Below are 288358 nucleotides of genomic sequence, written 5' to 3'. Positions count from 1 at the left end.
AACCGCCTGTCCTGTATGTAGGGACAGGTAGAAGTGATGTAACTCCCCCGGCGTTGGGCGTTAAGGTGGAAGGCGGTCTTGCACCGCCATGCTATTCCTCATTGGCTTACATGGAGTACAGTGTACACCGCTGCCGATGTGACTGCCATTTTCTGTCTATGACATCACTTGATTCCTGACTTTCCACAGGATAACACATCCACTGCATGACCTGAGTCTGGAACCTGTCATGGCCCATGTGACAGGGGAAAGGGCCCATGCCTTCACTTCAGAGGAGGTGGAGAACCCAGTGGATGGGGTCCCACCCCTGTATGGACAGCTGTGTGGGCCTCCAGACCAACAGGTGAGTACACCATGGGGATGATGCATGCAACAAGGTTGCATAGAGATGTGTGTGTGTGCTGGCAGTATGTCATTTGGGTGGGGGGTATGGCTAGTGGTAGGGTACATGCAGGGCTCCGGGTGATATGTGTGTCATTTGAGGGGAAATTGTATTTGTGGGCCGTATGTGTGACAGACTGGATTCTATGGTTAATGGTGTCCTCCTGTCTGTATTTCCCCTCCAGGTCAGGGCCCATCAGAAGAAGAGAAGCACGTGGGGACCCTGGGGGTCTATAGCAGGTGGAGCACCCACTGCAGGAAACAGTGGGAGGACCTGAATGCTGGACCCGGAAGACAGCGGAGGCCCAGCTGGGATGGCCTTCCTATGAGGGAGGGCTGCCCATTGAACCTGACCCCTCTGATGGCAGGCATACTTGCGGTGGCCTACCCCGAGCAGGATGGGCACTTGAGGGCAGCACAGCAGCCACAAGGGGGTGAGTACAGTGTGTGTAACAACCATCTTTGTTGCCTGGCATGAGATCCTGGTGGTGGGTTTCAGTTAGTGGGTTCCCCTTAATGCCAGCTCAGACATTGCTGCATGGTCCAGCTCAGGGTAAATGGCTGAATGGCAAAATCATGTTAACTAGCTAGGTAGCATTCTATGTCAGACAGGACTTAGTAGGTCCCAGGAGGGGTGCAGATGGTGGTGGTTGGCTCTCATCTTGCTGTGGTACCTAGCCAATGGAATGCTAGTGTGGTGCATAGTGCTCAATCTTGATCCCTGTGTGTGATGGTACTGTGTATGCCATCTGTGGTGTTGGTGCTGTAATTGACCCAGTGCTCCCTTTCTCTCTCCCCTCCATTTTCTTCTGTCATCCTGTCCATGTGTGCATTAGCATCATCTGGCGGAGGAGCAGGGGCACCGGCTACTGAGGGGACCAGAGGGACGGAGGGTGAGGGAAGCACAATGGGGGGACAGGAGGTGACAACACTGACCCTGATTCCTCCACAGATGGAAGTTCCCTGGTGGTGGCAGACACCTCTGTAACGACCCCAGCTACAGGTACAGCTGCCATCCCCCATTCCAGCACCACCCTCCCAGTAGCCTCCCACCAAGTTGCCCATGCCCACTCACCCAGGAGGATAGGCATCTCCTTCATCCCAGGCACCTCAGGCCCTGCCCCAGTGAGCCCTGCTGCCCTCAGTGAGGGGGCTATTGACTTCCTGAGATCCATCTCTATAGGGCAGTCAATCATAGTGAATGCCATCCAGGGGATGGAATCCCAGATGTAGCAATGCACTGTCTACCTGGAGGGCATCCACAGTGGGTTGGCAGCCCTACAGAGACTGTTTCAGGCTCTGGCCTCCTCTCTGATGGCAGCCAGTGTCCCTGGTCCTACTGTCCCCCCTCCAACTACCACTTCCCAGTCTCCTCAGCCCCAGTCCATCCCATGCACACATACAGACATGCATGTACACAAAACATCACACAAGAGTGGCACAGACAAACACAGGCAGCACACTTCAAACCACAATCACTCACACAAACAACAGACAGTTTCACACACAACAACATCCACTGCCTCCACTGTCTCCCCCTCCTCCTCCTCCTCCTCCCTTACAGTCACATCTGCACTCACACCTGCATGCACTGCATCAGCAGCCACCACCATCACCACATCATGCAGCACACACACCTCACTTGCAGACACCTCCACAACATCCTTCCACACGTCCTGTTTTTCCTCTCCCACCCCGTCTGCCCTCCTCCTAAGAGACACAAACGCTCCCACTCAGACACCCAACAACCATACACCTCATACACGCACACTGTCCATGCACCTGTACCCAAGTCCAGCAAATGTATACCTCCTACAGCCACTCCCTCTACCTCCGCTCCCATCCTTCCTCCCACATCCCACCTCAATGTCCCTAAGAAGCTTTTCTTTGTCCAACTTGACCTCTTCCCTCCCCTCCACCCCCTCCCCCTGTCCTGCCCATAAAAGCAGGGTCCCAATGACCCAGCCCACCACCTCAGTCTGCCACTACTCCCACCAAAAAATCATCTGCTGGCACAAAGGGGCCCCTCAGTGTGACGGCAGCCACTCCTAGTAAGTGCACACCTCCGCCTCAGAAAGGGAGGACTAGGGTAGCAAAGCCCAAGGGACAGAGGACAGGGTCAGTGGAGGCACCTCCTAGACCTGGAGGCAAGGACACCAGTCACATGTCAAAGGCCATTGGGGGCCGTCACAAGAGGGAACACATGGATCCCCTCCACCACCAAAGAAAGCCAAGGTTCCCCCTCCACCACCAATGAAAGCCAAAGAGCTCCCTCCACCACCAAAGAAAGACAAGGAGCCCCCTCCATCAGCAGAGGGCAAGGAGCCCCCTCCACCAGGAAAGGCACCCTAGGAGCCCTCTCCACCAGCAGAGGCACCCAAGGAGCCCCCTCCACCAGCACAGGGCAAGTGTTCCTCGCTACCAGCAGAGGGCAAGGAGCCATCTCGACCAACAGAGGCACCAAAGGAGCCCTCTCCACCAGCAGAGGCACCCAAGGAAGCCACCTTTACCAGCAGAGGGCAAGTAGCCCTCTCCACCGGCAGAGGCACCCAAGGAGCCCCCTCTACCAGCAGAGGGCAAGGAGCCCTCTCCACCAGCAGAGGCACCCAAGGAGCCCCCTCCACCTGCTGAGGGCATGTAGCCCACCCTCCAGAGGCTGTTGGGCAAGAAGCCCCCTCAAGAACCAGTGGGAATGTTACCCACTCCAGAGACTGTGGCCTTTCACAATCCCTCCAGTGATAATTGGGCAAGGAGCCTCCTCCAGAACCAGTGGGCATATTACCCACTCCAGAGACTGGTCTTTCACTCCCCTCCAGTGACAATTGGGCAAGAAGCCCCCTCCAGAACCAGTGGGTATTTTACCTACTTCAGCTGAGATGTCCCCCACCGCCTTTTCCACTGAAGTGCCTGCCCATTTACAACATGATGCCCCTAAACAGTGGAGTTCGGATTATGTCAGGAGTCAAGTTGGGCATTGAACCCGTGCCCTGTGGCCATGTGGGCCTTTGGTACTTTGGACTGGCCATTGGCCCAACCAGGACATTGAAGCCTGCATTTACATTTCAAGTTTCAGTATGGTGGCTGTTGGCAGCAAATTACAGTGTTCAGACATCAGTATTGTTGTCCTTGCATTATTTTCACATGAGTCCTGTGACATTTGTTTTACTCTGCAGCTAGTTCTGTGTATGGTGTGTGTATGAATGGTGTGTGTTGTGTGTGTGTGTGTCACTCTCCTTTTCCTCCCTCCCTCCCTTGTGTGATAGGCAGCTCTATTCACTGTCGACGTCTTCATCGGCATTGGTGTTCCAGGATGGCCACGGCGTGGTAGAGCATTGGGAAGACTTGGAGTTCTGGTTCCATGGCGGCGGCGGAGTCCTCTGTGTCCCTGATGGTGAGTCTTTTGTTTTTTTTTAAGTGTTTCCGCCAGGCTTTTGATGGCGTTATACTGCCCTGGAAATCCTTGCGATTTGCTATGTCATAATGTGGAGGGTGGTACCTTGACTTCTGGCTGGCTGTTGATGACTACCGCTGTGGTGTTAATGCCCTGGTGATTGGTGTGGTACATTGGCTGTCTATGGGAGGTATCACCGCCATGGTCATAATATGGCGGTAATTACCACCAGGCTGTTGGCGGTATTACCGGCACTTTATTTTAATAGTCACTGCCAATGTCATAATGAGGGCCATAATAGCTATATTGGACAGTCAAGGTAAGCATGGTTCATAAGGAGCCAAATGAAAGAGCATATGCTGGCACAAGGGTGTACCATTAACTAAAAACTAATCTCATACCTATTTTGACAATTACCTGCATGTACCTAGTTGATCACTGAGAGAATAACATTTTGCTGTGTCTATCAAATTTACACCAGACCACAAACATTTAATAAGAGTTTGCCACTTTAGCTATGAGTCAGCATTTTCCTCATTAACACACCTCTCTCCATTCCAGGCGGGTAGGCCTCTTTAGGTCCAGGTGTATCTAATGGGAGTGAATTGGCATTGGTCTTTGTTCTGGTTGTTGTCAAAGGTACTTTAACATTTCATTGAAATAGAGATTGCCTTGCAGTGTTGAACAAAAAAATTAAAAGGCTTTGAGGATCAGTTTAGTCTAAGTAAACTGACTGGTTATAGAAGAACTTGGGAAAATGAACTTAAGATAACAAAAGGATATGCAAGTAAAATATCTGTGCCAGTGATACAAGGAAAGCAAGCATTGAATACGAATGATCCCCCATACATTTCATATCAAGTCTGTTTACTAGACCCTCCCAGTCATCACATGAATCTTCATCATTTGGTATTATCCATTGGTACAAGTTACTTGTGCCAAGTGTGATGTGCTTTTATCTATGTGCCTTTCTTTCCATTGGAAGTGGTACACAAAATAGGGCAGTCTTTTAGATGTTTGCTGGCACTCCAGTAAGTAAATAAAACAAAGGGCAGAAATGGGATTCATCTTCTTACTGTAAATAGAGACTTTCACTGCAGACTCTTAACATTTCCTCATGATCATGTTTAAGGTTAAACTGAAGCTTCAATTAAGTCTTTCTCACCTAAAACCATTTTTAAAGCAGTCATATGTTCTTTTGTTGTGTTATGGTGGGTTAGTCAGGAAAATAGAGTTTGTCTTTAAACTCAGAAGAGTCGTCTGGAGGATGATCACTTGCAATGCATGTGATGTCAGACCAATTGCTGTCCTCATCCACACATGTGTCGTGAGGAGCACTATAACTTTTTGACATGAATTGTTTGTAGATTTTAATTACTGTCAATCTCTCTACATTTTAAGGAGATTGATTGGTCCTTCTGACTGTGAAAACTCCACCAGCTGCACTGATCAGATGCTTTGAAGACACACTGGCTACTGGGCATGATAGATACTTTATTGCAAGCTTGCTGAGTTCCAGTTTCCCATGCTAATAGGTCAATGGGTATTGACCCAAGTATACCTCTGTTGTGTCATCCAGATAGTCTTGGACCAGCTTCTGAATTTTTATTGGTGCTGCCACTTAATGTGGCTGCGTTGCCCATGTCTGCCACATGAAACCAACCCACTGCACAGGTTAAAGTGAAGAAATATGTAGGTCTTCTAATAATGAAAAAGCTAATTTTTAAAACAAAAATATTAAATTCACCATGTACATGTAACATACCAAATTATGGCCCTCATTACAACCCTGGCGGACGGTGTTAAATCGGCGGTAAGACCGCCAACAGGCCGGCGGTAAAAAATTTGGAATTACGTCCGTGGCGGAAACCGCCAACAAAGACAGCCACTTTAACACTCCGACCGCCACAGCGGTACAAACAAACAGCGCGGCGGTCACCGCCAACAGACAGGCGGAGGACAATGTACCGCCCACACTATTATGACAGCCCAATCCGCCACCTTTTCCGGGGCGGATTCACCGCGGATAAAAACACAGCAGAAACAGGAATTTCGAAGGGAAAACGCTCACCTCTACACACTCCACGAGCAAGGAGGACACCATGGACCCGGAACTCCAAATCCTACCTGCGATAGTCTTCCTGCTCCTGTACCAGGAGCACGAACGCCGGCGGTGAAGACCACGGTGAGTACTGCACCTACGACACAGGGGAGGCAAAAACAGGGACACACACACGCAACACCCCCACCCCCACCCTCACCCACTACAACACACACACTAATACATATCTATACATTATAGTTACACCCCCCAACCCCCTCTCCCCGGAAGAATGCAAAGACAAAAGGAAATGAGTGTAACCATTGTAATCTATTAAAATGCAGTACTCAAAAATATACATATATACATTATTAACAAAATATACACCAAGAATAGTAGTCCAGTTATTGCACCATTCATAGTCCGTGGACCACTGGGCCCAAAATGCATGGGCGAGGCCCACACTCGATACCAGATCAAAACAGAGAGAACACTGCAAGGGCATCAGATAGAAATACAACAGGCACCTCAGGGGGAAGGGAAGGGGGGGCACCTCAGCCGGATGAGTGCACGACGCCAAATCCTCGAGGGGGCTCCATGCCCATTGATGTATCCTGGGGAGTGCAAAGTCACAGTCTCACAAGTCTCTCCAGTGGGTGGTTTGCCCACTGCATTATCCTGGGGAGTGCAAAGCTACGGTCTCACAAGTCTCTCCAGTGGGTGGTTTGCCCACTGCATTATCCTGGGGAGTACAAAGCCACGGTCTCACAAGTCTCTCCAGTGGGTGGTTTGCCCACTGCATTATCCTGGGGAGTGCAAAGCCACAGTCTCTCAAGTCCCTCCAGTGGGTGGTTTACCCAATGCATTATCCTGGGGAGTGCAAAGCCACAGTCTCTCAAGTCCCTCCAGTGGGTGGTTTGCCCACTGCATTATCCTGGGGAGTGCAAAGCCACAGTCTCTCAAGTCTATACAGTGGGTGGCTTGCCCACTGCATTATCCTGGGGAGTGCAAAGTCACAGTCTCTCAAGTGTCTCCAGTGGGTGGTTTGCCCACTGCATTATCCTGGGGAGTGCAAAGCCACAGTCTCTCAAGTCTCTACAGTGGGTGGTTTGCCCACTGCTGCATCCTGGGGAGTGCAAAGCCACAGTCTCTCAAGTGGATAACAGTCTCCACTGGTTCTGGAGGGGGACTGGTGCCCAGAGTGCTTTATCCTGTGAAGGACATAGGTAGTGGATGCATGTATCCACTGGTTCTGGAGGGAGACTGGTGCCCACAGTGCTTCATCCTGTGAAGGACAGAGGTAGTGGATGCATGTCTCCACTGGTTCTGGAGGGGGACTGGTGCCCAGAGTGCTTCATCCTGTGAAGGACAGAGGTAGTGGATGCATGTCTCCACTGGTTCTGGATGGGGACTGGTGCCCAGAGTGCTTCATCCTGTGAAGGACAGAGGTAGTGGATGGATCTCTCCACTGGTTCTGGAGGGGGACTGGTGCCCAGAGTGCATCACTCTCCCGTGACGGTCCCAGTTGCGTCAGTGCCCCTGCCGCTCATGGGCTAGCGGTGCTTGTGCTGGCGGTGTCCTGTTCAGCGGTGCTTGATCTGGCGGTGCCCTGTTCAGTGGTGCTTGAGTTGGCGGTCCTTCATGGCCCAGCGTTGCTTGAGTTGGCGGTCCTTCATGGCCCAGCGGGTCTTGTGCTGGCGGTCCTTCATGGCCAACCGGGTCTTGTGCTGGCGGTCCTTCATGGCCCAGCAGGTCTTGTCCTGTCGCAGATCAGGTATCGAGTGATTAAACATATAGAAAATGGCGGTCATGTCCGCGGCGGTCACGTCCACGGTGGTGCATACCATCACTGCCGGCGTACATCGTCATTGGCTCCTGGGAACCATAGGGTCCAATGTTAACCAATGCAGCATTGCGCCGCGGTCTCCGACCGCCTACCGCGATGGTGTACAACGCCAGCGCAGTTACCTCACATCCCATTGTCCCACTTTAGAGGTCAGGCAGCTGCCATTTCAGGGGCCCACATGGCCTAATTTCCAACTGCGTCACACATACCTAGGCCTAGTCTCAACACACATACAGGCCACATTTTGTGTATGATGGGTGTTCTGTGTAAACTGTGGGTACGTACCTCTGAGTTGTTTGACTCTGTGCTCGCTGTTGTCCTTCATAGGCACCGTCTGCTGGGACATGTGAGGAGATGGCGCAATCCTCCGGTGTACCGACCGCTGGTGGACCTGTCAACAATGGAGGAAAGACATTTGATAATCACCTACAGGTTTGACCGTGCCACAATCCAGGAACTGTGTACCCAGTTGGAGCCAGACCTGATGTCAGCAATCCGCCATCCCACAGGAATCCCCCCTCAAGTGCAGGTGCTATCAGTGCTCCATTTCCTTGCAAGTGGGTCTTTTCAAACAACTGTGGCCATGGCATCAGGGATGTCCCAGCCTATGTTTTCAGACGTATTGTCCAGAGTGTTGTCTGCCCTGCTGAAACACATGCGGAGCTACATCGTTTTCCCTCAGGTGGAGGATTTGCCTACAGTGAATGGTGACTTCTATGCCCTTGGACATATCCCCAACATCATAGGTGCCATTGATGGGACCCATGTGGCTTTGGTCCCCCCCCACAGGAGTGAACAGGTGTACAGAAACCGGAAGAGTTATCATTCCATGAATGTACAGATGGTATGTTTGGCAGACCAGTACATCTCCCATGTGAATGGCATGTTCCCTGGCTCAGTGCATGACGCCTACATCCTGCGGAATAGCAGCATCCCTTATGTGATGGGTCAACTCCAGAGGCACCGTGTGTGGCTATTAGGTGAGCCCCTGGAAGCAAGACAGTGGGAATGGTTGTCTGGGGTTATCCCTACAGGTTAGTGTGTGTCTAACAGTTGTCCCTCACCATTTGCAGGTGACTCTGGTTACCCAACCTGTCATGGCTACTGACACCAGTGAGGAATCCCAGGACCAGGGCAGAGGAACGCTACAATGAGGCCCATGGGCGGACTAGGAGGGTGATCGAGCGGACCTTCGGCCTCCTGAAGGCCAGGTTCAGGTGCCTGCATATGACAGGTGGATCCCTATTCTACTCACCAAAGAAGGTGTGCCAGATCATAGTGGCCTGCTGTATGCTGCACAACTTGGCTTTGCTACGACAAGTGCCTTTTCTGCAGGAGGATGGTCCAGAAGGCGGTGTTGTGGCAGCTGTGGAGCCTGTGGACAGTGATGAGTATGAAGCAGAGGAAGAAGACATGCAGAACAGGGACTCAGTGATTCAGCAATATTTCCAGTGAAACACAGGTGAGAATACATTCCTGCCTACTACATGTACTTTTACACTACTACCTCTATTCTGTCTGTCGTTTTCACCCAGTTTATGGTCACTGAGTTGTCACTTTCCCTTACGGTTTCACAGATGTGGGTCCCAACGTGTGTCATCTGCTTTGATTCCTCATGGACTAGAGCTGTGTGACATAGGTATGTTGACATTACTATTTCAAGAACATTTTGTCACTGTAATTGCAAATGCACTATGTCGAAATCACAGACAGATTCCAGATCTTTTTGTGCTTTAGCTGTGTTTATTTAAATGCAAAATATTGAATGGGGAAGTTAAATGGTGAGGGGTGATGGTGGAGGAGTGTCCATGGCAGAGTCCAGTCTATTAGTCTTGCAGGTGCATTGCCCGTATGGGCATCGGAAGTGGAGCTGGGCAGTTTAATTATGGACAGGGTGACAAAGTGGGATGACAATCTGGGTGGTCTCATTTCTTGGTGGGGGTCTTGGCATCGTGCTCTGTCTTGTTCCTGGATCTCAGGGACCGTTTGCGGGGTGGTTCTCCGTCTGCAGGGGGTGGGATGCTGGTGTGGTGGTCCTGTGGCGGTGCCTCCTGTCCACTAGCGCCGGCGGAGGTGGTGGGCAGTTCATCATCCATGCTAGTGTCAGGGGCCCCTTGTAGTGCCACAGTGTCCCTCCTGGTGTTGAGTACTTCCTTCAGCACCCCTACGATGGTGCCCAGGGTGGAGCTGATGGTTCTGAGTTCCTCCCTGAAGCCCATATACTGTTCCTCCTGCATGCGCTGGGTCTCCTGAAACTTGGCCAGTACCGTTGCCATCGTCTCCTGGGAGTGGTGGTATGCTCCCATGATGGAGGAGAGGGCCTCGTGGAGAGTGGGTTCCCTTGGCCTGTCCGCCCCCTGTTGCACGGCAGCCCTCCCAGTTCCCCTGTGTTCCTGGGCCTCTGTCCCCTGGACAGTGTGCCCACTGCCACTGCCCCCAGGTCCCTGTTGTTGTTGGGGTGGTGGGTTATCCTGGGTTCCCTGTAGTGGTGGACACACAGCTGATTGACGTGTCCTGGGGATGGAGGAATGGGCCCGCTGGGTGGGTGCTGTGCTGGTGTTTCCAGAGGGGGGAAGGTCTGTGGTGGCCTGTGCCTGTGTGAGGGGAACCGACTGTCCTGAGGCCCACGATGGTCCAGGCTGGTCATCTAGATCCAGTTGGACAGAGGTGCTTTCATCACTGTGGGCCTCTTCTGTGGGTGGAGTGGACATGTCTGGACCCTCCTGTCTGGTGACGTTGGGTAGTGGTCCTGCAGGGGTGGAAAGGCATGATTATTGCATCTGTGTGTGTCATGGTGTGCAATGGGTGGGTGACCGTGTACCCCAGTGCTGGCATTCCTGTGTGTGAGCTTGTGTGATGATGGTTTAGGGGGTTGTATGGGTATGTGCAGTGGGCATGCTTTAGTGATGGGTGTCCATGCTTTGTTGTTGCATGCAGGGCTTGGTGTTGGGATGTGTGGTTTGTGATATTGGTACATTTGTGAGGAGTTGGAGTGATAGGGGCGAGGGCGAGGGTGGGGGTATGTGATAGCATGCAGGTAGGGTGGGGGATGTAATAGTTAAGATTTGACTTACCAGAGTCCATTCCTCCACCAACTCCTGCGAGGCCCTCAGGATGCAGAATCGCCAAGACCTGCTCCTCCAATGTTGTTAGTTGTGGGTGAGGAGGTGGGGGTCCGCCGCTGAACCGCCTGGTGGTGTCTTGAGACCACGGAACGCACCTTCCCCCGTAGGTTGTTCCACCTTTTCCTGATGTCCTCCCGATTTCTTGGGTGTTGTCCCACTGCGTTGACCCTGTTGACTATTCTTCGCCATAGCTCCATCTTCCTTGCAATTGAGGTGTGCTGCACCTGTGATCCAAATAGCTGTGGCTCTACCCGGACGATTTCCTCCACCATGACCATGAGCTCCTCCTCCGAGAACCTGGGCTGTCTTTGCCGTGCAATGGGGTGGTGTAGGTGATGTGTGGGGTGGTGTGTGTGGTGATAAGTGTGGTGATATGTAGTGCTGTGTTGTGTGAGGTGCGTGTGAAGTTGTGTGGGTGATGGTGTTGTGTGCCTGTGGATGCTAGTATTGTTGATGGTGGTGTCTCTCTCTGGCCTTCGTTCATGATTTTTTGTCGTAGGGGTTTGTGGGTGATGTGGGTGTGTGTTTTATATTGTTTTGGGTGTGTGGGAGTGGTGTGTGTATGTGTATCAGGTGTGTGTATTTCAAATTGTCCAATGTGGCTGTGTTTTGTAAGAGTGTGTGTATTTTGAGCGCGGCGGTGTGTACCGCCAATGGAATACCGCGGTTGAAAGACCGCCGCATGGATTCGTGTGTCGTGATAGTGTGGGCGTATTTCTGTTGGCGTGACGGTGGAGGTTTTGTTTTCGCCAGTTTATCACTGACCTTTGGTGTGGCGGACTTGTGTGGGTGTCTGAATTTTGGCGGATTCCGCGCAGTGGGTCATAATGACCGTGGCGGAATTCCGCGGCGATATGTTGGCGGTTTTCTGCACGGCGGTAAGCGGCTTTTACCGCCAATGTTGTAATGACCCCCTATATCTTGCACTGTCATTTACTTCAGATGTCATCAGTAATGTAATAAGTGCAGTCATAAGCAGGGTTCCATAAAGATGTAAGTTATGTCAGTTATGGATAACTGGTGATGTTTAGTGTCTTTTTGGTTTTTAAATGTTGTTTCTTTATTAGCAGAAGTCCTATGTATAACTCCTCTGTGGTACATGCATCTTCCTACTGTACACTTTCAAAAGGCATGGTCAATAAGCGAGTTGGGTAATATATTAAAAAAGCCAGAAAATCATTGAAAAGGTTAAGGTCACATTACAGTTAGGTAAGGCAATGGAATTTAACTTTATGTTAAATAAAACACAACAATTCCCTGGAAAAAAGTGTTATAGTTAGGCCTGGTAATAATATCTTATGTTACAATAAAAAAACCTCAGGAATTCACTGAAAAAAAACAAATTCAACTGATACATTTACTTTCATCCACTGTTTTCCATCTACACATTCAATTTTGTGATTTTAGTTTAATAGCAAATGTGTCTAGTTATGTCTTATTCTTAAAACATGACACTACCACCATCCATTCAGGTTAATGACATTTACTTTAGGGACCAGGACAGGACAGCTTCACTTTCATAATCAAATATTCTTCATCAAAATCTTAGAATGGTGTCTTGGACAAATTTATAGGGTTATATTAGTAGTTTACAACCCTCTTCAGCATATGGATAGACAGTTCCAATCACTTATGTTTACAAACTAATATTGACTCTTTTGAATTTGCAAGGCAGCCTGTAACTGCAGAGAACTAAACTGTTATTTCTTTCTCATTGCTTTCTCTTGTGGTTTTTCATGTGTAGTACAGCCACAAGTGCATGGAAATTAGGTTTTGTGAGAAAGGGAAACAACCAAGAGCCAGGCATAGCTGGAGGCATTGTGAGTCCTGTTGAAGATGCGGGCAGAGCGGAAGGTAATGAGAGAAATGTCAAGGAGGGAGAGGCAACTACAGACAGAGCAAGTGGCAGAGTGAGTGCTACTAAGTAGGCAATCACAGAGGAATAAAGGGTATACCATGCATTCCCATTAAGGGATGGCTGGATGTCAAAATCTATAGAAACATAAAAAAGAAAATCAGGTCCCTGTCATCAGTGGGGGAAGATACACTGATCCAGTTAGAAAACACAATGGAACTACAATACTCCAAGCGTGGGAGACAAAAGTAAGGCTAAGGAAGACAGCCATTGATCGGGCCAGAAAACTGAAAAGTCCAGAAAAGCAGCCAATCCTGTGGAAAGTGAAGAAGCAAATTCCACTTTGGGTGCCAGATTTATTAATACTTAGCACAATGCAGCAAGACAACTTGTGCACTATGTGAAATGGAGAAGGTAGGAATGTGTCATAATTACTAATGTATGGCACATTCCTACTCTCTCTATGGTGCACTTGTGGCAAGCCCCAGTGGTGCACCCTTGGGCCATGGTGCAAGGGTGCCTGTGTTACAGGATTGTTTTTATGCCTGAAGAGACACCTTCTGGGAGAGAAATGAGCAGCAGCCTTAAGGTCTCCAAGTCCCAGGACTCATTGTACTGGCAGGAGTCCTGTGTAATTCCCAGCTGTTCCCCAATAATGCCATTAAGTGCCCCAAGCAGTCCTGCTGCACAGGGAGAGAAAGTAGGGGAAACTGCATCCTTAAGGGACTCAAAGTCTAAAGACTCATCGGGGTTGGGCAGAGGACCCCGTATAATGCCCAGCTGTGCCCCTTTAGTGCTATAAAGTACCTTCAGCAGTCCTGCCATGTGGGAAAAGAAAGGGGTGGCAGCCTTAAGGGCCTTGAAGCCCCAGGACTCATCGGGTCAGGCAGAGGAGGCCTGCATAATGTCCAGATGTCCCTCTTTAGTGCTTTAAAGTATCACCAGCAGTCCTGCCATGCTGGGGGAGAAAGAAGCAGCAGCCTTAAGGGACTCATCATGCCAGGACTTATTGTGCCAGGTAGCGGGGTCCTGCACAGTGACCAGCTGTGCCCCATTAGTGCTGCAAAGTGCCTTCAGCAGTCCTGCCGCACAGGACACATACGGATGGCACCCAGGCAAAAGGGGGGCCCTTCCTGTACTCCTCATTACGAGGAAGAGGCAGGGTAGCCACCCCCAGACTTTATGTCTTTTGCTGGGATTTTTTTATGTGATTATTATTTGGACACTGCTTGCCTATTGCTTGTTACAACAAGAGAAGACTGCTTTGCACCTTTATTTCTCCACAACCTTAGGGACTGTGGTAGTTCATTTTCAAGACCACTGTGTTATCTTCTTTGAAGTTTGCACTGTGTATTTGCATTTTTTTATGGGAATCTGATCATTGATTTTTAGGCAGCATGCTTGGTTTACTTTTCAACGAGGCTGACCAGTCATAGAAACAGTTGCGGGGTGGGAAGTCTCTGTAAATGTTTTAGTCATTGGCGTACTGAGCTTCCTCTAACTGAGCACCCAAATACCAGTTGAAATGAGGAAATTTAAAATATATATTCCAAATAATCCCAGCTACTCATCTTCATCCCTAGATGGATTTATTAAGTGCACTATGAGGGCTTTAAATAAAGAAATTGAGCACGTGGAACATCACATCTTTGGCTTATAGATGGCAAGTGTGGGGGCCAGTCCTGTGCCTCCCACGGACCCATGATATGAGGCTTTGCCCAACTTGGCATAGGTTCAAGTTCGTAAGTCAACACCAGCCTAATCTCCTCTATTGATAACCCTCCTGTTGAGCTTAGATTAATTCCAAACCTGGACACTACTGCTCCTAGTAATAATAGCACCCCTGTGAAACAGAATAGCACCTCTGCAAAGTAGAAAAGGCACCAGGTGCCCTGAAAGCTAGTTTCATTGGTTACTGATCAATCCAATCATGCAACAAACTTTACTTTTAACTCAGAAACAGTTTCTCTGTTTCATAGATCCTTAATGGTTTGCGTTTGTTATGTGATATGTAATCTGCATGTACCTCTACAGTCTAGACTGATGTCAATTTAAGAACTTTTAAAGGATCTTAAAATAAAAGGTGTCATCATTTCTACCACATTGTCCATAAGGGGTGAATGGGATACAAACACACTCTTTATCATCACTCCCTGATTCTGGCCTAAGGGCCTCGGGTCTTATAACTTATACTCCCAGAATAATAAACAGATTGCTTCTCCACCTGTTCAGTAACACATCCAACCCAAACCACGTTCACATGATGGGGCATCTGAGACAAGGAGAGAGGGGGGTCTGATCATCCTTGGGTGCCGCACTGCATGTGTAGATCCTCCAATCATATGCAGGCCATGCAAAGCAACCTCCCAGCAGGGGCTACTAGTACAGTTGACCCTTCAGACAGGCCTCTGAATGAAGCTAAATCTGCAGAGAACCCATTATCGGCTGTGGGGTATAATGGGTTGTATAATGGAGACTGGTTGGTGTTCCAACTGGGATGTAATTAACTTATACCCCGCTTAATGCTCCTATGTAGTAATTAAGGCAAAGTTCCACCTTTATCTGAGGGCTCAGTTGAGTCATCCATTCAATTAAGGAGCAAAGTTCTGCACTGGCTATAGTCCAAGTCAATATTTTCAATTTCAGGAGCAGATCAAATCCTTCTAGCACAGATGGTGGGCTAGATTGGACCATTCAAAAATTATTTGCTGAGGACTGTGTTATCAGAAATTTTAGGCATGGCATCCTAGGTTTTCTGGGAAGATTCAACATGACACCTTCCTTTCTCCTTCTATGGAGGGCTATGTGTCTCCTTACCCTAGGTTTCTTTTACAAGCACTTATCCCAAGCCCTGTGGCCTGTTTTCTGCCCTTTTGCCCCTCCTTCAACGGTATCAAATATATATGAACCCCTGATTGATTTGCAGAATGTAGACTGATGACTGCCCGTTCAGGCTAACTCTGATCTGGGCACTCCAGCTAACCTTTTGAATTTTACCAACTGTCCTCAGCATCATTTTGTCAAATCGCCAGCTACTCCAGTGGCCCAAGCCTTACCCATTCATTTCCCATCCAGTAATAGGCTCCCAGTTAGGTGCCCTAGTCAGGCTGGTTCAACCACTTCAATGCTCCAGCAAGTTTATAACATGGTATGTGATATTGTCACATGGAGCATTTCTAGGCTCAAGAACAAACTAACAGCTCATGAGTGGCTTAATATCACTCCATCACACATATAAACTGCATCCAGGAAACATGACAGGTGACTACCTTGCATACTGAGGGCTTTTTCTCTTTGTTCACTCCAGCTATCCCATCCCTTGTTGGCCATGCAAAGGTAATTGTGAGTTCCTCTCTCCCATCCTGCATGATGCCGATCTCCAGTTTACTACCTGCCATAACTAGATCTGTCCCGTTCTCCCCCTATTATTAAATAATGCAGTTGGATTTTAAGAGGGGATCTGATGAGATTATTATTAATTATTATACCAATGTATTTGACTTTACATAGTGTGAGGTTGTTAGAGCTCTAGAAGCTGATTTTGATGTATTCCTTTTGCAATGTAAGCTTATTTGTCCAACTGTATAGGCGGGGGATTTTAACATTCAAAGATGTTACCATTCGGCAAGGCGGGAGTATGGTTTCACTAACTGGGCTGGAGAGGGTTCATTACATTTTCAAAGTAGTGATTATGGGAAATGTCTGAATAACTTGCTCCGTAAGTATGATCTACTATTTCTGGAACAAATTAATAGTCCAGGAAATCTTTAGACACAAACATTTGTGGGAGGAGATAACCACACCATGATCCATCATATTCTGATTAGTTCAACCCTTGATCAGCTGGACTCAAGTATTAGAATTAAATAAACAACAGTTAGCGATCATAGCCCTTTAGGTTTCCCTCTGTTTTTACAAGCCAACTGCTCTGTAGCCCAGCCAAGACTTCACAGATCACTCCCAATAGGCCAAATGCAATACACATTAAATGGTCAGGGATTGATTCAACATGTACAAGGCAAGGGCTTCTATCCCAAGTGCCAAATGAGTTTGACATATGTTAACTGCCTACTGTGGATATTGACACCATGGTCTCAGCTTTTGAGATGATCATCACAGCCCTTAATTCCCTTTTGGTGTGTCCAGTAAAAACAGGACTGTCTGCTAGACAGGGATGGTTCCATCATGCATGTACTCAGGCTTTAAAACAATTGAAGGCTGCTCTATATCATGTCCAAAGGAAGCAGCACAATGAGGACCTAGAAGCCACGAAAGTCTAGCTGAGGAAAAAGGCATGGCTAATTCTATTACAGGCAATTGAAACTAATGACATACCCTTATTCTGAAACACTGTAACCACCTGTTTCTTGAAGAATGACAGTGGTCCTACTTTAATATCATTTGCCTCCTCACAGGCGTGGGTTGACTATTTTGAAATGATTTTTGACCCAGCATCCACCAATGAGTCAAAGCCCCATCATTGGTTTTAGTCTGATCAGGCGCTCCATTTTTCAAGCTCCTTGCCCTTGTTATTTACGTTAGATGAAATCTTTAACAAAGTGCATAACTGTGCCAAAGTAAAAGCCGCCCAGACACAATGGAGTTTCAGTTGATAGCTTAATAGGCATGGGCCAGCTGTGGGCCCCAGTACTTACTCATGTCTTTAACACGGGGGCAAGGGAGTTTATTCCTTCTTGGTGGGCTAAGTCTTTTATTGTGCCTACATACAACAAAGGTAATAAAGCCGACCTGAAGAGCTACCGTCCCATCTCCCTCCTGGATTCATCTTTAGAGCTCTTGGGCAGGGTTTTGTTAAGGAGACTGCAGGATTGGGCAACCAACAAATCCATTATGTCAGATGCCCAGTATGGATTTTGGAAGGGACTTGTGATGGAGGAGCCTAAATCTTGAACTCCTGAGTGTGAAATATACAAAAGTTAAGCCAGGTTCACTCTGTATGTGCTTTGCAGATCTCATAGTGCATTTGATTTAGTGGATCATTCTATACCGTGGCATACCCTGCTTTCTTACGGGGCCCCCACGGATATTGTCTGCCTCCTTGCACAGCTTTAGAGGAACCTTCAATTTGGACCCAATGGTCGATGGTACTTTACAGTCTCTGCAAGCTGACACGCCAATTGCTGCTCGTTGCTTTGTACCCGTGCTCCTCTACGCTGACAATGTGGCCCTTCTGTTAAGGACTGCAGTTGGGTTGCATTGATTAATGGATTCCTTTGCAGACTTTATGAACACCAGATTAATACGACCAAGACATTTATAATGACCTGTGGGAAAACCCTTAAGAATGCAACATCGTTCTATCTTGAGGGCTTTCAGATAGCTAAGGTTAAATCCTTTTGCTACCTGGGACTTTTCCTCTCCAGGAAGGGCTCTTAGGCTGTCCATATCCAGAATACCTGGCTTAAAATGGATGTTTGGATTTTTCAGTATTCTCTGCAGTCAACCCACCAAGGAAAGGCTTGCCATTTACAAAGCAAAAGCATTACCTGTTTCAACCTTTGACGGGGTTGTGTGGGGCCACATGCCCAGTAAATCTTTAGAGGTTAAGGAAAACTCCTTTTTGAGGTGCTTTTTATGTAACACCCATTTCGGCACAATCTCCCATCCTGTATTGGGAAGTACTGTTGAACCACATGGAGAACATTTTGTCATATTGTCACACTAACCCATTTCCTTGTGGCGCTCTATAGGTGCCAAACCTGAGACCATACTCACAAAGGCAATTAGACACACACTCTTCATATCCTGTGGCTGTCTTCTGTCAATAGTACTCTTAGGATGGTGTTTGTCTTGCACAGTTTTTGAGACCCAGATAAGATCTTAATGCTAGAAAAACTGGCAATGAAGGCTGCCTCACTTGATGCGAGAGCAAAGAAGAGTACCTCCATTGAGAAGACCAAACAAATGGTGGGTGACATATATTTCCTAGACTTTAGATGTGGGCTTTCAATCCTACATAGCCTGGGTGACAAAGGTTTTGCCCTCACCAGGTTACAGTTCGGCACTGCATGCCACTTTGTCTCTTTCCCTAATATCAATCATCAGGATGCAATGACATTTCCATGCCTGTGTGGCACTATTTCCAAACAGGGTACTCTGCATTTTATGCTCTTCAGTCAGTTTTATTTAAACTTAAAAAAAACACTTTTTAAAACCTATTTTCATTGCACTTAACATCAGGGACCACAAAGCTGCTATCCACTTTTGAACACCATGGAGTCTCCAGCTAGTTTTTTTAATACTGCATCCTTCATTTGTAAAGCAATTTGTATCTGGAAAAGAAAGGCCTAATGTTAGACTTGTCATCCTTGGTGTAGTCTCCCCTGTCTTGTTTGCCTCCGCTTCCCATGTTTTGACTGTGGGCTGGACACTGTTTTTGCTGTTTTTGTTACAATGGGCACTTTTCCACTGCTGACCAATGCAGAACTGCAAGTGTTCCTGTGTAAATTGTAATTGTAATTGGCTTATACATGATTGGCATATTTGATTTATTAGTAAGTCCCTAGTAAAGTGCACTAGAGGTGCCATGGGCCTGTAAATCAAATGCTACTAGTGGGCCTGCAGCACTGGTTGTGCCACCCACATTAGTAGCCCTGTAAACATGGCTCAGACCTGCCAATGCAGTGTCTGTGTGTGCAGTTGAAAACTGTTGATTCGACTTGACAAGTGTACCCACTTGCCAGGCACAAACCTTCCCTTTTTATACATGAAACACACCCCCAAGGTCGGCCATAGGTAGCCCCATGGGCATGGCGCAGTGTTTGTTAAAGGTGGGACATGTACTGATGTGTTTTATAAGTCCTAACGGTGAAATACTGCCAAGTTCGGTGTTCACTGTTGCAAGGCCTTAATCTCTCATAGGTTAACATGGGGGCTGCATTTAAATATCTTTTAGGTGCAGTTTCCCTTTGAGAGCAGATAGAAATGTGGGGTTTGGGGTCCCTGGGCTCACAATTTAAAAATACACCTTTTGGTGAAGTTGTTTTTTAAATTGTCTATTTGAAAATGCCACTTTTAGAAACTGGGCATTTTCTTGCTCAAACCATTCTGTGACTCTGCTTGCTTGTGTATTCCCTGTCTGGGTTAGACTGACAATTGGGCTGTTTGTGAATCCTCTCTAGAAAGTGACACAAAGGGAGCTGGGGTGTAGCCTGCATATCCTGATGAGCCATCTGGTCTAGAGTGGAGGGAGGAGTGATCACTTACACCTGAATGGGCTGTGCCTGCCCTTACCCAATGCAGTCTCCAACTCCCTAGAGTGTGTTTGTGGCCAGTGCTGGGCAAGGCAGGATCATGTGAACAACAGAGACCTTCCTTTGAAGTTTGCCTACTTTAAAGGCACAAAGGGGTATAAGTAGTGGACCCAAAATCGCAGACTTTCCAGATTTGCTTCTGGATCCAAGAGGAACCGCTGACAATGAGAAGAGCTGAGGAGAAGTGCTGGCCCTGCCTGTGACTGTGCCTTGTTGGGCTATTCTGCAGTTGCTGCTTCTGCCTGAGGAAGAGGACAAAGACTGGTCTTTGTGACATATTCCTGCTTCTGAAGAATCTCTAAGGGCTTGGACTGAGCTTGCCTCCTGTTTTGAAGTTTCCGGGCCATCAAAGACTTACTCTGCCAGCACTTCGACTCTCTGCTGAGACTCCTACCCTGCCAAGTGGTGCCCTATCCATTCTCTGGGCCCTTGAAAGGTGAAACTGGTAGAACAAGGACCGAAATCCATGCACACTTTTGACAACCTACCTGCAAAGCGGCTGTAAAAATGACACGCAACCTGCCTCACGGCTGATTTCAATGTATCACCTGCATTGGGGATGGACAAACTATGCAACACCTGCTTGCGGCTGTTGAAAACGATGCAAACCCCATGTAGTGTGATTTTCCATCACCGTGCGGCCAGATTTCTCATGTGTCGTCGCTGGTCGTGAAAGTCAGTGTGAACCTGTACGGATCTGCTGTCTGGAATTTGACGCATAGCTCTCTTGCGGGGAAGAAAAATGATACAGCACCTACCCAACCGGAGAAGAAATGATGCACGGCCTCACTTGCAAGTAAGGAATCAACGCATCGCTGACTTTTCGGATACTCGCTCACCTGTGCGGCTCTATTTTTGACGCAAACCAGGTACTTTGTGTAAAAATAAAGTTTCCATTGTTTTCTTTGGAGTAAGACTCTTTTTACTTTGAAAATTCATAATCTGACTTGTGCATGTTTGATTTTTGTTGTTTGATTTAGATAAATATTGCCTATTTTTCTAACCTGGTGTGGTGTCCATTTTGTAGTGTTCTAACTGTACAACTGTGTGTGTTGGTTCAAATGCATTATACATTGTCTTTGAGATAAACCTGACTGCTTGTGGTAAGCTACCAAGGGGGTGAGCAGGGGTTATATAAGTGTGTATCTCGTTTGTCTTGACTAGAGTGAGGGTCCCTTCTTGGACGGAGTTCCAACTGACTGCCAACCAGAGACCCCATTTCTAACACCATTAATCCTGGTTTTTGTATTGTTCATTTTTAATTGTGCCTGGGGTGCTCATTTTAATTTTTCAATTCATTTTATGATGTATTGTATTTTACTGTTTAAAGTGTGCTTCTATGGCCTATGCTGCTGAAATAAAGATCTTTTGTCATGACTTCATACCTCCCTGCAGAAAAACAATCCCTTGAGCCATTTTCCTCTTTCTCTGTGTGCTGCAGCATTGTAGAAAGTAGAAAGAGGAAATGAGGAGAAATAAGGATATTTCTCCTTGTTATGTCTCACATGGGAAGGTGTAGCATTTTGATGCATTGCCAGGTTTACTAGTCTTAGTAAATCTCAGAAAGCACCAAAAACCACGGGGGATGCATGAAAACACCCATGTTCCACCTATTGAAGCCTTTCCCACGTAGAGTAATGCAAGGCAGCAAAGTGTGATGCCTTGAGTTACTGAAGATTTACTATACCATGCGGAGCCACACAAGGTGACTCTCCATGTCATAGTAAATCTAACTTAAGGACTTGCCTTGCCTTGTTTGATGCAAGGGCAATGAAAGCCCTTGAGCAGTCTGGCCCTAAGTATATTTTAAAGTATTGGTGTTAGACCTGACAGCCTTAGGGTGGTCTTCCTCCAAACATTTTGGATGTTTGCCTCCTCGCTGTTTTGCTGATTTCTTTTTGTTGGCCTTAGGACTCTGAGCACCTTTCCACTGCTGACTAGTGCTAAAGAGCAGGTGCTCTCTCCACTAAACATGGATTGATTGGTACAATCACAATTGGCATATTTAATCTACTTACAAGTCCCTAGTAAAGAGCACTATATGTGCCAAAGGCCTGTAAATTAATTGCTCCTAGTGGGACTGAAGCATTGCTTGTGCCACCCACTCAAGTAGTCCTTGAACATGTCTAAGCCCTGCCATTGCAAAGCCTGTACTTGGAGTTACACTGCCGTGTCGACATCACATTCAACACCTCTTGCCAAGACTTAAATTCCCCTTTTATTACATATGTCACACCTAGCGTATGCCCTGGGAAGCCAATAGAGAAGGGTGCTATGTAATTAAAAGGCTTGACATATATGTTTAAGTTTTGTATGTCCTGATAGTAAAAAAACTCCCATATTTGTTTTTCACTACTGTGAGGCCTACACCTTCCATAGGTTAACACTGGAGATTCCTTATTACATTTAATAAGCTGTAATTCCTAATCGAGAAGAAGTAGATATGTCAATTATAGTACTTATGACATTGTAATAATAAAGCTTCTTTAATGGTAAAGTAGGATTTATTGTTACAATTTTGAAAATGCCACTTCTAGAAAGTTGCCATTTTCCTGTTCTTAGCCCTGTGTGCCTGCAGCCTGTCTCCAATACACATCTGAGCTGAGTGACAGTTGAACTTTGTGCATTCCCTCTAGACAGCCACACACAAAGGGAGCTTAAGTGTGAGTGATGGGCCATCAATATTCTGATGGACCATCCTGTGCAGGATGGGAGTGAGGAGCTGACACTTACACCTGAATAGGCAGTGTCCTGCTTCAACACAAAGTCCTGCATTACCTCCTGTAGTGAGTCTGAATTCAGGGCAGGAACAAAGGACAAAGGGCCAGATGTAGGAAGCATTTTGCATGGTGCAAACTTCGAAAATCGCAGTTTGACCCATGCAAAATGCTCATCGCGATGCTCATTCACAATTTGCGAGTCGGTACCGACTCGCAAATTGTGAATGCGACTCGCACATAGGAAGGGGTGTCACCTTCCTATTTGCGACTCGCATCGCGATGCTAAATTGCTTTGTGAACGCGAATGCCGTCACAAAGCAATTTGTAGTTACCACCAGTGTCACACTGGTGGTAACCCATTCGCAAAAACTTCCCCTTTGTGAATGTTGCCCAAAATGTTTTTTCAGAGCAGGCAGTGGTCCAATGGACCACTGCCTACTCTGAAAAAATGTAACCAAATGGTTTCGTTATTTTTTTTATTTTGCAACTCGTTTTCCTTTAAGGAAAACGGGCTGCAAATTTTTTTAAAACTGCTTTATTTAAAAAGCAGTCACAGACATGGAGGTCTGCTGTCTTCAGCAGGCCACCATCCCTGTGAGTGCAGGGACTCGCTATAGGGTCGCAAAATGCGACCCACCTCATTAATATTAATGAGGTGGGTCTTTGCGACCCCATAGCGAATCGCAGACGGTGTCTGAGACACCGTTCTGCATCCGATTTTGCGAATCGGAAATTGCGAGTCGCACCGACTCGCAATTTCCGATTCGCAAAATCGGAACTTCCTACATCTGGCCCCATATGTGCACTTTACCGACCTTTTTTTTAAGTCACCCCCACGTCAGAGGCACCACTGGGTATAAGTACTGGACCTCTGTCTCTACCAAATAAGGGCACTACTGGACCTGTGAAGAACTCTGCCAGGGAGAAGGAATGCAGTACTGGTACAAGGACTGCCACTCTGGACTGCTGCTCTGGAAGAATTGTTTTTCTGATGTGCTGCCCTGCTGCCTACTGCCCTCTGCCCTGCTGAGGATGGACAAACCCATCTCAATTGAACACAGAATGGCTTGCTGTCTTAACTTCTGTTCTTCTGAAGTCTCAGAGACACAAAAGACTTACAAATCATCATAAACAGCACCTGAACTTTGCTTGCTGCAAGTCTTGCCCTGCCAAGTAGTACCAATCCAGATCTGGGGCCTTGGAAGTAGGTCATAAGTGCTGCAACTGCTAGGACCTGTGCATGGATGCTGTTGCACAGATCGGAACTGTTGCATCTCCATCAACGCCTACGCATGGCTTAAGCATAGCCGCTGTTGCAGGGATCTAAGACACTGCATCATCATTGATGCTGGCACATTGCCTTTGTTGTGAGGATAGTGACCACTGCATTGTGGATTACGTGATGGATTGTCTCCATTCCCAATGTATCTCCAACTTTGCATGGCTCTGGGTTGACGCATCGCCTACATTTTTGGGACCAATTTCAAAGCATGACCTCCCTTGCTCCTACATCATGTTCTCAGTATTAATACATCTCCAAACCAAGGTACTGTTTCAGCGGACCAAGGCTGGTCCCTGTATCTGACCCACGCTTCATCCTGGTCGGCTTTACTCTTCAGATTTGACCCAGCCTAGCATGACCAGGTAGCCCTGTTTGGCCCTTTATGCTTTTAAGCACTACAACTAAGTTTATTCTTTAAAAGTTCATAATTCAATTTCTACTTATTGGATTTGTGTAGTTTTAGTCTTATGTTGTCAATAGAAATATAGCCTGTTCGTCTAATGTCATGGGGTCTTTTTATGGTGTTTTCATTGTGTTATTGCTTCAACTGTTGCAAAAATACTTTACACATTGCCACTTAAGCTAAGTCTGCTTGCTCTGTGTGAAGCTACAAGAGGGTGAGCACAGGTTAGTTTAGTGTGTTTATCTGACCAACCCTGACTAGGATTGTTGTTAGTGCTTGGAAAGGGTGCATACCTCTGCCAACCAGAAACCCAATTTCTAACAATTGGTTACGCTGCACTTGCAACAAGCAGCTCTGTGGCGAGGCCACAGATGGGTAACAAAACTAGAGGATCAGCAGGCCTTGAGTACAGCATAAATCTTTCTAAGGGACTGCTAGGCATCCAAAATCATGCTGTCATACATTGGTCCATGGTCATAACCAATAAGGGTAACATAACTAGATACAGAGCAATTTAGTTTCTGGTAGACTGAATGGGTCATGAGAACCGGACTAATAACATGTTCGGGTGTGAAATGATGGACGGTTGTGCTTGGAGGAAGGTCGGATATTAAAGCGTTGTCATTCAAAGAAGATGCCTGTTTCCAGACAGGACACTCTCATGTGGTAAATTAAGTGATGAATAGGAGGGAGACAGTGATAATCCTTAGCCAAGAGCTTTGTATATTTTCTGATCTTCGATGACAACGGCTCATGTTTATTATGCTTTGGTATTTAGTGAAAGCACTATGAGAGTTTGTTTGAAATGTCTCGCTATCGACATTTTGATGTATTTCAGCTGCAAAGAAAAATACTGCATCAGTATGAGACTGCTCACTTTCTGTGGTGGAGTGAACATTGTAGCTAAGATTTTCTTTGACATATTTCCGATGAATTATGAATCATAAAATCCTCTCCCTACATCACAGGCTTATTATACGAGAGTAACCCAGAAAACCATCAGTCCATTTAGCCTGCAGTTACTTCTTGAGGGAAAACATACTTTTCTTTCTGAAACCCAACCAGTTCTTCAAAAACCCAAGATCTTATTCTTAGTAGGGGTGGCTAGTAAATACATTTTGATTCATTTTGCGGGAATAACCTTGAATTAATTGAATTGAATCTTTAAAGAGACATAGATATTGTAATATGAGAGCGTTCCTGGTAGTTTGACGGAATGGTGTGATCCTTCAGCCAACACTGCTACAGTTTGTGACCTGGCCAAGGTGAGGGAAGCCTGAAGATTCCATGGCTAAAGTCTGATTTGAAACAGGTGCTTATGTGAGACACACATCAGCTCGTTTTAGATAAAGCTTTCACTTACAGTTTTTATGACACCAGGGATTTCTATTATGTCCTATTTCAAGGCAATTTATATCATACCAAATCCAACTCTCTTCCCCTCCATTAGAGGATGCTATGGATCTCCAGCGTGAGTTTAGATAACTTTCCTTTTACAAACGTAATACGAGCCCAAGGTACGTTCAGCATTTGTAACTGTACAGTATTTGTATGCATATTTATACCGTAGCTGAACTAAAATAAACTCCTTCACATCACAGAGTTCTTCCTTCCAAACATCCTCATAAACTTCTCGTAAGGTACTCATTCACTGCAGTACTTAGAACTATCAGTGAAAAGCTAAGTCAGTGAATCACATGTCTTTAAATAGTGCAACATTTGAGGTGTTTAGTGACTTAGGGCCTGATTTAGATCTTAGTGGTGGTACAGCCAAACCGCTGCGGCGGTGAACCTGAGAAGACTGTCAAGACAAAGGTGTTCTACCTGGCGTATTTAGATGTTACAGTCCTGCAGGCAGTGCACTGGTGGCGGTTTGCTGACAGAGGGAGGAAATAGCGGGACCGCAGACAAAGGCAGTGGCTATAGAATGGAATTAAGTCACACATCCACACTGTACCTTTGCCATATGTATCCTCCTGCATCACAAATGACACAACACACCACATACACACCATGGTGTAAAAGCACATTGCCATACATCTGTACCGTAACATACTCACACTACTGATACTGCACACACAAACGACACAACCACAACAACCTACACAGCTACACACTCATCTACACAAACACACTCACACATCACAACTACACACATCACGACAGCGATCGCCTCACAACAACACTCACTTGTATGTTGCATACAGCAACACAACACACTACACAACATACACAACATCAATGCCATATGAAAGTAGCACACATTCTGACACAACCATACCACCTACGACACCTCCCACCACCTCAAAAAGCCAATCACATCGCACTCATGTGCACACATGGACATGTCAACAAATGCGAATGTACCATCATTGTGGTGCCAGCATTCAATTGCCAAGAATACTGATACCATAATGACGGTTGTGTATGTATGTGATATGTACTAGTGTGACCCCACACCTGTCTGACCCACTCATGTTTCTGACATTCATGTCACAGTAATCTCAAAAAATTACTGGAACATACATATGTCTGCAGTGGTCCGAGCTCATGTGCGATGACCCCCACAATGTTCCTAGCCAATGCAGGATCCCTACCTTCTTGTCCAGTGATGGGGGGGTTCTTGTTTTCACTGTAGTCCAGTGGCAGCAGCAACGGATGGTGTTGTTTAGTCGTCTCCAGTCAGAGAAGGAAGTGAAATCAGAATAAAGGTGAGTTTTCACCACTTTGCGCCCCGCCCCCATCCACCAAGTCAGATTTGAAAATAGGACTGCCACTTTTTGCTTGGCAGTGAGGCACATCGTAATCTGAACAGCTTTAAGTGTGACTGGAGTACTGCTACAAGCCACCATTTCTTCTGGCGCCGTGGTGGCAGATTGGAGTTTTTGGCAGAGTCTGCGAGACCCAGGCAGGCTTTCACCTACGGAACCATCAACATCTAAATGTAGCAGGTGGACTGTCAATGTGGAGGATGAGTGTTCGGTCAGAAAACCAACGGCAGCTTTTACCGCCAACATTTAAATCAGGCTCCTAGTTACATGGGGGATTCATGCAGAAGCCTAAGAATAGCAGTGTTTAAACTTTCTCATCCAACATGTATTCAATCCAGCAATATAAGAGGAGTAGGGAAGTAATCTAGTGCGGAATAACATAAAAAAGCCTTCTGCTGAAAAAAACCTTCTGCTGAACGTAAGATATACTACTTGCGGGCCAGCAGTGGAAAAAATATTCAGAAGTGATAACAGTGCCGATCTTATAATTGTTACAAAGCTGAGTTAATGTGTTAACATAGTTTGTCCCAACAATATATCATAGAATTCCAATTTTTCAGAAGTCCATACACTCTTAAGTCAGGTTTGAGTCTAATGAAGAGATGGCCCTTCACAATCACAGAGGACTCACAGCAAAGCACAGAGACATCACTTTGTGAAAATTGACATCAGAAATGACGTAAAGACATGGCTGAAACTCAATGATTGGTTTAAAAAATGTAGTAAATATAAGGCGTGTGAACAAAGGAGAAATGACACTCCAGTAATCACACCAACTACTTATTAACATCAAAGGAAATATGGCTAGTAGGAGTGAAAATGCTGTTTATATCCTGAGTTCAAAGACATATGTGGGAAGTATTATTCTACAAGAACATAAGAAGGTATTGCAGCACTTAAGGGCTATTAAGAATAGCGATGACGTAGCCGGTGGTGAGGCACTTTTGGAGAGAGCATAAATGATATGCTAGTTTGTTAAGATGTTTGGTGACTTACAATGTTCCCAAGAGAATGAGATGGGGAGACAGAAATAAGGAATTGCGCAGACTGAAAGTTAGATATATCCTCAGATTAGATTTTTTTAAACCTGGAGGTCTGAAAGTGGATTAGGAGATGCAATTACATATATGAAATATAGCAGCAAGGGTTCTTGGTAAGGAAAAGGGGGATAATATAAGAACGGTACAACTTTCTAACGTAATGGGTATTGGGAGTTTTAAATATAGGAATTTTCTTTGTAATTGCAGGTACATCGCAGGGTGGACCGATTGTGAAACGGAAGGAGGAAGCGGTAGTCGTTTTCATTCAGATTTAAACCCTAAGGAGGCGGCTCACTGGGGCTGGATGTTTTTGATATGTATATGATGAGAAATAGAGGTTCGTAGAGATGTGTTATAGTCAGGAATAGTCATATGTAATTATTTAAACAGGAACATTTCACACGTGGATGAGAAGACGTCATGTTTTATTTTCATTTTCGTTCCGCATTAGTAATTTGATTTTGATGAGTAACGTGTCAGGCGACAGGAGACTGGTGCATTATATAGTGTATGGCGGGGGATGTTCATTTTTTCCAAAATGCCTGGGGTTTTATTTTTCTCTCCTAGATGTCTGACGCAAGACCAAAAAACCATAGCAAACACAGTGTGAACTTGGAAAGGATTTCAGCAGATGCTCTAGGTGATGCTGAACTATCATTATCTCATGTAATAAAAAAAAAAAAAGAAATCGCTGGTAATATGAGAGTTTGTGGATTCGGAAAACGAATGTCACCAGTCATGGGACCAACATAACAAACATATACAAACCCACCTTCATTCAAGGGCCCATCCCATTCATCCACTGGCAGGAGTTGGACAGCAATCATACCACCTCCCATCTAATCATCAGCCTATTTATAAACACACACATTCAGAAAAGCAGTACACATTACACACATATTGCTAACCAACACCGCTAGTCAATAGTCTCACATACTGCCAGGTAACAGCCACACTTACTTTCACCAAACAGCCACACACACTGATAACACACACATGCAAGATGCACAAACACACACACACACACAATTACAGCATTGCTTGATGCTGTTATCTTTGTCACTCCTACCTGACCATCTGTCTTCTATCTACAAGAGATCCCTAGGATAACAAGCTTAGGATAAGCTTTGAATATCTTTAAACGTCTCTATCTTAGCTGGACACCTGACTAATAGTGAGTGGGTGCTCGGTAAACCTTTGCTGATACCTCCCTGTGGCAGCTTGCTTAGGCTTAGGAAGATGGGCCTTTCATGCGCCTTAAGCACACTCACTGTGCTGAATGTAACACATGCCAGTGTGTGGAAGCAATTTGGGGGTGTCTGAGCATGCATCTGTCCCAATTCTCGGACTGTGTGAGTATATTTAAATTTGAATACTGGGTAAATTTGCTGGGACACTTCCAGAAAGACTAAGGGCTTGTTTAGAGTTGGGTAGATGAGATACTCCATCACAAATGTAAGGGATAGCCTTTGTGCTATGCTACAAGTGCTTTATCTCATGTGAATATGGTGCTGCTGTGACCTGACTACTGAGTAATTTGTACTTGATCTGTTTATTAATTGCACTTGTACCTTGTACTGCATACCAAGGCTTGAACCTAGTCCCCTAGCTAATAACCCAGTTTGACTGCCATCTCTGGAGAGTTGTGTTTAGCAGTATGCGTGTCTAGTAATGTGCTGCTTAGCCTAATTGAAAATGTCCGCTAACAGGGTACACCTCTAAATAACTTGTACTACTTATCTATGTAGCTATTTTATTATTGCCATTTTGATATCTTTATTAATTGTACTTGCACCTTATCCTGAGTTATTTCACTGCTAGTGTTTGAAGGTCCATTTCACTCCTTTGCTACATTACATTTACAATTTAGTTTACTCTGCATTGTCAATCTAGGCTCCCGTATTCTACTGAGAGATGGGTTTGACACAGAAACTGTTTGAATGTATTTTGTTTTTAAGTTTTAAGAGTTTAATGCCCATATTTATACTTTTTTAGGGCCGTAAAAGAGGCACAAATTTTCAAAATCCAATTGTATCTTGTAAGTTTACGCCGCTTTTGCGTCAAAAAGCAGCACAAATGCGGCACTAAAAAAGTATAAATATGGGCCTAAATATCAAGCCTTTTCCGAGAGGACCCTAGGTTTCTAATATGGTCTCTCAGGCTCCTAATTCATTCCAACACCATTTTGGTTGTATTTGCACTTAGCATTCTAGTTGTACTGGGTTGTGCCACCTGGCCTATTTTTAAACAAGACTGGAGTACAGACATGCTCAGCAAATGAGACTAGAGTTCCTAAGGCATGCCCAAGGCAAGCCCATCTTCACCTGTTCATACTTTTAGGCAGCCAGTGCCCACCCATGCTACCTCGCTGATTTCCGATGAGTCTCACTTTACTTCCCAAATCAAGTGTTTGAACTTATAAAGCACCATATTCCCCTATATATCAATACCTTCAATTTATTCAAAGACGTAAACGTGTTTGTATCACCTTCGCTCATCCACAATCAGTCTGATTTCAAATTCTGAAAACACAACTACAATAAACGTCTTTTTATGCAACCAGCGATATGCAAGCACTGACAGACATAATAATAACATTTTTATCACAGAACACAAACCAAACCTTTTTTCTAACTGAAACGTTGTACCCTGCTTCTACTGAGTCCTTCATTGCTTAATTAGTATGAATAATTAAAAAAATGTATGTAAAGATCGCATGGCCAAGAAGGGCAGAGATGTGGTAGTCATCTATGGTGCCACTCTCAATTTAAAATAAATGATGACATTGATCCCAGTACTCCTGAGGACAATCACACAGTTGACTGTAAAACTCCTAATGTCATCTGTTATTTTCTTTTATTTTACAATCCTACAACACCTATAGCTCCCATGTTTCCATCCTAGCAGAAGCAGTTGGTTATTATTGCCTTAATAGAAGCAATGTAACATTGCTTGGTGAACTTAATATATGGTTGGCCGATCCACTAGACCCCACGCTATCATTTAAGAACACACTAGGATCTTTTCGGTTACAGCATTACCAACTAAACCAGTCATATAAAGAATCGTCATTAAAACAAATTGGAATTAGGGAGGCCTTCAAGTAATGCATTTGAACCTATTCATTCTCTCAAACAATGCCTCGTGATCGAGGAGAACTTGAATTTGATTAAGGCTCTAACTTCCTTTCCCAGATTATGCAAAATTGCCAGGATTCTATTTCTCCCATACAGTCAAAAGAAATTCCTTCATCCAAAAGAAGAAGCAACAGTTCCTTCATGAATTATACAAACTAAGGCCCTCTTCACAACCCTGGCAGTCGGTGATAAAGTTGGCTGGCGGTACGTACTGCCAAATTATGACCATGGCGCTGAGAACTCAGATAGATAGCCACTTTACCACACCGACCGCCAGGGCTGAAACAACAGGCACCACGGCGGTAGCCGCCTACAGCCAGGTGGAAGCCAATGTTCCGCCCACCATATTACACATGAATCCACCACCTTTTCCGGGGCGGTACCAACTACATCGAAAGCCTGGCGGAAACCGAGCACAAGAGTTAAACGACTCACCATTGGAGACATAGGGAACAACCACGCCGCCATGGAGCCTGAACTTCAGATATTTCCTATGATATTCTAGGTCCTGCTCCACCACAGACACCAAATGACAGCGAAGACGACCACGGTGAGTACAGCTGCCTAGCAAACAGGGGATGGAGGGAGAAAAAAGAGAATGACTCACACGCAACACCCCCACCCCAACACCATACACACAATCAGATGCAGTAATAAAACATATTTACCCCAGAATAATGCAAGGACTTCAGGAATGTGATAAAGTGAGTGTAATAATATAAATATGGTAGAAATACAAAAATTCAATCTAATGGTATATACATATGTACAGTTCAAGGGCCACCGCCCAGTCCTCATTGTGCATGGGCTACAGGGCCACAGACAAAGTCCAAGGCCCCACTTGTCACCTGCAGCAACACAGAGAGAACACTGCAGGGGCATCAGTTGGAAAATAGGCAGGCACCTCAGGGGGGACGGGGAACGGGGGAGCACCTCAGCCAGCAGATGGAACAACACCACTAGTCCTGGAGGGGGCAACATGCCCTGTGCTTGGTCCTGGGGAGTGCAAGGCTACAGTCTCTCAAGTGGGTGATTTGCCCACTGGTTCTGGAGGGGAAATCATGCCCTGTGCTCTTGATCCTGGGAGGCTGAGCTTGGTGGGTGTCTTACCTACTGGTTCTGGAGTGGGCATCGTGCCCTGTACTTCTGTTCCTGGGGAGTGCAAGGTCACAGTCTCTCAGCTGGGTGTCATACCCATAGGATTTGCAGGGGGCAGGGCGCACAGCAGCCTATGGAGGCAGGACTACATACCAGTGACAGCTGCTCAGTGGTGGTGGTGCTGCTGCTGGTGGTGGTGGGGGAAGGCTCTAGCCCATCCCCTGCAGCCTTGAACGGCTGCCCACTGCTGGTGGTGGTGCTACTGCTGCTGGTGGTGGGGGGAGGCTCCAGCCCATCCCCTAAAGCCTCAGATGGCTGTCCACTGCTGATGGTGGTGGTGCTGCTGCTGCTGCTGGTGGTGGTGGTGCTGCTGGTGGTGGTTGTGCTGCTGCTGCTGGTGGTGGTGGGAGGAGGCTTCAGCCCATCCCCTGCAGCCTTGGACGGCTGCACAACCATGGTTGGTGGTGGAGGCTCAGTCTAAGTGCCTGCATGAGGCCCCTTGTCTTTTCTGCCTGCTGGTGCAGACCCCTTGCCCTTCCTGGCAGCAACTGGGGCAGGCTCCTTCCCCTTCCTGGCAGCACTTGGGCAAAGCTCCTTGCCCCTCCTGGTAGCACTAGGGGCAGGCACCCTTTCTTGAGGCTACCTGGTACCCTAGATCCTTTCCCACCACGAGTGGGTGTGGAGACTACTGGTCCCATGGACTGGGTGGCTGAGGTGCTTGCCTGGGTTTTTGCCACCCAGTCCAGATGTGAAGGACGGGGTGGGGGTAGAGAAGAGGTCAATGGTGGAGAGGAAAAACTTGGGGACTTGGGGACTTTGGGGCGGGAAGAAGGAGAAGGTTTGGTAGTGGAGGAAGAGGTAGTGGTTGTAGGAGGTGTCTGTCTGCTGTGTTTGGGTGCAGGTGCATGGGCTAGATGCTGTTGTGAGGTGGGTGCCTGTTGGGTGTCTGAGTGTTTGCGTTTGTGTACCTTGGGGGGGGTGGACAGACACAGTGGGAGAGGACACAGGGGACGTGTGCATGGCTGTTGTGGAGGTGTCTGCCAGCGAGGTGTGTGTTCTGCTAGGTGTGGTGGTGATACCGGTAGTGGATGAGGATGTAGTGCATGCAGGTGTGAGTGTAGATGCAACTGGGAGGGAGGTGGAGGAGGAGGAGGAGGGGGACACAGTGGAGGCAGTGGATGTTGGTATGTCTGCATCTGTATGGTGTTTGTGTGAGTGCCTGTGGGATGATGTGTGGTGCTTGTGTTTGCCTGTGCTACTCTTGTGTGTTGTCCTGTGTGCATGCTCGTCTACCTGTGTGCTTGAAATAGGTTGGGGTTGAGGGTAATGGGATTGGGAAGAGGAAGTTAGAGGGGGGAGGGTGGAAACTGGGACAATGGCTGCCATCAGAGAGGAGGCCAGAGTCTAGATTGATCTCTGTTGGGCCACCAAACCAGTCTGAATGCCCTCCAGGAATATATTTTTCTGTTGCATTTGGGCTGCCAGCCCCTGGATGACATTCACAATAGTTGACTGCCCTACAGTGATGATCTCAGGAGGTCAATAGCCTCCTCACTCAGGGCAGCAGGGCTCACTGGGGCAAGGCCTGAGGTGCCTTGGGTGTTGGAGATGCCCACCCTCCTGGGTGAGCGGGCACCGGCAACTCAATGAGGGGCTGTTGGGAGGGTGGTGCTGGTACAGGGGTGGTGGCTGTACCTGTTTCTGGGTGGTCACAGAAGTGACCACCACCACCAGGGAGCTTCTATTGGAGGAGGTATCTGTGTCCGAACTGTCCCCTCCAGTCTCCGCCGTGGTGCTCCCCTCGCCCTCTGTCCCAGTGGTGCCCTCACTGTCAGTGGAGTCTGCCTCCTGGGTCCTGTGGGATGCAGCTCCCTCTGTCGCTGGTGCCTCTGCTTCTCTGCCAGATGATGCTTATGCACATAAGGACAGAGTGACAAAACAAAAAGGGGGGAAGAGACAAAGGATACACTTGGTCAATGGCTGCACCAACACCACCGTTGGCATATACACCACCGTCACACACAGGGAACAGTCCTACGCACTATGCAATGCACTACCAGTCATAATGCTAGCCACCTGGGCATGGGGAGGGGCACATACCGCCAACCGCAGCACACCTGGGACCCACACAGCCCAGACCAGTTGTGGATGCCTACCAGATAGGTAGCAGGATTATCACTTTAGAACCCTGTCCAACATGGGACCTACTCTACAAAGTCAGGCCTGGTCTAGGGGCACCCACTGACACACATCCCCCACACGGGTATCCTCCTACCATGTGTAAGTTGTAATGATGGGTACTGTACTCACCCCGTGTGGCTGCTGTGGTGCCCTCAAGCGCCCATCCAGCTTCGGATAGGCCACCGCCAGTGTATGTGCCATCAGGCGGGTCAGGGTTCAACTGGCACCCCTTCCTCGTTGGGAGGCCATCCCCAGCTTGAACTCCACCATCTTCCACGGCCAGCATCTCAGATCCTCCCACTGTTTCCGACAGTGAGTGCTCCACCTGCTGTAGACCCCCAGGGTCCGCACGTCCTTGGCAACGGCACGCCATATACCCTTCTTTTGATGGGCGCTGACCTGCAGAGAAATACACACAGGAAATGGTATCAGTCAGACCGTCCTGCCTGTTACACTTATGGCCCACCATACCCTTTCACATCGCCATTTACACACACAGGGACCAGGACACAAGCTGCATGCCACCCAGGGCACCATCCACCAATCCCCCTACACAAGGCTTTCACACACACCACTACATGCATTCATGCCCCATGCATTGTGCTCACAGTGTATTCACCTGTTGGTCTGGAGGCTCATACAGCAGTCTGTATGCGGGTAGGACCAAATCCAACAGTCACTCCAACTCCACCGAGGTGAAGGCAGGGGCCCGTTCCCCAGTCACACGAGCCATGGTAGGTTCCAGACACAGGTCATGGAAGTGCATGCAGTGTAGGTCCTCTCCTGTTGAAGGTCAGGTAACAAGTGAGTGATCAGATAGAAAATGGCAGTCACGTCCACGGCGGTGCATACTGTCACCGCCGGTGTACATCACCGTTGGCCACTGTACCCCATAGGTCCCAATAATAACCAATGAGGAGTTGCACGGCGGTTCACAACCGCCTCCAGCAACGGCGCACAACGTCAGTGGAATTACCTCACTTCCACCTGTCCCTCCAGACAGGACAGGCGGAAGTCATTTCAGGGGTGCGGGAGAAGGCCCTGGATAATAACTGCGTCACATTTCAAAATTAGACATACAGGATAGATACCACTTATACATTAAAAATTAACATCATGCATTGTACTACGATGTTCAGTTTGTGACCGGGTCCTCACTCTTTTGTCTCTTAGACTGCAACCGCTGTGGATGAATAGAAGATGGAGACATACTCCCGTGTACAGACCCCTGGTGGACTTGGCACAATGGAGGACAGGCACATTATCCTCACCTATAGACTTGACAGGGCCACAATCACGGAGATGTGAGTCCAATTGGAGCCTGACCTGATGTCTGTTATCCGTCACCCCACTGGGATCCCACCTCTTGTGCAAGTCTTATCTGTGCTCCATTTCTTGGCAACTGGTTCTTTCCAAGTGACATTGGGCTTGGCAGCAGGAATGTCACAGCCAATGTTCTCAATAGTGCTGACAAGAGTGTTGTCTGCCCTGATTAAACACATGTGCAGCTACATTGTTTTCCCCCAGGTGGAGGATTTGGCCACAGTGAAAACTGAATTCTATGCAATGGGACATATCCCCAACATCATTGGGGCAATTGATGGAACATATATAGTATTTGTACCCCCCCTGGCAAACGAACAGGTGTTCAGAAATCGAAAGAGTTTCCACTCCATGAATGGCCAGATGGTGTGCTTGGCGGACCAGTACATATCCCATGTCAACGCAAAGTATCCTGGGTCGGTGCATGATGCTTTTATCCTGAGGAATAGCAGCATCCCAAATGTAATGGGCCAACTACAGAGGCACAGGGTGTGGCTTACAGGTGAGCCCCGGTACCCACCCTGTAGATGTTGGTGTACGTGTATGGTGTGGGCCATATAGGATAGTGTGTGCCTAAATGTTGTCCATCGATATTTGCAGGTGACTCTGGTTACCCAAACCTATCATGGCTACTGACCCCTGTGAGGAATCCTAGGACAAGGTCAGAAGAACGTAAAAATGAGGCACATGGGTGAACAAGAAGGATTATCGAACGTACCTTTGGCCTCCTGAAGGCCAGGTTCTGGTGCCTCCATCTAACTAGGGATCCCTGTGCTACTCACCCATGAAGGTCTGCCAGATTATCATGGCATGCTGCATGTTGCACAACTTTGCCTTGAGACACTCCATGTGCCTTTTCTGCAGGAGGAGGAGCCTGGAGATGACCGTGTGGCAGCAGTGGACCCTGTGGACAGTGAGGATGAGGAGGCAGAGGATGAGGATTTGGACAACATAACTGCAGTGATTCGACAATACTTCTAATGACACACAGGTAAAACAGTGGTACTTCACATTTCATTGTAATTTTTGGGATTATCTTTGTCACTAGCATACTGTTATTTCCCACTTCTATGCCCACTCACTCTACCCTTTGACAACTCATTTTGCAGATGTTGGTGCCCCACTATCGCTCCTGGTGTGATCACTGTAGCCAACTACAGGTCTTTCCTATGTGAACATTACTGTACAGTTGGATTGCAATGTTTGAACATTGTTAAACGAATTCATACTTAAAACATTTGACATGTATTTATTGAAAGGGTGTTTATTGAAGTGCTAAGAAGGAGTGCATTGGGATGGGGTGATTATGGAGAAAAGCCTAGGGTATTGTTCCAGCCTATTTGTGGCACAGGTGCATTGTCCAAGGGGACATAGGAAGGGGAGCAATGGCAGTTTAAGGTGGACAGGGTGACTGAGTGGGACACAAGGGTGACAATCATGAGAGTCTCATTTCCTGGCGGGGTCTTAGCAATAATCTCTGGCTTCTGCCTGGATTGCAGGGAATGTTTGTGGGGTGGTTCACCTTCTGCAGGGGGAGGGGTGCTGGTGGCCTGTTGCTCCTGTGGCGGGGCCTCTTGTCTACTAGCGGCAGCAGAGGTTATAAGAAACGGGGTCTCTAGTTGGCAGAGGTATACACTCTTGTCCAAGTAGGGACCACAATCATTTCAGTTTACATATATATATGTATCATTCTATATAGATAGATAGATAGATAGATAGATAGATAGATAGATAGATAGATAGATAGATAGATAGATAGATGTATCCTAGCAACAGGATGCTGCTATTGCTGGTCTCTACAGTTGGAGTGCAGCAGTCAGTAAGCAAACAGTTGCTCTGGAGGCTGGACATGAGATGAGGTTGTTCCAGGCAACTTAAATAAATTTACATACCTTCCAATAATGACTCTTTTCTTACGATTGGCAATGAGGATAGGATTAACTAACAAGGTGGTTACTAGGTGAGACCAAGGAAGAGAAGAAAATATTTCCTCCTGGCTCCTGTGTATGGATTGGAGAATATTCCATGAAGGAAATGCTGTCTGTCTCAAAATCAGAGGACTATGGGTGAGGGAATCATCATCCTGGGACTTGCACTGTAAAGGTGAAGAAGCTCATAAATTTGGGTGAGTGCAAGCGCTTACACAAGCGTAATTTGAAGTATCTTGAACATGCACCTAACAGCCAGTATTTGAGATGGTGCGCATATCATGCTTTGTTATAGAGTGCGTGTGGAACAAGCACACTACACTTACCTTGGTTGGTGTTAGGTGAATTGCTTTTTAATAAGTAAGGAGTCCATATGAAGTACAGTGCCAGCGAAGGAAGAAACGGTGTCTGTGAAGGAGCCTGAGCCATACTGTCATTCGGAGAGCATGCAAGGGAAGTCGAGAGTCGTGGGGAAGTAGGTGGTTATGTATGTTCCTTTATACGGAGAGCGTCATTAAGCAGTGTTTGTTTCCTGAGCAACGACATCAGCATGACATTGTTGTGTGATGTTTCGCTTTGCAGCAGACTTTGGTCAACGTCTTCGGTTTTTAGGAAGTGCACAATGACGGCGATGTTGAATTAAGAGACGTGAGGTACTGTGAAGCATGACACGGTGTTGTTGTTAAAACAATACTGATTAATATTTTGGCTGACAAGTAGTACTTGCAAGAGAACTTTATTTGAGAGCAGACAACGGTGACTACTTCTTTTATTTTAGTTTGTTATGTATATACAGGTTATTTATTCTGTAATATTACGTATTTTAAGTATACAATGTAAAATAGGTGTTGTGAATCAACGAGTGACAGGGGGCAGGTTTGTGTTATCAGATACAAGCTATTTAGTAACAAAACATTTTTTTTCTTTTCAGCAAAACACAACTTATTTTAAACTAGTAGGTGTATTTAACAAAACAAAAAAAGAAAAGAACATAACGTGGTAATGTAAAATATATGTATTTATTAGAAAATGGATAGCTCATTGATAATGGCACCCCCAACGTTTTTACAAAACCTAGGTTTGCTAGTCATGATATGGGAGTATTGGAAGGAATCCTTTGAGACCCATTTAGAGGCTATAGTAGGAGAAACTTTTCCATCTGCAAGGAAGTTAGCGTTATTAAAGCACAATTTAGGTGTGGAGGGAAGAGAGGTCTTAAAAAGTTTACCTAGACCATCTCATATTGTAAGGACAAATCATGAGGGAAATGGGGAAGATATTTCAGATGCAGAAGAAAACAATGAATATTCACATGCTATGAAAGCCTTAGGGCAGAACTATGGGAAGAAGTTAAATGTGGTTGTAGAACGGCACAATTTTTTCTCAAGGCCACAGCACCAAGGAGAGAATGTTGAACTATATATCTCAGTATTAAGAACATTAGCAGCAACTTGCAAGTTCAAGGATTTGCATGAAGAGTTAATAAGAGATCCGTTTATAAATAGAACTAACAATGTGAACACACAGGAAAAATTATAGGAATTAAAAGATCCTTCATTACAGAAAGTGAAAAACATAGCGAGGCGCATAGAAAATACGTCAAGATATGTAAAGGAACTTAACAGTGAGGTGGACCATGTTCAAGAAACTAAAATAAATGTAATACAAAAGTAAAAAATGTTTTAGGTGTAAGAAGGTTGGTCATTTTTCACAAGTGTGTAGGTCAAATAGACAGGGGAAGAGTGCAATAAATGTAGTCTACGATGGCCAAGAAGAGTACACGGATAATGAAGTAGATGAGGATACAGTTGAGGTATAGTAGTACAACAAGATGTGGTAAGAGAAATACAGGAAGCGTATCATCCACATAAGTGCGTTTTAAATGAAAATCATCAGAGTATAGTGGTGTGGGTGGATTTGTGCTAGATGATATGGCGTGGCTGAAGTTAGGTGGGTGTAATCTAGACTGACATACAGCCAGAAGGACATTGTAGGGTGAAGTTACTATTATTGTGTTATTTCAGAGGCACAATTGAATATAGGTACAGGACTACAAAGGGCAAGATCTATGTGGTGGAAACTGGAAAAGGACGTTTAGGGTGGAAAGACCAGAAAGAGTTAAACATAATTTTTTATTCTAATCATCCTGATCAAGTTTTAGTCACAAGAGAAGCCTGTAAGAGTCAGTGGCACATGAAATTCCCCAAATTACTTAGTGGGAAGTTAGGATGCTTGGAGGATGTTAAACACCAGATTGTGCTTAAGGCTGACTGTATTCCCAAAGTTCACAAGTTGAGAAATGTTCCTCTTGCTTTAAGGGGTCCTCTTAAGGAACAATTAAACAGGGTATCTGAAGCAGGAGTGATAGAACCAATTGAATCATTAGAATTTTTAAGTCTAATACTTCTAGCGCAAAAGGCCAATGGCAAAATACACATGTGTGTGGATATAAGAGACCTCAACTAACAAATTTGGGTGGATCGTCACCCTTTGCCACACATTAAAGAAATGCTATCTATAGTTAGAGGTGCAAAGTATTTTTCATCAACAGATTCATCAAGTGCTTATCATCAGGTATGACTGCATCAGGAATCAAGGCACTTAGGGGGTCATTCCGACTCCCGCCGGCGGCGGTAACCGTACGCCCGGCGGGAGCCTCCGAATGACCGCGGCGGCCATTCTGGCTTTCCCGCTGGGCCGGCGGGCGACCGCCAGAAGGCCGCCCGCCGGCCCAGCTGGAAAGCGCCTTCAACGAGGAAGCCGGCTCCGAATGGAGCCGGCGGAGTTGAAGGCGTGCGACGGGTGCAGTGGCACCCGTCGCGATTTTCAGTGTCTGCTTGGCAGACACTGAAAATCTCAATGGGGCCCTGTTAGGGGGCCCCTGCAGTGCCCATGCCAGTGGCATGGGCACTGCAGGGGCCCCACGACACCCGTTCCCGCCAGCCTGGTTCTGGCGGTGAAAATGCACCGCCAGTGGCATGGGCACTGCAGGGGCCCCCAGGGGCCCCACGACACCCGTTCCCGCCAGCCTGGTTCTGGCGGTGAAAACCGCCAGAAACAGGCTGGCGGGAAGGGGGTCGGAATCCCCATGGTGGCGCTGCTTGCAGCGCCGCCATGGAGGATTCATTTGGCCAGGGGAAAACCGGCGGGAAACCGCTGGTTTCCCTTTTCTGACCGCGGCTTTACCGCCGCGGTCAGAATTGGCCTGGAAGCACTGCCAGCCTGTTGGCGGTGCTTCCGTGGTCGTCAGAATGACCCCCTTAATGTCATTCATAACACCTGAAGGTGCATTTTCCTTCATGCGTATGCCATTTGGATTAGCGTCAGCAGCTGTTGTTTTCCAAAGACTTATGGGCAAACTATTGAAGGATATTATGAATGTTTTGGTTTTCCAGGATGACATCTTCATGTGGGTTGCCAACAGAGAAGAGAATGATGTATTACTGAATGTGGTGTTAGAAAGGTTACAAAATGCTGGATTAACAGTAGGCATAGAAAAATCTAAATTTTGCAAGACACAAGTAGAATATCATGGACATACATTATCTGGGGAAGGCATGAAACCTAAAGTAAAGTTATTGGAAGATAATCAAGAATGTACCTGCTCCAGTGAACAAAGATCAACATTCCTCCTTCCTCGGGTTAGCTGAAAATTATTCTAAATTTGTGAGGAATTTTGCAGAATTATTTGAGTGGAATGAAGAATGCCAAAATGCGTTTGTGAACATAAAAAATGAAATAGTGGCAGCAGAAATTTTAAGACCATTTGATCCACAAGATAAAACGACTGTAATGGTTGATGCTAGCACTGGGTTAGGAGCTGTGTTGATGCAAAGGAAGGAAAATCACTAGAGAATTGTGGCATTTGCATCACACACATGAAAAGAGCAGAAAATATATATTCTGCTATAGAAGCACTGGTATACTGGTGGGGAGTGGCTCATTTCTCAACGTATTTATGGGGAACTACTTTTGAGGTAAGAAATTATCATTAACCATTAGTAGATTTGTTTTCAACAAGGGGTACAGGAAAGGCAACACCAAGGATTGTTAAATGGTTATACAGTTTACAAGAATATAATTTTGAATTGAGGTATGTCCCAGGTATAAAAAACGTAAATGCAGATTGTTTATCACAATTACCTTTACATGATGACAAAGAAAATGAGGTAAATGGCAATGGAGTGGAAAATAGCCACTGATGAGGATGGAGTGTTGAAACTAATAAAGCGATATTTTACAGATAACAAAAGTCAAGACCGGGTAGTTAAGGAAAGCTTAAGTGAATATAGAATGGTGTGGGAAGAGTTGTCATGGGTTGAAAGTGTATTAAGGAGAAATGATAGCTTGGTTGGTCTGTCACTTTGAGGAAAAGACTAATGGAATTACTACATGAAGGTCATGGAGAGATGACAAGAATCAAAAGGAGTGCTCGGACGGATTTTTGGTGGCCTGGTATGGATAAAGATATAGATAGATTCATATGACATTGTGTGGCATGTGTGTGCAGTGATAAGACTCATAAAATGGAAGAATCTCACATGATAAATACTAAATTACCAGAGAAACCATGTCAAAGGTTAGCTATGGATTTGTGTGGTCCTTTCTGTTACAGAGGAATAGAATAATTATATGCTGTGGTGTTAGCAGATTATTATTCTAAATGGCCAGAAGTGGAGTTTATGAGAGAAACAAAAGCTCCACATCATAGTTTTTTGTGAAGACATTTTTAGAAGGGAATGATATCCCAAAAGTATTGTTACTGACAATGGACCACAATTTGTAGGGTTAGAATTTCAGGAATTTGCAAGGGAAAATGGAACAAAACACTACAAGACAGTGGATCATAATCCCAGGAAGAATGATCTGGTAGAAAGATTTAATAGAGTGTTAAAGGAATATGTGCAACTAGCTTGTGAGGCTGGATTAGATTGTAAGAAATCTGTCAGGGAAATGTTGTGGCGCTATCGAAACACACCTCATTTAGCTACAGGAGAAACACCATTTGCTTTACTTAAAGGAAGACATGCTTGCTCAAAGGTTGCTCCTGCGTGGATAAGAAGGAGAGAAAGAAAAGTAATGGATGAGAGTAAAGTAGAGCAGAAAGTTGTAAAATATCAGGATAAGTATGCAAGAAGGCATAACATCCAGAAAATTAGATGTCAAGTTAAAGAAGGTGATTGGGTGAGAGTGTCTCAAATGGGACAGCAAAGGTCTAGACTGTCTAGGTGGTCAGAACCCAACATGATAAAAAGGGTACAAGGAAATTGTGTGTGGGTAGATGAAGGAATAAAATGGAACATCAGAAAGGTGACAATATGCAATGAGTTGGGAGTCAGAAAGTGGCTGGGAAAGAAAGGAGGTGATAGATTATTTCCAGAAGATCAGAGAATAGAAAGAATAAAAAGCATAGAAGAACAATCTTATACCATGAAACAAATGAGGAGAAAGCCAAGACGGTTGGATGAATATATATGTAGTTGATTAATTTATTGGGATTGTGTACAGGATTAATGTTTGATGTATGTACAAATTTGCAAGTTTTCTTTGTTGTTGTGGAAAGGGGATATATTTTGTATCCTAGCAACAACAACAGGCTGCTACTACTGCTGGATTCTAGAGCTGGAGTGCAGCAGTCAGTAAGCAGACAGTTGCTCTGCAGGCTGGACATGAGATGGGGTTGTTCCAGACATCTAAAATGACATACCTTCTACTGCTGCCTCTTTTATATATTCCGCAGCTTCTCTTTGAACAATCAGGGAAGTGCTGGGATCAGGCAAAGAATACTTCAAAGTCATTAGAGGCTGTTCAACTGGTTATTGTGCCACCGAAAACATCCAACACATTTTGGCTGTACCATAGCCTTGCTCACAGATGTTGAGGCACCATTTTCGCATAGCATTTACACCCCCCCTTGGTGACATCATCATAAAAAATGAAGAAAGACTAACACATCCACATTTATCAAAATACATCGCACGTTTCATTTTACCAATTGATTTCATAACTCTCTCATTTAATGCACACCAACAGACAGTTGATGTCTAAAATGAAAATGAAAATACAAATAATAAATAAAAACACTGAGCATTCTGTCTATTACTCATTCATCATGTGTAGCAAATTGCCTTACACCCTTATGTAATTAACTGTTGTGACATTGTCCTTTATCACATGGGGCCAACTTTATAAGTAAGGGAATGTCCAGGTGGGATAAGTAGGTAATGCTTGCACAGAGTTCCACTTGCACATTACCAAAACACTTTTTAAAATAAAATCTAAATTTTTGTGACAATATAGTAGTTTGTGGTGCTGTTGGTCACTGTGATGATGTCAGGTATTGCGTTATGTAGTTTTTGGTGAGGCGGTCAATCGCCGCTATAAAATGTTTTTTAAAAGTGTGATACACATAAATAAACATACTTTAACTACCAGTTCACATCGGTAGTTTATTAATATTATCTGGAAACGTATATTTCTGTAACTTATGTTATTATAAAACTCTTTTAAAGTATATTTCCATTTTCTCAACAAAATCGGCATTCATAATGACCTTGGTATTCATGACAATCATGTTACCTGGAAAAAAAGAGATGCGATTGGATGAGACACTTTTCATTAACCTTCAAAGGAAGTTCCCATGTGATTCCACTTGCTGTTGGGATCATTCCAGGAGGTATCCTGTACTTCGAAGTGCAGAACTGTGTTGCTTTCTTTTTTAGTCATTTTTTATAAAATAAATCAGTGAGAAGTGAAGCAGAGGAGGAAAACCATCATGAGGCTGAGGAGTAAGCAGCTGGAGCAGATGACACTCCTAGTGAGGAACCACCGGCTAAAATATAAAGCATAGCATTGACTTTTTTCATCATGGTATCAGGTGAATTGAAAATAGTGGCACAATTTGTGAAGTGCACATTCTGCAATAAAACTCTATTGAGGGGCAGTGCCAAAAAATATTCATGTGACACAACTTTTATGCTCTACCTCTTGACAACGTATCATAAAAATCATATTAGAATGAAACAGAAAGAGAGAAAGATGGAGAGCAACCATCCACCTCCAGTGCTGCACCACATCATGTGCCAGTGCAAGTGGAGAAAAAGAGGCCAGTAAGGTCACCAGAGTTAAGGCTTATTGCCTTGACTGTAACACCACCCTCACAGCTGGTGAGCAGTGTGTAGATGTTATTTTGGATGCATCAAGGGTACATACCTGTTAATTGTTGTTAAAAAGATCCAGTTTCCTCTCCATTTTTGTTCACAGCATTAGAATGTTTATTACCCTTGTTGCCATTTTATTTCACCAAAAAATAAAATTAAAAATAAATAAATAAAATACAGTCCTAGGAAGAAAGAGTTCTTCTCAGAACCACCTTTCATGGTTAAAAAAAGATAAGCTGTATGTTTGTGCATAGGTAAGAAAGACTGCGTATATGGGTTACTAAATATGTGCATGCCTGTGTACAAGTGAGTGACTCAGTGATGTATGGGTGAGTGAGTAACTACATGAGTGTTGTATGGGTGACTCAGTGAGTGAGTATGTCTACAGATGAGTAAATAAGTGCATGTGTGCTGTATGGGTTAGTGAGTGTGAAGTGAATCCTATCTTGTTTTAATGGGGAGCAGGAGTTAGCTTAGCCTTCTGGCTTGCAGGCCTGTGCCCCGGTCACCCAGTGACTTTTACGTTACTTAGCTTGCTCTGGTTTAGTTCAATTGCTTTATCATATCTTTCAAAGATGGCTGCATTGTTTTTAGTCAGGAGAATGTTTCAATTTCCCGGTATCAGTGCTATTCTGCTAAGGCGTCACTATTAGCGCCAGGAGATAGATAAGGTGTAGGTATTCACATTAGGTACTTTCCCACTTTTGCTTTCGAGGAATTGTTTATGTAATTGCCACCCCAAGCATGTCTTGTTATCTATTGTTTGCGAACAGACCTACGTCAATGGTCCGAGCAGATCTTTATGAATGCACATTACATAGACAGATAGTCAGAGGGATTACGACCGGATGGCATAACTGCTATTGACGCTGCACGTCGCCTTGATGTTGACCTAGTCTTCGTGTGCCTACAGAGTCTGAGCTAGAAATCTCATTCGAAGGTAACAAGGGTGGGGGGGCTCTTCTCATGGACATGGCATTGGCAGATTAGGTTTAACACACCTAGCTCTCTTTTAGGTTAGGGGTTAGGTTCATCATGTTACGGTATTAGGACATATGTCATATCTCATGTCATTTTATGCTTTTGCAAGATGGTGGGGTCTTTGTACTAATGACTCTTGTGTTCACAATTCTGTGTCTTGCATTATTCATTATCCATATCATTGCAGCCCATCCAATTTCTCATGGATTGCAGTATTGTTAAAAAAAAACTATTAAGACTTTCACTGCCTGTGTTTGATTGAGACATGTTGTTCATGTGAGAAAGGGGTAATCTCCGTTTAACCACGACACTCCCTGAGATGTTGAACTCTTGAGTCCATGAGTAAAGGCTGCCAAAAATCACCTTTTACTGTTTGGGTTTTTGGTTCGGTGCTGCTTGAGAGCCGGGAGGGTTAGGATGATAGTTGCGATTTGTTGTAGGACTGGCATAGTCACCTACAAAGATCAGTACTGTCATCCTTAAACCAGCGTTCTAGCTAGAGCAAGAGTCAAACTACCACATGGTGTCACCAACGATGGTGTTTAGGCACTAATTTATGGATACCACCCTGACTATCACTGTCTCACACACAACAGGTACCCTAAGTACCATTATACGGAGACGTCTGTGGTCTTGGGGAAGATCTACCTCAGCTGCACAGGGAGCATCTAATTAGGCTGTAGTTTGTTCGAGCTCGAACCATTAAAAGGACTTTTTCTCCCCACTTGGTGTCCCATCTCTTTTCCCATTGGACAATATGGCTAACGCCATAGACATTTCTGAGAATGCTAGACAAGCATTAACATTACACCTAGTATTGCATGCCTTAACAGACAAGGGTGGGGATGTTACATTCATAGTTGAAGCTAGTAAAGCTTACCAAACAGAAACATTCTACTCTTTGGTCACCTTTCCTAAGAATTGCAAACATATTCAACAGTACCAAGCATACCAGTATCTTGAAATCCCAATTACTTATCAAGAACATCAGAACTGCTTAATGTCACCCTACCACATATAATACAATGTGAGATTAGGTTCCTTAGGTAATGAAGGACCAAAGTGGCCTATGTTTGCCACATATACACCTCACCCAGGTATGCAAAATATGCAGGCAGCCGATCTACGCAATTTATACATTGAGATAGTAACACTATATAGGTGACTTGTTCAGTTTGTAATGTGAACTCTGAGCACTACACCAGCACGGCCAGCACCACCAGCACCTGCCGGTTACCAATTGGATGCTACTGGGATAAATCCACAAACAGTACATTCTATCATGGGTGAAGTGCCCCAGAACGAGAAACAATCCCATTGTGGATAGCCCAGAAAACAAATCAGCTGGAAGCTGTGTTTCCCCATACAGGACCACAGGCGAAACATAGAATTCTCACAATGTGCTTGCCTTTCGGGATGGTTCCCTCGGTGGATGACTGCGCCACATGGGGTACAGTATTCATTGCAATTTATAATACCACACAAATGATACCCCAACACTTGCCAATTTCCCTGAAGTGTTAAAACAAATTCAGAATGAGCATGGGGCTGCTCCAACCATAGGTTTGGGGATTAAATTAATGTGTAACTTTGACGCAGTCTCCTCAATTAAATTCAGTAACATTAAAGGGGACGTGGTAGCACTGGCTATACGCCAGCGCCTCCCAGAGGTTCTACATTTGGAACAGGAGAAACAGCTACCAAAAATAATTTTCAATGCCTATATCAGTATCTGACAGGTTAGTTGACCCAAGGGTAGGTCGCTTCCCCTGCCGCTGCAGCTCCTCCAGCTCCTCCAGGTTCCTGAGACCCACCTCACAGTAAGTACCCTCCACCTCCCAGCCCCTCTCCCTGCCCCGCGCTACTCACCCTCTCTCCTGCTCCAGCTCCTGCTTCTTTTCCTCCTCTCTGTCTCTTCCTCCTCGCTCCTCCTCTGCAATCTTCTTCTGCACTCTTCTTCTCCCCGTCTTCTCTCTTCTTCTGTGTGCTCCTCAGCCTCTCCTGTCGCCTCTCTTCTTCCTCATCTTGCTCTGTGGTCTTCCGCCTCCTGCTCTTCGTCTTCTGTATCTTCTCTGTTGATCTTCTGTTCGTCTGCTCTTCTGCTTCTTTGTCCCCTGCATCTTCCTCTGTGTTCTTCTGTTCTTCTGTGTTCTTCTGTTCTTCTGTGTTCTTCTCTTCTGTTCTTCTGTGTTCTTCGGTTCTTCTGTGTTCTTCCGGTCCTCTGTGTTCTTCTCTTCTGTTCTTCTGTGTTCTTCCGGTCTTCTGTGTCCTTCTCTTCTGTTCTTCTGTGTTCTTCTGTTCTTCTGTGTTCTTCTCTTCTGTTCTTCTGTGTTCTTCGGTTCTTCTGTGTTCTTCCGGTCCTCTGTGTTCTTCTCTTCTGTTCTTCTGTGTTCTTCCGGTCTTCTGTGTCCTTCTCTTCTGTTCTTCTGTGTTCTTCTGTTCTTCTGCGTTCTTCGGTTCTTCTGTGTTCTTCCGGTCTTCTATGTCCTTCTCTTCTGTTCTTCTGTGTTCTTCGCTTCTTCTGTTCTTCGGTCCTCTCCGACTCCTGTCTCTTCCCGCCCCTGTCTCGGCCCTCCTGCTCCTGCCTCACCCCCCTCTATCTCTCCACCTATCTCTCACTATCACCCACATCTACCCTTTCGCTACCTGCCTCCCTCACTCCTCTACCTATCTCTCCACCTAACTCCCTCACTCATCCCCTCCTCCTATCTACCTATTTTTCTATCTCTCCACCTATCTCTCCATCTATCTATTTCCCTATCTCTCCCCCCGTCCCGACACCCCCTCTGTTACCTATCTCCCTATCCTCTCACTCTACCTCTCACCCTCACCCACCTCTACCACCCCCCTCCCCTATCTTTTCAACCCTACTCCTATCTATCTCCCTATTCTCCTAAAACTCTAACACTCACACCCCTCCACCCTTAAGCCCCCTTCCCCCAGCTCTTCTCACTCTACCTGTCCCCCCTCCCTCGCGCTTTCCCGCCGCGACCTCCTGCACGCCCCGCCCCCCAGCTCCCATTCGCCCCCAGCTGACCCCTCCCCCCCCTCCTCCTTCTTATGGCGGCCGCTGCGCGACAGTGGTAGCGACCCTTGACCCAAGGGTAGGTCGCTCCCCCTGCCGCTGCAGCTCCTCCAGCTCCTCCAGGTTCCTGAGTTCCTGAGACCCACCTCACAGTAAGTACCCCCCACCTCCCAGCCCCTCGCCCTGCCCCGTGCTACTCACCCTCTCTCCTGCTTCTTTTCCTCCTCTCTGTCTCTTCCTCCTCGCTCCTCCTCTGCAATCTTCTGCACTCTTCTTCTCCCCGTCTTCTCTCTTCTTCTGTGTGCTCCTCAGCCTCTCCTGTCGCCTCTCTTCTTCCTCATCTTGCTCTGTGGTCTTCCGCCTCCTGCTCTTCGTCTTCTGTATCTTCTCTGTTGATCTTCTGTTCGTCTGCTCTTTTGCTTCTTCGTCCCCTGCATCTTCCTCTGTGTTCTTCTGTTCTTCTGTGTTCTTCTGTTCTTCTGTGTTCTTCTCTTCAGTTCTTCTGTATTCTTCGGTTCTTCTGTGTTCTTCCGGTCCTCTGTGTTCTTCTCTTCTGTTCTTCTGTGTTCTTCCGGTCTTCTGTGTCCTTCTCTTCTGTTCTTCTGTGTTTTTCCGGTCTTCTGTGTTCTTCGCTTCTGTTCTTCTGTTCTTCTGTGTTCTTCTGTTCTTCTGTGTTCTTCTCTTCTGTTCTTCTGTGTTCTTCGGTTCTTCTGTGTTCTTCCGGTCTTCTGTGTCCTTCTCTTCTGTTCTTCTGTGTTCTTCGCTTCTTCTGTTCTTCGGTCCTCTCCGACTCCTGTCTCTTCCCGCCCCTGTCTCTGCCCTCCTGCTCCTGCCTCACCCCCCTCTATCTCTCGACCTATCTCTCACTATCACCCACATCTACCCTTTCGCTACCTGCCTCCCTCACTCCTCTACCTATCTCTCCACTTAACTCCCTCACTCACCCCCTCCTCCTATCTACCTATTTTTCTATCTCTCCACCTATCTCTCCATCTATCTATTTCCCTATCTCTCCCCTCGTCCCAACACCCCCTCTGTTACCTATCTCCCTATCCTCTCACTCTACCTCTCACCCTCATCCACCTCTACCACCCCCCCTATCTTTTCAACCCTACTCCTATCTATCTCCCTATTCTCCTAAAACTCTAACACTCACCCCCCTCCACCCTTAAACCCTCCTCCCCCAGCTCTTCTCACTCTACCTGTCCCCCCTCCCTCGCGCTTTCCCGCCGCGACCTCCTGCACGCCCCCACCCCCCAGCTCCCATTCGCCCCCAGCTGACCACTCCCCCCCTCCTCCCTCTTATGGCGGCTGCTGCGCGACTGCGCCGCTGGCGCGCCGGAGGCGCGCCAGAGGCAAACCCGTCTGCGCCAGTCCGCGCCTGGCCCGCGCCCAGCGCCACGACCCCTGGTCCCCAGCCCTCCCCTACCCCGCTGACCCGCTACGACCCCACCACCCTCCACGCCCTCAACCCCGGGCACTCCAACACCTGCTTCCAAGCCCACCCCAAGCGCACCCATGGACCCTTCGCCTGTAACTCCTGCAAACGCATCTTCCACCACGCAACTACCACGACCACCAGCCCACACGCCATCAACCACCTCAAGTGCATCCTGGTCAACGCTCGCTCTGTCCACAAGCACGCCGTTGAACTCTGGGACCTCCTGGACTCCACAGCTCCAGACGTCGCCTTCATCACGGAAACCTGGATGAACGCCTCATCAGCTCCAGACATCGCCACTGCCATCCCCGAAGGCTACAAGATCTCCAGAAAAGACCGCACCAACCAAGTAGGAGGAGGCATCGCCATCGTCTTCAAAGACTCCATCAGCGTCACCACCTCCACCGAAGACACCCCTCTCGCCGCTGATCATCTGCATTTTCAAATTCGCACCGACCCCAGGACCACCCTCAGAGGATCCCTCGTCTACCGTCCCCCGGACCACGCGCCCCTTTCAGTGACCCCATCGCCGACTTCATCTCCCCGCACGCCCTCGCCTCGCCGGACTACATCCTCCTAGGCGACCTCAACTTCCATCTGGAACAGAACAACGACCCCAACACCACCGCCCTGCTCGACAACCTCGGCCTCAAGCAACTGGTGAACACCGCCACCCACATCGCCGGACACACGCTCGACCCTATCTTCTCCGCCAGCAAACACATCTTCTTCAGCCACACCTCCGCTCTACACTGGACCGACCACAGCTGTGTCCACTTCACATTCCGACACGAGACCTGCCACCTCCGCACTCGCCGAACAAGATCCCCGAAGAGCAACTCCTCTCCGCACTCGCCGCCAACCAACCCACCCTCACCACCGACCCCAACGACGCAGCCCTCAGCCTCACAAACTGGATCTCCAACTGCGCAGACAACCTTGCTCCCCTCAAACGCACGCATCGACAGACCAACACCAAAAAACCTCTCTGGTTCTCTGACACCCTCAAAGAATCAAAGAAAACTTGTCGCACCCTTGAGAAGGCCTGGCGCAAGAACCACACCACTGACAACATGACCGCCCTCAAGAACGATACCCGCGAACACCACCACCTGATCCGCGCTGCCAAAAGGAACTTTTTCACCGACAGACTGGACAAAAACAGCCACAACAGCAGAGAACTTTTCAGCATCATCAAGGAGTTCTCCAACCCCAACGCAAACGCCGTCACGCCCTCACAGGATTTGTGCGAATCCCTCGCCACCTTCTTCCACCGCAAGATCAGCGACCTCCACGACAGCTTCGGACACCAGACCCAACCTAACATCACCGAACCCGCACCCCCGGCCTTCACCCTCAATAACTGGACCCACATCAACACTGAAGAAACCAAATCCATCATGAACTCTATCCACTCCAGCGCCCCTTTGGACCCCTGCCCTCACTTCATCTTTAATAAAGCCGACAACATCATCGCCCCACACCTCCAGGCCGTCATCAACTCTTCTTTTTCTTCTGCTACCTTCCCCGAATGCTGGAAACACGCCGAAGTCAACGCCCTCCTAAAGAAACCTACGGCTGACCCGAGCGACCTGAAAAACTTCCGCCCCATCTCTCTCCTGCCTTTCCCAGCCAAGGTAATAGAGAAGACCGTCAACAAACAGCTGACCACCTTCCTGGAAAACAACAACCTGCTCGACCCTTCACAAACCGGATTCCGAACCAACCACAGTACGGAAACCGCTCTCATCTCAGTCACAGATGACATCAGAACCCTGATGGAAAACCGTGAAACAGTCACCCTCAAGTTGGGGATCTGGTTCATGAGGAGATCGCTGTGAATAAGGAAGTCGGTCCATCCTACAGAGCCCCAGTCCCAGTTCTGGGAATGAAAGGTACCAGAACTGTCATCTTACCACCGCTGCAAGGTTCCAAAGCTAACAGATTCATTTTGATTGACGACGTCAAACTACACCATGTGGCCGATCCTGCACAGTAGACCCAGAGGTCCTTTGGGTAGTTCCCAGTCCCCTCTCACTACCCAATAGGACATACCTCTTCAAAGAAGAAACAACACTATTTCTGACTACACAAGCATGTCCAACAATGCTATAAATACCTCCTTGACCTTTCAAAATTGATATGACTGATGTAATTACACCTGGTGTTGTATCTGATGATTGGGATGTCCAGACAGTTGATTTAATGTTAATTGAAATGAAGGACTATTAGTATTTGAAAGTGATGATGTATACACCAATACAAAGATTTATGGGGACATTTTCTGCTGTAACAACTGGGGACATTACGACCTGCAACGTGCAATTAGACATAGATTGGTATTTAACTATACACAGTGGGAACACTGTTCAACACAACCCAAGAGGGGGCCCAAAACATTTTTCAGATAAATGTACTTGTTTTTCTGGGCATGTTGCAAGAATTCCAGAGTCATATTATTTCAAATGACCTCCTTCCAAAATTAGGAAACTTTTGCTAACTAATACAAAGCTGATTTATTCAGATTTCTTTGTTTCCCGTCTTACCCTTGAAGGTTACGAATACTGGAAGAACACTATTGACGTCCAGAGTATATGGGGAACACAAGATTGGCAAATATAGAGTAGGGAAGCTTTATTTAGACCATGCCTTATTCCTGTGCAAATGATCTTTTAAAATTACACTATTCAGCAAACATCCTAAATGGGGTTAGCGAAAATGAAAGAAATTAATATGACGAGTATCCCGACACCGGCAATGTTTAATAATTGGCATTCCTTCCTGAATGTCACCAAGGAAGAACTAGATGAAAAATTTTAGGCTGGTACCTATAACTCTTCACTTTCCAGTCCTGGCAGGTGGTTACTGTGGCCAATGGACACAAATGGGTATTAGGCACATTTTGTGGATTCCTTAGGGGTTTTTAAAGTCAGCCGTCCAGACCCTGGCTTTGTCTCGTGCCAACACATGGGTATAGTTACAGCATATAGTGTAAGTAAACTGTGCCAACAGTGGGTACAGACTAATACATTACCTGCAGTTAAGGAATGTCTTAACACTCTGGGGGTGATTCTAACCCTGGCGGTCGGTGTTAAAGCGGCGGCCAACCCGCCAACAGGCTGGCAGTAAAAAATATGGGATTCTGACCCTGGCGGGAACCGCCAACACAGACAGCCACCTTAACACTCCGACCGCCACGGCGGTACAAACTAACAGCGCGGCGGTCACCGCCAACAGACAGGCGGCAGACAATGTACCGCCCACACTATTCCAACTCACCAATCCGCCACCTTTTCCGGGGCGGGAGCACCGCCGATAAAAACACGGCGGAAACAGACTACGGACGGGAAAACGCTCACCACTACGCACTCCAGGAGGAAGGAGGACAGCATGGAACCCGAATTAAACATCCTACCTGCTCTCGTCTACCTTCTCATCTACCACGAGTACGAAGTCCGGCGCAGACGACAACGGTGAGTACTGCACCTACGACACACGGGAGGGGGAGGACGAAAGGTTACGGGCACACACATATGCGACCCCCCCCCCAACTATGTACTCACCAATGCAGCGCACCAAGTCACAGTGACACCACCCAAACACCCCTGAAAAATGCTAGGACATAATCATATTTTGAATAAATATTTATGTACCAAAAAGCTCCAGAAAATTAGCGTACAACCATGAAAGATATCCACAACAAAACTAATGACACACACATCAGTGTATAACTGAAGTACCAAGTCCTGCACAACCTACGATTTTAGCATGTCCGTGGGCCAAAGTCTTGAGAAACAAGGGCAAAGCCCACACAGGAGACCTGAGTCCTTTGGAGAGAACACTGCAGGGGCATCAGATGTAAAAACTACAGGCACCTCAGGGGGAAGGGAAGGGGGGGGCACCACAGCCACATGAGTCCACGACGCCAGATCCACGAGGAGCCACCATGCCCACTGGACCATCCTGGGGAGTGCAAAGCCACAGTCTCTCAATGTCTCTACAGTGGGTGGCCTGCCCACTGGGCCATCCTGGGGAGTGCAAAGCCACAGTCTCTCAAGTCTCTGCAGTGGGTGGATTGCCCACTGGACCATCCTGGGGAGTGCAAAGCCACAGTCTCTCAATGTCTCTACAGTGGGTGGGCTGCCCACTGGGCCATCCTGGGGAGTGCAAAGCCACAGTCTCTCAATGTCTCTACAGTGGGTGGGCTGCCCACTGGGCCATCCTGGGGAGTGCAAAGCCACAGTCTCTCAAGTCTCTGCAGTGGGTGGATTGCCCACTGGGCCATCCTGGTGAGTGCAAAGCCACAGTCTCTCAATGTCTCTACAGTGGGTGGGCTGCCCACTGGACCATCCTGGGGAGTGCAAAGCCACAGTCTCTCAATGTCTCTACAGTGGGTGGGCTGCCCACTGGACCATCCTGGGGAGTGCAAAGCCACAGTCCATCAGGTGGATGACAGTCTCCACTGGTCAAGGAGGAGGCATGGTGGGCACAGTGAACCATAAACGGTGCTTGCGACGGCGGTGCCCAGCGGAGCGGTGCTTGAGAGGAAGGGCCCAGCGGAGCGGTGCTTGAGAAGAAGGGCCCAGCGGAGCGGTGCTTGAGAAGAAGGGCCCAGCGGAGCGGTGCTTGAGAAGAAGGGCCCAGCGGAGCGGTGCTTGAGACGGCGGGGCCCAGCGGAGCGGTGCTTGAGAGGAAGGGCCCAGCGGAGCGGTGCTTGAGAAGAAGGGCCCAGCGGAGCGGTGCTTGAGAAGAAGGGCCCAGCAGAGCGGTGCATGAGAAGAAGGGCCCAGCGGAGCGGTGCTTGAGAAGAAGGGCCCAGCGGAGCGGTGCTTGAGACGGCGGGGCCCAGCGGAGCGGTGCTTGAGAGGAAGGGCCCAGCGGAGCGGTGCTTAAGAAGAAGGGCCCAGCGGAGCAGTGCTTGAGACGGCGGGGCCCAGCGGAGCGGTGCTTGAGAGGAAGGGCCCAGCGGAGCGGTGCTTGAGAAGAAGGGCCCAGCGGAGCGGTGCTTGAGACGGCGGGGCCCAGCGGAGCGGTGCTTGAGAAGAAGGGCCCAGCGGAGCGGTGCTTGAGACGGCGGGGCCCAGCGGAGCGGTGCTTGAGAGGAAGGGCCCAGCGGAGCGGTGCTTGAGAAGAAGGGCCCAGCGGAGCGGTGCTTGAGACGGCGGGGCCCAGCGGAGCGGTGCTTGAGAGGAAGGGCCCAGCGGAGCGGTGCTTGAGAGGAAGGGCCCAGCGGAGCGGTGCTTGAGAAGAAGGGCCCAGCGGAGCGGTGCTTGAGAAGAAGGGCCCAGCGGAGCGGTGCTTGAGAAGAAGGGCCCAGCGGAGCGGTGCTTGAGAAGAAGGGCCCAGCGGAGCGGTGCTTGAGAAGAAGGGCCCAGCGGAGCGGTGCCCAGCGGAGCGGTGCTTGAGACGGCGGGGCCCAGCGGAGCGGTGCTTGAGAGGAAGGGCCCAGCGGAGCGGTGCTTGAGAAGAAGGGCCCAGCGGAGCGGTGCTTGAGAAGAAGGGCCCAGCGGAGCGGTGCTTGAGTTGAAGGGCCCAGCGGAGCGGTGCTTGAGAAGAAGGGCCCAGCGGAGCGGTGCTTGAGAAGAAGGGCCCAGCGGAGCGGTGCTTGAGACGGCGGGGCCCAGCGGAGCGGTGCTTGAGAGGAAGGGCCCAGCGGAGCGGTGCTTGAGAAGAAGGGCCCAGCGGAGCGGTGCTTGAGACGGCGGGGCCCAGCGGAGCGGTGCTTGAGAGGAAGGGCCCAGCGGAGCGGTGCTTGAGAAGAAGGGCCCAGCGGAGCAGTGCTTGAGAAGAAGGGCCCAGCGGAGCGGTGCTTGAGACGGCAGTGCCCAGCGGAGCGGTGCTTGAGACGGCGGGGCCCTGTTCAGCGGTGCTCTTCTCCACGGCGGGCCCTGTTCAGCGGTGCTCTTCTCCACGGCGGGGCCCTGTTCAGCGGTGCCTATCTCCACGGCGGGGCCCTGTTCAGCGGTGCTCTTCTGCACCGCGGGCCCTGTTCAGCGGTGCTCTTCTCCACCGCGGGCCCTGTTCAGCGGTGCTCTTCTCCACGGCGGGGCCCTGTTCAGCGGTGCCTATCTCCACGGCGGGGCCCTGTTCAGCGGTGCTCTTCTGCACCGCGGGCCCTGTTCAGCGGTGCTCTTCTCCACCGCGGGCCCTGTTCAGCGGTGGTTTTCTCCACGGCGGGGCCCTGTTCAGCGGTGCCTATCTCCATGGCGGGGCCCTGTTCAGCGGTGCTCTTCTGCACCGCGGGCCCTGTTCAGCGGTGCTCTTCTTCACGACGGGGCCCTGTTCAGCGGTGCCTATCTCCACGGCGGGGCCCTGTTCAGCGGTGCTCTTCTGCACCGCGGGCCCTGTTCAGCGGTGCTCTTCTCCACCGCGGGCCCTGTTCAGCGGTGCTCTTCTCCACGGCGGGGCCCTGTTCAGCGGTGCCTATCTCCACAGCGGGGCCCTGTTCAGCGGTGCTCTTCTGCACCGCGGGCCCTGTTCAGCGGTGCTCTTCTCCACCGCGGGCCCTGTTCAGCGGTGCTCTTCTCCACGGCGGGGCCCTGTTCAGCGGTGCCTATCTCCACGGCGGGGCCCTGTTCAGCGGTGCTCTTCTGCACCGCGGGCCCTGTTCAGCGGTGCCTATCTCCACGGCGGGGCCCTGTTCAGCGGTGCTCTTCTGCACCGCGGGCCCTGTTCAGCGGTGCTCTTCTCCACCGCAGGCCCTGTTCAGCGGTGCTCTTTTCCACGGCGGGGCCCTGTTCAGCGGTGCCTATCTCCACGGCGGGGCCCTGTTCAGCGGTGCTCTTCTGCACCGCGGGCCCTGTTCAGCGGTGCCTATCTCCACGGCGGGGCCCTGTTCAGCAGTGCTCTTCTGCACCGCGGGCCCTGTTCAGCGGTGCTCTTCTCCACCGCGGGCCCTGTTCAGCGGTGCTCTTCTCCACGGCGGGGCCCTGTTCAGCGGTGCTCTTCTGCACCGCGGGCCCTGTTCAGCGGTGCTCTTCTCCACGGCGGGGCCCTGTTCAGCGATGCCTATCTCCACGGCGGGGCCCTGTTCAGCGGTGCTCTTCTCCACGGCGGGGCCCTGTTCAGCGGTGCTCTTCTGCACCGCGGGCCCTGTTCAGCGGTGCTCATCCAGCAGGTCAAGGGAGCCAGACCTGGCCTCGACTCCCTGCTCAGTCGCCCTCGGACCGTGACGTTTCTGGACCCTTCGGGGACGGACTCCTGGCCTCCTTAGTGTCCTCCTTCCCAGCTGGGATGTGGCATGTGGGGTCCACCTTCTCCGCGGTCCTGCTGCCCTTCCGCTCCTTTGATGGGGCTCTCAGGCCCTTGCCTCCCCCAGATGGTGTGGGTGGTGAAGTGGCCGCACATTGCTCCTTGGGGGCAGCCCTGTCGGTCCTCGCACGGCGGTCCTTGGTTTTGCGGGTCCTCTTGCCGGGGGGGGGCTGGACTTGTCCTTGCTGCTGATCGATGTGTCACTGCTGGCAAAGGGTGGGCTCCAGAACCCAGGCACAACAGTGACACCCGAAGCTGGGCTGGTGGTGGCTGCGGTGCTCTTGGGACTCTTTGAAGATGGATGGGGGAGGTCATCGGGGGGAAAGAGGTTAAGGTTAGCCAGGAAAAGTTTTTTAGGGCCAAGGTAAAGGGTAGGAGAAGTGGAGATGGAAGTGGAGGTAGAGGAGGTGGTTGTAGGAGAGTCAGGTGTGCTGTCATTGGGTGAAGGTGCTGGTGCTGTAGGCTGTCGTGAGGTGGATGGCTGTTGGGTGGGTGGCTGCCTGCGTTTGTGTGTCTTGGAAGAGGGGGTGACAGACACAGTGGGAGAGGACACAGGGGACGTGTACATGGCAGTGGGGGTGGTGACTGCACGAGTGTGGACTGTACTGGAGGGTGAGGTGGTGATGGAAGCACTGGCTGATGTTGGGGTGCATGCAGGTGTGAGTGTAGACGTCACAGGGAGGGAGGAGGGAGACGAGGAGGAGGGGGACACAGGGGTGGCAGTGGCTGTTGGCATGTCTGCATCTGGGTGTTGCTCGGGTGAGTGTTTGCGGGATCTGTGGTGCTTGTGTTTGGATGAGCTGCTCTTGGGTGTTGAGGTGTGTGCAGGCTGGTCTGATGGTGTGGATGGGATAGGCTGAGGAACAGGAGACAGAGACAGGCTGGAGGCAGTCAGAAGAGGGAGGCTGGAAACAGGGACAATGGCTGCCGTCAGTGCTGAGGCCAGAGCAGTGAACGCTCGTTGATGGGCAGCCTGACCCGAATGAATGCCCTCCAGGTACGCATTGCTCTGTTGCACCTCCCTTTGCACACCCTTGATGGCATTCAAAAGGGTCGTCTGCCCAACAATGAGCGTCCTTACCAGGTCAATGAGCTCCGCACTGAGGGCAGCAGGGGCAACAGGGGCAGGGGCTGAGGTGCCTGGGGCGAAGGAGAAGCGCGCCTTCCTGGGCGAACCGGCACGGAGCGAAGACTGAGGGGCTGCTGGGAGGGCGGGGCTGGTGCGCTGGGTGGCGGCTGTACCTGTAGAGGCGGGGGGCACGGATGTTGCCGCCACCCCTAGGGAGCTCCCATCCGAGGACGTGTCGCTTTCGCTGCTCTCACCAGCGGTCCCCGTCGTGGTGCTCCCCTCGCCCTCCGGATCACTGGTGCCCTCGGTGTCTGTTTCTGGGCCCACCGGGGCCTTGTGTCCTGCAGCTCCCTCGTGCTCCGATGCCATATCTCCTCCGCCTGATGATGCTAATGCACACATGCACAAGAAGATGAAGAGAAAGGGTGGGGGGAGAAAAAAGAAGACCAGGTTGAGTGCATGCAATGTCAACACCGTTGGCGGAGAGGACAGACACAGGTGCCTAATGCACTAAGCCGCGCATTCGTGGTACACTACTCAGTACTACTGACTAAGACAACAGGCCAAGAGACGTCAAACGCGCACATGGGAGATGCTGGACCTTCAATGGCTGTACTTGTCACCCTACCGAGGTGGGGGCCGGGGGCACAGGGCCATGCCTAAGGGAGAGGACTACACTACAGAAAGCGCCCTGGCCTAATGTCACCCACAGCCCTCCTCCCCCACCCAGACGCCTCCACTGCGCAGAAAGATAGGAGAATGTGCTGATACTCACCCCCTTGTGTCTGCTGTGATGTCTTAAAGCGCCCATCCAATTCAGGGTAGGCTACCGCCAGGATCCGGGACATCAGGGGGGTCATGGTGCGACTGGCACCCCTCCTAGGTTGGGAGGCCATCCCCAGCAGTGTTTCTGCGGTCTTCCTTGTTCCGCGGCGGATGTCCTCCCACCTCTTGCGGCAGTGGGTGCCCCGTCTGTTGTGGACCCCCAAGGTCCGGACTTCCTTGGCGATGGCACGCCAAATGTCGATCTTCTGATGGGCGCTGACCTATTAGACATGTACAGGGTGGAAAGGAGGAACTCATCAATGACCTGCATGTTAGATGTAATTGCCCCCCCCCCACCCACTTTGCCATATGGCACATGCTCTCATCTGTCGGGCGTTGCACTCCTCATTCGCCCCCCACCCCACCAACTTACATCCACCCCAATCCACACAGGCATAGCCCATTCTATTAGCACCCGGTGTACTCACTTGTTGGTCTGGAGGACCGTAGAGTAGCGCATACTGGGGGAGGACCCCATCCACGAGCTTCTCCAACTCTTCAGACGTGAAGGCAGGGGCCCTTTCCCCAGTCGCAGCAGCCATTGTATCTTCCAGACCGAGGTCACAGCAGCACTTGCAGTATAGGTCCTCTCCTGTGGATGATCAGGTCTCGAGTGATTAAGCAGATAGAAAATGGCGGTCACGTCCGCGGCGGTGCGTACCGCGGCGGTGCGTACCGCGGCGGTGCGTACCGCGACCGCCGGCGCACTTCGTTGTTGGCTCCTGAACCCATAGGCTTCAATGTTAACCAATGCGGCTTTGCGCCGCGGTCTGCGACCGCCTACCGCCACGGTGTGCCCCGCCAGCGCATTGACCTCACATCCCATTGTCCCACTTCACAGGTCAGGCAGCCGCCATTTCAAGGGCCCACATGGCTTAATTTTGACTGCGACACACAGGCCTAGGCCTTGCATTGCCACACATACACGCCTTTCAACCCATTGCCATTCTTTAACTGTGCAAGCTGTCTGTACGTACCTGTGGTTTGGCTGACTCTGTGCTCCATGTTGTCCTTCCTAGGCACCGTCCGCTGGGACTTGCGATGAGAAGGAGGAATCCTCGCGTGTACCGACCGCTGGTGGACCTGTCGACAATGGAAGAACGCCATATAATACTTCGATACAGACTTGACCGTGCCACTATCCATGAACTGTGTGCCCAGCTGGAGCCAGCCCTGATGTCCCCCATCCGCCAACCCACAGGGATTCCCCCTCTGGTGCAGGTTTTGTCAGTCCTCCATTTTTTGGCCAGTGGGTCATTCCAGACCACAGTGGCCATGTCATCTGGAATGTCTCAGCCTATGTTTTCTAAGATTTTGAGCAAAGTGTTGTCTGCCCTGATGAAACTCATGCGGAGCTACATCATTTTCCCCGAGGAGGGTGACTTGCCTACAGTGAAGGGTGATTTCTATGCCCTTGGACATATCCCCAACATCATTGGTGCCATTGATGGGACCCATGTGGCTTTGGTACCCCCAAAAGACGATGAGCAGGTGTACCGAAACAGAAAAAATTATCATTCGATGAATGTCCAGGTGGTCTGTTTGGCTGACCAGTACATCTCCCATGTAAATGCCAAGTTCCCAGGGTCAGTGCATGACGCGTATGTGATGCGAAATAGCAGCATCCCCTATGTGATGGAGAAGCTACAGAGACAACGTGTGTGGCTAATAGGTGACTCTGGTTACCCCAACCTGCCGTGGCTACTGACCCCAGTAAGGAATCCCCGGACAAGGGCAGAGGAACGCTACAATGAGGCCCATGGGCGTACTAGGAGGGTGATTGAGCGAACCTTTGGACTCCTGAAGGCCAGGTTTAGGTGCCTGCATATGACTGGTGGATCCCTAATGTACTCACCAAAGAAGGTGTGCCATATCATCGTGGCCTGCTGTATGCTTCACAACCTGGCTTTGCGACGCCAGGTGCCTTTCCTGCAGGAGGATGGTCCAGATGGTGGTGTTGTAGAAGCCGTGGAGCCTGTGGAGAGTGAAGAGGAGGAAGACTCAGAGGACGACACAGACAATAGGGATAGAGTGATACAACAGTATTTCCAGTGACACCCAGGTAAGAATCACCCACGCCATTTCCCAATTGCTTCTAGCCTCCTGCATCTGTACTTTCTGTAGTTCCCCACAGATGTTTTTCAGTAATTTTTTCCTTTCCCTTCCCTTCTCAGTGCTGTCTGACTCAGTACCTGACTTCTGCTTGGTTCGCCCATGAAATACAGCGTATTGACATTGGTATGTTGTCATGACTAATTGACAGAACAGAAATTGAACAGTAATATGTAATAAGACAGCATGACTCAAAACAGATTATTGTGCAAAATGTGATTTATTTACAGTGCTAGATATCGGTACATGTGATTCTAAGGGTGATGGGTGGGGGTGGAGGAATATCCATGGCAGAGTCCAGTTCTCAGTCTCACAGGTGCATTGTTCTTTTGCCTGTGGAAGGATGGAGCATAGGCAGTTCATGGTTGGACAGGGTGGCAAAGTGGGACAGTGGGAAGAGTTCAGGGGGTATGTCCTGCTGGCGGGGATCTTGACATCCTACTCTGTCTTTTTCTTTGGTCTCAGGCTCCTCTTACGGGGTGGTTGTTCTTCAGCAGGAGGTGGGGTTCTGGGGGGGCTGTCGAGGTGTTGGGACCTCCTGTCCACTAGCGCCGGCGGAGGTGGTAGGCTGTTCCTGGTCCGGCCTAGTGACAGGGGCCCTGTGTGGTGCACCATGGTCCCGCAACGCGTCCTCTATCCTGTGGAGGGCCAGGACGATGGTCCCCATTGCGGTCCTGATGATTCTCAGCTCCTCCCTGAACCCCATGTAGCGTTCTTCCTGCTGTGCCTGGATCTCAGTACCGTCGCCATCGTTTCTTGGGAGTGGTGGTAGGCTGCCATGATGGTGGTGAGGGCCTCTTGGAGAGTGGGTTCCCTGGGCCTCTCCTCCCCCCCCTGTCGCACAGCAGCCCTCCGAGCTGCCCGGTTTCCCCCGGCCTCTGTCCCCTGACCGGTGTGCCCGCTCCCACTGCCCCCAGGTCCCTGTTGTTGTTGGGGTGTTGGGTTAGCCTGGGTGCCCTGTAGTGGCGGACACACCGCTGATTGAGCTGTCCTAGAGACAGAGGCATGGGCCCGCTGGGTGGGAGCTGTGCTGGTGTCGGCAGAGGGGGTCGGGTCTGGTGTGGCCTGTGGCTGCCTGAGGGGAACCGACTGCCCAGAGGTCCCCGATGGTCCGGGCTGGTCATCAGGTTCACTGTCGACAGAGCTGCTATCCTCAGTGTGGACCTGTTCCGGTGGTGGGATGGACACTTCTGGACCCTCCTGGCTGGTGTGTTGTCGTTTGGGTCCTGCATGGGGTAAGAGAGTTTGGTTATTGTTTCTGTGTGTGCAATAGCGTGCGTGTTATGGGTGCCCTTGTTCCCCAGTGCAGGCATTCCCTTGAGGGAGGTGTTGTGAGGGTATTTAGTGGGGGGGAGGGGTTAGTGCAGTGGTCATGCATAGGTGATGGGTGCCCATGATTTGTGTTGGCATGCAGGAGTTGGTGTTGGGATGGGTGGGTTGTGCTGGTGAGACATTGTCAGGGAGGATATGTGCTGGGGGGTTGGGGGTGAGGGTGGGGGTGTGGGTTGGCATGCTGGTGGGGTGGGGGGGATAGAGTAGTTGAGATGGGACTTACCAGAGTCCATTCCTCCGGCTACTCCTGCGAGGCCCTGAGGATGCAGGATGGTCAAGACCTCTTGCTCCCACGATGTAAATTCGGGAGGGGTGGATGGGGGTCCGCCGCCAGTCTTCTGGACCGCGATGTTGTGCCTGGAGACCATCGATCGGACCTTCCCCCGTAGGTCGTTCCATCTTTTGCGGATGTCCTCCCTATTCCTGGGATGCTGTCCCACCGCGTTGACCCTGTCCACGATCCGCTGCCATAGCTCCGCCTTCCTGGCTATACTGGTGTGCTGCACCTGCGAGCCGAAGAGCTGGGGTTCCACTCTTAGGATTTCCTCCACCATGACCCGGAGTTCTTGGTCCGAAAAGCGTGGGTGCCTTTGGGGTGCCATGGGGTGGTGTGGGTGAGGTGTGGGGTGGTGTATGTGATGATGAGTATGTTGGTGTGTGGTCCTTTGTGCTACTAAGTGGTGTGTGTGATGGTGTAGTGTGCCTCAGTGTGTCTTGCTATGGATTGTCTGCGGTGTCTCTCTCTCCTTCTCTCAGTAATTATGGTCGCAGGGGTTTGTGGGTGATGCGGGTGTGTGTTTTATAGTTGGTTGATTGTGTGGGAGTGGAGTGTGTATGTGTATCAGGTGTGTGTATTTCAAATTGTCCAATGTGGCTGTGTTTTGGTGATGTGTGTGTATTCTGACCGCGGCGGTGTGTACCGCCAATGGAATACCGCGTTTGAATGACCGCCGTGTGGATTCGTGGGTCGTAATGGCATGGGCGTATTTCTGTTGGCGTGACGGTGGAGGTTTGGTCATCTCCAGTTTATCGCTGCCCGCCGATGTGGCGGGCTGCAGTGGAGGACGGATTTTTGGAGGTTTGGCCTTTGTGGGTCAGAATGACCGTGGCGGTTGACCGCGGCCGCGGCGGTGTTATGGCGGTCTTATGACCGGCGGTAAGGGCATTTTACCGCCGAGGTCAGAATCACCCCCCCTGTCTGAAGATGTAGACTTGCAGGATATCTTGTTAGGTCCTAGAAGACCACGCTCTAAAAGGTTAATCTATGCCATATATAATGAGATCTGGAAGCTTTCTCAGATAGAAGGTGCTGCACGTTTAAGGCAGATAGACAAGGAAAACTTAGAAAAGGCTTCAGTTGTTGTTTACAATAGGATTTATTCCCTGACAAACATAGTGTCGTCTGCGATAGATATCATTCAGACAGGCATGTCCCTTTTATATCATGGGCAAAGTCAGCTGTGTTCAGTCATGCAGTTAGGTTGGACATTACAAACTTTAAAAAACATCCTCATTCCATGGAAGTACATTAACGGTAGTGGCTTGTTTGCTGCTTTTAATTTATCCAAAGAACAACAGACTAAAAGAGAAGCCAGTTTCACCATGCATCACATAGAAGATTTAGAGAAGCTGCCTTTTACTGTTGCTGAAAGTCCATCAACAGTATGGATTTTACATGGCATTATTAACTTGCCCATTTCCACTATTTGTTTTTCGAAATGCCTGAAACATCTTGCAGTGGGCAGGTACGAGCAGCTAGGCGATAGACATACTAAAGAAGTGTGGGAGTTGCCCTGTGAATACAAGTGTTTGAACGGGAAGACAGAGATCTTCTCAACGGAAGCAAATGTGAGACTACTGTTAGTCATTCAATGATCTGCAAGAAGGTATCCCTTCATGGCCTGTGCAATGCTGGAGTTGCAAACTTTGTCTTTTTCCTGAAGGGTACTCCTGTCCCTTTGATTCAACCAGCATTTCATATACTTTCAAATGGAAGTTATGTGGTGCTGAGTGACCAAAGCTGTTGTGGTATGCAACCAGGAATTGCCTATGCAATTTCAGTCTCTAAGGTTGTTATGTGTTACAGAAATGTTTTATTTCCCCCCACAAGAGAGATAGGAGTATAAGAAATGTGGCCTTCCATTGATACTACTAATGTAAATTATGACAAGCAGAGCAGACTAAAGGCGCTACTGTTCCAAAAAAAGTTGCGTTGGCATCGGCCAGAGAGACATATGCTCTCCAGATAGCAAGATCATCAGCCGAGATACAATCCCCATTAATTATGAACTTCCCTAAGCACTTTGGAGAGCTGGTGTCCAAGTCAAGCAGTACGGGGATGGTCCATTTCTTTAAGGCTGTTGGGGATGGATACGTGTCCGTCTTCCAGACTGTCTTCGGCATCCTTCTTTCAGCAATCCATTCACTCTTCTCAAGTGTGTTTGGTGGCTTTCCAATCATTTTGGCATTAATAGGCAGAATGCTACTGCTGTTCATTCTGATTCTCTGTGGTTGTGCATTTCCAGCTAAGCAGAGTAATGGAGCCACTACTACCACCTCAACCATGCCGTGAGCGCATGGTTCAGTTCTTTAATGCTGCATTGCTGGAAGAGTTGGAGCGCAATTGGTCATTGTCATTCAGACCAGTCCTATGGTGCATCTTTCACTGCGTATGGTGTCTCTTTGAACATTTGCCTACAGTGTGCTTGCTGTTCCTCCAGTGCCTCATGTGGACCAAGAACTGCTGATGTCTTCGATGAGGGTTCATTCACAGTCGTGCCCCTTGAGACTAAGGTGGTCATTACAACCCTGGCGGACGGTGTTAAAGCGGCGGTAAGACCGCCAACAGGCCGGCGGAAAACAAATGGAATTACTACCGTGGCGGAAACCGCCAACAAAGACAGTCACTTTAACACTCCAACCGCCAAGGCGGTACAAACAAACAGCATGGGGGTCACTGCCAACAGACAGGCGGAGGACAATGTACCGCCCATAGTATCACAACCTACCAATCCGCCACCTTTTCCGGGGCGGATTCACCGTCAACAAAAACACGGAGGAAACAGGACTTCGAAGGGAAAACGCTCACCTCTACACACCCCACGAGGAACCAGGACGCCATGGAACCTGATCTTCACATTTTCCCTGCCCTTATCTTCTTGCCCCTCTACCAGGAGCACGAACGCTGGCGGCAAAGAACGCGGTGAGTACTGCACCTACGACACAGGGGAGGGGGGAGTGAAAAAACAGGGACACACACATGCAACACCCCCACCCCCACCCTCACCCACTACAACACACACACTAATACATGTTGATACATTACAGTTACACCCCCAAAACCCCCCAGGAGAATGCAAGGACAAGAGGAAATTAGTGTAACCATTGTAATATATTAAAATCCAGTACGCAAAAAAATATATATACACTATTAACAAATATATACACCAAGATTAGTAGTCCAGGTATTGCTCCATTGAAGTCCGTGGAACACTGGGCCCACACTGCATGGGCGAGGCCCACACTCAATACCCGAACATGATGGAGAGAAAACTGCAGGGGCATCAGATAGCAATACAACAGGCACCTCAGGGGGAAGGGAAAGGGGGGGCACCTTAGCCGGTTGAGTGCACAACGCCAAATCCACGAGGGGGCCCCATGCCCACTGTTCAATCCTGGGGAGTGCAAAGCCACAGTCTCACAAGTCTCCACAGTGGGTGGGTTGCCCACTGTTCATTCCTGGGGAGTGCAAAGCCACAGTCTCACAAGTCTCTACAGTGGGTGGTTTGCCCACTGTTCAATCCTGGGGAGTGCAAAGCCACAGTCTCTCAAGTCTCTACAGTGGGTGGGTTGCCCACTGTTCAATCCTGGGGAGTGCAAAGCCACAGTCTCTCAAGTCTCTGCAGTGGGTGGGTTGCCCACTGTTCAATCCTGGGGAGGGCAAAGCCACAGTTTTTCAAGTCTCTACAGTGGGTGGTTTGCCCACTGTTCAATCCTGGGGAGTGCAAAGCCACAGTCTCACGAGTGGATAACAGTCTCCACTGTTTCTGGAGGGGGCTTTGTGCCCAGAGTGCTTCACCCTGCCAAGGACTGTGTGAGTGAATGCCTTTCTCCACTGGTTCTGGAGGGGGCTTTTGCCAAGGACTGTGTGAGTAGATGCCTTTCTCCACTGGTTCTGGAGGTGGCTTTGTGCCCAGAGTGCTTCATCCTGCCAAGGTCAGAGGTAGTGGATGTACCTCTCCACTGGTTCTGGAGGGGGCTTTGTGCCCAGAGTGTTTCATCCTGCCAAGGACTGTGTGAGTGGATGCCTTTCTCCACTGGTTCTGGAGGGGGCTTTGTGCCCAGAATGCTTCATCCTGCCAAGGACAGAGGTAGTGGATGTATCTCTCAACTGGTTCTGGAGGGGGCTTTGTGCCCAGAGTGCTTCATCCTGCCAAAGACAGAGGTAGTGGATGTATCTCTCCACTGGTTCTGGAGGGGGCTTTGTGCCCAGAGTGCTTCATCCTGCTTGTGGCGGACTCAGTGGCATCAATGCACTTGGCGCTCATGGGCCAGCGGTGCTTGTGGTGGCGGTGTCCTGTTCAGCGGTGCTTGTGGCAGCGGTGTCCTGTTCAGCAGTGCTTGTGGTGGGGGTGTCCTTGGCAGCGGTGCTTGTGGCGCGGTGTCCTGCTCAGCTGTGCTTGTGGTGGGGGTGTCCTTGACAGCGGTGCTTGTGGCGGTGGTGTCCAGTTCAGTGGTGCTTGTGGTGTTGGTGTCCTGTTCAGCGGTGCTTGTGGCGGGGGTGTCCTTGGCAGCTGTGCTTGTGGCGGCGGTGTCCTGTTTAGTGGTGCTTGTTGCGGCGGGGTCCTTGGCAGTGACTCAGCTGCTGGCAGTGCTGTGTGGCCCAGCGGGGCTGGTGCTGGCGGTCCTGTCTGGCCCAGCGGGGCTGGTGCTGGTGGTCCTGTCTGGCCCAGTGGGGCTGGTGCTGGAGGTCCTGTCTGGCCCAGCGGGGCTGGTGCTGGTGGTGCTGTGTGGCCCAGCGGGGCTGGTGCTGGCGGTCCTGTCTGGCCCAGCGGGGCTGGCGGTGCTGTCTGGCTCAGCAGGGCTGGTGCTGGAGGTCCTGTCTGGCCCAGCAGGGCTGGTGATGGCGGTGCTGTGTGGCCCAGCGGGGTTGCTGCTGGCGGTGCTGTCCGGCCCAGCGGGGCTGGTGCTGGAGGTGCTGTGTGGCTCAGCGGGGCTGGCAGTCCTGTCTGACCCAGCGGGGCTGGTGCTGGCGGTCCTGTCTGGCCCAGTGGGGCTGGTGCTGGCGGTCCTGTCTGGCCCAGCGGGGCTGGTTCTGGCAGTACTGTGTGGCCCAGCGGGGCTGGTGCTGGCGGTGCTGTGTGGCCCAGTGGGTCTGGTGCTGGCGTTCCTGTCTGGTCCAGCAGGGCTGGTGCTGGCGGTGCTGTCTGGCCCAGCGGGGCTGATGCTGGCGATGCTGTGTGGCTCAGCGGGGCTGGTGCTGGCGTCCTGTCTGGCCCAGTGGGGCTGGTGCTGGCGGTCCTGTCTGGCCCAGCGGGGCTGGTGCTGGCGGTGCCTTGTGGCCCAGTGGGGCTGGTGCTGGCAGTGCTGTGTGGCCCAGCGGAGCCGGTGCTGGTAGTCCTGTCTGGTCCAGCGGGGCAGGTGCTGGTGGTGCTGTGTGGCCCAGTGGGGCTGGGGCGGGCAGTCCTGTCTGGCCCAGCGGGGCTGGTGGTGCTGTGTGGCCCAGCGGGGCTGGTGCTTACGGTCCTGTCTGGCCCAGCGGGGCTGGTGCTGGCGGTCCTGTCTGGCCCAGCGGGGCTGATGGCGGTGGCCTCCTGGGCAGCGGGGATGATGGTGGTCTTTTCCGTCGTGCTGCTCTTCCCAGACTTGCCGGGTTTCTTGTGCCCCTTCCCCACCTTGGAAGGTGTTGCAGCTGACTCCACACTCCCACCTGTACCCGTGGGAGCGGCTTTGGTGGCTGTAGACTTCCCCCTCTCCCGCTGGGCACTGGCCAACTTTTGATGCTTGACAGGTGAGGGACTGTCCGTGCTGTGGCTCCTTGCCACACTGGCTGCCATGCTGCCTGGTGCACTCCAGAATCCGGTGACTACTGGCACCACTGGTCCTGGAGATGTTGTGGTTGAGGTGCTAGGTTGGGACCTGGAGAGTCGGGCCCTAGGAGACTGACGTGGTGGGGGAGGTAAGAGAAAGAGGTCAAGGGTGGACAGGAAAAGTTTCTTGGGAACATTGTGACGGGTAGCTGGAGGGGGTTTGGGAGTGGAGGAAGAGGTTGTGGTTGTAGGAGGTGTACGTTTGGTGACTTTGGGTGAAGGTGCATGCGCTGGAGGCTGGCGTGAGGTGGATGGCTGTTGGGTGGGTGTGTGCCTGAGTTTGTGTATCTTGGGAGGTGGCGTCACAGACACACTGGGAGAGGACAAAGGGGACGTGTGAATGGTAGTGGGGGTGGTGACTGCACTTGAGCGGGGTGTGGTGGTGTGTGTGCTGGTGATGGAAGTAGTGGCTGTAGATGTAGCGCTTGCAGGTGTGAGTGGAGACGAGACTGGGAGGGAGGATGGAGATGAGGAGGAGGGGGACACAGTGGAGGCAGTGGATGTTGGTGTGTCTGCATGTGTGTGATGCTTGCGTGAGTGCCTGTGGGATGTGTGGTGCTTATGTTTGCCTGAGCTTCCCTTGTGTGTTGAGGTGTGTACATGTTGGTCTGATGGTGTGCTTGGGGTAGGCTGAGGTACAGGGGTGTGGGTCTGGGTGGAGGAAGTTGGAGGGGGGGGGCTAGAGACAGGGACAGTAGCTGCCATCAGTGCTGAGGCTAGAGTTTGAAAAGCACGCTGAAGGGCTGCCTGACCAGAATGAATGCCCTCCAGGAATGCATTTGTTTGTTGCAACTGCCTCTCTACACCCTGGATGGCATTCAAAATGGTAGACTGCCCAACAGTGAGGGACCTGAGGAGGTCAATGTCCTCCTCACTGAGGGCAGCAGGGGTGACTGGGGCAGGGGCTGAGGTGCCTGGGGCGAAGGTGATGCCCACCCTCCTGGGTGAGCGGGCACGGGGCAAAGGCTGGGGGGTTACTGGGAGGGCGGTGCTGGTAGGGGGGGGGGTGGCTATACCTGTAGATGCGGGGGCACAGATATGGCCACCACCGCAGGGGAGGTCCTATCAGAGAACGAGTCCGTATCACTGGTGTCAGCTCCTGTTCCCGCCGTTGTTGCTCTCCTCGCCCTCCGTCCCACTGGTGAATTCTGAGTCCGTAGTGTCGCCCTCCAGGGCCATGTGGGATGCAGCTCCCTCCTGCTCCGGTGCCACTGCTCCTCCGCCTGATGATGCTAATGCACACAAGAACAGGGAGACCACAAAACGGGGGAGGACACAGAAGCCCCCTGCACTACGCCATGCACTTGGGGTCCACTGTTCAATCCCTGGGATGTGGCCTACAAGGCTATGGCCGACATCTGCACATATGGATGTCACAGGAGCCTGACTAGGTGTAGTTGGCACTGTACACAGGTGGGGTGCCACAGGGTCTGCCAGAAGAAGGGGACCTAACTAGCACACTCGCCCTGGCCTAGGGTAACCCACAGCCCACCTCCCCCACCCAGACACCTCCACTGCACGCTGAATCAGCTGAATGAGAGTGTACTCACCCCCTTGTGGCTGCTGTGATGCCCTCAAGTGCCCATCCAACTCCTGGTACGCCACCGCCAGGATCCTGAACATCAGGGGGGTCATGGTACGACAGGCACCCCTCCCACGTTGGGAGGCCATCCCCAGCTGGGCCTCTGCCGTCTTCTTGCTCCAGCGGCGAATGTCCTCCCATCTCTTATGGCAGTGGGTGCTCCGTCTGTGATAGACCCCCAGGATCCGGAAGTCATTGGCGATGGCACGCCTGATGTCCTTCTTCTAGTGGGCGCTGACCTACATGAATTGAAGGAAAAAGAAAAGTTACTACCAACTGCACCGTCACAGTCATTGGCCCCCATCCCTAACCTTGCCATGTGGCACATGCACTCACAGTCGTTTCATGCATGCCTCAATCTCCCCCCACCATCTTTCATCCACCCCACTCCACACAGGCATAGCCCATACAGCATGCTCCCAGTGTACTTACATGTTTGTCTGGAGGACCGTAGAGTAGCGTGAACTGGGGGAGGACCCCCTCCACGAGTTTCTCCATCTCCTCCGATGTGAAGGCAGGGGCCCTTTCCCCAGACACACGAGCCATTGTCTCTTCCAGACTGAGGTCACAGCAGCACTTACAGTGTAGGTCCTCTACTGTCGAAAATCAGGTATCGAGTGATTGAACAGATAGAAAATGGCGGTCACGTCCACGGCGGTGCGTACCGTCACCGCCGGCGTACATCGTCATTGGCTCCTGGGACCCAAAGGGTCCAATGTTAACCAATGCAGAATTGCGCCGCGGTCTTCGACCGCCTACCGCAACGGTGTACAACGCCAGCGCAGTTACCTCACATCCCATTGTCCCACTTTACAGGTCAGGCAGCCGCCATTTCAGGGGCCCGTATGGCTTAACTTTTAACTGCGTCACACATAACTAGGCCTTGTCTCAACACTCATACATGCAAATTTCGGATTATGAATCGTGTTCTGTGTAAGCTGTGGGTACGTACCTCTGAGTTGGTTGACTCTGTGCTCGCTGTTGTCCTTCATAGGCACCGTCCGCTGGGACATGTGAGAAGATGGCAGCATCCTCCGGTGTACAGACCGCTGGTGAACCTGTTAACAATGGAGGAAAGACATGTGACCATCACCTACAGGCTTGATCGTGCCATAATCCTGGAACTGTGTGCCCAGTTGGAGCCAGACCTGATGTCAGCTATCCGCCATCCCACAGAAATCCCCCCTCTAGTGCAGGTGCTGTCAGTACTCCATTTCCTTGCAAGTGGGTCATTTCAAACAACAGTGGCCATAGCATCAGGGATGTCCCAGCCTATGTTTTCCAACATGTTGTCCAGAGTGTTGTCTGCCCTGCTGAAACACATGCAGAGCTACATTGTTTTCCCTCAGGAGGAGGATTTGCCTACAGTAAAAGGTGATTTCTATGCCCTGGGACATATCCCCAACATCATAGGTGCCATTGATGGGACACATGTGGCTTTGCCCCCCCCGCAGGAGTGAACAGGTGTACAGAAACCGGAAGAGTTATCATTCGATGAATGTGCAGATGGTGTGTTTGGCAGACCAGTACATCTCCCATGTCAATGCCAAATTTCCTGGCTCAGCGCATGATGCTTACATCCTGTGGAATAGCAGCATCCCTTATGTGACGGGTCAACTCCAGAGGCACCGTGTGTGGCTATTAGGTGAGCACCTGGAAGCAAGTCAGTGGGAATGGTTGTCTGGGTCTGGGGATATCCCTACAGGTTAGTGTGTGTCTAACAGTTGTCCCTCGCCATTTGCAGGTGACTCTGGTTACCCCAACCTGTCATGGCTACTGACCCCAGTGAGGAATCCCAGGACAAGGGCAGAGGAACGCTACAATGAGGCCCATGGGCAAACTCGAAGGATTATAGAGCGGACCTTCGGCCTCCTGAAGGCCAGGTTTAGGTGCCTCCATATGACAGGTGGATCCCTATTCTACTCACCAAAGAAGGTGTGCCAGATCATTGTGGCCTACTGTATGCTTCACAAATTAGCTTTGCGATGACAGGTGCCTTTTCTGCAGGCGGATGGTCCAGAAGGAGGTGTTTTGGCAGCTGTGGAGCCTGTGGACAGTGAAGACGAGGAAGCAGAAGAAGAGGCCATCGACAACAGGAACTCGGTGATCAGCAATACTTCCAGTGAGACACAGGTAAGAATACAAACCTGCCTACTACATGTACTTTAACACTACTACCTCTCTACTGTCTGTCGTTTTCACCCATTGTATGGTCACTGAGTTGTCACTTTCCCTTACGATTTCACAGATGTGGGTCCCACTGTGTGACATCTGCTTTGTTTCCTCATGGACTAGAGCTGTGTGACATGGGTATGTTGACATTACAATTGAAAGAGCATTTTGACACTGTAATGGCTAATACACTATTTCGAAATCACAGACAGACTCCAGATTGTTTTGTGCTTTAAGGGTGTTTATTTAATTGCTCAATATTGGAGGGTGCTGTAAAATGGTGAGGGGGTGATGGTGGGGGAATGTCCATGGAAGTGCCCAGTCTATTAGTCTCACAGGTGCATTGCCCAAATGGGCATAGGAAGTGGAACTGGGGCAGTTTGAAGATGGACAGAGTGACCAGGTGGGACAGAAGGATGACAATCAGGGTGGTCTCATTTCTTGGCGGGGGTCTTGGCATCGTTATCTGTCTTTGTCCTGGATCTCAGGGACCGTTTGTGGGGTGGTTCTCCCTCTGCAGGGGGTGGGGTGCTGGTGTGGTGGTCCTGTGGTGGTGCCTCCTGTCCACTGGCGCCGGCGGAGGTGGTGGGCAGTTCATCGTCCAGGCTAGTGTCAGGTGGCCCCTTGTTGTGCCACAGTGTCCCTCCTGGTGTTGAGGACTTCCTTCAGCACCCCTACGATGGTACCCAGGGTGGAATTGATGGATCTGAGTTCCTCCCTGAAGCCCAAATACTGTTCCTCCTGCAGCCGCTGGGTCTCCTGACACTTGGCCAGTACCGTTGCCATTGTCTCCTGGGAATGGTGGTAGGCTCCCATGATGTTGGAGAGGGCCTCGTAGGGAGTGGGTTCCCTGGGCCTGTCCTCCCCCTGTCGCACAGCAGCCCTCCCAGTTCCCCTGTGTACCTATGCCTCTGTCCCCTGGACCGTGTGCCCACTGCCACTGCCCCCAGGTCCCTGTTGTTGTTGGGGTGGTGGGTTAGCCTGGGTTCCCTGTAGTGGTGGACACACTGCTGATTGATGTGTCCTGGGGACAGAGGTATGGGCCCGCTGGGTGGGTGCTGTGCTGGTGTTTCCAGAGGGGGGAAGGTCTGTGGTGGCCTGTGACTGTGTCAGGGGAACCAACTGTCCCGAGGTCCCAGATGGGCCGGGCTGGTCATCTAGATCCAGTTGGACAGAGCTGCTGTCATCACTGTGGGCCTCTTCTGTTGGTAGTGTGGACATGTGTGGACCCTCCTGTCCGGTGACGTTGGGTAGGGGTCCTGCAGGGGTATAAAAGAATGTTTATTGCATCTGTGTGTGCCATGGTGTGCAATGGGTGGGTGACCGTGTACCCCAGTGCTTGCATTCCTGTGTGGGACCTTGTGTGATGGTGGTTTAGGGGGGTGTATGGATATGTGCAGTGGCCATGCTTTGGTGATGGGGGTCCATGCTTTGTTGTTGCATGCAGGGCTTGGTGTTGGGATGTGTGGTTTGTGATATTGGGACATTTGTGAGGAGTTGGAGTGATGGAGGTGAGGGCGAAGCTGGGAGTATGTGATGGCATGCAGGTAGGGTGGGGGATATCGTAGTTAAAGTTTTACTTACCAGAGTCCATTCTTCCATCTACTCCTGCAAGGCCCTCAGGATGCAGAATCGCCAAGACTTGCTCCTCCCATGTTGTTAGTTGTGGGGGAGAAGGTGGGGGTCCGCCACCAGTCCGCTGAACCGCAAGGTGGTGTCTTGAGACCACGGAACGCACCTTCCCCCGTAGGTCGTTCCACCTCTTCCTGGTGTCATCCCTATTTCTTGGGTGCTGTCCCACTGCATTGACCCTGTCCACTATTCTTCGCCATAGCTCCACCTTCCTAGCTATGGAGGTGTGCTGCACTTGTGATCCGAGTAGCTGTGGCTCTACCCGGATGATTTCCTCCACCATGACCCTGAGCTCCTCCTCAGAGAACCTGGGGTGTCTTTGCCATGCCATGGGGTGGTGTGGGTGATGTGTGGGGTGGTGTGTGTAGTGATAAGTGGGGTGATATTTAGTAGTGTGTTGTGTGAGGTCCGTGGAAGTTATGTGGGTGATGGTATTGTATGCCTGAGGATGCTTGGTAGTAATTTGTAGTGTCTCTCTCTGGCCTTCTTTCGGTATTTTGGTCGTAGAGGTTTGTGGGTGATGTGGATGTGTGTTTTATATTGTAATGGGTGTGTGGGAGTGGTGTGTGTATGTGTATCAGGTGTGTGTATTTGGAATTGTCCAGTGTGGTAGTGTTTTGTAAATGTGTGTCTATTTTGAGCGCGGTGGTGTGTACCGCCAATGGAGTACCGCGGTTGAAAGACCGCCGTGTGGATTCGTGGGTCGTCATACTGTGGGCGTATTTCTGTTGCCGTGACGGTGGAGGTTTTGTTTTTGGCAGTTTATCACTGACCTTTGGTGGGGCGGACTTGTGTGGGTGTCTCAATTTTGGCGGATTCCGAGCAGTGGGTCATAATGACCGTGGCGGAATTATGCTGCTGCGGCGGTGTGTTGTCGTCTTCTGCACGGCGGTAAGCGGCTTTTGCCGCCAATGTTGTAATGAGAGCCTAAGGTTGATTTGCGAGGCCACTTATGAGCCACCCTTGGTGAACGATCTGGCTCTCTTTGGCACTGCAGAGAGTGCTACTCCTGCAGGTGGCCCTGCACAAGAGACTGCCGTACTACTGCTCTGTGGTTCCATCTGCCTATCCTGTCATCAATCTCACATATGACGATGTAGCCTCTTTTCTGAGGTCCTTTCCATTCAATGGCTTCAAAGATGCTGTTCAAGAACATGACTACTTTTAAATGGATTTGATGATTGGCTTATCTTACCAAAATCAAAGTTTGCATTTATTGCCCTTACTTTGGCCTGCTGTGCTTGTCATGGTCAACATTATGGCCCTCATTATGACCCTGGTGGTAAGTGATAAAGTAGCAGTAAGACCACCAACAGGCTGGGGGTAATTATAGTCAAAATATGACCGTGGGGGATAAAACTCCCATACACAGCCAATGTACCACACCAACCACCAGGGTGTTAACAACACTGACCACAGAGGTAGCCAACAGCAGCCAGGCGGAAGACAAAGTACCGCCCACCATATTTTGACCCTGCATTCCGTCACAATTTCTGGGGCGGTACCAACACCATCAAAAGACTAGCAGAATCACATCACAGAAGAGCAAAGACTCACCATTGGAGACACAGGGAAGAACAAAGCCTCAATGGAACCAGAACTGCAAGTCTTACCAATGCTCATCTACGTCATAATCCACCTGGAACACCAACGCTGATGAAGACGCCGATGGTGAGTACAGCCGCCTAGCACACAAGGGAGCGAGGGAGGACAACGAGAGTGACAGACACACACACAAAACTCACAACACATACACACACACCATACACAGAACCAGCTGCAGAAGAAAAATGATGGCACACGATACACGGCACAATAATGCAAGGACAACAATAATGCAGTAATGAGAATGCATTGATACAAACAGCTACCAAATCAACCAATTGTATGAAAAACAGATATGTACAAATGTACACAAAGGGCCAATGCCCAGTCCAATGTACTAAGGGCCCACATGGTCACAGTTCAAGGCCCAACTCGAATCCTAACTTCATCCAGATAGAACGCTGAAGGGGAATCAGTTTGCAAGTGGGCAGGCACTTCAGGGGGTTGGGAGGTAAGGGGCACTTCAGCTGAATACGGGAACAAGCCCACTGGATCTGGAGGGGGCTCTATGCCCATTTCTCTGTCCTGGGGAGTGCAAGGCCACAGTCTCTCAGGTGGGTGACTTTCCCACTGGTTCTGGAGGGGGCTCCATGCCCATTTTGGTGTCCTGGGGAGTGCAAGGCCACAGTCTCTCAGGTGGGTGACTTTCCCACTGGTTCTTGAAGGGCCTCTATGCCCATTTCTCTGTCCTGGGGAGTGCAAGGCCACAGTCTCTGGAGTGGATGACTTTCCCACTGGTTCTGGAGAGGGCTCCATGCCCATTTCTCTGTCCTGGGGAGAGCAAGGTCACAATCTCTCAGTTGGGAAACATGCCCACTGCTCCTGGAGGGGGCCCCTTGTACAGCAGTCCCTGGAGGGTGGCCTAAATGGCTTTTGCTGGTGATGATGGCTGCACTGTGTCATCTGGAGGTGACAGCTGCACAGTGTCAGCAGGCGAAGGTGCCCCCTGGGCAGCCTCTGCTGGATGTGAGGGATGCATTTCCTCAGCTGGCTGTGAGAGCCCTGTGACCACTGGTGGTGGTGTCACCCTGACAGCCTCTGCTGGAGGTGTGGGCTGAACTGTGTTGGCAGGTGGAGGTGCCTCCTGGGAAGCCTCTTCTGGGGGTGAGGGATGCAGCATGTTGACAGGTGGAGGTGCCTCCTGGGCAGCCTCTGCTGGAGGTGAGGGATGCATTTCCTCAGCTGGCGGTGGGGGCCCCGTGACTAGTGATGGTGGTGTCACCCTGACAGCCTCCGCTAGAGTTGAGGGCTTCTTCCCCTTCATGGCAGGAGGCATTGGATCCTTACCCTTCTTGGCAGGGGTTGAGGGCTTCTTCCCCTTCATGGCAGGATATGCGGGCTCCTTAGCCTTCCTTAACTGACTTGCCACCACGACTAGGTGGTGCCACCACTGTCCGCGTGGACTGTTTGTCTGAGGTGTTGGGTTGGGTCATTGAGACCCTGCTCTTATAGCATGCTGCATGTTGCAAAACCTGGCCCTCAGACAGCATGTACCTTTTCTGCAGGAGGAGGAGACTGGAGATGCCCCTATGGCAGCAGTGGACCCTGAGGACAGTGAGGATGAGGAGGCAGAGGATGAGGATGAGGACAACAGAACTTCAGTTATACGTAAATTCTTCTAATGACACACACATGAGACAGTGCAACTGACCATTCCCATGACTATTGATGTTTTCTGTGTGGCTGTAGCATTATGGCATAAACTTCCATTGCATCTCAACTCATTGTCACCTATGGCTAGTCATTTTACAGATGTTGGTGAGATCACAACTCTGTACTGATATGATGAGTACAGACAGCTATAGGTCATTATTTCTAAGCTCTCACAGTGTTCAGATCGTTTGCACTAGATGTGACTGTTTCCATAAATGCACATTTTCAACACATAAAATACTAGTAGTCAAGTTGTGTTCAAGGGTGTTTATTGTAGTGCAATGACATTGAGGGAAAAGTGCAATGGAATGGGCTGATGATGGAGGAAAGTCCAGGGTATTGTTCCAGTCTGTTTGTAGCACAGGTCCAGTGTCCAAGGGGCCATAGGAAGGGGAGCAAAGACAGTTCAAAGTGGACAAGGTTACAGTGTGGGACAAAAGGGAGACAATCAGGAGAGTCTCATTTCCTGGCTGTGGTCTTGGCAAGTGTTGCTGGCTTCTGTCTGGGTTGCAGGGAACGTTTGGGGGTGGTTTACCTTCTGCAGGGTGAGGGGTGCTGGTGGCCTGTGCGTCCTGTGGTGGGGTCTCCTGCAGACTAGCTGCAGAGGAAGTGGAGGACTGGTCAATGGACTGTCTAGTGGTAGGGGCTCACTGCTGTGCTGTTGCTCCCCTCATGATGTTGGCCATGTTTGCCAGCACCCCTGCTATGGAGATCAAGGTATGTTGATGGCCTGCAAGTCCTCCCTGATCCCCTGATACTGTTCCTCCTGCAACCGCCTGTTCTCCTGCACTTTGTCAAGGATCTGGCCCATCGTGTCCTGGGAATGTTGGTAGGCTTGCAGGATCTCTGTAAGTGCCTCCTAGAGAGTCGGTTCCCTGGTCCTGTCCTCCCCCTGGAGCACAGCAGTCCTCCCAGAGTCTCTTATGGCCTGTGCCTCTGTCCCCTGAATGGTGTGCCCATTGCCACTGACCTCAGGTCCCTGCTTGTCTTGGGGCAAGGTGTGGCCTGGGGTCCCTCTACAGGTGGGCACACTGCTGATTGACGTGTCCTGGGGACAGAGGTGTGGGTATGCTGGGTGGGTGCAGTGGTATTGGATACTGACAAGGGAGGCTCTGTGGTGGACTGTGAGTGGGCTTGGGTGACCGACTGCCCAGTGGTCCCTGATGGGCCAGGTTGTTGGTACAGATCCTGAAGTCCAGTGTTCCTGTCATCACTGGGGGCATCTTCTGTTGGGGGACTGGATAGGCGTGGCACCCCCTCTCTACTGAAATTGGCTGGGGCACCTGTGGGGATATAAGTGATGTATTATGCTTCATGTGACATGTTGTACATCCCTGGCTTCCCCTCTATCATTGCTGTTGCACTGCCACCTTTGTTTGTGTATGGTGAGGCACTGTGTGATTGTTACTTTCCCTATGCTGTGCATGCTTTAGTGACTGGTGTCCATGCAGGGCTGGGAGGGCTGTCCATGCATTGGAATGGCATTCAGGGATAAGCATTGGGGTTAGTCAGATGTATAGGTGCAGTGTGTGGGATGGAGTGAAGTGATGGGAGTGAAGGTGAGGTGGTGCGAGGCCATGTAGGTATGGGGGTGATAAGTGGTAAATGTTGACTTACCAGTGTCCACCAGTGCTGGCTACTCCATCGAGTCCTTCAGGATGCAGTAGTGCCAAGACTTGCTCCTCCCATGCTGTGAGCTGTGAGGGAGGAGGTGGGGGTCCACTGCCAGTCCTTTGTATGGCAAGCTGGTGCCTTGCTGACACAGAACGTACCTTCCCCCGTAGGTCGTTCCATCTCATCCTGATGTTGTCCCTTGTTCTTGGATGCTGTCCCACGGCATTCACCCTGTCCTCGATTCTCTGCCATAGCTCCATCTTCCTTGCAATGGATATCTGCTGTAGCTGTGCTCTAAACAGCTATGGCTCTACCCTGACAATTTCCTCCACCATGATCCTCATCAGTGAAAGAGGGGTGCCTTTGTGGGGACATGAGTGTTGTGTAGTGTGTGTTGGTGAGAGTGTGTTCAGTACGGTGTGTGATGGGTGTGTGAGGGATGTATAGGTGTATGTGGTGTGTGTGTCTAGGTGCCTCTGTGCTGTTTGTGTCAATCTCCTGACAGTAATTGTTTTTTTGTAAAGGGTTGTGGGTAAAGTGGTTGTGTGTTTTATGGTGGTGTGGGTGTGGTGTGTGTATGAGTGTCAGGTGTGTGTTTTTAGTATTGGCCACTGTAGTGTTGTTTTGTATGTGGGTGTCCATTTTGAGTGGCAGTATGTACCGCCAATGGTTTTTCGCCATTGAATGTCCTCTGTGGCCATAATGTGATGGCCGTTGTTCTGTTGGCGTAACGCTATGGGTGTTGGGACCGCCACTTTATCACTGACCGTTGGGCTGGCGGATTTTTGTATGTGGCTGTATTCTGTTAGATTGGTGTGTGTGTGTTTCATAATATGGCGAACAGACATTCGCCACCGCGGCGGTATGTTGGCGGCCGTCACCGTGGAGGTAAGTGGGATCTACTGCCAATTTGATAATGAAGGCCTATATCGCTTTGTATGTTTTTAGATAGTTTTTAACATCTTTTTTTAACACGTTTTAGCTAGTATTTAATGATTTTAACATTTTTAGGTCAGAGCATTTTAGCTTGGATTAATTTGCCTTCAAAGGCGTCATCTAATGGTGTCATACTTGTTCCGGCAATGGGGAGGGGGCAGTGAATCCTATCTTGTTTTAATGAGAAGCAGGAGTTAGCTTAGCCTTCTGGCTTGAAGGCCTATGCCCCAGTCATCGAGTGACTTTTACCCTACTTACCTTTCTCTGTTTTAGCTCAATTATTTTTTTTATATCTTTCCAAGATGGCTGCATTGTTTTCAGTTAGGGCAATGTTGTTATTTACCGTTATTAGTGCCACTCTGCTAAGACGTCACTATCAGTGCCAGTAGATAGATAAGATGTAGGTATTCACATTAGGTACTTTCCCACTTTTGCTTTCAAGGAATTGTTTATGTAATTGCCGTCCTCAGCATGTCTTGTTATCTATTGTTTGGGAACAGATCTACTTCAAGGGTCTGAGCAGATCTGTATAAATGCACCTTACATAGACAGATAGTCAGAGGGATTCCGACGAGATGCCATGGCTGCAATCAATGCTGCACGTCGCCTTGACGCTGACCCCATCTTCATGTCCCTACGGAGTCTGAGCTAGAGACCTCATTCCAAGGTAACAAGGGTCTTCTCATGGACATGGCATTGGCAGATTAGATTTAACAAACCTAGCTCTCTTTTAGGTTAGGTTCATCATGTTAGGGTATTAGGGCATATTTCATATCTCATTTCATTTTATGTTATTGCAAGATGGTAGGGCTCTTTGTACTAATGACTCTCGTGTTTGCATTTCTGTTTCTTGCATTTGTCATTATCCATATTATTGCAGCCTATGCAATTTCTCGTACATTGCAGTATTGTTAATTAATAGAAACCTATGAAGACTTTCACTGCATCTCTTTTTGCCTGTGTTTGATTGAGACATGTTGTTCATGTGAGAAAGGGGTAGTCTCTGTTTAACCACAACACTCCCTGAGATATCACACTCTTGAGTCCATGCATCAAGGTTGCCACAAATCACCTTTTACTGTTTGGATTTTTGCTGAGGTGCTGCTTGAGAGCCGGGAGGGCTGGGACGAAAGTTGTGATTTGTTGTAGGCCTGGCATAGTCACCTACAAACATAAGTACTGTCATCCTTAAACCAGAAGTCTTGCCTAGAGCAAGACTCAAACTATGACAAGTGAGTGCATGACTAGTGTATGGATGAGAAAATGAGTGCATGACTGGTGTATGGGTGAGTGAATTAGTGCATAACTGGTGTATCGGTCAGTGAGTGGATCAGCGATCTATGAGTGACTAACTGTGTTTATGAGTGTGTCTGTAGCTAAGTGAATGGATGCATTAGTGGTGTATGAATGAGTGAGTGAATGCATGAATGGTGTTTGGGTGATTTACTGAGTGTGTGATTGGTGTATGAGTGCGTAACTAAGAGCATGGCTGATGTATGAGTGGCTCCCACACTTTTTATACTCTTTTTATATGCCTGGAACCCCTACCTTTATGCTTGTGAAAATGATGCCCCAAAAATAAGCGGGGTAAAGACCCCATGCCTATTGTTTGTGGATGATACTCTCCTGCTTTCGCAAACCTCCCTTGGGCTTGACAGACTCCTTGAGAAATGTTTGCTGTTTTGTAGGGAGTTTGGCATACAAATGAATGCCACTAAGACCAAATATATAGTGTTTGGTGATTCTAAACGTAGAGTGAAGAAAACGATTTCACAGGCTGGCAAAACTTTAGAAAGAGTTTCAGATTTTGATTATTTGGGAGTAAGGATGGAGGATTTGCATAAATGGGAAGCTCCATTGTTAAAATGTACTGTGTCCCTGAAACAAAAAGCCGGGGCATTTTGAGATTGCCTGTAGTTCTCCCGGTTTCTCTATTACACCAGCAATTGGGAATGTACAAAAGCCAAGCTAGAGGAGGAGCCCTCTGTGTCGCAGAGCTGTGGGGACATGGTAAACTACAAGATTTAGAGAGAGCAGAGAACTTTTTTCTTAAGGCCTTGTTAAAAATCTCTTTGAGTTGAGTACCCCCACACTCCCTATTCAAATGGATTTATACTTGATATAGCCGCCATGAGGCCACTGCAGCATTGGATCAGATTATGGTCTACAGATGCTTTAGACCTGCATAGAATATGGTTAAGAGCGGTGCTAGCTGCCCCGCAAAACGAAAACATTCCATGGTGCAGATACATGACAACAGCCTTTTTCATATTGGGCTAGGCCTGTTTTGGTTAGACCCTCTGCATATCCCAAAGAGTGCTACACAAACTTTGAAGGACGCACACTGGGTGAATTTGCTAGCTGCACAGTGAACATAAGTACCGCCAGCTAGTCTGACTGATAGTTTTTTTATTAGCTAAGTGTCACTACGAATTTGAGCCTTATCTATGATTTTAACACCTCAAGCATGTGCACTTTATATCAGATTTAGAATCAGATCCCCCGGTCTTTTACTTCTAGATGGAAGCAAACTGAAAGTCAAACAGATCTTTGTCCGTTGGGATGTATGACCAAAGACAGCATAGCCCACGTTTTATTCCACTGTCATACAATATGCAGAGGGCGCATTGGATTAGGCCACTCTGTGAGTCCTTGTGTATTAGAGATCGTTATTCGACCTTTAGGATTTGCAGAATGAACCCGCGCAGGACTGTGGTATGCATGTTGACAACGTTCTTAGAGGCGATATGGCATATTAGAACTTTGACTATTAACGTATAAATCTTACAAGTAGTTTATAATTGCACCCTTCTTGCCTTTTCAATTTATGCACATATCTATATATATATATATGTATATATATATATATATATATATATATATATATATATATATATACATATATATATTTTTTTTTAATGGGAGATTTTTAATGCCAGGGCATAATGCCATGTGATTTGAAATGAAATTATAGGTTGGGAATTTCCCCCATAGATTAACTCCTTCGCTGCCAGGCCTTTTCCCCCTTCTGTGCCAGGACTTTTTTTGCTCATTTGGAATAGTTCTCGCTTAGACCCTCGTAACTTTTTGTCCACATAAGCTACCCACGCCAAATGTGCGTCCTTTTTTTCCAACATCCTAGGAATTCTAGAGGTACCCAGACTATGTGGGTTCCCCTGAAGGAGACCAAGAAATTAGCCAAAATACAGTGAAAAGTTTGTTTTAAAAAAAAAAATGATGGGAAAAACGGGCTGCAGAAGAAGGCTTGTGGTTTTTCCCTGAAAATGGCATCAACAAAGGGTTTGTAGTGCTAAAATCACCAGCTTCCCAGCGTTCAGGAAAAGGCAGACTTGAATCAGAAAACCCAATTTTTCAACACTATTTTGGCATTTTACTGGGACATACCCCATTTTTATGATTTTTTGTGCTTTTCAGCCTCCTTCCAGTCAGTGACAGAAATGGGTGTGAAACCAATGCTGGATCCCAGAAACCTAAACATGTCTGAAACTTAGACAAAATTCTGAATTCAGCAATGGGTAATTTGTGTAGATCCTACAAGGGTTTCCTGCAGAAAATAACAACTGAAATAAAAAAATATTGACATTGAGGTGAAAAAAACTCTCTACGTTTTACTTTGTAACTTTATCCTGCAATGTCAGATTTTTCAAAGCAATATACTGTTACGTCCGCTGGACTCTTCTGGTTGCGGGGATATTTAAGGCTTGTAGGTTCATCAAGAACCCTAGGTACCCAGAGCCAATAAATGAGCTGCACCTTGCAGTGGGTTTTCATTCTACACTGGTATACAGCAATTCATTTGCTGAAATATAAAGAGTCAAAAATAGGTATCAAGAAAACCTTTGTATTTCCAAAATAGGTACAAGATAAGGTGTTGAGGATCAATGGTTATTTGCACATCTCTGAATTCTGGGGTGCCCATACTAGCATGTGAATTACAGGGCATTTCTAAAATAGACGTCATTTTTACACACTGTCTTACATTTGGAAGGAAAAAAGTAGAGAAAGACAAGGGGCAATAACACTTGTTTTGCTATTCTATGTTCCCCCAAGTCTCCAGATAAAAATTGTACCTCACTTGTGTGGATAGGCCTAGTGCCTACCTGTGGATTTTGGCCTCTAGCTCAGCCGGCACCTAGGGAAACCTACCAAACCTGTGCATTTTTGAAAACTAGAGACCTAGGGGATTCCAGGACAGGGTGACTTGTGGGGCTCTCACCAGGTTCTGATACCCAGAATCCTTTGCAAACCTCAAAATGTGGCTAAAAAAATTCCTTTTCCTCACATTTCAGTGACAGAGAGTTCTGGAATCTGAGAGGAGCCACAAATTTCCTTCCACGCAGTGTTCCCCTAGATCTCCCGATAAAAATGGTACCTCACTTGTGTGGGTAGGCATAGTGCCCACGACAGGAAATGCTCCAAAACACAACGTAGACATACCACAGTTTTCTACAGAAAACAGAGGGTTTTTTGCAAAGTGCCTACATGTGGATTTTGGGCTCTGGCTCAGCCGGCACCTAGGGAAACCTACCAAACCTGTGCATTTTTGAAAACTAGAGACCTAGGGGAACCCATGACGGGGTGACTTGTGGGGCTCTCACCAGGTTCTGTTACCCAGAATCCTTTGCAAATCTCAAAATGTGGGTAAAAAAACACATTTTCCTCACATTTCGGTGACAGAGAGTTCTGGAATCCGAGAGGAGCCATAAATTTCCTTCCACCCAGCGTTCCCCCAAGTCTCCCGATAAAAATGGTACCTCACTTGTATGGGTAGGCATAGTGCCCACAACAGAAAATGCTCCAATACACAACATGGACACATCACATTTTTCTACAGAAAACAGAGTTGTTTTTTGCAAAGTGCCTACCTGTGGATTTTGGCCTCTAGCTCAGCCAGCACCTAGGGAAACCTACCAAACATGTGCATTTTTGAAAACTAGAGACATAGGGGATTACAGGACGGGGTGACTTGTGGGGCTCTCACCAGGTTCTGTTACCCTGAATCCTTTGCAAACCTCAAAATGTGGCTAAAGAAATACCTTTTCCTCACATTTCGGTGACAGAGAGTTCTGGAATCTGAGAGGAGCCACAAATGTCCTTCCTCCCAGTGTTCCCCCAAGTCTCCCGATAAAAATGGTACCTCGCTTGTGTGGGTAGGCATAGTGCCCGCAACAGAAAATGCTCCAATACACAACGTGGACAGATCACATTTTTCTATAGAAAACAGAGGTGTTTTTTGCAAAGTGCCTACCTGTGGATTTTGGCCTCTAGCTCAGCCAGCACCTAGGGAAACCTACCAAACCTGTGCATTTTTTAAAACTAAAGACCTAGGGGAATCCAAGACGGGGTGTCATTTGGGGCTCTCTCCAGGTTCTGGTACCCAGAATCCTTTGCAAACCTCAGAATTTGGCTAAAAAAACACTTTTTCCTCACATTTCGGTGACAGAGAGTTCTGGAATCTGAGAGGAGCCACAAATTTCCTTCCACCCAGCGTTCCCCCAAGTCTCCAGATAAAAATGGTACCTCACTTGTGTGGATAGGGATAGTGCCCGCGACAGGAAATGCTCCAAAACACAACGTGGACACATTACATTTTTCTACAGAAAACAGAGGTGTTTTTTGCAAACTGCGTACCTGTTGATTTTGGCCTCTAGCTCAGCCGGCACCTAGGGAAACCTACCAAACCTGTGCATTTTTTAAAACTAGAGACCTAGGGAAATCCAAGATGGGGTGACTTGTGGGGCTCTCACCAGGTTCTGTTGCCGAGAATCCTTTGCAAACCTCAGAATTTGGCTAAAGGAACACTTTTTCCTCACATTTTGGTGACAGAGAGTTCTGGAATCTGAGAGGAGCCACAAATTTTTCTTCCACCCAGAGTTCCCCTGAGTCTCGTGATAAAAATGGTACCTCACTTGTGTGGGTAGGCATAGTGCCCGCGACAGGAAATGCTCCAAAACACAAAGTGGACACATCACATTTTTCTACAGAAAACAGGGGTGTTTTTTTAAAAGTGCCTACCTGTGGATTTTGGCCTATAGCTCAGCCGGCACCTAGGGAAACCTACCAAACCTGTGCATTTTTTAAAACTAGAGACCCTGGGGAATCAAAGACGGGGTGACTTGTGGGGCTCTCACCAGGTTCTGTTACCCAGAATCCTTTGCAAACCTCAAAATTTGGCTAAAAAAACATTTTTTCCTCACATTTCGGTGACAGAGAGTTCTGGAATCTGAGAGGAGCCACACATTTCCTTCCACCAGCATTCCCCCAAGTCTCCCGATAAAAATGGTACCTCACTTGTGTGGGTAGGCACAGTGCCCGTGACAGGAAATGCTCAAAAACACAACGTGGACACATAACATTTTTCTACATAAAACAGAGGTTTTTTTGCAAAGTGCCTACCTGTGGATTTTGGCCTCTAGCTCAGCCAGCAACTAGGGAAACATACCAAACTTGTGCATTTTTTAAAACTAGAGACCTAGGGGAATCCAAGACGGGCTGACTTGTTGGGCTCTCTCCAGGTTCTGTTACCCAGAATCCTTTGCAAACTTCACAATTTGGCTAAAAAAACACTTTTTCCTCACATTTCGGTGACAGAGAGTTCTGGAATCTGAGAGGAGCCACAAATTTCCTTCCACCCAGCATTCCCCTGAGTCTCGCGATAAAAATGGTACCTCACTTGTGAGGGTAGGCATAGTGCCCGCGACAGGAAATGCTCCGAAACACAACGTGGACACATCAATTTCTTCTACAGAAAACAGAGGTGTTTTTTGCAAAGTGCCCACCTGTTGATTTTGGCCTCTAGCTCAGCCGGCACCTAGGGAAACCTACCAAACCTGTGAATTGTTGAAAACTAGAGACCTAGTGGAATCCAAGACAGGGTGACTTGTGGGGCTCTCACCAGGTTCTGTTACCCAGAATCCTTTGCAAACCTCAAAATTAGGCTAAAATAACACTTTTTCCTCATTTCGGTGACAGAGAGTTCTGGAATCTGAGAGGAGTCACAAATTTCCTTCCACCCAGCATTCCCCCAAGTCTCCCGATAAAAATTATACCTCACTTGTGTGGGTGGGCCAGGTGCCTGCAACAGAATAAGGCCAAAAACTTGTAGAGATAGAGGGGACAGCACAGCAAGTTGATATGGACATATTCTTCTTTTATACATCTTTAGGCTGACTCTACTTTGGGGACCAACACAAGTGAGGTGTCATTTTACTTGGGAGACTGAGGGGAACGCTGGGGAGCAGGAATTTTGTGCTGGAGCGGTGATCCTACTAAAAAAAACTCAGGAAAATATGCTTTTTGGAGCAAATTTTGAGGTTTGCAGAGGAGTCTGGGTAAGAAAATGTTGGGGGATCCATGCAAGCCACACCCCTCTGGACTCCTTGGGGTGTCTAGTTTAAAAAAATGTCTGGGTTTGGTAGGTTTCCCTAGATGAAGGCCGCACCCATGACCAAAAACATAGGTGCCCTCCCCCCCAAACACAGGTAGTTATGCAATATATCATTTTGATGTGTCCACGTACATCCGTGATGTGCCAAACACTTAGGGGCATATTTATACTCCGTTTGCGCCGAAATTGCGTCGTTTTTTTTTACGCAATTTCGACGCAAAACTAACTCCATATTTATACTTTGGCGTTAGACGCGTCTAGCGCCAAAGTCCATGGAGTTAGCGTCATTTTTTAGCGTGGACACCTACTTTGCGTTAATTATATGCAAGGTAGGCGTTCCCGTCTAAAAAATCGACTCAGAGGCATGTGCGTGGGATTTATACTCCCGGACAAAAATCATGCCCGGGAGTGGGCGGGTCAAAAAAAATGACGTACGGCCGCTTTTGCGCCGTTTTTTAGCGCCTGCAAAAGGCAGGCGTTAAGGGACCTGTGGGCTCTGAAGGAGCCCAGAGGTGCCCCCCCATACCCCCAGGGACACCCCCTGTCACCCATGCCCACCCCAGGAGGACACCCAAGGCTGGAGGGACCCATCCCAGGGACATTAAGGTAAGTTCAGGTAAGTGTTTTTTTTTAAAAAAAATTGTGGCATAGGGGGGCCTGATTTGTGCCCCCCTACATGCCACCATGCCCAATGACCATGCCCAGGGGACATAAGTTGAGGCGCAAAAATTGCCTCAACCTGACTTGCCCAATTTCTTGACGCCCAAGCTCCATTTCCCCCTACGCCGGCGCTGCCTCGTGTACGTTGTTTTTTTTAACACACACCAGACGGCGCCGGCGGCTAACGCCGGCTAACGTAATTCAATAAATACGGCGCCCGCATGGCGCTTCAGAATGGCGTTAGCCGGCGCTAATTTTTTTTTTAACGCAAAACTGCGTTAGCGCAGTTTTGCGTCAAAAAGTATAAATATGGGCCTAAAATTGTGAAAAGAAATGCACTTAGGTTATGTGAAAAAGACCCCTCACCCACCAACTAAGTTGGTGGCATGCTTCATCATCGGGGTCCCACCGGAGACACCTAGCGTGTCACAAGTGTACTGCGACGCCTGATTACAGCGGAGCAGGTTTTGTCATTTGTACCACACATACTGGTTGGATTTGGCAAGAGGGTGAGTGATGGTTCAGTAGATCAAATTTTATTAGTAAGAGATTTCATAAAAGTGAAATGCACTGTTTATAACTGAAAGGCCCAAAACTGAACCAATGACTCACGGCTTGTGAGCTGTAAAGCCGCGTCAAGGCACCAACCGTTTTACAGTCCATTCACACTCCTTTCATACATGACATGCACAAGACTACTCACGCTGCCAGCCACGGTCCCAGCACATTACAACCCTCACATCGACAGACAGCGCCACTCAAGTGCCCATCACTTACATACGCCCACATATCTGAGACAGCAGTCACACTAGCTGATGGGCTTGTGTGGAATGACATTTAGGTTGGCACCACCAGACGAGCGCAACCCCACGCACACTGCCAGCCAAGCACCACCCCACACACACTGGCAGCCAAGCGCCACCCCAGGCACACTGCCAGCCATGCGCCACCCCAAGCACACTGCCAGCCAAGCGCCACCCCACACTCACTGCCAGCCAAGCACCACCCCAAGCACACCGCCAACCAAGCACCACCCCACGAACACTGCCAGCCAAGCGCCACCCCAAGCACACCGCGAGTCAAGTGCCACCCCACACACACCGCCAGCCAAGCGCCACCCCACGCACACCGCCATCACTTTTTTTCCGGATACCTCTTTGGGCACATACTCTACATTTCTTAGTGGGTAAGTCTTTCTTGGGAGTGGGAGGAATGTGATCTGGAAAGTGGCGATCTTTCAATCTAGCCACTTCCTCCACCACTGCTACTCTAGGAACTCTTGCCTGTTTCACCACAATAAGGCTCTCTATCACCAACTCCTGAAATTTAACAAATGTCATCCTTGATTCAGGTGAACAATCCTTGAACACAATAAAGGCATTAGAAGTTGCCAGATGAAATAAATGTAGGGCCAACTTTGTATACCACACGTCAGACTTACGCAGAGCAGTGTAAGGTTCCAACCTCTGCTCTACTCTATCAACACCATCCATGTGCCTATTGAAGTCCAAAATGCACGAAGGTTTGCGCGCTTCCGCAAACTGTCCCCAAACAGTCACAGGGAAGTACTCTCATCATGGATGGTAGATAGCATGCATACATCCCTCCTGTCTGAAAATTTCAGAGCTAGCAGCTCATTATTCCGCAAGGCACTGCACTGTCCCCTGTAAAGTTTTTTACAGACAAGCTCCCTTGGATAGCCTTTCCGGTTAGAACGGATTTGCCACAAGCAACAGTGTCCACTCCAAACAACTCCTTGAACAACTGCACTCCAGTGTAGAAATTATCTATGTACAAATGGTGACCTTTGTTAAACAGTCGTCTACCAAGTTCCCACACAATTTTTTCGCTCACTCCAAAAGAGAACGGACAACCAGGAGGGTCAATACTGGAATCCCTAGTAGTGTAGACCCGGAAATTATACACGTATCCTGTACTGCTTTCTGACAGCATATACAATTTAATCCCATACCGTGCCCTCTTACTAGGAATGTACTGCTTAAAAACTAAACGCCCCTTGAAAAGGACCAAAGACCCGTCCACACTTATCTCTTTGCCTGGAACATAGACCTCTGAAAACTGATCTACAAAATGATCAAAGACAGGCCGAATCTTAAAAAGACGGTCACTATCAGGGTGATCTCGTGGCAAGGCTAATGCATTGTCTACAAAATGCAGCATACGAAGAAGAAGCAAATAGCGATTATGAGTCATAGTTGCAGGAAATATAGCCTTTGCCATCAAGGGACTAGTAGACCAATAAGAAGCCAGTGACGGCTTCCTTATCAACTCCATCAAAAAAGTCAAACCTAAAAACTTTTTCATCTCTTCAAGATATGTGGGAACCCACTGAGTAGCTCTAGACTGAGGCCTAAGTCTGGCAGCGTTGTCCCTCAAATATTGCTCCGCATACACATTAGTCTACTCCACTATCTCTTCCAAAAATACATTGTTCATAAACAAGTGAAAGAAATTGACAGGCAAAAGGTTTTCCGTATTGACTCTACACCCTGGGAGACCAGTAAATGCAGGTAACTGTGGCTGCTCCATGTTTGGGGCAATCCAAGTGTGAGGTCTTCTAATGGAAAACCCTTCAGCCCCAGGCTGCTTCCTTCCTGGCACATCAATGTCCTCCTCTAAAACAGGCCCTTCATCTGCACTAAGAGTGGCTTCCTCATCAGAAGAATCCTCTCAGACAGAAAACTCACTGCCAGAATCTCTCACTTCCTCCTCTGCCTCAGATGCAGAGTCATTCTCGTAATCATGGTCTGAAGACGACTCAAAAAGCATGCCAACAACCTGCTGAGCGGTCACTCTGCGGTTAGCCATGATCCTCATTAACAACAAATGGATTGCCAACAACCACCGGCACTAAAATAAGTAATAAACAAAGTGTAGCTTTATCACAAAGAGTTATGTACTAAAAAACTATACCGCTCACTTGCCTGAAAGAGCTGCTCACCAGCAACTACTCTGCACAGACAGAGCAATCACCAATGATATCCCACTAAAAAGAAATAAGAAAAAAGCTAATTAGACATGTGACAACACAAATATCATTGTGCCCAAATCTAAGGACAATTTCACACACAATACTACATTTAGTACACCACCTACAAACATGTCATTCATGCATGTCAACAACACTCCTTTGGAGTAAATTGCTTTCACTTACCTAAAACATGAAACTATGCAAACTGCAGGACAACTACTGCCAAAACCGCAAGGATCCACAGCAAAGGAAGCAAAAGCTTTGAACTAGAACAAAAAGAAGAAATAAACTGTTATAATCACAAATACAAATACTTCGCCAGTTGACAAACACCCGCCACCAAGAACTTAGAAATTGTCCCTGGTTCCTAAGTGGCTTCTGCCCCCCTTGGGGGCAGAAGGGCCTAAAAAAAATAGGCTGATCTGCCCCCAGGGGGCAGAAATGGCCAACAGCTCTGTACCCTGTTTGGGGGGGGGCGACCCTTGCCAAAGGTGGCGAATGCGGGTGCCCCCAGCACAAAAAAAACTAAGGGGAGCAAAATAAATAAATAAATTGCCCTCATGTCTTGGTGGCCTCTGCCCTTTTGGGGGCATATAGGCGTAAAAAAATAGCCTGATCTGCCCCCAAGGGGAGCAGAAATGGTCATCAGTAATGTGCACCCCTTTGGGGAGCGACGCTTGCAAAAGGGGCTGCCCCACCTCCCACACAAAACATACACACACAAGATCCCTGGTGCCTAAGTGGATTCTGCCCCTCTTGGGGGCTGATGGGCCTAAAGAAATAGGAGAATCTGCCCCCAAGGGGGCAGAAATGGCCAACAGCTCTGTAACCCCTTTAGGGGGCGACCCTTGCCAAAGGGGGCACCCCAGTACAAAAAAAAAAAAGGGGAACAAAAAAAAAATCCCTGGTGTATTGGTGGTTTCTGCCCTCCTTGGGGGCAGATGGGCCTAAAAAAATAGATGCATCGGCCCCCAAGGGGGGCAGAAATGGCCAATACTAATTTTTCCCCCCTTTGGGGGGTGGCCTTTGCCCAAGGGGTGTCCCTAAACACACAAAACACACACCACACAATACCTGGCGCCTAGTGGGTTTCGACCCCCCGGGGGCGAGATCGGCCAAAAACATGGCCGATCTAGCCTCAGGGGGGCTGAAACTTTGAAAATATTATTGCCCCCGGGGCATCGACCCTTGCCTAAGGTGTCGCTGCCCAAAAACATAAGGTAAACATAATCCCTGGTGGTCTAGTGGTTTTCGACCACTCCTCCCCGGGGGCAGATCGGCCAAAAAAACGGCTGATCTGCCCCCAGGGGAAGCCGAAAAAGGATTATTTGTGCCCCCAAGGGGAGCAACCCTTGCCGAAGGGGTCGCTCCCCAAAAAATCCTAGTGAAAATAAAATCCCTGGTGTCTAGTGGCTTTCGTCCCCCCTGGGGGCAGATCGGCCGAAAAAACGGCCGATCTGCACCCGGGGGGGCCGAAAAAGGATTAGTTATGCCCCCAAGGGGAGCGACCCTTGCCTAAGGGGTGGCTCCCCAAAAAATCCAGGGAAAATAAAATTCCTGGTGTCTAGTGGTTTTCGACCCCCCCCTAGGGTCAGAGCGGCTAAAAAAACGGCCGATCTGCCCTTGGGGGGCCAAAAAAGGATTATTTATGCCCCCAAGGGTAGCGACCCTTGCCCAAGGGGTCGCTCCCCAAAAAATCCTAGTGAAAATAAAATCCCTGGTGTCTAGTGGCTTTCAAACTCCACCCCCTCCAGCCCCCGGGGGCAGATCCGCCGAAAAAAACGGGGGCAGAAATATGAAACAAAATAGCCCCCCATGGGAGCTACCCTTGCCCAAGGGGTCGCTCCCAAAAATAAATACCCCAAAAAATCCCTTTTGTCTAGTGGGGATTCTTGGTCCACGATCGGGGAAAACCCTTTCCTTTCCCTGTGTCTGTTTTCTCCCCAAAACCCTCAAAAAGGGAAGGACTCACCTGCTTGAGCTCCTTTTCCTCGACGCGCTGGAAGCAAATGGCTTCCAGCGCATCCTTGGCAACATTTGATGACGTCCGTGCGCTGTGAGCCCACTGAAGTCATCAGATTGCCGAAGGGGGGTCGGGGTGGAATGGGAAGGGATTCCCCCTCCATCCCCGACCCGGGGGTTTGGGTGGGGGGCCCACGGGGAGCACTAGTGCTCCCCGTGGGTAGGGTGAAGGACGAGGTGATCTCGTCCTAGGCACATGGGAACCGTGTGCTGAGACAAGATCACCTCGTCCAGGGCACCCAGGGGGTTAAATGAATACAATCTTGTATATAATAACCCTGATCATATGGGATACAGCGTGGTGGATAAGGCCCACGTTGCCCTTTCTATGAAGAAATGCATTTGTAATTATGTTTTAACCTGTTTCAGCGTGTTGTTTGATTATACTGTAATTCTTATTTATATTTTAAATTTTGTAAAATGTTTTTTATATGTTTTTGGATGAATTTCTTTTAAACTAGTCTTAATAATCTAATGGTTTCTATCCTTTTTATATTGTGTCTATATTGACGATCTTGTGATAACCTTGCTTTTAGGGCATTTTTTGCCGAAATAAAGCTGAAATTGGTTGATTGACTGATTGACTCAGCGAATGAGTGCATGAGTGGTGTATGGGTGAGTGACTGAGTTCATGAGTGATGTATGGGTGACTGAGTGAGTGAATGAGTGCATTTATAGGTGAGGGAATGAATGTATCAGCCATGTATGGATGAGTAACTGAAGGCATGAGTGCTATACGGGTGAGTTAGTACCTTTGTAAGGGGTTGCATGGTTGAGTGAGAGAGTGTGTGACAACTGTATGGGTGAGTGAGTGGGTATGTGATTGGCTGTATGAGTTAGTGAGTGACTGTGTGAGTGCTTGTATGAGTGAGTGAGAGGGTGTCTGAGTGATTCTATGGCAGAGTGACTCGTTGAATGAGTAGCTGCATGGGTCAATCAGTGGGTGTGTGAATGGTTGTATTAGTGAGTTAGTGCATATGTGAGTGCTTGGATGAGCGAGAGGCTGCATGAGGGCATTCCTGGGTAAGTTTGGTGCATGTGTGACTGGCTGATTGGGTAAGTGACAGGCTGTGTAAGTGTGCGTATTGAGAAGTGAGTGGTTGTGTGAGTAGCTCCATGGGTGAGTGAATGATTGTGTGAATGGTTTTATGAGTGAATGTTTGTGTGAGTTTCCATGTGGGAGAGTAAGTGGTTGTGTGTGTAGCTGTATGGCTCAGTGACTGGGTGTGTGAATGACTAGATAAGTGAGTGAGTGACTCTGTGTGTGTATGAATGAGTGAGAGGGTGAATGAGCAGCTGTATGGCTGAGTGACAAGTTGTATGAGTAGCTGTATGGGTAAGTGAATGGGTTTGTGAATGATTGTTGAACTGAGCAAATGTGTGTTTGAGTGCTTGTATGAATGATTTAGAGGTGAATAAGTGGCTGTATGGCTGAGTGACTGGTTTTGTGAGTAACTGTATGGGACCGTGAGCGGGTGTGTGAATGGTTGAATGAGTGAGTTAGTGTGTGTGTGAGTGCTTGTATGTATGAGCAAGAGGGTGGGTAAGTGGCTGCATAGGTAAGTGGCTGGTTGTATGACTAGCTGTATGGGTGAGTGAGTGGGTGTGTGAATGGCTGAACGAGTGAGTGACTGTGTGAGTGTGTGTATGAGTGAGTGAGAGGGTGGAGAGGTGGCTGTATGGGTAAATTACTGCTTGTATGGTTAGCTGAATGGGTGACTGAGTGGGTTTTTGAATGGCTGTATGAGTAAATGAGTGAACGTGTGAGAACTTGTATGGGCGCATTAGTGGGTATGTGAATAGCTGTTTGGTTGAGTGACTGGTTGTGTGAGTGACTGTGTGGGTGAGTAAATGGTTGTGTGAGTGCTTGTATGGGAGAGTGAGTGCCTGTGTTAATTGCTCTATTGGTGAATAGGTGCCTGTGTGAGTGGCTCAAGGAGTGAGTTGGTGGCTATGTGAGTGGCTGTTTGGTTGAGTGACTGGCTGTGTGAGTGGCTGGTGGTAGAGTGTGTGGTTGTGTGAGTGGCTGTATTTGTGACTGATTGGTTATGTAATTGCCTGGGTGGGAGAGTGAGTACCTATGTGACTGGTCTGTGGGTTAGGGAGTGCTAGTGTGAGGGGCTGTATGGTTGAGCTAGTGGCTGTGTAAGTAGCTCAATGGATGAGTCAGAGGGTGAGTAAGTAGCTATCGGTGAGTTATTGGGTGTGTGAATGGATGTATAAGTGAGAGGGTGCATGAGTAGCTGTTTCGGTGAGTGAGTGGCTGTATGGGTGAGTGTGCAGTCATATGAGTACCTGTATTGGTGAGTGGATGGTTGTGTGCATGGCTGTATAGGTGAGTGAATGGTTGTGTGAGAGCCTGAATGGAAGAGTGAGTACCTGGGTTACTGGCTCTACGGGGGAGTGAGTGCTAGTGTGAGTGGCTCAATGAGTGAGTTAGTGGCTGTGTGAGTGGCAGTTTGATTGAGGAACTGGCTGCAAGAGTGGCTGTATGGCAGAGTGAGTGGTTGTGTGAGTGCCTATATGGGAGAATGAGCATGTATATAACTGGTGCGTGGGTGAGGGAGTGCTAATGTGAGTGGCTGTATGGGTGAGTGAGTGCTAGTGTGAGGAGCTGTATGGTGAGTTAGAGGCCCTGTAAGTAGCTCTATGTGTGAGGTATTGGAGCACGTCCATCCAGTTTGAGACTTGATTGTGTTGTATTAAGTTGTTATATTTACTCCTTTCTGGAACATTAAAAAGACTTTTGATTTTTTAAGATGTTTTTAAACATTACCCCTGATAGGCAGAATAATGCTTAAAAAAAAAGAATAACCACATAGAGGAAACACGCTACTTTTTTAACCAGAATTCTTCCATAGAACTTTGGTTGGAGAAACAAAAGGTATGAGTTTGGTAGTTTGAATGGTAGTGTTAGTTTGTATTTTAGGTGGATGTAATTGCATCCTCTCATCCTGTCCATCTAGTTTCGCCCCTTAAATAGATAGTGTGGTGTCCAGAAGTTGTATAAACTCCTTTGTAAAAGATGATAGCCAAAGTAGTAACATTTCTTCTCAAAAGTGATATTTGTCCAGCTTTGAACTTTGTAATCTGAGTTTCTAATTTGGAACCATCTGCTCTGCATTGTTGTAATGTTACTATAAGGTATATTCCAGTACTTTGTAGAAACAATGTAGAGACTACGTCTGATCTGCAGTTTGAGCAGAAGGCCATGCACAGCTGTGGTTGGATTAACATATAGTAGTTAAAATTATGTTAAAAAACATATATTTTGGGTAACATTTTGGTGCAATGTGTCAAAAGGCACAGTTCTAGAATCTGGAAATGTTAAGTAGATAAATTGTTGAGAATTGATTACAGTGCTAGATGTTCAAAGAGCAATCTTCACAGTCATGAGTCCAAATGGCTCATTAATATATTTTTTCTTCTTCTTCTTCTAAGACTTCAAGGATGAACATAATTAGTTCTTGTGTGTCTTCTTGAGTGTTGAGTGTAAACATTCTTGATCCTCTATGTGTATCCAAATGATGTTGGATCCCTGAAGCAGAATGTATTACACTTCTGTCAGTCATTAAACGTTGCAGCACATTTTAAAGTGCAGAAGACATTCTCCTATCTGATTTTTGTTCAATTTGGACTTTGAGAACAACACTTGCATAGCAGTTGACACCTGAATTGTTTTCCAACTGGTAACCTACAATTTCTCCATCATTTCCCAGTTTTTTCTTCTTCTCTTGTTCTTCTGTCCTTTGTTTTATTGAGGGTATATAGACTGTTTTGTAAACTTCCACTTTGGACAGATTATTGGTTTCTCATAAACAGGGTACTGGCCCAAATGTGGAGCATATAGACTTCTTCACTGATTGTATTCTCTTACACAGCTTGCATCAGCACTAACACTCTTCTCATCAATGTCAATCAAAAACAAACCATACAATGTTCTAATCCACAACAATGCTACATATGACATTCCTTCTTTGAATACAGAACTTTCAACATTAACAAAAGCTGCATCTATACTTAAACCTTGGATTTTATGGATGGTTACAGACAGCATCTGCTAGAGATAGCAAGCAAAGCAAAAAACATACATCGACCAGTCTTCTCCAAATCATCAATCTGATCAAATTGTATAGGCAAATATTCTACCTCATCTCTATTTGGAAAATTAATGAAATCCATAACGTTACCCATTGTAACGCTTGTTAACATTTAAATTATTTTGCAAAATAACTCGATAATTTTTGCAGACATGGAAACACTTTTCTAATCCTGCTGTCTTGGATACAATTTTATCCAAAGAATCAAATTTTGCTTACCGTTTATCTAACGGTCAGTAGTTTTGTGACTCCCTGATTTTCCATTTTGTTAATAACTGTAATTTCCAAAATATCTTCTTTCTCCAGTTATAGGAAGTTTTAATTAAAGTTAGAGAACTCTTGAAGTGTTGGCATCAAAGTAACTATAGATTTCTCTTCTTAAATTAAATTGAACATTACTTCTGCTGCTGTAATATTAGATGGGAATAGACTCTTGATAAGGTGGCTTTCCAAAGTATGTCTCCCCCCTTTTGTGAGCACTCCCACTCTAATGTCCTTCAGTATATCTCCATATTCCACATCAGATGCTTGGCACATATTTTTCACTAATTTTTGTATTCAAAGTTTAACCAAGTATTTACATTGCCAATACTTTCCACAGAATTTCTTACATCATTATGCAAAAAGTGTTACAAAAATAGATTATCCTTTTACAGGGCTAAGTTGGAGCAGGTCACCAAACATAATTAAATATTTTCCTCCAAAGAGTGCATCATAGTTTGTTCTTAAAATCTTTTGCATCCTTAAGTGTATGAAGGCAAGCATTATGTCTGATACCATGCTGACTTCATCAATGATTAGAAGATTCAATTCTTTCAATATTCTTGATACCTGATGGCAAGCATCACCAGATAATTTCCAATATACCAGCTAATTGTGATGTTCAAGAGGTAGCATTAAGTCATTGTAGAGTAATTCATTTAATGTTATGTGCAGCTAATCCTGTTGGTGTTGTTACTACACATGACAAATTTAAATCTGTCACCTTCTGTAGATAAGCGGTGAGAACTTTAATTATTTTTTGTAAATCATTTCTATTGGGTATTTAAACATAAAGACATTCATTGCAACATCGACAGTCAAATTAAAATAAGCGGGATCAAGGTTTTATCCACAATCACTTACCTATAGCAATGAGAAAAAAAAACAATATAGGCATAAGGTGTGGCATGTGCAATTGAAGTGATGAGGACCAGATGGGGAGAAGGGAGGATTGGGTTATGTAATGTAGGATGGGACATAGGGGTCCTTGAGGCTTATTTTTTAATGGTATCCAGGTAAGAGTGTGTTGATGTTTGTGCAATCTACAAATCCGGACGTACTTGTTGAGATTGGGGTCGTATGATGGGACTTTGTGGTCTGGTCGGTCAGATTTATGTTTGTCGGGTGACCAGTTGTGATGGAAGCTTAAGTAATGTCATTATTAGTGTCCCCCCTGTCGAGTTGGGGTGTGTCGCGGAGGGAAAGGGAGAGTGGGGGGTTGTAAAGCATTAGGCTTGATACAGGGGTGAAGAAATGTAACTGGGGGCAGGGCACAAGCAAGGGATTAATGCATGATTTTTTATTGTAATGGTATGGTGTGAGTATAAGGATTAGTAAGTGGTGGGATGGTGTGATTTTACTGTTGGGGGATAGGGAAGCGGGGTGTGGTGGGAGGTATCTCCATAGCTAGTGCATGAAGTTGGAATAGCACGGTGTCCCAGGCATGAGCATTTGGGTGTTTGCAGTTCGACTTGCTTCCTCCCAATGCAAGGCAGTGCTTTCTGCAGTGCTACATCTAATGTGCATTGACTGTCATTGGGAGTGGGTGGAGAGTGAGGGGAGCACCAGTCCATGGTGAGAAGACACTTTGCTAGTAGCAGTGCAAGGTTAGTGAAAAGGGCACTGACCTTTTGGGATGTACATTGTGGATATTTGTGGAGGGTGGAGTATAAGTCTTGCCAGAAGGTGGTTATGGTTGGGCATGTCTATAGCATGTGTTGAAGGTCTGCTGAGGGAGATTGACACTGTGGGCAGGTCAGAAAGGCTGCAGGGAGCCCTGTGTGGGATAGAGTACTGTATATTTTTAAAAGAGGCATTCCTGGAAATCTTGTGTAGGGACCCTAGTGCTTTAAACCATTATGAGTCATGTAGAGACCAGCACTGGTCTTCTCATAACTAATGGAGGGATGATAAGGAGTATACTGTGTGTTCCATGATTGCTGTGTGTAACCACGTACTAAGGTGTCGCCCCTCCCCCATGTTATAAAGCGTGTGTATCACTTGGTGAGTTTGGGGTTCTCAAATGGCTATATCCCAGAGGGAGTGGAGGATCGCTAGTAGGTGCCTATAAGTTAAGCATTGGCCTGGTGGTATGGCATAATCTTGCTGGAGCCTGTCAAAGGGGAGGAGTTCCGAATTGAGGGAAAAGGTTTCCTACCGTAAATAGGGATCATGTGTGCCATTCCAGGAGTTGGGAAGCCGTGAAGCATCCTAGTGGCCCTGGTAGGTCCAAGAAGGGGGTGTTCGGTGAGTATGGGGTAGCCTGTCATGTTAACGGTAGTACTTTTGTGGAGAGACAATGATTATGAATGATGGATGGTAGGATGTAGGAATTGACACAGAACATGGAGGGGAGTAGTCCCTCACCTGTAATGTGTTTCTACCCATAAGCCAGTTGAAGTAGCATTGGAGCTGGGCTGCTAAATAGTTATTTTCAAATGAGGGAGCACCCAGTCCTTCCTGCCCTACTGGTAAATGGAGTAGCTGGAGTTTTCGCAGGGCCACCCTTCATCGCCGCCTGTCTGAAAAAGGTCTCCGAGTAACTTATCCAGTTCTCTGAAGAATCACTGGGTGGGGACTACTGATACGAAAGTAAAGTGGTAGAGGAGATGGGGTAAGATGATCATGTTAGGCACAGCAATTCTACCTGTAAGGGTAGCAGCAGTTTTTGCCGGAAGCCCATCTGTGCTTTAATCCCAGTGAGTGAGCGTCACAGGTTTCCCTCAAACAGCTCTTCCTGACTATTGTAGAGGTGGATTCCCGAGTATCGGACCACAGCTGTGGCCCAGGCCAGAGGGGTATATCTTATTTGTATGTTTTTAGTGGTCACATCACTAGGAAGTGAGAAAGCACATGATTTTTACCAATTGACAAGCAGCCCTGATGCGGAAGCGAATTCTTGGAAAGTCAATGTTATGGTAGAGAAGTTGAACAACACATCCTGGCCATATAAGAGAATGTCATCCGCATATAGTGACATGGCGTGGATGGTGCCGTTCAGACGGATTTCCCATTGATGGCATGTTTAAGATCTTGGCTTATGCCGATGATATAGCCATTACTACTCCTGATCCTGGGCTGGCTATCGAAGAAATAGAGAAGCTAACAGAGGAGTTTGGTCAGGTTTTGGGCTATTTATTAAATAAGGCACTTTGAGGGAACTTGATGACTGCCAACATCGGGCTGTGATGCCCGGTGACCCAAAATACAGGGGACCCGGTGGGCCCAGTTACAGGACTGCCCCTCGGGAGGAGCAAGGGTCCCATCCACACAAGAACTCAGACAAAGCCAGAGATCAGCCATAGAGGTGGCGTTTGCCCTGCACCAGTCTATCTCACCACTGCCTTCCAACACGAATGCCTCAGACAGCGAAGAAGTTGCAATTATTAGTGACCAAACAACGGAAGGCCTTCTCTCGGGCCCACAGGTTATACCACAGACAGCAGTAGATCTAATGTGAACTGAGCCGCCCCATGCCAGACTCATTATCTGAGATAACAAAGCGTGTGTAGGTTCTTAATCTCCTCATAAAAGGCAGATATCCCTGTGGCAACACATGTCCAATCAGCAGGCTTGTGGCCTCTGATCTACCACACACCCTAGGGCTCAAAGTTGAACTGTCCACCATCCCTGAGCTATATGTTGGCTCTTAATAGTTTGGGTGTGCACCTCAGTTCTGGTTACTTTGACGTTATTCCCCATTGTTCACTTCCCCTCAATAGCTCAAGTAAGACCTGCCCATCAGTATAGCAAGCACAATAGGGCACACAACCTATCCCCATGCCCAGGCCTGCCCAACCCCACTCGACCAGACTCCATGGTCACCAGTCACAAAATGTGTTTCCTTACACTAAACTTATGGGAAATGTATGTACCCAAATAGCGCTATGCTGTTTACTCCTACATTAAAAGACAGGGGGCCCAGATCAGCTTGCTTCAAGAAACACCTGTAACTATTAGTGAACTGCATTGTCTTTGTAGCTGCTGGAGAGGCATTGTGCGTGGCACAACCTACTCAGCCTATGCCAGTGGTGCAATGCTATGGATATGACAAGGTACCCTCTTCTACACCCTCAACACAGTAATAGATAAAGAAGGGCAATGTATCTTTGTGGAAGGGTGATTGGACAGATACTCTGTGCCATTGGGCTGCATTTATGCCCCAGCACCAATCAGCCACCCTTCTGGGTGACCCTCATGCAACTACTTGCTTGCTGGGCAAATATTTCCTGGCTCCTGAGAGAGGACTACAATGACGTCTTGGATACCCACCTGGACCGCTTTCATCCATCCCAACTGCATCACCCACTATGCTCACACCTACAGTACTTGGCCAAGTGGGCACAACATTGGACCCTATGGGATGTTTGGAAGACACGCAATGCCACTACCCACATATACTCCATTACTCCACTTACGCACAGCATATACATCCATCTGGATCATTTCCTGTATTTCCCAGCTTTATTATCACAGTGCACCCATTCAGACTATTTAGGTTCAGTACTCTCTGACCATGCTGTCCATGTAGCAGACTTTTCCTGTGGCACCCCTTGTCGTGAGTGACTCTCGCCCCTCAGCAAGACTACTGGATTAGGGGCAGCAGCCCTTTTGTTCATAGGTGAATGGATGACTCCTACGCCAGTCCGAAGCTGTCGGCCCAAACCTCCCGGTGCTCTAGCCATACCTCACGCAAACCCTAGGTAGTAAAGTTGATTTCTGGTAGCCTAGCGCATGTACCCTGGAGCACGCTCAGGTAAATAGTGGTGGCACACATCTTACCCCTCTTCTCTCATTAGAAATAAGTCTCTTAAACACACACACACAAGGCAATGAAGAAGATTCTGGGCAGTTCTCAATATATTTATTGAAAAGACTGCAGACTTCGAAAAAAATGCATGCGCTGCAATTATTATGACAATGAGAAATAACAGAAGCAGAATTGTGAGGATAAAAGTGGTAAATATTAAAAACCCCTACATATTAAAATAAACAAGAAGTATGCAATTGCTACTAATAATGTTTAAACCCTACCCTAAAGCGAGAGCTTGGCATGATAATCCTAATCTGCCAGTACAGTGAGATTGGCCCCTTAGTCTCCGGATCAGAAATCGTAGAGACAGAAGGCTGAGATTCACTGAAGTGTGTGTGGAGTCTCGCTGCTGTACCCTGGTAGAACCCTCTCTAATGACCTTGGTCTTATGAGGTGTTTTTTATGAGGCACATGTTATTGTTTGTACAGGAATCCTGATGCGAGTATGTACCTAAACATCAGACCGTGTATGGAAACTTGTGTCTGCAATTATATAACAAACACCTGACACGTTCACACTCTGTTCTTGTCAACATAAAACAAAGGAGCATGATGAAATTACCCACATACATTACTGATAATGACGGTTTCTCATAATAACACTCATCAGAATAAAAACATTTATCTAAAATGCATGCATCTGCAAGCAGTGCTAAAAGGAAATAAATAATTAAATAGAATAAAACAGAGCATGATAAATAGGTCAAAGGGGGCTAGGTAAAAAGGGCAACAGGCCTGCAAGCTAAAAGCTAAGCTATCTCATGTGCCCTGACAGGGATGAGGGACACCCTCATCCACCGGTCCCAACTTGGCGTCTGCCCAAAGATGCTCTACACGACCCAACTCTCTGCGACAGCCAGCTCACATACGTTTCCAATCATTTGAGTCAAACCACGAATCAGCTACCATGCAAGTCATTTAGTGGGACGCATTTAAAGTAGTCACCAGACGTCACTGCTTACAGAATATTGCAGAGTATGCAAAGAGATTTAACCGCAGCCCTCAAAACAGATGATGACTCAGTCACTTCACTAGACAACCAACCCCTCACTGATGATGCCCTCTAGCAGGCCCTCCTTGATGCCAAAAAATACCAAGCGTAGACAGTGGAGAGACTCCAGTGCTTTAACTTTGCCACCTACACTCCGGATACGGACCATCTCAGGCCAAATAGTACAGTCCCAGTCCACTATACTACACGCCTTCAGCTTCTTCTATACAAAAATATATAAAGCACCAACCACCTCCACCCTTCCAGAACCCCAGCGCTTCCTGCGTCCTTTACACATGCCCACCCTAAACGCACTAGAACAGGATGAGCTTGATGAACTAATTACTCCAGACAAAGTGAAGCAAGATATTCATGATCCAGCCTGCAACAAAACACCTGATCTCGATGGCATTCCAAGCGAATACTATGACCGATTTGTTACCTTCCTCATACTGCACCTAGTAGTGATGTTTAATAAGGCCGTCACAATTGGAACACTTCCACCTTCTCTTAGGGAATCAGTATTGGTCTCACTCTTCAAGGCACACTGTCACCCCATCCTACTGTCATCATACTGCCCTATAGCGGTCTTAGGAGCAGACTATAACATTTTAAGTAAAATTCAAGCTGACCGCTATATGCAAAACATACCAGCTCTGATCCATCCCGACCAGAATGTGTTCAACCCTGGGCAGAGCATCTCCAACAACATCAGAAGCCTTTTCCTCAACATGGATCAGGCCTCATTGTGATACCTTTGGGCACTTTCCTTAATATAAGACCTGATGAAGTCCTTTGATTCCCTGTCCTGGTATTACCTCTTCGAAGTCCTCAGGTCAATAGGCATAGGACCCAGTCTATTCACGTGCATTAGGTTGCTGTACACCAACCCTACTTCCAGAGCCCGCAGAGGCCACTTAGTTTCACCCACATTCCCGGTTGAGCGCGGAACTCGACAGGGTTGTCCACTCTCGCCCATTTTGTTCACCATAGCTATGGAGCCCCTAGCTCAACAACTCCACCATGAAGGACAAACATGTGAAATCCGTCTGAACGGCACCATCCACGCCATGTCACTATATGCGGATGACATTCTCTTATATGTCCAGGATGTGTTGTTCAACTTCTCTACCATAACATTGACTTTCCAAGAATTCGCTTCCGCATCAGGGCTGCATGTCAATTGGTAAAAATCATGTGCTTTCTCACTTCCTAGTGATGTGACCACTAAAAATATACAAATAAGATATACCCCTCTGGCCTGGGCCACAGCTGTGGTCCGATACTCGGGAATCCACCTCTACAATAGTCAGGAAGAGCTGTTTGAGGGAAACCTGTGACGCTCACTCACTGGGATTAAAGCACAGATGGGCTTCCGGCAAAAACTGCTGCTACCCTTACAGGTAGAATTGCTGTGCCTAACATGATCATCTTACCCCATCTCCTCTACCACTTTACTTTCGTATCAGTAGTTACCACAGGTGGGATCAAATTGCTTTGAAAAAGCATCCTAATTAATGGATCAATATAGAGTGCAAAAAGTAAAGGCGAGCAGGGACAGCCCTGTCTAGTACCCCTTGTGATAAAAATAGGGTGGGATGTTGCTAGGGCCTATTAAATACGCGCCGTGGGTTTCTGATATAAACACTGTATAGCCGTAGTAAAGCCAGGACCTATATTAGCTTTAAAAAGCACTGCCCAAAGATATTCCCAGCACACCCTATCGAAGGCTTCTTCAGCGTCTAACAAAATTATCGACATGGGGGCAGCCATGACCTGGGAAGCATCCAACATGGGAATAACCCGCCTCACATGATCAGCAGTTCCCCGCCCAGGGATAAACCTGTGATGCCATGGGGAGACAAGTCCGCTAATTACTCTACTCATTCTGGTCGCAAGAATTTTGGCATACAGCTTAGCAACTACATTTATTAATGAAATAGGGCGGGAGGAGCCTGGTAATAATGGGTCCTTCTCTTTCTTTAAAAATACAATAATGTTGGCATCCAGCCATGAGCCCGGAACCTGCACTCCATCCTGCACCGACAAAAACAGCGCCAGGATATCGTCTTTCAGTTCTTCAAAAAAAGTCTTAAAACATTCCATTGGGATCATGTCGGGCCCAGTAGCTTTCCCATTAGGCAGAGAAGCTAATGCTGCTGTGATCTCATGTGGCGATATAGGTGCAGCCAACTGGCGATTCTCGTCTTCAGACAAGCTAGGGCCTAGCATTTCATTCAAATACTGGCAAATGTTCCCTCCTAGATCACATAAGGGGTGGTTTTCGTATTGATACAACACAGAACTATAATCCTTAAAAACCTTCAATATCTCCAGATCCCCTCATACAATCTGCCCCTGGCTATCCTTGATAGTGATAATGGCGTCCCGGGTCACCTTCTGTGTAGTATTGTATGCAAGCAGCTTGCCCACCTTCTCGCTAAACTTGGTGCACTCCTGCCTGCGCAATATCTTGATCTAGATACATCTGGGTGATCCTGGCTTTCATTGTGGCGGTCCAATCTAAATTATCCTGTATAGGGAGATTATTCATTGTCAGCCCCACTATCTGTAGTTCCAAAGAGGCCAGATCCATCTGGGACGCCGAGATAGCTAAGGTGCGTTGTTTTTCATAATTTAAGGCATAGCTCAAAGTTTCCCCGCGAACAGCAGCTTTTAGGGCATCCCAAAGCATCCCATGAGGAGCCGTGCCCCTGTTAAAGCTCAAAAACTCTGGTATCCATTTTTTCCACTGTAACACATAAGCTGAATCTAACAAAAGCCCCCGATCAAAAGACCAGGGTTTGAGTCGTCGCTCTTTACGCAAGACAGAGAATTGTGCTACCAAAGGATTATGATCAGACAGGACCCTGGGACATTTTTCAACAGAAAGCCCTTCACACAGTATGGCTGAGAGACAAAAATAATCTAGCCGAACAGACTTCCTGTGTGGATAGGAAAAAAAAGGTATACCCAGGATCAGCAGGCATGCAATGTTGGCAAGCATCGACAAGACCATGGTTCTGCACAAAAATTTGTAGAGCTCGAAACACCCTCGATTTTCTTTCTAAATATGAATCCTGACTCTGCAAGGGGATACCAGTCCCAATATGAATATTCAAATCCCCACACACAATAAGTGGTAGAGGCAAGGCAGCAAGCTCCACATTCAGGTTATTAATACTATCCGGATCGTCAAACTTAGAGCCATAGATTGAGCACAGAGTAAAGTTGAATTGCCCCATTACACACTCAAATATAACCCAGCGGCTGAGATTGTCAACCCTTTTTTTAGCCACTGTAATGAGATCACGTTGTGCAAGTACTGCAACTCCTTTTGTTGTCGTTCCTTGAGTGGTATAGGCCAATAGTTGGAAACCCTCAAAGTCCAACAGATGTTTTTTTTTTGGGGTAACATGCATCTCCTGTAAGAAGATTATGGGGGTTAATCTAACTTTGGAGGAGTGTTAAGCCGTCCCAAAAGTGACGGTAAAGTGACGGATATACCACCAGCCGTATTACGAGTTCCATAGGATATAATGGACTCGTAATACGGCTGGTGGTAAATCCGTCACTTTTCCGGCACTTTTGAGACGGATTAACACCTCCTCCAAAGTTAGAATAACCCCCTATATCTGTTTTTAATGATTTTAGGCCATGAGTGACAAGGCACCTTTTTACCTGGTCATTTAACCGGCATATATTTACTGTGGCTATACAGAGAGTATTATTATGCCCCATTTAAGGTTCTAACAAATGTATCCTTATTTAAACAAACCTAATCATATATGCAGAAAAATCTTCAACACCTTCATATACGTTACTTTGTGCATCTTCATTACTTTAATATAACCCCAACCTACCCAGCCCCACCCACCGCCCACCTACCCTCCCAAACTGAAAAACACCTCACCCCCCCACCCCCACACTCTACCAAATGAGACAGCCAGACTAAAAGTCTGTAAGATGGACAAGGCGCCCTCTCCTCTGGGGCTCCAGCAACGGCACCTAGAAAAGAGAAAAATAATAAACAACCCCCCTAATAACCTAAAAAAACAAACCTCCTCCAAAAAAATAAAAAAACCTAGGAGGTAAATTCCAGCCACACCAGGAAACACCTGCTAAACCAACAGCATTTTTCTTTTATTTTCCCCCTCTTCTCAAGTCAAATACTAGGTAATGAATGGATTTCTATTGCTGATAACAGAAGGGTTGAACAAGTAACCTACTTAGGTGTTAGATTAACGAATAACCTGGAGCAGATAGTCGAAAGAAATTTTGCCCCTGTTTTAGCTAAAACCAGGAAAGAGCTGCATTGTATGAATAATCTACACCTAACGATTATTGGGTGTTGTAACCTTATTAAAATGCTTTTTTTACCTAGGGTCTTATACTTTTTTCGTACCATCCCATTGGAAATCAATAAGGATTGGTTTAAACATATTGAGAATTTAGCAAACAGCTTCATATGGTCTTTTGCCAAAACACGGCGGGCACATAAGTATCTAACGCTCCCAAGAAAGAAAGGGAGGTGGGCGGCCCCTAACTTTCTTTTTTATTATTGGGCAACCGCTTTGCAATATATTCAACTGTTAATCACTCCAGATCCAGAACAGAGGTGTTGGGAAAATTTGTCCTTCTATTTATAATATGATTTGGGGAAGCCATGCCAATGCAGCCTTTATGAGAATTGTTGAGCCTAGCTATTTAAAAAAAGTTAAGTTCAAGACCGTCCGGGCGGCATTTAATGTGTGGTCCAATATCAAAACTCGAATGGGAATAAAACGGATTAATTTTTATACCCCGATTTTGAACTTACCCATACTCCAGGACATCTTTAAGGATAAACGTTGTGCCAACTGGGCACAGCGGGGTGTTCGGCGTATTGGGGATTTTTATGCGGCTAGAGGAATTGACAAACTATTTCAAGCTTGACAGTAAAGATTTTTTCAAATTCCTACAAATTAGGGATTTTTTGTTGACAACCTCTACCTCCGTATATGGGTCTTTAGTGGACAGCATCCCTATCCTCGAGGTTTTACATAAGCCTACAAAATGGCAAGTTCAGTTGTTATATCCTCTTTTTTTGGATTTACTGCCAGATGATCGGGGTAACCACGTTGAGAGGTGGGCCCAGAGTACTGGGGCCTCTGAAGCCTTATTCCTGGCCTCTTTAGATACGGCTCAGCATTTGTTGCTTGCGGCTGGTCCCCAAGCACAACATTATAAAACAGTATTCTATTTATATTATACCCCTGCTAAGTTAGCTAAATGGAGCACCTCGAGGGGGTGGTATGCTCCCGCTGCAAGAGTTCAACGGCCGACTTAGTCCATATGTTTTTTAGCTGTTATAGATTACATGAATTTTTTGTCGATATGACTAAGTTTTTGTCCAGGATTATTCATCATGATGTTGTGATTACGCCTCAACTTGTACTGTTAGGAATCGATGGAGCTGTGTACCCGGATCAGCCACGGAGCGTTTTGTTCTTAGCTATGTCTGTGGCCCGCTGTTGTATTACATCTGATTGGCTGGAATCAATGCCACCAACTTTTAAGCATTGGTTGGCTCGGTTGTGCTCAATGTTTTATCTCGAGATGTTTTCCGATTCACTTAAGGGCCTGACTCGTAGACGGTTTGGTAACTCAGTCTGGGCCCCGCTTGCACAGTGGCTTGCTGATAACTGAGCACTGATTGAAGGGGATATGTACTAGGCTCAATTAACTCTGGTACTTTATCTGCACTTTATTCCCTTTTTTATCATTTTTTAAAAGATTGTTTTAACAAATCTAACTTATAAATGCTGTTTGTTATATATGGATGAGATAATGTGTATGTATTTATATATATTTATACGCCTTCTAACTGTATTTTTCTTTTTCTCTGCTGTGCATCTTCAATAAAAATAAATAAAAAAAGTTCCCTCAAAGTGGGTCTCCACCCATTCCCAGGCTGCTTCTGGTTCAGTGAAGAGGTGAGTTTGCTGATCATGCATGACTTTCGGTTTAGCCAGGAAGAGTAGAGAGTACTGTATGGTGAGCTCTCACAGACATCATTTTACTGACATGAACGAGGAGTGCTGTTGTTGTGTTTGCATGTTGAAGTCTGGGAATATTGAGACCCGGCCATTGCCATGCAGTTTTGAAACAATGAGATGCGGAGAGCCCCCAGGGGTGGTCTGCGGGTTGGGATGCAGTAGGCACGTTCCATAGTGAAGTGGGGGGATAGGGAGTGGGCCGGTGTTAAGGAGCGCTTCCATTACTCCAGGAATTCGATCATGGATCTGGTCCCTTCTGCTCCCTTGGGCAAGCCCAGCATGTGGATGTTGTTGCAGCGGGCTTGGCCCTCCGCATCTTCCACTTTGTGTTCTAGGTGTAACACTCTGTCTAGCAGGTGTTAAGTGGTTTGCTCCAGTGGTGCAGCTTGTGGTTGTAGTTCAGCAATTGTGTGTTCTGTTTCTGAGACCGTTGTAGCAAGTTGTTTGTGATTGTCTCAGAGGATTTCTGCAATGCGTGCAATTACTTGTAGGACAGCATCTAGTTTGGGAGTCGGGTTGGGAGGGATTTTGGTTGCAAGCCGTCAGTCTCCCACCCCAGGGGCGATGAGTGACTTGATGAAGGTTTGCATGAGGGGGTTTTTACAATCTTCAGCCGCCCCATTGCCATAGTGAGGAATCAATCCTGCGTACCACTTGGTCGCTGGTTAGGGTCACAGTAGCTGGGGATATCTGTAGATTGTAGGTAGGTGAAGTTACACCATTGTAATTAGTGTTGATCACCAAAGTTAGTCCCAAGGGGGAGTAGATTGAGGTGGAGGCTGGATCCTCAGTATACTTATGTCTTTGTGCTGGTTGGTTGGCTTGTGAGTGGCTTATCTCCCCAAAGAAGCAGGGAGCCCTTTGGTAGCAGGGTGGCCTTGTCATTTATCTGGTGAGGTCACACTAATCTGACAATAATGTGCTAGGCAGTGTCCTTTGGCAGTGTCAGCTTATTATGGCCAGGGGCGCTGTGCTGCTCTGTTCAGACCATGCAGACGGAGATGTTAGCGGTTGGGTCCCTCTGTATCTCAGTCTTATGAAGTGGATCAAAAGGTGCTGTAGAGGGAGCAGCCATGACTCTGTTGGTGGGGCTCCATAGTTTGCCCCCCTGGTGTATTACTGGTAAGGTCTGCGGGGTCAAGTCAGATCCACTGCTCACCGAGCGGCGGGGTGTGTGTCGGTCACATGCCAATCGAATGCCCCACGCAGCTCAGGGATGGTGGGACATGGGGCCAGATGGTGCTCACTGTTGACGTGGCCGTAAATGTTGCTGCTCTAGGGGGTGTTTCCCACTTCTTACGGTCCTAACCCTAGGGGATTACATGCCCTTAATACTCTGTTTTTGTTGCAGGCTGATGTTGAAAGATCTTGACTCCAATGGGTAATCTCAAGGGCTTTGCAGACAGTGATAAAGCCATCAGTGCTGTCCGCTGTAAAGCTGAGAGAAGCGGTCACCGTGACCTCTCTGGGCGCAAATGGTCAGCTTCGCCCCCTGTAGGTGGTGGCCTTCGAGCTGCTGGCAGAAACGGTCAGGTCTATATATATCAGGGGGGCCAGGCCAATGTCTCTGATGGAGGGGGCGGTCATTGCTGCTGACTGTGTAGGCTGTGGGCTGGAGGGTATCAATGTGGAGTTGGTGGGCTGCAGGGCCTGGTGAAGTACTCACAGTTAGTGTGGGCTTGAGTGACTTTGGGGGGTGTTTTCTACCCTCCCGCAGGTGTGGTCCCCAGGATTTATATGGTTTTGCTGCTTGATTTTCTATACAAGCAGGGGTTGGGTGAAGGGATCCTAGCTCCAATGAGCCACTGCGCCATGTCCACTGCTTATGCGAGGATGGCCAGGCTTGCAGGACTGCCTGCTGTGTCCTCCAGCTACGATGCATGGAGATGGTCACCGGGCCTCTTCTTGGGTGCAAACAGCTGATCCCAACCCCCACGGTTGGTGGCAAGCAGATTGCAGGCAAGGAGGAAAGCCCTGCCTACGCAGCCAGCAACTTCACGGGCAGATGTGGCCATCATTGTTGGCGGGGTGGCAGGGGCTGGAGGGTATTGATGTATCTTCTCCACTCTCCCTGTGAGTTACGATCCTTGCCTGAGGGGTTCCGAGGGCATATCCCTGCTGTTCAACAGGATAAAGGTGGGCTGCTAAGCTGACTGCATGGGAACTTGTCCAAAAGACGCCTACCATTGTTGGTGGCTTAGGCAGGTCACCGATGAGAACTTTCATAAAAAAGCTTTTCTCAGTGCTGGCTTGACCACTGATGTTTAGTAATATTAGTTTATAGGAAGAACATTCACATTGTTTTTTTGTCATGGAGAAATCCATGCTCTATTTAATCTTTAACTTCATTGTAAATTTCTCTCTTTTCATTGTTCAGTTGACCAACTAACTGTTCGAAAGCCACAGTTTCCCCTATTGCCTGTTGCATTGCTTTCTCCACCTCATTCATAGTTATAGCAGCTTCATTTTGAATTACTGGAATTACTGCTTCTGCAAGAGGATCTTGCCTTGATGGTGAAACACTTTGGCTGCTTTGCGAACTCTCCCTGGCTATTTCAGCTGCAATTGTTTCTTCCTGTTCAATCTCATCTTTCAACATTTGCAACTATGTTGGAAACACAAAACACTGAATACAGCGTTTTTACAGCGTTGAGTGTGTCTTCATAACAGTCAGTGTCCAAGTAAATCTGATTTGGTGCACCATGGTTTAAACAGTTGCAAACACACAATATCAAAAAGCTTTCTGGGGTTTGGCAGCTAAGCTTTCTGTGGTTAATTAGATTTCCTTTATTGTGTCGCACCAAACAACTGTCATGTCCAAGGACTGCAAATCTTTCTTCTTCTATGTTTTCAATTATACTACTTCTATATGTGTCATGCTAAAGTACTTCATACAGACCCATGCTTTGAAGATAGGGACTCCTTTTTGAGTAGTACGTATCTAGCATGTTAGTCTTTAGTATGTCTGTACTCTCTGGATCAAATTCTGCAAGATACTGTCTTTCTGGGAAATAATTTATTACAACTGCTTGCAAGGCCTAGACTTACCCACACAATTCCTCGAGGCTGGAAAGCAAACTTGCTGAGTTCAGCCTATCTGCGCATTCATAAGATCCAATTTCCTTATGGGAAAGCATTTTCAAGCTGAAACTGTATAATTTCTTGATAAGACTCTTTTCTGCAGAAATCTCCTCCCATATCTCTTTCGCTTCTGTTTTCTCTGCCTTTGTTATATAAGAAGCCACATAGCGAGCAACAACAGTGGAGTTATCTGCAACAAACTGTACATCAATATTTGCATTCCACATCTTCAGAATAAGAGTTGAGGTCATTTATATATTTCAAAGCCTCTGTTCTTCTGAGGCTGCACATATTTTTTAGTGATTTCCGTGATAGGGTATGTCTGACTGTAGACAAAAAGCTGTTCACTCTTCCTTCTGAGATCACAAGTCATGGTAATCCAAAATGACATAATGTGTCAAATGTAGCTTTTGATCTGTATTTTTTATAACAGTATCTACCACACCTATGATTTTGAAATTGCAGAACATGCTGTCTCAGTCCCTTGTCAGCAGTTTCCTTTGGGATGGCACATGATACATGCTATTCTATGAAAGATAATATAGACTCATTAGTGTCTGTTCCAAATTCAGGGCATCTTTTACCCATAACAGAATGTGAATATGTGGAGCACCTCTAGCTTGGTACTCTTTGCGCCAAAATAAATGTCACTTCACCAAGAGGAGGATTCGTTTTGTTGCAGATGAAAATATCTGCAAACGTTTGCAGGGTTCAATGAACAGAGTTCTCCTGGTGTCTTCAGATTGATGTATTTTATGTTTGAATTTGTTTCTTGTAAGAAATCTAAACAATTTTCCTTGCTGACAGATTCTGCATATTCACTCCTGTTTTAGTATGTGACTTACTGCATAAGATAAGCCAGACAACTCGCTCTCGAATGGTAGATAAAATATATAGGGAATACACTGGCGAAATCTAGGGTCCTCTGAGTAAAGCCTAGTAAATCTGTGCTCGGCTGCTGGCATTTGTACAGGCCAGTCATCATAACTACCACCTACAGTAGGAAACAGTTGTGGAAAACAGCAAGCTTCTAAGCTTTTCACCCACGCACATAATGGAGCTCCTTTCTCTTCTTTCATTTGAAAGAGATCAATAGCATCTCCAATAATCTTCTTGAAATTTAGAGGATGAATACTGTAGTGTTTGTAAATTTCTTCTTATCTGAGTCAATCTACTTTTTCAGTTTGATTTCTTGATGACAATGTGTCATCCCCCATATGTGTAATTTCTTGAAGAGCGTCTACATTATTATAGTAAATATTATTTTGTACCAGGCATAACATTGCTTTTTTACATTACTAACATCTACTAACTCTTGCCATTTATTTTTGTTCGTGGTAGGGACACTATTCACTAGGGTTACAAGTCCTTCTTCCAGAACTGTCTGCACCCATACAGTTTCAATATTGTGCCTAAAATGTAATGGAAAGTACACCACTCTACTTTTAAGACCTTTCTAGAGCTCAGTTGGAGGTAACTTTCTTGTCTTTGGCTCCATATGAACTATAGTTTGAAATGGATGTATGCTTTGTACAAGTAAAGAAGTCCTAAAGATTCAAATCTTGATGTGGAATTGAAATTAGCTCTAACTTGTTATGCACTGCCCTAGCTGGGATTGTATTGTCCTTTAACTTGTTATAACATTAATTACATATAATTTGATGTGTGAAACAATCAAAGCATTTCTATACTAGCAAATAAGCTGCAAACTCTTGAAACGTATCTCTCCTGTCTTCATTAGTTTTCGAAGACACAATAACATAACAAGTTTGACTTTTGTAGTGAGTGTGTTGACAACATATACAAAAACAGTCTGGTTTCTCTGAACAGATTGTTTTAAACTTTCTAATCTCTTTATGAAAGTTATCAATAGTAATCCCTGTCTCCTGTTCTGCTACACATGCAGATACCAGGTCTTAATTTTCCCTACTCTCCTCTTCAGGGCCAAAGGAACGAAACTGTACATCATCACAAACCTTTTCTAGCTCTGCCTCTGTACCATGCAAAATAGTTCTATTCATTTCTTCTAAACATAGTGCAGGAGTCTTCACATGGTAAAGCCTTCTAACTAAAGTTTACATTTGAGAGTGGTGTACTGCTAACATTCCAAGATGATAAAAGGTACTTTGGCAGTGGCCCCTGCAGATGTATATATTGCCTTACTTTGCATGGATCTATTCCTTGTACAATTTGCATTTTCTGTTTAAGAATTTTGCATGGAAAAATACATGTAACATTTCTCAAAATGTCTGTGAATCGCTGCCGAACACTACAAATATTGCTACCACTTATATATATGGGCTGTCTGCGTCTTAACTCTATCTCTTCAGCTATGACTACCTCTACATTTCTAGGTACCATTACCTCTTCTTTAGTAGGAAAACCATCTTTCAGTTCATAACATAGTCCAGATTCATCAACTGCATGCACTAATGTGTTCTCTTGAAAGTTGATCTCTTCATTAAAGAAAGGCTCAGTACTATACGTAGGTCTACATTCACCACGGAAAATGTTGCAAATGTTAGTTCTATTGCTTAGTCTTTTATTTTGACTTTGTCTCCTCATATGCAACAATATTTTGTCTAGTGTTTTCATTCTGAGAATCAAAATAAATAGCTTTCTTTACAGAGCAAAGGCCAAATTGACTACACCCTCAATACATGCCTTTTAAAATCTGGATTACTCTGCTATGGAATTTTCTAACTGTGATTTCCTCAAACTGTCACTACCTTCTTGTTAAACTCTGTGCTTCAATACAGGATCTTTTACTTGTCATATTACATACTTTTATTTATTCCTTAGTCGATCTCAAACTTTGTTTTTTATGTACTTCATGTTGCTGTCTTTCAAGTTGACCACATACTATATTAAGGAATGTCTTTGTTCTCTTACCAGCAGTTCTTTTCTCTTTCACTACTTTTTCCGCATTTTGCTCCTTTTTGCTTCTTAGTTGTGAAGAGATAATATTGTTGTCCCTGTTTCTTTCTTCTCTGACTTTTTGATGGCATTGTAAGGGATTGCCAACTTGAGTGTGCAGTGGGAGTGCACACACAGGTTCTGCATTAATAGGCCTTACCCATGATTAAAGCAGCATTTGTTTGCATATATCACAAGATTATGTCACAACTTGCCTATATTTCTCACTGATTGTAGGAGTCCACCTATAGAAGTGCCATGAGATGTTTCAGTAAATGTGGCAGTAGGTGACTCTCTGTTTAATACCTCAATGGCTTTCTAAATGGGGTTGTAAGTAGCTGAATGAATGCCTCACTGTCTGTGTCAGGGAAAACAGGGACATGTGGCCATGTCTGAAACTGCATTTGATATTACTGCAAGCAAAAGTACTTTCTCAGTATGTGAGTGAGTGTAGAAGTGTCTGTGTCTCTATCTGAATGGGTGAGACAAATGATCTAGGCTTCCGAAACACATATGTGTTATACTCTATGTAGGGCTTGGCTTATGGGTCTGCAAGTGTATTAATAAGTTATTCAACTAAAAAAGATATCTGTCATGTTTTAACCACAAAGCATTGTGCTTTATAGTATACGTACAGCATATTTCAGAGAGGAGTAATGTCTATTAAAATATGAGTCTGACACTTGACAAACAGCTTGCTCATGCCATGAAAAACTGGCAGTGTGAGTGCACAGACAGAGTCTGCACTAGTGGACCTGACCCATGTTTAAACACTGCAGGATTACTTAAGAAAACGTAACCCCCTAATGTCAACAGTTGTGCAGCGTACTTAAAATACAGCGCACCATGGCAGTAGTTTGGGGACTTGCAACAGAATTTTTTATGCTTGTCTGGTGCGTTGCAGGATTAGAGTAAAAAATGTTGATGCTAATCCTGCAAAGTACCCAGATGCCCATTGTAACCAATGGAAGCCTCCTTTTAACGCCTGCTCTGAGCAGACATTAAGGCCCTGATTTATACTTTTTGGTGCAAAACTGCACCAATGCAGTTTTGCCCCAAAATATCTAACACCGGCTTGCACCATTTCTGTGCACCATCCAGGCACCATATTTATGGAATGGTGCAAGCCGGTGCAAAGGGTGGGCTAGCATTAAAAAAAATGACATTAGTCAGGTGGGAATGGCGGTATGGTATGGAAGAAGGGGGTTTTACACCAAAAAATGACGTTAGTCAGGTTAGAGTAAAAGAAAATGACTATAATCTGCCTAGAGTCATTTTCTGACGCAAAACCATCCATATCACATGACTCCTGTCTTGGAAAAGACAGGAGTCATGCCCACCATCTCAATGGGCAGCACTGGGGACCAGGGTCCCCAGGGCATGGCCATTGCACCCAGTGCCATGTGGGGGGGCCCATTTCAGGGCCGTCAATGGTACTTTAAAAAAATGTTTTTTATACTTACCTGTACTTACCTATACTTACCTGAGATGGGGTCCCCCATCCTCCGCTGTCCCTCTGGTGTGGGTGGGGGTGTCCCTGGGGCCTGGTGAGGGCACCTGTGGACTTATTCCATGGTGTTCCACCATAGAAATATGCCCACAGGTCCCCTAACACCTGCCCTGACCCAGACGTAAAAAAATGAAGCAAAGCAAGCTTTGCAATATTTTTTGACCCCTCTTCCCTCCCGTGCACCATTTTTGCACAGGAGTCTAAATATGGCGTTAAGGCCATAGAGTCATTTTTTGCCTGGGAATGCCTACTTTGCATCTCATTAAGGCAAGGTAGGGTTCCACATCCAAAACAATGACTTTAACTCCATAAATTTGGTGCTAGGCAGATCTAGCGCCAAAGTATAAATATGGAGTTAGTTTTGCACTGAATTAGAGTTTTAAAAAAATGACGCTAATTCGGTGCAAACAGAGTATAAATATGCCCCTAAAAGTGCTGAAAAATACGATGCAAAGAAATCTCTAAAATCTCTTTGCATCATTTTCTTGCCCCCCCAACGGCGCAGGCAAAATGTAACGCAAGGGGTAACAAAGTAGTGTAATGCATGCGCTGCGTTTTTGGCTTTCTAATGCCACATTAGGGTAAAAAAAATAACACTAATGTGATATTAGAATGGCACTAGGTGCTCTTTAATGTACCCCCACATGTTTAACTATGCCTAGCTGTCTTGCTTACACATCTGGCTCACCACTACTTTAACCGGTTCTGTGCCGCAGACGTAATGGTTACGTCCCGCGGCACAGTGCTCATGTGCCAAGGACGTAACCATTACGTCCTCGGCAGTGAACTCAGAGGGAGCGCTAGCGCTCCCTCTGTGGGCTTCCCTCCCACCCCCCCAAGGCAGGGATGGAAGGGGCAAGGGTCGCTCCCCAGGGGGGCATCCAGGCGGCAGGGTTTTTTTTTTTTTTTTTTGAGGTGAGGAGCGACCCCTTAGGCAAATTATATTTAGCCCATTTCTGCTCCCCTTGGGGGCAGATTGGCCTATTTTTATGAGGCCAATCTGCCCTCAAGGGGGCAGAAACCACTAGACACCAGGGAGTTTTCTTTAACGCAAATTTCATGCAAGGGGAGCGACCCCTTAGGCAAGGGTCGCTCCCCTGGGGGGCAAATTTATTTTAGGCAATTTCTGCCCCCCTGGGGGGCAGATAAGCCTATTTTAATTAGGCCGATCTGCCTCCAAGAGGGGCAGAAACCACTAGGAACCAGGGATTTTCTTTTTGTTGTTTTACAGATGGGGAGCGACTCCTTAGGCAAGGGTCTCTCCCCTGGGGGAGGGGCAAATTGTATTTAGGCCATTTCCCCCACCTTTGGGGGCAGATCAGTCGATTTTTGCTACGCCAATCTGCCCTCAAGGGGGGCAGAAACCACTAGACACCAGGAATCTTTATTTTTTTGCATCAATTTCACACAAGGGGAGCGACCCCTTACGCAAGGGTCGTTCCCCTGGGGGGGCAAATTTATTTTAGGCCATTTCTGCCCCACTTGGGGGTAGATCAGCCTATTTTTTTTGGCCGATCTTCCCCAAGGGGGGCAGAAACCACTAGGCACCGGGGATTTTTTTTGGTGCCAATTTCATGCAAGGGGAGCTGCCTCTTAGGCAAGGGTTGCTCCCCTGGGGGGGCATTTATTTGAGGCCATTTCTCCTCCCCTTGGGGTCAGATCAGCCTATTTCTATTAGGCCGATCTGCCCCCGGGGGGGGCAGAGACAACTTAGGCACCAGGGATGGGTGCGTGTGTATGTGTGTGTTTTGTTTGGGGGGCAGCCCCTTGGGCAAGGGTCACTCCCCATGGGGGCACATTACTGTTGGCCATATCTGCCCCCCTTGGGGTCAGATTGACTTATTTTTGGAAGGTCCATCTGCCCCCAGAGAACAGGAAAGATTTTTTTTCAAAATAAAAGGGTGGGGGTATGGGCATACCCCCACCCCAAATAAATGGGGCCAAAGTTGTTCTGCCCACCAGTCGGCAGATGGGACAATTACTCCCAATCCAGACACTGGGGGGGGAAGAAAGCCTACTAAATGGCGGGGAATAAAAAAAAAAAAAGTGGGGTGGCAGCTACCAGCCAGTATAGGCCTGGTTATGCCCCCACCCTAACTGAAGGGGGTAACAGTCTTTCAGCTCTCCCCGGCACACTATAACATCTTATCCCACAGCAAGAAAGAGGACGTTTGATTATTTGGGGTTTTCGTTTTACACTTGGGCCATGAGAGCTTGGCTAACTCTCAAAATCGTCCCACTTGGAATGGTGAGGGCTGCATTTTATGGACTTTGTGACTCTGCCATGTCAAACAATCCACAAGACCTAGACACATCTGAAAACTAAACATCTGGGTGGTTCCAGGGTGGTGTGCTTCACAGGCACCCCACACCATTTTCTCAATCAAAATGCCCTGCAAACCTCCAACTTTACTGGAAATCACACATTTTTCCCACATTTTTGCGATGGAACATTCCGGAATCTGCAGGAATCCACAAAATTCCTACCACCCAGCATTGTCTCATCTATACTGGTAACAATTCTGCTGCATTTGTCAGCCTAATAATTTTTTTTTTTTTCAAACTGCCCTTTTGGACCCGCTTTGGTTCCCCCTCAATTTCAACAATTTTTGGCTCTTCCCTGCCACAAGCACTTGGCCCACCTACACAAGTGAGGTAACATTTTTATCGGGAGACTTGTGGGAACGCTGGGTGGAAGGAAATTTGTGGCTCATCTCAGATTCCAGAACTTTCTGTCGCCGAAATGTGAGGAAAGGGTGTTTTTTTGGCAAAATTTTGAGGTTTGCAAAGGATTCTGGGTAACAGAACCGGGGGAGATCCCCACAAGTCACCCCATCTCGGATTCTCCTAGATGTCTAGTTTTAAAAAATGCACAGGTTTCGTAGGTTTTTCTAGGTGCTGGCTGAGCTAGAGGCCAAAATCCACAGCTAGGCACTTTGCTAAAAACAGGTCTGTTTTCTTTGGGAAAATGTGATGTGTCCACGTTCTGTTTTGGGGCACATCCTGTCACGGGCGCTAGGCCTACCCACACGAATGAGGTACCATTTTTATCGCGAGACTTGGGGGAACGCTGGGTGGAAGGAAATTTGTGGCTCCTCTCATATTCCAGAACTTTTTGTCACCGAAATGAGAGGAAAAAGTATTTATTTAGCCAAATTATGAGGTTTTGCAAAGGATTCTGGGTAAGAAAACCTAGTGAGAGACTCACAAGTCACCCTATCTTGGATTCCCCTAGGTGTCTAGTTTTAAAAAATGCACAGGTTTCGTAGGTTTTCCTAGGTGCTGGCTGAGCTAGAGGCCAAAATCCACAGCTAGGCACTTTGCTAAAAACAGGTCTGTTTTCTTTGGGAAAATGTGATGTGTCCACGTTGTGTTTTGGTGCATATCCTGTCACTGGCACTAGGCCTACCCACACAAGTGAGGTACCATTTGTATCGGGAGACTTGGAGGAACGCTGGGTGGAAGGAAATTTGTGGCTCCTCTCAGATTCCAGAACATTTTGTCACCGAAATGTGAGGAAAATGTTTTTTTTTAGCCAAATTTTGAGGTTTGCAAAGGATTCTGGGTAACAGAACCTGGTGACAACCCCACAAGTCATCCCATCTTGGATTCCCCTAGGTGTCTAGTTTTAAAAAATGCTCAGGTTTGGTAGGTTTCCCTAGGTGCCGGCTGAGCTAGAGGCCAAAATCTACAGCTAGGCACTTTGTAAGAAACACATCAGATTTCTGTGTAAAAATGTGATCTATCCATGTTGCGTTTCCTGTCGCGAGCATTAGGCCTACCCACGTATGTGAGGTACCATTTTTATTGGGAGACTTGGGGGAACACAGAATAGCAAAACAAGTGTTATTGCCCCTTGTCTTTCTCTACATTTTTTCCTTCCAAATGTAAGACAGTGTGTAAAAAAGATGTCTATTTGAGAAATGCCCTGTAATTCACATGCTAGAATGGGCACCCCGGAATTCAGAGATGTGCAAATAACCACTGCTTCCCAACACCTTATCTTGTGCCCATTTTGGAAATAGAAAGGTTTTCTTGATACCTATTTCTCACTTTTTATATTTCACCAAATTAATTGCTGTGTGCCCGGTATACAATGAAAACCTGTTGCAAGGTGCAACTCCTTTATTGGCTCTGGGTGCCTAGAGTTCTTAATGAACCTACAAGACCTATATATTCCCACAACCAGAAGAGTCCAGCAGAAGTAATGGTATATTGCTTTTGAAAATCTGACATTGCAAGAAAAGGTTACAGAGTAAAATGTTTTTTTCACCTCAATTTCAATATATTTTTATTAGGCTGTTACTTTCTGTAGGAAAACCTAGAAGGATCTACACAAATGACCTCCTGCTGAATTCAGAATTGTGTCTACTTTTCAGAAATGTTTAGCTTTCTGGGATCCAGCATTGGTTTCACACCCATTTCTGTCACTAACTGTAAGGAGTCTGAAAGCACACAAAATAGTAAAAATGGGGTATGTCCAAGTAAAATGCCAAAATTGTGTTATAAAATGGGGTTTTGTGATTCAAGTCTGCCTGTTCCTGAAAGCTGGGAAGATGGTGATTTTAGCACCGCAAACCCTTTGTTGATGCCATTTTCAGGGAAAAAACCACAAGCCTTCTTCTGCAGCCCTTTTTCCCCATTTGTTTTTTAAAAAATGAAATGTTTGCTGTATTTTGGCTAATTTCTTGGTCTCCTTCTGTTACGACTTGGTCGTCCCATTTCCAGGGGGTGCTGTAAGGGGACTGTCAGAAGCCTGGGAATCACCTTGAACACCTATCTAGAGTCCCTTGCTGACTCCTGTTTGTTTCTCTTTTCTCCATGGTACACTTGTGTAGGACTACATTTGCTTCTTTGGACTGCAAATCCCATAATGCACAGCTTGGTAGTCAGGAAAACCCGGATTCTGTTTCCCATTGTTTTCAATGGGAGAAGTCCAGTTGCTCCTTTTCACTGGATCCTCTCCTCCAGGACTTGCAAGTGTCCGAAACCACACACACCTGAAACCCTTCCTGTGCAGCCCAGCTTGGAAGTGCTTATAAGCAGCCATTTCCTCAAGCTCCCCGTCGTGCATCGGACTTCAATTCCTTTGTGTTACAGACCCCTTGTCGGATGGTGTTCCAGTTTTGTTCCTGTTCTGTTCCAGCCTGATCCTGTTTCCTGTTTCTCTGCCCTGTTCCTGATTGTTCCAGCCAGAGTCTGCTCCCTACTTCTTAGCCTTGTACCTGTTTGTTTCTTCCAAAGCCTGCTCCCTGTTTCTCTGCCCTGCTCCTGCCTTGTTTCAGCCTGAACCTTCTCTCTGTTTCCCAGTCCTGTTTACTGCTCATTTCCTACTCCCTGTATTCCAGTCCTGTCCTTGCCTGTTCCAGCCAGAGCCTGTTCTCAGTTTCCCAGTCCTGTCTCTGTCTGTCCCAGCCAGAAGTTTGCGCCCTGTTTTCAAGTCCTAGACCCGCCTTTGCTTCAGCCTGAGCCTGTTCCTAGTTCTTGCCTCTGCCTCTTTGTTTGTTCCCTTCTGTTTCTGTTTCTTCTTGGTTCTTTGTGTCTGGTAAGTGTTCTATCAGTCTTCACAAGTGTATACGTGTCCTCCTGTGTACTGGGGTTGGCTCCTGGTTTCCAGGAGGCAATTCCAGCCCCCATCCTTGTCCAGCGTTATACGTTGTATATCGTGCCTAACAGTGACAGTGTGCTATTGCTGTTTTCTCAGGAATCGCCACTGTGTTTCCAGCTGGACCCACAAGAGCGTGTCCTGTGTATGTAAGTACTATCCTTGTTTGTGCTCTAGGGTCCAGAGACAGAATCACTTCTGCTGCCTCCATTCTATGGGGCTGGCAGGGTGACTATCTGTAAGAGCAAACTGCACAGAGGCATTGAGATTCCCTGTCACTGTGGGAGGTTCTGCGCCTTACTCTGTGTACAACCCCAGCGTGTTTGTCCACTGGAAATCTGTTTCCTGTTTGTTCACACAAGGGTTGCTCTGCTTTTACTTTCCTGTTTCCTGTACCTGACCATAGCTGTCCTTTCCGTGTATGCCTTTAGCTGCTCCTCTGTACTACCTCTTTAGGATATTCGGTGACCTCAAGGGGTGTCCCAACCAAAGTCCTGATCAGACCCGCCCGAAACCGTGACACCTTCAGGGGAACTCTCAAAGTCTGGGTACCTCTGGAATCCCTAGGATGTTGGAAAAAATTGATGCAAATTTGGCATGGGTAGCTTATGTGGAGAAAAAGTTATGAGGGCCTAAGCATGAACTACCCCAAAAAGCCAAAAAAAGGCTCGGCACAGGAGGGGAAAAGGCCTGGCAGCGAAGGAGTTAAAGAACATATCTTACCATCTAAGCACATAAAAACCTGCCCTATAATTTACCAACATCTATCCTAAATGGAACAAAATACATAACTGCAACCTATCTTCATATACACCAATAGTTCATGTTTTTCCCTTTGAATACCGAGTCTTGTAGTCTTCTTTTAAAATGTAATAGATAGTACTACAAGTCCCAGAATTCCAAGAAAAACATTATTTGTGAGCAGTACATCACGTATAGACATGTTAAACTTTTACATCTTCTAATACATTGTGAAGTTTAACTTTAACCCTTAGCGTACTTTTTTTGTCTACCAATTAGAGCATGCAGTAAAGCAACACATGTACAATATGCAATTCCAAAGCACAAGTTTGTGAATAAACTTCTCAAGCACCTAGTCTGCACCTCAAACAAACTGCATCTTAGTCGCCTATTAATAAATATATAAAATAACTTCACCACCACTCATAGATCATCCCGGGTACTTTCAATACTTTTCTATATATTTTATACTCTCTTTTAACAATGCCATATGGACATATACATTTTTAATCATTTTCTCTTAGAATTAAATACATTTCACATACCTGAAAATGTAGTTCATTGGTGCAATAGTTTTTTTGCTCTTTTGAAAACTAAGCATGAAAATGACGCACCACTCTCATGCACAGCAACCAAAAATGGCAACCTTTTCATCTTTGCACTGTCTGATACTGTGGAAGGCAGCAAATAAAAACATACCTTTCATATTATAGTTTTGTAAGTCCACTTCTAAATAGTTACTAGGTGTTAACTATTTCTTGCACTTTTATAAAGAAGCCCAGTATGGTGGACTTTTTTTCATAAATTGTGTCTTAATTGTGATTGTCGTGACAAAGGCACACAAAGAATGGGTGTCCAATAACATATCTAGCTTGATAATTTTACGACTTTAAGAATAGAGTGCACTTTATTAGCAATCCCTCACTAGGAAATGAAACCCTTAATATACAATTATGAGTCTAAACACCTTTAAGTTTTAAAAAGAAAGAACTCTCTCTTTAACTCTCTTCCTCCAATACACCCTTAGCACAGAGTCCCCAGCAACTTACTACAACCAGTCGGTCACAAGTTCAAAGCACATTCTAGAAGGGACATACTAGTTACAAAATGATTTGCAGCAGGTGTGGTTTACTGTACAAAATGAAAAGTATATCCAAGTTTATTTTACAATTTTAATTTTTAATTTTACCAGAGACAATCATAGAATTGCTAACTAATCCTTTCAAGACACTACCTAATTTTATTCACCAATACATTCACAGCATCAAATCAGATATGTTTTTCTTAAACCAGGAGCACACCTCAATTTCAACTGCCTTCTATTTTCAAAACTGACTCATTCAGCTCCAGTGTACTACTGCTGTTTCACTTCAAAATGTGTGGAGTGTGAGAGTGTGGATTATGGGCCACAACTATGTATTTTGGGCTAGAGATGGCTAGAGAGGCTGCTAGAAAGAATAGTATTGACAGAGACTTGAGTTTGGCTAATGTGGACATTAATTGGATTGGCCAGAGAGGGTTAAAGTGGCATCAATTGCTCCCTTTGGTTGAAGCAGTGTGGATTCCCACCCCTCTAACCTCATGATTATGATCTGTGGTGGTAATGACTTAGGCAAACTGACTGGGGTAGGACTGAAAATCCTAATGAAGGATACCCTTTCACACTTGATGTACTTCAGCATATGCCAAAGGCAGAAATGGAAGTGATCAAATCAGTTCTGTCCACAAATTGACAAAGCCAGGAAACATATTAATAAAACTGTTTTTGCATTCCTCAGAGACCATAACATAGGCTGAATCTACAACAACAACCTGTGGTTTAACATAAATAGTATGGATAGAAGTGATGGAATGCACTTCACAGACGAAGGCATCAGGGTGTTTCTTTGTAAACTGAAACTTTGCATCCACTCTTAAATGTAGCTGTAACATACTCACAATGACCACAAAGGCTCTCCTCAGGGCCACCATATTGCCGAAAGTTACTGTTCATGTTCTTTATTGAAATATTTTTTTTCAATTTTTTTAAATATTCGTGACGAAGTTGCACTCTTCGTGACATAGTCATGACGGTGCACATCAAAAGCAGGCATTCAATAGACACCAGCCCATTCAAAATTCATAAATATCTATATATATATATATATATATATATATATATATATATATATATATACATATATATATACATATACATATATATATACACACACATGGAACTTTCTACATCTCACTAGGGACATCACTTTTTAAATAGCTCTATAAATACGTCTATGACCCGGAGTGTGTCTGTGTGTCTGTGACTGCAGGTAAGAGAGTTTGAGTTCATCTGATAGTGGGTGTATAACTGTCTCAGAAGGTCTTTCAGAGAGAGTGTGAGGGTTTGTAACTTGGTGAGTGTCTACCTGAGTGGGTCTGTGGGTGGGTAGATGAGTCTCTGACTGGGTGTGTAAGTGAATACATGAGTCTCTGAGTTGCACTATGAGTGGGTGCATGAGTGCCTGAGTGGGTCTGTGAGTAGGTGCATGAATATCTGAGTGGGTCTGTGAGTGGATGTGTCAGTGTCTGAGTAAAACTGTGAATAGCTGCATGAGTGTCTGAGTGGGTCTGTGAATGGGTGTGTGGATGTCTGAGTGGGTCTGTGAATGGATGCATGAGTCACTGAGTGGGTCTGTTTGTGGGTGTGTGAGTGGGTGCATCAGTGTCTGAGTGGGTCTGTGAGTGGGTGTGTCTGTGTCCGAGTGGGTCTCTGTGTGGATGCATGAGTCTCTGAGTGAGTCTGTGAGTCAGTGCATAAGTGTCTGAGTGGGTCTGTGAGTGGGTGCATCAGTGTCTGAGTGGGTCTATGAGTGGGTGCATCAGTGTCTGAGTGGATCTCTAGCTGGGTGCATAAGTGTCTGAGTGGGCCTGTGAGAGGGTGTGTTGATGTTTCAATGGCTCTGCGAGTGTGTGCATCAGTGTTTGAGTGGGCCTGTGAGTGGGTGTATGAGTTTCTGAGTGGTCTGTCAGTGGATGTGTGAGTCTGTGAGTGGGTACATCAGTGTCAGAGTAGATTTGTGAGTGGGTGCAAGTGTCTGAGTGGGTCTGTGACTGGGTGCATGAGTGTCTCAGTGCTTCTGTAAGTGGATGCATCAGTGTCTGAGTGGATCTTGGAGTAGGTATATGAGTGTCTGAGTGGGTCTGCGGCTGAGTGTGTGACTGTGAGTGGGTCTGTGAGATGGTGCATGAGGGTCTGAGTGGGTATCTCAGTGGGTCTAAGAGTGTCTGTGTGGGTCTGTTAGTGGGTGTGTGATTGTCTGAGAGGGTCTGTGGGTGGCTGCATGAGTGTCTGAGTGCCTCTATGAGTGAATGGATTACTGTTGAATGAGTCTGTGAATGTTTTTTTAAAAAATTTCTGCTGATCTTTGTGGATTCATTGCAGCGTTAAACAGGGTTCTGCACTGAACATTGCAACATATTTGCGAATATCGCATGCAGTGAAAAAAAATGTTAACCTCATAACTTAACCCTCAAGCACCCCTACATCCTACCTCTTATACCAGGTTTTATTTTATTTTTCGGCCCGGGGGACCATGTCCTGTAATCTAAAATGGTGGCCGCAACTTTCTGGTTCGGTTGCATGCACATTCGCAAATACGTTGCAATTGCCATGAAAACATTTCTATGGATCCACAGCCCAAGATATACAAATGTATTCTCTCTTTAATATCTCACAAACTACTGAGGGGATTTCCACAAAATAACTAAAAAGAGAATCGCAAAAAAAAAACTAGCTTTCTGCAAAGTTGCTGTCATTCCGCCCAATACCAGTATACTTTTTTGGGACAATTTCCAAAAAAACTCTTTTTCTATGGCAACATATATTTATGTAAATATGTATATCCTAGTGATGGTTGCCACTAGGCAGGTATGGTTAGTACCATAGAAAAAGCGATTTTTGACTTGTCTGTATCTTTGGCACCATTTCATGAATCTTTATGAAATTTTCTAAAGTGCTCCGGCGATTCTTGTTGCGCACTGAAAGTTTTGGGGTGATCCGTCAAGCAGGGACCAAGAAAAAGGGAGGTAAAAAAAGTTGGGTTTCCCATGTTAATTCCCAAAGGACCTTTAAACATGATTACAGCCTGAACCACTGGACGGAACTACACTGAATTCAGGGAGGAAGCTAGCTTTCGGTGCACAGATTACACCTTTGATTATTTGGTGTAAATCCATTCAGTAGTTCATGAAAAATGTAAGTAAATCCAAATTTGTATATCACTGGCCACAAAGCCTTTGCGAATAATGATGAGCTCTTGAAGGAAGGGAAATGCACAGCTGTGATTGGCTGCTAACACCTCGACCAGGAAGTGTTGGCAGCCATCCTGGGAACCGGCTTCTGCCAAGTTCCTAAAAAAATATGAAAAAAAGAAAAGGGGCCAGGGTAGAGACACTTTACACCCTAGCTCTGATGCTTTGATGCTAGAGGGGCCCGCTGGGGCAAAAGAAGCATTTTGACACATCCACTAAGGCACTGATGCACACAATTTCTTACCCAAACAGATACTCTCATGGCCACTTTCACCCCCAGATACAAAATCTCACACCTATTCTCACACCCAGAGAGACAGCCTGCAGCCATCTCTTGACACACACAACCAAATCTCATGCACACTGTGGGGTTGGATGGTTAGCGGGTTTGGCCTCAGGGTCTAGCTCCAGGCAAGGCATTACGGGCAACCCCAGCCACGCACAGGTGAAGGCCATGCACGGCACAAGGTTGGTCATCTATAGAGGCGTTGGCCCCAGGGCTAAAAGACAGGCCCTGTGATCAACCACCGCCACAGAACTTCATTGAAAAAGACTAAAGGTTACAAAGACATTATAGTTAAGAAATTGATTTTTTTTTAAACATAGAAATTCACAGAAAAAAACAAAGGTTAACGGGACATTATAGTTACATTGACGTTTTAAACATACAAAACCATAGCATTCACCTGTTATAGTTATAGTTATCGCAAGTAAGTTTGACTCATGCCCTAAGGTAACTATAACTTGCACCATCATGCCCAAGGGTCTTGTACATTGAAAGTTTGGGGGTGACTACAGTCTGAACCGCTAAGCAGAATTACGCCAAATTTGGCAAAAAAGTGGCCTTTGGTCCAGAGATCACACTTTTTGTAATTAGGTGTAAATCCATTTAGTAGTTTTAGATTTTTAAAGGAAAATGAAATGTGTATATCTAGACGCGTATATCCTCCTTAGATCCTTCTCGAATCTAAAAGAAAAATAAGGCACTGATTGATGGTCCACAACATGACAGAAACGTTGTCGCCACCGTTTTGTTTCTCACATTGGCTGGAATATGGGAAAAACAGGGAAAAAATATACAAGGGTTCAGGATACTGGTATCCTGACTCCATAGGATACATGAGGGGTAATCGGCAAAAGAAACGCCCTTTTTTTCAGCCGATCCACTGATTCTCAAATCTTCCTCAGATCCTCCTCCAATCCAGGAAAAAAGCAAGGCCTTGATTGGCTGGCCGCAACCTGACAGAAATATTAAAATGTGTGTTAAAAAACTTAAAGGTCAAAGGGACTTTATTGCTAGGTTGCTCTTTTACCCATACAAAATTATAGAAATTAATTGTTGCTGTGTGGCCCCCTCACTGCTTTGGGGGCCACATCTCACCAGGGCACTTTTCAAATATAATGCGGGTGGCTGTGTGCCCCTCCCCCCAGCCCCAGGGACAGCCACATCCCTGGGGCACTTCGAAAATTTGGAGTGGAGGGGCTGTGCAACTCCCCGCAGCCTGGGGACCACCACCTCCCCAGGGCATTTTGAAAATTGAGTGCGGGGGGTGCACGGCCTCCCCGCAGCCTTTGGGACCATCACCTCCCTAGGGCACTTTTAAAAATCAGTGCAGAGGGGCCACCTTCCTGGGGCTATTAGCAGATTGAAGGGGTGACACGCGGCCCCACTCAAGGTGCCTATGATAGCCTGGGGACCGCCACCTTCCATGGCCGGCTCTTGCTATGTCCTGGAGTGCCCACCCCAGGGCATAGCTGTTTGCTGTGGCTTGGCAGCAGCCTTCACAGCTGCTGCCAATCCACAGCAAAAACTCTACTTGCAGCAAGGGAGAGTTTTCAAACATCTCTCTGTCAATGTGAGCAGAGATTTCCTCTGTTTCCCTGCCTGCAAAGATGCAGGAAGGGACCCAGAGGAAACTGCTCTCACAGAGAGAGAGCTGCTATGGCAACTCCCTCTCTGTGACAGCAATGCCAGCTCCCACAGGAAGGTGGGGAGTCAGCTGGGATCGCGGAGGTCTTCAGGCTCTACCTGCAGTCCCCAACATTGGCACTGGGTGTCATGGGGGGGCACCCAGGTCACATGGCCAGGGGACAGGGTCCCTGGGACCATGAGTGGCATGAGGAGAGGAGCCATGCAGCCTCCAACCCCCCAAAAAATAAATAATTACACTGGGCCCGGGGGATGGGATCCCAGTGCCAATATCAGCCTAGGGAGGGAGGCATGTGGCTCTCATGTCTCCCCAAAAAGAAATTAAGCCAGGTCTCAGAAGATGAGGTCCCCAGGTCCAAGATCAGACGGGAGAGGTGCCCTCCCCCAAAAAAGTAAATGTTTAGGCCAGGCACTGGAGGATCGGGTCCTCAGAGTTAGATCAACATGAGGAGGAGGGCAGCGCAACCTTCCTCCCCCCAAAAAATATAAAATGTTTAGGCCAGGCTCTGAGGGATGGGATCCCCAGGCCTGAGATCAGCCTAGGGGGCCACACGGCCCCCTTACGTCAGCTTTGATGCTTCATTCAGTGACATGATCTCGAAATCAACAGCACCCAGGTGAGAGTACTGATGACGTGCAAGTCATGTCAATTGGAAAAAACTAGTTAATGGTCATTCTACAGTCTTTGATTTCATCTGGTTTTGGAAAGGGACTTAATTAAGATTGCAATCTACTGTAAAATGCATGAACTGCAGTGATTAAGATAATGAAGGATGCAAGAAACAAAACTGTAAAGTTGAGAGATGTTAATATAAAGACCCCCACCATCTTGCAATAAACATGAAATATATAATGTACCTAAAACTGTAGCACTGAGAATCTAATCTCTAATCTAAAGTGAGCTATAAGTGTTAAACTTAATCTCCAGTACCAGATCCCTGAGAAGCACCTCCCAATTCTTTTTCCCTTGGAATCAGGTCTCCAGATCAGACTCCATGGTGACAAGAAGGCTAGGTCTGCATCAAGGCGACGTGCAGCATCAATAGCATCTGGTAGGAATCCCTCTGATAACCTTCTCTGCATGAGATGTATTTATACAGATCTTGTAGGACCCCTGACACAGGTATATTCCCCAACAATAGATAAGAGGGCATGCTTGGGGTGGCAATTATATACAAAAATCCCTCCAAGAGTGTATTATGTTCCTGCCACATGTAAGTGGGAAAGGAACATGATTTGATTACCTAGGTATCACACTTAACTTTTACACTGGCAGTGATACCTTCAAAGAGTGGCACTAATAACATAAAATCAAAACATTTCACTAACTATAAACATAGCAGCCAAGAAATAATTAAATAAATAGGTTAAGACAATGCAAGCTAAGTAGGTTAAAAGTCACTAGGTGACGGGGGCAAAGACCTGCAATTCTCATTACTCTGAGTTTTGGTTTTCCTTGTCTCTGTCACCTTACCACCCTCCTTTCCTTCCTTTCACCTCAATAAGAACACTGGGCACCAGAATGGATTTCTGCATGATATTGTCAGGGGTTATTCGAGGAAGCAGGCTGAGTTGTGGGAAAGAGGCAAAGAAAAGTGAAGAAAGGCCATTCACATGAATAATGTCTAGAAAGTAGCTTTCTTCCCCGAAATACAGCTGAGGGTATCTTTCTCAGTGGACCTAAGCCAACCATGAGTAAGGACAGAGCCAAGAAAAACTAGAACTCGTAGTAATGAAGATTACATGTAAATAAATGGAACATTATCAAAGTAGCAAGCAGCACCCTCCCAAACTCACCTCATTCTGAATGATAGGTCAGGTTTGCCATATGCTGGGGATGCAAACATCTATATCTACAACATACTTTACCTCTATGGTGGATTTTCTGAAAACTGTTCAGTTTCATTTTTAAAATGTTGGCAAAAAAGCTTATTACTTGACAGTGGTGGCCGGCAGCTTTAGGAGGGAGGGGGGCAGGCAGGAAACAAACAAACACACTCATTCTTTCACACACACACACACATGCATGCACGCACATCCATTAACAACACTCATAACATTCAAACATGCATGCACGCACACAACATTCATTTTAAACAATCACACACATGCACACATGCACGCACTTCCATTAACAACACCCATAACATTCAAACACTCACGCACACACCAAACATTCATTTTAAAAGATCACACTCATTCTTTCACACATGCAAGCACGCACGCAAGCATGCATATCCATTAACAACACTTATAACATTCAGACATGCAGGCATGCACCAAAACATTAATTTTAAAAGATCACACACACACTCATTCTTTCACACACACACACACGCACGCTCACACGCACATACATTAACAACACTCATAACATTCAAACATGCACACACGCACCAAACGTTCACTTACCTTCAGCCTTGGAGGTCCCAGGAGGGTTGGGACTGCTGCCTTCCCTTAGGTCAGCCAATGAGGGAAGGCAGCAGTGCCATCCTTGTCACAGAGTGGGATGGGGTCAGTGAGACTGCTGACCCCACACCACTCTGTGACGAAGTGTCACTGATTGACCCTCGCCCTGGGTGCTTCAGGGCTTAAACCTGAAGTGCCCAGGTCAAAGTCAATGGGTGACGCTTTCCTCGTCACCCAGGGGAGGGCCTCAAGGCACCTTTGCTGAGCCGAGGAGGTTACACCCATAGGAGCTGTGACCTCCTCAGCCCAGCAAAGTTCAGCTCAGGCAGCTAGGAGTCTGTGCAAATCGCGCATGTCTGCTCCTGGCTGCCTGACCTGAACATGAAGAGTGTCTGTCAGGTTGACCTTTGTTCAGCCTGACAGACACTCATGAGGGGCAAAAGGGGGGGGGTGGCCCCTCCACCCTAAAGGACAGGCCACGCCTTTTACTTGACCTTACTATCAAAACCTTTTTGCAAAATTCATATCTCCAACTTTGCAACTTGTATTTTATTCCTATTCAAATGTTGTGTTATGCTCTATTTTTCTTTGAAATGTCCTGTTTAAAATGCAATGCAGCCCATCAATTTGCCCTGTGTTGCAGATTTCTCTGAGTTACTTTCTGGCGCAGCATATCAGTTATGCTGTTAACGAGGTCAACGAGGTCATCCAGCTTAAGCGGTAGAAAGGTAAAACATCTAAACCCAAATGAGAATTGAAAATGACAGTATGACCCATTTGACCATAAAAGGACAACTCAATTCGGGAATAAGATTAAGGATTTTATTACAGACTAATCCTGAAGTTTAAATAAATGATTCTCAAAACAAGCCCATGAAGATCCAAAAGCACTGTGGGTTGCCCAAGGCGTCAGAAGAGGTTTAGAAGAATTAACATCAAAAGGACCAAGCACTCAACAAAAGCAATATAAAACATCAACAGAATTATCTGATGATCTAAAAACAAGCGCTGTCCAGTTCTATAAAGCATGAATGCAATTTGAGAGCCATCTATGTTAGCTAGCTACAACAGGGAAATCCTTACATATTAGCAAGTCACAAGTTAGCATGTGCTGAACTACAACACAGGATGGCAAAAAAAAATAGAGGACAAAAATGATTTGGAAAAACAACATCTGGGGCAAAACCTGGTTATTCATGGTAGCAAAAAGTAAGGAAAAGGGAAGGCGTCAGCATTTCAGAAGTTTGGTCAAGATTATTTTCTTTGGGTCAGGGAACATTTCTAATTCTCAATAACACATTGAAAATGAAGGGCGGGGGTAGAGAGGACTGTAACTCTCAGAGTCCAAATGAATCAAGTAAAAAATGCAGAATGCCGCTGACCCAACTGGGAAAAAATATATTAAAGTCCAATGTGCACAATGATTTGTCAATCCATCACACCACACGAATCAGAAGGTTTAACTGTCCAACCATAGTACATCATAATGCAGTCACTTGAAACATCAAGAAAGATTCCCGTTACCACCATGGGAAAGGCATCCCTCTTAGCTCACCTGTATGATTTGAAACAATTGTATATTGTCCATTTCCACAGTTCCACAATAGGACATCTATTTCTAAGCTAACATTTCATGGGAATGAAGTCTAAAAAAGAATGACGTCAGCAAGTATGACTAAACATTTCTCTACACTTTTTATGAAACAGTGCCTTGCAGCCTCACATAGGCTAACTAAAGTGAATTAAAATGGCGCATTTATTTATACCAAGCAAGGCACATATAACATTCAAAATTATGAATTTATCATTAATAAGCTTTGTCTGTGTTCATGTTTTAGTAGATTTAAAATTAAATATCTGTCAGTACATTTCAGAAGGTATAATTGGGAACTACATTTTCAACATTAACATGTAACATTGAAAAGATTTTCTTCTGGAAATACTTTATTGTTTAAGTGAAAACTATTAATTACCATCTTGAAGAAACACATGACATCAAATTGATTGATTATACATGTAGTTTTAGGCCTACATACCACATCACTTAAAATCACTCACTATTCTACAGTGTATACAACTTAACTTAGGCATTCAGTGCACCACTTTACAATACACTTGTTAGTGCTTCAAATAAAAAAATGCAAACTCTGTCAAATATAGATGATCACTGAGACATCAAAGGTCGCTATTACATTTCTACTACATCACTTCCTTGGGATTCAGTCAAGCTGTCTGTTTATAAGCTGTTACATTACTTGATTGGTATTCTGTTGTAAGTAGGTAAACACATATGTATACAATTAGTGTTTATGTATATCTCTTACCACACCCAGTGATTCATATCCTGTATTCTTTCAATTGTAAAGCTTAAAAATAGATACCTTTTCAGGGAAGGATGGAATCCTCTACAAGGTTGCTGCTTTTATACATTCTACAGCCATTTTGTTCGCAATTTCATTCATTTGTTTGCATTGTCAACAGCCGTCTTCTGTGATGTTTCTGGTAGCGCTGAGTACTCTGCTCTTGTAAGAGCTGAATAAGAACTCGGCGGTACTTATTGGAAAACACTAGAGTTCGGGCCCTCATGCTCAGCGAATGTTGATGACTTAGGAGGCCACTTCAAACAGATAAAGCTGCATTAGTGCTTTTAGATTTGCCCTTGAAAATGCACTCATCTGGAACAATGATTGCAGAGACAAAATCAGATGAATGCTGCTTTCAGAACTAAATTACTGCTCCACGAGAACAGTTCTGAAAGAAATATTTTATGAGTTGTGAGAGTGATGTCTTCAAAAAATGGGCACCCAGACAGAAGAAAAAAATCTGAAGGATTGGAACTATAAGAATTACTAAGTAATTTATTACAGGTGAAATGGTTCATGAAACTGGGACAGAGTTTTACCGTTTTAATTCAAGACGTCAGCGGGTTTATAGTACAAGTATTCATTCACACAAGAGTCACAAAACGTGTTATCTTCTGCCGTGAATATTACATAGGTTGGGTGATAGGTGATAAATCTGTTAAGCATCGCAAAATTGGTGCCTTCGAAAAGTTTCAACTGCTTTTTGCTGGGACATTTTTAATTGCTAGACAAACGTGCTCACTTAGCACGTAATAGTAAAACTGGGCAGTATGGGTAATGTTACAATGTTTCTGGCAATGACACAGATGATTCGAAGTGTGGCAATATCATTTGAACACCGGGACGGCCCCTCTGCTATGGCAGAGGAGTGTGCCCCCCTGCTGAAAGGCAGCAGAAAATAAAAAGGTTATATAATAGTTGTATTATCATTTTATTTTTCTCTTCATCCTCGTATGGCAGGGTGGGGCAATCCTCATAAGCAAGGGGGGAGGAGTGGTGTGCACTCAAAGTGTGCATGTCAGTTTGGCCAGATATCCAAGGCCAGCCAAGCCAACATGCTCACTTAGAATGCTCCACCCGGGCTGTATTGCACAGCCAGGGTGAAGAAATAGTGCAGGCTCCAAATCCCCAGCTGAGTGGCATTTCAGACCAATCCAGGTGCTTCGCTCATGCTGGGTGTCTGGATTGGTTGGGGAAAGAAGACGCAGACAAGCACTGAGGCGGCAAGGAACCGAGAGGCGGCATGCAGCGGTAAATGTTTTTTTTTTATTATTCTCTCCCTCCCCTGTGTGTAATCCCTCCCCTGGGGTGACCCCGCACGTTATTACAAGCAGCTGCCGCTGTTTTAACATGGAATTTAAGTGAATTACTTCCGCCAGCAAATGTCTGGTGGCATCTAAATGTTACTTGCAATAAATGCAAGAAAAAATGCAGGAACATCTAAGGTTCATAGGAACGATGAGAGGGTTTTAGCACTTCAGGCTAAATAGAAGCTTGCTTGCTAATGCATTTCCCATGTGCTTATCAAATACTTTTTTTTTAAGCTTTTGCATTAATGCGCCAATTGCCGTGGCTTATCACTGCTGCCTTACCTTGAATTATGTTAGTGTATATGAAGGTGCTAGCGGGTGGCAGGAAACAGTACAGCCTTGAAAAATGAATTTCTGGGAATATGGACAAATTTATTGTATCATGACGACCTCTTGGACCCAAGTTGGTTCCCAGATTTTAGTAGCTTCATTTAATATTTTACATTTTGCAAGTTTAATTAAGCTGCATCGCTTCTAGCATTGACATTTTACATGCTTTCTTTAAAGATATTCTTCTAAGAATATGCTGTACAACATGCTTGTTTAGTTAGCCTTTTCTCAACATGTAATCAGAACATTTTGTTTAAGGATAAGAACACTGTACACAATGTCCTGGTTTTTGTGTTGCCCATTCATGAGACAACTTCTAACATCCAGACATAGCAGTACATCAGAACTGTGCTTCTGACACAGTGTGGGTTTATTATATGAGTGATGCATTGACAGGGGCATTCCAGTTGCTATTGTCCTGGGATGAATGCTGTATCCAACATGTAGCGCTGCTGCCTTTAGTCTTCCAGCTTCCCGGGACGCTTGCCTTCGACACCGCAGGCTGACTTCTGAAAGTACCTCCAGGTATGGGGCTGAGGCTAATCCTTTAGATCGGCACAGGCAGAAGGGTATACCAGCTATTCTCTCCGCATAGTCGTAGGGCTAGGTATGAACCTCCAGAGCCTCTAGAAGACATTTATCATGGTTGGTTTATTCATTATTTATACCATGTTCATAATGCTGATTAGTTTGCTTTGGTCCATCTGCCTAATTATCACAGTTCATTCTCTTTATGCAAAATTTCAATTGTTTCAATAAATGTATTGAGAACATATCCCGTATATTTTTTGTGTTTTCACCTAGGCATGCATAAGTAATATGACAAAAGGATGACATCTGTTTCCACAGCTTCCCTGGGGAATCATACTATCCTGTTCAGATTGCTGTAATCACCCTCCACAGTTCAGGGGTTCAGGTGAAGCACTGCAAGCTATCCGAGAATTGGGCCAACAGCTTCTAATGGGATGGATAGACTCAGTCTCCCACATTCCGAAGATCTGTTGTCCTATGAAACACTTGTAAAAACACTTACAAAGGCTGGAGTAATTGTGTTTAAGGGAAAAAAACTTCCTCAGGTAATAAACATTTAGGCCCTCATTACAACCCTGGTGGTCGGTGATAAAGCGGTGGTAATACCTCCAACAGGCGGGCGGTAAAAAAAATAGAATCATGACCACAGCGGAAACCGCCAGCAGATACAGCCACTTTAACACAGTGACCGCCACGGCGGTAGCAACAAACACCACAGCAGTAACCGCCAACAGCCAGGAGGAAGACAATGTACCGCCCACTGCATTACGACCCGCCCATCTGCCAGCTTTTCTGGGGCGGTACTAAAGCCATCAAAAGCATGGCGGAAACAGAGCACAGAAGGGAAACGACTCACCTCTTGACACTCAAGGAAGAACCAGGACGCCATGGAGCATGAGCTGCAGGTGTTCCCCATGCTGGTGTATCTTCTCATACACCAGGAACATGAACGTTGGCGACGTCGACCACAGTGAGTACTGCACCTAGCACACAGGGAAGGGGGGGAGGAAAAAGAGAGTGACACACACACACAACACACTACACCCCTACTCCCACCCTCACCCCCAACACCATACACACAAACAGATGCAACAACATATACATATACACCCCGTAACCCTCTGGAATAATGCACTGACAAAAGGAATTGAGTACAATTAGTGTGATATCAGTAATTTTAAGAAATACGTTCATAAAGAAAAAACAGCATGTACAATATATACAACATATACAAAAGGAGGGACAATGCCCACTCAAAAATAGTCTGTGGCCCACTAGGCCAAAATACATAGGCTAAGGCACACTTGACACCTGCCTCAATATAGAGAGAACACTGCAGGGGCATCAGGTCGAAAACACACAGGCATCTCAGGGGGACGGGGGATGGGGGGCACCTCAGCTAGAAGATGATACAACACCATTGCTCCTGGAGGGGGCTCCATGCCCACTTCTTGGTCCTGGGGAGTGCAAGGCAACTGTCTCTCAAGTGATTGCCTTCTTCCACTGGTTCTGGAGGAGGCCATGTGCCCAGTGTGCTTCATCCTGGCAAGGAGGGGCAGAGTGGATGCCTTCTTCCACTGGTTCTGGAGGAGGCCATGTGCCCAGTCTGCTTCATCCTGGCAAGGAGGGGCTGAGTGGATGCCTTCTTCTACTGGTCCTGGAGGGGGCCATGTGCCCAGTCTGCTAGGCAAGGGGGGGCTGAGTGGATACCTTCTTCCACTGGTTCTTGAGGGGGCATTGTGCCCAGTGTGCTTCATCCTGGCAAGGAGGGGCTGAGTGGATGCCTTCTTCCACTGGTTCTGGATGGGGCATTGCGCCCTGTGGTGCAGATGTTTTGGAGTGCAAGGTCACAGTCTCTCACCTGGGTGTCACAACAACAGCCTTTGCAGGGGCCAGGATGCACTGAAGCCCATGTAGTTACCTCTACACACTGCTGCCCGCGGTGATGGCTGCTCAGTGTATGCCAGTTGCGCTTCAGGTGGCGGTGCAGGCAGTGGTGGTGGTAGCCTCCAGGCCTTCACCTGCAGCCTCGGACGACTGCCCACTGGGGCTGCTGCTGCTGGCAGTGGTGCTTCTGGCGGCGGTGCAGGTGGCGGTGCTGGCCGCGGTGCAGGTGGCAGTGCAGGCAGTGGTGGTGGTAGCCTCCAGGCCTTCACCTGCAGCCTCGGACGGCTACCCACTGGGGCTGCTGCTGTTGGCAGTGGTGCTGCTGATGGCGGTGCAGGTGGCGGTGCTGGCCGCGGTGCTGGTGGCGGTGCTAGCAGTTGTGATGGTAGCCTCCAGGCCTTCACCTGCAGACTCGGACGGCTGAAGTGCCATGGCTGGTATTCTGTGCCCCTTCCTGCTCTTGGCAGATGGTGGTGCCTCCTTGCTTCTGCCAGCTGGAGCCTTTGACTTGGCCTTGCTGTCTGGTTGTGCCTCCTTCCCCTTGCTGGATGCTGTCCCCTTCTTGCCCTTGCCAGGTGGCAGACCCTTCTTGGCCTTGGCAGGTGTTGGTGGCTCACTGGCTGGGCTGACGGGTGCCTCCTTGGAGCCTTTCACAGCTGCAGAAACCACAGTGGCCATGGACTGGGTGGCTTAGGTGCTAGGCTGGGTTCTGGCCACCCTGGCCCGAGATGAAGGACGGGGGGTAGGGAATAGGTCAATGGTGGTGAGAAAAAGCTTCTTAGGGACACTGGGTTGGGAAGAGGGTGAAGGTTTGGGAGTGGAGGAAGAGGGAGTGGTTGTAGGAGATGTCTGTCTGCTGTCTTTGGGTGCAGGTGCATGGGCTAGATGCTGTTGTGAGGTGGTTGCCTGTTGGGTGGGTGTGTGTACTTTGGGAGGAGGGGTCACAGACACAGTGGGAGAGGACACAGGGGACGTGTGCATGGATGTGGGGATGGTGACTGCCAGTGAGGGGCCTGTAGTGATAGGTATGCTGGTGATGGAAGTAGAGGATGAGGATGTAGTACATGTAGGTGTGAGTGGTGCCGCTACTTGGAGGGGCATGGATGAGGAGGAGGAGGGGGACACAGTGGAGGCAGTGGATGTTGGTGTGTCTGCATGCGGATGGTGCTTGTGTGAGTGCCTGTGAGATGAAGTGTGGTGCTTGTGTTTGCCTGAGCCACTTCTGTGTGTTGATTTAGGTGATTGCTGGTCTGAAGGTGTGCTTGGGATAGGCTGGGGTTGAGGGGATTGGGACTGGGTAGAGGGAGTTGGAGGGGGGAGGCTGGAGACAGGGACAATGGCTGCCATCAGTGCGGAGGCCAGAGCCTGGAATGCTCTCTGTTGGGACGCCACACCAGAGTGAATACCCTCCAGGTGTGCATTTTTTGTTGCAAATGCCAAGCTACACCCTGGATGGCATTCAATATGGTAGACTGCCCAACAGTGAGGGATCTCAGGAGGTCAAGAGCCTCCTCACTGAGGGCAGCAGGGCTGACTGGGGCATGGTCTGAGGTGCCTGGGGCAAAGGAGATGCCCACCCTCCTAGGTGAGCGGGCACGGGAAACATGCTGAGAGGCTGCTGGGAAGGCGTGGCAGCTCTACCTGTTGTTGGGGTGGGCACAGAGGTGTCCACCACCACCAGGGAGCTTCCATCGGAGGAGGAGTCGCTGTCGGTAGTGTCCCCTCCTGTCTCAGTCGTGGTGCTCCCCTCGCCCTGCATCCCACTGGTGCCCTCACCATCGGTGGATTCGGCCTCCACGCCCATGTGGGATGCAGCGCCCTCCGTCGTCGGTGCCTCTGCTCCTCTGCCAGATGATGCTAATGCACACAAGGACAGGGTGACAAAACAAGAAGGGGGGGAGAGACAGAGGATACACTTGGTCAATGCCAGCAACAAAACTACAGTTGGCATACACAACATACAGGCGGGGGCCCTTCCCCAGACACCTGAGCCATTTACTCTTCCAGACACAGGTCACAGCAGCACTTGCAGTGTAGGTCCTCTCGTGTTGAAGGTCAGGTAGCAAGTGAGTTAACAAATAGAAAATGGAGGTCACGTCTGCGGCGGTGCGTACTGTCACCGCTGGTTTACATCGCCATTGGCTCCTGAAACCCATAGGGCCCAATGATAACCAAAGCGATGTTGCACAGCGGTCGTCAACCGCCGACCTCAACGGCGCAGAACACCAGTGGAATTACCTCATTTCCACTTGTCTCTCCTCACAGGTCAGGCAGCCACCATTTCAGGGGGGCGCAGGCCATGGCACTAAACTGCGTCACAGCAGACATTGGCACATAAACTGACTCTCGAGTTCACATACTGTTTCTATAAAGGAAGAAATGCATATTTATTTTAACATATGTGTGAAGATGACCCTCTGCTCACCGATTTTCACCCTAGAGTTTAACCGTTGAGGATGAATAGGAGATGAAGACATGCCCCCGTGTACACACCCCTGGTGGACCTGGCGACAATGGAGGACAGGCACATTATCCTGACCTGCAGACTTGATAGGGCCACAATCTAAGAGCTGTGTACCCAATTGGAGCCAGACCTGATTTCAGCTATCCGCCAGCCCACAGGTATCCCCCCTCTAGTGCAGGTCCTGTCATTACTCCATTTCCTGGCAAGTGGCTCCTTCCAAGCAACAGTGACAATGACATCAGGGATGTCTCAGCCAATGTTCTCAAACGTGCTGACAAGAGTGTTGTCTGCCCTTCTAAAACACATGCGCAGATACATCGTATTCCCCCAGGTGGGGAATTTGGCCACAGAGAAGGCTGACTTTTATGCCCTGGGACATATCCCCAACATCATTGGTGCCATTGATGGTACACCTATTGTATTTGCCCCTCCCAGGAGAAATGAACAAGTGTTCAGGAATAGATAAAGCTTTCACTCTCTGAATGTGCAGATGGTGTGTTTGGCGGACCAGTACATATCCCATGTCAATGATAAGTATCCTGGCTCTGTGCATGATGCCTTTATCTTGAGGAATAGCAGCATTCCATATGTGATGTCTCAACTCCAGAGGCACCGGGTGTGGCTAATAGGTGAGCCCATGGTCCCAAACCAGTTGATGTAGGTATATGGGTGTGGGGTTGGCCCTAAGGATGAGTGTGTGGCTAACAGGTATCACCTCAATATTTACAGGTGACTCTGGTTACCCCAACCTCTCATAGCTACTGACCCCAGTGAGGAATGCCAGGACAAGGGCAGAGGAACGTTACAATAAGGCACATGGGCAAACAAGCAGGATCATTGAGAGAACCTTTGGCCTTCTGAAGGCCATATTCCGGTGCCTCTGTCTGACTGGTGGATCCATGTGCTACTCACCCAAGAAGGTGTGCCAGATCATCGTTGCATGTTGCATGTTGCATGTTGCACAACCTGGCCTTGAGACGCCAGGTGCCTTTTCTGCAGGAGGATTAGGCTGGAGATGGTCGTGTGGCAGCGGTGGAGCCTGTGGACAGTGACAAAGAGGAGGCAGAGGAAGAAGATGTGAACAACAGAAGCACACTCATTCAACAGTACTTCCAGTGACACACAGGTAAAACACTGTAACTTCACCTTCCATTGCAGTATTGTGTTTGACATTGAACATCGCATCCTGATTTCCCTATTTCTATGGCCACTTACCGTACCCTTTGGCATCTCTATTTTCAGATCCCTGTGCCCCACTCTGGGTGTGTTTACTGCTGCCTACTACAGGTCATATCTAGGTTAATATTACAGTACATTTGAATTGCAATGTTTACAGTTTGTGAAACGAATACATTTGTCATAAAATTCACAGACTACATACTTGAATTTGTTCCAAGGGTGTTTATTTATGTGCTAATATGTGTAGGGGGTATTGCAATGGGCTGGGGGTGCTGATGGAGGAAAGTCCAGGGTAGAGTCCAGTCTATTTATATCACAGGTGCATTGTCCAAAGGGGCATGGGAAGTGGAGCAATGGCAGTTCAAGGTCGACAGGGTGACTGAGTGGGACAGAAGGTTGAGAGGAGAGTCCTATTTCCTGGCAGGGGTCTTGGCAATGTTCTCTGGCTTCTGCCTGGATAGCAGGGACCGTTTGTGGGGTGGTTCTCCTTCTGCTGCAGGGGGTGGGGTGCTAGTGGCCTGTTGGTCCTGTGGTGGGGCCTCCTGTCCACTAGCCAGCGGAGGTGGAGGGCTGTTCTTCGGTGTGGCTAGTGTCAGGGGCCTGTTGGTGTGTCACTGCCTCCATCCTGGTGCTGGCCATGTCACCCAGCACCCCTGCAATGGTGACCAGGGTGGTGTGGATGTCTTTCAGATCCTCCCTGAACCCCAGGTACTGTCCCTCCTGTAACCACTTGGTCTCCTGCAGCTTGGCCAGTATCTGGTCCATGGTCTCATGGGAATGGTGGTATGCTCCCAGGATCCCTGCAAGTGCCTCATGGACAGTCCTGTCCCTAGGCCTGTCCTCCCCCTGTCGCACAGCAGTCCTCTCAGCTTCCCTGTTGTCCTGTGCCTCTGTCCCCTGAACTGTGTGCCCACTGCCACTGACCCCAGGTCCCTGATTATCCTGTGTTTGTGGGGTTGCCTGGGGTCCCTGTAGTGGTGGACACACTGCTGATTGACGTGTCCTGGGGACAGAGGTATGGGCCCGCTGGGTGGGTGCTGTGGTGGTGTTTCCTGAGGGGAAGGCTCTGTGGTGGTTTGGGACTGTGGCTGGGTCACCGACTGTCCAGAGGTCCCTAATGGGCCAGGTTGGTCATCATGATCCAGGCGTGCAGCGCTGCTGTCATCACTGTGGGCCTCTTCATGGGGGGAACTGGATGTGGCTGGCACCTCCTCTCCGGTGACGTTGAGTGGGGGTCCTGTGGGGATGTAACTGCAGTGTTAATGTATCTGTGTGTGCCATCTTGTGTATGGATATGTTTCCCTCTATGGTTGTTATTAGCTAGGCAGCTTTGGCTTGTGTGAGTTGTGCTTGGTTTGGCAAAGTGATTGTCACTAGTGTGCATGCTGTGGTGATGGGTGTCCATGCAGGTCTGTGATGGGGTCCATACATTGGTGTTTCATGCAGAGCATGGTATTGTGATGGTGGGGTATATGTGAGGTAATGGAGTGATGGGGGAGATGGTAGGGGTAGGAGTTTGTGATGGCATACAGGTAGGGTGGGGGATAAAGTAGTAAAGGCTTGACTTACCAGAGTCCAGTCCTCCTGCTACTCCTGTGAGGCCCTCAGGATGCATGCTCGCCAAGAATTGCTCCTCCCATGTTGTTAGTTGTGGGGGAGGAGGTGGGGGTCCACCACCAGTCCTCTGTACAGCTACCTGGTGTCTTGCAACCACATAACGCACCTTTCCCCGTAGGTCATTTCACCTCTTCCTAATGTCATAAATTGTTCTTGGGTGCTGTCCCATGGCATTGAACCTGGCCACGACTCTCTGCCATAGCTGCATCTTCCTAGCATTGGACGTCTGTTGCACCTGTGATCCAAATAGCTGTGGCTCTACCTGGATGATTTCCTCCACGTGACCCTTAGCTCCTCCTCTGAGAACCTGGGGTGTCTTTGTGGCGCCATGGGTGTAGTGTGAGTGGTGTGTGTTGAGGGTGTGTGGGGTGATGTGTTGGGGTGTGTGCTGTGAGGTGCGTGGATGGTGTATGGGTGATGGTGTTATGCGGCTCAGATTCAGTGGGTGCTCCTGGCTTGTCTCTCTCTCAGTTGGCAATTTTTTGGTTCATTGTGAGGGGTTGTGGGTATTCTGAGTGTGTGTTTTATATTGGACTGGGTGTGTGGGTGTGGTGTGTATGTGTGTCAGGTGTGTGTAGTTTGAATTGTCCAATGTGGTGTAGTTTTGTTAGTGTGTGTGTATTTTGAGTGCGGCACTGTGTACAACCAATAGTTTACCGCAATTGATTGACCGCTGGGGTGATTCGTGGATCATGATGCTGTGGGCGTATTTCTGTCGGCGTAACAGTGTAGGTTTTGGAACAGCCAGTTTTTTGGAACCGCCAGTTTATCACTGACCTTTGGTCTGGCGGACTTGTGTGAGTGTCTGCATAGTGGTGGATTTCTCTGTGTAGGTCATAATACCCGTAGCGGTATACTGCTGCGGTCACAATATGTTGGCAGCTGTCAGCACGGCGGTAAGCAGCATTTACCGCCAATGTTGTAATGAGGGCCTTAATTTGGGAGTTCTACTGTAGAATCCACAGTCAACCCCAAAGGTAGGCCCTTTAATCCTGTACCAACTTAGGCCTTAGCAAATATTTTTCAATATATTAGCCTCAGTAATCACTTCTATCATTTATGGGTCTTTGCTAGAAAGTTTCATCACAAAATCACTTAAGAAGTCTGTGGCCATCCCAATGTCAATATAAAAAAATTCCTAGCTTCATTAATATGGATCCCACCTTCTACTGATCGAGTACAAATTTCTGTGTTTTGGAAAAACGCTTGATAATATAATTCAAAAACTGCATCAGGCACATCTGGACCATTGCAAGATTTTATTCACCAATCAGTCAGAGCCTTGTCCAGGGAATCAGTTGGTGGCCAAAGTCCAGTTTTGGCTTTCATGATGAGTATTTCTGTCTGACTTACTCATGCAGCTTTCCCACTGAAGCTCTAATTCTGAGTTGGGCAGAGTGATATCCCTTAAGTCAGAGTTTTCCTGGAAATGGGAACAAACATGCTAAAACCGATTCTGCATAGAAATTTGGAACTGCATTCAGAATTGCACTTTAAAAACTACTCATTGAGTGCTCTTCATACTTTTAACACTAAAAGTAAGCTTTCAACTAGCAACACAGCCACTCCTTTGACAAACAATAGATGTTTTGGCTGTTGTAATTGGGGTTAACCTGCTTCCTCCTGAATCTCAACATGTCTCCCTTTTTACAACACACAATCCCCCACATCCTTTAACAAAGGCCCTTGGTCATATTGCCTATGTTCATTGTATAAGAGTGCCCTTTTTTACAAAGGCAGCAGTCTGATATTTGATATCTTATTACATCTCCTGCACTGATTTTTATTTTTATTTTGGGGACTTTGCTCTATTCTTCACCAACCCAGACATTATACAGGCAGTGCCTCAAGGTTATACCATAGCAAGTTTAGATAGACACTCTAAACAAGTCAAAGGCTTAGTGATTGTCTTTTTTTCCAAGGTCCAATATAACATTTTAAAGTCTTGTTTGGAAACATTTTCCTCTGGTGAAACAGGGTCCCCTCTTTACCCTTGTCCCTAATAAATATTCAACTTAGGGCTCTTACTTCTCTCTGTAATTTATCACTCTTCTCTGATTAGGTGCTCTCCTCCTATAAATATATCTTTGTGCTTCCCTTACTCAAGAGCACTGCACAGTATACTGGTGAATTATTGTTCTGTTTCTTTCTTGTCATTTCCCTCTAAGTTGCTGGAGAAGATGGCATATATGTAACTCTCATACAATATAAAATATCATACTCTTTTGGACCCTTCTCATATAACTTCTGCATGTCCCATAGCACAGAAACTGCGGCTATAGGCTGCCACAGATGACATCCATGTCATTTTGGACCAATGGAAATGAACGTCCTTGATCCTTCATGACCTCACTCTGGCTTATGATACTGTGTCCCACACCATCTTCCTCAATCAACTATTCAGCATTTGTCTCCATGCATTTGTCTTGATGTCCATATTTGGTGCATTCTCTGCTACAGTACAGAACCAAATTAATTCACATGCCCCAATATTTTTCCACATCCTCTAATCTCACTTGCTGTGTTCCTCAAGGGTAATCAATAAGCCCCAACCTATTTAATGAATACTTTACTCCCTTGCCATAACTTGTTCAATACTATGATTTTGATATTGTTTCTTATGCAGCGCATACTCAAATCATGACCTTTATTTCTAACACCCTTTCAGAAGCCCAAACTAAATTCTATTCATGCATGGCGGACATTGCCATCTGAATGGTCAAGAAATATTTAACACTAAATGGAGAAAAGGCAAAGCTTGTCTTGTGTGTATGATTTCCTAATATCTGGTCCTTTGTTCAGCAACTAGTCATGAGGGACACTTCTGTACCTACTAAAACTTAGGAGCCTTCTTAGTAGGAAGCTCATACAAGAATATTCTTGTATGAGCTTCCTGCTTTTCAATACTTAGGGGCATATTTATACTCTGTTTGCACCGAATTAGCATCATTTGTTTTAACTCTAATTTAGTGCAAAACTAACTCCAAATTTATACTTTGGTGCTAGACCTGTCTAGCACCACATCTATGGAGTTAAAGTCATTTTTTGAAAGTGGAAATCTACCTTGCCTTAGTGAGATGAAAGGTGGGCGTTCCCGTGCAAAAAATGACTCTATGGCCTTAACGCAATATTTATACTCCCGTGCAAAAATGGTGCGAGGGAGGAAGTGTCAAAAAATGGGGCAAAGCATGCTTTGCCCCATTTTTTAACACCTGGATCAAGGCAGGCTTTGGGGGACCTGTGGGCCCATTCCCATGGTGGAACACCATAAAATAAGGCCACAAGTGCCCTCCCCAGGCCCCAGGGACACCCTCCCCACACCAGAAAGATTGCAGAGGATGGAGGACCCCATCCCAGGTAAGTTCAGGTAAATGTTGCATTTCATTTTTTAAAGTGCCATGGGGGCCCTGAAATGGCCCCCCCATGTGGCACTGTGCTGGTCATTATGGTGGTGGGTATGACTCCTGTCTTTTCTAAGACAGGAGTCATGTGGTATGGATGATTTTGAATCAGAAAATGACTCTAGGTACGTTATAGTCATTTTTTTTACTCTAACCTGCCTAACGTCATTTTATGGTGCAAAGCCCCCTCTTCCATAGCTCCAGCCCCACCCAACTAATGTCATTTTTATTTATGCTAGCCCGCACTTTGCACCGGCCATTCCATAAATATAGTACCTGGCTGGTGCACAGAAATGGTGCAAGCCGGTGCTAAACTTTTTGGTACAAAACTGCGTTAGTGCAGTTTTGCACCAAAAAGTATAAATCAGGGCCTTAGTATGCTAGTAAGTTATTCTCCTTAAACCTATTCACCACCAAGAAAACTGTGGAACTGGCTCTTATCAACATGCGTCTGGACTATGGGAATGCCATCTATTTGGGCTTTTCAGAATATCTAACACCATCTCCAGGTGTTACAAAATGGAGCTGTTCATCGTGTCTTCAAACTTCTGGCCTGGTCTACCATCATGGAACATCTCAAAACCTCCAGGGAGTCCCCATGAAGAAACATATCCTATCTAAATCTCTCTGCTTTGCCCAGAAAGCCATATACAACACATGTCCTTCTTATCTCAACAAAAAGCTATCCCTCCACCACCCTATTTATGTCTGCACTCTGCTAGTCTTTTCGAAACCACTATTGCCAGCATGGTTTGTACTACTTCCAGCAGTCAATGTTTCTAATTTTTAGCTGTGAAAATTTGGAACAAGCTTCATTTTTCATTGTGCCTACTGACAGACTTTTTCTGCATTTAAAAAACAGCTTGAAACCTGTATTTTAGAGCATTCTACCTAGGTTACTGTCTCTTTCAGGGTGTAGCTCGTTGATTATCAGGACACCCCTAGTGAGTAACAGCTTGTGCTCTAAAAATCCAAATAACATAACTGTTAGTCCTGATAGACTTAGTGTTGTCTTTCCCCCTACCGTTAGCCTACCTACTCCACTTTTCTGATCTTGTTTTCTCTGGCTTTGGGAGTCTGTGCACTTTACCATTGCTAGCCAGTGCTAAAGTTCTTGTACTCTGTCCCCTAAACATGGTAAAATTAGTCTATCCCCAATTGGCATATTTAATTTACTTATAAGTTCTTAGTAAAGTGTAATACATGTGCCCAGGACCTGTAAATTAAATGCTACTTGTGGGCATGTAGTATTGATTGTGCCATCCACTTTTGTCCCTTTAACCATGTCTTAGGCCTGCCATTGCAGAGTCAATATATGCAGTTCACACTGTCATGTTGACCGGGCAAAGTAACCCTTGTTCCAGGCCAAAACTACTACCTCTAAGGTAAGCCCTGGACAACCCAGAAGGAAGGGTGAAATGTATTTCAAAGACAGGACATGTACTTTTAAGTTTTACATATCCTGGTATTGAAAAACTCTCAAAGTCGTTTCTGCCTAAAGCAAGGCCCATCCCTCCCATTATTACATCTTATAAGTGTAATTCATATTCCGGAAGAGATACAATTTTCGAGTTGGGTGTCTCTGGAATCACAATTTAAAATCAAAACTGATGGTGAATTGTAATTGTGAGAAAACAGGGCTGATTGCAGAGGACCCCTAACTTTGTGCCCCCATTTTCCACTTTTTGCTGGTGTTTTCCTGACTCTGATGATGCCCTGGGTACTGCTAACCAGTCCCAGGGCCTGTGCTCTGTGTAAAATCAATATGCAAATTAGGCTAATTATAATTGGCTCAGTCAACCTACCTATAAGTCCCTAGTATATGGTAGGGAATGTAGGTTTAGGGACCCCAGCATAGGTAGTGCACCCATAGGTGTACTACCTTATTTTTACATATGTCACCCCTAAAGTGTGCCCTATGTGCCCCTTGGGCTGGGTGCCATGTAACTATAAGCAGGGACCTAATAAAAGTAGCTTTATAAGCCCTGGTGAAGTAAAAACAGCCAAATTCGTTTTTCCCTCATTGTAGCAAATGGCCTTTATAGGCTAGAATGGGGAGACTTTATTTTTATTTTAAAAGTCCCCTTAAATGACAGATACAAAGAGTTTGGCATCAAATTAATTGTTATACTAAATCCCACAACTTCCAGTTGTGGGATTTAATATACCTTGTTCAGGTAAAGAGTTTTAAACTTTACCTGAAAAGTTACCAATTTCAGCCCTGCATTGTTTATGTTGCTGTACTCTGATTGGCCGGCCTCTGGCAGCCTGGCCAGGGTGCCTTGATGAGGTGTGAAGTGGCCTGGCTTCACACAAAGAGATGTGCCTGTGGGAGGGAATTTCCCCTCAGCAGATGGTGAGGCAGGAAGTGGGAGGGCTGCCAAACCGGTCTTCAAAGGCAGAGAAGGACATTTGGAGCAACCCAGCAACACCCCAACATCCTGCAACCCCAGACAACTAGGTGCCCCCTTGATTGGATTAGGAGAGGGCAGGAGAGGGGTGTGCTTATGATTTTTAGCCACACCAGTGGGTGGGCTCAGCCAGATGTAACCTCCAAAAATAATTTTCAGCCATGATGGATTTTTGAAGAATGTTGCCTCCAGGGATTCATCTTTGCCACACTTCCCAGGAATGGAGAATCAGGACCCCCCTGTTTTTCACACAGGAGCAAGGATAAAACTGGCAGACCTGCACCCACACCTCAGTTATCTACCAGATCCCCATCAGATTCCAACAAGGAAGAACCAAAGGAGAAGAAGGACTGCCCTGCTGGACCCCTGGCCTGCACCTGGAACCTGTACTCAGAAGGACTGCACAAGCTGCACACTTGGGCTTCACCACAAGAAGGACTTTGCCATGCTTCAACTGATTCAAGGAGGGACTCTCTGTTTGCTACAGGTGAAAAATTGCTAACCAGAGTCCCCTGCACCAACTCCTGAAGAAATCAACCAACTGACCACTGCCCAGTGGCCAAAAAGGAGTTTGCGCCAGGTGCATTCTGGATGTTGTAGTCTGCACCCCCAGGGATCATCTCAGAGCTTCTGGACCCTTGGGGTGAGCTGTGGACCCCAAAAGAACATTAAAAGAACATCTGGGAAAAGCCCCAGAAGTTTAGAGAAGTTTGGAGAACTTTTGAAAAACAGCTCCATAGAGGGACCGACCCGCCGCGGCAACTCTAGCCGGCTTGCCTCAACCGCGACCCGGCCTGATTTGCAGGTTCGTCCCGGTAAAGAAAATCTCCAAAAAAGATATTAAGTCTGAAGGTAAAAAGTTGACCGGGACCTCCCAGCCAGCGTAGCCGAGGAGGGCTCCAGGGACGTCGGATCAAGATCCAAGTTTACCCCGGTCGAAGGATTTTCACCTCGAAAAAAAAACTAAGTCCGAAGGTAAAAATCTCCACCGAGGATTCCCGTGACGCATATCCGCAGAAGGGCTCCAGGAGGTCGGATTGGAGAGGCAGGTTCGTCCCGCTGAAGAAAATCTTCAGAAAAGAGACTAAGGGGGTCATTCTGACCCTGGCGGTCATGGACCGCCAGGGCCAACGACCGCAGGAGCACCGCCAACAGGCTGGCGGTGCTCCCATGGGCATTCTGACCGCGGCGGTACAGCCGCGGTCAGAAACGGGAAACCGCCGCCATGGGGATTCCGACCCCCTTACCGCCAGCCTGGCTCTGGCGGTTTTGACCGCCAGAACCTGGCGGTTCGGTAACGGGTGTCGCGGGGCCCCCTAACAGGGCCCCACCAAGATTTTCAGTGTCTGCCAAGCAGACACTGAAAATCGCGACGGGTGCAACTGCACCCGTCGCACCCCTTCCTCTCCGCCGGCTCCATTCGGAGCCGGCATCCTCATGGAAGGGGGTTTCCCGCTGGGCTGGCGGGCGGCCTTCTGGCGGTCGTCCACCAGCCCAGCGGGAAACTCAGAATAACCGCAGCGGTCTTTTGACCGCGCAGTGGTATTCTGGCGGTTCCCGCTTGGCGGGCGGCTCCCGCCGCCCGCCAAGCTCAGAATGACCCCCAAAGTGTGAAGGTAAACTTTTAACCGAGGCCTCCCGCAGCCTGTAGCCAATCAGCGCTCCATTGCGGTCGGCCTTAAACTTTGAGTTTGCCCCGGTCGAGGTGCAACCAGATGACCCGATTGGCGCTTTTTGTTTCTAGGTGCTAAAAAACAATAATTCTTTAAAAATTCATATCTCTGGTTCCCCTTATCCGATTTAATTCGTTTTGATGTCATTTTAAAGATAAAAATATGATCTATTTGTATAAATTGGTTTTGGATTTTTAAACTGTTTCCTGTGTTTTATTTATTTACTGTTTTGTGATGTTTGAATGCTTTACACTCTGTCTCCTAAGTTAAGCCTTTTCACTCGTTGCCAAGCTACCAAGGGTTGAGCTGGGTTTAATTTACTGTGACTTAACTGGACCTAAGTGGAGGTTAGTGGCCTACCCTTACCAATAACCCATTTTCCAACAGTAATTGTGAAAAAGCTACTTTTAGAAAGTTGGCATTTTCTGACTTTAGCCATTCGGTGACCGCTGCCTGTCTCTGATCACTCATCTGGGGTGGGTGACAGCTGGGCTTTGCTTATTGCGTCTAGACAGCCACACTCAATGGGAGCTTAGGTCTGATTTGATCGGCCATCCTGGGAGGATAGGAAGAAGGAGCCGGACTCACCCTCACTTACATTTGAATAGACTGTGTCCTGCCTCCACACAAAGGGCTGCATAAACCCCTGTAGTGCGTCTGGAGCTAGGACAGGAAGAACAGGACCTCTGTACAATTCAAAGTGCTGTCTTTGGAGTCTCCCCCTCTTCAAAGGCTTAACTGGGTAAAAGTACTGGACACCTCAACTCTGTACACTTCGGGACCTGCGATTACTCTGCCAAGAAGGACTGCTGTGCTACCGAAGGACTGCCACTGCGCTGGACTGCTGCCCTGCTAGACTCCTACCTTGCTGTGCTGCCCTGCTGCCTGCTGTTCACCTGCCTGGGTGAGAAGAACTGGACCTGCATCATGCGTACCCAGAGTGACTCCAAGATCTAGTCTGCTGGCCTCCTGATCTTAAGTCTCAGGGACATGCCATACTTCCTAAAACCATGCTCCTGCATCTGGACTCTGCATCCATGAGTCTGTCTTGCCAAGTGGTGCCACCCTAGTCCTGGACACTTGGAAGTGGACCTAAGGTGCTTGCTTCAGAAGAATCAATGCATCCTTTGCTGTGGGAGTAGAAACCTCTCATCGCCACTGGTGTGTGGAGAAAATCAACGCATCTCCTCTTCTTTTTTGGCCAGAAATTGGCTCAACCACGACTGCATTGTGCTATACGTTGCACCTCACCATCAGGGCATCGCCCTTGGAACCAGCAGTCCAGCGTTTTTCTCTGTGTAAGGTCCCAGTTGACAACAGCCTCCACTACAGTGTTAAAACTCTGCATCTCAGTCTCAGTGCTCATCAGAGCTGGTGCACCACCTCTACTACACTACAGCAATAATGCCATAGAAGCTCACACCGCAACTTCACAGCATGGGAAAAAGGGACTCATCCCCTCTACTGTGTGATTCGGAACCCGTGCATTGCTCTGCAACACAGATTTCAGGTAGTTTTGCTCTGTGGGCTCAACTGAACTTTTGACTTTGTCTGGGTCTGGCGCAACCAGATATCCCCGCTTGGTGCTTCTTACTTTCAAGCACTATTTCACAGTTTAATCTTTAAAAACTCATAACTGGAGTTCTCCTATATTTTCATCATTCTGCTCTTGTTTTATTTATTAAACTAATTTCTATTTTTCTAACCTGGTGTTAAATCTTTGTTTGTGGAGTTTTCACTGTTTTAGTGTTTGAATTGTTGCACAAATACTTTACACACTAACTCTAGGTTAAGCCTAACTGCTCTGTGCCAAGCTACAGGAGAGTGAGCACAGGGTAATTTAGGACACTTATAAGGACTAGGATTTTTGGTTGCTGCTTGACTGATGTTTACACTCAAATAAATCGCCAACCCAATTTCTAACAATAACATAACCATTTCATTATGTTATTCACCATTTCAGACCTGGACTCTCTGTATGGCTGTAATTGGGGTGGTGATTCTGACTGGAATCCAGTATCTCCATATCCAATTACTTACTGGTTTACTCATATTGGGGATCTTTCTGTAAAATTCCTATGAGCAAATTCAGTCTAGAGGAATGTTCTTCGAAACGTATAACATTGGTAGACTTCAAGGAGTGTTTCCCAATATATGTGTTTATGTTCCAGCGTTAATAACTCTGTGCAATCATCTAGCGTAATTCTAATGAATCCAAGACTAAAAGGTAGGCTTTTCTTGTACTCCTAGTTTTCTTTTACTTTTTGTCACTTGGATTCTAAAGGAGGCCAAGAGCAGCAATATTGAAAAACTAACTTGGGAAATTATACTTTCAAATATCTTACCATAAAACAAACAGTTTTTTTAAAAATAAGAAAATGTGCTGCAGGCACAGCTCTGAGAAGGCTCTGGCTCAAATACTAGACCTGAAAATTAGAACTAAGATGAAAACTCAAAGTTAATGAAAAGGCCACCTGATAGTTGGAGACACAATGCTAACCACCTTCCTAGTGATTTAAAACTAGTAGAAAGTTTGCTCCAAAATGATAAATACACTCCCAGTTCATTTACTATTCTAGACGAAAACTGTGGTAAACTCCCAACACACTAAGAGGCACACAGAAACGAATGCTAAAATAAGAAGTAAACTATACTCCGTTTATGAGATGATACTGGGCCGGGCATGGCTGTCCCGAGGTTAATATTTTTCATGCAAACAATAGAAAGAAATACACGTTCTTCATTTGGCATAAATTATATTGCTATGTAGGGGCGGCTCCTTTGTTAGGGTGGAGGAGTGTTGCCCCCCCCAACAGCAGCGGCAGCTGCAAAACCTTTACAAAAAAACAATAATAAAGTGAGATTATTATTGTTTTCTTGTAAAGGAGAGGGGCCACAGGGATGATGAGCAGTGGAGGGGGAATGTACAGCACTTCCCCTCAAAGCGCATGTGTGTTTGGCCGGCCGGCTTGGGCTTGCCAAACACACATGCACAGTAGGCTCTCTCCAGCCCGGCAACTGTGTTGCACAGGCTCCCAGTCTGCCTTGGAGCACCCTGGCTGGGTGTTCACAGCCACTCCTGATGCTGCTCTGAGCAGCATCAGAATTGGCTGCAGGACAGGCTAGGAGCCTGTGCCTGCAGCCTGCGATGGCAGAGCCCCGCGACTCTTGCTATGTAAATGCAACGTAAACTGATACAAGAAATCTTGACAGCAGGCAAATGCAAGCATCAACAGGACACAAAACACTGCTTCTTGGGAAAAAGGACCTGCATGGCAGCTAGGTGGAGCTTTTTCAATGGACACAGTCCAAGATGATGCTGCGAAGTAAATGAACATTAACACTAGTGTCAAAATCAAAATAGAAGAACAAAGCAGGTGCAGAGCATTACTCACAAAAAGCAGAGATCTTTTTCAGATCCATGTTGTGTCCCTTCACCTAAAGAAGCACTGGCACAGCCAATAATTCAGGTTTTGTCTGCCAGTCATATGGCTTTGTCAGTGCTTCTTTTGTTTTGTCGTTTTATTTTGTAGAATTTTATTTTTGAGGAGCTGCTCAGCCCTTGCCTAGACTAAAACTAAGCATTAGCTAAAAGCAAAACAATTTTTGACTACTCAAAGCAAACTTTGCCCTGGCAATCCCTGGTACTGAATGGAACTGCTAAGTTTGAATGTGTCCTTTGTGAAAGAGTAGAATGCCAGTTAGCCAGTGGCTGAAGTGGGATGCTATTCTTAGGTTCACTAGCACCATGCCATATGTTTAAGAAACCTCTTAAGTTCACTGAACATACATAGTTAAAGTGCAATAATGATAACTAAATAAAACTAAAAATATGTGTCCCCGTCATTCAAGATGTGCGACCTGACATAATACATAATTCATTCCATGTTAAATGACATCATTGATGTCATCGTCCAATGATTACAACAATATTTCTATAATCTTGAGAAGTAGGGGCGACTCATTAATCCACACTGGTGCCAAATCTTTTACAAGCAATTGGCTCATAACAAAAATACTCTTTGGCAATATGCCCCACCCTTAGCATACCCAGTCAAGTAACACATATGCAGCAGATGCCACCCTCTTTTTATTGTTAGTGGTGTGAAGTGGAATATCTGTGTAGCTATGTAGAGTGGAGTGGCATATAGTGGAATAGCATAGAGTAAGAGATGTAGAGTGGATTGTGGAACAGTGGAATAGCGTGGCGTGTAGTACAAAGGAGTTGATTGGCATAGAGTGGCATACAGTGTAGTGCAGTCAAATGCAGTGATGTACACTGTAATAGCGTACAATGGACTGCCGTAGATTGTCATAGAGTGGAGTGGCATACAGTGAAGTGGTGTAAAGTACAGTGGAATACAGAGGAATAGCGTACAGTGCTGCAGTGTACACTGAAGTGACATACAGTGGACTGGCAAGGAGTGGAATAGCGTAGTGTTGTAGAGTAGAGCTGCATACAGTTAAATAGTGTACAGTGGAATCGCTTGCAGTGGAACTGCATACAGTTTATTGGTGTACACTAGAGTGTCATAAAATGGAGTGGCATAGAGTGTAATAGCATACAGTATAGAGGTGTAGATTAGAGTGGCTTAGAGTGGAGTAGGGTATAGTGAAGGAGCATGAAATGGATTAGCATAGAGTGGAGTGGCAAAGAGTGTAGTAGTGTGAAGTGGAGTGGCTTGGAGTGAAGTGGCATTGAGTGTAGTGGCATACAATGGAGTGTGTTAATTGAAAGAGATGTAGAGTGAATCTGTGTCAACGAATCTAGATGTAATGTGGCAAGAAAATATATTAGTTTTGTGTAAATGAAAATTTTTGGTAGTTTGAGTGAATATTGTAGGTCATTTTAAAGCTAGAATTTTAAAAATACTTAGGTGGTCATTATGACATTGGCGGTGACGGTTAAAGTGGCAGTAATACCGCCAACAGGCTGACGTTGATTACCGCCAAATTATGACCATGGTGGTGATACCTCCTATTGACAGCCAATGTACCACACCAACCACCAGGAAGTTAACACCACTGACCACGGTGGTAGCCATCAACAGACAGGCGAAAGACAAGGCACAGACACAGTGTGCATGTGTGAGGTGGATGGTTGTTGGGTGTCTGAGTGCGTGCATTTGTGTCTCTTGGGGGGACAGACAGGGTGGGAGAGGGCAAAGGGGATGCATGGATTGATGTTGTGGAGGTGTCTGCAAGTAAGGTGTGTGTGCTGCTTGATGTGGTGATGGTGGTGGTGGCTGTTGATGTAGTGCATGCAGGTGTGAGTGCGGATGTTACTATGAGGGAGGAGGGGGAGACAGTTGAGGCAGTGGATGTGGTTGTGTGGTTGTGTGTGCAACTGTCTGTTGTTTGTGTGAGTGCTTGTGGCCTGAAGTGTGCTGCCTGTGTTTGACTTTTCTACTCTTGTATGATGTTTTGTGTGCATGCCTGTCTGTATCTGTGCCTGGGATGGGTTAGGGTTTAGGAGACTGGGACTCGGAAGTGGTAGTTGGAGTGGGGGTGGTAGGAATAGGGACACTGGCTGCCATCAGAGAGGAGACCAGAGCCTGAAACGATCTCTGTAGGGCCGCCAACCCACCGTGGATGCCCTCCAGATATGCATTGCATTGCTGCATCTGGGATGCCAGCCCATTCACAATGGTTGACTGCACTACAGAGATGGATCTCAGGAGGTCAATAGCCTCCTCACTGAGGGCAGCAGGGCTCACTGGGGCAGGGCCTGAGGTGCCTGGGGTGAAGGAGATGACCACCCTCCTGGGTGAGCGGGCACGGGCAAATCAGTAGGGGGATACTGGGAGGGCGGTGCTGGTACGGGGGTGGCGGTGTAGTGAATCCTAGTTTGTTTTTACCGGTTAACAGGAGTTAGCTTAGCCGTAGGCTTGTATACTCGTGGCCCCGTCACCCAGTGACTTTTAACCTACTTAGCTTGCTCTGGCTTAGTCCATTTTATTATTTATTTCCTTTAAAATGGTGGCCTTGTTTATAGTTAGGCCACTTGTTATGGGTTCTATTATCAGTGTCACTGCGCCAAGGCGTCAAGATCAAGCACGAAAGACAAACATACAGTAGACATTCACACTTAGGGATTTTCCCTCTCTATACTTTCGAGGGATTGTTGATATTAATTGCCGTCCCAAGCATGCCTGTTATCTATTGTTATGAATAACACTTATGTCAGGGGACCTTGTAGATCTGTATAAATACAACACACTTTTAGACAGATAATCAGAGGGATTCCGACCAGAGGGCATCGCCACCATCGCTGATACCGATGCTGCAGTCATCTTGACAATGACCCAGTCTTCGTGTCCCTGCGGAGTCTGAGATAGAGACCTCATTCCAAGGTAACGAGGGTTGGGGGCTCCTCTCATGGACACAGCTTTGGCAGATTAGGTTTAACGAACCCAGCTCTTCCTTTTTTAGGTAGGAGGTTAGACCTACTCTCCTTAGGGAATTAGGGCTCATTCCATCTTTTACATATACATATATTTCTTTCATATATTGCATAATGGTGGGGGTCTTTATAACAATGACTCTCCTCTTTACAATACTGTTGCTTGGTATATTCATTATCCTAATCATTGCAGTTCATGCAACTTATCACAAATTGCAGTTATGTTGAATAAAAACTATTATAACTTTACTGCATCTGTGTTATTGCCTTTGTTTGTATGAGACATAATAAATCTGTGAGAAAAGGGTAATTTCCGTTTAACCACGACAACCCTGAGATATTTTACTTTGAGTCCATGCGTAAGCGACTGCTACAAATCACCTTTTACTATTGTGTTTCTGGTGAGGTACTGCTAGTAAGCCGGTAAGGTTTGGACAACAGTTACAAATAGTTGTAGGAAGAGACTTAGGGGGTCATTCCGACCCCGGCGGGCGGCGGGCGCCGCCCGCCGGGCGGAAACCGCCTAAACACCGCCCCGCGGCCAAATGACCGCGGGGAGCACTCTAACTTTCCCGCTGGACCGGCGGCGATCTTCAAAAGATCGCCCGCCAGCCCAGCGGGAAAGCCCCAGCAAAGATGAAGCCGGCTCCGATGGGGCCCTGTTAGGGGGCAATGCAGTGCCCATGCCAGTGGCATGGGCACTGCAGGGGCCCCCAGGGGCCCCACAACACCCGTTCCCACCAGCCTCTTCCAGGCTGGCGAGAAAGGGGTCGGAATCCCCATGGCGGCGCTGCATGCAGCGCCGCCGTGGAGGATTCCCTGGGGCAGGGGAAAACCGGCGGGAAACCGCTGGTTCCCCTTTACTGACCGCGGCTTTACCGCCCCGGTAGAATTGCCCCAGAAGCACCGCCAGCCTGTTGGCGGTGCTTCCTCCGTCCCTGGCGGTCCATGACCGCCAGGGTCGGAATGAGGCCTTTAGTCACCTACAAACAAAAGTACTGTCATCCTGAGACCAGCAGTCTTGCTCAGAGCAAGAGTCCAAACTACGACATGGCGCCACCAACGATGGTGTTTAGGCACTAATTTACGGATACCCTGACTATCACTGTCTCACAGACAACAGGTACCCTCAGTGCCATTATACGGAGACGTCCGTGGTCTTTGGGAGAATCCTCCTCAGCCAAACAGGTAACACCTGCTTAGGCTGTAGGTTGTTCGAGCTCGAACTCACAAAAGGAAAAACTTCCCCTATTTTGGTGCTCCGTTTCTCTAAAACAAATGTGGCCAATACCATAGACATTCCTGCAAATGCTAGAAATGCACTTACACAACATTTAATAGCGCATGGCCTTACGGAAGAGGGCGGGGATGTTACTCTGATTGTAGAAGCGAGTGAAGCCTACCAAACAGAAACATTTTACTGTTGGGTTGCCTTTCCTGAGGCTGACCAACGGTCGCACACATTTCACACATATGACTTTGCGGACGTGCCCGTAAGATACGAAGCATACCAGTATCATGAAATATCGCTCACATATCAAGAACACCAGAACTGGTTTGAAGGCGCCCTACCACATGTACTAAGACGGGTGAGGCTAGGTCCTTTAAGTAATGAGGGACCTACATGGCCTATGTTTGCCACATATACACCTCACCCAGGCATCCAGAGTATACCGATCGCAGATTTGCGAATATTATATAATGAATTAGTGGCATTTTATAGACGATTGGTTCAGTTCGTGATGCGAACATTGAATACTACCCCATCGCGTCCAGCACCGCCAGTAGCTGGTGTATATCAATTAGTTACCGGGATTACTCCACAAACAGTGCATACCATTATGGGTAAAGTGCCCACGGAACGGGAAAAAATACCGTTCTGGATTGCCCAGAAAACAAATCAGCTGGAAGCTGTGTTCCCCCATACGGGGCCGCAGGACAAACATAGATTGCTCACTATGTGCTTGCCGTTTGGGATGGTTCCCTCGGTGGATGAATGTGCCACATGGGGTACAGTCTTCGCTGCCGTTTATACTACCACACATGGTACCCCTACACTTGCCAATTTACCGGAAGTGTTAAAACAAATACAAAATGAACATGGGGCCGCACCGGCCCTGGATCTGGGGATGAAATTGATGCGTAACTTTGATGCTGTCTCTCCGATAATACTAAGTAATATTAAAGGGGAAGCGGTGGCACTGGCAATACGCCAGCGTCTCCGGGAAACTCCAAATATGGAACAAGAGAGACAGCTGCCGAGAATAATATCCGATACCTATACTAGTATAGGACGGGATGGTTTGGGAGCCAAACCTAAAAAATTGGAATTACCAAATACCACCCATAAGGAAGGTACGAAGCAGGCACAAGAGGGCTCTAAGAAGCGCTGGGAAAAACAAAAAGATTTCAAGGATAGGAGAAACAAAAGAGCTGATTCTCCTCATCCGGAGTACTCCGAAAGGAGGTATAATCTCAGAAATAGGGATAACATTAGAACTCCAGACAGATATACTGATTCACGTCCTTCTCGTTCCTTTCAGGATGCACCGGATAGACGTAGCGAGAGAGGGGGCCGTCAAGATCGACGTCCGGAATACGTGAAAGAAAAGAAAGACTCGCCACAGTCTACTGTTAAAAAAGAAGAAAAGACTCCTCAACAAAAGCCACAATTTAAAAAGAAGAAAGTGGCTGCACTGACCATTAAAAATGCTGGTAGTATTGAGAACACTGTTGAGGAACAAGAGGTGGGCAGTGACTATGTTGGACAGCGCGGCAGAGGTCACGATATGTCGCCAGAGTCTGAGAGATCATCTGGATGCGACAGCAACTAGCGATTACATCGCAGTTGAAACGGCGGATGGCCGCGTACTCCCACCCGATCGGGTTTTTGATTTAACAATTCAGATAGAGGGAGACGTGGAACGCATTATTAGTGTGATATTTTGGGATGAACTTACTAGTGATATCCTGTTGGCCGAGAGAGACTGGCCACCTGAACATGTCCGCAAGCTCCCACATGGGGAAGATGTCATTTTGCCTTTTTTCTCCGATCTTGTTTCGGAGGCAGACAAACAAGCCTATGCTGCTGAATGGGCTTTAGCGCAGGCACCTGCATTATACCGTAATCATGTAGGATGGGGCAAGGACTCTCCTTGTCATGTTATTCCCGTTCGGTCTACACCACACCCGCAGCCACAATACCCTGTTAAACATGAAGCAAGAGCTCCAGTGACGGAGATACTGTCACAACTTGAATACCAGGGACTAAACAGTATGTCCTTTGCTGTGACATTTGTCAGCAGATTAAGGGCTCGAATATCAGACGCCCTCCGCAGACATCTCTCTTAGTGTCAGACAAACCACTCAATTGTGTGTACCTGGACCATTGTGGTCCTTTGCAACCTGATGGTGCATACAAATACATTTTAGTGGCTGTAGATTCCTGTTCTAGATTCCTGTGGGTATGGCCACAGCGGTCGGCTGACGCCTGGACTGTTATAAAAGATTTGCTGATCTTTATCGGTACATATGCGGTTGCAGCATTCCATTCGGACCAGGGCCCTGCATTTGCCTCTAAGGCTTTCAGGGACACCATGAGGACGATGGGTGTTGAACTCCATTACTCCTCACCATACCATCCCGAGGGAAATTCGGTCGTGGAGAGGCGGAATCGTGATCTAAAGCAGTCCTTAACAGCTTGAGTATTAGGTTCAGGCTGCAGTTGGTTACATCACCTATATGGGGTCCAGAGAGCACTGAATAATCTGCCAAGACGGTCCTTGGGGGGAAAGTCTCCATATGAGGTTCTCTTTGGGACAACTATGTATGTTCCCGATCTTGATGCCCCTGGTATGGTGGCAGCAGAAACACCATTTGACATAAAAGAACGTCTCGCTGTTTTACAGGAGCTTCAACAATTCCGTGATGATACATCATCTGCAAGCGCTGCCACCTTGGGAATAAGGGATTTGGCGAAAACTTCGACTGGCTGGATTCCTAACGTTGGGGATCTGGTTCGTGAGAAGATTGCTGTGAAAAAAGAGTTTGGCCCAGCATACAGAGCACCTGTACCGGTCTTGGGGATAAAAGGCACCAGGACTGTCATCCTTCCGCCATTGTCTGGTTCCAAATCAAACAGATTCATCTCCATTGATGACATCAAATTACACCATGTGGCCGATTCTTCACAGTAGACCAGGAGGTCCCTTGGGTGGTTCCCGATCCCCTCTCACTACCCAACAGGACATCCCTCTACATAGTAGGATGACCATCGCTACTACTGACTATGCCACTATGTCAGCTGCTGTTCCAGACGCTTCCTCGACCATGGGGAGGGCGCAAAATGAACTTTTGTTGGTTCCTGTAACAACTTCGGAGAACACACCGCTACAGGATTTGGCTGTATTTTACACGAACACTTCCACGACTGGTAACGTCATCTATCATGAACCTCCACGAACAGTGGATGGGAATTCGATGAGTCCTGTTGTTTGCGGAGACTTCCTCTGGCTATTTTGTGGACATTGATGATTTTTCTTCCGATTCATCCTCAACTGAGAATGACAAACTTTCCAGAGGTAGCAAGTTCTATCAATGGCTTAAAAATAACTATTTGATATATCCATGGAACTATCTCTGGTTCTGTTTGACATTTATTGCATTGTTTTCATGGATTGGTTTTGTGACTGTTTTCTTTTTACTAATTAATGGTCACTATATTGCTGATCGCTCTTCAGTGGAGCCTGTTGATGTAATTTTAACACCACATCATTCATCACATAAGGTCCGACGTGATTTGTCCCCTGTCAATATTACAGCTATTCCAATTTCTGATGGGATTGTTTGGGACAAAGTTCCGTTCGATATATACGGGCCTACAGAGATAATTCAAATACCATACGTGTTCAAAATTTCTATGTCTGATGTTATTACACCTAATGTTGTCTCTGATGATTGGGATGTCCAAACAGTGGATTCCATGCTAACTGAAATGAAGGACTACTCCGCTTTTGGAAGTGATGATGTATATGATTTTACAATGAATTATGGTGAAATGTTCTGCTATAATAATTGGGGACATCACTACCTGCACCGTGCAACTAATATAGGCCTCTTTTTAACTACACACAATGGGAACATTGTTCAACACCAAGGGTGGGGAGTCCAAAGTATTACAGTGACAAATTCACATACTTTTCTGAGCATGATACAACGAAAGCTGAATATTATTATTTTAAATTACCTACGACACACATTAGAAAACTGTTGCTAACAGATACAAAACTGATTTATTCAGATCCCTTTGTTTCCCGACTTTCGATTGAGGGTTATGAATATTGGAAGAACACTATCGATTTGAAGAGTGTATGGGGGACGCAAGATTGGCAGATACAGGGTAGGGAGGCTTTGTTTCGAGCTTGCTTAATTCCTGTGCAAATGATTTTTTTAAATGACACTGTTGAGCAGACATCATGTCTGGGATTAGCTAAAATAAAGGATCTAAACACGCCCAGTATACCTACACCGACAAAATTTAAAGATTGGCAACACTTTCTAAATGTTTCTGAGGAAAGGCTAGATGCATTGGTTAAGGCTGGTGACTATAATTCTTCACTTTCCAGTCCCGGGGGATGGTTGGTATGGCCCACCGATACTGATGAGTGTCAAAGGCGTTTTTAGAACTCTTCAGGGGGTTTTTCCATTCATAGACCAGACCCTCGCTTTTTGTCAGGTCAGCATGCTGGTATAATTACAACATACAGTGTGGGCAAGCTGTGCCAACAATGGGTACAAACGAACACCTTAACAGCGGTGAAACAACACCTGAATACTCTTTCTGACAGTATAGACCTACAAGATTTCCTATTAGGTCCTAGAAAACAACGCTCGAAACGTTTTTTATATGCCATGTATAATGAAATTTTGAAACTTTCTCAAATTGAGGCTGCTGCACGTTTACGGCAACTTGATAAAGAGAATTTGGAAAACACATTGGCTGTTGTCGACAATGGCATGAACACGCTATTCAACAGGATTTATTCCCTGTCGAATATAGTGTCATCTGCTATTGATATCACTCAGACTGATTTGTCTCGGTTATATCATGGGCAAACACAGCTACGTTCCATCATGCAGCTGAGTTGGGCATTGCAGACGCTGAAAAGTGGCCACATTCCATGGAAATACCTTAATGGGAGTGAACTATTCGCTGCTTTTAATTTTTCCAGGGAACAAGTGACAATGGCTAAAAGAGAGGCTCGTTTCACCTTGCTTCAAGTAGAAAAATTAGATAAGTTGCCCTTCACGGTAGCAGAGAGTCCTTCAACTACCAATCTTTACATTTTGTCGGTGTAGGTATACTGGGCGTGTTTAGATCCTTTATTTTAGCTAATCCCAGACATGATGTCTGCTCAACAGTGTCATTTAAAAAAATCATTTGCACAGGAATTAAGCAAGCTCGAAACAAAGCCTCCCTACCCTGTATCTGCCAATCTTGCGTCCCCCATACACTCTTCAAATCGATAGTGTTCTTCCAATATTCATAACCCTCAATCGAAAGTCGGGAAACAAAGGGATCTGAATAAATCAGTTTTGTATCTGTTAGCAACAGTTTTCTAATGTGTGTCGTAGGTAATTTAAAATAATAATATTCAGCTTTCGTTGTATCATGCCCAGAAAAGTATGTGAATTTGTCACTGTAATACTTTGGACTCCCCACCCTTGGTGTTGAACAATGTTCCCATTGTGTGTAGTTAAAAAGAGGCCTATATCTAGTTGCACGGTGCAGGTAGTGATGTCCCCAATTATTATAGCAGAACATTTCACCATAATTCATTGTGGCTCTTACACGGCAATATTAATTTACCGTTTTCAACGTTTCATTTCTCAAGCTGCCTGAAACATCTTGCAGTGGGACGATATGGACGGCTAGGAGATAGCTTTATTAAGGAAGAGTGGGAGTTGCCCTTTGAGTATCGTTGTCTGAACGGCGAGCAAGAGGTCTTTCTTAGCGGAAGTGAATGTGAGACTACTGTTCGTCATTCCATGATATGCAAACAGGTGTCTCTTCACGGTCTTTGCAATGCGGGGGTCGCGAATTTGGCCTGTTTTCTGAAGGGTACTCCCGTCCCCTTGATTCGTTCAGTGTTTCATGTTCTTTCTAATGGGAGTTATGTTCTTCTGAGCAATGACAGCTGTTGAGGCTTGCGACCTGGAATTGCCTACGCAATCTCAGTCACAAAGGTCGTTACGTGTTGTGGCCATGTTTTGTTTCCCCCCACACGAGAGATACAAGTGTCTGAAATGTGGCCCCACATTGATACTATTAATATGAACTATGACAAGTTGAGTAGACTGAAGGCGCTATTGTTTCAAAAACAGGTCGCCTTGACATCCGCAAAAGAGACGTATGCTCTCCAGGTTGCGAGATCATCAGCCGAGATACAATCCCTTTAATCCCTTTTAAATACCGATTTCCCCAAACACTTTGGAGAGTTGGTGTCCAGAATATTCAATGCTTCAAGCACAACTGGGATTGTTCATTTCTTTAAGGCTGTCGGGTCTGGTTTCGTGTCCATCTTCCAGACTGTCTTCGGAGTCATCCCATCAGCCATCCATTCTCTCTTTTCCAGTGTGTTTGGTGGCTTTCCAATTATTTTGGATTTAATTGGCGGACTACTACTGCTATTTTTTCTGATTCGCGGTGGTTGTTTTTTTCCAGTGACACAGAGCAATGGAGCCGCTCCCGTCAACGCCGCTGTGCCGTGAACGCATGGTTCGGATCTTCGGTACACCTTTGCTGGTGGAACTGGAATTTGACTGGTCATTGTCATTCCGGCCTCTACTCTGGTGCGTACAACCGGTGTTCCGCTGCATATGGTGTCTCTTTGAACATCTGCCTATGGTCTGTCTTGCTGTTGCACTGACATCTCCTGTGGACCACGAACTGCTGATGTCCCCGATGAGGGTTCATACACGGTCATGCCCCTTGAGACTGAGGTTGCTCCGCGAGGCCACCTATGAGCCTTCTGTTATACGATCTAACATGGATGAGGACACTGCAGTGAGTGTCGATACACCGATGACTATGGCTCACTTCTGCTCTGTGGATCCGTTTGTCCGTCCAGTTCTCGATTTCACTTCAGACGATGTTGACTCATTTTTGAGATACTTGAATGGTGACTTCGATGACATTCTTCAAGATCCTGCATATAGCACATAATTTGATGAATTGGCTTGCCAGTTCCCGATTCTAATAAAGTAGCAATTATACTAAAAGTTTGCTATACTTGTCATGGTTGATATTAAAGTCTCTGAAATGTTTTTTAAACGAATTTTATAAAACAATCATTTATTTTATCATTAAGTTTTTTGGCTTTTTAGTTCAGTAGCAGCTTTTTAGCGATTGGGTTTCTTTACCTTCATCATACCTGTTACGGCAATGGGGAGGGTGTAGTGAATCCTATTTTGTTTTTATGGGTTAACAGGAGTTAGCTTAGCCGTAGGCTTGTATACTCGTGCCCCCGTCACCCGGTGACTTTTAACCTACTTAGCTTGCTCTGGCTTAGTCCATTTAATTATTTATTTCCTTTAAAATGGCGGCCTTGTTTATAGTTAGGCCACTTGTTATGGGTTCTATTATCAGTGTCACTGCGCCAAGGCGGCCTTTGTTTGTATGAGACATAATAAATCTGTGAGAAAAGCGTAATTTCCGTTTAACCACGACAACCCTGAGATATTTTAATTTGAGTCCATGCGTAAGCGACTGCTACAAATCACCTTTTACTATTGTGTTTCTGGTGAGGTACTGCTAGTAAGCCGGTAAGGTTTGGACAACAGTTACAAATAGTTGTAGGAAGAGACTTAGGGGGTCATTCTGACCCTGGCGGTCATGGACCGCCAGGGCCAACGACCGCGGAAGCACCGCCAACAGGCTGGCGGTGCTCCCATGGGCATTCTGACCGCGGCGGTACCGCCGCGGTCAGAAACGGGAAACCGGCGGTGTCCCGCCGGTTTCCCGCTGCCCAAGGGAATCCTCCATGGTTATGGGGATTCCGACCCCCTTACCGCCAGCCTGGCTCTGGCGGTTTTGACCGCCAGAACCTTTCTGGCGGGAACGGGTGTCGTGGGGCCCCTGGGGGCCCCTGCAGTGCCCATGCCAATGGCATGGGCACTGCAGGGGCCCCCTAACAGGGCCCCACCAAGATTTTCAGTGTCTGCCAAGCAGACACTGAAAATCGCGACGGGTGCAACTGCACCCGTCGCACCCCTTCCACTCCGCCAGCTCCATTCGGAGCCGGCATCCTCATGGAAGGGGGTTTCCCGCTGGGCTGGCGGGCGGCCTTCTGGCGGTCGCCCGCCAGCCCAGCGGGAAACTCAGAATGACCGCTGCGGTCTTTCGACCGCGGTACGGTCTTCTGGCGGTTCCCACCAGGCGGGCGGCTTCCGCCGCCCGCGGAGGTCGGAATGACCCCCCTTAGTCACCTACAAACAAAAGTACTGTCATCCTGAGACCAGCAGTCTTGCTCAGAGCAAGAGTCCAAACTACGACAGCGGCTGTAGCTGGGTTAGTTCCAGAGATGTCCACACCCACCTGGAAGCTTCCATCAGAGGAGAAATCAGAGTCAGTGTTGTAACCTCATGTCTATGCTGTGGTGCTCCCCTCGCCCTCAGTCCCACTGGTCCCCTCGGCATCGGTGGACTCTGCCGCCTGGGTCCTGTGGGATGCAGCTCCCTCAGTTGCTGGTGCCCCTGCTCCTCCACCAGTTGATGCTAATGCACACATGGACAGGATAACAGAAGAAAATAGGGGGGGAGAGAAAGGGAGCACTGGGTCAATTACAGCACCAACACCACAGCTGGCATACACATTACCATCACACACAGGGATCAGGATTGAGCACGATGCATCGCACTGGAATTCCATTGGGTAGGTACCACAGCAAGATCAGAGCCAACCACTGCCAGCTGCACCCCTCCTGGGACCCACTAAGCCCTGTCTGACATGGAATGCAACCTATCTAGGTTCCTAGATTTTTCCATACACCCATGTACCTTGAGCTGGATCGCACAGCAATGGCTGAGCTGGCATGAAGGGGCACCCACTAACTGAAACCCACCACCAGGATCCCATGTCACCCAACAAATAATTGTTGTCACACTCACTGCACTCACCCCCTTGTGGCTGCTGTGCTGCCATCAAGAACCCATCCAGCTCTGAGTAGGCCACGGCCAGTATGCGGGCCATCAGGGGGGTCAGGTTCTGACTGGCTCCCCACCCTTATTGGGAGGCCATCCCCAGCTGGGTCTCCGCGGTTTTCCCGACCCAGCGTCTCCGGTCCTCCCACCTTTTCCTAAAGTGGGTGCTCTGCCTGCTATAGACCCCCAGGGTCTGCATGTCCTTGGTGATGGCATGCCACAATCCCTTCTTCTGATGGGCGCTGACCTGCAGAGGTAATACAGACAGGAGGACACCCTTAACCATACAATTCAGCCTCTCACACATATAGCCCACAAATACCATTTTCATCTCCATTGGCACACACATCACCTGGAGGCCTGCATGTACACTACCACCAGACATACCCCCCAAATGACTCACTGCTAGCACAGACATCTCCATGCAACCTTGTCACATGCATCATGCCCATGGTGTACTGACCTGTTGGTCTGGAGGCCCATACAGCTGTCCATACAGGGGTAGGACCCTGTCCACCAGGCTCTCTAACTCCTCCGAAGTGAAGGCAGGTACCCTTTCCCTGGTCACACGGGCTATGACAGGATCCAGACACAGGTCACAGCAACACACTCAGTGGAGGTGTTGCTTGTGGAAAGTCAGGAATCAAGTGAGGTTTTAGACAGAAAATGGTGGTCACATCCGCGGCTGTGTACACCGTCACAGTCGCTGGTGATCCCCATTGGACACTGTAATCCATAGAGGCCCATATTAGCCAATGGGGAATAGCACAGTGGTACAAGACCGCCTTCCATCATGACGCCCAATGCCGGTGGAGCTAACTCACTTCCACCTGCCCATACTTACAGGACAAGCGGTCGCCATTTTATGGTGATGGACAACACTCAGAAATTAGAAACTGCAACATTGCTGTAAATTGCACATACATTGCCATTCACATTTTCCGATTACATACATGCACTATGTACACTGAGGTGGTGGTTCCATTGTTCAATTGTGACACCCTACTCACTCTTGTGTCCCTTAGGTACCTACCACTGCGGAAGAATAGGAGGAGGAGACAAAATCCCATGTACAGACCCATTGTGGTCTTGGCTACAACTGGAGGAAAGGCACATTATACTCAACTTTAGGCTGAACAGGGCCACAATCACAGATCTTTGTGCACAATTGGAGCCTGATCTGATAACAACTATCCGTCATCCCACTGGGATCCCCCCTCTCATGCAAGTTCTATCAGTGCTTCATTTCCTGGCAAATGGTTCTTTCCAAGTGACAGTGGGCTTTGCAGCAGGAATGTCACAGCCAATGTTCTCAGTCGTGCTGGCAAGGGTTTTGTCTGCCTTGGTCAAACATGTGCAGCTACATCGCTTTCCCCCAAGTTGAAGAAACAATGGGACATATACCAAATATTATTGAGGCGATTGACGGAACACATATTGGTGGTCATTACAACCCTGGCGGTCAGTGTTAAAGCAGCGGTAAAACCGCCAACAGGCCGACGGGAAAAAAATTGGAATGACAACCGTGGCGGAAACCACCAGCATAGACAGCCACTTTAACACTCCGACCACCACGGCGGTAACCGCCAACAGGCAGGCGGAGGACAATGTACCGGCCACAGAATTACAACAGTCCAATCCGCCACCTTTTCCGGGGTGGATTCACCGCGAACAAAAACACGGTGGAAACAGGACTTGGAAGGGAAAATGCTCACCTCTACACACCCCACGAGGAATCAGGATGCCATGGAACCCGATCTTCAGATACTGCCAGCCTTTATCTTCCTGCTTCTCTACCAGGAACAACAAAGACGGAGGCGAAGACCACAGTGAGTACTGCACCTACGACACAGGGGAGCGGGAGGGAAAAGAGAGTGACACACACACGCAACACGCAACACCCCCACCCCCACCCTCACCCACGACAACACACACACTAATACATCATGATACATTACAGTTTCACCCCCTAGCACCCAATGGAAAAATGCAAGGACAAAAGGAAATGAGTCGAATGATTGTAATATATTCAAATACATGAATCAAACATATATACATATATAAAGATATTCACACTATAAACACATATATATATACCAAGAATACAAGTCCAAGGGATTCCTCCATCATAGTCCGTGGACCACTGGGCCCAAAATGCATGGGCGAGGCCCACACTCAATACCCGAACAAGACCAAGAAAACACTGCTGGGGCATCAGATAGAAATAAAACAGGCACCTCAGGGGCAAGGGAAGGGGGGGCACCTCAGCTGGATGAGTGCACAACGCCAGATCCACGAGGGGGCTCCATGCCCATTGATGTATCCTGGGGAGTGCAAAGCCACAGTCTCTCAAGTCTCTACAGTGGGTGGTTTGCCCACTGCTTTATCCTGGGGAGTGCCAAGCCACAGTCTCTCAAGTCTCTACAGTGGGTGGTTTGCCCACTGCTTTATCCTGGGGAGTGCAAAGCCACAGTCTCTCAAGTCTCTACAGTGGGTGGTTTGCCCACTGCTTTATCCTGGGGAGTGCAAAGCCACAGTCTCTCAAGTCTCTACAGTGGGTGGTTTGCCCACTGCTTTATCCTGGGGAGTGCAAAGCCACAGTCTCTCAAGTCTCTCCAGTGGGTGGGTTGCCCACTTCTTTATCCTGGGGAGTGCAAAGCCACAGTCTCACAAGTCTCTCCAGTGGGTGGGTTGCCCACTGCTTTATCCTGGGGAGTCCAAAGCCACAGTCTCTCAAGTCTCTACAGTGGGTGGATTGCCCACTGCTGCATCCTGGGGAGTGCAAAGTCACAGTCTCTCAAGTGGATAACAATCTCCACTGGTTCTGGAGGGGGCTTTGTGCCCAGAGTGCTTCATCCTGCCAAGGACCGATGTAGTGGATGTCATTCTCCACTGGTTCTGGAGGGGGCTTTGTGTCCAGAGTGCTTCATCCTGCAAAGGACCGAGGTAGTGGATGTCATTCTCCACAGTGCTTCATCCTGACAAGGACAGAGGTAGTGGATGTCATTTTCCACTGGTTCTGGAGGAGGCTTTGTGCCCAGAGTGCTTCATCCTGTTCGTGGCGACCTCAGTAGCGTCGGAATCTTTGGCGCTCACTGGCCTGCGGTGCTTGTTGTGGTCCTGTTCATCAGTGCTGCTGGCGGCGGTGTCCTTGGCAGCGGTGGTGGTGGCGGCGGTGTCCTGTTCAGCGTTGCTGGTGGCGGCGTTGTCCTTGGCAGCGGTGCTGGTGGCGGGGGTGTCCTTGGCAGCGGTGCTGGTGGCGGCGGTGTCCTGTTCAGCGGTGCTGGTGGCGGTGGTGTCCTTGGCAGCGGTGCTTGTTGCGGTCTTGTCCGCCGTGCAGGTTTTCCCAGACTTGCCGGTTTTACTGTGCCACTTCCCCACCTTGGAGGGTGGCGCAGCTGTCCCAACACTCCCAACTGTACCCCTGGGAGCGGCTTTGGTGGCAGATTTTTTACCTCTCTCCCACCGGGCACTGGCCAACTTTTTCTGCTTTTGAGGTGGGGGACTGTCCGTGCTCTGGCTCATTGCCACACTGGCTGCCCTGCTGCCTGGCGCACTCCAGAAGCCGGTTACTACTGGCACCATTGTTCCTGCAGATGTTGTGGCTGAGGAGTTGGGTTGGGACCTGGAGAGGCAGACCCTAGGAGACTGAAGGGGTGGGGGAGGTGAGGGAAAGAGGTCAAGGTTGGACAGGAAAAGGTTTTTGGGCACACTGGGATGGGTAGATGGAGGGGGTTTGGGGTGGAGGAAGAGGTAGTGGTAGTGGTTGTAGGAGGTGTATGTTTGCTGACTTTGGGTGAAGGTGCATGGGCTGGAGGCTGTCGTGAGGTGGATGGCTGTTGGGTGGGTGTGTGGCTGCGTTTGTGTACCTTGGGAGGTGGGCTCACAGACACACTGGGAGAGGACACAGGGGATGTGTAAATGGTAGTGGGGGTGGTGAGTGCACGTGAGTGGGGTGTGGTGGTGGGTGTGCTGGTGATGGAGGTAGTGGCTGAGGATGTAGTGCATGCAGGTGTGAGTGGAGACAAGACAGGGAGGGAGGAGGGAAATGAGGAGGAGGGGGACACAGTGGAGGCAGTGGATGTTGGTATGTCTGCATGTGTATGATGCTTGTGTGAGTGCTTGTGGGATGTGTGGTGCTTATGTTTGCCTGAGCTTCCCTTGTGTGTTGACGTGTGTGCATGCTGGTCTGATGGTGTGCTTGGGAGAGGCTGAGGTACAGGGGTTTGTGTCTGGGTGGAGGCATTCGGAGGGGGAAGGCTAGAGACAGGGACAATGGCTGACATCAGTGCTGAGGCCAGAGTCTGAAAAGCTTGCTGTTGGGCTGCCTGACCAGAATGAATGCCCTCCAGGTATGCATTGGTTTGTTGCAACTGCCTCTACACCCTGGATGGCATTCAAAATGGTAGACTGCCCAACAGTGAGGGACCTGAGGAGGTCAATGGCCTCCTCACTGAGGGCAGCAGGGGCGAAAGGGGCAAGGGCTGAGGTGCCTGGGGCGAACGAGATGCCCACCCTCCTAGGTGAGCGGCCACGGGCAAACGCTGAGGGGCTGCTGGGAGGGCGGTGCTGGTGGGGAGGTGGCGGCTGTACCTGTAGATGCGGGGGCACAGATGGGACCCCCACCGCAAGGAAGCTCCCATCAGATGAGGAGTCCGTATCCCTTGTCTCAGCTCCTGTCCCCGCCGTGGAGCTCCCCTCGCCCTCCGTCCCACTGGTGAATACAGACTCTGTTGTGTCACCCTCCAGGGCCATGTGGGATGCAGCTCCCTCCTGCTCCGGTGCCACTGCTCCTCCACCTGATGATGCTAATGCACACAAGAACAGGGAGACCACAAAAAGGGGGGGGAGACAGAAGAAAGACTTGTTGAGTGCATGCAATACCGCTACAGATGGTGGACACTACATACACAGAAGCCCTGTGTACTACGCCGTGCACTTGGAGTTCCCTAATCAATCACAGGGACATGGGTTACAAGGCTGTGCCCGATTGCTGCACACATGGATGTCACAAGAGCCTGACTAGGTGTAGTTGGCTCTGTACACAGGTGGGGTGGGGTGCCACGGGGCCTGCCTTCAGAAGGGACCTTGCATACTAAACTCGCCCTGGCCTAGGAGAACCCACAGCCCACCTCCCCCACCCAGACACCTACAATGCGTGCTGAATCAGCAGAATGAGAGTGTACTCACCCCTTGTGGCTGCTGTGATGCCCTCAAGCGCCCATCCAACTCCGGGTACACCACCGCCAGGATCCGGAACATCAGGTGGGTCATGGTGCGACGGGCACACCTCCCACCTTGGGAGGCCATCCCCAGCTGGGCCTCCGCTGTCTTCTTGCTCCAGCGGCGAATGTCCTCCCATCTTTACCGGCAGTGGGTGCTCCGTCTGTGGTAGACCCCCAGGGTCCGGACTTCCTTGGCAATGGCACACCAAATATCCTTCTTCTGGTGGGTGCTGACCTACAGGAATAGTACAGGGGAAAAGGAGAAGATATAACCGTCCGCACCATCACAGTCATTGGCCCGCATCCCTACCCTTGCCATGACACACATGCACTCACCGTTGTTACATGCAAGCCTCATTCTCCCCCCTATCTTTCATCCACACCACTCCAAACAGCCATTGCCCATACAGCATGCTCACAGTGTACTCACCTGTTTGTCTGGAGGACCGTAGAGTAGCGTGTACTGGGGGAGGACCCCATCCACTAGTTTTTCCAACTCCTCCGTGCTGAAGGCAGGGGCCCTTTCCCCAGACACACGAGCCATTGTCTCTTCCAGACTGAGGTCACAGCAGCACTTGCAGTGTAGGTCCTTTCCTGTCGAAGATCAGGTATCAAGTGATTGAACAGAGAGAAAATGGTGGTCACGTCCGCGGCGGTGCGTACCGTTACCGCCGGCGTACATCGTCATTGGCTCCTGGGACCCATAGGGTCCAATGTCAACCAATGCAGGATTGTGCCGCGGTCTTCGACCGCCTACTGCGACGGTGTACATTGCCAGCGCAGTTACCTCATATCCCCTTGTCCCACTTTACAGGTCAGGCAGCCGCCATTTCAGGGGCCCACATGGCATTATTTTGGATTGCGTCACACATATCTAGGCCTTGCTGAAACACTAATACAGCCACATGTCGATTTGCAAACATTTTCCGATTAAGTTGTGTTTACGTACCTCAGAGTTGGTTGACTCTCTGCTCACTGTTCTCCTCCATACGCAACGTCCGCTGGGGCAGGTGAGGAGATGGCGGCATCTTCCGGTGTACAGACCGCTGGTGGACCTGTCGACAATGGAGGAGCGACATGTGATCATCACCTACAGACTTGATCGTACCACAATCCTGGAACTGTGTGCCCAGTTGGAGCCAGGCCTGATGTCAGCTATCCGCCATCCCACAGGAATCCGACCTCTAGTGCAGGTGCTGTCAGTACTCCATTTCCTAGCAAGTGGGTCTTTTCAAACAACAGTGGCCATAGCATCAGGGATGTCCCAGCCTATGTTTTCCAACGTGTTGTCCACAGTGTTGTCTGCCCTGCTGAAACACATGCACAGCTACATCGTTTTCCCTCAGATGGAGTATTTGCCTACATTTAAAGGTGACTTCTATGCCCTGGGACATATCCCCAACATCATTGGTGCCATTGATGGGACACATGTGGCCTTGGTCCCCCCACGCAGGAGTGAACAGGTGTACAGAAACCGGAAGAGTTATAATTCGATGAATGTGCAGATGGTGTGTTTGGCCGACCAGTACATCTCCCATGTGAGTGCCAAATTTCCTGGCTCAGTGCATGACGCTTACATTCTGAGGAATGGTAGCATCCCTTATGTGATGGGGCAACTCCAGAGGCACTGTGTGTGGCTATTAGGTGAGGACATGGACCCTATACACTGTGAATAGGTGTCTGGGTCTGAGCATGCCCCTATGAGTTAGTGGGTGTCTAACAGGCGTCCCTCGCCATTTGCAGGTGACTCTGGTTACCCCAACCTGTCATGGCTACTGACCCCAGTGAGGAATCCCAGGACAAGGGCAGAGGAATGCTACAATTAGGCACATGGGCGAACTAGGAGGATTATAGAGAGGACCTTCGGGCTCCTGAAGGCCAGGTTCCGGTGCCTCCATATGACAGGTGGTTCCCTATTCTACTCACCAAAGAAGGTATGCCAGATCATCGTGGCCTGCTGTATGCTTCACAACTTGGCTTTGCGACGACAGGTCCCTTTTCTGCAGGAGGATGGTCCAGATGGAGGTGTTGTGGCAGCTGTGGAGCCTGTGGACAGTGAAGATGAGGAAGCAGAAGAAGAGGACATAGACAACAGGAACACAGTGATCCACCAATACTTCCAGTGAGACACAGGTAAGAAGACAACACAGCCTGCTACGTCTGATTTAATTCTACTGCCTCTCATCTGTCTGTCATTTTCACCCAGTGTATGGTCACTGAGTTGTCACTTTCCCTTACGATTTCACAGATGTGGGTCCCACTGTGTGACATCTGCTTTGTTTCCGCATGGACTAGAGCTGTGTGACATAGGTATGTTGACAATACAATGGACATCGCTATTTCCCTCAGTTATTGCAAATACACAATTGTGAAAGCACAGACTTACTCCAGATTTTTTTGTGATTTAAGGGTGTTTATTTAAGTGCTAAATAGTGGTGGGGGTTGTAAAATGGTCAGGGGTGATGGTGGAGGAATGTCCATGGCAGAGTCCAGTCTATTTGTCTCACAGGTGCATTGTCCAAAGGGGTATACAAAGTGGAGCTGGGGCAGTTTAAGTATGGACCGGTTGACAAAGTGGGATAGAAGGATGATAAATCAGGGTGGTCTCATTTCTTGGCGGGGTCTTGGCATTGTTCTCTGTTTTTGTCTTGGATCTCAGGGACTGCTTGCGGGGTGGTTCTCCATCTGCAGGGGGTGGGGTGCTGGTGTTGTGGTCCTGTGGCGGTGCCTCCTGTCCACTAGTGCCGGCGGAGGTGGTGGGCAGTTCATTGTCCAGGCTAGTGTCAGGGGCCCCTTGTTGTGCTACAGTGTCCCTCCTGGTGTTGAGTACTTCCTTCAGCACCCCTACAATGGTGCCCAGGGTGGAATAGATGGATTTGAGTTCCTCCCTGAAGCCCAGATACTGTTCCTCCTGCAGCCGCTGGGTCTCCTGAAACTTGGCCAGTACTGTTGCCATCGTCTCATGGGAATGGTGGTAGGCTACCATGATGTTGGAGAGGGCCTCGTGGAGAGTGGGTTCCCTGGGCCTGTCCTCCCCCTGTCGCACAGCAGCCCTCCCAGTTCCCCTATGTTCCTGGGCCTCTGTCCCCTGAACCGTGTGCCCACTGCCACTGCCCCCAGGTCCCTGGTGTTGTTGGGGTGGTGGGTTAGCCTGGGTTACCTGTAGTGGTGGACACACTGCTGATTGATGTGTCCTGGGGACAGAGAGATGGGCCCGCTGGGTGGGTGCTGTGCTGGTGTTTCCAGTGGGTGGAAGCTCTGTAGTGGCCTGTGCCAGTGTGAGGGGAACCAACTGTCCCGAGGTCCCAGATGGGCCGGGCTGGTCATCTAGATCCAGTTGGACAGAGCTGCTGTCATCACTGTGGGCCTCTTCTGTGGGTGGAGTGGACATGTCTGGACCCTCCTGTCCGGTGACGTTGGGTAGAGGTCTTGCAGGGGTGTAACGGCATGATTATTGCATCTGTGTGTGCCATGGTGTGCAATGGGTGGGTGACCCTGTACCCCAGTGCTTGCATTCCTGTGTAGGACCTTGTGTGATAATGGTTAAGGGGGTGTATGGGTATGTGCAGTGGACATGCTTTGGTGACGGGTGTCCATGCTTTGGTGTTACATGCAGGGCTTGGGTTTGGGATGTGTGATTTGTGATATTTGGACATACGTGAGGAGTTTGAGTGATGGGGGTGAGGGCGAGGGTGGGGGTATGTGAAGGCATGCAGGTGGGGTGGGGGTCATAAGGTAGTAAAGATTTGCCTTACCAGAGTCCATTCCTCCAGCTACTCCTGCGAGGCCCTCAGGATGCAGTATAGCCAAAACCTGCTCCTCCCATGTAGTGAGTTCTGGGGGAGGAGGTGGGGGTCCGCCGCCAGTCCTCTGAACTGCAAGGTGGTGTCTTGAGACCACGGAACGTACCTTCCCCCGTAGGTCGCTCCACCTATTCCTGATGTCACTCCGTGTTCTTGGGTGCTGTCCCACTGCGTTGACCCTGTCCACGATTCTTCGCCATAGCTCCATCTTCCTAGCTATGGTGGTGTGCTGCACCTGTGATCCGAATAGCTGTGGCTCTACCCGGATGATTTCCTCCATCCGGACCCTGAGCTCCTCCTCAGAGAACCCGGGGTGTCTTTGCGGTGTCATGGGGTGGTGTGGGTGATGTGTGGGGTGATATTTAGAGGTGTGTTGTGTGAGGTGCTTGGATGTTGTGTGAGTGATGGTGTAGGGTGCCTGTGGATGCTATTGTTCTTTCTGGTGGTGTCTCTCTCTGGCCTTCTGTCGCAATTGTTGACATAAGGGTTTGTGGGTGATGTGGGTGTGTGTTTTATATTGTATTGGATGTGTGGGAGTGGTGTGTGTATGTGTATCAGGTGTGTGTATTTCGTATTGTCCAATGTGGCAGTATTTTGTAAACGTGTGTGTATTTTGAGCGCAGCGGTGTGTACCGCCAATGGAATACCGCGGTTGAAAGACCACTGCGTGGATTCGTGGGTCGTGATAGTGTGGGCGTATTCCTGTTGGTGTGACGTGGAGGTTTTGTTATCGCCAGTTTATCACTGACCTTTGATGTGGCGGACTTGTGTTGGTGTCTGGATTTTGGCGGATTCCGAGCTGTGGGTCATAATGACGGTGTTGGCGGTCTTCTGCACGGCAGTAAGCGGCTTTTACCACTAATGTTGTAATGACCCCCATTGCATCTGTTCCCCCCCGGCTCAATGAACAGGTGTTCAGGAATAAGAAGAGTTTCCACTCACTCAATGTGCAAATGGTATGCCTGGCGGACCAGTACATCTTCCACCGCACTGCCAAGTATCCTGGGTCGGTGCATGACGCCTTCATTCTGAGGAATAGCAGCATCCCAAATGTGATAGCACAACTACAGAGGCACAGGGTGTGGCTAATAGGTGAGCCAGAGTCCCCACCCTATGTATGTCAGTGTATCCCTTCAGGAGTCATACCCATACCATTGTGTAAGGCTGATGTTTGTCCCTCAATACTTACCCAAACCTATTGTGGCTCCTGACCCCTGTGAGGAAGGCAAGGACAGGGGCTGAGAATCTTTATAATGATGTACATGGGCAAATCAGGCGGATCATGGAACATACCTTTGGCCTCCAGAAGGCCAGGTCCAGATGCCTAAATCTGACAGGTAGATCTCTCTGCTACTCCCCTGAAAAGGTTTGCCAGATAGTTGTAGCATGCTGCATGGTGTACAACCTTGCCCTCAGACGACATGTACCTTCTCTGCAGGAGGAGGAGATTGGAAATGCCCCTGTGACAGCAGTGGACCCTGAGGACAGTGAGGATGAGGAGACAGAAGATGAGAATGTGGACAACAGAACATCGGTTATGCATCAGTATTTCCAATGACACACAGGTGAGACATTGGAACGGGCCATTCCTCTGAATATTTATGTTCTCAGTGTGGCTGTGGCAGGATGGCATTCACTTCCATGCATCTCAACTGACTGTCACCTATGCCTTCTCATTTTGCAGATGTTGGTGTTATAACAACTGTGTGCTGATGTGATGACTACAGACAGCTACAGCTCATTATTTGTATGCTATCACAGAGTTCAGGTTATTTTCACAAGTTGTAATTGTTACCATAATTGCACATTTTCATCACATAAAGCACTATCACTCAAGTTGTGTTCAAGGGTGTTTATTGTAGTTGAATTTATAGATGGAATATGGGTGATGGTAGAGGTAAGTCCAGTTTGTTTGTAGCACAGGTCCAGTGTCCAAGGGGCCATAGGAAGGGGAGCAACGGGAGTTCAAAGTGGACAAGGTGACACAGTTGGACACAAGGGGGACATTCAGGAGGGTCTCATTTCCTGGCGGTGGTCTTGGTCTTGGCAAGTGTCTCTAGCATCTGTCTGGGTTGCAGGGAAAGTTTGCGGGGTAGTTCACCTTCTGCAGAGGGAAGGGGTGCTGGTGGCCTGTGGGTCCTGTGGCAGGGCCTCCTGGCCACTAGCTGCAGCAGATGTGGTGGGCTGTTCAATTGACTGGCTAGTAGAAGGGGCCGATTGGTTTGCTCTATATTCTCTCATTATGTTGGCCATATGAGGCAGCACCCCTGCTATGGAGACCATGGTGGTGTTGAGAACCTGCAAATTGTTCATGATCTCCTGATGGTATACCTCCTGCAGCCGCCTGGTTCTCCTGCATGATGTCAAGAATCTGGCCCATCCTGTCCTGGGATTGTTGGTAAGCCCCCAGGACATTAGTGAGTGCATCCAGGACAGTCGGTTCCCTCAGCCTGTCCTCCTTCTGGCGCACAGCTGTCCTCCCAGTGTCCCTGTCACCCGTGCCTGTGTCCCCTGAGTGGTGTGCCCACTGACACTGAACCCAGGACCCTCATTGTCTTGCCTGTGAAGTGTGCACTGGGATCCCTGTACAGTTGGTCACAGTGCTGATCTGCGTGTCCTGGGGACAGAGATGTGGGGACGTTGGGTGGGTGCTGTGGAGTTGGATACTGAGGGAGAGGCTCTGTGGTGGACTGGGAGTGGGCTGGGTTGGCTGACTGACCAGTGGTCCCTGATGGGCCAGGAAATTCATCCAGATCCAGATGTCCAGAGTTACTGTCATCACTGGGGGCATCTTCTGTTGGGGGACTGGATAGCTGTGGCACCTCCTTGCCGCTGGGATTGACTGGGGCATCTGTGGGGATGTAAGTGATGTATTATGCATCATGTATGTGACATATTCTACATTCCTAGCTTCCCCTATATCATTGCTTTTGCCCTGCCACCTTTGTTTGTGTATGGTGATGGATTGTGGGATTGATAGTTCTGCATTCTGTGAATAGGTGGTGGGTGTACATGCAGGGCTGAGAGGGCTGTACATGCAGTGGGTATGGCAAGCAGGGCTTGGCATTGGGTTAGTCATATGTTTAGGTGTACTGTCTGGGATGGAGTGGAGTGTTCGGAGACAGAGTGAGGGGGTGAGATGGCATGCAGGTATGGGGGTAATAGGTCAGACATTTTGACTCACCAGTGTCCAGTCCTCTGGCTACTCTAGTGAGTCCTTCAGGATGCAGGATTGCCAAGACTTGCTCCTCCCATGCTGTCAGCTGTGAGGGAGGAGGTGGTGGTCCATTGCCAGTTCTCTGGATGGCGTGGTGGTACGTTCCATGGAATGTACGTTCCGCGTAGGTCGTTCCACCTCTTCCTGATGTCTTCCCTTGCTCTTGGATGCTGTCCCACAGCGTTCACCCGGTCCACAATTCTCTGCCATAGCTCCATCTTCCTTGGTATGGATATTTGCTGTACCTGTTCTCCAAACATCTGTTGCTCTGCCCTGACTATTTCCTCCACCATGACCCGCAACTCCTCATCTGTGAAATGGGGGTGCCTTTGTGGGGACTTGGGTGTTGTGTGGTGTGTGTTGTGCAGTGGGTGTTGAATGATGTGGTGAGGTGTGAGGTGTGTGACGGATGTATGGGTGCTAGTGGTGTGTGTAGTTGTGTCTGTGATTAGCGTGTCTGTCTCTTGGATATTTTTTCGCATTCGTAAAGGGTTGTGGGTAATGTGGGTGTGTGTTTTATAGTGTTGTGTGTGGTGTGTGTATTAGTGTCAGGTGTGTGTTTTTGGTATTGGCCAATGTTGTGTTGTATTGTTTTTGGGTGGCCATTCTGACCGCGCCGGTGTGTACTGCCAATGTTGAACGCCATTAAATGTCCGCTGTGGTGATTCGTGGGTCATAATGTGGAGGGCGTTGTTTTGTTGGCATGACGGTGTTGGTGTTCGTACTGATACTTTACTACTTGCCTTTGATCTCGTAGATTTGTGTTTGTGGCAGTATTCTGTCAGTTCAGTGTGTGTGTCAGAATATGGTGAACAGATGTTTGCCTCCGTGATGGTACGTTGGCAGCCGTCACCGTGGCAGTAAGCAGGATTTACCGCCAAAGTCATAATGAGGGCCTTAGTTATATATTGTGCTGAGGCATACCATAGGTAGTTTGCGGTGCAACCTGGTACATGTGCATGATAAAGCAGTTTGTGATTACCTAATGGCTGTTTTTAACAAAGGTAAAAAGCAGCCATGCCTTTTTCAGTACATTTTGTCTGAATTTTGCATTTCGCTGCACTCTGGGTTAAGGTCTTAGATCTAGGTGAATAGTAGGTTTTATTGTTGTTCCCTACATATTACTACTTTATTAAAGTTTGAACATGTAGGGAAATTTATTTGTAATTTTGTAAATAATTTTACAGCAGCATATAAAAACAACATGTCTCCCTTTAACTTTTGTAAAGGTATTCATTAGCCAATCACATAATGACTTGTCATTGCTATGTACCATGATACTTCTGTGAAATATCGTGAAACACCGCAAAATACTGTGAAATTTTCCAAAAATGCCACACCCACAGATATCATCAAATAATCAACTCAATCCATTGGAGTCAGTAATTTAAAAACACCATGACCTATGTGGCCATGAATCACTACACCAGTTTAGTGAAGTAGAAACATTTATTGCCCTTTAGATTAACAATGCTAAGATCACATAAATCATGCGCAAGTCCAAATGATAGAACTGAAGATATATCACAAGCTGTCCGAAACGCCTGAAGAATCTCAATCTAATTAAGACATTTAACATTAAATATTCTAAAAGAACAATACAGAATCAAGTGAAAAATAGGAACAGCATACTTTAAGTTTGTGCAGTTGAAACAAACAATATCAATTAATAAACAGTTACATTTAGACATTAGGTCAGGCATCACTAACTATCACTCTAATTAGAAAGCATGTGTTGGCAACATGCAAAAAGAAAATAAGACAACAATTAATTTGGAAAAAATCTAATTATGGCGCTAACCAAAACAAGTGTTTGGATTTTCTAAAGGAGAAAACCTGCAAGAATCTCCTAAATGGGTCAGCAATCAGTAGAATCTTAATCAGCAGAGCGCAGGAACATTAGGTCTTTAGGGAACAGCATCAGGACATGAAAAAGGAAACCATACAGCAAAGTTGGGTCTAATATCTTTGAACTGTTAGAATCACAGACAAAGACAGAAACTCAATTAGCTCAGAATAAAACTGGAACAGGAGTAACCTACATCATCTAAAGCATTGCTATATTAAAGCCCCAAACGTTAACAACTAAGACTCTATTGGACAGACTATGGGGTGGCTTAGTTTTCAGCAAATAAACATAATCTGCACATCAGATGTATCTCTTCACTTTTTTTCCACCAAGAATGGGATCATGTTGTCACTCCTTTCTCTTCCTCTGACATTAGCTTCTGTACAAAATTTACATTTAAAACTACGTAGATACATTACATGTACTTCCTGCCAAACATGAATAGGCTGCTATTTTTTATTGGAGACGGGAGGTTGAAATAAAGCACACATTACTTTACACGCTCAGGAGTGCATGTGATATTTCCGTGGAGGAAGCAGAATTGGTGGGAATAATCATTACTGATTAGGTCCTTGACCCACACACGAACCGCCACCATTTGGACTTTGCATGTATCCCAAATGTGGTCTCGAAACAGTGCGCTCACCCTACCAGTCTACCGGTTAGGGGTAAAAGACCAAAAAAAACCTTCAATCTTAGGGAGACACCGCTGCACTTCCAGAGGTTTAAGCAGCACCCATTTATTCACCATCCTTAAAATTAATGACCCACTATGCGTTTTGACATCTATCGTTCTCAAGTGGGTATAGTCTCTCATAGCACACGTTTCTTCACTTTATATATTTTTAAGGCATTATCGGAAATTTAGCTTCTCTACTACTATAGTAATTTAGTTAAAGCATAGTGCTAGCCTTTAATACATTCACCAGTTTGATATTGTGGCCACCAAACATGCTGAGGTCCTCTGCACCCTTACTCCCACTCCAATACCGGGCTGCATCAGTGTTTTGAATACAAAGGGCATGCACGCTCCATATTGCTGAGAGGGCTTGTCCAAAGAATTGTTGAAGTCACGCTTAACGCATTGGAAGTCCGAGCTCCAAGCCTCTTTCTGTCTTCCAAAGTTAAGTACACACATTGGAGATTTGTATCCATGATTGTGTAGCAGCATACAGTGGAGTGTTGTAGAATTAAATAGGGCTAATTATAGAAGCCTAGAATCTAGTAATGTAGACTGAAGTGTGGTGCAGAATGTATTTTTTTTTAAATGAAATAGCATGCAATATATTGTGGTACACTGCAGTGGCATGTACTAGATTTTAGTAGAATTGATTAGCTTAGAGTGGAGTAACGTACTTTGGAATAGCGTGTACACCAATAGTGTACCATAAAGTGGGGCATAATAGAGTAGTTTGTAGAGAAATAGCGTGGAGTCGCGTACAGTGGAATCAAAATCAGTTAGGAGCAGTATAGTGTAGAGGCATGTGATGCTATGTGGACCAAGCAGGTGACCATTGACTCCATTTTTTGTGAGTGACTCTATTTTGTGTCCTGTAGGAGCCACAGAGCAAAGGTGTTTTTCTTCAGAGTTGGTTTTCTTTTCACAAGTATAGAGTAGGATAGTTTCTGGAACATGGTATGTGGGATGCGCACTTGATAAAGTTCACAAGGTTGAGATTGTTTTTGACAGAGGAATGTACAGCTCTGTCTCGGACCAAACACAGGAGCATGGCCTGCTCCTGTGAATGATTTTGATGCAGACAAGTACAGCCAGCATTAATTTCATAACAGAAGGCAAGGGCTTTCTAGAACTCTCCCCTCAAGTTATTTTAGATATAAAAGACAGGGAGACTTGGTGCTCAGACAGGAGCTTGCCTGTGGACTGATGGTCCCATCGAACTCCCTATCTGACTGCTGTATATTAGCACTGACCCCACCATGCAGGAGCAGTTTAGGAGCTATCAGTGTGGCAATCAAACCAACCTGTTACAATTAGTGGTTGAGGGGTGTAGTCATAGGTATCCTACAGAGTCAGATTGTCCACTGAATGATAAACCCTGGTTCACATTCAGAGACGCTATGCAGAGAATCAAGAAAGAAGGTATGAAGATGGCCATTTTTTGGGGTACTGCTCTCTAACGGACAGAATGATGACAGTATCAGTGCCAAACAAAATCATTTGTTTGGTTCCCCCAGCCTACAAAGATGTGATAATGACTCTACTGATCCATCAGACAGGTAATCCCTTGGCACAGGTGATTGAGGCGGTCCGTGAGTTGAAAGAGTTAAGAGAGTGGATAAAGCCTGAAAGAATTTCCCGGTCAGAGGTCCGCACAGAGAACAATAGGGTATCCCGGAGGCATATGCTCATGGCATAGTTGAAGGATGGTGTAAAGAAAGAACAGATAGATGGAAGAGATACCAAGAGTATGTGGGAGATGTATCAGAAGCAAGGGCTGGACAGGAAAGAGGGAAGCGGGAAAGTGAATAAACAGGATAATAAGTAGCTGAGTCAAGCAAGCCAGAGGTGAAGGAGGAAGAGAAAAAGAGAGAAAAAAATATTCCCTCAAAGATGAAGGAGGAAGAAGACTTGGACAATGATTGGTTTATTGAGGAGAAAGGGGGGAAGAGGAGTTTTCCCACTGGTATGAAGGCAAATATCATGGTTTGACATGGGCAAAAATAAACAGGTTGAAATCAGACTAGGCAGTAGGCCAAACTCCAATACAGGGATGGGCTGGCAAGGATAATAGACCTCATGTTGATGTAGAAATATATTGGAAAAATTGTAATGTCCAAAAGGTCCAGGACCTGATGGACCCCAAGCGGAGGCCTCCTTTATACTGTAGATGGAAACCTGAAAGATATGTTACAGCTGTAGCAATGAGGGTGGGTCATTTAAAAATACCTCCGGTAAAAGTTGCCCCAGCCTCTAATATGGTTCACATGAAGCAGCACTGGATCCCAGGAGGGCAGAATGAAAAAAGAAAAACGATACAGGACCTGGAAGAGGCAGGGGTGGTGGCCCCGGTCACCACTGCTTGGAACGATCCAGTGAGGCCCATGAGTAAATCAAATGGTCGTTGGAGGACGACTGTTGATTATCAAGATTTGAATAAACATACATCCCCTTTTACTGCCCCATCCCAGATACGATTACTTTAATGAAGAAAATACAGAGACATAAAAGAGCCTGGTATGCAATGACTGACATTGCTAATGCCTTTTTCACTATACCTGAGCCCCTGAGAATCAAGAGCAATTTGCATTTTCTTGGCAGGAAACACAGTATACTTTTTAATGACTCCCAATGGGATATTTGGATAGCCCCACCATATGCCACCGCCTGGTGGCAAAACACCTGGATGAGGCGCCCGTCATTCCAGGGGTAAAGCTTTCTCATTATATTGATGACCTGATGATTCAAGGAAAATACTATAACAAGGGCAGAATCTCTTAGACAAGCTAGTGGAACATTTCCAGAGCAAAGAGTTGGACATAAATCCCAAAAGAGTGCAGGGACCCTCCAAAAGTGTGATATGTTTGGGAATTCAATGGCATCAGGGACATAGGAAGGTGCTGCCACAGGTGAGACAGAAGATACAGGAATTTGTTATGCCCCGTAATAAACAGGAAGCCCAGCAATTCATCGGACTGTGTGGCTTCTGGAGGCACCATATCCCTCACCTGAGTCGGATTTTGTCCACCTTGTAGAAGTTGACTCGAAAGAATTAGAGTGGGGAGAGCAGCAGCAGTGTGCTTTTGAGTTAGCAAAAGTGGCTATACAACATTCTTTCGATTTGTGGCCGATACAGACTAGGAGAGGGACATTGAGTTGAATGTGACAGTTCAGGGGCAGTATGCAAATTGGAGTATGCAACAAAAACAAGGAAAGAAGAGGGTGCCCCTGGAGCTTTGAACTAAAAGGTTGCAAGATGCTGGAGAGCAGTATACTCCATTTGAAAAACGTTTAATGGTGTGTTACTGTACTTTCTACGATACTGCACAAATGGCAATAGGGCATAATGTGGTTCTGCGGCCCGAGATCCCAGTAATGCAATGGGTAATGAGTTCACCTAAAATCCACCAAATAGGACACACAAGTGTCATTTAGTGGGAATGCACCATGCAACATACAAGGTAGGGCTCGGGTGGGGGCAGTGGGAACCGAGGTCCTACATTAGAAGGTGGCACAGGCCCCCCTGGAAGATAAAGAGGTGTTGCAGGAGGTACCAGAGGTAAACGAATCACTAGTGAAGTGGGGTGATCAGTTAAAGACATTGTCCCCCCAGGATAAGAAGCACGTATGGTTCACCAATGGTTCAGCAAAATATGTGGAGGCCAAGAGACATTGGAAGGCAGTGCTGTACAATCCTGTAACAAAAAAACTACTTTTTGCCACAGGAGAAGCAAAGAAAAGTTAGTATGTAGAATTGTACACTGTTTATCAAGCCTTAAAACAAGGATTACCTGGGAAATGTCACATTTATACCAATTCATGGTCCATTGCCAATGGGCTAGCTACTTGGATTCCCACATGGCACACATATTATTGGCAAATACACTCTAAAAAGGTGTGGGGCAAGGAATTGTGGTAAGAAATTTGGGAAATGTTAGCCAGAAGTACAGTTACTGTATATCATGTAGATGCCCACTGTCCCTCTGACTCATTAGAATGATGGTTTAATTCCCTTCCAGATGAAAAAGCCAAAATCTCAGCAGTAGAAGTGGCGACCCAGGACTTTGATTTGGTGGGGTGGCTAAATGGGCTCAACAAAAATGTGGACACCTGGGAGAGAAGGCCACTAACAGGTGGGCAGAGACAAGAGGGATGTACATTTCCTCTAGACTTGATAAAAACTGTGATTATGCAATGTCCTATTTGTCAACACACTCAGCAGAGATCAGTCCCACAGACAGTCAGGGGTCAATTGGGGAGAGGACAATTCCCAAGGCAGAAATGGCAGATTGAGTGTATCGGACCAATGCCAAATAGTTGAGGATGTCAATATGTGTGCACAGTGGTGATACTTAATCTGGCTATTTCATGGAGTATCCATGTGAACGTGCTATCCAATTCAATACAATTAAAACAATAAATGTGGTTATTTTGTACTATGGAATTCCACTACAGATCCAAAGCAATAACGTATCCCATTTTAAAGGTAAGTTAGTACAAGACTATTGTTTGCACCATAATATAGAGTAGATTTATCATATTACATACTACCCACAAGCTGCGGGGTTGATTGAGAGAATTAATGGATTGTTGAAGTCTCAGTTGAGGAAGTTGGGAATTGGAGAGATAATTTGAGTGAAACGTTGCAAATATTGAATAATAGACCTTTGATAAATGCAGGGACTCCTTTAACGTGAATGCTAACCCCGCCTTACAAATACAACCTGGCAACTAATATGATCATCTATTGGGAGATAATGGCAGGAGCTTTAACTTTGTACAGAGCAACACTAGAGCCTGCAAGTCTTGATTTGCATGCATTGAACATGTACAGAGTGAAACCAAGAGATAAAGCGGTGGGGATACAGATTCCCCCAGAGCACTTCAGATTGATTGATCCTCTATCTGGACTGGCACTTAAGGACATTCAGTCCTGAGAGTAGTGATTGATCCAGACTATGAAGGAGAGATAAAAGTGATATGTTTGATCAGTGGAGACGCTGAGTTGGTAAAACAAGCTGGAGACAGAATTGCTCAAATTGTGATTAGTCCCATGTATGGAGGAACAGTCAGAAAGGGGACTGCCCCAGCTCTTCTTAGTGTGAGAGGGGAATGAGTTTTTGGCTCCACCAATAAGAATCCCGGTGCCAAGGTTTGGGGGGAATCCCCGAGTTGCACCCCCAAACCGGCAGAAATCATAGCAACAGAAAAAGACAAAGTTCTGTTAGTCATGAAACCAGGACAAGAGAAGTGGAAGCATATGCCAGCTGATAAATGTTTCTTGGAAGAATAATCATACGTATCTCTTTTCTAGATCATACTGTGAGGTGTTGGTTAACTGAGTGTACTGCTTGGAGCGTGTTTGGTTGTGTAAGAATGGGGCTGAGAGGGACCGGGAGCCCCTAACCTCCAAGCGACCAAGCGACAGCACAGGTCAATGCCTCTGCTGAATTGACCTGAAAACATGGGGGCCTGTTTGGCACAAACTGTCCTTAACAGGTCAGACTTTTGTATGGCAAATATGAAAAGCACCATGGATATCATTTGCACTTGGCTAGTTACCATACCTACTCCTGCCAATGTTTTGCTGCAGGTATTCAATGCCACAAACCCAGACAGGGCAGTGGAAGAAAGTGACATACGATCTCATCTATCTTTGTATGAATACTGTAGGTGTTGCCAAGAAACCACCAATAACAGTAGGAACAATTTAACTCAGGTGATAACTTAAAATGTCACTGAAGGTGACTTTCTCATTCAAGGGATTACGTGGGAACAAAATGATAACATGTATAAAAATGTCAATAATAATATGTTCTGCAAGAATGTAGCGTTCACTGCTAGCCATGTTAAGCATGCTAAATTGCCAATTGGATAGTTATTTTCTTGTGGCAATGTTACTCACTCACATATTCCAGCAAATACAACAGGAAGACCATGCGCCTTCATGCAGTTGGGGCTTCTGATGTTTCCATTAGATCCAACATTACAGACGTGGAACATAAGTGAACAGGTCCAAATTTATGAAGATTGTGACTCTGAGATCCATTTCTTGTCTAGAACAGCATATATATGCTTAAGTGCTGCCATAATAGGGGTTCCAGGATTAGCCATTTATAACACTTGAGTTATTAGTAAAGTAGCATGTATAATGGTCGGGAGTATTAATCACACATCTGTTGCTTTAGCAGAATAATTATTGGACATGTGGGAAACAAGGAGAGTCACTTTGCAAAATCGAGCAGCAATCATGGATGTTCAGAATTTGAAGATGTGTTGTTTTAACCTGTCAGCACAAAAGGATGATGGACGGACTGTTTAAACTTTTCAAACATTCACCCCCAGTCACAGATCTGGGCTTAATCCATTGTTCTTTTGCTCCCCATGCCACCCCAGTTTGGACCCAGCCATATGCAAATCAGTCTTGACCCTGTTCTCCAGGTCCCCAGTCCAGTTTTAACCTGTCAGACCACTCTAAATGGACCCAATCTCATACTGAAACTTTAAATTAACTGGTCAAGGGAGTGAAACAAGATGCAGATAAAAGATGGTGGGACTGGTTACTTGGGTGGTTATCAAAATGTAGTCAGCTTGATTCTATTTTAGGTAGGACAAATATGGTACCTTATATCATAATAATGCTATGTTGCTGTGTACAATGCATGCCTAATTTAATATCCATGTTTTGTCCTAAGAAAGTTGATTTCAAACCAATATGTTATGTGTTAGGAAAGCTTTCCTTTTTGCTCTGGTCACGCTCAAACCTTTTGACTGATACTTGTGGTTACTGACTCTGACTGTGCTCTGGGCACTGCTAACAAGTAACAGGACCAGTGCTCTGTGTAACGTGAAATATGCAAATTAGGCTAAATATAATTGGCTGTACCAACCTACCAATAAGTCCCTAGTATATGGTAGGACATGTAGGTTTAGGGACCCCAACATAGATAGTAAGCCCATAGATGCACTGCTGTGGTACCCTGTGTCATTTTAAAAGCAGACCTGCCTTGCTGGGTGCCTTTAGATTAAAGTTAACCCCAAATTTGACTTTGGAGTTAAAGGTATTTCCAAAGTCCTAAGCTACCTTATTTTTACATATAGTGCACCCTGAAGGTCTACCCTAAGTACCCCCAGGGCTGAGTGCAGTGTAACTACAATGAGGGACTTTATCAAAGATGTTTTATAAGCCCTGATGAGGGAAAGTAGCCAAGTTTATTTTTCCCCATTGTACTGAATGGGCTCCATAGGCTAACATGGAGAGACTTTATTTTAAAATACTAAAGTCTTATTTTCCATAGGAAGGAACTAAAAATTGCAAGTTTGGTATCAAATTAAAAGTTATAACAACTTGTCACTGTTGAACTTAATATAACTTAAACAGGGAAATAGTTTTAAAACTCTTGCTAAAAGTTACCAACTTCAGCCCTCTAGTGTCCTTTTCTGATTGGTCAGCCTCTGGCAGCCTTGATGAGGTGTGAAGTGGTCTGGGCTGAAACAAAGGAAGCATCTGGTGGAAGGAGGTCTGCTTCAGCAGATGAAGGAACAGGATGGGGGTGAGCAGTCAAGCTGAACTTCAAAGGAGGGAAGGACATTTTGGACAGCAACTGGACCGCCTCCATTTCCTGCAGCCCCAGGCACCCAGGTGTCCCCGGATTAAATTAATAGAGGGCTGGAAAGAGGAGTGTGAAAGGGACATTTAGCCACACCAATGGGTGACTCAGACATTCCTAAATTCTAAGATAACATTTTTGCCATCTTGGATTTTGGAGGAATGCTGCTCCCTGGGATTGTTTTTTACCACACTTCCCAGGAAGTGGTCAATCAAGATGTTGGTGGCCTGCACGAGATTGGACAGGAGCACCCCCTGCTTTCCACTGCAGAAACAAGGATAAATATGGAAAGCTGCACACCACATCAGATCCCTACAAGAACAAGACAAGAAGAAGAAGAAGGACTGCCCTGCTGGACCCCTTACCTGCACCTGGACACTGCACTCAGAAGGACTGCACCAGCTGCACACTTTGGGCTTTAGCAGGAAAATGACTTTGCCTTACTTCTACAACCTCGAGAAGGGACTCCATGTAAGCTACAGGTAGAAAGGAGCTGACCAGAGTCCCCTACATCAAGTCCTACAAAAATAGACCATCTGATCAGTGGGCAGTGGTCATTTAAGGATTTAGACTGGGTGCATTCTGTGAGTTGAAGTCCTAGCAACCAAGAAGCAAGTCAGAACTTATGGAACCTTGGGGTGTGTTGTGGACACTTGAAGGACCTTAAAAGTACTTCTGGAAGAAGATCCAGAAGTTTGGAGCAACTTAGGAAAAAAGCTCTATAAATGGACCGAACAGACGTCAGGAGTCAAGCCGGCCAACATTGACCATGACCCGGACTGACTTGCAGATTTATCTGGCTGAAAAGCTCCGGAGCTTCAGAAAAGGTTGAAGGTAAAAGTTTGACCGAGGCCTCCCATGCAGTGTATCACAGGAGGGCACCAGTGAATTAGGCTTCAACTTTCGACTCGGTCCAGGACAAAGGATTCCGTCCTGAAAAAGTTTCTAAGTCTGAGCATAGAAAATTTGATCGAGGCTCCCCGCACAACGAATCCGAGGAGGGCTCCAGCGAGGTTGGCCTCAACTTGTGACTTTGTCACAGTCAAAGAAAAATCTCCAAGAAAACAACTAAGTGTGACTTTAACCGAGGCCTCCTGCTCAGTGTAGCCGAGCAGGGCTCCATTGCGGTTGACCTCAACTTTTTACTTTGCCCCAGTCGAGTGCAACCAGAATTCCAGAGTGGCACTTTTGATTTCTACTCGCTAGAAAACATTTAGGCCCTCATTATGCCATTGGCAGTAAATGACACTTACCATCACAGTGATGGCCGCCAACATACCGCCACAGTGCTGAATATCAGTTTGCCATGTTATGACACTGTTAGACTTTTCATCCTTGGCGTGGTCTCCCTTAAACTTTTTGCCTCTGTTCCCCAGGTTGTTGATGTGTGCTGGACTCTGATTTTGCTGTTTTTATTACTCTGGGCACTTTACCACTGCTAACCAGTGCTAAAGTGCAAGTGCTCCTGTTTAAAATGTGTACGTAATTGGTTCTCCATGATTGGCATATTTGTTTTACTGTTAAGTCCCTAGTAAAGAGCACTAGAGGTGCCCAGGGCCTGTAAATCAAATGTTACTAGTGGGCCTGCAGCACTGGTTGTGCCACCCACATAAGTAACCCTGTAATCATGTCTCAGACCTGCCACTGCAGTGTCTGTGTGTGTACTTTTACACTATAAATTCGACTTGGCAAGTGTACCCACTTGCCAGGCCTAAACCTTCCCTTTTCTTACATTTAAGGCACCCCTAAGGTAGGCCCTAGGTAGCCCCAAGGGCAGGGTGCAGTGTATGGATAAGGTGGGACATATAGTAATGTGGTTTATATGTCCTGACAGTGAAATACTGCCAACTTCGTTTTTCACTGTTGCAAGGCCTATCTCTCTCATAGGATAACATGGGGGCTACCTTTAAATATGATTAAAGTGTAGATTCCCCTAGAGAGTAGATAGACATGTGGAGTTTGTGGTCCCTGAACTCACAATTTAAAAATACATCTTTTAGTAAAGTTGATTTTAAGATTGTGCGTTTGAAAATGCCACTTTTAGAAAGTGAGCATTTTCTTGCTTAAACCATTCTGTGACTCTGCCTTGTTCGTGGATTCCCTGTCTGGGTCAGTTTGACTGTTGGGTTGCTTTTTTACCTTGCACTAGACAGTGACACAAAGGGAGCTGGGATGTAACCTGCATTTCCTGATTAGCCATCTCTGCTAGGAGGGAGGGGTGGAGTGGTCACTCTCATGTGAAAGGACTGTGCCTGCCTCTGACAATGCAGACTCCAACCCCCTGGTGTGTGTCTGAGGCCTTGCCTGGGCAAGGCAGGATTTCACAAGTAGGTGTGAGTCCCCTTTGAAGAAAGGTGACTTCAAAGACTAAAATGGGTATATGAAGGGCACCCAAATCAACAGACTTGAGAAACACTTCTGGAACCAAGAGGAACCTCTGCCTGGAGAAGAGCTGATAGCTGAGGAAGAAGTGCTGCCCTGCCTGTGACTGTGCTATGTGGAGCTTTCCTGCAGTGCTGCTTCTGCCAGAGTAGGAGGGCAAAGACTGGACTTTGTGTGCCTTCCATCTTGTGAAGAAATCTCCAAGGGCTTGATTAGAGCTTGCCTCCTGTTGTTTGAAGTCTCAGGGACGGCAAAGACTTCTCTCTACCAGCACCTGGAGTCTCTGGAGAGACTCCTGCTCTGACAAGTGGTGCCCTATCCAGTCCCTGGTCTCTTGAAAGGAAAGCTGGTGGAAATCCAAGGAAATCCGACTTCCGACGACTCCGGACCGACGACGCTGCTGAATCCAGTAACGCCGCCTGCACCCGACGCTGTGACCCTCGCTGGAACGCGACGCTCTTCGCAGGCCCGACGCCGCTGCAGCCCCGCTGAAGTCCACGACTCAATGGAAGTCGCTGCACCACGTCGTGACCGACGCCGCTCGAAGTGGACGGATTCAACGTTTTGCATAGACGCCTTGATCCCCGACTTCGCGCATCGGCTTGTTTTCACTCTTCACCAAAGGTACTGTACTTGGGGGTCTACACGACTCCGTGTCCGGCGCCGCTGGTGTCGGCTTGTTGGGAACGACTCCATCACGACGCCGTGTTAACATCTCCTCGAAGCATTTTTGTTTCTAAGTGCTATTTTTTAGTTTAATCTCTAAAAATTCATAACTTGGCTTGTATATGTCGGATTTTTGTCGTTTTGGTCTTGTTTTGTTTAGATAAATATTTCCTATTTTTCTAAACTGGTGTTGTGTCATGTTTTCATTGAGTTACTGTGTGTGTTGGTACAAATACTTTACACCTAGCACTCTGAAGTTAAGCCTACTGCTCTGCCAAGCTACCAAGGGGGTAAGCAGGGGTTAGCTGAGGGTGATTCTCTTTTACCCTTACTAGAGTGAGGGTCCTTGCTTGACAAGGGGGTAACCTGACTGTCAACCAAAGACCCCATTTCTAACAGACACACACACCAATCTGACAGAATACTGCCACATACAGAAATCCGCCAGCCCAAAGGTCAGTGCAAAATTGGCGGTCCCAACACCCATACCATTACGCCAACAGAACAACGCCCACCACATTATGACCCACGAATCACCACGGCAGACATTCAACGGCGGTAAACCATTAGCGGTTCATACCACCACGCTCAGAAAGGACACTCACATACAAAACAACACCACATTGGCCAATACGAAAAACACACACCTGACACCCATACACCCACACCACCATAAAACACCCACCCACATTACCCACAACTCTTTACGATCACAAATCATTACCACCAGACTGACACCAAGACCACTTAGACAACTAGACACAAACCACTCACACTCATACATCTCTCACACACCCTACCACTTATCACACCCCATAACTACATGTCATCTCACACCCTGAGTTAAGGGTCATGTAGGAGGAAATTGTCAGGGAAGAGCCACAGCTGTTTGGAGCACAGGTACAGCAAATATCCATTGCAAGGAAGATGGAGCTATGGTGGAGAGACGTGGACAGGGTGAATGCAGTGGGACACCACCAAAGAACAAGGGCCGACATCAGGAGGAGGTGGAACGACCTATGGGGCAAGGTACGTTCCATAGCAGCAAGGCACCAGCTCGCCATATAGAGGACTGGCGTTGGACCCCTACCTCCTCCCTCACAGCTCACAGCATGGGAGGAGCAAATCTTGGCAATAATGCATCCTGAGGGACTCGCAGGAGTAGCCGGAGGACTGGATACTGGTAAGTCAATAATTACCATCTATCACCCCCATACCTGCATGCCATCTCACACCCTCACTCTCACTCCCTTCACTCCATCCCACATACTGCACCAGCGCAGATGACTAACCCCAATGCCAAGCCCTACATGCCATACCAATGCATGGAAAGCCCTCCCAGCCCTGCATGGACACCCATTACCAAAGCATGCACAGCATAGGGAAACTAACAATCCCACAATACAACACCATACACAAGCAAAGGTGGCAGGGCAAACCCAACCATAGAGGGGAGGATGTACAATATGTCACAGGCATGAAGCATAATACATCTCTTACATACCCATAGGTGCCCCAGCCAATCTCAGTAGAGAGGAGGTGCCACGGCTATCCAGTCCCCCAAAAGAGGATGCCCCAGTGATGGCAGTAACTATAGACTTCAGGATCTGAACCAACAACCTGGCCCATCAGAGACCCCTTGACAGTTGGTCACCCCAGCCCACTCACAGACCACAGAGCCTCCCGCATCAGGATCCAACACAACAGCACCCACCCAGCGTACCCACACCTCTTTTTCCAGGATATGTCAATCAGCAGTGTGCCCACCTGTACAGGGACCCCAGGCCACACCTCGCCCCAAGACAAGAAGGGACCTGTGGTCAGTAGCAGTGGGCACACCTTTCAGGGGACAGAGGCACAGGCCATAAGGGACACTGGGAGGACTGCTGAGCTCCAGGGGGAGGACAGGGCCAGGGAACCGACTCTCCAGGAGGCACATACAGAGATCCTGGGAGCCTACCAACATTGCCAGGACACGATGGGCCAGATCATTGACAACGTGCAGGAGAACAGGCAGCTGTAGGAGGGACAGTATCAGGGGATCAGGGAGGACTTGCAGGCCATTAACACGACCCTGATTTCCATAGCTGGGGTGCTGGCAGACATGGCCAACATCATGAGGGAGGCAACAGCACACCAGCGGGCCCCTACCACTAGCCAGTCCATTGACCAGCCCTCCACTTCCGCTGCCACTAGTGGGCAAGAGGCCCCGCCACATGACACACAGGCAACCAGCACCCCTCCCCCTGCAGAAGGTTAACCATCCCACAAACGTTCCCTGCGACCCAGACAGAAGCCAGAGACACCTGCCAAGACCACTGCCAGGAAATGAGACTCTCCTGATTGTCCCACTCAGTCACCTTGTCCATCTTGAACTGCTGTTGTTCCCCTTCCTATGGCCACTTGCACACTGGACCTGTGCTATAAACAGACTGGAACAAAACCCTGGTCTTTCCTCCATCATCACCCCATTCCATTGCACCTTCGCCTAGTTTTCTTAGCACTATAATAATAACCCTTGAATACAACTCGACTACTTCTATGTCATGTGTTGAAAATGTGTATTTATGGAAACATCAATTGCAAATGAACTGCACATTGTGAGAGCATAGACATGATGACCTGTAGCTGGCTGTGGTCAGCACATCAGTACACAGTTGTTTGTGTCTTGTACTCTATATTTGGGAAGTGCCTTAATAAATACAGTACTTACTATTAAGAGTGCTACGTTCCTGTTCCAATGTCTAGCTACTAGATAATTCTGATCAAAGTGCCTGACTGCCGTCAAATGTTCAAGAATCTGCTTCTTGACGGGGAGCATCTGTAAAATGACAAACTATAGGTGACAGTAAGTAGAGGTAAAGGGAAGTCAATGCCATCATGCCACAGCCACACAGAATACACCAATAGTCAAAGAAATGTGAAGTTGCACTGTCTCACCTGTGTGTCATTGGAAGTACTGACAGATAATTGATATTCTGTTGTCCTCATCCTCATCCTCTGCCTCTTCATCCTCACTGTCATCAGGATCTACTGCTGTCTCAGGGGCATCTCCTGTCTCCTCCTCCTGCAGAAAGGGTACATGGCATCTGAGAGCCAGGTTGTGCAACATGCAGCTTGCCACTACTATCTGGCAGACCTTCTCGAGTGAGTAGCACAGGGATCCACCTGTCAGATGGAGACACCTGAACCTGGCCTTCAGGAGGTTGAAGGTCCTCTCAATGATCTGTCTGGTTCGCCCATGTGCCTTATTATACAGTTCTTCAGCCCTTGTCCTGGCATTACTCACAAGGGTCAGCAGCCACAATAGGTTTGGGAAACCAGAGTCACCTGCAGGTATTGAGGGACAACATTTAGCCATACACAATCCTATGGGTTCAACACCAGAGGCATATACTAACATACAGTGGGTGGGGACCAAGGCTCACCTATGAGCAACACCCTGTGCCTCTGTAGTTGGGCCATCACATTTGGGATGCTGCTATTTCTCAGGACAAAGGCATCATGCACTGACCCAAGATACTTAGCATTGACGTGGGAAATGTACTGGTCCGCTAGGCACACCATCTGCACATTCAGTGAGTGGAAACTCTTACGATTCCTGTACACCTGTTCATTCTGGTGGGGGAGCCAAACACAATATGTGTCCCATCAGTCGCCCCAATAATATTAGGGATATGTCCCATTGCATAGAATCCGGCCTTCACAGTGGCCAAATCTTCCACCTGGGGGAAAGCAATGTAGCTGCACATGTGTTTTATATTCAGGGCAAACAACACTCTTGCCAGCACGATTGAGAACATTGGTTGTGACATTCCTGCTGCCAAGCCCACTGTCACTTGGAAAGAACCTGTTGACAGGAAATGGAGCACTGATAGCACCTGCACAAAAGGGGGGATCCCAGTCAGATGACGGATAGATGAGATCATGTCAGGCAACTGGGCACACAGCTCTGTGATTGTGGCCATGTCCAGTCTATAGGGGGAGTGTAATGTGCCTGTCCCCCAGTGTAGCTAAGTCCACCAGGGGTCTGTACACAGGGGTGTCGCCACCTCCTATTCATCTGCAGCGGTAGGTATCTAAGGGACACAAGAGTGAGTAGGCTGTCACAATTGGAACAACAAAACCACAAATGCAGTACACATGGTGCACTTATGTATTGGGACAGTGTTAATGGCGAGGTATGTGCCAATCTTATCAGTGATGCTGTAATTGTCGATGTGCCTGTTCCCCCCTTAAATTGCGACCACCTGTCCTGTATGTAGGGACAAGTGGAAGTGAGGTAACTCTGCCGACGGAGGGTGTTGTTCCGGAAGGCGGTCTTGCACCAGCGTGCAATTCGTCATTGGATAATATAATTCCTTACTTGTTTCCTGATCTTCAACAGGAGAACACCTACACTGTGTGTGCTGCTGTGTCTGGAACCTACCATGGCCCCTCTGACTGGGGAACGGGCCCCAGCCTTCACTTTGGAAGGAGTTGGAGCGACTGATGGATGGGGTCCTACCCCAGTACGGACATCCGTATGGGCCTCCAGAACAACAGGTGAGTACACTTTGGGCACAATGCATATGGGAAGGATGCATGAAAATGTTTGTGCAAGCATCGTGTCAGTGGGGTTGGGGGTGGGGAAATGTCTTGTGGCGGTGTACATATTGTGCGCTGGGCTATGTCTGTGCCAATGGTGATGGAAACAGGTATGGTGGGCCATTTGTGTGACAGGTTGGACTGTTTGTTTAATGGTGTTCTCCTGTCTGTATTGCCTCTGCAGGTCAGCGCCTATCAAAAGAAGGGAATACGACATGCCATTGCCAAGGACATGCGGACCCTGGGGGTCTATGGCAGGCAGAGCACCCACTGTCGGAAACAGTGGAAGGACCAGAGATGCTGGGCACGGAAGACCGTGGAGGCCCAGCTGGGGATGAGGAAGGGGTGCGCGCCGGACCCTGATCCGTCGGATGGCACGAATACTGGCGGTGACCTACCCTGAGCTGGATGGGTGCTTGAGGAAATCACAGCAGCCACAAGGGGGTGAGTACACTGGGTATGAATACATATTTTGGCTGGCGGGGTGGTATCCGGGTGGTGGATGTGTGTTAGTGGGTGCCCCTAAGGCCAGGCCAGACAATGCAGTGTGGTTCATCTGAAGGGTAATAGGCGTATGGCAAATACAGTTAACTTAGCTTGTTAGCAGCACTTTTCAGCCAGGGCATCATGGGTCCCAGGAGTGTTGCAGTTGGCGGTGTGTGCTCCTCATCTTGCTTTAATGACTAGCCATATCACTGGTAGTGCAATGCAAAGTGCTTAAGCCTGTTCCCTGTGTGTGACAGTAATGTGTATGCCAATAGTGGTGATGGTGTAGTCATTGACCCAGTGTATCCTTTGTCTCTCTCTCCCTTTTCTTGTTTTGTCATCCTGTCCGAGTGTGCATTAGCATCATCTGGCAGAGGAGCAGGGGCATCGGTGACAGAGGGAGCTGCATCCCACAGGACCCACGAGGCAGAGTTTACAGACGCTGAGGGAACCAGTGGGACAGAGGGCAAGGGGAGCTCCACGGGGAGCCTGGAGGAGACAGCAAAGACTCAAATACCTTCTCCAATGGGAGCTCCCTGGTGGTGGTGGACACCTCTGTGACCATCCCAGCTACAGGTGCAGCTGACACCTGCATACCTCAGCGAGTTGCCTGTGCCCGCTCACCCTGGAGGGTGGGCATCTCCTTCGACCCAGGCACTTCAGGCCCTGCCCCAGTGAGCCCTGCTGCCCTGAGTGAGGAGGCTATTGACCTCCTGAGATCCATTTCTGTAGGGCAGTCAACCATTGTGAATGCCATCAAGGAGCTGGCATCCCAGATGCAGCAATGCAATGCGTTCCTGGAGGGCATTCACGGTGGATTGAGGGCCCAACAGAGATAGATTCAGGCTCTAGCCTCCACTCTGATGGCAGCCATTGTTCCTATTTCTACCGTCCCCCCTCCAACTTCCACTTCCCAGTCCCATTGTCCTCAACCCCAACCAATCCCAAGCACACATACAGACGAGCACAAACACAAGACAACACCCAAGAGTGTCTTAGGCAAACACAAGCACCATACTTCATCCCACAAGCACACATGCAAACACCATACAGTTGCAGACACAACAACATCCAGTGCCGCCACTGTCTCCCCCTCCATCTCCTCCTCCTCCTCCTCATCCTCCACCTCCCTCCCAGTCACGTTCACACTCACACCTGCATGCTCTCCATCAACATCCACCATCAGCATCACCACACCAAGCAGACCACACACCCCACTGGCAGACACCTCCACAACAGCCATGCAAGCGTCCCCTCTGTCCTCTCCCACCCTGTCTGCCCTCCTCCTAAAGGACACAAACGCAAGCACTTACACATCCAACAGCCACCCACCTCACATCAGCATACAGCCCATGCACCTGCACCCAAATCCAGCAGACATACACCTCCTACAGCCACTCCCTCAACCTCCACTCCCATTACTCCTCCCACCTCCCACCCCAACGTTCCTAAAAAGCTTTTCCTTTCCCAACTTGACCTTTTCCCTCCCCCTCCCCTCGTCCTGCCCATATGGGCAGGGTACCAAAGACCCAGCCCAGCACCTAAGCCAAACAGTCCACGGGGACAGTGGTAGCACCACCTGCTCGTGGTGGTAAGGATACTACACCTCCATTGAAGAAGGGGAAGGAGGCTGCAGCTACAGGCCAGAAGGGGAAGGAGCCTGCACCACCAGGCAAGAAGAGGAATGAGCCTGCACCTCCATCCATGAAGGGGAAGAGGCCATCCACCCCTGCCAGGAAGGGTAAGGGATCCATGCACCATTTAATGGAGGAGACGAAGCCCTCTACTCCAGCAGAGGCTATCAGAGTGACACCTCCACCACCACCAGCTGTCACGGGCCCCCACCTCCAGCTGATGAATTGCAGCCATCAGCAAATGCAGAGATTCCCCAGGAGGTTCCTCCATCCACCACAACACTGCAGCCATCCGCAACTTCAGAGGCTCCCCAGGAGGCTCCTCCATCCACCATGACACTGCACCCATCAGGAACTGCAGAGGCTGCCCAGGAGGCACCTCCATCCACCACGACACTGCAGCTGTTACCGCCAGCGGATGCGATGTAGGCCATCTTCCAGGGGCTGCTGTACTAGTTGCCCCTTCCAGACCAAGTAGGCAAGTCACCCACCTGTGAGACTGTGGCCTTGCGCTCCCCAGGACAGAGCAATGGGAAAGTTGCCCCCTCCAGAACCAGTGGGAAAGTCACCCACTCCAGAGACTGTTGCCTTGCACTCCCCAGGACAAAGCAATAGGCACATTGCCCCCTCCAGAACAAGTGGGGAAGTCACCCACCTGAGAGACTGTGGCCTTGCACTCCCCAGGACAGAGCAATGGGCATTGAGCCCCCTCCACAACCAGTGGGAAAGTCACCTGCCTGAGAGACTGTTGCCTTGCACTCCCCAGGACAGAGCAATGGGCATGGAGCCCCCTCCAGAACCAGTGGGAAAGTACCCACCTGAGAGACTGTGGCCTTGCACTACCCGGAACAAAGCAATGGGCATTGAGCCCCATCCAGAACCAATGGGCTTGTTTCTGCATCCGGCTGAGGTCCCCCCCGAGGTGCCTGCCCATTTGCAAACTGATGCTCCTGCAGAGTACTATCCGGGTGAGGTCAGGATTCGAGTTTGGCCTTAGACTGTGCCCTGTGGCCATGTGGGCCCTTTGTACAGTGGACTGGGCACTGTACATGTGTGCATATCTGTTTCATTGACAAATCGATTACGTTTTTAAAATATTGATTTGTTTACAATCACTTTCATTCATTCCTGTTGTCCTTGCATCATTCTGCAGTTTTTCAGGGACAAATTGTTTTTCGTGTGCGGCTGGTTGTGTGTTTGGTTTGTGTGAGGATGGTGTGTGTCATGCATCTGTGTGTCACTCTCGTTTTCCTCCCTGCCTCCCTTGTGTGCTAGGCGGTTGTACTCACCGTCGTCATCTTTGTCGGCGTTGGTTTTCCAGGTGGAGCATAACGTAGAAGATCATTGAGAAAACTTGCAGTTCGGGTTCCATGGCGGCGTTGTTCTTCCCTGTGTCTCCGATGGTGAGTCCTTTCTCTTCTGTGATGCATTTCCGCCAGGCTTTTGATGCCGTTGTTACTGCCCCGGAAAATGTGGCGGATTGCAGGGTCCAAATATAGTGGGCGGTACTTTGTCTTCTGCCTTGCTGTTGCTGGCTACCGCTGTGGTGAGTGTTGTTTCTGCCCTGGCGGTTGTTGTGGTACATTGGTTGTCTATGGGAGTTATCAACGCCATGGTCACAATTTGGCAGTACTCAACGCCAGCCTGTTGGCGGTATTACTGCCACTTTATCACTCACAGCCAGGGTCATAATGAGAGCTTTAATCTTTAAAAATTCACATTTCAGGTTCCCTTTGTTGGATTTCTGTCATTTTAGTGTTATTTTAGGGATACAAATAAAATCTATTTTCACAAATTGGTTTTGAATTGGTATTGTGTATTGTGTTTTACTTATTAACTGTTTACTGTTTTGTTGATAATAAATGCTTTACACAGCTTTATCCTAAGATAAGCCTAACTGCTCATGGCCAAGCTATCAAGGGTTGAGTCAGGATTCATTTATTGAGACCTTGACTGGACCTAGTGGGGTTGTGTGACTTATTGCTAAGTGTCGGTACTTACCTGCCCTTACCAATAATCCACTTTCCAACATTATGCGAGTAAATGAGGAAGGGGTGGAGTGTGATGCTATGTGGACCAAGCAGGTGACCATCGCCTCCATTTTGTGTGAATTACTCTATTTTGTGTCCTGCAGAAGCTGCAGTGTGCAGGTGGTTTTTTTCACAGAGTTGTTTTTCTTTTCGCAACTACAGATTAGAATAGTTTCTGGAAAATTGTATGTGGGATGCACATTTGATAAAGTTCACATTGTTGTGATTGTTTTTTGCCAGGGGAATGTAGCGCTCTGTCTCGGAGCAAACACCGGAGCCTGGCCAGTTCCTGTGAGTGATTCTGACATGAACGAGTACAGCCAGCATTAATTTAATAAAAGAAGGGAGGGGGTTTCTAGTATTGTCTCCTCAAGTTGTTTAAGTTATAAAAGATTGGGAGGCTTGGTGTCTGACAGGAGCTTACCTGTTGAACTGAAACATTGTCCAAGGATCTTTTGGTGGTCCTGATCGACACTCCATGCCTGACTGCTGAGGGCTCCCTGGTAGCTGGCAAGGATGCTGTCTGCAACTCAATCAGTGATGTAGTCTATGTCTCGATTATTTGGTGCATGTACACATGTTCTGTTAATGTATTACACATTTCTTCTATGGGGATATCTTAAATCTTGATCACTTGATTCATGCATTTCTTCTTGTATGTTCGTGTCTTGTACTCGATATTTGGGAAGTGCCTGAATAAATACAGTACTTAATATTAAGAGTGCTAAGTTCCTGTTCCAATGCCTAGCTACTAGGTAATTCTGATCACAGTGCCTGACTGCGGTCAAATGTTCAAGAATCTGCTTCTTGACGGGGAAGATGGTACTCCCTACATATTGCAGGCAAGACGGGCAGGTCAAAACAAAATCACTGCTACATGTGATGAATTTATTGATTTTCCCCCATTTTCAATTGGTGCAAGGGTGCCTGCACTGCAGGGATGATTGTTTATGTGCAGGAAAGGACACCTTCCTGTACATTAACAATTATTAAGGGCATTTCCCCCCCTTTTATGTATGGTGCAAAATAAAGCACCCATAGAAAGAGCAAAAAATGAGGAGATATGAAGGTATTTCTCCTCCTTGCACCACTTTTAAAGGAGCCTGATGCATTCCGAGGTTTACAAACCTTGTAAATCTGGATATGCATCAGATTCCATGGGTGTTGCATAGGAACACCCATGGAACTCCCATTTCATGCAGATTAATGCGTGAAAGGGGGCCATATTTGCAAGGCTGTGTAAAGCCATGCAAGGTCGATTTACTTGGCTTTGTGAAAATGTGGGGGCACACTGCACCACTGGAGCTTTAGAAAAGTGATTCTCCTGCGGCACTATTGTGCCCCAGAGCTTTCCAAAATTTGGATCTGTACCGAGGACTGAGATCAGAGATACATTTTAAAGGTAATCCATGAAGTCTAAATATTTCAGAGAAGAGTGTCTCAGCCATTTCTGATGCAGTGGGCAATTTGGAAAGAGCGGATAAGTGACTTATCTTAGTGTAAGAAGCCAGAGTTACAATTGTGTTGCTACATTTCTCAGAAGGAGGTACATCCACAATAAAGATTTTAGAGATGTTTTCCCAGGGTCTGAAGGGAATTTCAGGAGTTAGTAATAACCATGTTTTCTTAGCGTTTCAGGTATTTTTTGTTGTAGTACTACAGGAGCATCCTATACAGCCACATGAACAGGGGTATACATTGTTTCAGAACAACAAGGTCTTTATGGGTTTTATTAGAAAATGATTAAAAAAACTTAGTACAATACTCAGTTATGTATTGTCGTATGCACTTAATGATGAAAGGAACGATAGGACCAAAACCAATTAATGTGGGAGTTATTTTAGCAGAGATCCAGGTTTATCACATGAATACCAAAACTAAGGCCCATATTTATACTTTTTTAGCACTGCATTTGTGCTGCTTTTTGACGCAAAAACAGCGCAAACTTACAAAATACAATTGTATTTTGCAAGTTTGCTCTGTTTTTGCATCCAAAAATGCGACGCTAAAAAAATATAATTATTGGCCTAAGTCCCTGTATGAAGCCATACCCTCTGGAAATACCAGTTATGTCAATTGGTACATTACCTAGAAGACACAAAAGAGAAGGAAATATAGTTTGCATACACTAAATACATTTGGTGAGAAAACGTGTGCTAGTGCGCATAGTGTCACACTATAGGTTGAACCTCACAAAAATGCTGATGAATCCTGTAATAAATACAACGGCATTAAACCAACCATCAAGGAGTGAAAAAAAGTATAAAGTAAAAGAAAAGTGGGAAACTCACATGGATGGTTGAGCAGAGTGCCGCTAAAGGTACAGCATGCCTCCAATTAAGTGGAATCTGAAACAGGTATGGTAGACACCATGATTAATTGAAAAATAAACCATCTTGTATGGCTGTTTTAAAAAAAGGGTAAGAAAGGATAGGTTGTCACTCTTTGTCTCAAAGGTGAAAGTCTGGTGTTGGTGTGTGCCATCAAGACTGTCTATAAAATCTTCTAGGGAATCCATTTCTCCTCTCCAAATGAGAAAAAGGTCATCATTATAATGTTTCCAGAGACAAATACTGTCACAGTAAGGATTATTAGGTGTAAATACATAATTTCATTTAAAATCATCTGCGCATAGTATGGTAAACTTTTGGGCAAAACATGCTCCCATGGATACTCCTTTCTAGGTGCTTTGAGTAAAAAAACAATTGTTCGTAAGGACTATCGCCAATAGTTCCACCGGAAACTAAGCAGGTATTTTCATGGGCATTTCTAGTATTAAATAGTTTCTCAGTTATGACTATTACAGTCTACATCCGTGGAATATACAATGTACACAAACCCCCCACAAATGAATTGTACAACATTGCCCAAACTAATATTTCCAGGTAGTCTGGAGCATTCACAAAATATGCCAACCAAATCAATCTATAAGAAAGCGTTGGTTTCTATTTATTATGACAAACTATGACGTAAATAAGGTGTCCAAAAATAGGGTAATACAAAGAATAATGTCATCATACAATATAAGTTGTTTTGTTAGTCCAGTACAGAAAGCACATTCTGAAGTTGGTAAGTATGAAAAAGAACCAGACAGTATACGTACACAGAGAAATAGAAAGCTGTAACCCTGCATAAACCGTTCAATTGATCAGCACAGCCAACACGTGTTTTGACTTACTGGAATTCTTCCTGGCTTAGGGAATACTAAGGGGCATATTTATACTCCGTTTGCGCGTCAAAAAATTTGACGCACAATCAGCGCAAACGTTGCCCCATATTTAAACTCTGACGCCCGAGCCCGCGGACGAGAAAATTCCGCCGTGTGCGTCATTTCTTGGATGCAGCAACCCGCCCTGCGTTAATGATATGCAGGGTAGGCGTTCCCGTCCAAAAAACTACGCAAACGGCCGTGCGTCGTATTTATGCTTCCGGGCAAAAATGACGCACGGCCGGGAAGCGGAGCCAGAAAATGACACACAGCCCGATTTGCGTAAAAATTTCACGCCTGGGTCAGGGCAGGCGTTAAAATGGGGCAAACACACCTGTATTTAATCAGAACACACAGAACAAACAGCAGGACAGCAGAGCAGCAGAGCAGCAACAGGGAGACATGGAGGTGATTCTTATCCAGCGTGCACGCAGACGCAGAGCCCAGCAGCAACAACAGCAGCTACCACAACACCAGCAGGGACCCCAAAGGCAGCGCAGAAGGCAGGAGAGGATATTCCGCCCAAGAACAACCCCTCAGGGCCTCAGGGAACACAACATCATACAGAGGTACCGGTTGAACTGGCAGGCCATACAGCAGCTGCTGCGAAACATTGAACAGCAGTTGGCCACCACTTTGGTGACACCCCGCACCATACCAACAGAAACAAAGCTGCTTGCCATACTTCACATGCTGGCAAGTGGCTCATTTCAAACAACTGGTGCCCTGGTTGGCGGAATATCACAACCATCATTCTCTGCATTTCTGCCAAAAGTACTGGATGCCATCATTCGACTGACATCCCGCCACATCTGCTTCCCTAACACACTGCAGAAGCAGCAGGAAACTAAACAGGGGTTCTACGCAATCAGTGGCTTCCCACACGTCCTTGGTGCAATCGACTGCACACATGTACGCCTTGTGCCACCTGCTGCGACTGAACACCTCTACCGCAACAGGAAGCACACACATTCAATCAACGTGCAGGCCATAGTTAATCACCAGGGATTGATCACCAACATCGTGGCTAAATATCCTGGGACTGTACATGACTCATTCATCTTCCGTCACTGTACCATCAACCAACACTTCCAGGATGGACGGTATGGCAATGGACTACTTGTTGGTAAGTACAAAAACCTACTTATATACACACTGCACAGCAACCCTCTAGGACACACAACACATACACCACAACAGCAACATGTCAACAGGAACATACAGAGGTCCTGACATCACTAGCCATGTTTCCTAACTCACCATTGAACCTGTCACACATCGGAAATTACTGTACAGCCTAATGTGAATACGTCAATGAGTGTGGTTGCCTAAATGTCACCTTGCAAATTGTAAGTCTCACAATGACCTTTACATTAATACATTGCCTAAGTCTAAAGGTATGGGATGTCCAGGGTACTTCCATATGAACGTGCTAACAACACTTATAAATTAAACTCTACATTGAACTATCTACTCACCCCAAGTGAAGACACAAGGACACCTGTATCACAAGTCACAATGCTAGGGAGGGCACACTGCACTGAAAATCACCATACATACTGATGACAAACGGTTAGCAGACAAACATGTGCTCAGCCAAGGTAAAAACACAATGCAGATGGTATAGCCTACAAGTATAGGATGTCACATCAGTACACAAAAGAGTCACAGACAACACAAGACAACTACTGCCATGGACGGACTTTTCAATAATGCAAGCTACATCAACATGATCCCATTCTGTTTTTATCTTTCAGCTGATCAGGGGTATGGCATCCAGCCATGGCTAATGACACCATTTGGGAACCCGAGTACTGCTGCAGAGCAGGCATACAACGACACCCATAAGAGGACACGCAGCATTGTCGAGCAGACCTTCGGCATCCTCAAGTCAAGGTTCCGCTGCCTCGACATCACTGGTGGTAGCCTACTATATTTCCCTGAGATGGTCTGTAGGATCATACTCACATGTGCAATATTGCACAACATTTGTGTCAAAAGGAACATTCCCCTCCTCGAACCAGACCCATACATGCCTGAAGACGAAGAAGAGGAGGATGCTGGCCTGCAACAGGAGGGGGAACAACCAAACACGGCTGCTGGAGTGCGTAGGCGCCAACAGATTGTAAATAATTTATTTTCATAATTATCACCATCACCACATAATGCACTATTGTAAATAAACACTGATAACAAACACCACATCATGGTTTGGACTATTCATTTCTGCCCACCTTTAGCTTGAAATATCAGAAGAAGAATGTTGTCTCATTGAGCAATAATGATATAACAATCAGGACACAGAAAAATACACTACAAATGTAATGGCCACCATGCAATGGTCACATACACACACAAAGTAAATGACTGACATCCTGTACAGTTCACCTTTGCAGGCCAATAGCTGAGGACCACACATATGAAACACATACATGAAGGAAACATGGATCATCGCAGCAGATGGCACACAACTAAAAAACCATCACTCAACTAGGGGAAAACAGGCCTCATACATCAGGCAGTTCACATGCTTATGCTTCAGGAACAGGAATGTATTACCAGACTCTTGGCAACAGTAATTCCAACTACTTACTATCTTTGCAATGACTATCTGTCACTAGAGTTACACATAAGCAGAACATACACAGCACAAGTGCTACACCTATGACAAGCATCCAGCACATCACTACCCATCTACATGTCAGCCCTTTTCTAAAAACATTATACACACCTGCGGCTGGTCACACCCCACCTGTCTGAAGAGGTCGCTGGAATGCTGATATGTGTATACTGAGATTCCCTCATCTACACACACACACTCACAAGAGTCATCCAGTGTGCCACACCCTTTCCTATGCCTACCATTGTCATAGTACCATCTCACTGCATGGAACTCAGCTCATATAATACACTGGCTTGGAGTTTTTAAGGCCTGGTATCACATGTAGATTGATTCTCGTGTGAAAGGTACTGTAGGCTAATTTTCAGCAAATCTCATCTGACAGGACTAGTGAGACACTGATGGAGGCCACACCAGTGATCCCCTCCATGCACACCACCCAAATGTACATGCCCCGTCCCTGCTGATGCCTCCTACAGCATAGATGTTGGCATTTGGGCAATTCCATCATTAAGCATTGCTACTAATGTTGCCGTGTAACACTGTATATGGTTTGATGTGTCACCTTCAAAACAACACAGGACATACACAGTGTGACATGTCAACTGTCTACTGCTCCCTCTGACCAGTCCTAGTCAGACCACTGATCATGTAATTTCTGAAAGAACTGGCTCCTGATTGACCCAGCATCCTGTCAGCCTGACTGGCACCTGTCTGTGGGTCACCCTAAAGATACCTGGGGTCCTAAAGATACCTGGGGTCCAACTATGGACCACACGTGCTGTCCAAAACCTCTTGTACCTCAGACACTAATTTGTCATTAGCCTCATCAATTTATACTCAAATACATAGTATTGAATCATCTGACTTTTCTTTGTATCATATTTGTGACAGTGCCCTTGAATAGCTAAATCATGGCTCTTCCGTTGTCTGGCCCTCATTAATGCCTAAACTACAAAGTGTGACAGTGTACCTGGACCATAGCGTTTGATGGTGTAAGTGGCCTCCAGCCGAACCAGCAACCTCAGATAATGTCCATGAAAAGTCAACACTTATGAGGACCCTGACAGTTCACACGCAGAGTTACATTGTTCAAATAATAAAGATGAGTCATGTGTGCTGAATACCAGCCATTTACTTCTGCACAGAGGCTATGATGTTGCCTGATACATTACCATCCACAGAGGCCAACTTGAGTACAAATGTTGCAATGACACATGCCGGATCCAGACACCTGAGACATTCTCTCACTCAGCACACCAAGGTTGCCCAGTTGAAAGTCTCATTACACGTCTTCAGTGACAGGGTGGGACAATCCACGTGAGGGTGACCATGTCCTCAATGACTTTTCTCAAATGTTGCTACAAACGATACTCATCAGATACACGATTAGCTGCAACTAACTCATGCGGAGACCTGGACGTTACAGTGACAAAATACACCTTGACAGTTGATACTGGATCAATATTGGACCACACACATGTACATGTACCATCCAATCAACAAAATGGTTGCAAGCAGCCCATCACAGTGGTGTCCCAGTTGTAACCTAGCAGGAAGAATGAAACATGCCTCTAAACCAGGTAATGCAGAAAGGGCCACATACATCAACAACCTATTTGCTATCATGACATAAGGAACGTTGAGATTTTGCTATAAAATCAATGCAAAATGGTATGTCAGAATTCTCCAAAGAATCAATAGGGCAAACGTCAAATGGGCAAATGGGATTACAGATTAGCAAACAGTGAATCATACCCAATTTGCTTCCATGGGCCTGCTGCCGATGGTTTAGCATTACTGAATTTGGGAAACCCTTGGATAATGTTGCAAGTCTGGAAGTGCAAACCCCAGGGTGCTGGGGGCCTAAGTCCCCCTCTGCTGCCCCCCAAATATACATGTTTTATGCACATGTGAAGCACACACATGCATAAGGCGCATGTGTGCCCTACATGTCAAAAGTGAAACACATTTTAGATAAATTAACTTGTAAATAGGACATAGTTACCCCCTAAAAATGTTTAGGCGACAATTGCACTACCTAATTGGCCTTTATGCAATTTTGAATATCTTGATACATGTGGACACAATTTTGCTAAGGAATACATCCTGGTATCTCATTCATATTTTGAAATTAGCAATCAGCAATTACCTACATATGTGTACAATTATGAGTAATATCCATTCTGGCCAATCATTACTATTGCACTGTGAATACCTTCTATACATCCTATAAGGGAAATTTGCTATAGCTAACCCCAAAGTTTATCACTTAGCACCGTTTGGTCATGACAAAATTCATTTCTCAATTGGACAAATGAAAGACATATTTGTCATAATGCATCATATTTCCACGCATACAGCTTGTGCGTCATAATTTTTGACGCACAGGAGTGCAGATAATGCAGAGTCAAAAATATATTTCATAAATAGATATCATAATATCCTGCATAACATGGCCTCCGTTTTTTTCCATTATGCGTCATATTTCCACGCATACAGCTTGTGCGTCATTATTTTTGACGCACATGAGTGCAGATAATGCTGAGTCAAATATATTTTTCATAAATAGATATCTTATTTTGGTGCGGCTTAATTTTCAACTCTAGAACTGTAAAATATGCCTCAAACAAATATTATATCCCAATAATGTAAACATTTTTGACTCTGCATTATTTGCACTCCTGTGCGTCAAAAAATATGACGCACAAGCTGTATGCGTGAAAATATGACACATAGTGGAAAAAAACGGCGGCCATTTTATGCAGGATGTGATGTAATAGGGTATCCTGTTTACAGAATCTGTACAGTGGGTTTACTTTCACTTTCACTTTGCAGTCTCAGATTATTCTAGACTGTGTGGCTGTGTGCAAAGTGTTGTCCTGTGTATTAGTGCTTTTGTGTCCAGTGTGCCATCTCACTTGTGCTTTTGTCATCATTGTCTTGTTGTAGAATACTGTCTGAGTCTGTGTTGTCATAATTTGTCAAGTCCAGTGTTGTATTTATTGTCTGTGGGAGTCTGTTGTGGGTACTGTAATATAGGGGATAGTTGGGCTCTTCTTCTTAAGTTTTCTTTGTATTTCCCCACTCTACCTTTCCCCATTTCCCCCTTTTCCTTTTTTCTACTACTTTTTCCTCTTTTTCAGTGCTGACATGTCTGGTAGGCCACGGCTTTCCAGGATGGGTGAGGAGGAATTGGGGGGGTTTATATGGCTTGTTTGTCATTTCCTCCCACTTATGCTGGAGGCTGGGGGTAGGGTTATACAGGGGTATCACACGGAGGCCCGTAAAGTCCGGTGGGGGAAGGTGCGCCATCACTTGGTGCGTCTATATGGTAGCCAAAGGAATGACCATCAATTGAAGCACTGCTGGGCTGATCTGATCTCCAGGGAGCAAGATCTGCTGGACCACCTGGGAATCAGGATTGGTGGACATGTTGGTGAGTACAGATCATTTAAATGTGCATAATTTAAAGCTGTGTTGTGACACGTGATGATTGTTACAGAATCTGCCAGATAAGTAGCTGACTGTGTGTAATGCTAGGGAAACATACAGGGTAATTGATGCACAATGTGAAGGATGACAAATGCTAGCAGTCAGGTAGCTCATGTTTTCTACACATACCGGTTGCCTGTAGCAGAATGTAATGTAGTGCCACCTTTGTGTCAGACAAGCGACACATTAATGACGCAATTAGGACTCTACAGGTCACAATAGCCAGTGAAATATGGATGTAGAAACATCATACCGACATATGTTGACGCTATAGCTAGACTGACATTTGTAAACCCTACATGATGCTGAAAATGAGTGCTGCCTTCACGTCAATTGAAGATAGTAATGTTGTCCACACATATGTCACATGTGTGTCTGGTTGGTGTGTAGGGAAAATGTTCTTGGAAATGCCATGTCTTGTCGTGATAAATGTGCTCCTTCACATTTAATTGTTACATGCCTGATCTGAGCATGAACCATATTTGTTAAGGACTCAAGTGCCCTCAGCTAACATTTTAGACAGGTATTTATTGTCACTTGTGCCCAAATCAGAATAGGGATGGCAGTCCAAAGGTATGGACTAGGGTACAAACATCTATGTTTGGTGCCAATCACCATTGTTTGGACACATCAATGTATGAAACTGTAAAAACATGAGGTATTGCCAAAGTACCTGGCCCTCTGTACCATGTACCTATCAGTCACATATGTGTCATGACCACATAGGCTGTTTGAGAGGTCAGGCAGTCCTCAAGTAACCAGCTTTTGGATGTCTCTCTTGGATGCACATGATGAGATGAATGCACACCTATATTGTTGGTGCATACTAATGGAGGTGCATCTTTGCCACCACATGACAGTCCGGGCCACTGCATGTGTGTAGTAGTGTGTGTAACTGTAGCAGGAGACTCATCCGATGTAAATGTTGCGCATGAATAATTCCATGCAGTATGAGCATGTGTGAAAGTGTTTAATTACTCATGTCATATCATCACATTGTTTTTGTATTTGCAATTGTTTGTCAGTGCACGGATTCTGAGTATATTCTTCCTTCAATGCTTTACAGGTGGACCTGCACCGTACACAGTGGGAGAGGTGGCTCATTTTGAGGACCCCGACACCTACAGTGAGTGTTACATGTGTGGTATTATTTATGTTTGCTGGTGATGAGTGATGGACTACTGTGTGTTGAACAGATTGCAAGGTTTGATGCGCTGCCCAATCATTAGTCTTGTTCCATTAGTGGGATTTCAGTTATCACTTCATTTTGAGTTGACCTATGCTTATCCATTTGTCAGAATTTGGGTCTGTAGGCCATTCCTGTAGGGCCCGCTATGGGAAATGGGGTGAGTCATGTGGAATACACTAGTTAATGTAAGAGTTGCTCTGGGACTCGTCTCGGACTGAGTCTGCATGTCAGACTGACATTCTCCCAGATAGCTTCTGTAAATGGCTTGTCTGAAATCTGCTGCTTCCCTAGTAAACGATGTACTGAGTACACTGTAGGTTGGATCTTCCGGGGGCATGTACTTCCACAAGTTGTACTAGAAGTGTGTGGGACTACAGTGCAACGGCCTAGGTGTACATGCTATTCATGATCATGGGTGTTCTTGCTCCTCTGTATCTGTAGAAAAATATGCCTCACTGGAAGTATGTGATGTTGGCCTAGGTCAGTAAATTTTGACATGTGTGGACCTTGGATAGGACAAGGTTTAGCTGACTCCGATTTGTTGATAGCCCTTCACTGGTGGTGTGTGTGTGGAGGCAAAAACATGTTGAGCTTTCTATACACTCCTGCGTGTGCATCGATTTTGGGATTGTTGGTTGTTCTTCCCACCCCCCCCCCAAAGACAGCCATGTGTTTGGGAATAGGGTACCTAGGACTGTAGCAACCAGTATGTCACACATACTTGTGACCATTTGAAACTTTGTTTTGAACCTAGTGTACACACTCGGTTATGGCACATGAGTTCTATACTAGCAAATCCAATTACAAATTGCAGATCTTGAGGGTTGTGATTGTTATCACATACACTGACATATGGAGTCCAGGCAATAGGCGGAGGAGGTGCAGCATGAATGTAGGCTGCATTTGTAATTTTTATGATGAGAGGTTTAGGCTGATGTCACCCATCATGTAGATAATTGTATATGCTATGTGTGAGATGATCTTTGTATGCAGGCTTCCCATGTACTTCATCTGAGACTTTCAATGATCTATATGGTGATATGAGCTGTTACAACTACAGTAAAAGTAATCTGCGATTGACCCATTGTGCTATTCCACACAATGCATTTCCTATGGTAAATAGTTGCCCTTTCTCTTCACAGCTGCAAACATGAGTGCTGCACAGAGGCATGAATTTGAGAGGTGGGCCTTGAGGTACCAACACATCCTGCAGGTGCAGTCGGGGTTCCGACGGATGGCCCGAAAATACCAGGCGGATCGGGCCTCCGGAGCATGGTAGGCTTCACCACAGGGTGGCCCAACGTTGCCCACTACAGCCACCACCACCACAACCACCAGTTCTCCCCAAGTGGTCCCAGCAACGGCGGAGACAGTTGTCCCTGCCTCTGCAGCACGACCAGGACCCAGCATTATAAGAGCTGCAGGACAGTCCAGTGGGCTACGCTCAACACCCACACAGAGCACCTCTGCCGGGACCCAGACAGCAGCAGCACCTCCAATTGACCCTGCGGCATTCCAGGCTTTGGACCGCAAAATGGACAAGTTCATTAGGAAGGTGGACAAGCTGAGCCAGGATGTGGCCTACATAAAGAAGAGGGTCAGGTCCATCAGGCGGACCCTGCGGAGGGCCAACCTCTAGGACTGATATGGTCTATTTAAATTTATCCCTCCCCTCCCTCCTCTTTCCTTTTTATCATGATTAGTGGGCTTGGGGGCTTAGTGTTAGGTTAGTATAGGTTCTTAGCTTAGTTAGTGTTAGGGAGGAGGGTGGGGGGTCCTTATTCTTTCTACTTTTAATTATTAAGAGTGTGGGTGGGTGGGGGGGAGTCAATGTTGGGGTTCCTGTCTGTTTAGAAAAATAAAAAAATAGAAATAAAAACAAAATCTCCAAAAAAATATATGATTGTTTAGGATAGTATAGTATGTGTGTAGGTTAGTATGTGTTGTCCTGCATGTGTCCTGTCTCATAATGGTGGGTGGGGGGTTGATGTTTAGATCGATTCGTTATATGTGTAGAGTAAGTTTAGCTTAGGTTAGTTAGGGACAGTTGTGGGTTAGGAGTAGTCAGGTTAGATTAGTGTAGGTATGACTTTTCCCTTAGTTGCCTCTGGTGTGATTACTTATGAATAAATCTATAATTAACCCTTTGCATTATGTGTTAACTGCTACTTGTTCATGGCCTTGCCATCAGTGTAGGTGATTGTTGTTCTATGACATTTGTGTCCAAAGAAATAAGAGGTTTAAAATGGCAGCTACCCCTGTCCTAACTTGGTAAGTATCCACCATTTGACAGAACCACCATTTGGAGTTTACATGGATCACAAAGGATTTGTGTTGATGAGTATGTTTTCTACATCACAAAGTGTGCTTCCAGACTTGGTATTGTGGGGAATTTTTTAGGTCGGACTGCAGTGTGATGTTCAGGGACATCTTTGAAGATGAGGTGTTCTTAACACTCTTGTCTTCTTGTCTTCATTACTGACATAGATCATTTGTGCAAAAAATCAGCATGAGCACCTATTTGGAAGTTTACTCTGAAAGGTTGATTGATGCTGTGTTTAGTTGTGTTTGCTTAGATTAGACTGCATAATTCAATGTATTAGTATTGCATGGTGACCACATTTATCAGCCATCCATTAGTTGACTTTGATTTCTATTGATGGAGCATTATTCTGTCCAACACAGCATGATTGTGTGTGGTTTCTCCCTTCATCAGTTATTCTCCTCAGGATGGGCAGGCTATGATGCAATCCTGCCCACTGCACAGATGTATCTGACTACATGATGTCAGGACAGTTGTATTGACAAGCTACATGGTTGTCACACAGGCACTTTTGTGTTATCTACTGCACAGTTGATGTGTCAAATTACACAGAGACATATTAGGTGTGCAAGTGCTATTTATTGATAGGTGCTGTAGTGCAATATGTACATTGTCCAGGTTTGCTGAGTCAGTTCCAGTGAAATCTTACATGGTGATTCTACAGAAGGGGTGTGGATGATGCTCCTGACATGCTGGGGTGATGTTATCGACAGTGCAGAGGGACAGGATTTGCCAATTAGTAGGAGAGAGACATTCACTGGCAATGCTGACAAGTTATACAGTGGTTAGCAGAACAGTCATTGAGTATAGTTGTGGTGAGACTGGCAATTGACAAAATGTAGGACCTTGGTCAAAGTAGGTCATGGTGCAGGGACTAGTGCTTCCGGGTACTCTTCCGTGTGAATGTGATCTGTTCCATGTCTTCTTCTTATGATGTGTGTGTTGCCTGCTGTGTCCTTGTTGTTGTTGGTTGTGAAGGGGCAACACACACCTCATTGTTAGAAGACGTGGAGTCAGACATCCCAGTGGCTGCTCCCTGTGAAGGTCTTAAGGGCAGTACTGCAGCAAGGAGGGCCTGCTGGTTTTTGAGAATAGCAGCTACATCACGGTGGTAGGCAGCCAGGTCAGCACTGAGGGAGTCATGATTGCATTCGTGCATGCAGTGGAAAGTTTGGGGTGCGAGGTGTTGTGGCAACTCCCTTACTGCAGTGGTGAATTCCTTGACAGTTTCTTGTAGTCCTTGCAGTATGGATGTTCGGGCTTGCATAGCTGCTGTCTGATCTGCAGATGACATCATGCACGAGCGCACCCCCTCAAGGCTGGCTGCCATATTTTGCATCCCCACCCGCACCTCCTTGGCCAGCTCCCGCTGTACTCCAACTACAGTTCTTTCAAAGCTGGTGCCAGTGTCGTCAGAGTCCTCAGCTGTGTAGGAGCTGGCAGGTCTTGCAATTGGGGTGGTGGGTGGTTCTTCTGTGATGGCTGCTTGTTCTGTGCTCCTCCTTGTGACTGAAGGTGGGGTCTGGAGGGTTTCAAGGACCTTTTGGATGGTCTCCTGGGGAATGTTTATGGGCTCGTCATCCATGTCATCAGTGAAATCTGGTACAGGCATATCGGCAGGAGATCCATCTTCCTCTGCAATGAAACAGGGTACAATTAGTGTGTCTGTGTTGTGACAATTTTGACGTAACATGCCTGCCTTTTGATGAATTCACTTTGTGATCTTGTTTGGTATTGGTATCTGCTGTCCTTCATATGGGCATTGTTATAGGCCTATGGCCCACCTGTGTGTCACATGTATGATATTGAGTTATCAGACTTGTCTGCCTACTTGCCTCTAGGTGTTGCTTTATACGAAATAGAGAATAGCCAGCTTTTTGTCCTACTCAACCCTCCGTGTATATCCATTCTCATGGTGAGACCTTTCACTGGCTGTGGGTGTTCTGATAGTCCTGGCAGCACAATTGCCTCTCAGGACCTGCCCCAATCCCTGATTGTTCACATTGACTTAAATGTAATTGACATGTGACATATCCTATGCATGGCAATGTTATGATGTGATATGGATATTGACATTGTTAATGTGCCCTGCTGATGTTGGGTAATGTGTGTTACATTGGATTGCCCTGATTATCGTATCAGTGTCCTATTTCCCCCTCTGACTGTGCAGGTGTATTTCAGTGACCAGTTGCATGTGTCCCCTCCTCAATGCTGTTGTCTGAGCAGTATGACATTTGTGATGTTGCCTTGTTTGCCAGGACCCTGACATATGCAGCATGGGTGTGCCCTTAGTGCTGTGTCGCTCCTGTTGCTGTTTAGTTTGGCTGATGTATGTGACAACTATGGGCATTGACATTTGAGTGTACTGGGGCCTTTGTCTTGTTTCAGGGGATTGTTGCAGATGTCATCCTCACCCCTTAATTTAGGTATGTATGTTCCATGGGGAGGTTACTGCCATTGGCTACTATAGCTGCACAGAGATCAGAGGTGGTAGTGTCAACTGTTGTTGCAGTTACATTGCAGTTGTTGTTTTGGCTAGAGGATTGCTGATAGGGCCCTAGTTAATGTAGGAGATATTTTGGCTGACGAGTGCCAGGATGTAAGTTTGACGTAGTGGCCTTCTCTCCTGTCGAGGCTTTCCCTTTGCTCCATTGTTGGCATGACAGGATGCCCCCATGGGACTGTTGTTGGTGTAGTGTAATGTTGTGCCCCAGCTTATGTTTGTGCAGGCCATGCCCCCCTGCCGTGCCCCTTTACCCATGCCACTCCATGTATATGATGACTTACATGCAATGTGTAGTAGGTATTTCCCCCCTTGCTTTCAGTCAACATTATTGTATTTTTAATCCCCATGCGACTTACCCTGCATGTGCATTGTCTCGTGGTAGTCTGCACTGTCCTGTCCTTGAATCCCTGTGACAATCTCCTCGGGGATGACGGCTGCAACCATCTCCTCCATGTGGTCCAGGGCCTCCTGGTGTGCTGGACTCCCACCTCCAGTCTGCAGTGCTGCCTTCCTGTTCCTGGACATTTTTTCCTTTGTCCTACGTTTGCAGTCATGCCAGCGTTTCTTACACTCGGTGACTGTTCTACGTACTTCAGCCACAGTGTTGATCTTGTCAACAATTTGTTGCCATATGCCTCTCTCCTACTGATTGGCAACTTAGAGGTGATAAACAGTTGGTGCTGGTGTTCCGTCACCTCTTTAACCAGGATTTCCTGCTCCTCTGCACTGAAGCGATACTTTCTTTTTTTTCTATATATGTCCTGGTTCTTGTATGGATCGTCCTGGCTGGTTCCTGCTCTGCTGTCATCTTCCTGGGGTCTGTAGTGGCATCTGGGATCCATTTTGGCTCTCTGCTGAAAGGGCAGTGTTCGCGGGTATTTTTGACGCTATTGCGTCAAAACAAAAGGCGCATATCCGGGTTGCAGTGTCGTAAATCGACCCACAGTCATTTACGGTGCGTTAACGTTGTTTTCCTTTACGACTTGACGCCGCGATGTGCGTAAAAAAAATGTACTCCCACCTGTTGATTGCGCCGCCGTGCGTCAAAGTATAAATTTGTCGCCCGCACGGCGCTACGAAATGGCGTTAGCCGGCGGTAAATTTTTTTACGCAAAACTGCAGCGGCCCAGTTTTGCGTAAAAAAGTATAAATATGGCCCTAAGTACGTATCCCATATCCCATGAAAACGGTTAGAAGATGTGAAGACAAGATCCAATGTATAGGTAATAATGACCGTCTATCAAGAGTCTCAGTAGAAGATAATATCATCAGAAACAGAAATGGCACAGTCCTGGTATGCTTTCAAGTGGGAAGATCCATATTCCTTATGCCTCAAATTCAAAGATGTCCAAGTAAACATCCAAAAACGCCATCCATAAACAGAAAAGCTGTATAATAAATCCAGAGACAAGTACTGTCACAGTAAGGATTAATAGGTGTCAATACATAATTGCAATTCAAATCATCTATGTGTAGTACGGCAACATTTTGGGAAAAGCATGCTCCTGATACTATTTTTTTGGGGAGATAATAGGTGTCATTAAGTAAATGATAATTCTTCATAAGCACTATCTCGATTAATTCCACAAGAAAATAAGTAGGTATTTGCATGGCCTGGGGCTGGGTCTAGTATGAAATAGTTCCTCAATTATGACTAAGAAATCTTGCTGTGGGATTTTTGTATATAAAGATTGGCTGTCTAATCCCATCTAAAAATCCATGTCAACACTCGAATTACAATAGCACGAAGTAAATCCATATTACACATATGAAAGTCTTAGGCCCAGATTTAAGAAAAGAGGTACTTAGGCCCTCATTACAACCTTGGCGGACGGTGATAAAGTAGCGGTAATACCGCCAACAGGCCGGCGGTAATAAATATGAAATTATGACCACGGCAGAAACAGACAGCCACTTTAACACGCCGACCGCCAGGGCGAAACCAACAGCCAGGTGGAAGACAATGTACCGCCCACAATAATATGACACACCTATCTGCCACCTTTTCCTGGGCCATACCAACGACATCAAAAGCCTGGCAGAAACAGAACACAGTAGGGAAACGACTCACCTCTGGAGACTCAGGGAAGAACCACGCCACCATGGAGCCCGAGCTGCATGAGTTCCCCATGCTCTTCTACCTTCTGCTCCATTAGGAACACCAACGCCGGCGAAGACGACCACGGTGAGTATTGCCACCTAGCACACAGGGGGGGGGGAAGAGAGTGACACACACACGCAACACACACACACCCCTACCCCCATACACATAAGCAGATGCAGCAACATAACATGCAATACAGGAATAATGCAAGGACAACACCAGTAGATTAAAGTGAGTGTAAAAAGATAAAACAATAGAAATACGTGCATCAAAATTAAAAAGTATATACATATTTACAAATGTAGGGACACTGCCCAGTCTTCAATGTCAGTGGGCCACAGGGCCACATCACATAGTCCAAGGCCCCACCTTACCCCTGCAACAACACGGAGAGAACACTGCAGGGGCATCAGGTAGAAAAAAGACAGGCACCTCAGGAGGACGGGGAATCCCCCATTCCTGTCCTCCTGAGGTGCCTGTCTATTTTCGACCTGATGCCCCTGCAACTCAGCCAGAAGATGGTACAACGCCACTGGTCCTGAAGGGGGGCAACATGCTGTGTGCTTGGTCCTGGGAAGTGCAAGGCCACAGTCTCTCAAGTGGGTGATTTGCCCACTGCTTGGTCCTGGGGAGTGCAAGGCCACAGACTCTCAAGTGGGTGATTTGCCCCCTGCTTGGTCCTGGAGAGTGCAAGACCACAGTCTCTCAAGTGGGTGATTTGGCCACTGGTTCTGGGGGGGGCATTGTGCCGAGTGAGCTCCATCCTTGGAAGGATGGGGTGGTGGATGGCTTCGCCACTGGTTCTGGAGGGGGCATTGTGCCCAGCGAGCTTCATCCTTGGAAGGATGGGGTGAGTGGATGGCATCTCCACTGGTTCTGGAGGGGGCACTGTGCCCTGTGATGCAGATGTTAGGGAGTGAAAGGTCACAGTCTCTCACCTGGGTGTCAGACCCACAGGATTTGCTGGTGCCAGGCTGCACAACAGCCCATGGACGCAGGACTACACACTGTCCACCGGCGGTAACTTCTGCACAGTGGTGGCAGTGGTGTTTGTGGCAGTGCTTGTAGTGGTCGGGGGAGGCTCCAGCCCATCCCCTGCAGCCTCAGACGGCTGCCCACTGGGGCTGCTGCTGCTGGCAGTGGTGCTGGCAGTGGTGCTGGTGGCGGTGCTGGCAGTGGTGGGGGGAGGCTCCAGCCCTTCCACTGCAGCCTCGGACGGCTGCTGCTGGCAGTGGTGGTGGTGGTGCTGGCAGTGGTGGGGGGAGGCTCCAGCCCATCCCCTGCAGCCTCGGACAATTGCCCACTGGTGCTGCTGCTGTTGGCAGTAGTGCTGGTGGCGGTGCTAGCAGTGGTGGGGGGGAGGCTCCAGCCCTTTCCCTGCAGCCTCCGGTGGTTGCACACTGGGGCTGCTGCTGCTGGCGTGGTGCTGGTGGTGTTGCTAGCAGTGGTGGGGGAGGCTCCAGCCCATCCCCTGCAGCCTCGGATGGCTGAACCACCATGGTTGGTGGTCGGGGCTCCGGCTGAGTCCCAGCACTAGGCCTCTTGTCCTTTTTGCCTGTTTGTGCAGGCCCCTTGCCCTTCCTGCCAGCAGCTCGGGATGGCTCCTTGCTCCTTTTGGCAGCAGCTGAGGACTGCTCTTTGCCCTTCCTCTCAGCAGCCGGGGACTGCTCCTTGCCCTTCCTCTCAGCAGCCGGGGATTGCTCATTGCCCTTCCTTTTAGCAGCTGGGGGTGCCTCCTTGCCCTTCCTTTTTGCAGCTGGGGGTGCCTCCTTGCCCTTCCCTGCAGCAGCTGGGGGTACTTCCTTGCCCTTCCTTGCAGCACTTGGTGCAGGCACCCTATCAGTGTGGCTGCCTGATGCCCAGGATCCTCTCCCACCTGGTGTAGCTGTGGACACTACTGTATTCATGGACTGAGTGGCTGAGGTGCTTGTCTGGGTTTTGACCACCCTGGCCTGACGTGAGGGACAGGGGGAAGGTGTAGGGAAGAATTAGGTGTGCTGGTGATGGGGGTAGTGGATGAGTATGTAGTACATGCAGGTGTGGGTGTAGACACAACTGGGAGTGAGGTGGAGGACGAGGAGGATGGGGCAACAGTGGAGGCAGTGGATGTTGGTATGTCTGCATCTGGATGGTGTTTCTGTCAGTGCCTGAGGGATGAAGTGTGGTGCTTGTGTTTGCCATGTCCACTTTGTGTGTTGTCCTATGTGCATGCTTGTCTGTCTGTGTGCTTGGGATAGGTTGGGGTGAGGGGAATGGGATTGGGTAGAGAAAGGGGGAGGCTAGAAAAAGGGACAATGGCTGCCATCAGAGAGGAAGCCAGAGCCTGGATTGATCTATGTTGGGCCACCATGCCAGTGTGAATGCCCTCCAGGAATGCATTTGTCTGTTGCATTTGGGCTTCCAGCCCCTGGGTGGCATTCACAATGGTTGATTGCCCAACAGAGATGGATATCAGGAGGTCAATAGCCTCCACACTCAGGGCAGCAAGGCAAACTGGGGCAGGGCCTGAGGTGCCTGGGGTGAAGGAGATGCCCACCTTCCTGGGTGGGCAGGCACGGGAAACTCGCTGAGCGGCTGCTGGGAGGGCAGTGATGGTGTGGGGGTGGTGGCTGTACCTGTAGCTGTGGTGGGCACAGAGGTGTCCTCCGCCACCAGGGAGCTTCCATCAGAGGAGGTATCTGTGTCCAAACTGTCCACTCCAATCGCTGCTGTGGTGCTCCCTTCATCCCACTGGAGCCCTCATCATCGGTGGATTCGGCATCCTGGGTCCTGTGGGATGCAGCTCCCTCCGTCGCTGGTGCCTCTGCTCCTCCGCCAGATGATGCTAATGCACATAAGGAAAGGGTGACAAAACAAAAAGGGGGGAGAGACAAAGGATATACTTGGTCAATGGTGGCAACAACACCACTATGGGCGTACACAACAGACACACACAGGGAACAGCCCTACGCACTAGGCAATACACTACTAGTCACAATGCTAGTCACCAGCCCATGGATAGGGACACCTAACACCAATTGCAGCATAACTGAGACCCACAGACCCCTGCCCAGTAGTGGACGCCTGCTGGCTTGTTTGGAGGAATTTTACATCAGAACCCTGCCCAACATTGGACCTACTCTGCAATGTCAGGCCTGGAATAGGAGCACCCACAGGCCCACATCCCCCACCCAGATACCACCCCACCAGGCGCAAGTTGTATATTGGGGCACTGTACTCACCTCTTTGTGGCTGCTGTGATGCCCCCAAGCACCCATCCAGCTCTGGATTGGCCACCGTCAGGATGCAGGCCATCATGGGGTCAGGGTTAGACGGGCACCCCTTCCTTGTTTTGAGGTTATCCCCAGCTGGGCCTCTGCCTTCTTCTGTGCCCAGCGTCTCAGGTCCTCCCACGTTTGCGACAGTGGTCTGCACGTCCTTGGCAATGGCACACCATGTACCCTTTTTCTGATGGGCGCTGACCTGCAGGGAAATGGACACAGGGAAAGGTAATAGTCCGACTGTCCTGCCTGTTACACTCATGGCTCACCATGCCCCTTCCCATACCCATTAGCACAGACATGGCCCACCATACATGCTGCACGCTGCCCAGGCCACACCCCCCTACATAAGGGCCTACACACACAGCACTCCATGCATTCACGCCCCATGCATCGTACAAATGGTGTACTCACCTGTTGGTCTGGTGGCCCATACAGCATTTGGTACTGGGGTAGGACCCCATCCACCAGTCTCTCCAACTCCACTGAGGTGAAGGCAGGGGCCCTTTCCCCAGTGACACGAGCCATGGTCAGTTCCAGACACAGGTCACAGCGCACATGCAGTGTAGGTCCTCTCCTGTTGAAGGTCAGGAAGCAAGTGAGTGAACAGATCGAAAATGGCGGTGAAGTCCATGGCGGTGCATACCATCCCCACCAGCGTACATCACCATTGGTCACTCTACCCCATAGTGCCCAATGTTAACCAATGAGGAGTTGCATGGCGGTTTTCGTCTGCCTCCCGCAACAGCGCACAACGTCAGCGGAATTACCTAATTTCTACCTGTCCCTCCAAAGAGGACAGGCGGATGCCATTTCAGGGGGGGTGCAGGCCATGACTTCTAACTGCATCACATTACACATATGCACTATTTGGACCTCTCCAACAAAATACTGTTACAATCACAACATGCATTGAAGTGTAGTGGTTGGAAATGAGAGATACTGACCAGCTGCACACCATTTTGCCCCATAGATTGCAACTGCTGCGGATAAATAGGAAATGGAGACATACCCCGTGTATAGACCCCTGGTGGACTTGGCAACAATGGAGGACAGGCACATTATCCTCACCTATAGACCAGGGTGGTGTCGATGTCCTTCAAGTCTTCCCTGATCCCCAGGTACTGTCACTCCTGCAGCCGCATGTTCTCCTGCAACTTGTCCAGTATCTGGTCCAGCATATCCTGGGAATGTTGGTATGCTTGCAGGATCTCAGTGAGTGCTTCCTGGGGAGTCGGTTCCCTGGGCCTGTCCTCCCCCCCTCGCACAGCACTCCTCACAGATTGCCCTTGTCCTGTGCCTCTGTCCCCTGAACCGTGTGCCCACTGACCCCAGGTCCCTGATCGTGCTGTGTTAGTGGGGTGGACTGGAGTCCCTGTAGTGGTGGACACACTGCTGATTGACGTGTCCTGGGACAGAGGTATGGGCCCGCTGGGTAGATGCTGTGGTGGTGTTTCCTGAGGGGGAGGCTCTGTGGTGGTGTGAGAGTGTGCCTGGGTAACAGACTGTCCGGAGATACCTGATGGGCCAGGTTGGTCATCCAGATCCAGGCGGGCAAAGCTGCTGTCATCACTGTGTGCCTCTTCTGGAGGGGGGAACTGGATGTTACTGGCACCTCTTCTCCAGTGACATTAGATGTGGGGATGTAAATGCAGTGTTATTGTTTCTCTGTGTGACATCATGTGCATGGGTGTGTTGCCCCCTATGGTTGTTGTTGCCCTGGCAGATTTGCCTTTGTGTGAGTTGTTATTTGGTGGGCTAGGTGATTTTCTCCAGTGTGCATGCAGTGGTGATAGGTGGCCATGCACGTCTGTGAGGGGTGTCCATGCATTGGTGTTACATGCAGGGCTTGGTATTGGGATGAGTGGGTTGTGATGGTGGGTTATGTGGGAGGTGGTGAAGTGATGGGAGTGAGGGTACGGGTGCGGGTTTGTGATGGCATGCAGGTGGGGGGGTGATAGTAATAGAGATTTGACTTACCAAAGTCCAGTCCTCCTCCTACTCCTGCCAAGCCCTCAGAATGCATGATTGCCAAGACTTGCTCCTCCCATGTTGTTAGTTGTGGGGGAGAAGGTGGGGGTCCACTGCCAGTACTCTGTACAGCTAGTTGGTGTCTTGCTGCTGTGGAACGCACCTTCCCCGATAGGTCATTCCATCTCTTCCTGATGTCATCCCTTGTTCTTGGGTGACGTCCCACGGCATTGACCCTGTCTACGATTCTCCGCCATAACTCCATCTTCCATGCAATGCATGTCTGCTGCACCTGTTATCCAAATAGCTGTGGCTCTACCCGGATGATTTCCTCCACCATGAACCTTAGCTCCTCCTCAGAGAATCTGGGGTGTCGTTGTGGTGTCATGGGTGTAGTGTTAGTGGTGTGGGTGAGGGTGTGTGGGGTGATGTGTTGGGGTGTGTGATGCAGGGTGCGTGGATGGTGTATTGGTGATGATGTAATGTGGCTCTGATTGTGTGGGTGCTCTTGCTGTATTTCTCTCTAGTGGCTATTCTTTCTAGTCGTAAAGGGTTGTGGGTATTGTGAGTGTGTGTTTTATAGAGTTGTGGGTGTGTAGGTGTGGTGTGTTTATGTGTGTCAGGTGGTGTAGTTTGAATTGTCCAATGTGTTGTAGTTTTGTTTGAGTGTGTGTATTTTGAGCACTGTGGTATGTACCGCCAATGGTTTACCGCCATTGAATGTCCACCGCAGTGATTTGTGGGTCATATTGTGATGGGCGTAGTTCTGTTGGCGTAACGGTGTGGGTTTGGATAACGAAAGTTTATCACTGACCTTTGGCCTGACGGACTTGTGTGTGTGGCTGTATAATGACGGATTGGTATGTGTGTGTCATAATATGCTTGGCAGTTATCTGCCATGGCGGCATTATGTTGGCGGCTGTTAGCATGGCAGTAAGCGAGATTTACCGCCAATGTCATAATGAGGGCCTTAGTGTCATGAAGCGCCACTTTTCTTGTGGCCCATTGCGCCCCCCCAACTCTATCACATGTGCAACATATTTAACATATGGCGCACCATGGTGCAGGTTAGGGACATTAGCGTCATCATTTTTTATGCTATTGTACTTTGCAGGATTAGCGCCAAAAATGTTGGTGCTAATCCTGCAAAGTACATTGAGGCCCATTAAAAATAACGGTGTGCCTCCTTTTAATGCCTGCTCTGTTCAGGGATTAAAAATGCCGCTAAAAATGGTGCAGTGGATTCCTATAGATTCCTGGGTCTGCACCTGGAGTTGTTAATGTTCTTATGTATTTTTGGCAGGATAATGATAACAGGTGTAAGTTTTTTTTACTATTTAGAAAACAGTAGTCTTTCTGGCTGATTATTACTCTCTAAAGAGCAGATTTTATTACTTTAGATTCTGTGGGAGAGAGTTGCCAGGTAAGGGAAGATAATGAGTAGCATTAGATAAGTGCTGCATTATTTCAGTATGGAATGAGCCGTTGTCCGTAATAAAACTCCCACCACCTTCATCTTCGGGTTTGATTTAAATGTTATTGTTGTTTTTCAAAGTATCATGGGAGGTCCTTTGCTGTAATGAGAGGTTAATGAGAAATATTCAAAGGATTATTGTATGGGTCTGGGGCAAAATGGCTGCCGGCACACCAAACACTGCAGCAGGAGCCCTGTAGCTCCTAGGACTGTTTACCTTCTACAGCCGTTTATTCTCGCCTCATGCTGTTGGCGTCTTTATTCATCTCCACGCATGGATGACAGCATGATTGACAGCCACCAGAGGAATTGTTCAGAGTACCAGTGGTTGTTTTCAGGGAACTGTTTCTAGGCGCTATAGGCGCTGTAGGTGCTTTGTGTTTTGTGCTTTGCAGAGTGGGCCGTGCAGAGATACAGTGCAGACTGTTCAGCCTTCCGCAGCACTGTGGACTTTGGGGATGCTCTGGTACTATACCTGGATTTAATGAGGCATCAGAGTATCAGAGAAGCAGAGCATCAAAAGCATTGGAGGCAGTTTTTCCAGGGCACAGATTCCCTGATGGATTTGTTGCTGGCTGAGAGAAGCCCGGTGTGAGCAAGCTCTGAGTAAGATCAGGAGGCAGTGTGAGAGCCACACTACAACTGGAGTGGGATTCTGGTACTTGTGGTATTTGTGCACATAAAGAAGTCAGGAAAGAGGTCATAAATAAGTCAAAGAAGTCAAAAGGAGACCGTCAAGTAGGAAAATTGACTGGCTTTTTTCTGAACTTGATAACTTGATAAACTTGATACATTTGACTAAACTTGATTAATCTGAGGCAGTACTGCTACTGATATAAACTATAGGCTTCTGTGTATCTTGAGCTGGAAACTGCAGCACTGTGTTTTGGGGGGATAGAACGTCTGAAACTGGAGAATGGCCACCATTAAAACCAGGACCAGTAGCAACAGAAATCCTGCCATTTCCAAACCAGATTTGAGTAAACATAACAAATTCAGCAAACCCAGCAAACTAAGTGGCGGCAGGGGAAGTCACAAAGGCTTAGAGTCTCCCATGTGGGGCTGTCACATTCTCAGACTGAGGCAGACACATACAGCACCAGGGCAACTACTATGGCTGACATAAATGATGATGAATGGTTCCCTGGGAGCAAATTGCAGGATAGCAGCCAAGTAAATGGCACCCAGCCTGGCCCCTTACAAGCAAACAGCCTGAATGCTGTAAAGTCATGTGGCACCTGCATGCTCACGAACTCCACTCCAGCATCAACTTAATGGAAGAGGAGGAAGCTACAAATAAACCCTGCACTGCAAGAACTAGTATTGAGAAGGGTAATTCTCTGCTACCCTTAATGTACCCCCCTGGAGATACTCGGGCTGAACAGCCGTCAGAGTCTTCAACTGGTAGGGCTGACAAGTTAATCCTTGTGGCTAATATGAACTCTCCAGACTTTTACACCTTATTTGCACTTCAGAACAATGGCAGTAAGATTCAGGCTAAACTTCCATTACCAAGACGCCATCTTGCCAGTGTGTTGAGCCTGGCTCCAGAAGGAGATGTTAACTCTAGTTCTAACCTATCTGCACAGAGAGTATTCTATATCCTTTCCAAAGCTAAGGCTCAATAGACATTGATTCGACCAAGCCAAAATCAAGAGGTTGAACTCAATACCAATGCCTTAAAAAGCTTTGCCTCTTAACTCCTACAAACAGGGTTTCCTGGAATAAGATGTGAAGCTGGGCAATAGAGGTTTATGTTACACAACAATGGCCAGAAAGGAGGGCATGATAAGCCTGGCTCGTGGATACCTCATCTACATCTGCTATCTCTAAGTCAGAGGAATCAGAGGCTGCCTCCACCTGCTCTTCAGTCTTTATGTCTACCAAATCATCATTCAAAACAATTCTAAAAGAAATTCAATCTGTAAAAAATAATCAGGCCGCACAATTTGATGATCTGGAACTCAAAGTATCATCTATTGATGTGAGTGATTTTACAGTCGCACATAAACCAAGCGGTACAAAGCCACAGAAGCTAGAAACACAGACAGCTCAGGTGAAGGACAAGCAGGAAGTAATGATGGCGCAAATTAAACTTATTAAACACAAATGGGAGGACCTTGAAATAGCTCCTGTGGATTGAATCTGGGCATAGTGGGGGTGCAAGAGGGCTCAGAGACTGAAGGATACGGATCATTCTGATGCTGCGACAATCAAATAGACCAAACATTTTCTACTCACCAATGTATTGTCGGGCACTGTGGGTAATATCCCAGCCTCAGATAGTCTGTTTTCCATTGCACATCCACATAACATTCCGTCAGCGCCACCAAAGCATGGAAACAGGCCACGCACTATCATTGATTTTTTTCATGGCTATAAGATTAAGGAGAAAATTCTGTCAATTGCAGGGAACGCAGAAGAGTCACTGCTCCAGATGGCTATTATTTTTCTATCCTGCAGGATTTGGCTTGGGAGACAGCAACAAGGATGCTGGAAATGCTGTCTCTCATACCTAAGTTTAAAGCTGCATTGATTCCAGTCTCATTTGTAGGAGGCTCATCTCTGAAAAGAATTGGAAGGGTTTCTACTTAACATTTTCAGAAACAAAACAGGTTAAACATTTCCTGGATTCTGAGGGTATTCCTCGCTGAGTGACTGCATTGGGATATTGAGCTGCAGTTCAATGACCGTGTTAAATAGGTGTGAAGTTTGTTAAAGATAGGGAGCAGAGGGATATATTGGTTTGTTAAAAAAAAGTTGGTAGAAGGTGGCACACTAATATGGCCTGGATGTCTTGTGTGATATCACAAAGGTCCGGGAGGCGGGGTTCCATTTCCTAGCTTAGCTAGAGCTACGTTGTGCGAACGCGCCACGGAATCCTAGCTATTATCAACCCTGAATAGTGGATTCTGCGCTAGAGGACGATGGATCGAGGCGACATAGGTTTGAGGGATGTCCTCAATGGGAGGTGTGAGGATCAACAATATCAATAACAAACAATATTATAAATCTTCAGTCAATAAGTACACCAGTTTATTAAGAATAAGTCATAGATTTATTTCCCAATATTAACAATGCTAATGTCACGAAAATAACTCTCAAACACAAAGGAAGCGTCATATATATCTCAATTTTAATTAAACAATCAAGCAAATTATTTCTAAAAGAATCACACTTATTGATAATACAAAAAAACTGGTAATAATGGCAAAGTATACATTAGTTCAGCATCAAATGATTTCAAAACAAGATGTGAGGATTTGAAGATTAATTCCCTCACTAACCACAGATTAGCATCAACATGTTGGGCTTCATGTGAATAGAATTTGGTAACACAAATTTAGAAAAACTCCTAACTGAATTATAATAATAAAATATTATTAATGTGCAGCATTAAAATCGTAAGTTGCAGGTGGTACCTGGAAAGCAAAATAGACACAGTTCACATTTCAATAGCATACATTACCAAAGTCAAAAGTAGAAAAAGCAAATGGCTTACTTCAGCCTGAGGACACCATCAGTTACGTCATCAGAATATTTGGGCCTAACGACAGCTACGTCTCGAACCATCAGACTCGAACCTCATCTGCTATAATCAATTAATCAATTAATAATTAAATTCTCCAATTCTCCAAAAATCTAACATCTTCTCTCCCCAGAGAGTTCTACCCAGGTTGTTATATTTAATTCTAATAAACTCCTGATTGGTCAGTCTATGGGGTGGCTTCATTTCAGCCAATCGACAACTAAATTGAGGACCTAAAACACAACAAATGTGCACTAACTATAACATTTTCCTCCAATGTATCGTTGTGTCTTCCGTCTCGTCTGTAACTCCATTGTTTCGTTGCCTCTCGAATACCTTGTTCTCAGGAAGAAACTTTTACAGTTTCTATTTACCTCCAGAAAGACCAGATATTAGTAACATTCTCAAACAATAGAACATTTCAACTTATGCAATGCTTGGTTAAGACATGACCTTGTAAGAAATAAGGCTGCAACCCACTTGGGGTAGCTGTGGGTACATCTACACAAACTTTGAAGACACTTTTATGAAAGCTTTGAATCAGGGAAAATAACCACAGCATCTGAATATTATTTTGCTCAGCCAAGAACAGAAAACAAACATTTTCAAAAGTCACTTGTTTTGCACGTTGGTTCATTACACATTTTTAGTATGAAAATCATTAATAAACATATTAGAAAATTCACACTCTCACAATCCCTCCTCTGATGACTATTCATGTCATCACATCAGTCTTTAATAAATTAATTTATTGTCATTAGATTCAAAATGTTGTCTCATTTGTTTTCAAATTATTTCTTCTTCGTCTTTTGTTTCCCTTGTAAAATGTATTCATTTGTATTTCAAAGCTTCTTCTATTCTTCTCAAATTTTATTCTCTTAACACATTTTATCACTTTATTTGTTCCCCAAATTCCAATTAAACAAAACACAATTATTGACACCCATTTTGTTATTGTTAAAATAACATTTCTTCCCACACTGCTAAACCAATTTCCCAGTTTCAATCCCTTTTCCAGCCTTTTCCCAAATCGTAGTTTCTTTTAGTTCTTTCAAATTCTTACTAGTAGTATTAGTCACCTTAGTCAATAACTCCTTAACTTTCCCTGAGTTATCAGGGATATACGAGCAACAATGATTAGAACCTAAAAATTTACAAACTCCGCCCTCTTTCGCCAAAAGAATGTTTAACGCAAGGTGATTCTGAAGTGCCATCGCTCTTGTAGCAGCCAATTCTGTATCCAGAAGAATGATAGCTCCGGAATATCTTGTCAACATGTTATCTACTATTGTAGATAACTTCTGAATCTTAATCGAGTTTAGGACTTCTCCCACTGAAGGAATTATAGCCCCACATATGTCCCCCACAATGCTAGAAATTGATTCTCGCTTGTGTCTTGTTTGAAATTTCATTGAATCAGGAATCTTACTCAAGTCTTCCAACTGATAGATTTTTGGAAAGACTATTTCTAAGTAACACGTCCCATACCACCCTCTAGGAAGACGGTAATATGCATTTCTTCCACAAATATAGTAAATCCCAGGTATTGGAAGATCCTGTGAATTCATTCTAAAATTCCACTTACTCTTAAGCATAAACACATGTCTACATTTACTCTTTCCAACAAACAATCTATCATTTTTACTTCAAGGTCTTTGTATACAAGGTTTTCCTACCTGCTCAGCATCTATTGTTAGTTTACCTTGTTTAGTGATGTCAGCATAAGCATACTCTATTCCAGGCTTTCTACTTATAATTCCCTTATCCATCTTTGCCTTTATTTCTCTCCTTCTGTCTTCTGTATTATCTAAGAACTTATTTTCTAATGGTGTTAGCAAACAAGTTAGGTTATTACGATGAGCAAAGGCTGTACCAAAGGTAAAAGTAGGCTCAAAGAAATCTCTCATAATTACTATGTTATTCTCTTTGGCTATTTTATTAAAATATACTATGACAGGTACAAAAGACAATACCATATCACAGTTTGAATAAAAATATTGAATATACTCATGCAATAAGCAATAGAAAACATTAGAAGAAAGTTCTTTCTCCTCGTGTAAGTATTTGACATCTATCCTAAATCTATCTTTCGTTAGTGACTTATCAGTCAAGTCTAGAGAACCTATTTTCGCAGTCTGAGTCGCTCCATCAATTTCATAAACAGACACTCCCACGAATAACAATAAACATATTAACACACTTGTTACCGCTAAACCAATACCAAGCACTTTACAACAACTAATCCTACAGTTTTGGTTATGTGAGTTACTCATTTTCTATGTTAGAAAAAAAAACATTTTACAAATGTCAAAATTCCAATAAACATTTCAAAAAATCCCTCCTCATTTTTGTTTTTATGAATTCATTCACTCTTGGACAGTTCCTTTGTCAAGTTCGGTGTAGCAGCTTGTCTAATTTCAGGTATTTATTTGTCTTCTCCAGTAATTTTCAATATTTGTTATTTCAAAATGAGTTTCAACTCTCACTTATCCTTTTCTTTAACCAAAGTCTCTTTCTTGTTACTCTTCATGTTCCAAAGTCAGAATTTTCTAAGTCTCTGTCAAAACAATAACTTAAACGTTCTTCTTGCCAATCACTCGTATTTAAGAATGCCCATTCAGGTCCAGCATATCTCTTACTTGCAACTCGTTTTCTTTTCGGTCGTCTTCCACTTTCACTATCTTCTCCACTAGTGTGCTCTTTTCCAGGCAATTCTTTTTCTTCTGGTATTGATGGTATTAAATCAACTTTTTCTCTGTCTGCACTTTTCTCTGGCCAATTGTCTTCTTTCAATGTTCCTTTTGTCAGAAGTCTTCTCAATACTGAGTCTTCACTTGCCTTTTTAGACCTTTCTCTTTGGACGTTCCCGCAATTGCTTCTGAAAGAGTGTAATCCGCTTGGGCGGGATTATTCTCAATTCCTTTCCCAACGGGGTCAGTCTCTTCTTCAGTTTTGTTAGACAAACCACCTGCTACTAAGGTCACCCTCCTCTGAGCAGATCTTTCTTCTGTTGTTTCTTGTGTTTCACTCTCTTTCGAGGACACCCTCCTCGGATTAAAATCTGTCTTATTTACTTCTTCTTCGACTGATTCTTCTATTCCTTTTGCAGCTTGCTCAACTTCTTCACTGTTCTGCTCTCTTTCATCTGTTATAGGAGTAGGTACATCCCTGTCATTCTCGACATTTTGCTCACTTTCTTTTCCTCTGTTTTCAGAGTTCTCAACTGTTGGTAGTCTGAACAGTTCCTCTTCTCCTTCTGTTGGATCATGCACTTTTCTAATATGGCTCGCATGCACCCAATTTGGCAAACCAGCACACTTTACAGCAGTTGTTGTAGTGGGCATGATCTGATAAGGTCCCTTCCACTGTGGCTCAAGGCATGACTTTCGGATGTGCTTCCGTATAAGCACCCAGTTTCCAGCTCTCAGACTATGTCCTTGACCTTGTGCTTGTTGAGCTGTTGCAACTTCCATCTGATGTGAAAAAGACCGACCCACATCAGCCAGGCTTTTGCAGTAATCTAGCGCCATATAATCTGTAATATTCATAAGTGCGTTTGCAGGTACTGCTGGCAATCTCATCGCTCTCCCCATCAATATTGCGTGCAGAGACAACCCAGTCTTTTTGTCAGGACTACTTCTCATCGACATTAGTACTAGAGGTAAAGCTTCTGGCCATTTTAAATTTGTTGATGCGCACACTTTGGCCAATTGTGATTTTAGCTTTCCATTCATTTGCTGTACTAGACCTGAAGCTTCTGGGCGATAGCTGCAATGTACCCTCTGCTGGATATTTAATGCCAAAAAAGCAATTTTATCACCTCATTATTGAAATGTGTATCCCTATCTGATTCAATCGAAACCAGGAAACCAAAACATGAAATTAGTTCTCGCAAAAGTGATTTAGCCACAGTAAGACAGTCATTTCTCCTTGTTGGGTAAGCCTCTATCCAGTGACTGAAAATACACACAATCACCAACACGTATTTCAAACCAACACATGCAGGCATCTCAATGAAATCTACATTCTACTGAATGGACCTCCTGCCATATCTATGTGTCCCATGTTGAGAATTGTTCCTTTGCCGACATTCATCTGCTGGCATATTATGCACCTATGGCACACCAGCTCTGCCACTTGTCTGAATTTTGGATTGTACCAGAATTGTTTAAAACTCCTGATCATTGCATCCCTTCCAATATGTGTTTGACCATGGTAGTACCTCGCCATTTGCATCAGTAAACTGTTTGGCAAGACCACCTTTCCAAACAAATATTGTCACCCAAATCTCATCCTCCATTTGCATGCATCGATGTCTAATCCAATCCCTGATTTCTTCTTCTGGAACATTGTTCTGTATTGCTTTTAATTCGTCTAATGTCTCCACTATCTGCACAGTGAAATTATCATACATTTCTTGATTTTCAGACATCAATTCCCAATTTCTTTTGAAGGAAATTCCATTTAGAGCACAACATTTTGCAACTTGGTCTGCATAGGCATTTCCCAATGTTACATAATCTTGTCCTTTCTGGTGTGCACTGCATTTGACCATGGCAATTTTCTCAGGTTTCTGTACTGCTTGTAAAAAATCATGTATTCTTTCCCCATTTCTCACAGGTGAACCTGAAGAAGTCAGGAACCCTCTCTGTGACCAAATATGTCCAAAATCATGTGCAATACCAAATCTGTATTGGCTATCAGTGTAGATTGTCACTTTCATTTGATCTGATGATTCGCATGCTCTGGTAAGAGCCACCAACTCCGAGACTTGTGCAGATAACACTCCCTTAAGCCATGAAGCTTCTAGTATGCCTGTAACTGTACACACTGCATACCCTGCTCTTAATGCGTCTCTATTGTCTCGTAAGCAAGAACCATCAACAAATATAATTTGATCATTGTCTTCCAGGCAGGTGTCTTTAATGTCATCTCTCCGGTAGTTCTGTCACTTCCAAACAATCATGTATTTGTATTTTTGAGCATTTAAAAAGCGCGTCCGGCCTTAGCATCGAAGCGCTGGAAAGAAAGGAGCCATCAGAGTCTGAGGGGAGGGACAAGGCCAGAGCAGAGAGAGAACGGCTAACGGGGAAACAACCAAGTTTTCACCAGCCTTCTGAAAATCAGGAAGTTGTATTCCTTCCCAATATCCCTGGGGAGTGAATTCCAGTGCTTAGCTGCTGCCACTATGAATGCTTTCACCCTACGAGTACGACAAACTTGGATCAGGTTTGCGTTTCTAGACCTCAGGTGCGGGCATTGATTGTACCACCGTAGTTTTCCAGCTAAGTAGTCTGCTCCACCTCCATGCACCGCCTTAAAAGTAAGGCATAGTATCCGTTTTGCAACCGGAAGCCAGTGCAGTCGTTCAAGGCTCTTACTGGCGGATGCTGAGCGTGGAGGTCAAGAACCAATCTGGCCGCGTTATTTTGGATTAGTTGGCGCTTTCTCAGTGACAGTTTGTCTAAGTCCAGCAATAGGGAGTTACAGTAGTCCAACCTGGATATAACTAAAGCCATAATAACCGTCACTCTTTCCTCCTGCTGCAAAAAAGGGAAAGTTTTTCTCAATGTTCTCAAAGTCCAGTAACTTGCTCTAACCATGGCATTCACTTGAGGCTTAAAACTTAGCAGTTATCAAAGATAACTCCCAAACCTTTCATAGCATGATGGGGACGGGAAGCTCTCCACATTCCATGGGCCACCAACGGGAGTACCATAACTCACTACAAGCTCCGAACAGCACTATTTCAGTTTTATTACTGTTAAGCTTCAGCCATTTCAGCGCCATCCACTCATTAATCTCACGCATACAGTTACAAAACCGGTCAGCCAGTTCCTCCCAATTCTTCCTAGACACCGGTATGATCAATTGGGTGTTATCCGCATAGGAGGTGGGCATATAACCGTATGAGTGGAATAATTTGGCCAGAGGGGCAACATAGATATTAAACAACGTAGGACTGAGTGATGGGCCCTGTGGGACTCCGCACGGTAAACAGAAGGCAGGAGCTTTAACATCGGCCCAGCTTACCGTAATGGATCTGTCTCCTAAAAAGGATTCAAGAATCTTAAGGGCACAGTCTCTAATCCCTGCTTGGTAGAGATGAGATACTATAATCTGAGGAGAGATGGTATTAAATGCTGCCGAAAGGTCTAAAAGGACCAGAATAGCATCCTGCCTTTCATCCCATAACCTGCGGATAGCGTCAGATGTCGTTAGTAGCACTGATTCAGTACTGTGGGCCTTCCTAAAGCCATGTTGAGACCAGTCAAGGCAGCCTGAGTGAGGCAGAAAGGTGGAAGATCCATGGTTAAGATGCTTCTCAAGGGTTTTAGCCAGCATATGAAGCACAGAAATAGGATGTAGGTTAGTAAGGTCTTAGGATACTTGGTCCGGTTAGTTTTTCAAGGGTATGACTGTAGCCTCTCTCCACGGAGACGGGAAGACCCAAGTAGATAGTACCTCCTGATAAACTGGGGCAAGTGCCTGGGCAACTAATTCCGGAGCCATCAGTAAGATACAAGGAGGGCATGGATCCTTAGGAGAGCCTGACTTAATTCCCATTAGAAGTTCTGTAATTCTGTCAGAAAGTAAAGGCATAAAATTCATAAGCAGTGGAATGTCATTGGTTGAAGGGGGTTTCGGAGTAATGGGAAGGCCCTGAATCTCTGCAGAATGTACGAAAGTAGAGTGAATTTGTAAAATTTTTGTTTCATAATAAGAAGCCACCTTATTGCAAAATTCCTGAGAAGTATCCACCTCAAGTATCCACCTCAATCATGTTCAACATCATCTATGTTGGACAGATCCTCCCCCTCATTTGGTAACAGAGTTGCCGAGTTAAGCACTGTGTACCTTTTTATTGTCATATTTGGTACCCCAAGAACAGTTTCATATCGTGTCAGTCTTGCATTTGTCAAATATTGTGTCTTTGACCTGGTCAATAGAATTTCTATTGAATGAGGTACCATCACTGTCAGAGGATAACCCATCACAATATTTTCAGTTTGAGTTATACTCTGTTCTACACCTGCAACTGCTTGCAAGCATCCGGATAAGGCTGCTGCAACATTATCTAAAGTAGCTGAAAAGTACGCTACTATACGATTGACACCACCATGTTTTTGTGTCAAGACAGACAAAGAGCGTCCATCTCTTTCATGACAAAACAATAGGAAAGGTTTTGTGTAATCAGGCATATGTAAAGCTGGTGCTTGACACAAACTCTCTCTCAGCTCAGTAAATGCGTTCACACACTCCTCATTCATCATTATAGGATCTGAAACATTCTTATGTGTCAATCTTTGCAATGGCTTTCATACTGCTGAGAAGTTTGGGATCCACTGTCAACAATAACCTACCATTCCCAAAAACATTCTCAACTCTTTTGGGGAATTTGGCATTTTCATTATTGCTGCCACTCTTTCTCTGGAAATTCTCCTCGACCCTTTCTCAATCAAATGTCCCAAATATTTCACCTCTTGCTGGCAATACTGCAACTCAGCAGGAGAAACCTTATGACCATTGTCTACCAGGAAGTTCAACAATGCAATCGTATCCTCTCTGAAACCTTCCTTTATTTTCGATGCTATCAACAAATCATCAATGTACTGTTCTAAAGTCGACTGATAAGGCATTAACAATGACTCCAGGTTCTTTTTTAAGATCTGATTGGAAATCTATGGTGACTCTAAAAACCCTTGAGGAATCCTGCACCAACCGTAGACTCTAGCCAGGAATTTGAAACAAAAGAGATATCTGCTATCCCCATGAAGAGGTATTGAAATTAAAGTGTGGCACAAATCAATGACTGTCAACCATTCTGCATCACATGGAATCTGAAACATTATCACTGCTGGATTTGGTACCACTGGACAAACTTCACCACTATGTCATTTATTTTTCTCAAATCATGGGCCAGACTAATTTTCCCATTCAGCTTTTTCAAACCAATTTTGGGTGAATTACATGGACTTAAAACTCCCTCCTCCAAAAATGTTTCTATCAGCGATCTTATCCATTCTATTATTTCATTTGTCATTGGGTATTGAGCAGTTTGTGGAAACACCACATTCTCTTTCACTGCTACTTTGACTCCCTCATCTCCTTTAATCAAACCAATGTCTTTTCCTGAAAATTCCCCAACTTTTGGTTTAACCCTTTCCTGCAAATCATTCGGCAAATCTTTCTTTTCAAACACTATTAGGTCTTCCAAATTGTCTTCTTCATTTATCTCATCTTCGTTGACTGCCTGATCATCCTCCACATTCAACAAGGATAGTTCAGAACCTTTAATTCTCTTTTCTTCATCAACTGACAAATCTTCCTAATGGTCTCCATTGTACTTCCCTTTCTTGAACACATAATTGAACAATTTATCTTACACAGCAAGTCTCTCCCCAGCAGCGATACTGGACTGCAGTCACAAACAATTAAACTATGATAGTCTCTAAAATTTCCAATTTTCACAAGAACTGGTTCTGTAAGGGCATTAACCAATTCTTTATTTGCAACACCTACTATCTGCACTGTCCTCTCAGAAATAGTATGTCTGGTACCTCCACTGTCCTTATCGTTGAGCGTGTCACTCCTGTGTCGATCAAGAAACTAACCTCATGACCATGCACTTCACCCTGCACATAAGGACCTCTCTGATCCACGTCTAATGATGCAGCCATCATAAACTCCTCCTCATCTGAATTACTCAATGGCCATTCAGAGTTTATTTCACTCTCACTTTGTAAGGGAAATTGTTCAACTGTTTTTGCACTTTTGTTTTTACTCTGATTCGTGACCACTTGCGAAAGCATAACCTGTTGATGTTCCATTGGGCTCTGTATCAATTGAACCTGTCTTGGTATACAGGCACCATCTGCACCTGTGGCTGCATTTGTTGCATTTGTGGCACTTGTATCTGTTGTACTTGAGGTTGTACATATTGCATTTGTTGTACCCGCTGTAAAGGCCGAAAACCTTGCATATTATTCACAATGTTCTGGAAATTTCGATTTTTACCTCCCATTCTAGGCCCTCTCATGCCCTGAAATGAATTGACACCATTTGTTTGCTGAACCATTCCTCCCTGACGCAACATGTCCCAGCAATCCACAAATATGGCAAGATAACACTTTTTGCTGCTGTTGCTCATCCTGCATCACCACTGAACTCAAATCTACATTTCTATTAACCACTGGAAGCACCATTCCACCCCGACCTCTACCATGACCTTGACTCAGAAACAAACCCTTTCCCTGTGGCAGTTGTTGAAAATTCCCTTGCAATCTGGTCTGTGCAGCCTTAATCTGCATCACCATTGCCTTTTCTTTCAGCTTACTGCAAAACTTCATCAATCGGCATTGCTTGCCAACATATCAAATGATTCTTGATCATTTGACTCACTTCTGGTTTCAACCCATCAATAAATCTGAACACTAAATGATTCATGTTTTCTTTTTCAATAGTTTCTGCACCACTAAACTATTTGAATGCCTTCAACAATCTTTCATAGTATGCATTAACTGACTCCTTCCCTTCCTGCGTTATGCTATCTATGCGCTTCCAATCAACACTTTTCGGCAAAACTCTTGTTTTCAGACATTCAATGACTTTATAGTAATATTTCATTACTTCAGGAGATGGCGCAACTGTTTTTAAATCTCTCTGGAGTTCACTCGTCGGCCAATCAATGCTCCTTTTACATTTGACCCACAAATCTGCTGGAACCACAATGTCAAAAATTGTATGCAAGTCTTCCCACAGACATTTTGAAAGTTTCACAAACCTATCTGTCTGCTGATGCCACTCCATTGGCTTCTCTCTCAGTCTTGGGTAATCATTTGTACAGCTTATAATATCACTTCTATTGCAGGGTACATGTATAAAATTCCCTCCTGGCGTTTCTCTCATTGGTAACATTTGTACTGCATCTCCTGCCTGTGCTCCATTAATCTTTCTTTGGTCTTTCTCTTTTTCTGTCCCATTTACTCTCCCATTTATCCAATGCCCTCCAAACCTGTACATTCTCAAGTAACTCTTTGAGATGTGTTCTCATCCTGCATATCTCATGTGAACAAAGTCTTCTTCCTCCAAATTTAATCTACAACTCCTTTTCAGTGTTTTCATTTTTGTCAAATCAATGTTGTAATCATCTGCTACATCTTGTAACTGTTGATAAACTCTGTTTACTCCCTTTGTAATGACTTTACATAGGTATCTCAATTTCCCGTCGATATAAGAGTCAAATCTGTTCACCCCCATGCTTCCCTCTAAAAGTTTACTCCCTTCCATGTTTAATCTCACTCTGTTTATGGTTTCTTCCACTTTTTCTTTTCTCTCCTGTTGTTATGGGTGGTTTAAATCCTCCAACCATTCTGTTATTTCTTGTGCAGACAAACCTTTCATCAATACTCCACTGGCTTGTGCACGTGCTCCTCGCCCTTGCCCTGAACTCGTACTTGGTTGTGGAGCCATTGTTCCCGATGCCTCGACAGGTGACAAATCTATCAAAGAATTAGTTCCATTTAAACTTGGTCCCTGTCTATTCTGCACATATAATGGAGTTACTGGACCCATCGTAATAGGTACAGTAATTGCATCTGGATTCATCAGTGTTCCTGCTCTCTTAAGGCCCCTAAAGCTCAGATTAGTTTACAACAGGAGTTAACACCTTTTATTGTTATTGCTCGTGGCACTCAGCAAGGATGTCCACTCTTACCCACCCTCTATGCATTATATATGGAGCCATATCTCAGGATCTTATGTAGAAATATTTCCAGTAATCCATGTGTCACTGGCCTTTCTTTGACTGTTCATGCAGATGACGTTTTAATATTTTTTCATTGCTCTGAGCCAACGATTAAGAGTATTGAACGTGTTGCTCTAGACTTTGTCCAGGTTTCAGGTTATAAAATAAACACTCATAAAACACAACTGATCCTTGCGGGAGGCACGACAAGCTCCGATCTAAGGGTGACGACTCGAGGTGGGTATCTGGGCATTATTCTGGCCCCTACGATAGAGCTATGCTATGAATATAACTACACCGCACAATTACGGTATTTAAGATTATTATTAGATAAATGGATGCACTTACCAATTTCTTTTATTGGGTGAAATAATTTAATTAAGATAATGTGCTCCCCAAAATGGTGTACCTTTTCTGTTCACTACTTGTGTATGTTCCTCATAGATATGTTAAAATACTAGACTCTATGATCACAGGATTTCTATGGCAGAAAAAGCAATAGCGGAGATCTTTAAAAACTCTAAAACTCGGAATAGTTGAGGACGGGTGGGCACTTCCTGATTGGTGCTTTTATAATTGGGCAAGTATGGCTGACCGTATCCGTATGTTGCATGAATCTTACCCAGATAATTGGTTTCACACCATTTTAGTCAGGAAGAACTCCTGCAGCAGCAGCACCAAATTTAAGAACAGCAACATTTTCAAAAAGTTAGATGAAAGACCGAGATTGCTCTTGAAAAAATCTGGAAAATATGAGGAGGTTTTTGAAAATTCTGGATTTAATGGATAAAGCAGCTTGGCAACTTGTTTGATGTCTCAAGGCCTCAATCATTCACAGATTTTCAGGCAGAATTTACCATACATTGCAGTGACTTTTTCAAATTCTGCAGATTTGCATCACCCAACTGAGTGAGAGTAGTGAGATCAATACCCCGCTGCCAAGCTCGACATTGCATGCTTGATATTTGGTAAGCATTCATTTAGCATTTTGGGAAAATATAATTGTCTTATCCAGCACTCTCCCAGTGATCTGGAAATTTGGGCTGATAAATGGACCATTAGCTTAAATGAGGGGGTTTCGGTAAAATAACCCTCCGACATCCTCGTGCAATACTGTAAAATTGTCACTTCTTCAAGAATAAGATGCCAACTCCATTGTACAGTGTTTGATTTCTACATTAGCCCTTCCAAACTGCACGGATAATGTTATAGATGATACAACTGCCCACACTGCGCTTTAAAAGCAGCTGATAATATTCACATGTTTTCCAACTGTCCCAAATTGATACGATTTTGGTCTTTGGTCCAACTGCAGATATCCAATGTACAACCTCATGCAGGGATACTTATGCTAAGAATGATCATGTTGGTTATGGGTGCTACCGTTTGGGTAATTTACACTCTTTCTATTGGTAGACTTATTATTGCGGGAAATTGGAAATATTTATTTCCACCAAAATATGAGGTGTGTTGGAAAGAAGTGAGGGAGTCATGTGCATTAGAACTTTGGATAGCCAAGGTCAGTGGATCTACCCTGAAATTTTGTTGTATCTAGGGGAGTTTGAAAAATCATATGATGTTGGAATAGATATTGTTGATTATGTTAATTATACAATTGTTTACCTCTAATGATCTACTCAAATTTTGTGAAGTACTTATGATATATAAAAATATTCTCTCTTGTTTTAAGTATTTATTATGATGTATCTTGCTATCTTGTTCTCCTGTTTGCACTCTTGATAAAATATTTTTAAAAAACAAAGAATTGTTGGAAATTCATGAGTTTAGTGAGGCCTGACTTCTCAAAATTTACTATTTCAGGTGGCATGCTAGAGGATTGAGATTTAAAAGTAGATTGAGGATGGAACACAGTAGTATTAGTGCACTCTCCATCACAGTTATCAGAACAGAAAAATCACAATTTGATTCTTTTTAAAAGGTCTTCATGGACAGTCAAAAAAGCAGTCCACTCATTTGGCACAAAAACGAGTGAGACTCACTGACCTGATTACGACTTAAAGCATTATTTATCACTCCTGATAAATAATGATACCACAAGGTACATTATTTATCAGGTGCAATAAAAACCACCTATTAACACACCAAAATCAACATCATATGGTAAATAGAGTATAGTTTCTGCTGTTAAAGTTTGCCAGGTTTGACCTGCCAAAATGTAATGAAGTTTGAGTTATTTTTAATGCATCCAATCATTATCGGATGGGTTAAATAAAAATAAACTTGCAATTCCGACCCATGTGATTAAGACCAACTCGTAATCAGGCCCAGAATGGCAGTTTTCATTAAAGATGGAGCATAGTTAGATAAGATAAAGGTAGGGATGGTGTTAGTACAACCATCAGAATGGCTAGTTTTGTATCTCAGTATGCATGCCAGAATTTATTGCTACTACCCCCAACTGTAAAACTTTCAGACAGTCTGTCTCTTGTCAGGGTGTTCATGGAGGAAGTTGGCTGTGTCTCAGCCTCTTCCTCTACCTTGATCTAAAAAACAGAATGGGTGCTTTTTGTAAGTTATCGACAGCACTAATGCCCTCACATGAGTCAAGTTCCCTGTTTAATCTATTTGAGTAATCAGAGAAAGTAACAACATTTTGGTTTAATTCCCATCCCCAGAGTTGGTATTTTGTTCTAAAAGGTATTGTATAACAGTGGTCACACAAATAATGGTAAATCTTTTCCTTACTATACTTTTTTAAAAGTTTTTCTGTATCTTATTTATTTGCTTGTTTTGTTCTATATTATTGAAGTCACCAATACTTTTGTCAAACTTATCCAATAGCCGTTTAGTATCAGAAATTGAGTTTTTTTCTAAAATTTATTTTTCAAGGTCCACTATCTTGATCACCTTTTTTACTGTGTTCTAAGACTGTATCTGTATCTGCTTGATCGATTATTTTGTTTTTTTCTGAACAGCTTAATATTATTCAGTTATTCTTTGTTTTGATTTGATGATGAACGTGAATCAGTGTGGGTCAAAATGGTGTTGACAACCATTCAGCACGAAGACCCTGCTGGGCCCTTAAATTGAACATATAGGCCATCATTTGGACCCTGGCAGTCGCCAGGCCGCCAGGATCACGGTCGGGGTCAGACCATTGTCAAAATTGTGGTCCGGTTGTGACATTACGAACGTGGCAAAACCACCATGGTCTGGCGGCCATCACGGCTAGCTTGCTGCCTGTCGACAGCCTGTCAGTCTTGGCGGTCGCAATCCACCAGGGCAGCACTGCAAGCAGTGCTTCCCTGGGGATTATGAGTCACCTTTCCACCAGCCTTTGCATGGCAGTCAAATTGCCATGCAAAGGCTGGTGGAAAGAGGGCATCAGGGGCTCATGGGGGCCCCTGCACTGTCCATGCACTCTGCATGGGCAGTGCAGGGGGCCCCATGGACAGCCCAGTCGCCCTTTTCACTGTTCAAATTCTGGGTAGTGAAATGCGCAACGGGTTCTGTCGCACCCGATGCACCACAACATTGGTGCTGGCTCGATTACAAGCCGGCGTCAATGTTGTGCTGAGTTTTTCGCTGGGCCAGTTTGCAGGAATGCTGTTTTCACCCGCTGGTCCAGTGGAAAATTCCTAATAGGGCGGCCAGCACACTACCAGCACTGGCAGTATGCTGGCTGCAGCGGCTTCGGCGATCTTCTGTGATGACCGCCAAAGTCATAATGAGGCCCTTGCTTTCCTTACACCTAAGAACTTTTGCTTTGGAGTACATCTCTTGGGACTATTAAGAAATTGTCTTTTTACTTTTTTCTTTGTTTATGATCACCAATGCAACATTTTTGCATATATTGAGCACTCTTTGTTTACTTGTCACACTGAGCACTTTCTAAAGAAGTATCCTAATTGTTTTCTATGCTGCTAGTAAAACAGCTACTAATAGAAAGTAATTTTTACATTCATTGGTTTTAGTTATACCCTTATTTTTAGCTTGAAGTCTACACAACAATACATCATTGAGTACTGTGCTAGTTCATTAACTTTTTCAAATTAAACGTATAATGCCCTTGTTTTTCTGAAACAATCAGATTTATTTTGGACAAAGATGTCATATATTTTTTAAAGCTTTGTGCCATCGTGATTTAGAGTTGGCCACCAAAATTTCCTTCAGATTAAGTTTTCTGTGACTCTTCAACCACTGTGTCCAGAGATTAAGGAATCATGGTATATTTAAAGTATATGTTTTTGTGAATGATTTTGTGGAATAGAGAGTTTGCTGTGAACAACAATCAATCTGACCACTTTATCTGAAAATGAGGAAAAACATTTTCTAGGTTGTCAAGATTGATTCATTGGTGTCCTGACAAATTGATTCAAGCAATGTGAATGTATATGTGGAAATATTGGCCAGAGGAACAATTTTTTTTTTAAATGGTTTTGAAATTCTATGAGTCAGCATATCACTTAGATACAGAATCAGCAATAATATTTTCAGTGCCACTAGGAGTCCACTGAAAGGTTTTGTTCTTTTTAAGCAAGCTCGTGATTGGAGAGACTAATTTGGAAAATTTCTTGATAGTAGTTTGCTAGACTTTAAAAGCTTTTATTTTCTATGACAGAAGGAGGAATGGGCCACCTCAGAATGGAGTGAACCTTACTAGAGTCCATAGCTATACATTCAGAGGAGGAACATAGCATAATTAATCTACTGAATTCTTTTCCAAATGGCCTTTTCCAGTTTGGACAGCAAATTATTTTCCCCTCAAACACTGCAGGACTTCTCTTTAACGTGAGGCAAACTGACTGCTGGATTTTTAAAGAAAGTGAGAATGTCTTCTAGATAGAGTTTTAGAGAAGTAGATCTAACAAGACAACATTCTAAAAAGCTGTTAAGACTGTAAAGTCATTATAAGGCTGAAAGTCATTGCCTAATACTCGTAGTGCCAAGAGGAGTTAAACCCCTGTAAGTAATAGAAGGCCACAGTTCTGAGGAATCTTTCTTCATTATAGAAAATAACTGAGGGCTTAGACAGAGCAATCAGATCATCCTCAAGATTAGCATCAAGATACTCTTGTATAGCTTGTCATTCTACAGGTGAAGGTGAAACAATGCGCCCTTAGGGAACTATTTGCTAAGGAAGGATCTGGGTCACACAATCAAAAGGTCAATGAGGAGTTAAGGAGTTAAGGGCCTGATTTAGATGTCAGCGGAGGGAATACTCCTCATAAACATGACAGATATTCTGGCCGCCGTATTACAATCCACATAGAACATAATGGGATTGTAATACGGTGGACGGTTTACCCATCATTTTTGTGATGGAGTATTCCCCTCCACCGAGATATAAATCAGGCCACAAGTCCCTTTGGATGATTCTTGAAACACATTATGATATTCATGATAGACCTCAGGAAATTCAGATAGTTGCACAACCGATTGAGTGGAAACGATATGATGAATTTCAGAACCCTCAGCAAAAGGAAGGTGGTCTACAATACAATGAGGGTTGCAAAATTTTTAGCCCAGAACAAAGTTTTTGCAGATCAGTTAATGTGGAGGTTATGTTGAGTGAGACATTTCATACCCTAAATAATAGAATAACTAGGAGTGGAAAGTATATCAAAAGTAAGTTATAATGTGAACAGGCCGGACACCACTTATGTACCATCTACAGCTTCAGCAACACCTGGAGTATTCTTCTTTTGGACTGGAATTCTATGGTCCAAAGTCCATTGGATATCCATATAGACATTAGATGCGCCAATGTCTGCAAGAGGGGGGACTAAAAGATGTTGAGGCTGAATTAGTAGCGTCCCACACAGCAGGACAAAGCTAAGAGCTTTCAAAGAAGAAGGCAGGGATGTTTGATTGATACTTGCCTCTATTCTGTGCACTAGATATTTTCCAACTTCTTGGGGGGAGGAACAAGATGAACAGGGCAACAACTCAAAAGGTGACACTTCTGTCCAAAATATAAACATAGACCTTGTTTACACAGCGTAGATGCTTCTTCATCAGTAAGAGGACCTCTAGTGATACCAACTTGCATAGGCTCTTCCCCAGGATCAGAGGCTTTGGATGATAACTTGAATGCAGGTCTCGTAAGGGTTTTAGACTGAGATTGTTTAAGTCATTCCAGTCCCATAAACAATCAAGCAAGGACAACTGTGATGCAACTGGGCTCAAAATGGGCCTCACTTAAATACTGTTAAACAGGGTGTGATGTAATCCATGAGAGGTCAGACCATCCTTTATTGGGAACAAAATAATCCTAAAATCCTAAAATCCTAAAAAAAAACGTTTAACAACAGTCTGTATGTTTTTAGATACAAGTGAAATAAAGAGCTGAAGCATAATTAACATGAGCATTGTATTTTATGTACTACAGACCTCGTATTTTATTTTCTATGGGTGCAGGCATGTAGGAAGCCAATCCTCCTGTATCCTGTGCATGGACTCGTCTGAGCCGACGCACACCTGGAAGAATCAAGGTGGTATGCATGGGTACTGCCACGCTATTCGCTGCTCCAAGCGTCTGAGTGTGGAAGACGCTGGGAAAAACCTGCAAGACTCCAGGCCACTGTGCCTATTGGCAGGTAAGGTGAAATACTTATATAAACCTCAACAATTCAATAAAAAAAATACACATAATACTCATATCAGCATAATGGGTTGGGTGCAGGTAGTCTCTCTTGTACATGGTAATGGCTCTGTGCACCAGGTGTCAGTTGCTGAGAGAGATTTTAATACTTAAAGCCAACCGTTGTTGTCAACCACCTTTCAGTAAAGACAAAGGTTGTGTGCACCAGAGACTCCCTGTCTGTGAAGAGTTGGGTGAATGGCTCCATTATATAGTCAAAAGCATGTGCTATGGCTAAAGACTGTGCAAAGCAGGAATTTATTACCTACAGATGGTTTAATGTAGGACTTCTATGACAATTATGCTTCACTGAACAATCATGTATGCTGTGGAAGTAAGATGGTTTACCTCTATGTAAACATGGCCATATAGGTCAGCTATGATGTGTGCAGTTGTTTACAGCCTGTACTGTGTGCTAACTAAGTGCAGAAGGTTTTCTATAGGGCTTGGCCGAGGGTGCAAAGCCATTAGCCAACATTTGCTGCGCTTTGCAAACCTTAAGTGCAATGTGAGTTGGTTGCTCACAGAAGACAGGTCACAAGGCTGATCTAATGGCTTAATCCAACAACATCTGAAGAATGTCAGCATGATTGGAAGGTGTCATCCGTGATGTCATCAATGAAGTCATCAAATATGTCACTTAACATACAGTAAGTGATGCTTTATATGAGGTCAAATGCAGTGCATGATAGGGGCAAATGTTTTGATTTACTGAACCATAACGGGCAAATGTCTGTGGTTTTCAGGGTCTGTTTTATAATAATACAAACAAGTTAACTGTGTTTTAGTGAATTTCAAAGGTTTTTGTAAACATACATTCTGGTGTTTTCAGGAAACCTATTCATAAGTGAACTTTAACCTTTAGTTTCAACAGTATATCTATCTATCTATCTATCTATCTATCTATCTATCTATCTATCTATCTATCTATCTATCTATCTATCTATCTATCTATCTACCTATCTATCTATCTATTCCATGGCAAGATGCAAACACCCACACACACACACACACACACTCATACACACACACATATAAGGAGGCTTACATCATGCTAATGCTACATACATTTGTTTAAATGATGTCTACATCAGTTTTGGAGGAGCCTGTGTTGAAATAGTGGAATATTTGTATCAGATATGGAGTAGTCAAAGTAAACCCATTTAAAATGACAAAATACGTTATTTAGAATTTTGCATTAGGACTTCTGCTTCTATTGCAACCCTTCCAAAAGTTGCCATTTTATTTTTTATCAATGCATTATCACATGCGACTTCTATGGACCTAAAAAAGGCAATGTTGTGTTTTTTTCTTTTTGACGCATATGTTAATCAATCGCACTGCCTTCATACAGTGCTCAAAATGTCTCCCAGTTTTGGATACTGTAGTCTTTGTAATGCTGAATAACCTAGGGGTAATAAAAAATAACGTCCCTGCAGGTAATAACGTTTATGAAAAGGCGCTCACATTTACCCAAAGGTTTCCTTTCATATTATTCAGTCATTATAATCTGCTGGAATCAATCTATTTATGACACCACCTGTCTTGGGATGATAAGAGCATGCAGAGAGGAAATTCTCAACTATAGATTTCTTAAAATCTTTGATCTAAGTACCGCATGGAGCGCTCCAAGGATTCCTCCTGATTGTCCTCCCAGAACTACTGAAGAATATGCCATTATTCGCTTAAGGTGAACAATGTCTGAGTCAATGAAACAAGAGGGGAGTGTACAGAATGCACACAAATGCATTGTTATTCCAAGGTGAAATAAGTAAATGCTAAACAATATGAGTTGACACATACGTTTATCAGATTTAGCCCAAAGTAATTGTGCGGGCTGTGCAGGGTGGGATTGTGAGCAAAGGGGCATGGGGACTGACAGTGTTTACAAGAAACTGCTAGTAAAAAGAACAGTGAGTTACCGTATTACATTTTATGTAAATGACATCATTTGCATTGCAGACAACGGTTACAAGTGAATAACGTAATCAGACAATCATTATGCTGAAAGTACATTTAATATGACATCCACCACTTCTCAAAATTCTCAAACACCATCACAAACTCCACCAATTAAAAACATCGAAGAAATCCACTCATGAGAAAAGCAAACAATTTCATAACTGTAAAAGGAAGACCACACGTTGTGGGAAACTTGCACCTGGTTGCAGTACCCCACCACCACTTTTTGTCTGGATTCTGGATGCAACTTAGACTGGAATGCACTGGGATCTGCCTGAGTAGGCCCCCAGTGCCAGTGGCTTTTCCCTAACAATTGCAAAGGTATTGTTAGAATTGGCAACACTTTTAGCTACCACTGTAAGTCGCTAGTAAATGGTACTTAGGTACCCACGGCATGGGCTACTAAGGATAGGCCCCTGAGAGCAGCAGCACAGATTGTGACACCCTCTCTCTCCATGCAGTCAGAAGCACCCAGCACTGCCATTGCAGCCTGAATGTTCTGATGCAATTCTAAAAGGCAAAATCAATATGGTGCACAGTCTATGTGCCCTGTACACACACTGCATGCACTATAGGTAAGACATCCCATTGGCAGGCCTTCCAGTCTTCTGGCAGGGTACACGATATTGTATGTGTGGGCATAGCTGCATGAGCAATGTGTCCTTACTGTGCCCTTGCCAAGCCTGGGACGTGGTAAGTGAACAGAGCAGCCATTTTAATACATGTGCAGGACACTGGTCAGTATGAGTTTAACAGCTACATTTTTTGTTTTTTAAATATATTTTTATTAACATTTTGTTTTTACACAGTTTCATATTTGTTCATTTTACATGCATTTTTTTGCTTATGCTGTTATATTCTTCTTTTTGCTCATTGTTTGCACTCTTTATTATCGTTGGTCTTAACATTTATTATTCAATAAATTGTGCACATTTACTTGTTAAGGTATATTTCCTTTCTGCAATTCGCTGTTCTGTGTAATCAACAATCAAACAACAAACTTGGACCCCTTCTTCCTTGTAACTTGGGAGAGTGGTGCTCGGGGTTAGGTACAGGAAGGTAAGGGTGGTGGAAGAGGAAGGTGAGGGGGAGGGAGAACCCGAGGTATGCAATGTACAATTTCTATTGACAATCGTATTGAGTTAGTTGGAGGTAGGGAAAGGAGGAAGGGGAGAAAAAAGAAAATCAAGGGACCTCAAACGGTCAACTTTACGGCTTCGTGCGAATGGCTTTTGTGATTGCTACCTTGAAGGTACTATAATGTGCCCATTTTTGAGTGAGGGAAGATGGCAATCCAGGGCGCACCGGCGCACCGCGGAGGTGGCGGGTCACTCACGTTGCTTACTATTATTGTCAGTGGATCGGGAGTCAGAGGTCCAACTGTCCTCCCACCTTTAATCTTGGTGCGATCTATGTGTGGTTAGGGTCTGTTTTTGGGTGCCTGTCTATGTGCTTCCACCATTTGGTTCCATCCTCGGTGTGGATTGAGTTGCACTGGTTTCTCCTACTGGGCTTGCCAGCCTCTTATTTATACTCTCCCAGCTCGTCATTAAATTCTCCCACCCCGGGGCTATAGGAACCTGGCGAATATTTCTGGCTTCTTCTGCTTTTAGGACCTGTAGTTCAGCTCTAGACCATGTCGATATATCCATTTTCCAGTCAGACAGTAGGGGGTGATCTGTGGTCTTCCAGCCCCTCGAGATTAGTCTCTTATAAAGAGCCAGGGAAAGGTCCAGAAAGCGCCCCTCCACTTTTCCGCAGAGCGCAGCTGGTCTGAGGCCCAGCAGGCACAGCTCAGGGGTGGGTCTCAACTCAGACTCAAACAATTCAGACAGGGTGGGCAATATTTCCCTCCAGCCCGTCTGGATCGGCGAGCAAGTCCAAACCATGTGGTCAAAATCTGCCCCTCCTCCTCCACATCTCGGGCAATTCCTCAAAGCCCCTCCATATATACGGAACAGTCTGTGAGGCGTGAGGTAGGTTCTGTGCAAATAATTATACTGAATGTATCTTAACCGTGTATTACGTGATATTTTTCGGGGGTAGGCTAGTGTTCTCCTCCATTCTGAGTCAGTTAGTTCCCGCCCAATTGTGCCCTCCCACCGTCCTCTCAGCGGCCGTAATGGATCCAAGGCTGCCTCAACTTGGGCCCGATATATTTTAGTGATCAGATGTGATTCCTCCCCTAATGTCAACAGCGAGTGCAGGACCTCGTGTGTGGTAGGCTCCGCGTTCACCGTGCCCCAGTGGGTCTTAAGAGTATGTACTAGCTTCCCATAAAGCAGGAACTGCCCCCCGGGAACCCCCCCTTCAGTTAATTCAGTAAATTCCCTCAACACTCCCTCCTTGAAGAGTCCTCCCACTACTTCTATTCCGGATGACAACCATGGGCCAAGTCCGGTATTTCCCGGCCCTTTCCCCCTGGGTTCTATGGCAAGCACCGCCAGTGGCAAAGCTGGGGAATATGGAGGGCCCACTCCCACCCTCTTCATGCATCTTTTCCAGCATGCCAGTGCCACTTTTATCATTATATTGTTCCCAGGGGGGGTTATCTTTCTGTTTGTCATGCATGTCGCAATCCACGCCGTGTCTATTGCTCCTTGGGCTGTATGTAAATCCAGTTGGCCCTGGCCCGCAAGCCAGCTAGGTATCCACTGTAATTGGGATGCCAAATAGTATGCCTCAAAGTCGGGGGCTCCCAGGCCACCCCCGTTGCGTGGTCTGCAGATAGTTGCAAGTGTAGTTCGCCTGCGCCCATTGTCCCATATTAGTTCTCTGAGTAATGCGTTCAAATCGCGGAACCAGGTTCGGGGTATTAGCAGTGGCAAGTTGGCAAAGTAGTAGAGAAGTCGGGGGAGCATGATCATCTTGGAGAGCGCCACCCTGGCCATCACCGACAGCCTCAGAGAGCGCCAAAATTCTACAGAGGATCTCAGGGATCGGAGCGCGTTACCAAGGTTGCCCTCTCTTAAGTCTCCCACGTCATGATAGATCTGGATCCCCAGGTATCTAAATGTCCGTGGGGCCCATTTCAGGTCTGTTGGGCATGTTGCAGGACAACTATATCCAGGCACCAGGGGGAACACATATGTTTTATTGCGGTTAAGTCGTAATCCTGACACTTCTCCAAATTCCTCCAGGGCGTTCAGGGCCCAGGGGAGACCACTCGCCCCATCTCTAAGATAGATCAAGATGTCATCTGCATATAGCGATATAATGTGATCAGTTGGTCCCCACTGAATCCCTCTGTCTGCTCCCTCCCCTCGCACCCAGGCCGCCAAGGGCTCCATCGCCAGAGCGAACAACAATGGGGATAGGGGGCATCCCTGTCTGGTTCCTCGGTGTACTGGGTAGGCACCAGAGACTGTCCTGCCTGTCTTGACCCTTGCCAGTGGGGATGAATATAACAGGTCCACCCATTCGACCCAGCCCTCACCCAGGCCCATCTTTAGCATTGTCGCCCTCAGGTAGTCCCACCTAATTGAGTCGAAGGCCTTTTCAAAGTCCACTGCTAGCAGGGCCCCGGTTGGTGGCTTCGATTCACTGGGCATATGTATGATAGAGAAAATACGCCTAAGGTTTAGGGAGGTACTGCGACCAGGTATGAAGCCGTTCTGGTCAGGATGTATCAAGGTGGGCATAAGAGGCAACAGCCGGTTGGCCAGGATCTTACTGAGGATCTTAAAGTCACTATTTAGCATTGATAGTGGGCGATAGTCTGTCACTGATGCCTCCTTGCTATTTGTTTTAGGAAGTGGCACTACCAGTGCTTCACGCAATGTATGTGGGAGTTCTCCGTTCTTTGCCGATTCCGTATACATTTCTATCAGCCTGGGGACTAGTAAGGTTTTATACTTTTTATAAAAGTCCATAGGAAGACCATCTGTTCCGGGGGTCTTCCCAGGGGCCAACTGTGCTATTGCCTCAACCGTCTCATCCGCAGTCACTGGGCCCCCCAAGCCGACCCTGTCCTCTGGGCTCAATACCGGTAAAGGTATCCGAGTTAGGAAATTGTCAAGGGTCCCCCTCTCCATGCCTGTGGGCCTCCTATATAGGTGTGTATAGTAATCTCTAAATGCGTTGTTAATGGATTCTGGGCTAAGTCTGCGTGTTCCCCCCCTGCCTAGTACACTTGCAATAGGGTCACTATCTCTGTTCGGTCGCACCAACCATGCCAATAGTCTACCAGATCTTCCCTCCTCTGACTGTATGGATGCCCAGTATCTTTGCATACTATGGCATCTAAGTCGCTCTTCAGCTTGGGAGTGCTCTCTACGTGCACGATCGTACTCTTCATCCACTTGCCCTGCAGGGCCCTGTCTCAGCTCCCCCTCATGTATGACCCTCTCCAGCGCGTTTAATTCTCTCTCAAGCGTACGTTTTATCCCCACTGACTGTCCAAGGCAGTGACCCCGCGTTCCCACTTTGAGAGTCTCCCACTCTATGCCTCTGGCGGAAGTGGATCCCTGGTTAGTTTCTATATGTTCTGTTAGGAAGCATCTTAATTCCTCCCTGTATGCCTGATCTTCAAGCGCTGTCGGGAGCATTCTCCATGACGGTATGGGGGGTCTTTCCTGTGATACTCTCAATGTCAGTAATAGAGGGTTGTGATCTGATATTGTGAGGGCAAGGTATTCAGCATGGGTCACTCTACGAGCCAGTCCCGCAGTGCAAACTATCCTATCGATTCTGGTGTGTACCTGGTGAAGACCCGAATAAAACGAATAATCCCTGGTCGCTGGGTGTTGTAACCGCCAAGCATCTACCAGCCCCCAGGCGTCTAGCCACCCAACTAATTTTTTTGCTGTTTTGGTTGATGTTGCTCCCTGTAGTGGGGGGGTAGATCTATCTAGGTCAGTGTCGAGCACTGCGTTGAAGTCTCCACCTACTAGTAATTCCCCCGTGCGTTGCCGTGTAAGGTGCCTAGACAGGTTCGTCATAAATGTTGTTTGGTCCTGGTTGGGGGCGTATATACAACTCAGGGTCAACTGGAGTCCCTGTAATTTCCCTTCCAATATGACAAACCTCCCCTCATTGTCTATGTTGGAGGAATCGATCGTGAAGGGGACCCCCGCCCTAATCCAAATCAGGACTCCCCTTGCGTAAGCTGAATATTCTGTGGCAAACACCTGTCCCCTCCATCTCCGCCTTAGTTTCTCTCCCTCTCCGGGTGCGAGATGGGTTTCCTGCAGCATAGCTATCTGCACCCCTCTCCTTTTTAGAAAGGAAAGGATTCTATGTCTCTTAGCAGGAGTACCCATCCCCCTGACATTCCAAGTTATGATATTGTAGTCCGCCATCCTATTCTCAAGGCCTGTTGTATGAAGGGTCGGCACGCCCAAGGCCCCGATCGATTCCCCCACAAGTTTGTACCTTCCTCATACTCGTACCATTTCGCACGTGTAGCCGACATAACTAATAACCGCAAACCCCAACTCCCCATCCCCAGGGCACCTCCGGAACTGTAGGCTGCCCAATAAGTTCTGCAACACTGCAAATTATTCAAACACATCACCGCAATACTCGCCAGTCACGACTGACAGGCAAGAGTCAGGTCCGGGGGAGCGGCCAGGTCCGGAGGGGCCATTTTGCTTCTTGTCTTGTCTTGCCTTTCAGCGCTGGTGCGGGTACAATCTATGCAAGTTCGTCAGCGGTCTGCGGGGTCACTCTTGGTGCGTAAGTCGAGTCCCCAGAGCCATCGGGCGAGGACACCACCGTATCGTCCGATTCTTCTTCGGAGATCTCCCGGGGCGGCGACTCTCCACCCACCTTGGCCGCAGCCTCCAGGGCCTCTCTCTTGCCAGTTTCCCTCTGTGTCCGCGTTGGTGCTAATCTCTGGCGGTCTCTGAGTCTTTTCCCCTTCGAGGCCCGCCGGGTCCCGCTCACCCCGCGGTTTTCCGGTACTGGTCGCGTCGGCTGTGTCCCCGATCTTTCAAGCCATTCCCATGCCTCCTCTGGGGTTTGGAAGAACGTGGTTTTCCCCTCCGCAATCACTCGTAGTCTTGCTGGGTAGAGCAGCGAGTACTGTATCCCCTCTTCTCGCAAGGTTCTTTTAACGGCTAGGAAGGAGGCGCGCTTGTTTTGGACCTCTAAGGTGAAGTCAGGGAACAATGTCGCTTCGCCATTGGCTACTTTAAATGGGCCCATTTCCCTGGCTTTCTGCAAGAGGATGTCTCTGTCCCTGTAGTGCAGGAGTCTAGCTATTACTGCCCGCGGTGGCCTGCCAGGAGCTAGTGGTCTAGCCGGTACACGGTGAGCTCGCTCCAGTGAGTAGAAGGGGGTCAGACATCCTGGTGCGACAGCTGTGCTTAGCCATTTCTCCAGAAACTCCACCATATTCGGCCCCTCGGCCCCTTCAGGGAGGCCCACCACGCGAATGTTATTCCTCCTATTTCTGCCTTCTGCATCTTCAGCTCGCTGTTCAAGCTTCGCCACTCTGCCAGCCAAGGAGGTCACCTCCGCCGATACATCATCTTGTTTTGGGACTACTTCTGCTAGCGTTGCCTCCGCTTCTTTTACTCTGTCAGCCAATTTGTGATGATCAGCTCTAAGGAGGCCCACCTCTATCGCCACCTGATTGATGTTGTGCTGTAATGTGGATTTGGTGTCCTCAATGGCACCCAGTATTTTGTCTAGAGTGTCTTGCACTTTGCTTTGCGACTGGCTTTGCGTGGTCGATTCATTTTCCCCCAATAGTGTATGTGCCGGAGGGTCCATGGTTTTACTCTTATGTTTGCCCTTGGGGGGCATTGGCTAGGCAGGTAGGGGCGACTCAATGAGGCTAGCGCCCAGTGCGCTCAGGCTCAGGTCCACCAGTGGCCCCCCGCGGACCGAACGATCGTGAGTACGCCGTGCCCCGTCCCCCGGTCTCGTCACATCTACTCCATAGGCAAGAAACCAGTTTTGGGCTAAACCGGGGATAGCATGCTTTCGTAGCTTTGTGTTGTTGTGCGTATAAGCGATTGGTGTAGCAAGGCCTTCCGGTCTGGGTTGGTCCGGTCAATCAAAGGGGGCTCCGCACCTGGGAACAAGGGCATCCGGCCCCCAACACTGGTAGATGACGGCAGATGGCACAAGGCGATTCCACGCTGTCTCGCCCCACAAAGGACAGTCAGAACTCATCTTGTGCGGCTCTGGGTGTAGTAAGTCCCGTCGTCGGCTTTCGGGGGCTCCCGGGCAGCAAACACCAGAGCTCCGGTCGTGCGTTCACCAGGGGGGCGCACCCAAAGCGGGCCCCTCACCGGACAGCCCCGGGGGGCCCCCCGCCTCCGTGTCTTTCTGCTGTGCGTAGTCCCTCAGTCAGGGAGCATCAGGCTCCGCCTCCCGAGCAGGAGGCCGACTCGCCACCGGCAGGTGCCCCCACCAGGCGCTCCGGTCTGCACCCCTCCTTCAGGGCGGGCCCGCATTCAAGGCCAGCGCCGGGCGCAGCGTACCGCTCTGTCCGGGGCCGCGGCCGCAATCCGGCGGCGACCCACGTGGGTCCAGGCCCGCACCGGGGCGCACGAGTCCGCCGGTGGCCGCCCCCGGGGCCGCGGCCGCACTCAAGCCGCCCCGGCAGCGTCGGCCGCTCACCTGCAATGCTCCAACACGGGGAGCCCCCCGGCACAGCGTGTCTCGGCCCCGCCCACCAGCCGGGCCGCGACCTCCCCGCAGCTCCGAGCAGCCCCAGTCACTCGGGGCTCGCTCCAGGGGGGCGAGACCGCACCTCCGCGGTTCCCCTGTCCACAGCAGTCGTCCCACTCCACTCTGGGCACCGGACCGCCCGCTTCAGCGCGTCCAGGCACCGATTTAAAGTCGGCCCCTCCGGAGCCGATCAGCTAAGCGTACGCCATATGAGTTTAACAGCTACATGATGGGTACTATGAATTCTGGGTTGTTTGGTATCAAACAACTCAGAATGATAAATCAAAACTGGTACCAGTATTAGATTTATTTCAAAATGTTCCCAAGGGTCACTTTAGAGGTACCGACTGCAAAAGCTAACTACCCTGGCGGGGTTGCTGGTGGGCCACAGCCAGCCTGCAACCATCAGACAAGATTCCGGAAGGTGCAAACACCTCGTCCCTCAGGAATTTGCACTGCCCTGCTAGTTAGCTTCAAAGGGCTTACCGCCCTTAAAACTCAACCCCCAAGCCTGCTGCTAGCAGCAGATGGCCGCCTCCATTGAAAACCTCCTCTTTTGGCTGGAGCAACCGTGGAAAACCACACAAAGGATTGGAGGAGTGGACATCCCCAGCTTGCACCACTCCTAAGGTGTTGCATGCGAGGTGGCCTCTCCATTTCATTTTCGGCCATCTTGCATGGGAGGAAATTGCCAATCAGGTTTAGGGATGTGACCTGTGCTCACAGGAAGTGGTCACTTAGTGGGTGTAGCTACCCTAAGGTAGATGGCCCATTGGTCACTACTAGGTACTCCTCTAAACACTCACTAAATACAGTATTTAGTGGGCATCCCTAGACCAAGAAATTAGTTTCCAAAGACAAAAGAAGACCAACAACAAAGAAGACTCAAGGCTTGAGAACTGAAGCCCTGCTGCACAAAGAAAAGGTGCCACATCCTGCCTGCTGCACCCAGGACTCAACAAGCATCCTTAAGGGGTTGCTTGGACACTGGATGGACTCTCCAAACCACCAGAGGACTTCCACTCTTTGAAAATTGCCAAAGATCGGACTCCAGAGTGAAGGCATCAATCTCCTGCAACCCAAAACCAAAAATCCAGGGAAGGGCGCTCCACTGACCAGCTGCTTACCAAGGAAATGGATGCTGCAGCTGGCCCAAACTCCACTCAACAGACCGTGAGGACAAACCCTGCAAGTGTGCCAAGTTTAGTAGCACTGAATCCTCCAGTGACTAGACCGTACAGTAGCCCTAGATGCTGGTCACCTCTCACCTGACTATAAAAGGACCAGAAGGAAGCCCTAGTCAAGGGACATCAGAAGCCACCAGGTACTCCAGGTACCCCCACCGGAGTGCACCTGCTGACCTACAAGTGACCCTCAAAGAGACCTATCTCCTGCTTCCAAGGGCACCTTTGTGCACAGCCCCTGACTCACTGATTCACTCTGCACCCAGGCACCCTGTGTCCTGCACCAAAAATCCAGCTGGGTCCTAAAGGTGCCCCACCAGTTGCGACCTTAACACTCCAAGTGGACCCACCGGACTTCCCTTTAAGTCCACCTGTGCAGTGCTTTTCCATGTGGTCCCCTACAGTGGCCTGGCACAAGCTCCAATTACTCTCTGCTGCTTCTCCCACCAAAATCAGGAGCCACCCAAACTTCTCCAGCTGGTCCATAGTGTCCACAGACAACCTCGACATACCTGCAAAAGGAGACATTCATAAACACATTTCCTGATTTTATATGCATTTTCAAAATATTTTCTCTATTGATTCTTATGGTGCGTGATTACATACAAAAATTATTTTTATTAAAACTGTAAAAATTCATAACTTAAAAAAGTACTTACCAAATTATGATTATCATGGTCTTAAAGGTTTTTAAAAAATCTGAAGTGTTTTTGTAAATTGGTCTCAGGTTATTTTTTGAGTGTGTGGTCTCTTTATTGATACTGTGTGTACAGCAAATGATTTACACTTCTCTAAGATTAGCCTAACTGCTCAACCCAGCTACCATAAACATAAGAGCATCAGAGAGGGCTAGGTTTTGCTTCTGTAATCCAATGTGTGGTTGCTTGGATTCCCTGCACAGTGTGTGCCTATCTTTGCACATTACATAGAGGGCCAGCCTCCTTCACACGTTGACAACATTTGGACATGTAGGGTGGCGAACATTTAAAGTAGTTTTTCCTGTACAAAGAATTAAATGTGAATACAGAACACACCTTCTGTTGAGACAGGAAAGTCCTCTGCATCATTATAGACGTGTGCCCCTGCCCTGAGTGTCAAATGTATTGTTGCCTGAAACACTAATGCTGATTTCTTTGTTATATACATTCACGGATCATGTGTGTGCTCCATGACATAGATCTGTCTAGCAGATTACGGTATTGTTAGACTAGGGGATTGCCCAAAACACTACCCTCGTAGTGGTGGAAGGCTACCACCTTCAATAAGATCAAGGTGGTAGCAGCATACCTTGATCAGTAGTGGTAAATAGGTCCTTTTTACACTGTGTCACTGGAGTAAGGCCTACAGGTGCACTCACCTTTTTCAAAAGTTCTGTTGCTGCGTGCTTAATTCATCCTTGACCTCAGGTAGATGTGGAGTGCTGCACAGCACAGGGGAAGTGATTCTGTGCAGGATGCATGCATGCCTTGAAAGAGGAGAGTACAAGGATAGAATAGTACTGTGTGGTACATGTAGCATTAGTGCATATGCTGAGTGTATGTATGCCAGTGAGGAATAAAAGAGTTGAAAGATGTTGTGTTGTGCAGTGCATGCACAATGAAACATGCTGTGTGTATGTGTGCTTGCGTGAAGTACAATACATTAAGGGTGAATTGTTGTCCAGCACATGCACGGTGAGTGTGCATGCTGGCAGAGTGTGTGTCTGTAAATTACACACCCTGGAACAAAATAGAAAGGCTACAGTACTGAGCAGTGCATGTAGACTGAATGTGTGTGCTGACTGCATGTGTGTCTGTAGTGGAGGTAACAGTACTAAAGATTGAGTGTATTGTAAAAGTGCACTGAGAGCAAGTGTGCTTATAATGGTAAATTACATGGAGGAATTTGGGTTCCATTTTGGGAAGCCCAGGCCTGCCTGGTGAAGACATGATGAGGAAAAGAATTCCTCCAGACAGAATTGTGTATTGCTGCATTTCTGTGAACTGGGTGGCTGGGTTGGAGTAAGAGAGAAAGGGATTCTCACTTTACACTTTAAAAGGTTGCTCTCTCAGTGATAGATCACGAGGAAGGGGCCAGGATTAATCTCAGGAAAGGAGGTTGGGCTCATAAGGGAATTATAAAGAGTAGGGCTGGGAATCTTAGATTAAATTTTTGATGCACATATCACTGTGATTGACATCCAGGTGTGAACTCTAGTCATCATCATCATCATCAACATCACTTTTCGGTAAAAACATAACATAAAAGTACAGTACAAAACAATCCAGGAAGGAAAATAGGAATAAAAATAACTAAAATTGGAATCAAACTCTAAAATCAGGGAAGTTTAAGACAGGATAAAACAGTAGCTAAGATTTTATTTCCCCATGAATATAAAATATGGAGGAAATATGCAACCTTAGCTAAATAATAAATACAATAAGCTGGTGTCCATGCACTTATGTGTTACAGCTATGCTCTGCTGTGCTTGCTTCTAATGTCTACTACTGAGTTTTGTTCTTTAAAATCCCAAGTCTAAAATGCCAAATAGATTCAAAGAATTTTGCCAAAGGGCACACAATTTGTGCAGATGAGTTAGACTTTAGTACTCTCAAAGCAGGTGAGCAGTTCCTAAAGCCCAATTGTTTGCATAAAGGGATAATCCAGAGTGCCCTCTGTTTTGCGATATGCAGGACATTGAAAAAGGACATGGCTAGCAGTCTCTTCATTCTTACAGCCCATCAGACATAGCTTGGACCTGTTGTTTATATTGTACCATTTATAAGTTAGGGTGCGCAGAGGAAGAGACCCTATTCTAAATCTAGTGAATGGAGAGAGTACTACATCCATGTAGAACTCAAACTCATAATGGCATTTGATTTGAAGAAAACTATCAGTCATAGAGAAGGGCGAGACTTCAGCCAATTGCACAGTTTGGACATTAAGCCAGAAGTGGCGGTTTTGGGAATAGAGGAAGGATCCTTTCAATAAGACCCCAAACCAAGTTGAGATAAAGACCGTTCAACAGAGGCACACCACTTAATTCTAGTAGTAAAGTTAGAGCCCACCAAATTAGTCAGCCCACATCTGAATGGAATAAGAGCGTCTAGTGACCATAAGCGCATCCAAAACAACAAAGGCCTTAGGGCAGAAATCTGGTTAATTGGGAGAAGATTTAAGTCCATTCGAATGGGCAAGGAAGGGGTACTTGGAGGAACTCTTAACAACATCTTTAAAAACAAGTTTTCCACCCTTACCAAATCCTCCAGATTGCAATGGCCCCATAACTCAGCCCCATATAAAGCCCCCCCCCCCCGGCTTGGGATTTGTATATTTCAAGAGCAGGAGTCAAAGCAAATCTGGGGGATCTAGCGGCAAATCCCACAATACCACCCGCTCCCTTTGTTTCAGACACGTTGGTGATTTCTGAAGGTGGGCTTGCCATTTGTGTGAGTCTTCAAATTTGAGGCCTAGATAATCAAAGGTGCCCACTCTTTCCTATGTGACACCCTCCAAGCAAACGGGTCTTCTCATCGTATGCTTTTTGTCTCCAAACACCATGTATTTCGTTTTTAATTAATTGATTTCCAGACCGCGGTCTTTGCAGAAGTCCATGAACCTCGCAAGCAGGTTTGAGAGGCCTATGGTTGTTTGGGATATTAGCAGAGTGTCGTCAGAAAATAAAAGACATGGAATCTTCTGCCCTCCCATTTTTGGGGCATCACTAGAGCAATCCAAAAGGTAAGGAATACATGCGTTAATAAATAAGAGAAACAATGTGGGCGCAAGTACACAGCCCTGTCTTACGCCACGATCTGTGGGAAACTCTGCAGTCAGTTCACTTTCCGGCCCCCAATGAATTCTGGCACGATTGCCAGTATAGAGATCTCTGATTATATTTAACATGGAACAGGGAACCCCTGCTTTACTCATAACTTCCCACAGTTTGTGGCGTGGGACAAGGTCAAAAGCGGATTTCAGGTCTACAAATGCCACAAAAAGATGGCCTGAGTCCACATCTACATTCTTCCACTTTATAGTGGTAAAACGGAAAACCTGGTCAATAGTGCTGACCTTATCTCTGAGCCCTGCCTGGAGGTGGCTTAGTGCCTGGTTGTTCGCTATCCATTTCTTCAGCCTACTTAATAGCTGATAACAAAATATGTTTTGTAAATGATCTAATAGGCTGATGGGTCTATAGTTCCCTGGTAGACCTCTCTCCCCTTTCTTGAATATTGGCACAATAATTGCCTCCTTCCAAGAGTCAGGGTAGGACCTGTTAGTCAAAACAGCATTCAAGATCCTATCTACATACAAGGTCCAATTATTCTAGTCTGCTTTATACAAATCTGAGGGGATTCCGTCAGGACCAGGAGCCTTCCCTGTTTTTTGAGTGATGATTGCCAACTCGGTTTCTTTTAATGTGGGGGGGGGCAGAGGAATCACTGCTGAATGGAGTAACAACGTCTCTCCAAAGCTGATGGCATCGAGGTCAGGTTTTGAGCCATACAGCTCCTTAAAGTGAGAGAGCCAGATGTCAGGGGCTATGTGGCACTCTGGCTTAAATGTTTGGTTTCGGTCACTGCGGGCAACCAGAAACCAAAAGCGTTTAGAATCATGGGCCCTTGAAGCCTCTGCCACTTCACCCCACAGTCTCTCCTCATGCTTGAGTTTACACATCTTACATGTGGAAACATAATTTCTTCTTGCCTTACCGATGTCTTCCCTACCTTTAGATCTTAACACTTTGATCAGAGTACTTTTAGCCTCTCTGCACGTCTTGTCAAACCACTTACTGCTAGATTGCAGAAAAGAGTTGCTTGAATTCCTAACAGATTTAAAAAACAGCTCCTTGAGTGCGACAAAAAGGTCCAAATGGAAGGACATGACTTCCAACGGAGTTAGTAGAAGGTGGTCGTCAAAGAGCTGGTGTCTAGAGACTAATACACGGAGTTTGTTACGTAACTTGTTAGAACTCTGGAAAGAATCCCATCTCACTGTACGCCTTTTGCTAGATAGCTTCAAGACGGCTGGAAATTCCGGAGCGGGGAAAGACACAGCTCCTGATAAAAAGACTCTGTCATATACGATTTGAAGAGGAGCATGGTCGCTGGTATACGGATGGCCCACTTTCACATCTATTATATAATGCCATACCCTTAAATCTAGGAGGATATAATCCAGGATACTACTATATGATCCCCTAATAAAAGTTGGACTAGCAGGGATATTCACTTCAAAAGAGATAGTGTCATGTGGGATTTGCCAAAACTGTACTGCTGCAGTGCAGTGAAACCATATACCTGGAGGGGCCACTGGTAAAGTTGCTACTGTTAGCACACTGAGACTCATAATCGCTGTGGTGGAAGTGTTTGCACCAGAAGAGTCACCTCCCATGCTTTAAAGTACTATGCCAAACCTGCGTATGCCAGAAGGGGTTGCAAATACCAATGTGGCCAAGAAAAAAACTTTTCTGCCTTTAGAAGACTGAGCCCACACAGCGAGAAAACTGCAGCTGATGAGCCCACGCGGACTGCTGGGGACACTGCAGACAACATTGCACCCTTGCTGGGCTCCAGTTGGGAGCTGAAGAAAGGACCCTGCGCCCCTGCACCCCATGTTGGGGAAGGTCACCTTATCGCATCTTTGCATGCTGGAAACTTCTTTGATAACTGGAAGACTCTAGCTGCACCACTCAGGAGCAAGAGCCTGAACCACTAGGAGCGGTCGCATGGTGCATAAGGAGCCCAACTTCCACAAACAGAAATAGAACTTGCAAGTGCTTGTGCTGAGGGCACTTTTTACTGTTCTGAACGTTTCCATGCTGCAAGACTGGATAAGACTTCAACTGGGCCTGTTGAGCCCCAGAAGGCTCACTGCTACTAACAGTGCGAGACACTTTTGACTAAAGACTGAAGAGTCAAAAGGGGAACTCTTGAGTCTGGCCTACTAGTAAACTTTCCCTTGATGTGGTCCCAAGTGAATGGGGGATAACCCCTACCAAATTATAAGAAGGATTTGCCTGGTGACAACTAGTGCCCTAACCTCAAGGTGATTTTGGTTTTGCTTATCCTTTTCCTTTGCATGTGTAGCATTAGAAATAAGATGCTTCCTTTTCTTATAACAGCAGGCATTTGACTGTACATTGATTTATTGTTCTTACTATTCGCACTTTGAGTTGTGAGTCGTGTTCGCTTACTTGAATCTACACTTCTTCCTCCCAAGGGAGCCTTTCACTGCTCGTCCACAGCTACCACTGAGAATCAAGTAAAGAAGGGGTACTTGGCACAGTCACTCAGAGTCCATAGTAGTTTGGGACCCAGGACATCAGGTGTAAAAAGTCTCAACTACCACTGTTGGGCCCCGTAGCCCCTCTATGCACTATGGCCCTCTGAAAGAAGTTCTGGCACCTTGGTAAAGCCAAGAGGTCTCTCCTGTGAAACCTAAGGCCTATGCCAATTTTCCTCAGGTTACTGCTGTGTTTGTGTATCATTTGGTGTGGTGGACATCTTGCCATGATTTTTCTTGAAGAGAAAAAAATAATTCAAAGATGGCTGTTACTTACACGTGTACATGCACAGTGGCTACCTTTGAGTGATTTTTCTTTTATTTTAGGAAAAACAATACAAGATAACCATTGTGCATCTGCACATAAGCACGGCAGCCTTTTTAGATTTCCTGATTGATTTTTCTTAAAACAAAAGAAAAATCTTTCAAAGACCTTCACTGAGTATGTGCACACACATGCAGTGGCCATCTTTTTACTTCATTTTTCATTTTACAATCTGAAAAAACCTTCCGACCTTGAAGCAACAAAGTAAACACTCACTCAGCAATAGTGAGTATTCCTGTAGTAGTGTGCAGCTAACTGGACATGTCAAAAGTAATTAAATACACAAATAAATAAATAAAATAAATAAATACATTGGTAGTGGATGGTAGGAAAGGAGAGATAACATGGGAATTGGGGCCCCAAAAACAAGCAGCCCATCAGTAGTGTGACCTTGTAGAAATAAATAAAAGAGGTAATTAAAAAATGTACGTAGGAAGAGTGGGGTGAATAATAGATAATGTAGCGATCAGCCCAGCAGAAGTGTGCAGCTGTCTAGCCATTCCTAGAAGAACCTAAAAACAATATAAAAAAAAATAATGGGGGTGGATAGTAAAGCAATGAACAAGCTGGGATTTGTGAGAGGGGAAAAAGAGAGAGAAAGAGAGAGAGAGAGAGAGAAGCAATGCATTCCCATTCATTGTTAAAACTCAAGTAAAAACATAGCATTTTTATCATAGGAGTGGAAAGATTCAGTCATAATTTGCATAATAAATATCAATTCTAAAATTAAATAACACTTATTAAATAATTCATAATAATTACCCATTTAATTTCCCACCCTATCCCTAAACAACCCGCTACAACACAATATTTTACTCATAAAAATTAAATAAAACATTCTAAATCACTTACAACTACCAGCTTTACTTTAAAACAATATTTATATAAACAATAGTAGCACATAAAATGTATATATCAACTAAAATACGCTCAGATAACTAAAAAACAATATTTGTAACCACTGTTATTGAAAATGATATTAAAAACATCGATATTATTCAAAACAATGTTAATTACCTCAAAAGACGATATACTTGTCAACGATATTTGTGCATGACAATATTTGTGTGTCACAATATTTAATTCCTGATATTTCTCTCTCCTGATATTTTTAACTCAATATTTTGTCCAAAACTGTCATTCACATTTATTCCATGGTGATTCTATTTGTACATTTCAATCTACCCTCCAAAAAAGGAGACATCAAGTGATGATTTGATCACATTGATGTATTATATTCCCCAGGGAAGATAGCAAATATATACACTTTATCATGAAGAAGTCTTTGAGATCATCATTTGGATACTGCTGTACAAATGCAAAACCCATATGGACCTCTAGATTTAACATTTGTTTGAAACTGCCTCTTTACTTTCATTTACAACGTTATGGCATAATTTGGTCATTTGGGAGGACAATCATGTGTCAAGGGATATGTGCAAACATATTTGCAGACTCAGCACCCTATCAATTAGCTTACAACAAAACTTACGAAGGCACAATCGCATATATCACTACTGAAGCATATTTCCGTATAGCTGTTGGCATTGACAGGCATTAAAAGTTCCAATGATAGCACAGTTGGTAACACTTTCCGTCACATTGCCAGGAGAGGCAGAGTTAGAAATAAGATGTCTCTTTTTCTTATAGCAGCTACCGGAAGAGGCAGAGCTAAAAATAAGATGTTTCTTTTTCTTATAACAGCAGGTATTTGACTGGACATTGATTTAATGCTCTTACTGTTTTCACTTTGAGTTGTGAGTCATGTTCACTTACCTGTATCTACGATCATCTGGATACATTGCATGATTTACTGAGAAAATGTATTTCTCAATCACTGTTACCTGTGCTTGCATGAAGCAATCTTGACAGACAATTCATCACTAAAGAATTAAAAACTGTGTCACAGGTATGACTACTAAAGCACAACAAGACCATAGACAGTAATGAACTAACTCAACAATGGTCATTGTTAAAAAATCAACTGGGATAATACAGAGAAGAGAAATATGAGACCTGAACATACTTCTGTCTAAGCTACTACACTGCCTACACTTAAGAATCCTCAGAGACAAATTATGTTTAATTATGGGCAATCCTGGCTCACTATTGAGAACTTAACCAGAGCAAAAAGGAAAACATATGACACAATGTTTCAGATGTTGTGTGACAAGGAAACCAACCAACCATGCAGTAAAGGTAATAAATATTAAAGGTCTACACCAATTTTCAGTAAAACAGTACTTGATAAGATATTGAAATAAAAATGGAGAAAATCAAACACAGGATTTAAAAAGTTATGCAAAAGGAACAATATCCCATTAAGGACAAATGCTAAAATGGTACTACTTTGAAAGTCAAAGGGAAATCAACAAACACCTCTAAGTGTCCAGTAACCCCTCTTAAAATCAGGCATCTAGTGGTTAATGCACCGAGCGGGACAAGGGGAGTTATCAAATGAGGCCTACCTATTAGCAATTACTGATCATTCATCTTAAGTGGGAGGCTGGAATGAAGATTTCCATATTTGGAATAAGTCAAAGGTTTAACGCTCAAAGTGGTTCAGCGCTACAAATTCAAAAGCTGAATCCAACAGGAACCCGACATGGGAGAATTAGCTTTGTAGCTACATCTCTCATGTCCCCACATGACATGCTTTGGTGTGGCTATTCTATAAGATGGGTTCTTTATAATACAGAGAATCATGCTTAACCATGTTGTTCAGGCATTTGAAAGTGTGAGGTTTTTCATCTGAGAATCAATCAAATCAGACAAAAGAAGTTCTACCAGGGAAAAGGGGTCATACTGAGCAGTCATTGATAGTTTTATTTTGAAGTGCTTCCAAATACCCAAGTCCTCCCAAGCACAGTTGTTGTGGTATGTCCACATTCACAGTTGTCCATTTAGCACCTAGGTTAACTGAAATTTAGCAGAACAGTTGTGCCAAGTTACTCTGATTCAGGACACTATTATTCTGCAAGATTGTTTTATTTCAGAACCAAGTCCTTCAGTAGCTGTTTTATTGCAGGTGTAGATCCAAATCCCCTTGAAGCTCTGGTTAGCAAATTAGGATTCATTTTTGGAAGGAGGTCCTTGGGCCAGATATTCAAGCAGCAAGGAGGAAGTACTCATCTAATTGACTGCTTATAGGTTACAGGATTATGATTTAATGGCAGATAAGAAAGACTTTCTTCTTCAGTTTAGCCTGAGTTGCAAAATTACAATACACCCAGTTTGTTGTTTTTAAGGAAATATGTAATTTGCCATTGACATACATCAATCCTAAATAATTCTCATACTCTCGAATCTGCTTCTCAATGCAGCATTATCAGCCTTCTGTTATAGGAGAGTGCCATGTAGTACTAGAAATCTCATTGAGGTCTTTGCAAGCAAAAATGTAACATGGAGGGATTTTTAGTACTGGAGCAGCGATCATTACATAGAACTACCAGCTCCCACCCATTGGCATCTGCTAGCGTGTCAGACTTTATTTGGTTAATTGACATTAATATACAAGGGGACGCATTTGTAGGTCGATGGACCTTTCGACTGCGCTTAGAGTAGTTCCCACCATAAGACTCAGTACCAGTACAAATTAATGGCAATAACAATCAATAGCATCGACAGTCATAAGAGTCAGTCATTTCCACACACCATGCCCTTTCGGTCATGAATAAACACATCTTTATGTAAAAGTTAGAATGTTTATTTCCCTATAGTAACAATATTAATATCATGTAACTTAGGCTCTCATTATGACATTGGTGGTAAGTGCCGCTTACGGCCATGCTGACTACCGCCAACATACCGCGACCGCGGTGGTATACCGCTACGCGTATTATGACCCACACATAGAAATCCGCCACTATACAGACACACACACAAGTCCGCCAGCCCAAAGGTCAGTGATAAAATGGCGGTAGCAAAAGCCACACCTTTATGCCAACAGAAATACGCCCACAACATTATGACCCCCGAATCACTGCGGCGGACATTCAACCACGGTAAACCATTGGTGGTACAGAGTGCTGCGCTCAAAATACACACACACTAACAAACCAACACCACATTGGACAATTCAAACTACACACACCTGACACACATACACACACCACACCCACACCACTATAAAACACACACCCACACTACCCACAACCCTTTATGAAAAAAAATGACAACTGAGAGAGAGACAAGCCAGGAGCACCCACTGAATCCGAGCCACAAAACACCATCACCCATACACCATCCATGCACCTCACAGCACACACCCCAACACATCACCCTCACACACACCACTCACACTACACCCATGGCACCACAAAGACACCCCAGGTTCTCAGAGGAGGAGCTAAGGGTCATGGTGGAGGAAATCATCCGGGTAGAGCCACAGCTATTTGGATCACAGGTGCAGCAGACGTCCATTGCTAGGAAGATGAAGCTATGGCGGAGAGTCGTGGACAGGATCAACGCCGTGGGACAGCACCCCAGAACAAGAGATTACATCAGGAAGAGGTGGAACGACCTACGGGGAAAGGTGAGTTCCATGGTAGCAAGACACCAGATAGCTGTACAGAGGACTAGCAGTGGACCCTTATCTCCTCCCCCAGAACTAACAACATGGGAAGAGCAAGTCTTGGCGATCATGCATCCTGAGGTCCTGGCAGGAGTAGCCGGAGGACTGGACTCTGGTAAGTCAAATCTTTACTACTTTATCCCCCCTACCTGCATGCCATCACAAACTCCTACCCTCCCCCATCACTTCACCACCTCCCACATACCACACCATCCCAACCCGCCCATCCCAATACCAAGCCCTACATGCTACACCAATGCATGGACCCCCATCACAGACCTGCATGGACACCCATCACCACATCATGCACACTAGTGACAATCACTTAGCCAACCAACTCACAACTCACACAAGCCAAAGCTGCCTTGGTAATAACAACCATAGAGGGAAACATACCCATGCACAAGATATCACACGCAGAAACAATAACACTGCATTTACATCCACACAGGACCACCACACAACATCACAGTGACCCAGCCACATTCCCAAACCACCCCAGAGCCTCCCCCCTCAGGAAACACCACCATAGCACCCACCCAGCGAGCCCATCCCTCTGTCTCCAGGACACGTCAATCAGCAGTGTGTCCACCACTACAGGGATTCCAGGCACCCCCACAAACAAAGGACGATCAGGGACCTGGGGTCAGTGGCAGTGGACACACAGTTCAGGGGACAGACGCACAGGACAACAGGGAAGTTGGGAGGACTACTGTGCGAAGGGGGAGGACAGGCCCAGGGAACCCACTCTCCACGAGGCACTCACCAACATCCTGGGAGCATACCACCATTCCGAGATGACCATGGGCCAGATACTGGCCAAGCTGCAGGAGACCCAGCGGCTGCAGGAGGGACAGTACCTGGGGATCAGGGAGGACCTGAGACACATCCACACCACCCTGGTCACCATTGCAGGGGTGCTGGTTGACATGGCCAACACCATAAGGGAGGCAGCGGCACACCAACAGGCCCCTGACGTTAGCCACACCAATGAACAGCCTTCCACCTCCGCTGAAGCTAGTGGACAGGAGGCTCTGCCACTGGAACAACAGCCCACCAGCACCCCACCCCCTGCAGAAGGAGAACCAACACGCAAAAGGTTCCTGCGATCCAGGCAGAAGCCATAGAACATTGCCAAGATCCCCACCAGGAAATAAGACTCCACTGAATGTCATCCTTGTGTCCCACTCTGTCACCCTGTCCACCTTGAACTGCCATTGCTCCACTTCCTATGCCCCCGTGGACAATGCACCAGTGATACAAAAAGACTGGACTCTATCCTGGACATTCCTCCACCATCAACCCAGCCCATTGCAATACCCCCTACACTTATTATCACAGAAATAAACACCCTTGGAACTAATACAAGTATGGAGTCTGTCAATTGATTGAAATGTGTATTAGTTTAATAGGCTGTAAACATTGCAATTCAAATGTATAGTTACATATACATAGGTATGACCTGTAGTGGGCAGCAGTAAACACACCAGGAGCGTGGCACAGATATCTGAAAATAGAGATGCCAAAGGGTACAGTAAGTGGCCATAGAAATAGGGAAATCATGCTGCCATGTACAATATCCAACACAAAGCTGCAATGGAAGGTGAAGTTACAGTGTCTTACCTGTTTGTCACTGTAAGTACTGTTGAATTATAATAGTTCTGTTGTCCACATCCTCTTCCTCTGCCTCCTCTTCGTCACTGTCCACAGGCTCCACATCTGCCACACGACCATCTCCAGCCTCATCCTCCTGCAGAAAAGACACCTTAGCGTCTCAAGGCCAGGTTGTGCAACATGCAACATGCAACGGTGATCTGGCACACCGTCTTGGGTGAGTAGTACAGGGATCCACCTGTCAGATGGAGGCACTGGAATCTGGCCTTCAGGAGGCCGAAAGTGCGCTCATTGATCCTTCTTGTTCGCCCATGTGGCTCATTGTGACAATCCTCTGCCCTTGTCCTGGCATTCCTCACTGGGGTCAGTAGCCATGAAAGGTTGGGGTAACCAGAGTCACCTGCAAATATTGAGGGATACCTGTTAGTCAGACACTCAACCTTAGGCCAACCCCACACCCATAAACCTACATCAACTGTGTGGGGACCATGGGCTCACCTATTAGCCACACCATGTGCCTCTGGAGTTGAGACATCACATATGGGATGCTGCTATTCCTCAAGATAAAGGCATCATGTACAGAGCCAGGATACATTGCATTGAATTGGGAGATGTACTGGTCCTCCAAACACACCATCTGCACATTCAGAGAGTGAAAGCTCTTTCGATTTCTGAACACCTGTTCATTTCTCTGTGGGGGTACAAAGGCAATATGTGTACCATCAATAGCACCAATGATGTTGGGGATATGTCCCATTGCATAGAAGTCAGCCTTCACTGTGGCCAAATCCTCCACCTGGGGGAATACGATGTAGCTGTGCATGTATTTCATCAGGGCAGACAACACTCTGGTCAGCACATTTGAGAACATAGGCTGTGACATCCCTGATGCCATGGCCACTTGGAAGGAACCACTTGCCAAGAAATGGAGCACTGACAGGACCTGCACTATAGGGGATACCTGTGGGGTGGTGGATAGCTGAAATCAGGTCTGCCTCCAAATTGGGCACACAGCTCTTGGATTGTGGACCTATCAAGTCTGTAGAATAGGATAATGTGCCTGTCCTCCATTTGTCGCCAGGCCCACCGGGGGTCTGTACACCGGGGTATGTATACATCCCCTATTCATTCGCAGCGGTTGAACTCGAGGGTGAAAAACAGTGAGCAGATGGTCATATTCAAACATACTCTGAGAATTATATGCTTTTCTTTTTTTAAAGAAACAGTATGAGAACGTGTAGGTCCGTTGATGTGCCTATGTCTGCTGTGACGCAGTTAGGTGCCATGGCCTGTGCCCCCCTGAAATGGCGGCCGCCTGACCTGTGAGGAGGGACAAGTGGAAATGAGATAATTCCGCTGGCGTTGTGTGCCATTGCGGGAGGCGGTCGGCAACCACTGTGAAACACCGCATTGATTATCATTGGGGCCTACGGGATCCAGGTGCCAATGGTGATGTACGCCGGCGGTGACGGTACACACCGCCGCGGATGTGACCCCCATTTTCATTCTGTTCACTCACTTGCTACCTGACCTTCAACAGGAGAGGACCTACACTGCAAGTGCTGCTGTGACCTGTGTCTGGAAGCGACCATGGCTCGAGTGTCTGGGGAAAGGGCCACTGATTCACTTCGGAGGAGTTGGAGAGACTGATGGATGTGGTCGTACACCAGTACCGTTTACTTTATGGTCCTCCAGACCAACAGGTGAGTACACTGTGAGCACGATGAGTGGGGCATGAATGAGTGCTGTGTGTGTAAGCCTTGTGTGGGGGGGCTGAGAGGTCCTGGCAGAGTGCTGCATGTATGGTGGTCAATGTATGTGCATAAGGGGATGGGAGGGATATGTTGGGCCATGAGTACAACAGTCTGGATGGTATAAATAATACCTTTTCTGCTGTAGCTTTTTCTGCAGGTCAGCGCCCATCAGAAAAAGGGTATTCGACGTGCCATCGCCAAGGAGGTGCGGACCCTGGTGGTCTTTGACAGTTGGAGCACCCACTGCCGCAAATGGATGGAGGACCTACCAACAATGAGCGGCACATCACCATAGTTTATCTTAAAATAAGATTCACTTTCTGTTCAGTAATACTTAATATCCATAAATCACATATTATTCCATAAATTCAAAATTTTATAATCTTTAATCCTCCTTGAAATTCTTGTATCCAAATTGTTCCTTAGATTATCCCAGTCATCCAAATTGCTCACAATTTTGTCCCAGTATTGTATCCAAATTGTTCACAACATTATCCTAGTCATCCAATTTGTTCACTACTCTGTCCCATTCAGTCTTGTATTCAAATCGTTCACAACATTATCCTAGTCATCCAATTTGTTCACAAATTTGTCCCAGTCAACACGTGTTTCATCTAGGGTGTACCCTTTGACTTCATCAGGACTTTCTAAAACAAATAACATTTAATCAGTGTTATATCAAAAAACAATATGTTCACTGAGTTAAACCATCACCAATCTGTGTAATAAAAAGATTAATAAATTAAAATAAAATATTTGTGCGTGGAAACCATAGATTTAAAGTCATAACTTAAAATATATTGACCTTCATCAAAATCCAAAATATTCACTCATATGACCTATTCTAAATACACTCAAATACAGATATTTTAAAAGCTTATTTCTCATCTCTACCTTAAATCCACCAATTTATCCATCCAGGAAAAATATACCTTATCATTTACATACAAAATATAAATAAACTTCACAAAGTTTAAAATCCCATATTTTTTACCTCCTTTTATGATGAAGTCTCTCAAGCATTTAACTGTATGCTTAATTCGCCATCCATCTGAAAAGATACATATTTAATATATTATTGTGACCATAATCCACCCCTAATTCTTACAGCCCTACGTGTAGCCACCCATAAGGCGTACCTTGCTTATATTGTATACACTAGCTTTCCATTATTTCTGTTGTAACAGAGCATTTCCTATAAGAGTGAATATGCCAATTCTTATCAAAGGCCCCCTCTCTCCATATGGCCCATATATCATAATTTTGTTCCTCTATCAGGAACTGCTTACCTTTATATCCACGGTCATGCCGCCTGTTATTTCGGCGTATTCTTTCAAAAAGAAGACGGGTAGTGCTTCCGCGTTTAAATACCCGCCCCCTGGGGCCATTAAAATAAAGAACACACACCAGCAAGGTTCTCCTTACATCGCGTCCGTATGCGCTCATTAATGGCGTACGATTTCAAAATAAACCAAATAATATATTCCTACCATTAACACAAAGGGCGGACTCCTCCTTATGTAGCGTCCATACGCGCTCATGACAAACAATTTTCTGAAAAATCGGAGTAGTGTAACTCATACCTTAAAGCATAGAGAATTAATACTACATTTCTTTAAAATAATGTTCATTACTAATCTACTAGGAGAAAGGGAGAGAATTAGTCCCTTAATTCTTACACACTCAATCAGTGCTCTATTCCTATTACACAAAATGTTTCAAACAAAAAATAAATCCCATTTACTGTCTTAACTTAATGATTTATCAGATTTATGTTGTACCCATTTTTTTTTTACTTTCATACTCTAATCCTATTCTTATTCTATTATGAATAGCAATACCTTTATTTTATATTTCATGCCTTTTTCTTAAATTATATTTAAAAAGAACCTTAAGGTGTCCTCTTTCAATATCATAGTTAGTCTCTATTACATATTGACAATACCTACCTATCTTTCTCCCAAAAAGTATTCCAACTCATTGTCAGAGTTTAAACCATGCTCCACCGCTCCTAGGCGCATGTTCCACATTGATTCATTCCTCCTCAATACCAATTCCCGATTACCACCTCTTGGGTCCATTTTACATTGTTCAAATCCCAAAAATCTAAAGCCTTTTTTAGATTGGGAGGACCTACACCGCTGGGCAAGGAAGACGGCGGAGGCCCAACTGAGGCTGGCCTCCCAACGAGGAAGGGGTGCCTGTTGTACCCTGACCCTCCTGATGTTCCGCATCCTAGCGCTGGCCTATCTGTAGTTGGATGGGTGCTTGAAGGCATCAGAGCAGCCACAAGGGGGTGAGTACAGATTCAGAGTCATGATTTTGCACGTGTTAAGGTATTACCAGGGTGGGGGATGTGGGCCGTGGGGGCCCCTAGGCCAGGCCAAACATGGCAGGATAGGTTCCATGATGGGCAAGCTCAGATGCACTCCAACCCCAATAGTGTTAGTGGGCATCTACTACTGGGCAGGGTCCTGTGGGTTTCAGGTGTGCAGCTAATGGCGTTAGACATTGTACCCCATGGCCTGGTGACTAGCATTGTAACTGGTAGTGCATGGCCTACTGCATAGGGCTGTTGCCTGTGAGTTGTATATGCCAACGGTTGTGTTGTTGGTGGCATTGACCAAGTGTATCCTCTGTCTCTTCCCCCCCTTTTTGTTTTGTCACCCTGTCCTTGTGTGCATCAGCATCATCTGGCGAAGGAGCAGAGGCAACGGTGACAGAGGAAGCTGCATCCCACACCAGCCTGGAGGCCGAATCCACCGACGGTGAGGGCACCAGTGGGACAGAGGGCGAGGGAAGCACCACGACAGAGACAGGAGGGAACAGTACCAACAGCGACTCCTCCTCCGATGGAAGCTCCCTGGTGTGGCGGACACCTCTGTGCCCACCCCAACTACAGGTACAGCCACCACCTCCCATACCAGCACCACCCTCCCAGCAGCCCCTCAGCGAGTTACCCATGCCCGCTCACTCAGGAGAGTGGGCATCTCCTTTGCCCCAGGCACCTAAGCCCCTGCCACAGTCAGCCCTGCTGCCCTCAGTGAGGAGGCTGTTGACCTCCTGAGATCCCTCCATTTGGGCAGTCAACCATACTGAATGCCATCCATGGTCTAGCAGGGCATTTGCAACAGACAAATGCATACCTGCAGGGCATTCACTCTGGCGTTGCAGTCCAACAGAGAGCATTCCAGGCTCTGGCCAACTCACTGATGGCAGCCGTTGTCCCTATCTCCAGCCTCCCCCCTCCAACTTCCTGTACCCAGTCCCGTTCCCCTCAACCCCAGACTATCCCAAGCACACCTTCAGACCTGCATGCACCCAAATCAACACACCGAAGTGGCTCTGGCAAACACAAGCACCACACTCCATCCCATAGGCACTCACACAAGCGCCATCCAGATGCAGACACACCAACATCCACTGCCTCCACTGTGTCCCCCTCCTCCTCAACCTCCACCTCCCTCCCAGCAGCATTCACACCTGCATGCACTAGATTTTAATCCACTACCTCCATCACTAGCACACCTATCACAACACGCCCCTCACTGGCAGTCACCACCTCCACATCTATGCATATGTACCCTGTGTCCTCTCCCACTGTGTCTGTGCCCCCTCCTCCCAAAGTATACAAACACAAGCCCTCAGACACCCAACAGCCATCCACCTCACAACAGCATCCAGCCCATCCACCTGCACCCTAACACAGCAGACAGACACCTCCCACAACCACTCCCTCTTCCTCCACTCCCAAACCTTCACCCTCTTCCCACCCCAGTGTCCCTAAGAAGCTTTTCCTCGCCACCCTCAAACTATTCCCTGCCCCTCCCCTCCATCCTTCACTTCGGGCCAGGGTGGCCCGAATCCAGCCCAGCACCTCAGCCACCCAGTCCACAGCCACTGTAGTTTCTGCAACTAGTGCAGGTGGGAGAGGCTCCAAGGAGGCACCCGTCAGCACAGCCAGTGTTCCTGCACCACCTGCCAAGGGCAAGAAGGGGCGGCCACCTAGCAAGGGCAAGAAGGGGACACCAGCCAGCAAGGGGAAGGAGGCACCACCAGACAGCAAGGGGAAGGAGGCACCACTAGCCAGCAAGGACAGGAAGGGAACACCAGCTGGCAGAAGCAAGGAGGCATCACCATCTGCCAAGCACAGACAGCCACTTTAACAATCCGACCGCCACGATGGTAGCAACAAGCACCGCAACGGTCGGAGTGTTAAAGTGGCTGTCTGTGTTGCCCATTTCCACCATGGTCATAATTTCATTTATTTTACCACCGGCCTGTTGGCGGAATTACTGCCGCTTTATCACCGACCACCAGGGTTGTAATGAGGGCCTTAGTCTTAAAATCAAATGGTAAGCATACAAAAACAATACTTGCTGAGCAAATCTCCTAAAGATCCACAATTTAATAAAGATTTGGACCACTACACGTTCCAAAGTTACAGTACATATCAATAGCAAGAATAACTGCGTAAACGAAATGGCATACATTTAGATTCAGCAAAGAAAAGATATCAACTGTTATTACATGCTGCAAACATCATCAGTGAGTACCCTAACTACCTTTTAGATTAGAATAGCATGTTTGGACTTCATGCAAAAACAATTTAGTCAACACAAATTTGGAAAACTTCTAACTATGGTTCCATAAAAATTAGCCATTGGTACCTAGGGACAAAAGAAAAAAAGACAGAGCAATCAGTAACATCGTCTTATACCTTGCATCAGTATGGTTCTGCAAGCTGTGACAGTCTTCGTCAATTGGACATCAGTTCGGTCAGTAAAGAATTCAGCATTAAAGTTCAGGAAGTAAAGTCTCTTAATGCAGTTCGGAAAAGAATAATCAGAAAGTGGCCTCTCTCATCTTGTTGCAGTCTGGCTAAGATAGATTTCCTAAAACTACTTCACACGTTCTATTGCTCAAAGAGTCATATTTTTACGTTTAGTCCAATGAAAGTATAACCTCAAATCTAAGATTTTTCTAGTACACGGTTCACATGTCAATGATTGGCTCCTCTTCTCCTGTTCCTGTCGTTGGGCTTGTCTGGTAATAAAATTGTATCAGCTTATACTCTAGTCAGTGCATCAATTGTCTTCTCCTGGGAAGGTCGCCTTTACACACTAAGTTGTACAAAGTATCCCTAGCTAGTACAGCATATTCTAGCAAGCAGTTCTCATGGCAAAGAATTTCAGCTACTAGCATTTGGTCAATGCAATGGAAAATCACAATTTAATTCTCTAAGCAGCCATTTTATACTTTGCCTAAGAAAATGCAGCTTGACATGAGGCTGTGCAACTAGGCCCAAGACCTCGCTAAAGTAAGGCCTACAATTAATAAAGCAAATACATAATACATAACCTTTAATATGACATACTACTATATTAATCCAAACATGAATTCAACATTTAACATTAATAAGCTGTTATTAAGTACACTTTGTGAAAACTGATGGCCACTCAAGTAGGCACAGTTTTAAATGCATGCATTATTTCTCCACGTTAACTGGTTATCAATGCAAATTCAACACTCAGAATACATGAATATTCATTAATATAATTAAGCATTAATAATCCCTCCACTGATGGCTAAATATGTCATCACATCTACATCTTTCCTCACAAATTTTCTGCTTCAGCTAAAATTTGTAATTTCTATCCCTTATAATCTTTGTTCCCTTTTCAAATTTCCCTAAACAAATTTTCCCTTTTCATTTCTTCCCTCCTCTGATCATTTTTAATTTTCTTTAATTTAATCATGCAACAGAATTTACATATTTCCCATACTCCATGTACGCACGTCACAATAATCAATATCCCATGTACTATTTTTTAATAATATCTCTTTCCCAATGTTGTTGAGCTAATTTCCCACTGAAGCAAAACCTTTGCCAACTTTCTCCCAAACACCTGGTTCTTTCAAGTTTTTCAAATCAGCACTTTCATTAGTCAAATTAATAAGTAAGCTTCTAATTTCTTTGCTATTATCAGGAATATAGGAGCAGTGATGCTTCGAATTAAACATTTTGCAAACTCCGCCATCCTTTGCTAAAAGAGTGTCTAACACAATGCGGTCCTGAAGAGTTGAATAGATCTTACTGTAGCCATTTCTGTATCCATTAGGATCATGGCTCCTGAAAAATTTGTCAACATGTTATCCACAATAGTAGACAACTTTTGAATCTTTATAGAATTCGGAACAAGCCCTACAGAAGGAATCATTGCCCCAAGTATATCTTCTACTATACCAGAAGGAGATTCTTTCTTTTGTTTCATGTGATGTAACTCAGTAATCTTTGGTAATCTTTTCAAGTCCTCAAGTTGGAATACCTTTGGGAAAACTATCCCTAAGTAACATGTGCCATACCATCCTCTCGGAAGACGATAATAAGCATTTGGTCCACAGCTGTAATATATGCCAGGAATTGCTGGACCCTGTCCATTCAACATAAATGTCCATTTACTCTAAAACAAAAACACATGCCTACATTCCCACAAACAAAGTGTCATTACTAGATTTAGGCTTATATACACAAAGCTGTCCTACGTGTTTCGCATCTAAAGCTAATTTCCTTTGTGTTTTTATTTTTCTATAAGCGTAATCATTACTAAATGTCCTCTCTAAACACTTTTTTAACTTCTCCTTCAATGCCTTTCTCCTGTCATCTGTCTGATCTAAGAAGCCCTTTTCTAGTCGTGTAAGCAAGCAAGTCAGGTTATTTTTATGCGCATATGCTGTGCCAAACTTGATGTAGGCTCAAAGAATCCTCTCACTAATTCTATATTATTCTGCTTAACTACTTTACTCAGCTACTTAATTATGGGGACAAACGAGAACACAACATCGTGGTTAGAATAGAAATACTAGATGTACTCCTAGTTATAGAATTTTCTTAGTAACAGACTACAACTTATCTTATAAGTGAGGAGCAAACTATGATAGGTAGCTCCTTCTTTGACTGGTGAAGGAGTCTGTGTGCATACATAACAACTTCTCGCATCCATCGTCTCAACATACTCACTCAATAAGCGATAGAAAACATTAGAAGAAAGTTCTCCTTGTGTATTGTCTATGTGCAGATATTTCTCATCTAACCTGAACTTCCCTATTTCTATTAATGCAGTAGATGTCTCTAAATCTGAAGTATGGTTGGCTTTACTCTTGTCAAGGACAGTAATTCCCACAATCAATATCAAGCACAGTACCACGCACACAATAGCCACACCAATACTCATGTATTTACAGCACCTACCCTGCTGGCTAATGTTACTCATGATCTGCAAAGAATCAGAAACTAGAAGAGAAAAATAGTAAATATGCAGCAAAATCAAAATCAGCAGTTATTTCTCAGCTTTCAGTCTCACTTCCAGGACCCTTTGTCAAAATCCTTAAGGTTTTCAAAAATGGGTTTAGCAGCTTGTCAGTCAAGTTTTCAAAAAGTATTTTCCGGTTACTTTCAACAGTCACTTTTCTTTGTACTTTCTCAAATTCGTCTCAACAGTTCAGTTCATTGATTTCCTTCAAGTGCCAAAATATTGACCTGGAATGTGTTGATCAAAACAAAAAGACAAAAATTCTCTTTGCCATTCACTTGTTGTTGCATACGCCCGTTCAGGACCAGAGTACCTTTGACTTGCTATTCCCTTTCTTTCCAACTGTCGATCTCCATTCAATTCTCCTTGTCTCAGGTCTTCTCTTGTTGCCTTTCAGTTGAACCTTTGCCAATGCTGTTTTCAGTGTTGAACTTCAAACTTCTTCTTGCTCTGCAGGATTTTCTCTTGACGGACCTGGGACTGCTTCCGGAGGAGTCGGACCACATTGTCTTTGATCTGCCTCAACTCCTTCCCCATCGGGGTCTGGTGTTTGCTCTGTTTGTCTCTCTAAATCGTCTACTTCTGGGAGAACTCTTCTTTGGCTAGACTCTCCGGCTGCCTCAACTGAGATTGGCTTACTGTCACTCTCCTGTAGGTCTTCTCTTTCGTCTCTTACACGAGTGACTGAACCATTCTCAACATGCTCGGATCCAGTCTCAATTCCTCTTTCTTTTCTTTCCGGCTCTGATATTGCTCCGGTCGTTGTTGGTACTCTCAACAACTCCTCTTCATTGTCCAGAGAACATGCCACTTTTCTCGTATGGCTTGCGTGGATCCAGTTTGGAACTCCAGAGCACTTCACAGCTATGGTAGTGGTCAGAACTACCTGGAAAGGGCCTTTCCACAGAGACTCTAAACACGTCTTCCTCACCTGTTTTCGGATCACAACCCAGTCACCAGCTCTCAGGTTGTGTCCTTGATCTTGAGACAGTTGCAGTGTGGTGACACCATGTCATCTGTTATTTTCAAAAGAGCCTTTGCAGGAACCACTGGCAACCTCATTGCTCTGCCCATGAGGATCTCATGCAGTGGCAATCCTGTCTTCCTGTCGGGTGTGTTTCTCATTGTCATCAGAATTAACGGCAGTGCGTCTGTCCATTTCAGATTCGTGGACGCACACATTTTCACCATTCTTGATTTCAAAGTGTCATTCATCTGTTCCACAAGTCCTGATGCTTCAGGGTGGTAACTACAATGCAACTTCTGCTCAATGTTTAAGGCTGCACATAGTAATTTAACTACTTCATTGTTGAAGTGATTTTCTCTATCTGATTCTAAAGAGATCGGAAACCCAAAATGTGGTATCAGTTCCCTAAGCAGTAATTTCACCTCTGTGAGGCTGTCATTTCTTCGTGTAGGATAAACTTCGATCCAATGACTAAAGATGCAATTACCAACACATATCTCAATCCTCCACACACAGGCATCTCAATAAAATCCATTTGCATTCTGCTGAATGCACCTCCTGCTCTTCCAGTTTTGCTCAAATTGACCACTGTCCCTTTTCCCGTGTTCATTTGTTGACAAACGATGCAATCATGGCAAACTGCTTCAGAAACGTGTCTAAACTCCGGATTGAACCAATTCTGTTTGAACAATCAAATCATGGTATCCCTTCCAACATGCACTTGACTATGATAATACCTAGCCATCTGGGTCAAAAAACTGTTCAGCAAAACCAATTGACCCTCTTCCGAAACCCACAATTCATCCTGTCGCTGAACACATTTCATTTTGCACCATGACCGTTTTCCTCCCTGTCAACATTATTTTGCAATTTTCTCAGTTCTTGCAATGTTTCTATTACATGTAATGCATAACTTGAACATTTCTCATCTTGTTCAGGTAACAATTCCCATTTATCTTGAACAATATACAGTTCAATGCACAAAACCTTGCAACTTGATCTGCATATCCATTTCCCATTGACACAAAATCTTACGATTTAAGATGTGCACTGCATTTCACCACAGCAATCTTTTCAAGCATGTGGATAGCTTGCAACAACTCTTGCATTCTCTCACCATTTCTTACTGGTGAACCAGAAGAGGTCAGGAAACCTCTCTGTGACCGCAACTGGCTGAAATCGTGCACTATTCCAAATCAATACTGGCTATCCGTATAGAAGGAAACTTTAACCTGCGCAGTGATATGGCTTGCTCTAGTAAGGGCTACCAGTTCAGCTACTTGAGCAGAGTGTACCCCTCGAAGCCTGGACGCTTCAAGTATACCAGAAATTGTGCTCAGAGCATATCTTGCGCTCAGTATTCCTGTACAATTTGGTCATTTTCCTCCATTCGGGTGTCTCTGGTTTGTGCACAGATCAATTACTTCAAGACAATCATGCTCAATGTCTTCCAATTTTTCAATTTCCATATTTTCATTTGGGAATAAGGTTGCCGGGTTGAGCACTGTACATCTTTTCAATGACACATTAGGTGACGCTAAGATGCTCATTGCATAGCGAGTCAATCTGGCATCTGGCAAGTATTGCATTTTTGTCGTTGTAAGTAAAACTTCAATAGAGTGAGGGACGATAATAGTCAGGGGATGTCCAATCACAATGTTTTCACACTGTGCAAGGCTCTGCACAACCTCTGCATCTGCACGTAAACATAGGGGTAAAACTGCTGCAACTGGGTCCAAAGTAGCTGACAAATATGCTACTGGCCAGTTTACACCTCCATGGACTTGGGTCAAGACAGATAAAGGATTTGCATCATGCTCATGACAAAACAACGTGAAGGACTTAGGCCCTCATTATGACACTGTCGATAAATTCCTAATAACGCTGCAGTGACTGCCACCAACATCCCACCACAGAGGCGAACATCCGTCCGCCAGATAATCACACACACACACACACAAAAACCGTCAGAAATCAGCCACAACCACAAATCCGCCAATCCCAACGAACAAGATAAACTGTCGCAACTAGCACTCATACCGTTACGCCACCAAACAACGTCCTCCTAATAATAACCCACAAATCACCACAGTGGACATTTAACAGCAGTAAACCATTGAAGGTGCACACTGCCAAGGCGGAAATGGCCACCCAAAAACAAAACTATACAACATTGCCCAGAACAAAAAAAAAACAGACCCAAATACACCCACCCCACACACCCACCGACAGCACTATAAAACACACCCCCACAACACCCACAAACCTTTGCAAACACAAGAAGACCACTACACCTTGCCACACCAACCCCAGAGACAACTGCACACACATACCACAACCACCCATATATCCGTCACGCACCACATACCACACACTCCACCACATCGCACACCACCCTCTGCACAACACACACCACACACCACACAACACCCATGTCCCCACAAAGGCATCCCCGTTTCACTGATGAGGAGTTGCGGGTCATGGTGGAGGAAATAGTCAGGGAAGAGCCACAGCTGTTTGGAGCACAGGTACAACAGACCTCCATTGCCAGGAAGATGGAGCTATGACAGAGAATCGTGGACAGGGTGAACGCCATGGGACAACATCCATGCACAAGCGATGACATTTGGAAGAGGTGGAATGACCTACGGGAGAAGGTGCGTTCCATTACAGCAAGGCACCAGCTCACCATCAATTGGACTGGTGGTGGACCCCCACCTCCAACCCCCAGCTGAAAGCATGGGAGGAGCAAGTCTTGGCAATACTGCATCCTGAGGGACTCACTGGAGTAGCTGGAGGACTGGACACTGGTGAGTCACCATTAACAACCTACCACCACCCCATACCTGCATGCCAACTCACCCCCTCACCCTGACTCCCTTCACCCCACTCTATCCTACACAGTGCACTACCCGAATTACCATACCTGAATGTCAACCCCTACATGCCATACCTGCAAGCACATCCCTCCCAGCTCTGCATGCACACCCACCACCAATGCATGGACAACATGGAGAACTACCAGTCCCACAATACATCACCATACACTACCAAAGGTGGGAAGCCAACACCAATATCATTTAGAAAGCTAGAAATGTGGAATATGTCACAGACAATTACTCTAAAACATCACCATCATCCACACAGGTGCACCAACCAACGTCAGTGGCGAGGAGGTGCCATGTCTACCTGTTCCTCCATTAGAAGATGCTGCAGTAATGACATCAACTGTAGAGGTCTCGATCTGGATGAACTCCCTAGCCCATCTGGGACCACTGGTCAGTCTGCTACAACATCCCACAGCCAGTCCACCACAGAGTTCCCCCTCAGAGTCAAACACCACAGAACCAACCAATGCCCTCAAACCTCTGTCCCCAGGACACATCAATCAGTAGTGTGTCCACTTGTACAGGGAGGCGAGTCCACGCCACACAGGCAGGGCAATGTGGGTCCTGGTGTCAGTGGGAGTGGGAACACCATTCAGGGGACACAGGGGGCCAGGGACAGTCAGAGGACAGCTGTGCACCAGGGGAAGGACAGGCCCAGGAAACCAAAGGCACTCACAAATGTCCTGCTGGCATACCAACAATCCCAGGACAGGATGGGTCAGGTGATCAACATCATGCAGGAGAACCAGCGGCTGCAGGCGGAACACCACCAGGAGGTCATGCAACAATTTCAGGCCTTGAATACCACCATGGACTCCATTGCAGGGGTGCTGGGTGATATGGCGAACATCATGCAGGAGTGCAGAGCACACCAGCGGTCCCCTACCACTATCCAGTGTACTGACCAGCCCTCCACATCTGCTGCAGCTAGTGGACAGGAGCCCCTGCCACAGGACTCACAGGTCACCAGCACCCCTCTCCCTGCAGAAGGTGAACCACCTCACAAACGTTCCCGGAGACCCAGACAGACACCAGAGACAGTTGCCAAGACCACCACCAGGAAATGAGGCCCTCCTGAATGCCCCCCTTCTGTTCCACTGCATCACCTTGTTCACTTTGAACTGCCATTGCTCCTCCTCCTATGGCCCCTTGGACACTGGACCTGTGCTACAAACAGACTGTTCCACTACGCTGGACTTTTCCCAACCATCACCCCACTCTATTGCACTTTGCATTGATTATCTTATTTTCAAATAAAAACCCTTGGACACAACTTGAGTAATAGTGTTTTATCAGAAAGAAATGTGCAATGTATTGAACTGTATTGTACTGCATGATCTTGTGCAAATGTCCTGTAATGTGTGAATCCATCCAACATTAGTGTCTCGGGAATCTGTATACATCACATCAGTATACTGTTGTAACCACAGAAAAATCTGCAATAAGGGACGGCATAGGTTACAGTAAATTGGGATGCAAAGGTAGTGACTGGCATTATACTACAGCCACACAGCACATCACTTAAATGGTTAAATGGAAAGAACAGCAGTTTTACCTGAGTGTCATTGGAAGTACTGCTGAATTATATGTGTCTGTTGTCCACAACCTCCTCCTCTTCCTCCTCCTCACTGCCCCCAGTGTCCACTACTGCAACAGGTGCATTGTCACCCTCCTCTTGCAGATAGGGCACATGGCGTCTGAGGGCCAAATTGCTCAGCATGCAGCAGACCACCACAATCTGGCAGACCTTCTCAGTGGAGTAGCATAGGGATCCACCTGTCAAATGGAGGCACCTGAACCTGGCGTTCAGGAGACCGAAGGTGCATTCCACAATCCTCCTGGTACACCCATGCATCATTGTACCGATTTTCAGCCCCTGTTCTCGGATTCCTAACAGGGGACAACAGCCAGGAGAGATTTGGGTAGCAGGAGTCACCTGGAAGAAGTGAGGGACACACATTAGCCATGCACAATGGCAGAGTGTACGACTGCTCTAGGCATACACTCACATTGGGTGGGTACTGAAGCTCACCTATAAGCCACACTCTGTGCCTTTGCAGTTGTGCCCTCACTTGTGGGACTCTACTATTCCTCAAGACAAAGGCATCATGCACCGATCCAGGATACTTGGCAGTGACATGGGAGATGTACTGGTCAGCAAGGCACATCACACCATCTGGACCTTGGGAGATTGGAAACTCTTCCTATTCCTGTACACCTATTCATTAGCCATGGGAGGGACGAGTCAATATGGGTCCCTCCAATGTTTCCGATCACACGTTGTGTGTGTCCCATTGCATAGAATCCAGCCTTTTCAGTGGGCAAATCATCAACCTGGGGGAATGTGATGTAGCTGCACATGTGTTTGAGCAAGGCAGCTGAAACCCTTCCATGCACAATCAAGAACATTGGCTGTGACATTCATGCAGCCAAGCCCACAGTCACCTGGAGAAAAACAGTTGCCAAGAAATGGAGCACTGATAGTATCTGCACAAGAGGTGGAATTACTGCAGTGGAATGGGTAGGAGATCAGGCTCCAATTGTGCACACAGCTCTGTAATTGTGGCCCAGTCCAGACGATAGTTGAGTATGATGTGCTGGTCCTCCAGTGTAGTCAAGTCCACAAGGGGTCTGTACACGGGTGCTAGCCTCCTCCTCCTATTCCTCTGCAGTGGTTGGTATCTAAGTGATCCAAAAGTAAAATGGGTGTGACAACAGGACCTATGGACACACATAAGAGTACACAGAGCATGTATGTATGTTGGACCCTAGAATTGTCTAGGTGTGAACAGTCGATACCAATGACGCTGATGTATCTTCCCAACATGAGTACTAGCAGTACGAAATGGCAACCGCCTGTCCGGTATGCAGGGAGAGGTAGAAGTGACCTCACTCCGCTGGCGTCAGGCGTCATGGCGGAAGGCGGTCTGCACCGCAAGTGCAATTCCTTATTGGTTACATGGGACTCTATGGAGTACAGGAACAGATGATGATCAACGCCGGCGGTGACGGTGCTCACCGCCTCGACCATGACCGTCATTTTATTTCTACCACTTCACTTGATTCTTGACTTTCCACTGGATGACATCATCACTGTGTGCACTGCTGTGACCTGTGTCTGGAACCTGCCATGGCCCGTGCAACAGAGGAAAGGGCCCCAGCCTTCACATCAGAGGAGTTGGAGAGCCTCATGGATCGGGTCCTACCCCTGTATGGGGAGTTGTGTGGGCCTCCAGATCACCAGGTGAGTACATCATGGGCACGTTGCATGCAACATAGCTGCATGTAGATGTATGTGTGTGCTAGCAGTGTGTCATGTGGTGGGTATGGCTGCAGGCAATGTGAATGCAGAGGTATGAGTCATGTGTGTGCTTGATGAATGGAAAATGCAGTATGTAGGCCATATGTATGACAGGGTAGATTGTACGGTTCATGGTGTCCTTCTGTCTGTGTTTCCTCTGCAGGTCAGCGCCCATCTGGGGTTGTGGCGTGCCATCACCAAGGACGTGCGGACTCTGACCCACCTAATGGCCCACATACTGGTGGTGGCCTAACCAGAGCTGGATGGGCACTTGAGGTCAGCACAGCAGCCACAAGGACGTGAGTACAGTGTGTTTGATATTAAGTATTTGTTGCCTGCCATGGGATTTGGGTGCACGGATCTAGTCGTTAGATGCCCCAATATGCTGTTTTAGACATTCCTGCATAGTCCTGCTTAGGTATGTAGGGTGGTATACACATTTGGTATTGCTAGGTAGCTAGCTTGCCATGGCAGACAGGGCTTAGTTGGTCCCAGCAGGCGTGCCGATGGTAGTGTTTGGGTTCCTAACTGCTGTAGTACCTAGGCAATGGTTTGTCACTGTGGTCCATACTGCCCATTCTTAGTCGCAGTGATTATTTGTGATGTGTATGCCATCTGTGCTGTTGGTGCTTAACCCTGTGCTCCCTTTATTTCTCCCCCCTCTCATTTTGTCATCCTGTCCATATTTGCATTAGCATCATTTTGTAAAGTAGCAGGGGCACCGGTGAGTTAGGGATCTCCAGCCCACAGGACACCAGGAGGCAGAGTCCACTGACGCAAAGGGGACCAGTGGGTTGGAGGGCGAGGGGAGCACCAAGGGGGAGACTGGAGCTGATACAAATGACTCTGATTCCTCCTCCGATGGAAGCTCCCTACTGGTGGCAGACCCTCTGGGACCAGCCCAGCTACTTTATCTCCTGCCACCCCTGTATCAGCACCACCCTCCTAGTAGCCCCCCACCCAGTTGCCCATGCCCGCTCACCCTGGAGGGTAGGCATCTCCTTCTCCCCAGGCACCTCAGGCCCTGCCCCAGTGAGCCATGCTGCCCTCAGTGAGTAGGCTATTGACCTCCTGAGATCCATCTCTGTAGGGCTGTCAACCATAGTGAATGCCATCCAGGGGCTGGCATCACAGATGTAGCAATGCAATGCCTTCCTGGAGGGCATTCATGGTGGCTTGGCAACCCTATAGAGATCTTTTCATGCTCTGGCTTCTCTCTGATGTCAGCCAGTGTTCCTGTTTCTTCTGTTCCCCTCCAACTACCTCTTACCAGTCCATGACTCCTCTCCCCCAACCCGTCCCACCTACACATTCTGAAAAGCATGCACCCAAAAGAACAGACAGGACTCACACAGACAAAACACAGGCACCACACTTCACTCCAGAAGCACACACACAGCCAACACACAGATGCACACACAACAACAGCCACTACCTCCACTGTATCCCCCGCCTCCTCTTTCCTAATGGTCACATCAGCACTCACACCTGCATGCACAGCATCAACAGACCCAGATCCTGCCACCTGTACAGCCTTGCCCACAGTCACCATAACAGCAGACACGCAGACATGCACCC

Source organism: Pleurodeles waltl, chromosome 1_1, assembly GCF_031143425.1.
Source record: "Pleurodeles waltl isolate 20211129_DDA chromosome 1_1, aPleWal1.hap1.20221129, whole genome shotgun sequence".
NCBI classification, from domain to species: Eukaryota; Metazoa; Chordata; class Amphibia; order Caudata; family Salamandridae; genus Pleurodeles; species Pleurodeles waltl.
This window is presented reverse-complemented; position numbering follows the sequence as displayed.